Here is a 288,358-nt window from a genome sequence, read left to right as displayed (position 1 = left end):
ATAGAAATAGTAGGATATGCTGGAAGGTTGCACCGTGAGCACAAAGAATTTCCCAAATTATTCACTTTTTCTGTTGACAAAGTGGGTGCACCAGATAGGGATGCGCAATGGGCCAAGCTAACTGGAGCTCGGCTTGGGCTTGACCTGTTTGAGCTTGGCTCGAACTCGTTCCAAAAAATAAATTAGCAGTACTTGAACAAGGGTTCAGGCTCTCAGGCTCGGTACATGTAAAAGAGCCGAGATTGAACAGCCGGTCCAGCTCGGTAAACTCGATTAAGCTCGCTCGCTCACATAGGTATATAAAAAAACTAGATTTTATATATGTACTAGTAAATTGTTGATCTTTTTTGGAAGTGGCTCGATCGAGTTCAAATCCCATTGTCTTCTCTTTTAAAAAGGCTGTTGACATGATTTTAAAAAATTTTACAATAATAATTTAAATTAAAGGTATTCAAAGTTAGGTTTGGCTTGAGATCCAGGTTAAAGGGTGTTCAAGCTTGGCTCATTCTCGACTAGTGTGCATCCCCACACCCATACACCACCCAAGGAGAAAAAAATATTCATATAAGAATTCTTTCTGCACTTGACATCTGGAGCGTTAGTTTTTCAGAAGGGACGGTGCAGATGACCCGTATATCTGCAATGGCTATTAAAATGATGACAAAATTCGTGATAGTTACGAAACTTGAAAATGGGTGAGAGAGAGAGAGAGAGGTCCTTTTTTTCTTTTGAGAATTGATCTATGCCTGCGTTATTGTGTTTACTTTTAACCATTGTTAGCATTGAAAGGGAAGTCTTTTTTTTGGGGTTTTTTCTTTTATTTTAAATGATGTGTTGCAATCCACCCGAGGGGCAGTGTAGTTGGAACGGGCCTTGACTGTTAGACGGGCAGTCGGTGTTCGATTCCCACGGGCATTATTCCTCTTGCGTAAGCCGAAGCTGGTGGCTCCATGGGGTCAAGGGGTTGGTGCGCCTGGGTTTATCTCTCTGGGGTGGGTTTCCCGTTTCTATATGAAAAAAATGATGTGTTGCAATCTTTTTCTATATTGGTTTTATACCCGTTAAATATCACGAAGACTTCGTGCGCAAGCATCTGTGTGTGTGTGCATCATATGAAATTAAGTATTCATCTCGCATGGTAGGGATAAGTATGAAATTAAGTATTCATCTAGCATGGTTGGGATAAGTTGGGTGCATCCAAACACCCTTTTAGTGTAGCCCATGTTTGTCATATTAGCACTCCGGCAGCTTAAGACCACTTGCAATACTAAAGTAGATGAACGATGTTGCGTCGTCATGATTTTACTGACGAACTAACCAATCCAAACATAGCTCTGACTGTGTAAAAACATGCTGCATAATTTAATGGATTTTTTTATTTGAACAATCAATGGGACTTCATTTTTGGTTTTGTATTTTGGTTTAGAGTACCCTATACATAATCTATGATGGTGATTGTTTGTGAGAAACATTTTGTGTTTTGTGTGGCTCATGATATCTATGGTGTGGGTGGTGCTGTTGATATTGGTGCAGAAGTAGGTTGGACCATTGGGACCATGAGGTAGCGATGATTACGGCCTACTTGTTGTTTCAAAACAATGTAATTGGATCACCATGTCAATATCGTATTAAGATAATGGTATAAGCCGTCTCCAGATCGTACACATTGACCCTTCAAAGATTAGATGCTATTTTTTAAACGTTACAAAAATACGTATAGCGTGCGGCATCAGCGCACACACACATATATATATATATATATATGCTCTTAATTGTCAACCACTCTGAGAGAGAGTTGAATGCCCATTATTTCTACGTTGATTTCGTAAAGCAGCCGAAAACGTTGACGTATGCCTTAATATAATGGCAATCTTTTTACCAAAATAGTTTATTTATTGCCATTGTTAACCACGGTTGGCGCAAGCATACCGATGCGGGTCTACCTACACAGTTTTTTTAAATTTTTTTTCAATTAATAAGAAAGCTGGTCAGATTTTTGAATTTTTTTTTCAATAATAAAGCTGGTCAGGTCTTTTAAGTTTTTTTTTTTCAATAATAAAGCTGGTCAGGTTTTTTAAGTTATGCATCAATAATTTAACATAGAGATGTCTCTGAAAACGTTGCCTTGAAACAAGTGAAAGGTCAAATGCCATTTATGAGTTTCCCCATGTTCATTCCCATTCTTTATTCTTTTGTTCTTTGAATAGGTTTGGTTGTAGTATTCACATGCTCATGCATTCGCTCGTGATTCGTGCCCCCATTGATCTGGCTAACTGGATCAGGTCATCTGGGTCCACGGCCACGATCATTCAGAGCTCCACCAATCCGGACCATGTGGGTCATGATGGTTCAGTCCCAGTGTCTTGAGGATAGCATTTGGGCCCTTTCCAGCCCGGGCAGCTGAGCTTCATCTGATCCTTTCCCGCCTAAATAAGATAGCTGACATGATAATTAAACAGTGCTTTTAGTTAATGATGAAGCATTATGAATGATCCCCACATGACAAACTATGAGTTTAGATAATGAAGGGTGGTCTTCTTTTTTGTGCAGCAAGAGGCAAGCTTAAATATTTGGGGGCCAGCCGATGACAGAGCTCAAGAGGAGAGCCTCATCTCTTGAAAGAGGCGCCAATAATTGCGATGCCATAAAGAAACATAAGACGGAGGGAGCCATCCCTAGAGCTTCTATAAAGGTTTGCATCCCAATTCCCTTTCTTTTTTGTTTCTTTTTGTGTATGGCAAAGCAACAGGTGGGTAGATGGGACACGTTGTCTACCTAATAATGTTGTTTTCTTTCTTCCTTTCTTTCTGGCTTATTATTTTCCGGAATGAATGCTGTAATGACTTATGACTCCTTCAAGTACGTCTCTGAGTTGGATCCGTACCTGGTAAGACTCACCTTGACCCACCAAGTGGGGCTGAAAAGCTTATCAGATATTCGAGTTTGGCTTTGATGGAATCCGAACCGCACTTTGGACCGAATAATCTTTCTATTTTCTTTCCTTTTTATTTTCTTGACATGGATCTGGACCCACCCACCACCCATGTCCACTGCATCTATACCTTTGTCATGATTGCTTCTTTGCTCTTTGGTCGTCGAGATTGTACGTTATTGGTGGGCTGTATATAGGTCCCCTTCGTGCCTGGATCCACGCCTGACTCTTGATATGATCCAACTACCCAGTTGCTGGATAGAAATTCTGATAATAAATATCCAAGGCTTAAAAAATCAAGTTTTTATATAAAAAAACACCATCCAAGTATGTTTTCTAGCAAATCGACTATGTCAAACACATCTGCAGAGTTAAATTTGCAAAAATGTTAGGCACCAAACAGAGCAGGCAACTGCTCTCTCTCTCTCTCTCTCTCTCTCTCTATATATATATATATATATATATATATATATATATATATATATATATATATATGTATATGTATGTGTGTGTGTGGGCCTTTGTTTGCGACTATAGCCATTACCTATAAATGTTTCATTGTTTTGGTTATTTTTAATTAGACCAACCATACAAATGTGATCTATAGGTTTTGTTTAGCGGGAATCGGCTTTTGAATCATCCAATTAAGACACATAGGCAGGTTTTTATAAGGCTTCAAAAATCAATGGCCTTAAATGCATGATACTTTCTCAGCTAAATCATGTTTTTTTAATGAAAAAACATGATCCAAAAGTCAGTTTCCACTATTTTAAACATGCTGAATCCATTCATTTGTCGGATGGGATCAAAACAACTTGCACATAGGTGTTTGTACCTGATATATATAAAGAGAGAGAAGTGGTAGCTGCTAACCACTCTTCTAGCTAACCGGTTTTTTGAAAGTTTTTTCATGTTTTCCCTAAATCTGGTTATACAAATGTGTTCTACATGGTCAGTTTAGTAGGGAATGGCACTTGGATCATGTTTTTTCTATAAAAGATATGATTTATTAAGCATTGAATATTTATGAAAATCTTAGACTGTCGATTCTTTAACCTAAAAACCTTACCTGCTTATTGAAATCGGATGATCCAAAAGTTAATTCCTATAAATCAAGCATGTAGAACACATTCGTATGGTCAGATTTAAGGAAAACATGACAAAAACCTTTAAAAGCCTGATTCGCTGGTGGTTAGCTGCTACCATCTCTCTTTCTCTCTATATATATATAAGCATTTTCAGCATAAAAATGTGATTTTGTTAATCTTGATATTATGGCCTATCGTGGACCAATGAATTTGCAGTCCTAAAAAAAATTGATTATGCACATTGATTGGATGATTTAAAGCATATTTTTTTATTAAACCGACCATATAGATCACATCCATAGAGCTTAATACATGAATAAATCATAAAAATGTGAAAGATTAGGGTGTAAGCTTTTTTTTTTAAATTTATGACTGGAAAAAACCGCACCTGGCACGAAGACTTGGTTGCACTGGCTCAGCCTGTCATACTTACGGTTGTCGTGCCGGCAGCGTAAAACTCGAGGCTAGGACCCCTGCCCCGGGTTAGGGTGTATGCTTGTTTCGGATATTTGCAGAGCCTTCTGAAAATATCGAGTTGAAAGGGTGTTGCGTGGATGCAGGCAAAGAATGAGAGATTCAGCGAAAAGATCACGGCCCTCCAACAGCTAGTGTCTCCATTCGGGAAGGTAATGTCTTTATTCCTTGAATACTAGAGATAATCTTTGCTCCCAGTAATATTTTTCAGGGCACTTCTATCTGGGGACATAGCGATAAATATTGGCATTTTTTTTTTCAAAAGAACACAAAAAAATAAAGTGAATTGCCCAGCCGCTTAAAACATAAATATCGATCAGCAACAAAAATTCAATTTTCTTATTTTTAATTCATAATTTTGCCAATATTTGCTAAAAAATGCGAGAAAATGACAAATTTCAATTTATCTCAATGATTTGGCTGCCAATATTTACTGGAAAAAATGTTTTGTGATATGCCTCAGGGTTGATATGAAAATTCCCAGGAATTTGTAAACAGATTGGATCCGATTCTGGGCTTGCTTGGACCACATGGGTGTATTTTCCGGTGTTTCAGTTCAAAATCTAATGCAGAATGAGGTGGATATGCACTAAATATTATTAGCAAAATCCGGATACGATTCCTCAAAATCATTGGACTCAGAAAGGTCTGGTATCATTGGTTCGGACTTGTGCAATGTCACAAATATCGACTAGGGAAAATCTAGTGACATTTTGAATATTAGAGTTTGTATTGGGAAAATATTGGCATTTATAAAAACATATATTTAGGTAATATATATTGCACATTATATTGCCTTTGAATTTATTGTGATAAAAGTCATGATATTTTCAAAATATCGGTGATATTTGTGGGCATACAACTCAGTTCGGGATCCTTGGGGAATGTGGTGATTTTAGTAGAAGGAACTAATCGAATGCTTGATGTGTCAACAGACGGATACAGCTTCAGTTCTTACAGAAGCTATGGGATACATAAAGTTCCTTCATGAGCAAATTCAGGTTTGTCTTGTCTCTTTGTACTCTACAAACTTGACCAAGAATGGATCATCTGAGTTCTCCAGTCAGCTCGAAATTAAGGAGAGCACCATCATATGCATGCCTTGGATGTCTGAACCATGTCATTATGTTCTTTTTCCAAGCGCATTTGGGGATAATGTTCGCTACCCTCTGGGTTCCAAACCTCCTAGCAAAAAACTTTTTTTTTCACATCTGACTCTCCAGATGTGATCTTCATGTTTGGCTTAGTAGAAATGAGCCCTTGGATCACGCTTTTCCATGATTCCATCCATAAGGTCAGATTTGGTAAAAAAAAACTCCTCCCATGAGTTTCAACTAGGGGTTTTGGAAACCACGAGTTCCCATCCTTTTGAGTCCTAGGAAAATGATGGCAGCCCAGGTCATGGGGTTTGAATTTTATCAACCATCTCTTGGCACAATGCCTGAGAATATCACAAAAAAGACTTGACAGCCACAATTAACTTTCCAACCGTACAGAAAGAAAGTTTCCAAGATTACGTTCCTAATATAACAAGTTAACACTTGTATAACCCAAAACATGGTGAAAGTTCATGACACCAAGTCTATTTTAGTAGTGGATATCTAAATTCAAAAACTTGGATACCTCTGTCACTCGAAGATAAATTGATACAGCAAAGTCTGTCGTGATTGTCTATTTGCCTGTTTTATTTGATCTGTTGATAAATCATCTAATTTGTGATAATTTGTAGGTGTTAAGTGCACCATACTTGCGAGGAACTCGGGTAGGACAACTACAGGTAAGAAATCCATGTTTTAGGGGTTCTGTATGGATCAAAAGAATGATAAGTCTGTCTTGGCCTGCGCATTTTCAATCAAAGCTATATAATTTCTGTTATCATGGACAAGGTAGTGTCTAATTAATAGCTCATAGATGTGGGTCCTGTCAAAAACGGTCTACATTCTTAAAGCATGTGTTTAACATCATGTGGAATGTGAACAAGTCTATGATATGCAATGGTGTTTTTACTAGTAGAAACATGGAGTCAACCAATTGGCAAGATAAGAGTTCATGAACTTCGTAGCAATTCCTGCAACGACAAGTTTACCTTTTGGCTAGCAGTGTGTGTTTGTGTGTGCATATGCACATGCATGTGTTCCTTTCCTCTGGAATGGCAAGGAGTGAACCCAAGAGTGCTCAGTTGAGATGTTATAATTCTAAATGCTTGACCATTCCATGACCTTTTTGCCAACTTTACTACAAAGGCCAACAGTGAGACATCAAGGAAAGTTCTATTCATCTATTCATCACAAAGACTAAGAAGTAACAACTGAGAGCGCATTTGAAGATGGGGCCCATCCTGAAACGCCCATATCAATAAGGTTTTTTCACTGATTATTCCTTATCTTCAAGGTGTACTGTGCATGATGAAAGGGCCCATCCGTTCTGAACTCTAACCCTGGTTATGCATTCATCTGAGTAGGATGGTCACTAGTATCCAAATCCAAGATCAAAGAAAGCTTCATCAGAGTAGTCAGCTGCCGTAGAGTAGAGGACTGAACATCCAAGCACAACATTATTGTGTTGAATCTTCTAAGCATTATCCATCTATGGCCCTCATGCCCCATGCCTTACATTCTGTTTTTTTGTTTTATCTCAAAATGATGTTCTGCTCTGCATTTCGTGTAGGGAACAGATTGCTCATTAAGAAGTAGAGGCCTATGCCTTGTGCCCATCTCTAATACACTTAGTGTGGCACAAAGCAATGGAGCAGACATCTGGGCACCTGTCATGGGAAACTCTAAGTTTTGATATCCCTACAATATGGTGTTTGCTGCATTAGGTTCCACTACAGATTCTGAGGGATCCAATGGTTGCAAGAGTAGGTAGCAAGTATGAGAAGTGGTTAGAGAAATTATGGTACCTAAAATGGAACCAAAATAACTCTGTGTGACAGAACTAACAATTGAAAAAGCATATTTGTAATCATAAGCCTCCTCAAGTGCCCATGCTCCATGTGCTCAAAGCAGATAAGTTTTAAGAGCCAGGCCCAGTTCCAGATTTCTGTCATGATTTCCAAGCGACAGAAAGGTTACTAATCCAACTGAGTACAAATTTGATCTCAATTTTGGAAATATTTTGTGGGGTTTATTATTTTACTTTTATTTTTGTATTACTGGGATTCCTTGTAGGTTGTGTGAGTACCATCAATCAGCGTTGTAACATCTTTGTATATAAGGAAATATAATTCCTGAATAGCTTGCTTTCAATAAGATTCTTAATGGTAGACAAGCACACACACAGATCCTCTCAATAGAATCCCCTAAGTTTCATGCATCACCTCTCTCATGGCTTGAGTTCTTGATGTGTATGCCTCCTAACATGCAGGCCGCAAGCACCCAGCGTGTGCCTTGAGGCAAAGGATTTATGCACATTCCAGGGGCTCAGCCTGCCTCCCTCTGATACATATAATCTGTATTGTAACACAAGGAATAAGCAAAAAACCAATTGGAAGAGGCATGTCGACTCAGGTCGTTCATTTCTTCCCTGATGAGGATTGCTTAAACCAAGCTCACCAGTGTTGGCCCTTTAGCCGACACATCTTCCAGGAGGAGCCACAGATTTGATTCCAGTAAAAAATGATATGTAGTAGGATTTAAGCATGCAAGGGAAAGATATAAACTTTGAAAATGAACTAATAAATCTTAAGCAGGCACCAGATAAAAAGCATAAACCAAATACTAGCAACAAGAGACTTGGATACACTGCTTACATTACGCAGACATGCTCTCTAAGAGAGTAAGGGCTTCCTTGGTTGAATGTAGCATTGCACTGTCTGGTTCAAAGCTAACAACTATATTTGTTCAAACTACACAAACAAATAACTGCTTATACCATAAAAAAAACAAAACAGTGTCTTAACACAGATACAGTAAAGCATACTCACCCTATATATCTTCTATGTTTCTATAATGTGATTCTTTGTACTTTGAAAACCACTTTAGTTTAATCACACCATCGGATACAACCTTGTTTTGAACCATTGTTTTTTGGCCCAGACTTGTTATAAAAATGTAGAGGTATTTCATATTATTTTTTGACATGGACAAAGTCATGGAAAACCTCGACATGATTTTAATATTAGACCTTGGATATATTAATATAATAGTTCCAAATCTCTTTAGAAATAAGATCAACTTTAGTATAAAGAGTTCAACTACTGCAGCTTGAGAACAACATGAACTGATAAAACATGGGTCCTATCCAACAGGAATCATCTTAGCACTTGCATGGTACATATCATTTTCAACCTTTTGTTTACTTGAAATCATAAGCACTGGTACTAACATTTCTTTACGTGACATTCATATGTAAAACAAGTATCTGCACTAGCATAAATATTTGGGTGACCTACGAAAGCCAACAAAAAGGAAAAAGAAGAAAATGGAGAATATTGACAACCAATTACCTGGACATCAAAATTTTACTTGATGTTATGGCTGTTAAACTAAATCCTCAAAGCATAGTTTTACATGACCGGATTGTATATGTGGCAATTCTGATAGATCTTTTTACATCTGATAATTCCTATTGTTCTCTTTACAATTTTCATTTGTTACATTACATATAATCATTAACGTCCCTTTGAAATTTTAAAGCTTCAACTTAGCATGCACCATTGATGGGTCTCAATTATACTTGGCTTGTCACCATAAGGTCAGAGTTTGCATTGATTCTTCAAATGACAATAGTCCTGGACAAGAATATTTTTCAGAGTCGTAAACTCCATGTTATATCATAACAAGCTTTGTGAAAAATTACTACCAAAATAGTCATAGATTCCAAGATGGTCTTTGAAGAACCGTAGCTACTGCACAGTAGAAATACAAAAAGCATGTGCAGTGAACTTGCAACAACAGCCTTTACCACTTGATTTACATGGGGTGGAATGGGTAAAAAGGAAACCACAGAATTCAAGAAAATGACTAAATCTGTGGAAATACTTAAGGATAGTCTCCCATTATTTCTACACTTAAAGAAAACCTAATTTTGAAATTAGAATCACAGACTTAGTTAAGTCCTCCCTATTTGTATAGACTTTCAAAGAACTACTTAAAATCGACCTAAGGACTTGTGTTAGCTCTGCCCTCAGCTGATGGTATCTCAACTATATGCATCTCGCCTGAAAGCCTTGCATCACATGCCTTTAGCTGACTTGTTCAAGGTTGACGAGGTGAGATTTTCAATAACCCTTCTAGTAAAATTGTGCTATCCTAGCTCATGTATAGGCAGAAGTTTCAGAAAATTGAAAGGAGTTTGGTTTATTTATATGTTGTCTTTGAATAGCAAGAAATTATTCCCATTGCTCCACACACACGCACGCACACCTTATAATATATGCTCAATAGGCCATGCACATGCCACCATCATCGGCTGCAGCACAATCAAATGTAAGATCATGATGCATGGAAATCTTGAAAGTAGTCTTCAACCACACTACCTTCAGACATTGCGTTTGTTTAAAAAGAAGTGCAAGATGATTCTTTTGCTAAATACATATCAGAGGAAAAAATGGAATAGTTAACTACCACATCTCTCTTGCCAAATATTGCAGAAACTTTTAAAAGTTGGATTTATGGACACTCCTTCCTCTGTCCTAAATAGGAGATGTGTACTCAAATTGTCAATATAAACTTCTGTGCACAACAAGATAAAGATTAGAATAAACAGGAACGCAACGACTCGACATAAAGACCAAAAGGAATGACTATCCATTTCCAAGTGAACCAAATAGATTTAGCTCCCAAAATCTACTTCCAAATGTCTGTTACTGTAACCAAATCTGTCTAAGCTTTATAGGTACTGGTAGAGGACATCTGGAACTTACGTTTGAGGAGTTCAAGAAAAAAGAAGTCATACAAATAAAACATATATATGAATATCCTAAAGGACGCAGCTTTTGCAGAATATATGGTGCATCAAAGAAACACTCCAAAAATCATAAGAGAAGTTTTGTATACTGAAATTTCATTTTTAGAGAAAATGCCCCACCTGGGTATCGTTCCCATACTTCCTGTTAGAGATATTGGTGGGGACGTCTTGGGACTCCTCAGGAGAAGTTTCTCAAAGTCCAAAATTGATCAGGAATACATGTCAGGGTCGACTTCCTCATCTTCTCAGGCTGCCTTAATTAACAAGGAAGACCAAGTTTAGGAGTCATGTTTCATATCAAACCGTATTGAAGTCTATCCAGCATGGGACGTCCAACCCTTCTTGTTCTCTGATTAAGGGATTAACCGATGTGTATAATCCTTGTAAATGTGGACATGTTCATGATGAGTCCACAAGAGATAAGGTTTCTAGTTTCCCATACTGTAATGACTTAGTAAAATCCATTTGCACTGAACCTCTTCAAGTTCAATGTCTATATAATGAATAGAATGCTCCTATGGCCCTCTCACGATTTTGGTGAGAGAATGTCTTTCGTGGATGTAGGTTGATTCTCAAGTGAACCACGTTAATCCCTATGCAAGTGTAGTTCTTTTTCTTTCATCATATCAGAGCAAGACATGTTATCAATGGCATTAGAAGGTTCAAAGGCAGATCAATCTGGTATGTCATCAGCAAAATCTTTGTTTAGTGCTCCAAACACCCTTCAACATTTTTTGTCCATCAAATTGATGGTAGAAAATTAGCTTATTTGGGAATCTCAGTTTATTCCCATATTGAAAGCCTATGATATGTTAGGCTATGTGGATGGAGCTCCTAAGAAATCTAGTTCCAATTCTGAAGACCTCGATCCTGATTATGTTGAATGGATGAGGCATGACCAACTCCTACTTAGTTGGATCACATCTCTTTTGATTAAACCTATTCTCAGTCAAATAATAAGCTTGTCTACATCATATGATGTGTGGGAAGCTCTAAAGCAGTCATATGCTTCGCATTCACTTAAAAAAGGACTTCAAATCCATTGAATATATCCAAAAAGCAAAGGCTATTGCTCATCAGTTGGCTATTGCTTCAAGGCCTGTCAATGATGAAGATCTTGCCATGCAAATTTTGAAGGGACTTCTTAGCGAATGTGCTTCATTCAAAGTCTCCATAGAGACCCGATCTGACCCCGCTTCCTCGAGTCAATTGCATAGTTTATTACTTGTTCAAGAGGCACATCTTGCCAATCTTGAAGAGATTTATGGTGATACGGTCACGCCCTCTGTCAACATGACTTCCAAGCAATTTGATGGAAGTCAATATATGAATCAAGTATTCAGAGGACAGGACGACAGAACAAAAGAAACTTCCAAAACCATGGTAGAGGAAGGTGTTGTGACGTCTGGGGGTTTTTCCGGCGAAGCCTCAATCGGTGTTCCGCAGCGTGGCGATGGCCCTGCATGAAAAGAAAACAGCAGAGCGTACCTGATGCCGCCATTGATGGAGCTACTGTGGTCGCCGGAGTTTTCTGCTCAGCCGGATTGCAGCCCTTCACGAGCCCAGGCTACCAGATGCAGTCGGTGAGTAGACCTTCGATTTCCCGTCACAGGGTCGCTCATGATACCTTGTTTTTATACGCATAGGGTGGGAACAGTTTGCATAACCGTTCTCCTTCATCCTATGTTGATTTATCGGCAGGATCATCCCTCAACGGGGATGTATCCACATTATGGATAACCACCACGTTAATCATGGTGGTTAATTCAACATTCTCTCACTTGATCCGACAATAAATCTTTTTAACCAGAAAACCTTATGGAAATAACTTGATGAATAGATTGGCCTTTATAATCTATTCTAAAGGTCCTTAGTTGAATCTCTAATCCTTAGGAGATTGACAACAACCATAATGAGAATCAAAAACTGAAAGTGATCACTTTATTTATATGCATATGTCAAAAAGAGTTTAACAATCTCATCCTCATTACATGTTCGGAATATAATCCCGGTGCTAGCCCTTTAGTAAGAGGATCAGTGATCATCTCTTTGGTACCAATATTGACAATATGCACTAAATGATTCTTTGTTCTTTCTTTAACAACAAAATACTTCAATTTCATATGCTTGCATGACGTAGTACTTTTGTTGTTGTTCGAAAAGGATACCGCAGCTTCATTATCACAGTAGACCTTCAGTGGCTTCCCAATAAAATCGACCACCTTTAACTGTGATATGAAGTTCTTTAACCATATAGTCTGTGAAGTAGTCTCATATAATGTAATGAATTCTGCATCCATGGTGTGGGCAGCAGTGGTCGTCTGCTTTCCACTCCTCCAAGAGATCGCTCCCCCAGCAAGTAAGAAGACATACCCAGTAGTAGACTTTCTACTATCAAGGCATCCTCCTAAATCCACACCTAAGTAGCCAATGACCTCGAGGTGATCAACTTTATGATATGTTAGCATATAGTCTTTTGTCCCTTGCAAGTACCGCAAGACTTTCTTGGCAGCCTTCCAATAGGGTAAACCTAGGTTAGACTGAAATCTGCCAAGTACTCTTACTGCAAAAGAAATATTTGGTCGAGAACATGTTTGCGCATACTGCAAGCTGCCAACAACTGATGCATATGGATATGCATTCATATGTGCTTTGTCAATATCGTTCTGTGGACAATCCTTTAGGCTCAGCTTGTCACCTTTTGATATGGGTGTAGAAGTAGGAGAACAATTCTCCATCCCATATCGCTTTAACACCTTTTCTATATAGGATCTTTGGGAGAGGCCTAGAAAACCTTTTGCTCGGTCTCGACGAATCTCAATACCAAGAACGTAAGCAACCTCACCCATATCTTTCATATCAAAATGTGATGCAAGAAACTGTTTTGTCTCTAAAAGTAACTTCATATCGTTGGTTGCAAGTAAGATGTCATTCATATACAACATCAATATAATTAACTTACTCTCACTTTCCTTAAGGTATATACATTGATCAATAATGTTTTCTGTAAACCCGAAAGTCACAATGACTTGGAAAAATTTAATATACCACTGTTGGGAGGCCTGTTTAAGTCCATATATTGATTTGTTAAGCTTACAAACCAAACGATCATTTTCAGAGAAACCAAGAGGTTGTTCCATGTATACATCTTCATTCAGATCCCCGTTGAGGAATGTTGTTTTTACATCCATCTGATATAGCTCTAAGTCATAATGAGCTACGAGGGCCAGAATAATCCTCATTGACTCTTTAGTTGAGATAGGAGAAAATGTCTCATTATAGTCAATGCCCTCCATCTGGGTGAATCTTTTAGCAATCAATCTTGCTTTATATTTCTCTATGTTACCTTTGGAGTCCTTGGTCTTAAAGACCCATTTACACCCTACGGGCTTTACTCCTTTAGGTAACGTGACAAGATCCCACACTTGATTTTTAGCCATAGAGTGTAACTCTTCTTTCATGGCTTCTATCCAGTGTGAAGATTGTTTGTTTTCAACAGCTTCCATAAAAGTCAACGGGTCATCATCCATATCTATGAAATCACCAGGCTCATGAAGGTACACTACATAATCAGGATGTATGGCAGATCTCCTAATCCTTGTGGATCTCCAAACGGGTCGCTCCTCAGGCTTAGATTGAACCTGATTATCATGTTCGTGCTCTTTCGCATTGTCCACAATAGGTTCACTTTGGATTTGTGCATTAACAATCGAATGATCAACCACACCATCATTAAGAATAACAATGTGGTATCTTTCGATGTTTTCTTTAACAGGTGACGAAACTGGATCCTGTACTTCCTCAAAACCAATGCTTTGAAGTACACTCAATCCTACTGAACCATCTTCTAGGAATTTAGCCTTATCTGTTTCAACAATCTGTGGTGAGTGAGATGGGCAATAAAACTTGTACCCTTTTGATCTTTCTGGATAACCAATGAAATATCCACTGGTTGTTCTTGGATTAAAGGCTTTAATGTGGGGGTTATATAGTTTAGCCTCTGGAGGACATCCCCATATGTGCATATAAGACAGTGATGGTTTCCTACATGTCCACAGCTCGTAAGGAGTTTTAGGCACAGATTTCGTAGGAACCTTATTCAAAATATGCACAGCTGTCCTTAAGGCTTCACCCCATGACTTTATGGGAAATGTTGAATAATTCAACATGGCACTGACCATTTCTTTAAGCGTACGATTTCTTCTTTCATCTACACCATTCTGATAGGCACTACCAGGCATGGTATATTGAGGCACAATGCCTTCCTTTTTAAGAAATTGCGCTAATGATCCTTCCCTTTGCCCCATCTCAGTAAACCTACCATAATATTTGCCACCTCTATCAAACCTGACTATTTTAATAACCTTATTGGTTTGTTTCTCTACTTCTTTCTTAAATTCCTTAAACATCTGAAAAACATCAGATTTTTCGAAAATCAAGTAGAGATACATATACCAAGAATAGTCATCAATAAAGGTGACGAAATATTTTTCGCCTGTGTAACAAAGAAAAAACGGTCCACATACATCCGTATGGACTATTTCTAATATCTCACTACTGCGTTTGGCACCCTCTTTATATGTGTTTGTATGCTTAGCCTTTATGCAATCAACACATGGGTCATTGTCAGTAAAATCTAGAGATTGCAAGATCCCTTCATTTACCAGTCTCTTTATTCTCTTTTCAGAGATATGACCTAACCTTCGATGCCAAAGCATGTAAGATTTATCATTTGTCATGCTACGTTTATTTTCAACCAATGCGTATTCAAAAGTCAAAGACTCCTGAGTTTGGATCTTCATATTCAATCTATATAAACCATCATAAACCGATGCAGAACCAATTTCAATTGAATTTCTGAATATGAACAATTTGGAATTTTCAAACTTAAAACAATATCCAAATTTATCCAACTTTGAAATTGAAATTAAGTTTCTACTATACGATGGAATATAAAAGACATCATGAAGATCTAAAACTACGCCTATATCCAGAGTAATCCTGCAGGTTCCAACACCCTTCACATGTGAACGCATCTTGTTTCCCGAATATATGCTTTTCTCATGCATTGTTGGTTCCCTTCTGCTCAGGAACAGCTGTAAACAGTTGGAAATATGAACAGTAGCACCAGAATCAATCCACCAGCTATTTTCAGGAATTTATAATAAATTACATTCATGATAAACAAATGACAAATTACCTCTCTTTTCCAACCACTTCTTGTACTTTATGCAATCTGCCATTATGTGTCCCTTCTTCTTGCAAAAGAAGCACTTTATGGGAGCAGAGTTAGATTGCTTGTCTTGGGATGACTTATCCCCAGTTGGCTTCTTCCTAGCATTTCTCTTAAATGCATTCTTCCTTGGTCCTACCTTGGACGTATGAGAAGCCATATGTGCACTCTGCACCTTTTCACCTTTCGTCCTCTCTTCTTCTTCAACACACTTGGACATAAGTTCATTAAATGTCCATTCATCATTATGTGTGTTGTACGAGATTTTGAAAGGTCTGTATTACAAGGGTAAGGATGTTAGGATTAAATGCACTATGAAAGAATCAGAGATGGTGAGCTTCATGTCATTCAGCTGAGATGCTATGTTCCTCATCTCCAAAATATGTTGGCGAATGTTTCCCCCTCCAGTATATTTCATAGATATCAGTTTTGACATCAGAGTACTGATTCTGGCTTTGTTTAAACTCACAAATTATGCATCAATGGCATTCATGAATTCTCTCACTGTTCTGCATTGTGGGATAGCACTTCGAATGTTCTTAGCTACTTTAGATTGCAAAAGCAACAAGCTAAGTCTATTCGAGCGCTCCCACTTCTCAAAAGCAATCTTTTGATCAGCAGTGCTCTGATCAGTGAGGGCAGCGGGTTCATCTATCCTTAGGACCAGATCTAGATCCATATACCCTAATGTAAAAAGAGCAGTTTTTTTCCAATCACTAAAATTAGATCCATCTAGAAAAGGTATAGAGCTAGAGCCATCTAAAATCACAGAACTTGAAACTGCATGACAAAAGACACGTATCAAGAAACATTCATACAAGACTAAAACTTTAGTGAAAAAAGCAAAATAATAAAGGCTTTTGATATACTTCTTTTCAGGCGAGTGAAGGGGGTCATCGAAGTCCTACTTTGGTAAGAGCTCCGACACGCGAAACCACTTCGCCTACTGACCATATTCGGTAAAACTAAGGTTCTTGTGAAGATAGACCATCAACACAAGGTACCTTTGGATACTCATGTGTGATGTATCTCGACACATTTACCTTATTCTACCCTACTTAAATTTTAAACATGATAAAACTACCTTTGGGTCGTTTATCGTTTCATGAATATAAGTACAACATTAATATTGACTAAAACCATATGATAGTACAACATTTTTTACAACATAAGTGTATTCAGTCACTTTGGTGACATGAATACACTAAGTTATCTGACTATCCTTAATGTCAATATTATATATAAAATAATATCTTAAAATAGTTCGTAAACCGAATGGACTAGACATATGACTCTCGAAATGGTTCTAAAACTGAATAAACTTATCATATGTTTCACGAACCAGTCTTAAAGCACTCTGAACCGGTCTGAAACAGCCCTGAACCGGTCATCCAAGGGTCTGAAACGGTTCTGAACCTTATGAACTTGGTCAAGTATGAACAAAAATTCATAAAAACCCTATAACCGTATGCTAAAATCTCTATATTTTCTTATATTTAAGAAAATAAGGTATTAGTATCTCGGAAGCAGTGAGAAACTGGAAGGAACCGGCCAAAACCGGCTCTGAACCGGTCCCGGAAAGAGGCTGAGTCAGTCCCTGATCCAGTCCAGGCCAAATAGTGCCTGGACCCTTCTGGATCCGGGTCGAAACCCGATTGTAACCGGATCCGGGTCAGACCCAGGGTTATCTGGATCCGGGTCAGACCCAGTAAAATCTGGATCCGGGTCAGACCTGATTAATACCTGGATTCGGGTCAGACCCGGTAAGATCTGGATCCGGGTCAGACCCGGTACAAACCGAATCCGGGTCGGGCCCGGTAATGACTGGATCCGGGTCGGACCCGGTATTACTGGATTTGGGTCTGACCCGGGGTTTACTTTATCCGGGTCAGACCCGAGCGGGTCCCCACCCGAATCCCGGATCCGATCCGAATTAACTTTATGGATCAGATTCGGGTGGGCGGGTCCGGTTCAGAAAATGAACCTGACCCGAAACAAAAAAAAATTGAAAAAGGGCAGAAAACCCAATCTTTTAGAAAAGAGGGGTTTTCCCCATTTTCATTGCCGACGACCTATGCCGCCCGTCGTCGATCAATGTCGGCCTACCGGCCGGTGACCAAAGTCGTCGCCTGTCGGCGATCAACGCCGGCGACCTATGCCGCCTGTTGATGGCGTTTCTTCTCCGGCAAAAGCAGCCATTCATTTGCCGGCGAAAAACTGGAAAATTGCAGGATCCTTTTTCAGAAATCTGGCGACTCAATAGTCGCCGACGACGGTTCCAACATCGCTTTTAATGGCAGATGAGGAGTGAAACGCCGACGGTGTCCTCACCGACAGAAAACCACCAAAACAGAGGTAACAGAGTTTTTTTTTATACGCATGTCTGTCGCCCAATGGCGACAGTCGCCGGATTCCGGCGACCAGCAATAGCGTCACCCACGGTGACCTGCTTTACTGGACTGCCAAAAGCACAGCCCGCAGCGGAAGCGGGGTGTGGGCCCATAACCCATTGTTGGGACGACTGGGGGTTTTTTCGGCGAAGCCTCAATCGGTGTTCCGCAGCGTGGCGATGGCCCTTGCATAAAAAGAAAACAGCAGAGCGTACCTGATGCCGCCATTGATGGAGCTACTGTGGTCACCGGAGTTGGTCGCCAGATTTTTCTGCTCAGTCGAACTGCAGCCCTTCACGAGCCCAGGCTACCAGATGCAGTCGGTGAGTAGACCTTCGATTTCCCGTCACAGGGTCGCTCATGATACCCTGTTTTTATACGCATAGGGTGGGAACAGTTTACATAATCGTTCCCCTTCATCCTATGCTGATTTATCGGCAGGATCATCCCTCAACGGGGATGTATCCACATTGTGGATAACCACCACGTTAATCATGGTGGTTAATCCAACATAAGGAACACTGGTGGACGTTTTAACAACTACAATAAGCAGTATAATAGGTTTAGTGGATTTAATGGGAACCTTCTAGTTTGCTAGATGTGTGACCAGGTTGGTCATACTGCTCGATTGTGCTAGTAAAACTCCAATCGATCAAACATTTCAAATGTTTAGCATGTTGTAGGGACGTCTTTTGGAAGCTCTAGTGCCGGTGATGATAATTGGTACCCTAATTCGGGGGCCACACACCATGTGACCAGTGACCTGAATAATCTATCAGTTTATTCAAATTATCAAGGTCCAGATTCAGTTCATATTAGAGATGGAGGCTATATCTCATATTGGCTCTACCTCTATTTTGAATCCTTCCAAGATTTTAAAGTTGAATGATGTTTTGCATGTTCTTAAGATTTCTTGCAACTTGTTATATGTCCATAGATTCGTCTAGGATAATAATGCTATGTTTGAGTTTCACCTGAATGTTTGTTATACAAAGGATCTAACGTCGGGGGAAAACGCTACCTCAAAGAACAAACAAATAAGGTTTATATCAGGTAGAGTTGAAAAGAAAAGCAAATTCAGAGACTCTAGTGCGAGAAAGGACATCAATTAACGTTTGGCATAAAAGGCTTGGTCAATCATCATTTAAAGTAGTTCAGCAAGTTATCAATAAACATGGTTTGCTAGTTTTAGATTCAGTTTATAATTCGGTGTATCTAGCATGTCAACAGAGAAAGTGTAACACCTGGTATATTTTTTTCGATAAATTATTTGAGAAATAAAAATAAAATTATGTTTTAATTTTTTTTTGGATTTGGATAATTACAATTTTAGTATATGGATCATGAAGTGAACCTTGGATATTATAATCAGGACATAAGGGTGGGAAGCCCATTGGATGTAGATTCACTTGGAATAAGAGTCCAAGATAAGGACTCAAGCCAAGTCAAAGTCCAACATAAGGTGGGATGTCTCTTTCTCTCCTACTTAGATTTTACTGAAAATTTGTGAGTCTTGCATGGACTCCCAAGTCGTCCCTGATGTTGTGAGTCATCTTCAATCCAATGACTATAATGAAAACTTGGACTCCGTCATCCAGTCCCCTCAAATTGATAACCATCCAATTGAGCCTGAGTCAAGTCCTATCCCATCAAAAAGATCTTCCTCAGTTGTCCCAACTTGTCCCAACTCACCATATGGTCACCAAACTTCAAGATGGAACCTGAAAACCACAGTCATATTTGTATACCCCATATTTTGATCCTACATTATTATTAACTACACTGCTTAGTGACACATAACCTATTAATTTCAAGTCTGCCAATCAAGACTCAAGGTGGCATGATGTTTTGCAAAAGGAAATTAAATCCTTAAAGAAAAATTGTACTTGAGAATTGGTTCCTGCAAAGAAAGATCAACATGTTATTGGTTGTAAATGGATATATAAGATCAAGAGGAGAGCAAATGGTTCCTTAGAGAGGTACAAAGTCATATTAGTGGCCAAATGCTACAATTAAAAAGAATGTTTGGACTATTTTGAGACCTTTAGTTCAGTTATGAAACCAACTATTATCAGAACTATGGTTTACTTGGCACTCATTAAAAGGTGGATGATCTACCAACTTGATGTGAACAATGCCTTCTTAAATTCTCATCTTACAGAGGTTGTTTTTATGGATCAACCTCCTGGATTTGAAAATCTAAAACAGTCAAATCATGTTTGCTTATTAAAGAGAGCTCTTTATGGTCTAAAGCAAGCTCCCAGAGCCTGGTTCTCTCCAATCAGCTCTTTTCTAAAATCTCTAAAAATTAAGGACTCCAAAACTGACACTTGTTTATTTTTCACAAGAATCAGTTGAAATTGTATGTTTTTGTTTATGTGGATGACATTATCGTTATTAAAAATTCTTCTAGTCAGGTGCAATGGATTATTGATAAAATGAGTGCGTAATTTACTCTAAAAGAGATTTACATTTTTTCTTGGGCATTGAAGCTATTCATACGCATGAAGATCTTCTCCTATATCAACGAAAATATATATTTGATCTCTTGAACCGATCGGGCATGACAGGAGTCAAGCCCAGTTCTACTCCTATGGTCATGTCTCCTTCTTTAACTGCTAGTACAGGGAAACCTATAGAAGATCAAACTATGTATCATAGCATAGTTGAAGCATTGCAATTTGCTAGCATGACTCATCCAGACATTGCACTTGCAATAAATAAAGTATATCAATTCATGCATTCCCTGACTACTCATTGGTCTACAATAAAACGTATTTTGAGATACTTCAAAGGCACTATTCATTGTGGTCTATTGATACATCCCTCAACCGCCTTATTCTTATCAGCTTTTTCATATGCAGATCAGGTCGGATGCCCAAATGATAGAAAGTCGACTAGTGGATATGCTATTTTTGTGGTTCAAAATTTAGTTTTGTGGAGCTCCTAGAAACAAAACATTGTATTCAGGTCCAGTACTGAAGCTGAATATAGGACCCTGATTATTGCATCAGAGGTTACATGGATGTAATTTCTCCTCAAAGTGCTTGATGTCGAAAAAAAATACCCCCACATTATGGTGTGATAATATAGGAGTTACTTATCTGCCATCTCACCCAATTTATCACAACAGGTGTAAGCACATTGAAATCGACATTCACTTTGTGAGAGAAAAGCTAGCCAATAAGGAACTTGCCATTAAATATATCTCCAGCAAAGATCACGTGGTTGATGTTTTTACAAAACCTTTATCCAAACAAAATTTTAATAATCTTTGTTCTAAGCTCAACGTCCTTCCTGGGTCATTGCACTTGAGGGTGGTTGTTAGAGATATTGGTGGGACGTCTGGGACTCCACAGAACAAGTCATCATCAAAATCCAAGATTGATTAGGAATCCCTGTTTGGGTTGACTTCCTCATCTTCTCAGGTTGGCTTAATTAACAAGAAAGACCAAGTCATTAGGGGTCCTGCTGCATATCAAAAAGTATTAAAGTCTATCTATTTGAAGTCTATCTGACATGGGACGTCCAACCCTTCTTGCTCTCTGATTAAGGGTTTAACCAATGTGTATAATCATTGTAAATGTAGACATGTTCATGATGAGTCCACAAGAGATAAGGTTTCTAGTTTCCCACACTGTACTGCCTTTGTAAAATCCATTTGCATTGAACCTCTTCAAGTTCAATTTTGGTGAGAGAGTGTCTTCCATGGATGTAGATTGATTCTCAACTGAACCATGTTAATCCTTGTGCAAGTGTGTGTTTTTTTTCTTTCGCTTTCAATATGTGCCACCATCACTTACAGAGGTTTTCAACACATGTGATACCTAAGAAAATACATAACCAATGCATATAAATGGGTAACTCCATAACTTCATTATAAGAGTTCCTATTCCCTGGAGACAAAAGAAAAAAAAAATCTAGAAGAAGAAGAACATTAAAAAAAGAAAGGAAGAAAACAAAAATAGAGTGGCATGCAGCTATGCTCTATCATATCCCTATGAACAAAATGATCTATTTTCAATGTACAAAGAGAATGTGGCTTTGAAGAATTAAAAGAAACACATTTCCAAAAAAAAATTATAAATAAAAGGTTTGGTGAACTTGTCAAGAGAAATGACAGAATGGAACAACATTTAAATGTAAAATTTCAGGTACTAAGAACAAGAAGCGAAAAAAAAATGAATGTTAAAGAACCAACCGACGATCCAGTGAGGCATGCATGCAGTGAGACCCAATTATCTTAGACTCAATTGGCCTACACCTCTAGTCAAAATGCTAGTCGATGCCATTAGCATTGCATCTTTCTATCGATCCAGTGAGGCATACATGCACTAAGGTTTTAGATCAAACGATATTGAAAATCATTGATGTTGATATTTAATTCTTTTGCACCAGATGCCAAATCCCACAAAATCCTTTTAAACCAGGGATTTGGTTAGGGTCAATCTAACAAAGTTACAAAGGCTTTAGGTGTAGGCTACCTATTTATAGGTTTTCAGGTAGATCTTAGACTTAGGTTTAAGGCTTTCTCGAATAAAAGATCAATATTCAAATGTCATGCAAGAGCTAATTGACTAAAAAAATAACATGACATAATCTAATTGGTTGTGGGTTCAGCTTAAGGGCTAAGAAAAATAGATTTGGTAGGCTGAGGGGACTAGGTTTTAGATTTTAAAAGGATATTGGGTGAATTTCGAGATTTTTGAGAATTTTGAAAGTTGAAAACTTATCTAGAAAGTCATGTTATAGATTGAATTTCAATAGATGGTGCATATTCGAGCACCAGGATCCACACATCTTTTTCTGCAAGCAATGAGGGTCATCCAAGCCTAAGTGAGACCTGTAAGGGTGATGTGACAGCTGAGGTATCCTCTTCACATGTGAAAAAGTCAATGGACACATGTTCATACCAGAAGAATTGGGACATCCCCACCTCTCTAGAGGATTCTTCCATCTTCTAGGAAGGTGATTATGAAGAGTTTAATTAGGTCATCTTAAGTTGGTTTAATTAAGAATTTTAATTAGAGTATGAGTCATGACAAAGGTAAGACTCTAAAATCCTCTCTCTAGTCTAGTTCATGTTTTACAATAGGATGTTTCATGACTTATGTGATTAAGTAGGGACTCTATCCTAGTCCTCCCATCTATAAATAGAGGTATGGGGTTCCTCTTTAATGTAATGAAATATTATTAAAGTTTTCTCAAAACCTCTCTCTAGACGTCTCTCTCTCTAGACATCTCTCTCTCTTCTCTCCTCCCTCACGGTTCTCCCTCTCCTCTCTATGACTCATGTAAGGCCAAGCCTTCTTAGGCTGGTCCTCCATCTCTTCCAAAGGCTCAAACCCTTCTGATACCCTTATTTTGCAGTAGAGTGCCTCCTTATATGTTAAAGTTAACATTGAAGCCTTGTCAGTCTTGGTTCTACTGATCAATCATCCTCCCAACATTGTCCCAATTATTTATACACTTCTTAAACCTATATCATACCTTAAGACCATTATCTAACATTCTCTAAAGTTGCTTAAGCTATCTCGACTAAGATTGTACTTGACGGAGGAGTGCAGTCCCGTTCTGCAGGTTGTTTTGCCTTTTCTAATCTCTTATACATACCCTGACCACACGTGAATGTGTAGACTCATTTAGGACCATCCTAGACCTGCTATACAACCCCTAGGACTGATCACAACCTTAGCTAAGACCCTACCCACATCTAGGACCTAACATACCAAAATTGCACCTTATTGATTTGACATAATGTATAGTTTCGTCTGCTAACCTCATCATCCTCTTCAATGGAGTCTTTCTATGAATCTTGTTATATGCTATATAAAAGAAATATGTGATAATTTCTTGTTAGATTCAATTGAGTGTGCATACAAACGTAATAAAAGAACAAACAAACAAACGTATAAACATAATACTTACGTCACTTGTCAACAAAATTTCTTCATAAAATTCATGCTCTTTCAGTCTTGGTGGCCCTTTGTGGACTGTGTCAATAATTTGTTGTCATTACCAATTGAAAAAATGAATATAAACACATACATAAAATTTTACCACTGTTTTTATACACACATGACTTGGGACATTGATTATATCTTGGGCAACACAATTGGGTCCTTGCTTGGGGGTTGGGGTGGGGGTTTAGATCCCTTTCGTTGCTGCCATATTTTTTTTTATGTTTATAAGTATTTATCGTGAACTACCTAAGATATTGTAAAAAATATACCTAAACATAGTAAACACTACACAGTAAATCCAATGCTATACATAAAAAAATATTCACATCAATAACCAAACACAAATACATATAGGGCTATTAAATACTCATATCTACAAGCAAAATAAAAGTTCAGAATGAAACAACACAAATACACAAGGGGCTATGGAACTCACCTTTTGACCTAACCTGGGAACTCAATGTGAAGGATACCTTAACATCGTCGGAATGCAATAAAAAAAATTTATGGGAATCGTCACTAGAGAATAGGAAAAATGTCGAGTGTTCTAGAGGGAAAAGGGTTAGTCTTCTTTCCAGAAATAAGGAAGAACACGAAACAAAATAAACAAAAATGAATTTATATGTGATTCAACGAGCATGAAAATTTCATGAAACTTCGTAAAGTATTATATGTGTGTCACTTATTTTTGGATCTTATCAGTTACTTAAATAAGATTTGCATGGTCTTATGTGAACTTCGTACTATATATGCGAATTTAGTGAAATATTTGTGAAGTCTCTAAGGTTTTAGTTACTGAAAGTTTGCATATTTGGTCATGTGAACTACGTACAATAGATGTGAATTTAGCATAATATTTGTGAACTTCTACAGGTTTGAGTAACAAGAAGTTTGCAAATATATGTATGTGAACTTCATAAGGTCTAGAAAAAAAATCATGTGAATCTACCTTTAAGTGAGAAGGTGTGATACCTAGAGTGCATACCAATATATCGTGTGAACCTCATAAGGTCCGTTGTGCGAAGGTTAAAATTATCATTTTAATGACAAACATTTATGGTTTTGAACATCGGGCGGATTTTCAAAAATTATGAGGTTTTTCGAAAAACATATTCATTTTCCATAAAAAGAACGTGAGTGAATTATATATATTATTGTATTTCTTTTTCTTAAGAAAGTTATTTGTCAAAAAATAAACTGATTGGTTGATAATTGTTATTAATATTGCTATTAGATATTTATGGGCTCATCCATGCGAACGGGCCTAGATATATCATGTTTAAATTAAAATAGTAACATACCTTTTGTGACATAAATTAGGGTATGTTTGGGAGCTGTTGCTCAAGAGGCAACATTATACACGTATGTGTTGTGTGTGTGTGTGTGTGTGTGTGTGTGTGTGCATGCGCGTGTGTCATGAATGGGGTGTTTAAGAACAAATTTCGTTAGGACCTTGTGAAAAACATATTTCCATGTCCCTTTTATTCGATCTGAACATACAATGTGTTTATCATAATTTATTAAGTTGAAAACATGCATTAGATTAGGTCATTTTAGTGCTCATTTTCTCCTTATATATTGCTATTTATGTATATGTTTTTTTTTATATAAATATCTATATTAATGTTAATATAATGAATTAATTTGTATTAGTTGTAATGTCATGATCTCCCATAAGTAAATAATAATAATGTGGGTAACCATAAACCATTGGGATTTGAACTTGCAACGTCCCAACACAAAGTGACGTGCACAAAGTGTTCCTGCCAGACAAGCGGAAACCCCTTTTTGTGGACAACTTATTACTTACATATATACAAATAATAATAATGTGGGTATCATATATTTTTTTCCGACAAAAAAAAGCTTGTAACCATAAACCATTGGGATTTGAACTTGCAACGTCCCAACACAGAGTGCCGTGCACAAAGTGCTCCTGCCAGACAAGAGGAGCCCCCTTTGGTGGGCAACATATTACTTACTTATATACATCGCCGTCCTCATTCCACTAGTAGCCATTAATTTTTGGATCACCCAAAGCTTGCACATGATCGATAATCTAGCTCGTCAAACGTTGATCATCACAAAACAGACCATTTAGATCATATTTATAGGGTTAGCTTTGCGAAGAAGAAAAAGAAGACAAAGATTTACAAAGTCGTTTCCACATTTGTATAGCAAATTTTTTTTCTCTCTCAATAAAATCTAAATTTTTACATGTAAATTGTTTAGTAAGATAGGTTTTACTGACTCCATATTCTGGGCTTGCACGAGTTTATTTGTATACGAAGGATGAATAAAAATATCAAAGGCCTTCATTTTTATATTGGAAAAAGCAAGCTTTTTAATTTAAAAAGATGCATGTGATTTTCATGCTTCCAAGACGAGCTTCTAGGTGAGCAAGCTCCCATGATTTTAATTAGGAAGCTTCTTAACTCTCTTTTACAATCATAAGATGTATTTAGTCCCTAATTTAAAGGTCTGTTATTTACTGGTCACCATTGCATAAAGTGAAGAGGAAGAATTTGAAGGCCAAATACACTGTTTATGTACCAGAATGATATGTCCGTCTATAAAGGTGCACTTGATGCACCCCCAAAAAATGCCTACAATTTAATTTTCTGTGGGATCTCTTTGTTCTTTCTCAAATTTGGTATCTGCATTAGAATTTACACACACAATCCAAGAGAAGGAACCAAATCCATAGTTTACAACAACAAACAACAACTACTACGCCTTCATCCCAAAACAATTGGGGTCAGCGATATGAACCAAAAAAGAAATTCATTTTGGGTCTTCCACATGAATCCTTTTCCTCCAATCATTTCTATCCAATGCCATGTCCTCGGTGAGGTTCAAAGCATTCATATCCTTTCCTATCATCTCCATCCAAGTCTTCCTAGGCTTACCCCGACCTCTTTTAACTAATATATTTTCCCATTTCTCCAACCTTCTAACTAGAGCATCATTAGGCCTTCGCCGAATATGTCCAAACCACCGTAAACGATTCTCTCGCATCTTATTTTCAATGGGTGCAACACCTACCTTCTTACGTATTTCCTCGTTCCGAATCTTATCTTTTATTGTATTTTCACACATCCATCTACGCATCCGCATCTCAGCTACACTCATTTTTTGAATATGATGTCTCTTGGCAGCCCAACATTCTGTACCATATAGTAAAGCGGGTCTAATAGTCGTCCTATAAAACTTTCCCTTCAACCGCAATGGCATTCTACGATCGCACAACACTCCAGTTGCACTTTTCCATTTCATCCACCCAACCTTTATCCTATGATTTACATCTCCATCAATTTCTCCATACTTTTAAATGATGGATCCCAAATATTTGAAATAATCATTCACCGGTATTTCTTGCTCACCAAGCTTCACTACACTCCCATCACTACTTCGTTGCTTACTAAACCTACATAGTTTGCCTCCAAAAATTCAAGCACCTTCCGCTTGGCCAAGCAACCATTAATATGAACCCTGTCATGATTCCATGGCAAAAGTTTGGAAAATAATGACAAATAGCAAGGCAGTAGCTCCCAGCCACAAGATTCTCAACACCAAAATAAACTAATAGACATCTCATCTACCTCATTAATGTGCCCACCAACCTCTCAAGGTCAAGGCAAACTTGTATGGCCGTTCTCTTTTTCCACATTCAGGCATTCAGCCATTGCAATAAAAGCTTCCCGGCCCAGGTTCAATCATCCCATCTCACCTTATCACTTTCTCTACAAGCTTCCTTTCTTTGTGATGCAGATGAAAGGTTCCTTGAGGAGTATTATTTGGTGGAGATTTATCTCTTATCTTCTTTTCAGAACGCTTGGTAGTTAGTCTGGGTCCCACCTCATATGCCCTACCTACTTGTAACCTGTCTAAGGATCTAGCCTCATGGTGCTTCCTAAATAACAAGGAAAACCTACACAACCCAATTTGGTAGGGGCATTGGACAATACTTGGATGTCGACTCATGCATAGATGACTATTTAATAGGGGTTACCCGAACCAAACCCTATAGGGTCCAGGTATGGTGATATATATAAGAAGACCAGGGTCTGGATTCAAGGGTTCGATTAATACATTTTCCCAGGTATAGCTAGTATGTGAAATTTTATATATCAGACCCAAATCTCACCCGAGTTCCGATTAAGACCTGCAATTTTTCAATGTAAAAATGATAAAAAGTATGGTTTTACCGGGTATGGTCTGGGTTTGGTTCATGTAGTTCTTATCAGGTTCAGGTATGGTTTTTTTTATAGTAAATACGATTAAACCGGGGTTTGGACCCGATACCATACCCAAAAAAATCTAGTCCAAGTCTGATTTCACTTGGGTCCGATCCAAACCCTACCCGTTGACACCCCCCTTACTATTTAAGTACCGTTGTTATCGTCTGAACCAGATTTACCTTTTCTGGCTCAAGAAAACTGATAGAGAGGGAGGGATTAAGGGGCTTAAAAACCCACAGCTTTGCAGCAAGGGTACAGTTGTAATAACTCATGCATATAAAATAAAAAGAGAGAAAAATGATCCCAAACTATTGCTAGCCACTTGTTTGCCAATCTATTCTTGGCCACAAATATAGTTCCAGCCAAACATCATAGAGAGACAAATGCCTCACAAAAGGACAGGTTCCCAAAGACTAATCTTCTCCGTCACACTACTGCAGCCCGTAGTCTCTCTCTCTCTCATATGGTCACCTCCTAAAAGAAAGAAAAGAAAAAGTTTCATACATCGCCCAACTAAAGGAAGGAAAGTAAGAAGAGAAGCCAGCAGCCATGAAGATCCAATGCGACGTGTGTGAGAAGTGTCCTGCCTCAGTCATCTGCTGCGCCGACGAGGCTGCACTGTGCCCCGAGTGCGATGTGGAGATCCACAAGGCCAACAAGCTCGCCAGCAAACACCAGAGGCTTAGCCTTGACTGCCTCTCCAACAAGCTCCCTCGCTGTGACATCTGCCAGGCAAATTTTTTTTTTCTCCCTCTTCTTTTTTCTCTTTACCTTTCTTCCTAATCCCTTTTCTTTTTCTTATGCTTTGTTTAATATTTCTTTATATGTGCTCTCCTTTTCTTAATTTTGCCTTTTTTAGTTCATCACTTTTTCCTTTCGATGGAATAGTTAATATAGTTTCCGAGCTTAGTGCATTTTGGTGTGTTAACTGTAAATTTACCACATGGCTGTATTGTTATTAGTTAGCACCTGGTAGTCTTCAATCTCCATCTTTACTTACATGGGGATCTCTGAATCTCTATTTGCAAAGTAGTGAATTAGACGCACATCAAAGATTGAATTAAAAGTATAAAACACCCATTATTCTTTATATGGGATGTGGTTTGTTAGATAGTGTTGACAAAACCTGCACCCGCCCATCAAATCTTTTTCTTTTTCTCTTTTTTTGTTTGAATAACTTGTGTTCTTGCCTCAAAATTATTGGGTTACAACCAGGCTTTGCGTACCTATTTCTTTACTCTCTCTCTCTCTCTCTCTTGTTCATTCTCTCTCTTTCTAGTGAGTTTAGTCAGACTTTTGCTCTCTTGAACCTAGGGTGTGCACACTCCTAATTAAGAGGTTATTTATGGTAGTCTATATCGAGTTGTTCAGTCTTACCTAATATAAGGCCTAAGCCGACCTTCAAGGAGTAGGCCAAAGGTCGACTGTATCTTGAAAGTATAATTATATGAATACCCATTGCACCAAGGATTGGATCAGGGCATGAAAGATAGGGTGTTAATGTGCAACAAAATTTTCTAACACAACTGCCCTCTTCCCTTGGTCCAATTCCCTCCAAAGTCCAAGGACTGATGAGCCATTTTAGGTGCTCTTTGTTTTAACTAAATAAGTACCCACTTAAATCCAGGTATGGATCAGATATCCAATTATTGTGGTCCTTTTACTTGTTACCTTTTTTTAATAAAATAAGAAAATAGCGGCCAAACGCTTGTAGGAAATTGAAAATTTTCGGATTTCTCACATTTTTATTGGTAAAATATGGGGAAAAAATGAATTAAAAATAAGAAAATGTGCTCGTAAGATAAAATAAGAATAAAATTACCCCTTTTCATGAACAATAGCCGAGAAAAACATAGAAAACAAACTACGATTTAAAAAAAAAATATATATCATGGTATTATTTCATTGAAAATGAAGACATGAGGTATCACATTTTTTTTTTTGCCATATTTTCAAAACATCACCAATATCTGTCATAGAGCCGGTAGGTATAGGGCAGATTTCACAAACCAGAAAACTAATCTGAGTTTTCCTCAATGTTGTCAGTATCGATATCGGCCCTAAATCATTGGACCACCGATTCAGATGTATCGCCTGATACCAATACTCAAGTGAATCATTCTGTATGGGCCAAAAAATAATAAAAAAATATTATGTGTCAATCATAACGCTACGTGACAGGTGTTAATATTTTTGCATTTATTAAAAAATAGCCGATTCAAGGGTGAAGCTTAGCGATTTTCTGCCGATACTGTCGATACGCACGGATACTCATAACATTGATTTTTTCTATGCAAATCAGATTATGTTTCAAGTATAGATCACGGTTATGAACATCACAAAAGAACGTGATATTTTATTATCAATTGCAAATGTCTATTTCATTGAAATGAAAAGCTTTTATTTTTAATATATTTTAAATGTATGCTATTTTTTAATTTGTAAACTTGTTTATATTTTTCGAAACTTTTCTGTTAGAAATCTAAGAAAATTGAAACTTTAAGAAAATCCGTGAGAAATTCACAGCTGACCAGTCATCGTTTTAAACTGTCATCACTATGGTTCAGATCCACCTACAATTATTTAGTTCGGAGTCTCCAAACTTGGGTCCACTATCCAATGAGGGCAACCTGTATATTCAATAGATTGGAATTCCCAAGTCTTTAGGGTGTTAGAGGTGTAGGTATGCTTGACTTCTTGGAGAAAGAGAGCTATTTCTTCCATAACTATAAACTCAACAAGAAGGGCTGTCTGCAAATGTTCTTTTGTCCAAAATATCCTTTACATGGGAATGAAAAAAAAACAAGCACTATGAAGAAAATTATATGTCATAATCCCTTATGTTTTTACTGATTGAAGCACCCTCATGTTGAAACAAATGATTTCGTATTATCAAAAACCTAGAGCAACATACCGAGATCAACAATGATAATTATAACACTCCTGTACAATTTGGGACATCCAACTCCATTTTATTTTTCTTATGGCCAATTCGAGCCCAATATTCCCTAGTTAAGATGTCAAAATGCCCTTTGCTAGGGATGTGCTTGAAAGCCATCTAAAACATGTTCTTTAAATTCCAAAATTTATGACCTTGGACAATTTCATAAAAACAAATATTTCTTGGATGGACCTTTCTTGAATCATAAATTGCCATCTTTTGTAAAAATATTGCAATTGATGAATTTGGATATGTTCCACATGAACTAATAGACATTGGAATTCATAAATTAACTTGGAAATGTTCACAGAAACTTTGAAATTCCCTGGACAGCTACGCTCTTGCTCCAAACCAGGTCCAAGTGGGCTTGTGATCCTATGCCTCACCCACTAAGCCGGTCTTGATCCAGCCTTGTGTGATTGCCAACTTTGAAATCTAAGTCTCCCTACTAATACTATAGATATGCCTTAAATCTAGTTTTCTTATTTGGTGTATAGGAAAAAGCAGCATTCATATTTTGTGTGGAAGACAGAGCACTCTTCTGCCGTGACTGTGATGAGCCCATACATGTACCAGGGACCCTTGGTGGCAAACACCAAAGATTTCTAGCCACTGGAATACGTGTGGCTTTGAGTGCCCCATGTGTGAATGATTCTGATCAAGTTCATCTGGAGCCGCCGGCAAGCCAAAATCCGGCAACCATCAGCAAAAAGCCGGTTCGATCAGGCTGTCCTGGAGGATTCTCAATTGATAATTTGGTGCATCAGCAGCACCAAGCGCACTCACCACCTGATAGTTGGACTGTCAATGAACTTCTGCAGTTTTCAGATTTTGAAACTGGCAACAAGGTGAGCGACATCACATTATTCCGGATTATGCTTGTCAGAATTTTTTGGTATCTTTTCAAATATCTCAAATATCCAGGTTTTTTTTATATCCTAGTATTGTTACAAATTATAAGTCTTTTCCAAGGGATATGCATTATTACAAGTACTATCACTAGTTACCAACATTATTGCTGTTTCCACTACCATCATTTACTTTGGTGATTACAGAAAGAACCCATTGGATTTGGAGAGCTTGAATGGATCACAGACATTGGACTCTTTGATGATCATATGGATCAACAAACAGTATCAGCAGCTCAAGTGCCCCAGCTGCCATCACCTTCATTCAATCCAAACCCATCCAGACCTACTAAATTCGCACCCCCAGTCAAGAAACCCAGGTTGGAGATCGACTCGGACGATTTCTTCATTGTCCCTGATCTCGGCAATATCGATTATTGAGGGCTGCTGGCCGGCCCCAAAGCTTGCAGCCATGCATGCATGGGCTACATATTCTGTGTTTTGGTGTATTTTGGGGGCAACTCTCAGTGTATCTGGTTTAGGTACTCAAGTAATATTGTTTAGAAGAAAACTAGTTAGTTAATTATGGTATTAGGCCATAAATTAGATTTTTTTTTTTCATGTGATACTTTCTCTCTGTCTCAGCACTTACGGTTTTGCTTATGTTCATGCATGTGTGGAAAATTAAATGCTTACCCAAGACTTTAAGATCTTGATATCTATGGACGCGTGTGCAAATTTTTATCTGTCCTTTTTTTTTCTTGAACGAAGTATAAATTCTTATTGATTTGAGAAAAATGTGTATATGGTGAAGAAGCAGCATTTATTTACCCAAAAGAGTTTTTAAAAATAAAATGAAGGGCATACTTAGGCGATGAATCCAAAATTCATCAATAAAGTTGCCAAAAGAAACGATATCAAACATGGTGTTGTTGAAAACAGCATGGCCAACCTTCAATGAATATCAAGCTTACTGCAGCAACTCCAAGAGAGAGTGTCTAAGCTGCACGGCAGCAGCTCAGTCCTGCTGCCTATGGTGAAGATGTTCTCGAGAAGTGTATATATTGATTTTTTTACATGCGAATCAAGTTGGATGCCGCAACAAGTAGACAAGACCAACGAGAGAGCTCTTTGTTGTCATTACAATCGGAAGAGCATAAAAAGGAGACTGAAAATGCTAATTCATGTCCATCCACTCCTAAGAATGGTAAAAACTCCTACTCCTACTCCCACTCTCACGGAAAAAAACCCCGTGTTAGGGTAAGGCCAAAAAGCAATGTTTAAGCCAAACGAATCTTCCTGAAAATAAACTTGGGTACACCGTGGAACACCTTAACGGAGAGAATTTAAGGTGGAACCGGTGGTGTGAGCAACAACATGGGACACCTAATGGGGTCAAGATTGAAAAGGAACCCTTAAAGCAGTTTGGACCCTCAATTTATAAAGACCCATGTACCATGCATGGGGATTGACCCAAACCCCCACTTCGACCGACAAACGCATTCAGGAAATAACCTAGAGAAGAAAGATGGGACGAGCTCATTGCTTGGGACCCCAAAACCTTAGAAGAAAAGGCTGGGGTGGAAGAAGAACGATTGAAAAAGTTATCTTTCATAAAGAGGCCTAGTCGACCCCCTGATTAGCCGAAATGAACCCCAAAACCTTCACTAAGTTCGTAGATGACACCAACAACAAGATTGGTGGTGTCGAGACCCGCATGGCTAGCTTTGAAAATAGCCTAATGAACATTACCATCATACCGCAACAACTCCAAATGACTATCCAAGTCGTTACCCATCACTTAATTCAACATCAAAGGCGGAGGCAAAGACTCACATGAGGAGCAAGATGATCATGAGGAGGAGGAGGAGGCGCACGAGTCAATTCTTGGACTGCACCCGAAGGACCGTGAAACTAGTTCAAGAACTCTTCACTCTGGTATCTCTCTCCCGCGCCCTATGAAGATTGTTTTTCTTATTTTCTCGATAAAAGAATTTCAAGATTGGATGTGCAAAGTAAAGCAAACCAAACAATACCTCACAAAAATAGGTTAGGTTGCATCATGGCTCACCTTGAAGGTGAAACCCTTACGTGGTACCATTGGCATAAGCAATGTCATGACACCCACACTTAGATAGAGTTCAAAAGAGAGCTTTTGAAGAGATTTGGACTCTATCTATACGTTAACCATAATACGGAGATAAAAAACTTGAAGCAAAAAGGTTTTATTCCAGAATATCAAGCAGAGTTTGAAGACCTTAGCACCATGTATGGGGATTGGTCTAAATCCGTTTTGATTGGTGCATTCATGGGAGGTCTCGAGGATGATATAAGGGTTGAGCTCATGGCTCTTGATCTTCAGACCTTGGAGGAATATTATGTGAAGGCTTGATTTGTGGAAGAGTGCTTCAAAATGTCCTCTTTTATAAAGAGGCCTACTTGACCCTTCAATAGGCCTAGAATGCGCACCTAAGGCAAGGAAGAAGGTGTCAAGCCCAAATTCAATTTCCCAAAGATCAAATTGATTTTCGAGTCCTAAATGGTGGATAGACACAGCAAAGGACTGTGTTATAATTATAATGAGTGGAGTATATGGCAAAGTGCAAGGCCTTCAAGATATACATGGTTTGAAAGAGTAAATAAGAAAGTGAAGACGAATCCACCCAAACTGTGGAGGAAATGGATGAGGTAATAATCCAAGGACTTGAAATCTCATTTCATGCCTTTCCAAGGGTGTTTGTTTCAAACTCCATGTTTGTCAAAGGAAGGTTGTACCAATACACTGTAAAAGTGCTAGTCGATACCAAATCGACCCACAATTTGTGTAAAAAGATCTAGTATCGATCCTTATATGTCGTGTGAAGTAGCAACCATGTTCAATATGATGGTTGGGGATGGCAGCCACCTTGAGTATGCCAAAGTTTTCCCTGAAGTGGATTTGGATATCCAAGGATCTAAGTTCAATGTAGACCTCTACATGCTACCAATGAAGGGAACCAATATAAGTAGTAGGGATGAGTTGGCTTGGGTTTCTAAGAAGAATCGAGTGAAACTTTGGCAAAATGAAAATAAGCTTTGAAACAGACAAAAAGAACAAATGTCTCAAGGCTCATAGGCTTAAGGGCAGTGACAAAGTAGATTCGGAGGAGGCTATAAAATTCTATAAAGCCACTCTGGTAGCCTTGCTTTGCTTAGTCCAAGCAATGAAGCAAACGAGGGATAACGAAGTAGAAGAGGTCCAACACAAGATAAAAGAACTTCTTGCAAAATTCGAGGATGTGTTTGTGGAACCAACATCCTTGCCTCTCCAAAAATCCCAAGATCACCATATCACCCTCATTTCGAGTGTAGGACCCGTGAGTGTTAGATTATATCAGTATGCATATTCCCAAAAGGAAGAGATCGAAAGACTCATTCAGAAATGCTTGATAGTGAGATGATTCGACCCAATGCAAGCCCCTACTCTTCTCCAATATTGCTAGTATAGAAGAATGACAACATATGGTGTTTCTATGTTGACTATAGAACTCTCAATGTTGTGATCATAAAAGATAAACATCCAATCTCGATCATTGATGAGTTATTGGATGAATTGTATTGGGCTTGAGTATTTACAAAAATTGACCTTCGAGCTTAACATCACCAAATCTGAATGGCTAGTAAAGGCATTCTCAAGACGGCATTTGAAACTCATCACGATCAATTTGAATTTTTCATAATTCCCTTTGGACTAAAGATTATGAATGATGGGTTTCAATCAATACTTAGAAAGTTTGTCATCGTATGACTAGATGACATTCTAATCTATAACCGAATGTGGGAAGACCATTTGAAGCATGTTAGGGTGGTCCTTCGTACCCTAAAAGCGCATAAGTTAATGGAAAAAAAGATCCAAGTGCAGCTTTAGATACTCCAACATGTCCTATCTTGGCCATATCGTAGACGATCATGGCATTAGCTTGAATCCCAAGAAAATTGATGTCATGCTTTCTTGGCCTAAGCTCACCTCAATCAAGGCCTTGAGAGGGTTTTTCAGACTCACTGAGTACTATAGAAGATTCATGCAAAATTATGGAGTTATTGCTGCCTCGTAATAACAATGTTAAATAAAATGCCTTTGCTTGGTCGGAAGGAGCCGAGCTTGCTTTTGAAAAGCTCAAGCAAGTCACGTGCAAGGCCTTGCTGCTTGCCATGTCTGAGTTTTCTAAAATGTTCATCATGGAAACTGATGCATGTAGCATCAGGATTGGAACCGTCTTAATGCAAGAAGGCCACCCCTTTGGTTTTTATAAGCAAGAACCTCACCAATCGGACCAAAGCTTTATCCACATATGAGAAGGAGATGTTTACCATTATAATGGCACTAAAAATTTGAGGCCCTATCTTCTTAAAAGGCACTTTGTGGTCTGTATAGATTATAAAATCCTTAAGTATTTCATGAAACAATGCATCTTGACCTCGTTGCAACATAAGTGGGATGCCAAAATAATGGGGTACAACTTCGAGCTCCACTACAAAAAATGCCCGAGAACCGTGTCACTGTCACTCTATCCTGACGAATGAAAGAAGCAAGAATCAAAGAAGCACCAGCGAAAGGGATCAGTAATAAAGAAGGACCCTTGCCTAGTGGACTAGGCAATTCTTAAAGAGAAGAGGATGATGCAAACTCAATTTATGAAGACCCACGCCCACAAACACATCAACCACCAACTTTTAGATGAAGCCAAGCCAACAAGAATGTGTTTTCAGTTATATAATATTCTTAACCTGATAAATTAAAAGAATAAAACGCTACCAAGCTAGGAGTTGAGATCAAAGCAGCGGTTAAGTTACATGGCTAAGTGCCACATCCAATCACATGACAGCATTGCATGGGAGCCTCACTAAGCTAGCCCTTCAAATTTTGCATTTCCTGCAATGGCTCCACACACCTGGCTAGGTGAATCGGCTCAAGGTGTTCAAGTTGAAGAATGTTGTGAGTTTGATACTTGGAGATGTCTGCAAGTTCGAAACAAACTGGAAACTATCCTCGATGGGCAGCATGGAGTTTTATGTCGAAAACATCAAAACAAGGCCACGGTCAATATGGCAACTCTCACCCCATAACGGGACGTCCAAACTATAATAGTGGTTTCTCCTCTTTATTTTACAAAAAGCTAGCCCTTCAAATCCCGAGTGTTATGGTGGAAGGGGCAAAATTTTCACCTCAAATTTTCTAGGAAAGGGAAAGGTATGCATTTGGTACTCATCAAAAGTTTGGTGTCAATAAGTAAAATCTTTTTACTCTTTGAATTTTTTAGTATCAGTAGCAAAGGATAAGCCACCACCAATTCGGTATCAATGAGTAAAATCTCCTTGCCCTCTATTTTTTAGAGTATCTGATTATGCAGTTGGGATTGCCTTAGCAGCCCAATAGGCTAGGGAAATAGGGCTGGTCGACCCTCCTTCCTTGCCTCTTTCCTATTTCAAAAAATCCAACACAAGTTGGAATTTTAAAGTTTCCATATCTCTTTTTTTTTCTTCTTTCTTTGTTTGATTTTTTTCTATATTCCCAATTAGGTCGGGACATTTCATATGAGTTCCTTCCTTGCTTGGTTGCCACTTGGCATCTATATTGGTATCGAGGCTTCTCAAACCAAACCTTGATTCTAATATGACAAGTTTTGACTTTTTTCACCAATGATTATTTGTTTGATTTTTCAAAATGGGTTTGATCTTAGGGAGCCCAAATTATAGCCAAGAGGAGTGGGCCCACCTAGGGCGATGTCTCACCCTCTTAAGCTAACTTGATGCTTTACATTAATTAATATATTTATTAATTTTTAGAAATATCCAAATTTTCAAATTGGATCTTGGATCTATATTAAGTCTTAGATTTCATACCAAATCCAACTCCAATAAAATTTCAAACCTAATTCAGATCCAAACCCACATACTAAATTCAAATTTTAGTAAAATTAATTTCAAACCCAAATTCAATCTAAATTCTATTTAAATTCTAATTTATATGATTTTAACCCCAGGTTAAATTTGAATTTAATTTTAATTTTGGATAAAATTTTCATTCTCTTGAAATTGTATTTTGAATAAAAGTACCACATAAATTCTAATTCACATGCGTGTTTAAATAAGTAACAACTATATTTAAGACAATAAATCATTTTATTTTTTTAAATAATTGCCAAAAAAATTGCAGGTGTTATATCTAGCCCCCTTAAAAATAAATTTCATCTACGAAATTCGTTACTAAAACTACTCAAACAACTGAGGGTATTTCTCCCGCATAGTCAACTTGGGTTCTCAAGTACATTCTTCTATACTATGATGTTGCCAACGTACTTCTACTAGAGAAATGGTCTTCGACTTTACCACTTGCTCCTTTCAATCTAGGATCTCTACTGATTGTTCTTCCATGGTGAGGTCCTCTTGTACCTTGACCATATTGGATCACATGAGACAGGTCCGATACATACTTTCTCAGCATAAACACATGGAATACATCAAGAATCTGAGCATATTGAGGTAGCAATGCTACCCAGTAAGTCATTGCATCTATCCTCTCTAGAGCTTTGAATGGTCCTACATACATGGGACTAAGTTTTTCTTTCTTACCAAAATGAAACATACTCTTAGTAGGAGAAACTCGAACAAAAACAAAGCCTCACACTTTGAATGTGAGCTCTCACTGTCGTCAATCCGCATAGCTTTTTTGCCTACTCTGAGCCACCAGTAATCTATCTCGTATCTTCCACACCTGCTCAGTGTATTGCTCAATTACTATTGGTGCATCAACTGTCTTCACACCAACCTCATCTCAATATACAGGTGATCAGCACAGTCATCTGTACAATACTTCATAGGGTGCCATCCTTATATTGGCATGGTAATTATTTTTATAGGCAAACTCTACCAAAACAACTTGTCTGTCCTACTCGTTTCTTCAGTCCAAAACACACGCCCTCAACATGTCCTCTAATGTCTGGATTATCTGCTTTGATTGTCCGTCTGTCTTAGGGTGGAAGGTAGTGTTGAACTTTAATTGCATACCCAAGCCTTTTTGTAACTGACCCCAAAACTTAAATGTGAACCTCATATCCCTAATTGATATGATTGATAGTGGCATACCATGTAACTGAACTATCTTTTTCACATATAAATCTGTCAGGCTCTCTAAGGTCTGACTGAACCTGATAGGGAGAAAATATGCTGACTTGGTGAGTCGATCCACTATCACCCATATATCATCCTTACCCCTATGAGTCTTGGGTAAGCCCACCACGAAGTCTATCATGATTTATTCTCACTTTTATTGAGGGATCTTAATCCATTACATTAACCTGTCAGGTCTCTGGTGCTCTATCTTGATCTGTTGGTAGGTTAAACATCTAGACATGCACTCGGCCACTTCCCTCTCCATACCCATCCACCAATAACTGAAAAGTTAAACAGGTACATATAAAGACTCAACTTCTACTATAGAGGTAAACATTTAATTAATGTTGTCTGAATACTTACTTCTTTTGCTAATTTTTGTACATCTTGGTACTACCAGGGTAGATAGTGCACATGCTCTTATGGGTTTTATTTAGAAGCTCCTCTTGAATCTGTGGGTCACTGAACACCCATAGTCTGCTCTCAAACCATAAGCTTCCATCTTCTTCCAGATGCAGGGCTGACTCATCTTGTTTGGATGCATTCAACATTTGTATGAACTGCAGATCCTCTTTTTGTTTCTCAATTATCTGATCTATCAGTTCGGACTTCATGGCCATACTAGATAGAATAATTATTTTTTTATCTGATCCAAAAGGTTTTCACTCGATAAGATCCCCAGTCATGCTCTATAAACTAGCCAACATGTTGCTCATTTTCTTGCTTAAGGCGTCTGCCACTGCATTTGCCTTTTTTGGGTAGTATGCTATAGTGAATTTGTAATCTTTTCTAAATTCGAGTCACCTCCTCTGACACATGTTCAATTCCTTCTGCGTAAACAAATACTTGAAGCTCTAGTAGTCAGTGAATACCTCAAACTACCCATCGTATAAGTAGTGCCTCCAAATCTTTAGAGCGAACACAACTGCTGCAAACTCCAGATTATGTGTAGAATAGTTATGCATGTGCACCTTCAATTAATGAGATGCATAAGCTATAACCATTCCAGTCTGCATCAACACACACCCCAGACTCATGCCTAAGGCATCTGTATATACAACAAACTTTCCTTGTCTTAATGGCAGGGTCAATATTGGCACAAATATGAGCTTTTGTTTCAACAACTGGAAGCTCTCCTAGCACTTGGCGTCCCAAACAAATTTTACTCCCTTATGAAAGAGCTTGGTCATTGGTAGGGCAATACGTGAAAAATCCTAAATAAAATGCCTATAATAGTTTGTCAATCCAAGAAAACTACAAATCTCACTAACATTTTTGGGCAGACACCAATCTAACACAACCTCCACCTAACAGAAAAAGTTCAAGATTTACTGTTAAGGTTCCAAAAATGTCATGCAAACACCTATCAATTTAAAGAAGGAATTTTCTCACCTTAGAAGGATTTGTGGATACTCTATCATTCGAGATCACATGTCCTAAGAACTGAATCTTTTTAAGCTAGAACTCACACTTAGAGAACTTTGCATAGAGATGATGTTCTTTAAGGATCTCCAGAATGATCCTCAAGTGTGCTTCATGCTCTTCCACGCTCTCCGGATAGATCAAAATGTCATTTATGAAGACAATCGTGAATTGGTCCAAGTATAATCCGAAGACTCTGTTTATAAGATCCATGAATGTTGTTGGAGTATTTGTGAGTCTTAATGGCATAACCACGAACTCATAATGACCGTATCACGTTCTAAATGTCATCTTAGGGATGTCCTCATCCTTAATCATGAGCTGATGATAACCTGATCTTAGGTTAATCTTGGAAAACACCTTTACAAGATTTAATAACTTGAGTTAAAATCTTTATCTTAATAGTTCTTTCCTTTCCTTAAGGTATAAACTCGAAAAATCAAATTCAAAAGTTATAATTTAAAATTTACCTTAGCCTTTTGTAGTTGATCAAATAAGCCCTTGATCTACGATAAAGGGTATTTATTCTTGATCGTAGCTTGGTTCAACATCCTGTAATCAATGCAAAGCCGTATAGAACCGTTCATCTTTTTGACAAACAGGACTGATGCTCCCCACGGTGGCACACTCGGTCTGATAAATCCTTTGTCTGTCAACTCTTGCAACTATTTCTTAAGCTCCTCAAGCTCATTTGATGCCATACAATATAGAGATTTCAAGATTGGAGTGATCCTAGGCACTAACTCGATCATGAAATCGACTTCTCGCACTGAAGGTTGTCCAAGAAGCTCATCGAAAAATACATCTTTGAATTCTTTTACAATATCTAAATTTTCTAGAGGGGTCATCTTGGGATCAACCAGACAAGCACTGGCCATAAAGGCCTCACCACCTTCCTCTGAGCCTTCAAAGTTGAGATCAATTTCACTTTCTCTAAGGGTTTACCTGCCCGATATTCAATGATAAATTGATCTAAATGGACAAATCAGATCTGCCTCTCATGGCATGCCATATAAGCATAGTGCTCATACAACCAATCCATTCTCAAGATTACATCATTCTCATCATTGCTAAAATAATCAGGTTGGCTAGTAGGTTCTGTCCTAAAATCATTACCTCTACATTCGACAAAAAAGTTCGAGTGACTGTCCCATTGCTCGAGGGTGTAACAATTTATAATAGATAACCCAAAGTGACAAAAGGAAAATCCAACATAATAGCAAAATATATATAAATAAAAGAATGGGATGAAGGCTGGTGGCACCATTTCCATAAACTTTTTATAGGACATACCACCCCCTGTGGTATGCCTATCGTGGATGACTTGCTGTAAATTCTCTCCTATGGCTTGCATCGTGGCCGCCTCCTATCCAACAACCTCAGCGAGGTTGTCCAGTGTGTCCATGATGTTATTGTACATGTTCAGCCATACCATCTATTCAAAAAACATGAATCATAGTGAGTTCCTCGGCATGTTCTAGATTCTCCCATACCAACTCATCGTGTAATGCTCCTAACACGTGACTAGGTTCTCAATTATACATAAGATTTATCAAATAATAATCCAAACAAGACAATTTGCACTAGCCTAACTAAACTAAAACATACTTATTGTGATGTCGGACCGTCGGGTGTGCCAAAATCGTTATACTTTTTCCTTCAACTTACTTGCCTTTGATACCAAAGCTATAATGCCTTAAATGTATATCGAGAAATTTCAAAGATTTTTTTTTTAAACCAATGGAAGGGCTATACAAGTCATATGTAAACCCGAATAAACCTGAGTGGGTTACAATCAAACCACAACACACACATGTGATAGACATAGAGTTCTAAACAAACCATTCATTAATTTAAAACTTTGATCATAATAAAATCAGAGTCTTATTATATTATTAAAATGTCTATAATACCCAAGAGCCAAAACATGAGCCAAGTATTCGGGAAGAGAGCTACGATGTCCATCATGATAGTACGACAAGCATACTGCATCACCTGCTTACTCATTACTTGAAAAATGATAAAAGTAAGGGGTCAAACTGTGCCCCAGTAAGTAACATTTTATTGTATAAATAAGAAAAGAAATTTCAAGAACATGAAACATGTAATTGGCATATAAACAAGCATATATCACAATCCCGATTACATTCCAACATAAATGAGTAAACAGGTAAATATACAATATTAACTTACTCTTTAACACTGTACCTACAATCAAACTCGTTAGCAATCAAGATCATACACCATTGCATATACTCATTAAATGCACTTCAGTATGAAATATGTAAGCCTTATCTCTAATGCATTGTTTCTTTTTTCTCGCCCTGAAGGAGTACACTCACATGGACTTTAACTCCAACTCAATCAATCCAATGGGGTATTTATTATGCAATGTATTTTATTATCTTCAAAGACTTAGAAGAATCTGCAAACACCCACTCAATTGGTCCATAACAGAGACACATCAGTGGTCTAGGAAATCAATTCCTACTCTACAGAGTCATAAAGCTACCTACCTAGGCCTTACTAGGTAGTCATGGTTCCCTACGCCAAGGATGAGGGATCAGGGAGACACCTCGATCTCTAAAATAACCATCTATTTCCTCGATCATGTGTACCACCTACCCTCTCTAATGTAGATAATTGGTTTGAACGAGTTACTTAATGTTGCTTAATTAGACTCATCAATCAACTCAAGTGCCTCAACATCAAAGGCTCTCTATCCTGAGCCTCCAGTGAGGACACTCTCACAACCAACTTAAAATAAACCTTAATCCTTTCAAAACTAAGCTTTTGAGAACCTATCCCTGCTCCGGGATACCCTTGAGCCCTGACTCGAGTTGACATACTCCCCTCGAGAGTACCCTTGAGTCATTCTTTCCTTGAGGTTTAAGTGTGTATAATCATTTATAACAATCATTCATGATATGGCTCACACAAACACCACAATGGTTCTATAGAACCCATGCTCACTCATGAGCCAAGTGCATATAGGGCCCCTCATAACCCACAACACATCCAACATGCTACATACATACACCATTCATACACTGCATGATGCACATGCACACAACATGCCATTTATGCCTCACACATGCAATTTACTGTCACTGATGGTTCACCTCATTAAGAAGCATCACATCAATTAGGCACATCACTCATCATAATCATCATGCATACACATTTATCATGTTGTTATACATCGAATGTATAAAGTTTGGGTAGTATATTGAAATATGCATTTACATAAGCATGATATAAGCCTCATAGCATAGGTTCACAAACAATGCAAAATAATAGTAAATAGCAGAATTCACATTGTTGTCACAGGCTCTGTCATAGTTCACACAGAGCTTAGCCTGACAAAAAAAAAATTCTGGTGACACCTATTTGTGTTTCCTAACATCTGAAATTTAAAGATCTAAAAAACCATTTATATTGTTACCATAAAAATTTCTGGTCTGAAAATGGTTTTTCTGTCAACAGATACAGGTACAAAATTCTATTCCTTGAAGAAATAGTGATTCACCATCCTTCCCAAAGGCTTATAACTTTCTCAATTTTTTTTATAATATCCTTATCTGCTATCTTTCAACATAATCCACTCTAGCTGTAAAACCCCTTGCCAATATTTTTAAAATTATTCTGGACTAGACCCCTGTCAGGGAATTGCACAGGTCCTGATTTTTTGCAAGTAACAAATTTTTATCAACTTGGATGAAGTTATGATACTTATTGGCAAGAGTTATAAATTTTCCTTTATTATTTTGTGGTTTCACATGTTGTCTTACAACACATATCCAAAACTCAACTGAAAACTCTATAAATCGAATTTACTGAATTTTTTGTGGTAACCTCTATCAAATCTGGTTCTATTCATAGGCTAGATTTTCTGGTTTGCGTTACAAAAACCATAACCCTCAAATGATGGAATTTCTCGCTAAGTCCTATTTATTGGGACTTTGTGTACATGTCTACACGACCCACATAAAAGGAGTTTGTCAGAATTTACTTATTTGAGCATTATAATTTTTCTACCAACATCATTCAGCTAGAAAAATACAAACAACATATAGTAAATTTCTATATTAAAGCATTTACATGAAAACACTTATATAAATAAATCTAATCATAGATTTCTAAGCATAGTACACACATAATCAATCAAATATGGTGGTATAACATGAAATAGAAATTGATTCATGCATTAACACATAATGAAAATCATGTTTTTACCAAGATCTAGACCACACCTTTAGAAAAATACTTTTTTTCATAAACCAACATGGGATTTAATAAAACCATTTTTATTCTAGATCTATTAAATCCTTATACACATCAACTTTCAACATTATAATTCATCTAATCATGCATACAAATAAGTAAACATGCATAATTAAAACTGATTTACAACTAATCTATAGTACTACACATTTTTTCCAAAAATGATTTTGGTAAAATCTCAAATCGAATCTTGTTTTCAAAGAAATCAATATTTTTAAAATATATCAGCATGGGGTATGTCAAGTACAAACATTTAAAACCTCTCTAATGCAAGGTCTATAGCTGATCTACTATGGATCTTGATTTTGCATGTTATGTGTACTTGAAATTCATTTTTGAGCCTATATGATAGAGGTACCTACCTCGAATATAAATTCCAAGAGTTTGGATGTCTCCGCCTCTTGATGCATCCCCTGTTAGCAGCTCTAATAGCTGTTGAAACCTCTTCCATGACTTAAAGAAGAGGAGAGGTTAAGAGAGAGAGAGAGAGGGTGGGATGCCCGCCCTTGGCTCTCTCCTTTTATCAGATTTTGGGACTTGCTAAGAAAAGTCCTTGGGCTTGCCTTAGCAGCCCAATAGGATAGGGAAAGAGTGCTGGTCAACACCCCTTCCTTGCCTCTTTCCTATTTCCAAAAATCCAACACAAGTTGGAATTTTAAAGTCTCCAAATCTCTTTTTTTTCTTTGTTTGGTTTTTTTTCTATATTTCCAAGTAGGTAGGACCATTCCATATAGATTCCCTCCTTGCTCGATTGCCACTTGGCATCTATATTGGTATCAAGGCTTCTCAAACCAAGCCTTGATTCCAATATGGCAAGTTTTGACTTTTCTCACCAATGCTTATTTACTTGATTTTTCAAAAGGGATTTAATTTTAGGAAGCCCAAAATCCAACCAACATGTGTGGGCCCACTTAGGGGGGCATCTCACCCTCTTAGGCTAACTTGCTTCTTTATATTAATTAATGTATGTATTTATTAATTTTAAGAAAAATTCAAATTTCCAAATTGGATCTTGGATCTATTTAAGTCTTGAATTTCATACCAAATCCAACTCTATTAAATTTTCAAACCTAATTCGGATCCAAACCCACATACTAAATCCAAATTTAAGTAAAATTAATACCAAACCCAAATTCAATTTAAATTCTAATTTACACAATTTTAACCCCAGGTTAAATTCAAATTTCATTTTAATTTTGGATAAAATTCTAATTCTATTAAAGTTATATCTTGAATAAATATACCACATTAATTCTAATTTGCATGCATATTTAAATAAATAACAACCATATTTAAGATAATAAATTATTAATTTTTATTTAAATAATTTCCAAAAAATTAGTCGGTATTACAAGAGAAAAACACCAACCTTTAGCCGAGGGTTTCTTCTTGAAGATGTTCATCTTATGATCAAAGGAAAAACAATGATAAATTAATTGGGATATTGTAGAAACACATCTTCCATGTATTAGTCATAGAAACCTAGGGTTAAAAACAATGAATAAAAAATATGGTTAGAAGCATTTGAAAACAACAAAAATTTTAACAGATGTATTAATTAATTCGGATTAGAAGTTGGGTTGTTGCAATATTCTTCCTTCTATGGGCTTATTGAACACTAATGGTCTTGGCTTATTTCTAGATTGGCATGCGTGGTGCAACTATGCATGCTAACTGGTAGGACTTGATTCAAATTTAGGGATTACTGAATCTGACCTAATTAATGAGATTTTGCATAATTGGATTCAGAGACAAAAGGAAAAGGTCTATAACATGTCCAAATCCAATTAGCTGATCGGATATATTTTATAAGTAATCAGTTTAGATTCAAACTTTGTTTGTTTTTAGATTTGGATTTTGATGGAATGATTTGGATCTGAGGCATAGGTAAGCAAATGTCCGAGTTTGGCTTGGGTCTATGTTGTGGTGCAAATGGATCAACTTTCTTTGGATAACCAAGTCAAATCCAATAGTCTATCTTTGGTTAAGGATCTTAAAATTAAATACAAATTTATATTTGGGGACTGGATTTACTGATATAAATGGACTTTTCCACATTCAATTTGGATTTAGATCCATATCTTCTTTTGGATCTGTATTGGATCACTTTTTTACCTGTAAAACACTTTTTCACAACCTCTCCTTTACTGGAATCCACTACCAACCATATAAAGTTTATGGTCCAGTCCTTTGCCAGTATCTGCACCCTTGTTAATCACCTTGGACAAAAGAGAACTTTCTAAAAGGTTGAGGGAGCTGATTAATTTAAATAAGTTGTCTTGTTATAACTGTCATTTAGTTTAGAGTAACCCACAACTATTTATTTGGTTTTCTTTGGGGTAAGTCATTGATGTAATGTGCATACCAGAGTTACCAAAAACACCTAGGTAACTGAGGAAGCACGCTTTCTCGAAGCACGAAATGGTGCGCTTCCAAAATGCATTGGGAAGCATGCTTTTTTGAGGGAAGCATGCTTCCCTTTTATGGGAAGTGCACTTTTCCCTTGCTTTTCCTATTTTTTCATTTTTTTTTGTTTTATTTTTCTCTTTTTTCGCTTCCCCTTCGCTTCCAAGATGCTTCTTAATTCGCTCCTAAGTCATCCCATGCTTTTTGCTTCCTAAAATTTTGAAAGTACCTCGCTTCCCTCTCCCGCTTCCTCGACTGGCAACCATGGTGCATACTGTATCAATGAGTAGAATCTCATTTGTCTCATTCTCTCTCCAATAAATTGGATTCTATAGATGGGACTAGCATGGTTCATTTGATGCAAAATCATGTTTTTCATCTAACCATTTCAATGTCACAACTGCATTTTGTAGTTGTATTTTGATGTCATTCAGACCATTTATGTTCAACCTTCTGTAGAATATATTTCAGTATTTGAATTTATTAGTTTGAAAGTATGTTAAGCATATTATAAGATAAACGAATGATTATGTATGTAAGATGCTTAGAAATCTATGATTAAATATATTTACATAAGTGTTTTCATGTAAATGCTTTAATACAAAAATTTACTATATGTTGTTTGTATTTTCCTAGAAGAATGATGTCGGTAGAAAAAATATAATTCTCAAATGAAGTAGATTCTGACAAAATCCTTTTATGTGGGTCGTGTAGACATGTACACAAAGTCCCATTAAATAGGACCTGGCCAGAAAGTCCATCATTTGAGGGTTATAGTTTTTGTAACGCAAACTAGAAAATCTACCTAGTGTACAGAACTGGATTCTTGTCAGGTTGAGCTCTATGTGAACTGTGATAGAGCCTGTGACAATAGTATGAATTCTGCTATTTACTATTTTGTTGCACTATTTGTGAACCTATGCTATGAGGCTCATATCATGATTATGTGAATGCGTAATTCAATATATTGTCTAAACTGTATACATTTGATATATGACAGCATGATAAATGTATATGTATGATGATTATGATGAATGATATGCCTAATTGATGTGATGCTTCTTAATGAGGTGAACCATCAGTGATGGTAAATTGCATGTGTGAGGCATAAATGGCATGTTATGGACATGTGCATCATGCAGTGTGTGAATGGTGTATATATAACATGTTGGATGTGTTGTGGGTTATGAGAGACCCTATATGCACATGGCTAGTGAGTGGGCCTGAGTTCTGTAGAACCATTGCGGTGTTTATGTTCACTATATCATGAATAATTGTTATACATGCTTATACACACTTAAACCTTATGGGAGGAATGACTCAAGGGTACTCTTGAGGGGATTATGTTACTCCGGGGATAGGTTCCCAAGAACCTAGTTTTAAATGGGTTAAGGTTTATCTTAAGTTGGTTATGAGAGCGTCCTCAATGGAGGCTCGGGCTAGAGAGACCTTGGTGCTGAAGCACTTGAGTTGACTGATGAGTCTAACTAAGCAACATTAAGTAACACATTCAAACCAATTGTCTATATTAGAGAGGGTAGGTGGTACACATGACTGAATAAAAAGATGATTATTTTAGAAAGTGAGGCATCTCGTCGATTCCCTGTCCTCGATGTAGGAAACCACAATTACCTGATAAGGCCTAGGTAGGTAGCTCCATGACTCTACAGTGTAGGAACTGATTTCTTGAACCACTAGTGTGTCTCTCTGTTGTGGACCAATTCAGTGGGGATTGGTTAAATCAGAGTTAAAGTCCCTGTGAGTGTACCCCTTCAGGGCAAGAAAAGAGAAACAATGCATTAGAGATAAGGTTCACATGTTTCATACTGAAGTATATGAAAGAGTGTATACAATGGTGTATGATCTTGATTGTTGATGAGTGTGATTGCAGGTACAATGTTAAAGAGTAAGTTAATGTTGTGTATTTATCTATTTGCTCATTTACGTTTGAATGTAATTGAGATTTGTGATATATAATTGTTTATATGTCAATTGTTTCCTTTATATTCTTGGAATTTCTTTCCTTGTTTATATGATAGAGTGTTACCGACTGGGGCACGGTTTAACCCCCTACTTTTATCATTTTTTCAAGCAATGAGTAAGCAGGTGATGCGGTATGCATGTAGTGGTGCTAGGATGGATGCCATAGCTCTCTTTCCAAATACTTGGCTTATGTTTTGGCTCTTGGGCATTATACATTTTAATAATATAATAGGAGTTTGATTTTATTATGATCGAACATTTTAAATTAATAAATGGTTTGTTTAGAACTCTATGTCTATCACGTGTGTGTTGTGGTTTGATTGTAACCTGTCCAGGTTTATTCGGGTTTGCATATGGCTTGTATAGTCATTCTGTTGGTTTTAACAAAAAAAAATCTAAAATTTCTTGATATAAATTTGGGGCATTATAGCTCTGCTTCTATATTCGCTTTTCATCTTTTCCATGGGCGATTGTTTTGAGTGATAAGAGTGGTTGTTGCCATGGGAAGGGGCTAAGGTATATGTCTCCCATCTAGGCCATGTTTGGGCTGCGAGAACCCTTGCTGTGACCTCTATATCAGAGGTCCTTTTCTTCTTCTTCTTCAACTTCTTCTCTATTGCACTTTTTCTTCTTTTTTAGCTTTTTATTTTAGTTGGGTTTGATTTAAAAACCTTTCAATGAACTAATCTTGATTGTTGTTTTCTTCACAGATTGCAGTGTGGGAGAGAGAATTGCTTGAAGAGCTTATTATGTTGATTTCATTACCACGTAAGGTCGATCTACATGGATTAAAGCACGAGTGAGAGAAATGCTTGAAGAGCTTGCTATAATATTTGACATTTTCTTGGTTTTTTGTAATATCTGAAAATTAGCAATATAAATGGATTTTTTATGTCATTAATATATTTAGTTGCATTTTTTCATATTTTTAAAGAAGAACGATCTTTATTTCATCAAAATCAGAGTTATATCGAGCCTAGTACATGCCTGATAAGTTTTAGGAGCACAGTGGGCAATACGAGTTTTTTCTAAGGGCAATTTCGTCTCAAGGGACACATGCATTATTTTTGAATTGTTCAGCAATAGCTCTTTATGTAGGGAACTCATCCAGAGTTATTTAATTTTTTTGTGTGGCATTCTTGTAGTTTTTGGTTTTGAGAGAGGCTACAAATGAGTCTAAAGGACCCATTTGGCCAATATTTTCTTTATTGGGGTTATTTGGTCTTTTCTACTGAGACAGCAACTACAGCTGCCACCAAGCTCAGTCTACCCCTAGCAGGTCAAACCTGCCAAGGTTCAGCTAGACCTATCCAAGTGGTTGGGCCCTTCTTGAGATTGTCACATCTCTTGTTAGACTAACTAGGTTGGGACCTGGTTACCCCAACTATTGAGTTAACTAGGAGTCCATACCCCTTAGCTGGTTGGATCTTAGTTGGATCTCAACTAGATCTAAACTCATTGGCCTATACCCATATTCTCAAGTCCTATTTGAATTTTCCCTAAACCCATATCCCTCATTTCCTTTCTCTCTTGCTACATACTTCCTAAACTCTTTCTCTCTCTCCCTTCAGTCACACCTACTTTTTTCTCACCTTGGTGGATGACCTACCTGCTCCACCATTGTTCACCCTCTCTTGGTTGATCAACACCATCATTTGAGTCTTGTTGCAGTTAGAACAGAGTTGTGGAGGTACCCCAATCCACGTGAAGGTCTCGGTTTGGAGGAACGACCTTCCTAGCTCGTGTGCTGCAGCTGGGAAACTCGAGTTTGTATGTGGCAGCTACGTGTGGTGGTATTCTTTTTCTGGGATTTAGTGAGAAAGGTAGATAGTCATTTTCTCTTCTTGTAGATAGCAAGCATGCTAGGACTGCATGTAGTTCATTAAGTGACCTAGCATAGGTAGATAGTTTAAATAAATTTTTGGTAGTAAGTTCATGCAGAAAATACAACAACAACAACAACTATGTCTTCATCCCAAAACAATTGGGGTCGGCGATATGAACCAAAAAAGAAAATCATTCTGGATCTTCCACATGAATCCTTCTCCTCCAATCATTTCTATCCAATGCCATGTCCTCGGTGAGGTTCAAAGCATTCATATCCTTTCCTATCATCTCCATCCAAGTCTTCCTAGGCCTACCCCGACCTCTTTTAACTAATATATTTTCCCATTTCTCCATCCTTCTAATTGGAGCATCATTAGGCCTTCGCCGAATATGTCCAAACCACCGTAAACGATTTTCTCTCATCTTATTTTCAATGGGTGCAACGCCTACCTTCTGACGTATCTCCTCGTTCTGAATCTTATCTTTTATTGTATTTCCACACATCCATCTATGCATGCGCATCTCAGCTACACTCATTTTTTGAATATGATGTCTCTTGGCAGCCCAACATTCTGTACCATATAGTAAAGTGGGCCTAATAGTCGTCTTATAAAACTTTCCCCTCAACCGCAATGGCATTCTACGATCGCACAACACTCCAGTTGCACTTTTTCATTTCATCTACCCAACCTTTATCCTATGATTTACATCTCCATCAATTTCTCCATACTTTTGAATGATAGATCCCAAATATTTGAAACAATCATCCACCACTATTTCTTGCTCACCAAGCTTCACTACACTCCCATCACTACTTCCTTGCTTACTAAACCGACATTCCATATATTTTGTCTTACTCTTACTCAACTTAAAACCTCTTGCTTCCAATGTCGGTCTCCATAATTCTAACTTAGCATTAACCTCAGCTCTAGACTCATCAATCAAAACAATATCATCAGCAAACAACATACACCATGACACATTTTCTTGAATTGATCTCATAAGCTCATCTATCAATATAGCAAATAGGAAAGCATTAAAGTAGATCCTTGATGTAACCCAGCTGTTATAGGAAAATTGGTTGTCACCCCTCCACAAGTGCAAACATTGGTTACTACTCCTTCATACATATCTTTAATTATACTAATGTACTTGAGAGAAACACCTTTCTTCATCATTGTCCACCAAAGAACGTCCCTAGGTACTCTATCGTATGCCTTCTCCAAATCAATAAAAACCATATGCAAATATTTGTTCCTATCTCTATATCTCTCAATAAGATGTATAGCTTCCATAGTTGATCTTCCAGGCATAAAACCAAATTGATTCTCCGATATAATGACAATCTTCCTCAACCTAGACTCAATCACCCTCTCTCAAAGTTTCATAGTACGACTCATGAGTTTTATACCATGATAAGTTCATGCAGAAAATATTTTTCAAAATTAGATTTGTTTTTTTTGTTGTAAGCATGTAAAGAAATGTTATGCATGTATTAGAAACTATGTCTAGGAAAAGAGTTTTTTGAAAATTTTATATGTTTGTTTGATGCTAAATTCATGATATGAAAAGCTATTTAAGTATGTTGGGTACTTTCCGAGTGTTTTTTTGTTAGATTGAAGACTGTGATTTTGGAGAAAAAGCATGTCTATAGGTTTGTAATTTAGAGATTTTACGTATAGCATGCTCTATATTCATGAAAGTAGCATGTTTGCTGAATTTTCATGCTTTAAACTGTATAGTTTTTTGCTCTTTGAGTAAAGAGCTATGCTGGCAATGATGAGTAGAGTTTTGAAAATGAAATCTATGTTTTGAGAGTTTGAAAAATGTGAATTTTGGTTTGCAAAAATGTGTATGTTCTAGCTTTTGAAGTTAAAAATTGTATTCACCATTATAGTTGGTAAGAATAGATTTTTAAGAATTGTGTATGTTTGGGTTCGTTCACCCCTAGGAGGCTGGGTAGAGTTCTGTTGTTTATAGTTGTGTTTTGGTGGAGCTATCCAAGTCTCCAAAACACAGAAGTCGACCCTTGCGCTTCACAGGGAAAACCTGAGGGTCGACCCCTGCTTCCTGGGGGTCGACTCTTGTTAGGGTTGGGTTGACCCCTGATCTCTCAAGTTCAACTCTTGCTTTTTAGGGGTTCGACTCTTCGTTTTGGAAAGTCAACTCCTGCCTTCAATGAGTTGACTCTTGACTTTGAAGAGTGCATGTTTTTATTAATAAATAGGTAGGGGTCGTGCCTAATCCCATCTTTCTTGTTATTAAAAAAAAAAGAATATACATCATATCCGGGTATGGACCTTATTGGACCCAGACCTGTTTCCCTGCTTCTCCACTCTCAAACATACACAACACAACTCAACTCAACTCAACTCGTGCCAATCAGTGAACGATATTTTCAAAAGGCAATACGTTCCCCAAATAAACTGATATCTTCAACTTATATATAACTTGGTAATCATTTTTTTGTATTCTTTATATCTTTTATTTTTCACCGTTAAATCAGTTTTATCTATTTTACATACTTTTTGAGTTTTTGCGGCAGATATTTTCCCGACATTTTTCGAAATTCATTAATATCTTGCGATATTTTCCCGTGAACGAGATTTTGGGTTGTAGGAGGGTTTTAGCCGAGCGTGCTGTGTTGTTTCTTGCCGAAGCCCAAGCAGGAACCGCAATGGCTGCTCTCTGCAAACCAAACCCTCTCTTTCTTCTTCCTCCTCCATCCCTTCTCCTCCTTCTCAGAAACCCTAAACCCTTCTCCTCTCTCCCTTCGTCATCTTGCTCTGAAGAAGACGAAGAAGAAGGAGGAGGAGCAGAAGCCCTGAACCTGAAACCGATCTCCCCACCTCCACAGTCGCCCCTCGTCGATCGTTTCTACTCCGTCATCCAAGACCACCGCCGTAAAACCCTAAACCCATCATCCCCCTCGACCCAAATCCCCAATCTCTCCCGCGAGCTCTCCCGAATCGTTCCTCCGCCGATCTCCCCTTCGCTGGTCGCCGAGACCATCCAGAAATCCGCTCGCCTCCGCCACGGCATTCCCTGGCCCCAGATCCTCGCCTTCTTCAACTGGGCCTCCGATCATCCCGGCTTCGCCGTCGGCGATGGTGTCGCAGCCGCCTACGCCGAGGCGGTCGACCTCCTGGGCAAGGTCCAGCAGTTCGACCTCGCCTGGGGGCTGATCGACGCCATGAGGGCCCGCGGCGTCCCCGTTGAAACCGAGGTTTTCTTGGCCCTCATTCGGCGGTACGCCCGGGCGGGGCTCGCCGCGGAAGCCGTCCACACCTTCAATCGGATGGAGGATTACGGCTGCCCGCCGGACCCGTTTGTGTTCGCGTCTGTGATCGGGATTCTGGCGAAGAAGCGGCTCGCTGAGGCGGCGCAATCGTTCTTCGACGGGTTGAAGCGCAGGTTCCCGCCGGACGTCGTGATCTACACTGCTCTGGTTCACGGGTGGTGCAGGGTTCGCCGGATTCAGGAAGCGGAGAGGCTCTTCTGCGAGATGCAGGAAGCGGGCGTCCGGCCGAACGTGTATACCTATAGCGCGGTGATCGATGGTCTGTGCCGATCCGGACGGATCGATCGGGGATACGAGGTTTTCCGGGAGATGGTGGAGGTCGGATGCGCCCCGAACGCGGCGACTTTCAATTCTCTGATTCGCGCCCATGTTAAGGCCGACCAGACGGAGCGGGCTCTGCAAGTCTACAACCAGATGAAGCGTCTCTCGTGCGAGCCCGACGCGATCACGTACAATTTCCTGATCGAGGCGCATTGCCGGGCTGCAAATTTCGACAATGCCATGAAGGTTTTGAACCAGATGATCACGAAGGGATGCTCACCGAATGCCTCGAGCTTCAATCCTCTGTTTCAGAGCGTCTTCAAGGCTAAGGATGTGAATGGGGCGCACAGATTGTTCTCCAAGATGAAGGATTTGGGTTGCAGGCCCAACACGGTCACCTACAACATCTTGATGAGGATGTTCTCGGAGTCGAGATCGATAGACATGGTGATGAAGTTGAAGAGGGACATGGACGAGAATGACTGCGAGCCGAACGTGAACACTTACAGGGTTTTGATCTCTATGTTTTGCTCGATGGGTCACTGGAATCGGGCGTACAAGTTCTTCAGAGAGATGTTGGAGGACAAGTGCTTGAAGCCCACGTTGCCGGTTTACAACATGGTATTAGAGCAGTTGAGAAAAGCTGGGCAGGTTGAGAAACATGAGGAGTTGGTTGAGAAGATGATGGCTAGAGGATTTGTGACACGGCCACTGTGATCCTTAATTCTGCTAATTCAGAACAATGAATGAGAGAGCAAAGAAGGATCAGGTATGTAATTTATTAGCCAAATAGGGGCTTTTGGAGCATTCGTTGGGGAGAACATCTTGTAGAAAGGATCTGTTGTTGAATTTTTTTTTTATCAAAACTGTATTGCTGAAGTTGAGAAGGCAATGCCGGTTCTTCGATAAACTTTTGAATGTAGTGGAGAAATTGTTTCCAGACTGATGAGTGAAATCTAAGCACGCTATATTGGTGACCTTTGCTTCCAAAACATTGTATAGCAGATACGTGCTATGAATTCAGAATTCGATATCATCAATTTTCGTTTCCGGCAATCTTCTTTCCTTTCAAAGATACTGCGAAGAAAAAACCCATGAAGTGCGCATGCCAGATTGGTTCTCATGTGGTATGCATTTTATACAAAGTTTGTTCTAATTAAATATGAATGACTTCTTGTTTGACTTAGTATTTAAGTAGCCAGATCTGCTGGCACCTCACACCCGAACGGAGTCGTCTTCCCAACTTTTACTTGCTATTGTCGATTGTCAGTATGTTGGCATTATCTTTATGTGAATATACTCTATTAATTGCCGATGTCATTTTTTAATTGACTGTATAATTAAGTGAGATCCACGGGTAGCTCTCACGCAAAGGTTGTCATGTTCATAATCTTTACATCATGTATTTGCGAAAGGAGTCTATTATATAAAGATGGCATTTATCTTAAGAGCTTGGAATGTGAACTGTTTCATGCATTTGCGATTTTCCTTTGTCTGCGAACTAAATAAATGGATTTTCTAAGTTTGCAGAAGAAATATTATTTTGTTACTGTCATTCTAAAAATTAATTGTAGGCAATTTACATAGCATCCAAAATTTACACAAACTGAAGTTAAACATCCAAAATTATGTCACATTTACATTCAATATGTCAAATCTATATCATAAAAAGCAAAACAAAATATTTAATAATGAATTATTTTATCAAATTATTGTCAAATTTGCAATAGTAATCAATAATGATACCTTAGAATTATCCACAGCAAGGTCATTTGGCACTTGATTGTCTGATGTATCCTCCATTTTTTATTTGGCCTTTGAACCTTATTTGTTTTTTGCCTCCTCTTTAGCCTTTTTTTGGGCAGTATTTTTTTTTTGTCTTAGCAAACAACTAATTGTAACTTGCATTCAAAAAATATAATAAAACAAAACATAAACTCGTACATGCAAGAATTTGATCATCTTTGTCCAAGCATTGTATATACAAGACAAACATATAACAATCAAACCTTTGACAATCATATACCAAGTCAAGAACATGTACATATACAAATTGAGTTAACAAACATATACAAAGTAATTACTCATTTTCTTGATAAGGAATATCATCCATGAGACAAATCATCTCATCAGTGTGTCGTAACCAAACTACTTTGAAGAAAAAAAATGCAACCTAACTTTAAATCTATCGAATACGAGAAAAAAAATAAGGATATTATTGAATAAGTAATGTTATCATATTAAATACAACAACAACAACAACAACTACGCCTTCATCCCAAAACAATTGGGGTCAGCGATATGAACCAAAAAAGAAATTCATTTTGGGTCTTCCACATGAATCATTTTCCTCCAATCATTTCTATCCAACGCCATGTCCTCGGTGAGGTTCAAAGCATTCATATCCTTTCCTATCATCTCCATCCAAGTCTTCCTAGGCCTACCCCGACCTCTTTTAACTAATATATTTTCCCATTTCTCCAACCTTCTAACTGGAGCATCATTAGGCCTTCGCCGAATATGTCCAAACCACCGTAAACGATTCTCTCGCATCTTATTTTCAATGGGTGCAACACCTACCTTCTTACGTATCTCTTCGTTCCGAATCTTATCTTTTATTGTATTTTCACACATCCATCTAAGCATCCGCATCTCAGCTACACTCATTTTTTGAATATGATGTCTCTTGGCAGCCCAACATTCCGTACCATATAGTAAAGCGGGTCTAATAGTCGTCCGATAAAACTTTCCCTTCAACCGCAATGGCATTCTACGATCGCACAGCACTCCAGTAGCACTTTTTCATTTCATCCACCCAACCTTTATCCTATGATTTACATCTCCATCAATTTCTCCATACTTTTGAATGATGGATCCCAAATATTTGAAATAATCATTCACCGGTATATCTTGCTCACCAAGCTTCACTACACTCCCATCACTACTTCGTTGCTTACTAAACCGACATTCCATATATTCAGTCTTACTCTTACTCAACTTAAAACCTCTAGCTTCCAATGTCTGTCTCCATAATTCTAACTTAGCATTAACCCCAGCTCTAGACTCATCAATCAAAACAATATCATCAGCAAACAACATACACCACGGTACATTTTCTTGAATTGATCTCGTAAGCTCATCCATCACTATCGCAAATAGGAAAGGGCTTAAAGCAGATCCTTGATGTAACCCAACCGTTATCGGAAAATTGGTTGTCACCCCTCCACAAGTGCGGACATTGGTTACTACTCCTTCATACATATCTTTAATTATACTAATGTACTTGAGAGAAACACCTTTCTTCATCATTGTCCACCAGAGAACGTCCCTAGGTACTCTATCGTATGCCTTCTCTAAATCAATAAAAACCATATGCAAATCTTTGTTCCTCTCTCTATATCTTTCAATAAGTTGTCTAAGAAGATGTATAGCTTCCATAGTTGATCTTCCAGGCATAAAACCAAATTGATTCTCCGATATCATGACAACCTTCCTCAACCTAGACTCAATCACCCTCTCCCAAAGTTTCATAGTATGACTCATGAGTTTTATACCACGATAGTTTGTGCAATCTTGTATATCACCCTTATTCTTATATAAAGGCACCAAAGTACTCTTCCTCCACTCATTAGGCATCTTATTTGTTCGCCAAATCAAGTTAAAAAGATTTGTCAACCATTCTAAACCTTTCTCTCCCAAGCATTTCCAAGCCTCGATAGGTATACCATCTGGGCCAACTGCCCTTCTTGATTTCATTTTCTTCAAAGCCTCTGCAATTTCTTTCTTTTGAATCTTGCGCATGAAGTCACGATTTATCTCATGAAAAGGAATGGAGAAGTCTCCAAGATCTTGAGCATGACTATCATTAAATAGCTTATCAAAATAATTTTTCCATCTCTCCTTAATCTCCTCATCTTTGACTAAAACCCTTTGCGTTTCATCTTTGATACATCTAACCATACCCAAATCCTTCGATTTCCTATCTCTCATCTTTGCAAGCCTATAAATATCCTTCTCGCCTTCTTTGGTATCCAACTTGTCATAAACCTCCTTATATACCTTAGCCCTCGCGTTTCGAACAACTTTTTTAGCTTCCTTCTTTGCTATCATATACTTCTCCAAATTCTCATTATCACGACTCTTACTTAGATTTCTATAACACTCTCTTTTAACCTTAATAGCTAATTTGACATCCTCGTTCCACCATGATGTATCCTTACCTAGTGGTGCACCGCCTTTAGACTCACCCAATACCTCCTTAGCTACTTTTCTCATACCACCCGCTATCTTATTCCACATTGATTCTGAATCCTCCTCGAGACACCAATCAACTTCCTTAACTACCTGCTCTACAAACATTCCTTGTTTAGCTCCTTTCAGTGCCCACCACTTAATTCTAGGATCTATCCTATGTCTATCCCTTTTGCGGCATTGTCTAATTCTAAGATCTAAAATTAAGACTCTATGTTGTGTAGCTACACTTTCTCCTGGTATAACCTTACAATCGATGCAACAACCCCTATCTCTCTTTCTAAGTAGGAAAAAATCTATCTGACTCGTATTAACCCCACTTTTAAATGTTACTAGGTGAGACTCCCTCTTCCTAAACCAAGTGTTTGCTAAGATCATATCATAGGACAAACAAAAATCTAAAATCCTTTCTCCACTTTCATTTCTTTCTCCTATACCATATCCTCCATGGATATTCTCAAATCCCTCCCTACTAATGCCTACATGTCCATTAAGGTCACCGCCGATGAAAAGCTTTTCTCCATAAGATGTCTCTTGTACTACTCCATCTAAATCTTCCCAAAATTGATGCTTAATGGAATCATCTAAACCTACTTGAGGTGCATAAACACTAATAATATTAATAATATCCGTACCTAATACTAATTTAATAAGTAAAATTCTATCACCCTTCCTACGGACCTCAACTACATTATTTATAAACTGACGACTCATAACAATCCCTACTCCATTCCTATTCCTATTTATTCCTGTATACCAAATCTTATATCCCCAAGGTTCTATCACTTTAGCTTTCTCACCTACCCATTTGGTCTTTTGAAGACATAAAATATCAATCTTTCTCCTACACATAACATCTACTAACTCTACCAACTTACCAGTTAAAGACCCTATGTTCCAAGTGGCTAACCTAATTTTATGGTCTTGGACTAACTTCTTTACCCCCACCCGTCCAACAAAGTGAGGGAACCCTTGCCTATTTGACACCACACCCGGGCGCCGGTGTGACGCGTCGCTTCTGGGCGACGACCTAGCAACCCTTGCACATTTATCACTGCCTCCGGGCCTAGAGAGTACAGCGCGTCGCTCAGTAGGGAACGCCCCAACGAAATTCTCATATTGGTTCATTTTCATAGGATATGACAAAGTTTTTATGCTGGCTGTCACAGGCCTACCGCAACCCTCCTCCTTTATCCGGGCTTGGGACCGGCAGTGTATAACTACACAGGCGGAGTTAATGTTATCATATTAAATGTTTGATATTTTTATCTACATGAGTTATGGTCTCCGTAAAATTATATAGTCTAAACTCCTTTGCATTCATATCAATTTTCCAAAAAAACCAGTGATGGTTGTCTCATTTTATAGGAATTAAGATCTGCAACATAAATCGAGTGAAGGCATAAGTACGTAGAAATTTTTGTGTTGTAAACGTAAATGTAAGTATGTAAAAGTTGTTTAACGGATACTTTGTCGCATTCTTGAAAAGGATATGACAATTTGTGAGTCTCTAAGAAGGAACAAGCTTCATCTCGCATCGATTTTGCTTGGACCATTTACTATGAACAGTTAATGTTAAGTAATTAGTTTCTATTAGTATGTAGAAAAATAGGACTATCAAAGCTCATCGAGAAATACAAGGTAGGATAAATTGTCATTGGCAGTTTCATTTCTGCTTTCATGTCCTGAATGAAGTATTGTTGGAGTCTTTTTATAAATCCTTTAGATGTTACATAATCAAAATATGAGATAGATTTATTTTATATTCAAATGAGTATACATACCAACATAACAAACAAACAAATAAACGTGTAAACCTAACACTCTTGTCACTACTCAATATGGTGTCTTCGCATAATTCATGTTCTTTCGACTATTTTTGTTGTTGCACATCTTGTTTATTTTCACCAACCTGCTTTCATGACCACTTGAAATTGAATATAAATACATACATGAAAGTACCACTGGTTGTATGCATACATAACTTGTTTCATTCATTATACATCTTACCATAATTTAACCCTTGCTTGAGGATGAGAATCTGGTTCAATTTCTGCTTTCATGTTTTCCTTTATGTGTATACATCACGAAATACCTAAGATATATATAGTTGACATAAGACATTGGAGCAGTTCATTAAAAACTCTAGATAAATACAAAGAAATAATTCATTAAACAACTCTAAATAAATATATATATTACAAAAATAGGTACTCAAACATACTAGTATTTGTGTTTTCGCCTGTTATGGCCAACCTCACTACATACATTGCACTTGTATGGCACATACATGTATTTTGTTCTCGGTCTTTTTACCTTAGGTCGCCCTGATTTACGAACCACTTTTGATGAATATACAAGAATAAGAGTTAGTGAAGTGTTGTGTGGGACATTATTTTTCATTAGAAGAAATGAATATGTATGATATGCAGCTCGATACGATTCAACTATGAAGAACTTATTGCAAAAATCATCTAATAGCATGTCCTCATAAAAAATGCATGTGATAATATGTTCGCATAGAATCTCACTAACATGTCACTATTTACAAGAGTATAACTGATTTTCAAGATCAACATTGTAACCGTGATATCTGTCACGGGCTTCGTATTTACATCGATAGCAATGCACTACTTGCATACATAGTTGTTGTGCATTTCTCTTCAGTGCCTCTACTTTTTCTTTTACCTAAGGTGCCACAACGCTTGACATTTTCTGCTCGATATTTTTTTTTCTCAAAAAGTTTCATAATCATGAAACGAAGTCTTTCAATAAGAAAAATTAGGAGCTTGTCACGTATGGAGAGAATCCACGAATTGAAGTTCTCCACTATATTAGATGTTAAGCACCCATATCTTTTTGCTGAAAAGTGATTGTTAGCTCGATGTTCCAATTTCACGTCGGTGGCAATATAATTGTAAGCAGCTAAGTCTTACTCCCAAATTTTTTGAAGAAAATAATTGTATTGTCATTTCATGGTTGCTCAAGTTGTGCTCCATGAAAGTATACTGAGTGACAAACCAAATTTCTTACCAAAGTTCTCTATTAAGTGCTTCATGCAATATCCAATATAGCATTTAAGCTATATCTGGGAGACATCATACTTAGCCCTGGGTGTCTATCTGAGATAATTGTCAACTCTTCTCTCTTCGTAGTCGTCAAAGTGTACAAATTCTTCTTTCACATTTTTCAGAAATTACACCCATAAATGATTTAACTCCTTGTCTATCACTGCAAATGCTACCATAAACATCTCACCATAAGGATCAATACTATGGGCTTACAATAATATACCCATGTATTTTTCTTTTAAGAATGTGTCTTCTACCATAAGAATTGGAGGGCATCCTTTTAAGAACTCATTAATGCATGGATGAAAAGATAAGAATAGGTACTTAAATCGATCTTTATTATCAGTCTCAAGGTTCTCTAATGTTCCTGGGTTTGCCTTCATCAAATGATCTAAATAAGCGAGAAGCATCTTGAAGAAATCAATAACTCATCTGTATATTCGTTTTTATGAGACATCAAAACATTAAATTTCTTAAAGCTATTATTTTTAAAGACCACTATAGATCTTCAAGTAAGGTGATTAGTGTTACGGTAGTGTACTTTAACATTTTAAAAGGTCATCATTAACTGTTTATACCAACTATACAACATATTATTTATTTAATGAAAATAGCATGCAACATAAATGTCATTCATATTTCATTCATTCATTTAATTAATAAAACTACCTACAACTGCTCTGAAAACCAACTACATACAATAACCTTAACTCTTATTAATGTTTGTGCACAGTCAACCCCAACCTTATCACACTAATTGAATGCTTGTGTGCAATCAGCCCTAACTCTATTATACAAATATAAAACCATCGAATATTACATAAAAAGACAAGTAAACAAAGATAAATCATCTACAACACCAACAAATATATATATATGAATGAAAAAAACCCTAAACATAGTAAACCCAAAATGGTAAATTTAATGTCAAATTTTAAATAAAACACAAGAAAAACATACATAAAACATCTACAACAACAATCAAACATAAATACTACAATGATATCAAATGCTCATATTTACAAAAAAAAAAAACTTTAGAATAATATATATTGTTTGTATGAAACTAACCTTTCGACATAACCGGAAAAGTCGATGAAAAGAATTAAGGATAACGAAAAAATTGTTGGAATACTGCAAAAAGATTTCACGGGAATCGCCACAAGTGAAGAGTGAAAAGGGTTAGGGTTTTAACCAAAAACAAACAAAAAAATCAAAAAATAGAATCGCAACAATTTTATATATGAATAAGCAAGCATGTGAATGTATGGGCATTCACAACAAAAATTTGCAAAAATGTTATGAGAACATCGTACATCATTTATGAAGGTAATATCATATTTGTAACAACTGCATCATAGTACAAATGTCATTGACGTGCACATGTATAAATGAATGTTGCCATACATTTGTGAACCTCTTTGAGGATCAATCACTTAAAAAGACCTTTACATGAGAGGTCGCAAATGTCATACTATATATATGTGAACATCGCCATACACCTTCATATCTTGAAGATCAATTACTTAAAGGCACTTAGCATCGGAGGCCATGAATGTCGTACTATATATATGCAAATGTCGCCACATATTTGCAAATTTCCTTGAAGATCAGTTACTTAAAGAAGCTTGGCATGGTAACTCACGAATGTCTTACTATATATGCAAATATCGTATGGTATTTGCAAATGTCCTTCGGATAAAAGTTATCCACATTCATAAATTTGTTTGTAAAATTTGTAAGGTCTGCACAATTATTGTGCAAATCAACTTTTTAGTGAGAGTTTGAGATATCCAAACAACTTACTAATATATTGCATGAACCTCAAGAGGTTTGCTAGTACAACGGCTAAAAAGGTCTTAAAAAAGTCAGGTATGTGAGATTTTAAACATGGGGCAGATTTTGTAAATTGTGAAACATTTCAAAAAACATATCATTTTTGTCATACACTACGGTCATTTTCCATAATTTTAAACAGTAGACTCAACAGAAATAATTAGACCAATTCTAAAATTGGGGAGTCAGTTTCACACCTTGAAAGCTTAAAATATTGATTAAATATGATAAAAAGTGTTTACAGTTTCCACTAGACCAATTCCAAGGAGTTGGTTGGGCAACATGCCAACACCCATGAAAGTCACAAGGGTCGCTAAGAAGGGTGTCTCCTCAAGACCTCTTATACAAAAATAATGCAGACTGGAAAGATTGGGGACAAATGGATGAATTGCATTCACATGCATGTGAATCCACCAAGGAGAACTAAACCATCTAACAAGTTACAATTTATTACCTGCTAATTTGTTAGGAACGACCAATTGAGTTCCTTTTGTGTTGAACAATACAGACAGACGACATGATGAAATTAATCATGGCCTGTGAGAGTGGCATATCAGCCTTCCTTGTAAGGCAGCTCACATGCCATAAGGGAGCCTTTTGACTTGTACTGTCCAAGCACTTCAGCAACAGTTTTGCAACGGCACTGATTCCCTGGTCGAAAAACATCGCCATACACTGCCATTTCAATTATATCCAACTCCTTGTCTGCAGTCACGAACAGATTCGGAGAATAAGACCACAAATTTTCATAGTATACAGTTATTGCTAAAATGGAGAAAAATGAACATCTCAATAGATAGCACATACTTGAAGTCTGTCGAAGTTCGTTTTATAGACAAACTAACAGACTCATGGTAAATCATCAACACAGAAAAGTATTTTCAACCAAACAGATCATGCAACTGAGGTTGGATCTAAAGAACAAGTTGATTTTAAAGGCCTGATTCAGGATTTGCAAGAAGGGCTTCAACAAGTCCATATTCCAATTCTCATGTTCCATGTGTTCACAATAGTTACAGAGGTGAATGTGATCTAAAGACTTACCTAAAAGTGCAACATGGTTTCATTAAAGAAAAAATTCTCAAAGGTTGCTGTATAGAACATGAAAATATAGTCATATGGATATTCGACCATTGTTTCATTACAAAACATGGCCTCTGTTAGCTGTTGGATGAAGCAGATGCAGGAGAAAAGGAATTTCTCCATCAATTAAAAAAAGAAAAGAACATAGGCCTCATAGAGCGGCTCTACATGTCCAACAAACACGAAGGTGGGAACTGTAAATAGGAAAGATTAAACACCGTCAAACAGGATCATCAATTCGTCATATGCGCTAGTAGCATGGTCATGCAGCTTAAAAGGATAGCATAGACATGGATCACCAACCTTGCACTATCCTCTCATCTACCTTTACTAGAAATCTTTTACAGAGTAGAGTACTGGCTATGTCACCTGGGTACAGGTACGGGTATGGGTACGGAGGGTACGACACGGAAATTCCAAAAAAAGTGGGTACAGGGACACGGCTAAATATATACTGAAAATATATATTATATATTTAAAATATATATTATATCTCAAATATATATTATACATCTAAAATATATACTGAAAATATATATTATATATCTAAAATATATATTATATATTGAAATTATATACTGAAAATACATATTATATATTGAAAATGCTGTGTCCAGGTACCAGTACCCGTGTTGACATGTTTCAACACGGGTACGGCACCCTAAGTTCCGTGGCGCGGTTACATGGAGTACCGGACAAGCCAATAGGCAAGCAGGAAAACCATCTTAATTTGTTTTTTCCTAATTGTTCCTTGTTAGAAGGCAAGGCTGCATCTTTTCTAGGCACACCAATAAATAAAAGTCTGAAACCCTCATTTACTGAATCTTTATTAACCCCATGCAAGTCCTAAATGCTAGATTCCTAAGCTCTGATTGCAAACAAACAACCAGCCTTTATAGTAGGTCCAAACAATGCAACCACCATTTCAGATAACTTAAAAAAATGTCGTTGCAATTGTCACGGGCTTACTTTTTTCAATAAGCCAGTGCAACGCAATGGTCCTTCCTTACCGCCGCAAGCCTACTTATCGCTCTGTCACGGGCATAGAATGCTTCTCAAACCCGCGACGCGTCAAACTGCCCAAGCTCGCCAGCCTAACGGCCAAAGGCCGCGTAACAACATCATTCCATGTGTTGAATCATTTTCATTGGCCCTGCGCACCACCCCGCACGCAGCTGCCTAGCGAAAACTGATCAAGCGCATTTCTAAATGTGCATTTCATGTAGTCCATGTCGCATAGTGCATTGTCGTTCCATACTAGCTATCACTTTTGAAAGAGGCACAAACTTTGCCTTAGCCTTGTGTGTCATGAAGCGTCTTGCATCTCCATGTGCACGACATAGCAAAACCTCGTCACTGAATAAACCAGACCATGCGGACCCCAATCCGAAAACCAGCTGATGATTGAACACCATATCGAAGAGCACCACCCATACTCATTCGCCGGCGCCTAGGCATTCACTCGCCTAGCCCCGAGTCACCATACTCGATTGGAATCACGTGATTCCTGAGAGAATTAGCCCTAACCCACACGCACCCCCGTGCGTCCAATGGCTATGCATAGGAAAACCTCTTGCAAGCCGAGAGGTCCTTAACCAAATCTCCAAAGGCAATCCTCTGATTTGTTGGCACTGCTTAACTGAACAACGCTCACGCTCCACGTTTGTGCCGCCATACAGCGATGCACTAACGACGATACCGATGCCTATCACATGTCGTGCTATCACCGCACGTCACTGATCAAGAGAACGCATACCGCGTGTTCCTACACTCGATGCATTTTTCACTTATTGGAGCTCCGCACTGCACATGCCTCATTTCGAAAGATCGCCTGGGACATTCTCTTTCACCCAAAATCATTGTCGTCCTCGATAATGCTGGTGCAGGTAAGAACACAGTCTTCACTGATATGCCAGTTTCTCTTCGTACTTATTTTTGGTTTACTCTTTTTCTTCAGCCTACTCAACTTGTTTTGGTTACATCCATCGTCGCCACAACCTTTAACACGCCAAGTCCCATACCTTTAGCGCATCACCGATCACTTAGACAACGATCTTCTACTCTATCAACATCGAGCATTCTCTGCTCGTGAGACCCCAGTGCAGTCTCAAATACAAGCGGGTCATCCTCGCCCGCACGACAAACTTGTCTTGATGCTCATGGTTGGGGTGCCTTCCAACCCCCTCAAGGGAAAGTCCACGCTCTTCGTGGTCCTCTCAGAGAAAGGCGACCACCAATGTGTGATGCAGGGATATCAACACCCTTAAGCAACAACTTGTGATTTTTCACTGGTCCAAACTAGTCCTTAAGTGGGGGACACCTTCTTGCGTATCACCCCAATGCGGTCCTCCAAAGTGTCTTCCTTGGCACTCGTCTTCACAAGGGCACTTTGCCCCAATGTTGTACTCCCCTCCCGAAGTCAGCACGTTGTACTCTCTTTCAAAGTCAGCAAAATGTTCTCACATGAACCAACGAGCCACGAACAACAACTTTTTCTACACGCGCAATTCATTGAAGTTTTGCCAACTCAAAGGACCAAAGCAACAAGCCTTCTACTCAACGTGGGCACTCCGCTAACCCATAATCTTGGGAGAGAATCTAGAAGTTTGATTGAGTCTCCCATACCCAAAGATGCAAATTCATCCAGCCGAATCCAACGTGCATTCTCTGCATGCACAAGGCAAACGTCACGCTCTACCTATGAGCCTAACGCACAACTGGTAAGAATATATGGCGTATCTACATTCCCTTAGCCAACTGAACAGCAACCTTACACTTCTGCTTATCATCGACAAGATGTCTCATACCATCCTACCAACATCCTGCTTTTGTGCTCGGTCAACCACACTTTAGCTGCGCAAAATTACATAACCAAGATAAATCATCGTTGTTCTCTTCAGTGTCGCACACAATAAAGAACAAGGTCTCCGTGAATCTTTTTGCTCTGATGTCAATTTGTCACGGGCTTATTTTTTTCAATAAGCCAGTGCGGCGCAACAGTCCTTCCTTACCGCCGCAAGCCTACTTATCGCTCTGTCACGGACATAGAATGCTTCGCAAACCCGCAACGCGTCAAACTGCCCAAGCTGGCCAGCCTAACGACCAAAGGCTGTGTAACAACACCATTCCATATGCTGAATCATTTTCATTGGCCCTGTGCACCACCCCGCGGGCAGCTGCCTAGCGAAAGTTGATCAAGCGCATTTTCAAATGTGCATTCCATGCCACATAGTGCATAGTCGTCCCATACTAGCTATCACTTCCGAAAGAGGCACAAACTTTGCCTTAGCCTTGTGTGTCATGAAGCGTCTTGCAGCTCCATGTGCACGACATGGCAAAATCTAGCCAAAATCTCGCCACTGAAGGAACCACACTTTCTGGCCCCCAGTCCGAAAACCAGCTGATGATTGAACACCATAGCGAAGAGCACCACCCAGACTCATTCTCGAGCGCCTAGGCATTCACTCACCTAGCCCCGAGTCACTATACTCGGTTGAAATCACGTGATTCTTAGGAGAATTGGCCCTAACCCGCACGCACCCTCGTGCGTCCAACGACTATGCGTGGGAAAATCTCTTGCAAGCCGAGAGGTCCTTAACCAAATCTCCAAAGGCAATCCTTTGAACTGTTGGCACTGCTTAACCGAACAACGCTCCACGTCTGTGCCGCCACACAGCGATGCACTAACGACGATATTGATGCCTATTGCATGTCGTGCTACCACCGCACGTCACTGATCAAGTGAAAACATACTGCGCGTTCCTACACTCGATGCATTTTCCACTCAGTGGAGCTCTGCACTGCACATGCCCCATTCCGAAAGATCGGCTCGGGACAGCAATAATGATATTATATTTTCAAAAAGCATTGAGTGAGCCTATAAATACCATTCATGCTCATGTACATGTGCATGAGTGTATGTGCATAAGTGTGTATATTCAATGTTAAATATTTTATTTTGTATACAAGGTGGGCGTGTGTGGGTGGGTGGGTGCGTGCACACATGCATGTGCATGTATTTGTCAGCATATGTAGTTATGCATCAAGAATTATAAAGCCTCATGAAATGTACAGTGGCAAGAGGAGATCATCAGGAAATATAAGCATCAAGACTTCAATTACAGTTGGACAATGCCACAAAAAATCAAATTCACACTAAGTGCAAATCATGGAAAATCATGGTGCTGATGTTTTTCTGCAGGCATACTCCTGAAAGAATTGAGCAGCTACCAAAATGAGTTCCATAAAAATCTCCACTAATGTCTTCCAGAAAGGGTAAATGACTAGTGCCCATTCATAATCATAATAATTCTCATTTTAAGAAGAATGTTGTGGGATCCTAGAAAAGATCAAGGTCAATTTTTCCAAAATTGGAGAAACGGTAACTGTTAACATATAGATATCTATATATCTATATATATTATATATAATATTCATATCTTTTTCATTTCACAGGTGTAATAGGGTCGACCTAAGTAGGGGCTGCTTTGTAATTTTGTCTTTAGTTTTTTTTTGTTTTTTTTTTTTTGTGTGTGTTTTTGAAGCCATTAGGGATAGCCCAACTAGTTGGTGGGCTAGATCCAACAGCTACATTTCTAGTCCTTGTTGGGGCTAGTCCTTGTTGGGGCTAGTCCTTGTTGGGGCTAGTCCTTTGTGGCTTCCTTGGACTATTTAAAGGGATCCTTGTAATAACCTCAATTTTTGTAATTTATTTATTTAAATTTATTTGAAAATAACGAGTACTTTTCTAAATTTGGGCCTCGGATCCGTTACCGGATCCAAAAATGAATGCATAAATAACCCACCATGGGGTATTAAAACTATACTTATAATAGTTAAATAAATAATTAATAGTATATAAAAAAAGGAAAAGAAAAGAAAAACCAAGTATTTAAGGTTAGATCCGTGTTTGGATCCAAATGGATCTAAGATCCATAAAATGGTCTTTATATCCATATCCATAATAAAACTAATAATATCATAATAAGAAGAATATATAAATAAAATTAAAATTTTTATTTATTTATTTATCCGAGGATCCACAGTTGGATCCATTCGGATCCAACTGGTGGATCCATATAGATTGGGGGTCGGGTTACGGGCCTCGGGTTCGGACCCGAACCGCGCCCCTGTAGCAGCCCTTTTAAAAAAAAAAAAGTAAAGGGCAACCCGATAAGGGTTGCCCGATATGTTTGAAGCAAAGGAAGAAAGGGGAGGGGGGGGGTTCTGAGAGAGAACCCTAACCGAAATCGTCGGAAGGAAAGAAAGGGAGGCTTGAAGCGCAGCCGCTGGAGGGAAGGGGGCTCCGATTTCGTCGGGTCTTCCTCTTCAAAAGGGGTCCCAAGTGGGTCTCTTTCCCCGATTTCTCTCTCTCTCTCTCTCTCTCTCTCTCTCTCTCTCTCTCTCTCTCTCTCTCTCTCTCTCTCTCTCGTTTTCGTGCTCACCGGAGGGAGCTCAGTCGCCGGCCAAGCTCCGGCTACCTGTTGCCATCACCGACCTCCGGCGAGACTCCTGTCACGGCAGCAGCAAGGAGCAACCCCAGCCGACCCCTCTCTTGCAGTCACGACAGCCTCCGATCGCCGGAAATCTTCAATAAGGTACGGTGCTTCTCTCGATTCTAGGTGAGGGATCGAACATGGGTTCGATCCCGTGCAGTCTTTTGAGGTGAGGGTCCCTGAGGACCTTTTTCATGTCTGTTGGTTGTTTTTTTTTGTTGTTTCGTGAAGTATAAAGAACAAAATTAATTCAGTTGATTTTGATGACTGAATCTGGCCTGAGCAAGGGCTGCATACATTAGAGGTTTGCAATCCCTGCATCATCCGAGTCGGTCAAATAGTTCTATTTAGGAATAAGTCCTCACTTTTTTCTGCTTTTAATAATAGGAACCAGCCAAGTTAGGATGGCTTGGTTGGTATTCAAGCAAAGGTGCTATCATTTACACTATTACTATATAGATGGAGTCATGCAATACCAATTCAGATGATGGTTCTTTGTGGTTTCCATCTCTACTTTCATTTTTCTTTGAGCATTCTTCAATAAATTTGGGGCTATCTTCCTTTTGCTGTTTTAGTTTCTATGTTCCCAATTTTATCTTGGGTCTCCACTTATTTTCATGTGAATCAAATAGTTAATGAGAATCTGATATGTAACAAAGGCGAAATATTTTTGTTAGCATAAACTTGATTTTAAATTGTTGATTTACTTAAGCATTGATTAAATGTGTTGTTGAGAGCTGGAACACACATATGTTTTCCTGTGTGTGGGTGTCGACATATACCACACTCAACCCTGTCATCTTTTTCTGTGTGAACAGGAACCACACATAAATCTGTATAATTTTCTGTGCACTAGAGTGTCAAAAGAAAATTTGGTTCAGCGCGTGTTGTTTTGAGAAATATGTAGATGCACAAGTTCAGATGCATGTGATTAGTTAGGAAAAAAAAATTAATATGATTTTGATTCCTTGACCTAGAGTTTGTTAAGTTTTAACAGTAATACTGACCGATTTTGGGGTTGATAGATTCGAGGTAGATTCTTGAATCAGCCAATATATATATATATATATATATATATATATATCAGTATATAAACATATGAGTTTAAACACTGGATCAGATTTCGAAAGAGGTTTATGAAATTTATTTATGATGTCCCAAATGTTAACTTCTTTTGGAACCATAAAATTTACCCGTCTTGAATAGTCAACTAACACTAAACTGAATGATTGTTGCAATTTGTTTTGTTGTAGAATTTTAATTCAATCTGATTCTAAAAGGAAATTAAATTTCTGGCATGTACAAGAAATCTATTTGGAAACTCAAATGGAATCTGAATTTTTGTTGCCTCTAACTTTGTTTAGAAAGTGGTAAAACCGATCTGTCTTGGACAGTCAACTAAATCTAAGGATAGTAGATGTTGAATTTGAATGATTATAAAAATTTTGTGTTTTCAGTTGTCATGGTAAAATTTATATGTTTAGCTCAATGTGCATTCCTTTATTTGCTATGAAATGTGGCATGGTGAACACAAAACTTGAATATCTATATGTACCTTATATTCACTGAAATTCTGCAATATCTTATTAAATTGTATAGTGATTGTGTGTGCGGACCACTCGTAGGAAGCATGTGTTGCTCATGAAATAGCAAATTGTAAATGCATGTCCATATATGGGATCAAAGTCTATTGGCCTGTGTAATCATGCATAAATATTCTCATGAAACTATGAATGAATGTATGTGTGTTAAGTGATTACATGAAAACACTTATACATGAATGGTTACGCATGCATAGGACTGCGAAAGCTCATGCACATTGTTAAAATGGTATGAATGAATGTGCATATGAAATTATGTTGGTATGATTGCATACATTGCAAGTTATGATTTTTGCATGCGATGCACCGATGGCCAAATTGGACCATCATCGGCCTGTAGAGCCGTGGGTTGGGTTTTCTTTTATATATGTTTTTAACTGCATCACTGAAACCACATAAGATGGTTTGGCACATTACTACACTGTTCTAATGGTTTATACGGGCTGGAGTCCCGAATGGGTCCCTGCAAGGAAGGATGCGGGGTTTTCACTTTACTTTTGCATATGTGTGGCAAACTTAAAGAAATGGACTTAATTAAAAATATTATAAATAAGAACAGTGAATATACATTCTGGGATATCTCATCTGGAGTATGAGAATCTTAGATATCCGGTCTTGGGGAGACTGTGAGGATACAAAAACTCTGTGTGCGTTGTAGCCCCTGAACCCGATATTGAGGTTCTTCTCCTGGCCACGATTTTAGGGAGAACCCGCCACTTTACCCGGGAGTGGTGTGTTAGTCACAGCTGTGAGTTTATGGTACCAAGGAAGTGGCACTTGTGGGCGTGGGGTGTCCCTTGTGTCCCCGACATTAGATGTGGAGGTCTAATGTTCTGATGGATGGTGTTGTTTCCTGATATCGGTCGAGGGCTAAGTTGGAACCCAGTAATAAAATACAAATTGTGTGTTAAGCTACCCTGGGAACCTACTTGACCTCGGGGTTTGTACTCGTTTGGTGTATCCGCGGGCCACGGTAATTAAAAAAGAGGAACTTAAAGATGTGTGCATCTAATAGGGCATGCATATGGAAAGATGAAACTTAAATGAAAGATAACAGAAGAAATCATGCATTGCACATAATCATGCATTTTTTTTTCTGTTATGCATTAGATCATGCATGTTTGGATCATTCTTGATATCATGACATCATTTGGTGGTAGCATACGCTTTACTTTGTGAAATCATGCTGAAAGGTTTGGTTATTTAGTTATTGATATGTGACATTGCTTTACTGTTCTTGACTGGTAAGTATATGCAACTGTTGGTAGTTATAGATATTTAAATCTTGCAAAATTTATATCTGTACTCAATCAAATCACTGCATGAAATCTTATTCATGTTCTTTCTCTCACCTGTTTTTTTAGAAGTAGCTGTGCTCAGAATTTCGGTTCTGACACCCTACTTTGTTGGTTTTTCACAGGTAATGGTGAACAGTGAAGTTGGACATGCATCTGGGGATGGATGAGTTATACTTGGGCTTGTCAGCTTCAGTAGAGGATATATTGGCTCTTTCTTTTGTCTTTTAGTTCTTTTAATTTCTGCAATTGTTACTTTACTTTCAGTTGAAGAAAACCTTGTCTTTGAAATTTTCTTATTCATTAATAAAAAAGTTTAGTTGGTTGATATGGATGATAATTGCAACTTCGTTTGTGGTGGATGGGCTATCCAATGGAAAGTGGAACTGTGAGGACCCCAGATCTCTGGAAAGGTTTCCGCAACTCTTAGAAAAAAAAAATCCGCATTTTTAAAGGGTATGGATTGGGGTTACAATCCTTCCCTATTGTTTTGTAATGCTTCTCTAAGCATTTTATGAATTAATACCATATTATATTTTTTATGTTGTTGCTCTCTAAAGGCGTTTGTGTGTGGTTTCTCCATTGTGAGATTGTATCAGGTCCATAAGTGACCCTTTTGATTATGCTTGTATATCTCTTTTGAGAGATTGTAATTGACCCATAAGTGGTCTCTTTGTGTTGGTGCATTCTCGTAGTCCTTAGAGGCAACCTTTGTATTATTTTTTGTTTCATTACATGGTACCAGAGCTTGCTCTCTTGAAGGCTTATAGATTGAAGATTGGGTTGTGGTGAAGGTTCAGGAACTCGTGTGCAAGCCTCTTGGTGGATCTTCAAGAACTTGGATCCTCTCTCTATATATATATATGGCCGATAAAGAAGTTGTAACCGTTATTCCCATCAAATTTGATGGGAACAATTATAGTATATGGGTCACCGCGGTGAAAAGAATACTTATGGGTAAGGATTTGTGGCAATTTGTTGATGGTTTTGCTCTAAACCCTCAATCAATTCTCATAAAAACAACTATAGAAGAAGATGAGCAATCTAAAGAAGAAACTCTCAAAGGAGAAAAAACTTTGATTGAATACAAAAAAGCCTATAAAGAATGGAAAGTGGGTCATGCCAAGGTTGTTTCTCTTTTTATGAAAAGTATGCATGAGGAACCTGTTAAATTGTATCTCTCTTATGTAAATATTTACATATATATATAAAGAGAGATACATATACATATATACATGATGTATATATGTATATGTATCTATCTTTATATATATATATATATGTAAATATATTAAAACCTGCAAGGGTATTATAGTTATTTTCCTTCTTTTGCGCATATTCATAATTATGAATATGTTGTAATATTTTTTGTACTTTTACTTTTTCTTCTTTTTCTTTTTTCTTCATTTTTCTTCATTTTATTTTTTCTTTTTTATTTGACTCAAGTCAAACTTGGAGGGGGCTCAACACTAGCCGTTGAGCCTCTCCAACGGTTAGAATTCTAACCGTTGGAGGGGCTCCAATAGATAGTGGAGCCCCTCCAAGGCTCCTTGCTTCTTATAAATAGGGGAGTTCCCCCTTTGTAAACTTCACTTCTTAGAGCTTTTGTTCTCCATTCTTCTCAATAAAATTCTTTATAATTTGTATGCCTTTGTGCATTTGAGTTTCTTTATTGTACCTTCGTGTACATTTGTTCTAAGTGTTCTTGTGCATTTGTGCACATTGGTGGTGTTGTGCTTATCGCATACTTTATCTCTTTTTTGAGATATTTTCACATGGTATCAGAGCTAGGCTCAAAGGAAAAGAAGATCGTGCATTTTTCTCTCTTCGTTGGAGTACCTCGTAAAGTGTGCCATTAAGTTGTGGTGGTTGGAGTGAAGACTCGGTCCTTCATTCTATATTTTAGAAGCTTTCTACATCAAGAAGGAACTCTTTTCGCATTGTGGTACGCATTTATTTCTCTTTGTATCCTCTCTAATGGGCGAAAAGGATTCTCACTTCTCTCTTGGCTTCAAATTAAATGGAACGAATTATCATGTATGGGCCGGGAATATGGAGGCCCATATAAAAGGAAAGGGTCTTTGGGGATATGTTCAAGGAACTATTCCCGAACCCGAACCTAAAATTACTATCCTTGAGAGAGGGGAGATCAAGGTTCTTGAGGGAGAAGAAAGAGAAAAGGCTTTTGAAGATTACAATAAGAAGCATGAAGAGTGGGAAATGAAAAATTACAAAATTCTCTCATGGTTCTTCTCTTCTGTTGAGACCAAAATTAATGCCAACATTCTAAAGTTCAAAAAAGCATATCAAGTATGGGAATATCTTGAAAGAATGTATACTTCAAGAGATTTGTCCCATAAATACTATCTCCAAAAGAAGGCTTTAACCCTTCAACAAGGAAAGATGTCCGTTAGAGAATATTTTGCCGAGTTATCCACTATTTGGGATGAGCTTGCTCTCCAAGAACCTAAATGGAGTGGTGAGGCTATTGAATTGAGGGCCAAACAATTAGAAGAGGATCATTTCTTTAACTTTTTAAATGGGCTTAGACCCGAGTTTAAACAAACTAGATCATCTCTCTTGTCTTCTTTCCCTTCTCCTCAATTGAAAGATGTGCTTACCAAATTAAGTGGAGAAGAAACTAGATTGGGAATGAATAAAACCAATCTAAGTGTGTTGGTCATTCCCTCTAAAGATGAGGATGAGGATGCTCATGCCGTCTCAAGACCGGGGAATAATGTTAAAACCTATAAACCCCCTCATTTTAACAAAAATCAAGGAGGAAGAAAAAATGGTGGGCATTATGGAAGAAGAGATTATAGTAAGATCATATGTCATTTTTGCAAAGAACTGGGTCACATTAAACCGGTATGCCCTAAATGGAAGAAGATGGTGGCTATGTCTACTACTTTCCAATCAACCAAGGAGGAAGGTCCATCAACTTCCAACCATGCTACTTTGTCTCTCAATCAAATCATGGAAGCTCTTCAACCACTCCTCAAGGGATCCGTTTCCGGAGCCGCCATGACCACCTTCTCTCCTCCCGGTAAGACTCTTTGGCTCTTAGACTCGGGTGCATCCTTTCATATGACTCCAAATGTTTTTGCACTTTCTAAATACTCAAAAAATTTGTCACCTTCTTTTGTCTCTACCGCGGATGGGGCTTCTCTTGAAATAAAAGGAATTGGTGATTTTGAAAGACAAGGTTTTTCTATTCCTAAAGTTAGATTTATACCAAAACTAAATTTAAATTTGCTTTATGTCTCTTAACTATCGGATCATGGGTGTGATATCAAATTCTCATCAAATAAATGTTGGATACAGGATCGCCGGTCCGAGAAGTTGATTGGGGAAGGCTCTAGGAAGGGAGATCTTTATCTCATGGAATTTCTTCAAATTCCAAAAACCTCTTTTTGTAATGTTGCCCAACATAAAGATATAAATGTTTGGCATAAACGCCTTGGGCATCCAAATATTGTCAAGCTTTCTTATTTACATTTTGCTAAAACTTTATGTAAAGACAATTTCAATTGTAATGATTGTATTCTTGGTAAAATGAGAAGCTTACCTTTTGGACAAAGAACTATGTTTTCAACTAAGCCTTTTGAAATTGTGCATTCGGATGTTTGGAGACCGGCACCCGTTGTGTCTAAGGGAGGTTTTTCGTATTATGTTATTTATGTGGATGATTTCTCAAGGTATAGTTGGATATACTTCCTCAAACATAAACATGAGGTTTTCTCTACTTTTAAGGTTTTTCACATGTTAATACAAAATCAATTCAATAGTAAATTACAAATTCTTAGAACTGATTCCGGGGGAGAATATCTCTCAAATGATTTCAAAAGTTATATTGAAAATAATGGGATTGTTCATCAAAGGCCTTGCCCCAAAACTCCTCAACAAAATGGGTTGGTCGAACGAAAACATAGACACATAATTGAAACTACAAGAACTTTGTTCATTTCTCAAAAAATTCTAAAAAGATTTTGGGCCGAAGCGGCTCTTGCATCGGTTTATCTCGTAAACTGACTTCCATCAAAAAACTTGAATCAAATATCTCCATATGAAATCTTGTATAAAAAGGAACCCGATTACAATAGGTTAAGAATTTTTTGTTGTAAATGTTTTGTTCTCACCGATAAGAATGATAAATTATCTCCCAAAGCTATTCCTTGTGCGTTTTTGGGATATTCGGAAACACAAAAAGGTTTTAGATGTTATGATATTAAATATGATAAACTATATGTTTCAAGAAATGTAACCTTTTTAGAAAACATAAGTGGTTTTGAAGAACACAAAACTCATGAAGATAATGTCGATTACTCTTTTTTGTTTGAACTATTATCTAGAAATGAAGATTTTTTTAGCGATGATGAATTGAATGAGAATGAGGATATAAGTGAAAGTATTCCTCAAACCATTCATGATGAAGAAGAAATGATAAATGAACCAATTACCTATACACATAGAGATAAAAGCACTTTTAGAAGTGCAATAGAGAAATATAGTGACCTTAGTGAATCTTCCAACCACTCTCGAAGAACTGAAAGATCTAGGAAAAATCCTTCTAGATTTATTTCCTATGAGTCTTTTTCTCCAAAACATAGGGCATGTCTTAGTGCCATTCACTCATATCAAGAACCTAGAAATTTTAAGGAAGCTAAGGAAATGATAGAGTGGAGGGATGCCATGGACAACGAACTTAGAGCCCTCAACAAAGCCAAAACTTGGGTTTTTCAATGTCTTCCAAAAGGAAAAAAAACAATAGGATGTAGATAGGGTTTTAAAGTCAAAACCAAGAGTGATGGCACTCTCGAAAGGTATAAAACTCGTCTTGTCGCAAAAGAATATAGTCAAGAATACGGCATCGATTACGAAGAAACCTTTGCCCCTGTTGCACGAATGGTTACTGTAAGATGTTTGATCACCATTGCATCTATTAAAAAATGGAATGTTTACCAAATGGATGTTAAAAATGTCTATCTAAATGAGGACCATAATGAAGAAGTCTACATGGATGCTCCTCCTGGTATCAACGTACCAAAGGGGAAAGTCCTTCGTTTGCAAAAAGCGTTTTATGGTTTAAAACAAGCCCCTAAGGCTTGGTATGATTGATTTAATGATGTGATGGTTCAAGATGGTTTTACCTCATGCTACACTGACACTGCTCTGTTCGTCAAAAAGTCTGATGCAGGAATTGTGATTTTACTGTTGTATGTTGATGATATGTTGATAACAGGTAGTGACATAAAGGGCATCAGAAACATTAAAACCACTTTAAAAGAAAGGTTTGAAATGTCAGACTTGGGGTATCTGACTTACTTTCTTGGTATCGAGGTAGCCTACTCTCATAGAGGCTATTTTTTGTCTCAAACTAAACTTGCTTGTGAGATTCTTGACAGATCAGATATTACTAATGATAAAATCTGTGAGACCCCTGAAATTGTGGGATAAAAAATGAAGATCGATGATGGGAAACCTCTGGAGGATCCTACCCCCTACCGACAACTTGTGGGATCTCTAATGTATCTTAGCATCACAAGGTCGGACATCTCTCATGCCGTGCATACTGCAAGCCAATTTCAGCATGCTCCTACATTCATTCATATGAGTGTCGTTCTCCGAGTTGTCAGATACATAAAGGGAACTTTAAACAAGGGAGTTTTTCTTTCCTCATCTTCTGAGTTAAATTTAATTGCATATATTGACTCTGATTGGGGAGGTGACCCAAATAATCGTCACTCCACTACAGGTTTTTGCATTTTTTTAGGTGAATCCCTGATCTCATGGAGATGTAAGAAACAACAGAAGGTGTCTCTATCGTCCACCGAAGCAGAATATCGAGCCATGGCTTCTACAACTATGGAGATTGTCTGGATTCATCAGTTGCTGCAAGACATGGGAATTCCAATTCAAGAACCCACAAAGTTGTGTTGTGATAATAAGAGTGCAATCTATATTGCTAAGAATCACACTTTTCATGAGCGGACAAAGCATATTGAGATGGATTGCCATTATGTCAGAGAGGCATATCTACAAAAAGTCATTGATCTTCCTTACGTGACTTCAGAATATCAGTTGGCAGATTTCTTCACCAAGGCGCTTTGCTCTTCAAGATTCAACTTTCTCCTAAGTAAACTTTCGGTCATTGTGCCCTAAGTTTGAGGGAGGGTGTTAAATTGTATCTCTCTTATGTAAATATTTACATATATATATAAAGAGAGATACATATACATATATACATGATGTATATATGTATATGTATCTATCTTTATATATATATATATATATATATATATATGTAAATATATTAAAACTCGCAAGGGTATTATAGTCATTTCCCTTCTTTTGCGCATATTCATAATTATGAATATGTTATAATATTTTTTGTACTTTTATTTTTTCTTCTTTTTCTTTTTTCTTCATTTTTCTTCATTTTATTTTTTCTTTTTTATTTGACTCAAGTCAAACTTGGAGGGGGCTCAACACTAGCTGTTGAGCCTCTCCAACGGTTAGAATTCTAACCGTTGGAGGGGCTCCAACAGCTAGTGGAGCCCCTCCAAAGCTCCTTGCTTCTTATAAATAGGGGAGTTCCCCCTTTGTAAACTTCACTTCTTGGAGCTTTTGTTCTCCATTCTTCTCAATAAAATTCTTTATAATTTGTATGCCTTTGTGCATTTGAGTTTCTTTATTGTACCTTCGTGTACATTTGTTCTAAGTGTTCTTGTGCATTTGTGCACATTGGTGATGTTTGTAAGAAAGTAAAAAATACGCTACAACAAATGTCTCTCAACAAGTTCTCACAAATACACCATAAGAACCACAAAGGTTCACAAAGAGAACTTAAGAATACACACAACCCGAAACGGGTATAAAAATGAAAAATAAACAATTTTATTGATTTGAGATAAAAAACCAAAACAAAAGTAAGTCTTTACAAGGGGAATAGCCCCATATTTATATAGAGGTAGAGAAAAGCCTTAAGAGAGTTGTTGGACCCTCCAACGGCTCTAATAGAGCTGTTGGGGAGTCCAACAGCTCTTTTTGGATTTACCTTTTTGACTTGATCAAAAAGGTACCTTTTTTACTAGTAAAAAAGGTAATGGACTGGTTTGGCTAATTCTAGGCTAATTCTAGTTGTATTTTAACTAGAATTAATTAAACGAAAAATCCTAACTAGAAAGGAGATAAAACATTACATGTCTATGAGATTACATATGAGATATTATATGAGATTACATATTTTAACACTCCCCCTCAAACTTACGGTTGGATAACCGAAAGTTTGCCTAAGAGAAAGTGAAACCTAGGAGCAGCGAGAGGCTTGGTGAAGAAATCGGCAAGCTAATATTCTGAAGCAACATAGGGAAGATTGATGGTGCCACGCAAAAATTCCTCTCGAACATAATGGCAATCCATTTCTATATGCTTGGTGCATACATGAAATGTCTGATTGCTTGCAATATAGATAGAGCTCTTGTTGTCACAACACAGATTTGATGCTTTTGGACTTTCAACTCCCATATCGGAAAGTAGACGTCGAAGCCAGACTAATTCCATAGTAGTTGTAGTCATTGCCCTATATTTAGCTTCAGTTGATGAGAGAGAGACCTTTTGTTGCTTCTTACATCGCCAAGACACCAAAGATTCTCCCAAAAAGACACAAAAACCTGTAATTGAGTGGCGGTCATTTGGATCACCACCCCAATCTGCATCAGTATAAGCAAGCAATTCTAAGTTAGAGGAAGCGGATAAAAATAATCCTCGAGAAATAGAATTTTTGATATATCTAATAATACGCAAAACTGCTCCCATATGAACAGAAGTTGGAGCATGTTGAAATTGACTAGCTATATGGACCGCATGTGTAATGTCAGGTCTTGTGATAGATAGATACGATAGAGCCCCAACAAGTTGCCTATACGGAGTCGGATTCTCGAGTGGCTCTCCATCATCAATCTTCATTTTGATATTCACAATCTCAAGAGTATCAACATGTCTTTCATCTGAAATACCTGACCGGGCAACAATATCTAATGAAAACTTAGATTGAGTTAGCAAGTAACATCTAGGTGAGTAGGCAACTTCTATACCAAGAAAATATTTCAAAAAACTCAAATCACTCATTTCAAAATGTGTTTTGAGAAATTTTTTAATATCATAAACTCCATGTTTATCACTTCCAGTGATGATCATGTCGTCAACATAGAGTAGAAGGATGATAATACCTGCATCAGAATTCTTAACAAACAAAGTTGTGTCAGTAAGACAAAATCGAAAACCAAAATCAAGCATAATCTTACTAAACTTATCATACCAAGCTTTTGGAGCTTGCTTGAGACCATATAAAGCCTTGTTTAGGCGAAGTGTTTTCCCTTTAGGTATATTCATTCCTGGTAGTGGGTCCATGTATACTTCTTCAGCTAAAGTTTCATTTAGAAAAGCATTTTTAACATCCATTTGAAAGATATGCCATCCCTTTATTGATGCAAGAGCTATTAGGATTCTAACTGTGGTCATTCTAGCTACTGGGGCAAAGGTCTCTTCATAGTCTATTCCATATTCTTGGAAATAGCTTTTTGCCACCAACCGGGCCTTGAATCTTTCAAGAGTGCCATCACTCTTGGTTTTCACCTTGTACACCCAGCGACAACCAATAGGTTTCTTGTTGTTTGGGGGATGGTCTTGAATGGTCCAAGTATTTGCTTTTTCTAAGACTTCTAATTCGACTTTCATAGCCTTGACCCATTCTGGTTGATCCTTGGCTATATCATAACTGGGAAGTTCTTCATAGGAATGAATTAGAGCAATAAAGGCTTGATGTTTTGGTGAAAAAGACTGATATGACACAAACTTTGCCCATTTGATCATCTAGATCAATTTCTCTTTCACTATCCTTTGGAACTAGAACCAACAAGAATGAATACTCATCTATTTCAGTAGAATTTTTGTTTTCAAAAAAACTTTCATTTTCTAGAAATGATACATTCCTTGAAACGTATAACTTGTTGTTTTTAGGGTCAAAACATTTGTATCCTTTTTTATTATTTGCATATCCTAAAAAAGTACAGGGTATAGCACGGGGAGAGAATTTATCATTCTTATCTGTAAAAACAAAGCACTTGCACCCAAACACCCTCAGTCTAGAATAATCAGGTTTTTGTTTATAAAGCTTTTCAGTAGGAGAAATATTCTTTATTGAGGATGAGGGCATCCTATTAATAAGATACACAGCAGTTAAAATAGCTTCGGCCCAAAAAACTTTAGGAACTTGATGTGTGATAAGTAGTGTTCTAGTTGTTTCTATAATGTGTCTGTGTTTTCTCTCAGCTAACCCATTTTGTTGAGGGGTATAGGGACAAGATTTTTGGTGTGAAATTCCATGTGAGTTCAAATATTCTTTAAATTCAGTTGATAAAAATTCTCCCCCTGAATCAGTGCGAAATATTGAAATATCATTCTTAAATTGATTTTTGATCCTATTATGAAATATTTGAAAAAAAAAGAGAACACTTCAAATTTGTGTTTGAGAAAGTAAATCCAGGTATATCATGTAAAGTCATCCACGAAAATTACATAGTATAAAAACTCACCTTTTGACGTAACTGGTGCAGGACCCCAAACATCAGAGTGAATTAATTCAAGTGGTCGAGTGGAGACAAAAGTTCTTTCTTGAAATGCTAGTCGTTTCATTTTTCCAAGAATACATTTTTCACAAGTGAAAGTTTCAAAATTACAAATTTTTTCCATGTTTGGAAAGTACTGAAGCTTGGATATACAAGGGTGACCAAATCTTTGGTGTAAAAGATCCAAGCCTACTTTTTGAACATTGCAGCATAATGTTTTCTTGGGTAATTCCAAAAAATCCATGTAATATAAGCCTCCTTCTCTATGGCCTTCCCCAATCAGCTTTCCTGACTGGTGATCCTGTACTTGACAATCATGAGAAGAGAAGGAAACATTACACCCATGATCAGTTAATTGAGAAACAGATAAGAGATTTAGATTAAGTTTGGGGATATATCTAATCTTTGAAACACAAAATTCTTTTGAGTTTTGAGAGTTATTTTTGAAATTTCCTATTCTTTTTATCTCAAGGGATGTTCCATCCGTAGTAAAAACACTCGATCCACTTGAGTCATAACAATGCGACAGTAATTTTAAATTTGGTGTCATGTGAAAAGAAGCACCAAAGTCAAGAAGCCATAGGGGTTTACCTGGATCGGAGGTGCCAACAGAAGAGATCGCAACTCCAGCTGAGGGAGAAGTTCCTTTAAGAAGAGGTTGTAGAGCCTCCACCAGCTGAGACAGGGACATGTTTCCAATGGATGTCTCATTTGATTCTTTTGATTCAACAACAGCTACCTTTTTCTCATAAGATTTTTTCAACTTTGAACAGTAAGTTTTAACATGTCCGGGTTCATGACAGTAATAACAAATAACTTTTCTCCTTTCAAAATCGCCTCCTTGTCTTTCATTGTTTATTCTCCGAATATGTGGAGGTTTGTATGTGCGAATGTGATTACCTAGTCTAGATACAGCTAAAACTGTATTATCATCGCTTTTGTCGACTCGTTTCTTGAGTCTATTTTTTTCCATACTTAGCTCTTCAATGGTATCTTCAATAGAGGGAACATTTCCCCGATGTAGAAGAGCGGACTTGGTTGATTCAAATTCGGGTCTCAACCCATTTATAAATTGAAAAAAATGCTCCGCATTTACTTGATTTTGGCGAAGCTCAATGTCTTGTGGACAATGCCACTTTGGTTCAAGAAGAGCCAACTCTTCCCATAGTTCGGATAAGCTATTGTAGTATTCTCTAATACTTTTCTCTCCTTGAACCATATTCCGAACATTTTCTTGTAAGTTACATATATGAGCAATATCTTTAAGAGAATACATTCTTTTAAGATATTCCCATGCATCATTAGCATGTTCAAATTTTGCGAGACTTGAACACTTCTTTATGTCTACACTAGAAATTAGCCAAGACATGATCTTGGCGTGACCCATTCTCCATTCTTTCCATTCCTTTTCATATGTGGAGATGGCCTTAGTTTTTTCCACCTCCGAAAGAGGTACTTCTCTTCCACCTTCTTCTTTAGTGAGCGTTAGTTTAGGTTCCTTATCGGTTCCATCAACTAAGCCCCATGACCCTTTCCCCAAATAAGATGATTCATGATTGAAGCCCATGTTACATAGTTTGAATCGTTGAGTTTTATGGACTTAATTGTGACATTATCATTGTCATCCATTTTACAAGCTTGGGAATGAGAGGGGAAGAAGAAAAGCAAGTGGGAAGAGGAATATTTTAACCACAAAGATCGAAAATAAGTAGCCTTCCACGCCCTTCAAGGCTACACACGAGCACTCCTTCAAAGAGACTTCACTTTGTTGAAGAGTAGTTGCATGGCACGCTTCCCAATACACATCCACCGACCTTGCTCTGATACCATGTAAGAAAGTGAAAAATACGCTACAACAAATGTCTCTCAACAAGTTCTCACAAATACACCATAAGAACCACAAAGGTTCACAAAGAGAACTTAAGAATACACACAACCCGAAACGGGTATAAAAATGAAAAATAAACAATTTTATTGATTTGAGATAAAAACCCAAAACAAGAGTAAGTCTTTACAAGGGGAATAGCCCCATATTTATAGAGAGGTAGAGAGAAGCCTTAAGAGAGTTGTTGGACTCTCCAACGGCTCTAATAGAGCTGTTGGGGAGTCCAACAGCTCTTTTTGGATTTACCTTTTTGACTTGGTCAAAAAGGTAAAGGCCAAATCAGTCCAATGATGGACTGGTTTGGCTAATTCTAGTTGTATTTTAACTAGAATTAATTAAACGAAAAATCCTAACTAGAAAGGAGATAAAACATTACATGTCTATGAGATTACATATGAGATATTATATGAGATTACATATTTTAACAATGTTGTGCTTATCGCACACCTTATCTCTTTTTTGAGATATTTTCGCAACAATGCTCCAATATCCTTGAATTTGAGAGGGCGAACAAAGCTTGGGAGTTTGTTAAACAAACTTATACCTAAAAAGATATCGCTCACAAATAGGATCTAAGAGACCAGATCCATAATTGTAAGCAAAATGGTAAGACAGTTAGAGAATATTATAGTGCCCTTCAGAGGCTTTGAGACTAAATGGCTAAGTTAGAGTCAATATGACAAACACTAAATGATGCTCTCTAAAAAAGGAAACAAATACTTGAGGAGCAACTATTTCAATCTATGAGAGGTCATACACCCGAATTTGAACAAGTTCAGGTCAATATTATCCATAGGGAAAATTTGTTTCTCTTGCATGAAATATTGGCCGAGGTGTGTATGGAGAAGACAAGGTTGAGATTCATGTCCAACTCCAAAGAAATTAAGGATAATGTGTTGGTCGTATCTACACATGGTTGCCAACACCAATGTATACAAACCACCACAATTTCTCAAGTGTTACTACAAGAAACCTCGTTATGATGACAACAAAAAAGATCATATGTCAAAATTATGGAGAATCGGGGCATATTAAGCCTTATTGTCTCATATTCAAAGAAAGAGAAGACAAGGTAGCATCTGTGGAAACTTCGCAAGATGATAAGAATGGAACCGATAGAGACTCCAAATCCGTTGGAACCATGACCTTGTCCCAACTCGTGAAGGCCCTACAACCACTCTTTAAAACCTCAACTTCCTCTTTTTCGAGAGTCGTAGTCTCTACTTCATCACCTCCCGCTAAGGTTTTTTGGCTTTGGGATTATGAAGCCTCCTTTCATATGACCTCAAATGAATATTTTCTCTCTGATTGTTGCACTAATTCAACTAAAATTCATTTTTTACCACCTATGGGTCCTCTCTTGATATAAAAAGTTTTCGAAATTTTAAAAATCTTTCAAATTTTTTTATTCCAAAAATTGGATTTTTTCTTAAATTAAATTTGAACATTTTCCGTTTCTCAAATTGTTAATCATGGATGTAGTGTTTCCTTCTCATCAAACCAATGTTGGGTGCAGGATCTCCAGTCAAGGAAGAGGATTAGGGAAGGATATAGAAAAGGAGATTTCTACTACATGAATCAACTTGTCATTCCAAAAGACACGTTTTATTATAATGTACAAAATGTGAACATTTTTTTGTAGCATCAAAGACTAGGTAATCCTATCGTACCCAAATTGTCTCATGTACCACATTTGAAATTTTTTTGTAATGAAGAATTTAATTGCACTTACTGCATTCTTGGCAAAATGAAAGTGCTTCCTTTTCCCAGTAGGACCTTTTTTCTTCTAAAGCATTTGAATTAGCACTCGGATGTATGGGGTCCCGCTCATATTCCTTCAAAAGGTGGTTATGTTTTCTATATAATATTTGTTGATGATTACTCTAGATTTACTTTATTAGGCACAAATACGAAGTTTTTGAAGCTTTAAAAAAAATCATAAGCTTGTGCAAAATCAACTTAAATTTGATATCTCCATCTTTTGTTTCGATTGGGGGGGGGAGAATTTAGGTTAAACGATTTCAAAAAATATCTTGAATCAAATGGGATTTTACATCAAAGAACTTGTGCTTATACACTACAAAAAAATGGTTTGGCTAAAAGGAAACATAGGCACATAATTGAGACTACTCGGACACTTCTAATTTCAAAACATGTTCTAAAAGAATTTTGGGCCGAAGCTTCCTTAACTTTTGTATATCTCAGCAATAGACTTCCTTCCACCAAACTCCAAAACATTTCTCCTTATGAAAAACATTTTAAAATCTCCCCGACTATCTTAAATTAGGGCTTTTTGGATATAAATGTTTTGTTCTTACAGTAGTCACAGATATTGTCGATATTTTGAAAATATCATGATATTATCACATTATATTCATCAAACGATATTATAGGTAAAATATCGCGATATGATCACGAGAATATCGCAATATTCTAGTGATAATATTGCGAAATTATCAAATATTGTTATTGTTTTTACTTACTTTCTACATCTTAAAGGTGTTTTCTTTTTTTCTTTTGTATTTTTTACTTATTTCTTTTTGTATGTATGTATTTTATTAACTAAACATGATCTTTTCTTACTCATTTTTGTTATTATATATTTTTTATTTTTTTATGCCTCGAGATTTTTTCAAGATTTATCACCAAACCAATAATATCGCGAGAAATAGCATTGTTGAGATATAGACGATAGTGATATTTGTGACTGGTTTTTAGCAACAAAATTGACAAACTTTCTCCAAAAGCCATATCTTGTGTATTTTTTGGGTATGGAGAAATCCAAAAAGGTTTTAGGTGTTATAATCTTGAAAAGGACAAACTTTTACCTCTAGAAATGTCTATTTCTTAGAAAAAGAAAGTTTTTTTATCAAAATATGCCTAAGTAATGAATATTCTTTCTTGCTTGAGTTATTACTTAAGAGAAATGATTGCTTAATTGATGATGTTATTCATGAAGAACCGCATCTCAATTTCCAAGACAGTGTTAATCTTGATCACATTGAGCCCATGATAATTCAATATAGTATAGTAGTAATGACAACCAACATAGTGCCTTAGAAATACAACATTTAGGAGAACATAGAAGATCTTATAGAGATTTCAGATCTCCTAATAGATTTGTTTCATATGACTCCTTTTCTCCCTAATATAGAGCATGTTTAGCAAAAATTATATCCTATTTGGAACCAACTACATACAACCAAGCAAAAAAATACCTTGAATGGATAGGAGTCATGAATGACAAAATAGAAGCACTTGAAAAATAAAAAACTTGAGAATTAAAAGACTTACCCAAAGGAAAGATAATCATAAGATGTAAGTAGGACTACAAGGTAAAAACCAAAAGTGATGCAGCTTTAGAGAGATACAAGGCTAGATTAATAGAAAAAGGTTATTCTTAAGAATATGGCATAGACTATGATGAGACTTTTACACCCATAGCTAGGATAACATCTGTTAGGACTCTTATTGTTGTAGTTGTTGTCAAGGGTTGAGCTGTATACCAAATGAATGTAAAAAATGTTTTCCTACATGGGGAGTTAAAATAAGAAGTTTATATTGATTCACATCTTGGATATGAGATTCCTCTTGAAAAGGTTCTTTATTTAAAAAAAGTCTTGTATGGTTTAAAACATGCACCTAAGGCTTGGTATGATAGATTTAGCTTTGTTATACTTACTCTTGGATTTAAATCATGTTATACCGACATTGTTATCTTTGTTAAGAAATCAGATACAGGATGTGTCATTTTGCTCCTTTATGTTGATGATATGATCATCACGGGTGAAGATCAACATGGAGTTGATAGTATTAAAGTTATTCTTAAAAAACATTTTTAAATGACTGACCTTGGGTTTTTTAGATTTTTTTTAGGGATCGAGGTTGCTTATTCCCCAAGAGGATATTTACTCACTCAAACCAAGTTTTCTAATGACATTATTGACAGGTTCAGGATCACTGACGAAAAGATGGTGGATACTCTAGAAGTTATCAACGCTAAAATGAAGAAAGGCGATGAATCACCTCTAAAAGATCCTACTCTGTATCGCCAAATGATTGGCACATTGACCTCTAATCATTACCCGACTTGATATTGCTCATGCAGTTCATACTGCAAGCTACATTCAACATTCTCCTACCACAGTTCACATCAGTGTTGTGATGAATTGTTAGATATTTACAAAATTCTACCTTTAGGGGTCTTTTATTGTCTTATTCTTCCTCTATTGAGTTAATTGCTTATTCTGATTCAAATTGGGGATGAGACAAAAATGATACATGTTCAACTATTGGCTTCTACCAGAGTTACCGGAAGCGCCCCTATAGAAGGGGAAGCGCGCTTCCCCGATACGCGCTTCCGAAACGCGTGGGGAAGTGCATATTTCAAATGGGAAGCGCGTACCCCATTAAAGGGGTGCACGTACCCCATTAAAGGGGTACACGCACCCCATTAAAGTGGTATGAAGGGGCAAATTTACATATTTGTCTTTTTTTTAACTTTTTTTCCAAAAAAAATTAAAAGAACGAGTTTTTTAAAAAGGGCAAAAAAGAGATTTTGAAAAACCCGTGAAAACAAAACCCGAAAGGGCTTTAGGGTTTTTTCACGCAGCTCAATCCGAGTCTCCTCCCTTCTTCTCTCATCTCTCTGGCAACCGATCGGCGGAACCCAGAATCCGGTGACCTTCACCGACATCCGGCGACCTCCATGGCGATGAATCCATTCAGGTACGTACTCTCCTCTCTCCATCTCTTCTCTCTATATCTCCCACGACCTCTCTCTTTCCATCTCTTCCCTCCATCTCTGTTCTCCCTTTCGTTTTCAGGGAACAAGCAATCCTTCTGCAGTCATACAATATGACATTTAGGTTATGAATAGCATGACGAAATGGGAATATGTTTTACACTCTTTGTTGATTCTGCAGAATTGCTTATTCATGTGCATGTTGTTGGAAACAATTTATTCTATCTATGTTTATCATTATTTATTGGGTTGCTTATAGCTTACCGTTGCCTTGTAACCGTAACCTTGATCTTCTAAAAACGGAAAGCTTATCAGTTTTATTTTCTGAAAGTTTTGGTCCTTGGAGATCCGATTCTCTACCTAGGGTTTGAGACATCATTGTCTAACTTAATTTTATTTTGGTGCACTTTCTGGAAATCTGAGATTTGTGTGGCTACTCAGAGGGCGTTAAGGTGAGGAAATAAGGTCAGTCAATGAGTTTAGACTTTAGACCTGTTTCGACCCATCCAAATTGTTTCCCCCAAATGGTGGGCCCGTATTTCGCGTTGATGAAGAGTTTTCAAGTGATATAGGGCTGTTGTCTGACTTGTGTGAGGTTCAACTCGTGAGTAGAGGTTTGTGTTGCAGGTTTGATCCCTTCATTCTCTCTAGAAGGTACATTTAGGGAATAGGGGATTGTTAGAGACTATTTGTTTCATTTTTCTGTTGCAATAACATGGTGGTCTTTATCTTTTGTGTTATCAATATGATGGTGATTTATATTCTTATGTGAGTCCCATGAAAGAAAAGAACAGTATATTGGTTGAGAAGCATTTCACATTTTGTGTTTTAACTGAGTTTATTTGGTCATCTTTCTTATTTCATATGGAAGCTGCACGAAATCTAATGGTATAGTTGTATGACTGGTAGGGATCTGAGTCCTCACGTAGTGGTACTTTGAAGTTCAAAAAATCTTTTGTTTTAATATTTGGGTTTATTACATGGTATAAGTAGTCCCACGCTTCCCGCTTCCTAAAATTTTGAAAGTGCCTCACTTCCCGCTCCCGCTTCCTGTATTGCTTCCCGCTCCTGCTTCCTCGACTGGTAACTCTAGCTTCTACGTATTTTTAGGAGATTCTATGGTGTTTTGGAAATGCAAGAAGCAATAGAAAGTATCATTATCTACTGAAGATGAGTATCGTGTGATGACAACTACAACACCAGAGAATGTATGGCTACGTAGACTACTTGAAGATATGGGGGTTCATTTGCAGACACCTTCCAGATTATGTTGTGACAAGAACAGTCATATACATAGCCAGCAACCATATATTTCATGAAAGAACTAAATATATTGAAATGGATTGTCACTATATACGTGAAGAGTTTTTGAAGAATACTACTACCTTGCCCTACATCACCTCAGAATATCAACTAGCTGATTTCTTCACCAAGGCGCTTCTGTCACCTCAGTTTCACTTTCTCCTTGACAAACTTTTGGTTTTTACACTGTAAGTTTAAGTGGGAGTGTTAACATATAGATATTTATATCTATCTATCTATATATATATATATAAGTATATACTTGTGCATATATATATATATGGAAATACCCCTCAAGGGTATTTTAGTCATTTCATAGGTGTGATTTTGTCTTTAGTTTTTTTTGGATTTTTATTTTTATATTTTTGTGTTTTTTGAGCCATTAGGGATAACCCAACTAGTCGTTGGGCTAGCCCCAATGGCTATATTTCTAGCCGTTGGGACTAGTCCAATGACTAGTTGGACTAGCCCCTTGTGGCTTCCTTTGCCTTTTTAAAGGGGGTTCTTCCCCATTATTTTGTAATGCTTCTCTAAGCACTTTATGAATTAATACCATCTTATATTTGTATGTCGTTGTTCTCTAAAGGTGCTTGTGTGTGGTTTCTCCATTGTGAAATTGTATTAGGTCCATAAGTGACCCTTTTGATTATGCTTGTATTGTAATTGACCCATAAGTGGTCTCTTTGTGTTTGTGCATTCTTGTAGCACTTAGAGGCAACCTTTGTACTATTTTTTGTTTCATTACGGTAACACAATGATATGAGATAGTGATATGGAATACACCCATATATGATATCAATGATAGACTATAAAACAAGACAAGTAATATGTTGAGGTGATGTAGCCCTCTCACACTAGTATCTGTTAGATTTTGAATCTCCAGGTCCTTCCACGCGTGAGATCTGAAAAACAGAGAGAGAGAGAAAGGGAGAAAGGGAGAGAGAAGTTGGGAGAAACCGATACCCCTTCAGCCATAGGGTCGGCTGCTGTGTATTCCTTCATATTAACAAGAGATTACAAAATTTTAGGGTACTAAAATACCCCTCATTACAATAATCAATATTACATAATGCCATTAATGAAGAAGTGGATGTCACGGGTCCTGGATCTTCAGATCCATGACCCGTAACCGAGAAAACACTTCTTTTCACCCTCCCTCAAGTTGTGCATGATCTTGAATCATGAACAACTTGCCTTTTAACATCCAAAATCTGTCTTTTGTCAATCCTTTTGTAAATATATCCGCCACTTGATCTGTAGTTCGAACAAATTCAGGCTCAATCTCTTTCTCTTCTACCTTTTGTCTCACAAAATGCTGGTCTATTTCAATATGTTTGGCACGACTGTGATGGATTGGATTAAAAGACATACTAATGGCGCTCTGGTTGTCACACAGAAGAAGTGATCGAGATATCGATTCTCCGACTTCTGTCAGTAGATGTCTAACCCAAGTAGCCTCAGCAGTGGCGGCTGCCATTGACCTGTATTCAGCCTCTGTACTGGATCTGGCAACAGCCTTTTGTTTCTTACTACTCCAAGAAACCAAATTCATCCCAACAAATACACAATAGCCTGATACTGATCTGCGTTCATCTGGATCTCTCGCCCAGTCCGCGTCAGAATAAATAGTGATCTCATGTGCACTTTGCCCATTTGTCTTTCGCTTATATGTGAGACCATCCCCAACCGTTCCCTTCAGATATCGTAGTATCCGTTTAACTGCTTCCATATGCCCTTCACATGGGCATGCAGAAACTGAGAAACTTGATTCACGGAGTAGACTATATCAGGGCGAGTAAAAGTGAGGTATTGTAACATACCCACTATGCTACGGTACTGTGTGGGATTATCAAATGGATCTCCGTCTTGAGAGCTAAGCCTTTGATGAAGAACGCTAGGAGTGCTCAAGGGCTTGCAGTCTTTCATACCCGATTTATTGAGAACATCAATGGTATACTTATGTTGAGTGAGAGTCATTTTTTCAGAGGAACTGTCGACTTCAATTCCAAGAAAGTATCGTAGTTTGCCAAGGTCCTTCATTTTGAACCTCTGATTCAAGAGATGTTTGACTTCTTCAATGTGCTCATTAGAACTGCCAGTAATGATAATATCATCCACATATATCAACAACAGAGTAATTGTGTCTTGGTTCTTAAATATAAATAAGGAGTGGTCAAGAAGAGATTTCTTAAAACCATACTTTTGTATTTCAAGAGAAAAGCTGTCAAACCAAGATCGAGATGCCTGCTTCAATCCATATATCGCCATTTTTAGTCTGCAGACATATTTTGTAGGATTACCTTCTGCGTAACCTGTGGGTTGTTCCATGTAAACTTCTTCTCTCAAATCTCCATGAAGAAAAGCATTCTTCACATCAAGTTGGCTAATGGTCCATTGGTGTTCAATGGCTAAAGAAAGTATGACTCGGATTGTCCCCATCCTCACAACTGGACTAAAGGTTTCATCATAATCCTGTCCTTGCTCCTGTGTAAAACCTTTGGCTACAAGTCTCGCCTTGTATCGCTCTATAGTCCCATCCGGTTTATACTTTATTTTGTACACCCATTTCGAACCAACAACGTTTCTGTCAGGTGGTCTTGATACGACATCCCACGTACCACATTCATGTAGAGCTTCCATCTCCTCATTCATTGCTTCAATCCATCTTCTGGAATTTGATGCTTGATAGAACGTTGTGGGTTCATCTTCTTTATTCAAGGTTGTTAGAAAGAGTTGAAAATCTAATGAGAAATTTTCATAACTGACCCACCTTTCAATTGGATGGCGAGAACGTGTGGATCTTCTAGTATCAACAATGTTGGATGTTGAGGATGCGTCCATGTCTGAATCAACTATGGTGGGTGACTCTCTTCCTCGTCGAGTGTAGACAAGACCTTTATACCTTCCTGGATTCAAAGTTGAGTCGGTATTTTCATGATCAATCATTCCATCAGTAGACACAAGTGTCTTATCCTTTTGAATGCAATTTGAGCAAGCATCACTAGCTCCTGAGAGAAGTTCATAATTCAACCAAGGATAATAAGCCTCAACTCTATGTTTTGATTCTGAAGAACTAGTATATCGACAATCAAAATTCAATTCATCGAAGATGACATTTCTTGATATTTTGATGCGCTTGCTCACCGGATCATAGCACCTGTACCCTTTATAGTCATCAGCATAACCCACAAACCTGCACTTTAAAGCCTTGTCCTGAAACTTATGTCTCCTTGAACTATCAACATGAACATAACATAAACATCCAAAGACATGCAAATCATGGTAGTTGGGGTGTATACCAAAAAGAGACAAGTAAGGAGACTTGTTTTCTAAAATAGTCATGGGCAATCGATTTATCACATGAACTGCAGAATGAAAGGCCTCTGTCCATAAAGTGATCGGAAGATTACTGTCATGCATCATGCTCATCGCACTCTCAACAATATGGCGATGCGTCCTTTCAGCAATCCCATTCTGCTGAGGTGTGTGTGGGCAAGACACCTTTTTTTTATCCCATTACTTTGAAGAAAGTTAGTAAAGTCAATGGAAGAGAATTCACCTCCTCCGTCACATTGGAAACTTAGGATGTTTTCAGAAAATTGGTTTTTGACAAAGGAATGGAAGTTACGGAACAACTTGAAAGTCTCGGATTTATGTTTCATGAAAAATATCCAGGAATAACGAGAATAACTGTCAACAAATAAAAGATAATATCTAGTTCCAGACATGGAAGCAACTGGAGCAGGCCCCCAAACATCAGAACAGATAGTCTCAAAAGGTCATGAAGCTCTTTTATTGATAGAATGAAATGGTAAAACATGACTCTTACATAAGAGACAACTAGAACATTTATTGTCATTGACATTTATTCCTAGGCTTGACTTGGGAATAAGATTATTCGAAACAAGCTTTTCAATGAAACTACTACTGCAGTGACCTAGACGACCATGCCAAAGATTTGGCTTATTGATTTCAGAGACACTAAAAACGCATGTAGGATTTTCAGAAGACAACGATGATTGGAGCTTCAAGTTTGGATCTGCAGAGCTAACATGTGCTGAAGGATCTTCTTGAAAAACATACATATTGCCTTGTCGTTTTCCTCTAGCGAACGTCTCCTTCGTGTAGAGATCCTTAACAAGAACAGAAGAAGGAGTAAATTCAACTGAGGCTTTGACATCATCAACAAGTTTAGAAACTGAAACAATGTTTTTCTTGATATTAGGAGCATAAAGAACATTTGAAAGATTGATGGAAGATTCGGGCAAGGGTATGATGGAGTTTCCAATATGCGAGACAGAGTGGTGTGATCCATCTCCAGTAACTATACTACTTCTACCAATGTAAGGAACAAGTTTTAGGAGCTTACCTGCATCACCAGTAACATGAGTCGCTGCGCCAGAGTCCACATACCAAGTACCTTGCTCATTCTGTTTCAGATTCAATTCTGCTAAGGCTGACAACAACAACTCTTTTACTTCTCCATTGGTCCTTGTACTGTCTATGCCTCTTTTTGCTTCAGTTTGTGTTGATTTTCCTTTATTTAAGGGATTGAACCAGCAGTTGGCTTTGATATGCCCCCTTTTATTACACTTAAGCAAGTAGGGATTGGCCTCTGTCTTTGTGAGTTGGTATATGAGTTGGGTGTAGGCAATAATCCACGACCGCCATGGCTACTTCTCCCTTGTGCTCCTTTTCCCTTGATATCATAGCTTCCTCGTCCTCGTGCATAAGTAACCCCTGTAGCAAGAACTTCTTGTGCCCCAGTTTGCATAGATGATTCTTTAGAAAATCCCTTTAGATTCATCTCATATTGTAACAATTTTGCGCGCAGATCTTCAAAGTTGGGCAGCTCAGGTAAACATAATAGAGAAGTGACAATCATATGATAGTCGTGTCCCAATCCACTGAGGGTTTGCTGTACCAAATCTTTATCAAAAACTGTACTTCCAACAACTGTTAACTGATCTATGATAACCTTCATTTTGTTCAAATATTCCATGATGGACATGGAATCCTTTCTTAGCATTTGAAATTCTCTTTTAAGAAACATAATCCTGGCCTGAGAAACCTGTGAGTATGTCTGAACTAGTCTGTTCCAAAGTTGCATGGCAGTGCAGTCATCTGGAATGGCTACAAGAACCTCTTGTGACAGTGTTGATGTAATATAAGCAACAAGCGCTTGGTCTCTTTTCATCCAAGCCACAAATTCAGGATTTCTAACATATACAGTAGTAGCTTCCCCTTTGCTGTCCCTTTCTTCTTGTGATAGGAACTCAGGAGGAACTGGAATAGATCCATCCAGGTGTCCAGAAAGATCCTGACTCCTAATGAAAGGTATGATTTGCCTCTTCCAAGTCAAGAAATTACCATTATTTAATTTTTCAGACACGAGTTGACTGAGAAAACTGGAAGAAAGAACTGATTGACTAGGAAGTGAATTCATGTTTCACAGAATAAAGAAAGTATTCAGCACAATCTGCTTACACCTGCAGTTTTTTTTTTTTTTTTGCAGGAACTAACTCAGATCGATGCTATCAGACTGCAGAAACCAATTCAGATTGCTGATATGAAACAGAAATTGAATGTCAATCAGATTTCTGATTTGATATGAATGAAACAGAAATTGAATGTCAATCAGATTTCTGATTTGATATGAATGAAACAGAAAATGAATGTATCGGCTTAATTAAGGATGCAGCTGAATCAAAATAGGACCCTGCGTGATTAGATCACGCTGCTAGCAACAGCAATAAACTAGGTATGCGAGTGACAGAATGAGAAAAAGGACCCTGCGTGATTAGATCACGCTGTTATCAACCGCGATAAACTAGGTATTTGGGTCGAAAATCTGGATTGAGTTATTTAAGGGATAGAAAGAAGGCTGTGGAGTCGAAAATCCAAATCTGGATTGAGTTACTCAGGGGATAGAAAGAAGGTTGTGGGGAAATCGAGATTCAGCCACCACCGAGGTAAAAGAAAAATAGAAAGAGGCGAAAAGAAGACTGTGAGAAGAAGAAGCCAGATCTGAATCAGATCTGATTATCTTCAGATCTGATTGATATCAGATCTGATAGAGAAGAAAGGGATGTGGGGGGTCGTTCGTGAAAAAAAAAATGAAAGTAGGGAACGAAGGGATATGTTCTTGACTTAGAAGAAGAAATCGAGAAGAATAGATCTATCGGACGTACCTTTTGAGATCGATTCCAGTTTCAACTGAAGCGTGGCTCTGATACCATGTTAGATTTTGAATCTCCAGGTCCTTCCACGCGTGAGATCTGAAAAACAGAGAGAGAGAGAGAAAGGGAGAGAGAAGTTGGGAGAAACCGATACCCCTTCAGCCATAGGGTCGGCTGCTGTGTATTCCTTCATATTAACAAGAGATTACAAAATTTTAGGGTACTAAAATACCCCTCATTACAATAATCAATATTACATAATGCCATTAATGAAGAAGTGGATGTCACGGGTCCTGGATCTTCAGATCCATGAACCGTAACCGAGAAAACACTTCTTTTCAGTATCTAGAGTGCTTTATGTGAGAATGGGAAGCTTTACATTAGCAATGGATTATTTCACAGTACTCACTAACAAAGAAAACCATGTATCTCTAATAAGGTATGCTTAATCTTTGACAAAAGATGTGCTTCCCAGAATAACATTCCCTCGGTACTAATGATACTGACTTGACTTGGATGATTATAGAAAAGATTTCTATCCCTCCTAGGAGCCAAATTCTGGTATGGATATGGTCTCATTAGCTGGAGAAGACCCTAGCCAATCCACATGACCTAAGTCACAAATGTCAGTAATGCAGAACATTGTAAATTGGTCTGCAGGCATTGGGGTAAGTCCTCTCTCGTGCATTATGCCTACAGTTCTAAACGCAAGATTTTCAAGGGTTCCTCACTGAGCTAAGATATGCTGCCTCTGGGAGAAATAAATACGACCAGAGCAACAGAGATTAATCTAACACCCACCCATGCACAAAGGATATCCCTGATAAGGCACAGTAAGAACCTCTGCTCACAATCAATCAAGCAATAACTTAGCGTATTAGAAAATTATGCAGAGTTTTAGCCAAGGGACTTCAAAGTCTGAGATCCAAATCTCTCTCTTGGAGATCATAGAGGAAGTAGACAAATCCATTCTATGGAAGATTGCATGAAGAGACATTCCATTATACACTTCAAACCTAGCTGACAAAGATCAAGAGTAGAGGGAAACAAGGGTATTGGATAACATGCAAAATCCTGTGACATGCTAAAAATGTATAAACAAGAGGGAAATAAAAGAGATAAAAATGTTGAACAAAAAAAGAGGAATACATTAAAAATAAGGAGAAATCCCAAACAAGGAAAAAATAAGGGCAAGTTTCCTCAAGATGGCAAGAAATTTTCTGTGTATACTGACTCCTGAGTTTAGACCTATAACATAAAAGTAAGTGTTTTTCTGCTCAGATAATTGAGAAAAACTTTCGGTGGAAAACATGCCAGGAGATTTTCAAGATAAGTTATTGATCACTGCAGATATGACCATGAGAAAGGAAATAGGTCCACTATATGCCATCATTAAAGCCAAGCTCCAGGTACTTGAGAACTAATTGACATTAAGTTAAGCAAGCCAATAAGAATCTGAGATGCTCAAGTGCGGCTTTATCACATATTGTCATGTATATTACTATATATTTAACTATGACTTGACAATGATTATAGATATAGATGTGGTATTAGCACAGTCACTGATATCACCGATATTTTGAAAATATTGCAATATTATTGGCATTTTAAGATAAGCCAATAATATCGAATATCACAATAATTTTTTATTTTTATATATTTTATGTCTGGTTTTTCTATTTTTTGTTTCTTTTGTATTTTAAAAACTTTTCAAACTTATTTTCTTATATTTTTGCAAGAAAATTGATACAAAACCTGTTATTTTCTTATCTTTGTTAGTATTTTTTATATATTTTCAATTTTTAGAACTCCTGAGATTTTCTGGAGGAAAATCACTTATTGAAAAAAAAACTCGGAGAAAAACCCTCAGCGAAAAAATTGCATTGAATGACACTGTGACTATGAGTATTAGTTAGGTCAACAAAGCCCTGGTGCATGTTTTAATGACTCCAAATGCTGATACTAAATAGCTGTTGATTGGTGCCTTAGAGCTAAATCCCAAAACGCATGACTAAACAGACTCAGCAAGAGCACAAGCTCAGGCAGTCCAAAGTCAGCTATCTATTCATGTTGATGCAATTCACTATGCCCCTACACTAGTAAGATCTAAATCACTCGACAACATAACAAAGCCTAGACCTGTGGCGAAACAGCTTTTACTTGTACAAGTTAACTCAATTCGCCCACCTGACTGATAAGGGGATCCGGACGAAGCCATTATTCCTTAGCAAACCAACTCCTCCAAGTTCACAAGAAGAAAATAAAGTTGATGGTACTTGCATTGTGTTGCTGCATCAATTGAGTCTTTTTGTGGTCCACGTCCAAGTCATTTCTTGCCCCCTTATGGATCCAGTGCCTTGAGATATACAGTATCCTAGCTAAACACAGTTCAACTGTTCAACCAAAATAGTACTAACATGAAAAATGTTAGAACGACGTGTTGCTCTTGAGAAATTGAATGTTGGAGATATGCCTATTTCCTAAAATCAGTAGCACGTTTTCCATATTCAATAGCCTCTTTGATGTTTTAACTTATCTCCGGAATGGACGTTTCAGAACCATTACAAAAGAATCAGACATACTCAAATCAAGGAGGGAACTGATGACTCACCAACTTCTTGAATCAAATTTTGTTTACTCAATCAGCCCTCATCTACATTCAAACAACTATTTGACTTATAAACAAGCAGACAGCAGGATAAAGATTGGAAGCAGCTTCTACTCCTTCAACCACAAACCACACCAATTTCAAACATGGTGCAGTTCAATAACCAAGAGCAAACTGCCAATAATACAAAACATCAATCTTGTAGGAAAATCACGAATCAAATTCTTCTAATTTCTTTAAGAATCCATGAAGATGGAAAATCATGCAGATTGCATCAGAAAATCAAACACAACTAAAAAGAACCTCGATTATTTCATCAATAGAACACCCAAAAAAAACAAAAAAAAACAAAAAACCATGTTTATATTCAAATGGGGTACCTGTAAATTTGATGTCACAAGAATACTGCTCCAGCTCACTCCTCCCCAGCCCATCCTTATCTGATTTGAACCTATTGACCCTCGATTGGAGAATCTGGCAATTCTCCACCGTCGATTCCCCACCTTCACCACCAAGATCAAAAAGAAAATTTGAAAAATCCCAATGAAGAAAAACTGGAATTTAGTCGGAAAGACGGCAAGAAAACTTGTGGGAGTTGCCTCTTAATACCTTTGGAGTAAGGGACGATGTGGTCGTATTCGTAGCAGAGGCAGCCTTGGCAGTTCCAGAAACGCTTGCAGACGATGTTGCCGGCGGTGTCCTTGCGCCACCGCTCAGGGTGGCGCCCTGGGACGACGTCGGCCTTCTCCCAGCATTGGGTCTTCGCCTTCTGGTCGAAGAATCTGGGCCTCTCCCGGCCGGAGTTGGGGTCGGAAGATCGCGGGCTCCCCCCCATCCCGGCCCCTCCCTCCAGACCCTTCGATTCTCTCTCTCTCTCTCTCTCTCTCTCTCTCTCTCTCTGCTACCAAACAAGGAAGCTCCTCCTTGGAACATAAACGCGTTAACTGAACTTTACTTTAAAAATCTATTTATGTTCGGACTCTCTGTTAACCCTACTTAAGGGGATAAAGTTCGTTACAATCGTTGGCAAACAAATTTTTTTTTAACTGCATTCTTTTTTTGGTTGGGACTTGGGGTACAGATTTGCAGCATGTGCCAGTTATGTTCTTGTGGGGGCACCACTTGAATGCTAAGATGTCTGAGTGCCTCTTTGGAGAAGTATAAACGAGTTATCTCGACCATATTTTATCGGCCAAAAAGTGTGAGCCGAATCAAGCTGCATAGTCTGAGGGCACTCTGAAGATTCTCAGGGCTAGCCAAATATTATCAGAGATTTGTAAAATATTACAGTCATATTGTCCAGTCCATTACTTTTCTTAAAAAATTATAGTTTTGTTTTGTATGAAGGGACAAAGCCATTGATGCATTCGAGATGTTAAAAAAAACTGTGTCAAGCTCTTACTCTTGGCTTGCTAAATTTCTTTAAAGATTTTGTAGTTGAGACAGATGTGTGTGACAGTGGGGTAAGTGTCCTCTCATGAGACGGACTTCTCATTGTTTTTTTGAGCCAAGCTTTGTCCAATCAAAGTTGTGCGCTATCTATGTACGACAAAAAAATGCTTATAACGGTTCTTACAGTAAAAAAAATGATGTTACTTTTGAGTGTAAGTTCATCATGCGGACAAATCATTTGAGACTTAAATACCTATTGGAAAAGCAAATTACTATAGTCAACAAGCACAGATGGGTTACAAACCTCATGAGATATGATTTTGAGATTCAATACAAGAAATGCTTGGAGAATAAGGCAGGTTGGGCTCTATCTTGATAATTTGAAGATGCACTGAATGTACACTTAATATAGTTGAATGCAATGTATAAACTTTCATAGGTTTTAATTTGATTTTAAAAAAACTTTTTAGGTAACATCAAAGTTGAATTTGAATATTTAAGTTTGAGTTCAAACTTGAATTAGAATCTTGTATTGGGAATCATATTTGAATTTAAATTCAAAATTGAATTGACTTCGAAATTGTATTGAAGTTGGATGAAGAAAATATTTGAATATAAACTGGAATTCAAAACTGAAATCTATCTTTGAATTCAAATTATAATCATTGATTTTAATTTTAAATATCACTTTGAAATCAAGTTTAAATTTGCTAAAAGAGGTCGGGGTAGGCCTAAGAAGACTTGGATGGAGATTATCGATAAGAAAGGATATGAATGCTTTGAACCTCACCGAGGACATGACATTGGATAGAAATGATTGGAGGAGAAGAATTCATGTGGAGGACCCAAAATGATTTTCTTTTTGGTTCATTTCGCCGACCCCAATTGTTTGGGATGAAGGCATTGTTGTTGTTGTTGTGAAATCAAGTTTAAATTTGCATGTTTAATTCAACTTCATCTTTGAGTTTCGATGAAAACTCATATAAGTTAAATTTTATAAATCTCTTATATTGATGAAGTGAGAAAAGTCAAGTAATCTATATAAACTTACTGGCAAAACTATACTGATCTTTGGCATATGAGACTCGATTACATGATTGAATTGTACAAAAAAAAAATTGTTGCATGGTTAGATTTAAGACAGCTATACATACATATGTATGAGGACCAGCCCGAATGAAGATAAGTAAAGTAGCTCGTAAGGTCTAAGTATACTTTTTAAACACAAATCAGAGATATTTCTAAAGTCCAAAGGTGGTGCTTCTTTTCCTATCGTCTCGTACTAGAGAAAAGTCCTCTCGATGTTCTAGAAATAGTATCAAACCAAATTGTCTTACAATGCTCAAAGCCTTACTCATGTACCGGATTTAATGAACAAAACCTTTGGGACGTAATACTGACCCCAAGTGATTATAGTACAGCACCAGCTGGTGAAAAGCCAAAATCGAGGTGAATCTTTGAAAAAAAGGTATTATTTACAAAAGAATGTCGATTTATCATTCTCTATAAAGGAATCCTTGCTCTATTTTAATTTATATTCATTATGCTACAGAAGTGCTAGGCACGGCTTTTTTCCAATAAAACACAAATTGTCAAAAAACTTCACATTGCTCATGGTCGGAGGAACTTCTCCGTATGCATTTAGTCCATTGGTTTTGATATGCAATAGCCTACTGGAAAAAGCAAGAGAAATTTAGAGTTTTGCCTTGATGGTTTTTTCTTTTTCTTTTTCTTTTCCTTTTTTTTTATCTACGTATGGGAGTCACTTAATGCCCCCGGATGAGTACCACAAACTAGTTAATTGACCTTGGGCAAGATGATTGGCCTCATTATTTGGCACCGCTTATGCTGTTTATGATTCCTTTTACCAGCCACCAGTTACAGCAGAAGAAAATAATTTACTGCAATTTATTGTCACGAAGAACATTTTATTAACCAATTTATCTGACCAAAATTCATAACTAAGACATAATCTTACTTTTATGGAGCCTTCCTAATGAGCATCATTGGTCTTGTATCCCACCAAAACTCTGACATTGCACTCCCAAAACAAGTTAGTTTGTTCCAAGAAACCAATCATGTTGTGCCGCACATTATGCCAATTTCAAGAGGAGAACAAATACAGAACAAAGGGAAAGTCTTTACAAAAGAAGATAACACCGCAAAAGAGGAACATGTCAGCTTCACTCTTCGAAGGTCTGCAGAAACTCAAGAACTTGGTGCTCCTTTGGCAGGGATGGGATCGCCCCCTTGTTAGTTGCTGTGATTGCTCCACATGCGTTGGCAAATGCCAGGGCCTTCCTTAGCCTTTTCTCATCCTGTGATTCACGCAAAAAAATCGCTGTAAATTTCTCGCATCCCATTTTCAAGATAGGCTATTTTCATGATTAGTATAGACCAGCCTTCCCCAGCTGTCTGTAGGATAGACAAGCTAACTATGGACCATTTATTCATTAGGTTTCACTCATCCCCACCGTCATACCCCGTCTGAAAGCTCATTGATGAAAGTTGTTTTTACTCAAATCTGACCCCAAGGATGGATTCAGCATAGCCCATTTAATAGGAATCAACCCTTGAATTGCATTTTTTTTTTGGCAAAAATATAACTTTTTAATCAACAATTTTAAACATTTCTACAACCATTGATTTTTATATCGTTTGAAAATCCTACACATAGGTCGGCTTCTAGAGATTCAAATGACCATGTTCACTAAATGGATCATGTACATCAGATCTATAGAGTCAAATTTGATCAAAACAACTTACATCAATGAGATCCCAAGATGGGTTACGACATCAAGGATGCCATAGGGGATGAAAGAAAGTGGTTGAATGCTTTGAAGGATGAGATGCATTCTTTGCATAAGAATCATACATGAAAACTATCAAAGGATAAAAAGGTCATTGGGTGCAAATGGGTGTTCCAAAAGAAAGAAGTACCTCGTGAAAGAGAGCCTCATAGATATGAAGTCATACTAGTTACAAAGCAAATTTTCCTAAAGAAAGGTATTGATTATAATGAAGTATTTTCTTCGGTTATAAAAATATATCTTTATTCATTTGTTGCTAGCTTTGGTAGCTATGTTTGACTTGGAGTTAGAACAAATAGCTATCTTTCATGATGATTTAGAAAAGGACATTTACATGAATTAACCAAAAGGATTTAAAAAGAAGGGTCATGAGAACCCTGTTAGTAAGTTGAAGAACTCACTTTATGAACGCAATAGACAATGGTATAAAAGGTTTGTGTAGTAATTATGATTTTTGTGTTTATTACCATAAGTTGTTGATAGTTTTTTTATAATGTTGGTTTTATATGTTGATTGCCACCAAGAATATTTTTTATATTATTGCTTTAAATAATATATTGAGTTTCGAATTTGAAGGATCCTTGGTATAGAAATCAAAAGAAATAGAAAGCTTGGCAAGTTATAGGTCTCACAAGGCAGATATGTAAAGAAGGTGTTAAAGATGTTCAATATAAATTATGTCAAACCTCGTAGCACACCTTTTAAGCAGCAGATGAAGTTAAAGTTCTCTATGCTAGCATGCTTGATGTATATTATTATATGCACCTGTCTATATATTGCACATGCAGTAAGTGTTGTTAGTAGGTATATGTTTGAAACAGGTAAGGCTCATCGAGATGCAATTAAATGGAATATGCATTATTTGAAAGGTATTATAAACACTAAATTATTGCTTCAGAAGGATAAAAGTAGATGTGCATTGATTTGATATGGTGACTCTAACTATGCAGGTGACCTTGTTAAGAGACGTTCCTTGACATGTTATATGTTCACATGCAATGGTAGACCTATCAATTGGAGATACATTCTGCAAAAGCAGAGTATATGGAAGTAGTTGAGGCAATAAAAGAAGCAATCTGGTTGAAAGGTTTGGTTAGTGAACTTGTCATCTCACAAGAGAATGTATCTGTGCATTGTGATAACAAGAGTGTGATCGACTTGCTCATAACATGGTGTATCACCAAAGGTCAATGCATGTTAAGATCAAGTACCATAAAATTCATGAGTTCATTGAAAATAGAAAAATTCACTTAGAGAAGATTTCTACTAAAGATAACTCTACAAATATGATGACGAAGCAAGTGATTGCTTAAAAGTTCAAGCATTGCTTGGACTTGATAAACGTCTAGAGTTAGATATTGTTGGCCTTTGGGAGAGATGGTATAGTTGAGAGAGAGATGATTGGGTGACTATGAACATTAAAGCCAAAGTGGAGATTGTGATGATGTGGCTTGAATTGGTCCATTATGGGACCCACATGTCACGTCATTGTTAGAGATATTGATCCAAATCCGATCCAAGATCAAAATTAAGACCAGCTCAACAACCCCACACGTCTGAACTCCCTAATACAACAGGATTATGTAACCCACATCAACAAGAGACCTACAGAAGCAAAAAAGATTGTTCAAGAAAAATCCAAAAAGAAGATAAAGACCAATGAAGACAAATACAAATATAACCCACACGAAGTGAGACTCCTACCTAGAGTAGGGAACTATATGGGACATTCCCCTTGAAATATTCATTATAAATAAAGTTGGACCTCTCCCTCTAGTGAATTCAAGAGAGAGAAAGAGAAAGAGGTTCTATTGATGTGGGCGTAGATCATATTAATCGAACCACATAAAATTGCATGTCTTCTTTATGCGTGTGATTGGGTGACTTGATCATGTGTGTGTTTTTGGCAAGTCTGATATTTTCACATGGTATCAGAGCCTTAACCACTACCATCGTTTTGTGTGCCTTGCTTGCCTCGTTGTCATCATCATCGTTTTGAGTGCCTAGTCTCCACATCTAAAACATCCATAGAGACCAATCAGAATAATCAAAACAAGAGTGAGTCCTCTCCTTTTCCATTGTTCTCTGCTCCAAATACCTTTTAATATTTCTTGAGCACTAAGCTCACTACTGATAACTATACATTATGGGTCTCTCATTTTAAGCCCTTATTGATCTCATATAATTTGCATTGTTATATTGATGGGTCAAAAACCAAACCTACTGAGTTTATTACTTAAGATGGAAAGCAGGTCCTAAATCCAGATTATGTGACTTGGAGGAGGCATGACCTGCTCTTGTTGAGTTGGATAATTCCCGATAATTCCCTCCCTTTCTGAGGTTATCCATACTCAATTTGTGGACTTAGATACCTCTTATGAGGTTTGGAAGCCTCTCAAGGAAACCTATGTTGCACATCACGTGCCAAAATTATGCAGCTAAAAGAACAACTTCAGTCCTTCAAGAAAGAAAAAAAATCAATTGATGAATATATTTAGAAAATAAAGTTGATTTCACATCAACTTGTTGCGGGAAAACCTGTTCAGGAAGATCTTGCTCTTCATGTGCTTCAGGATCTACTTCGTGAATATGACTCATGAGTGTCTATTAGCACTCGTTTTGAGTAAGCCCTGATTGGGTTAACTAAGCTTCATAGTCTTATTTTATCTCAAGAAGTCGATCTCTCGGAGCTTGATGGTGACAAAAGTGAACCTCATGAAGCTAACTATATTCAACGAAGAGGAAATAGTAGCAATCCTCGTGGAGGCCAAGGCCGATTTAGAGGGCATGGAAGAGGGGGTCAGTTTTATGGTAGACCCCCAAAGTCAAATCAATATGGAGGTCATTAGTTCCCAGATGGCCAGAGTAACCCAAGGCAACAATACACCGTCTGTCAATTTTATGATAAACCAAGATACTCATGATGATTTTATGAGAAAGTCACTTTGTGCATCCTCATGCTTACACTACACAAGGTGGTGTGTCAGAAGAAGACGTGTGGTATCCTAATTTAGGAGCCTTACATTACATATCTGAATGATTTGTCTACTCTATCATAATATTAGGGCCAAAGACTCGGTAAAGATTGATAATGGTAAAGGTTTACAGATTTCTCATATTGGTAGTTCAATTTTTAAATCTGCCAATTCTAAATTTCTTGTTAGTGATATCTTACATGTTCCCAAAATAACTAAGAAATTATTTTATGTGCAAAGATTCACACAAGACAATGTAGTAGTGTTTGAGTTACATCCTTCTTATTGCAGTGCTAAGGATATTAGAACCGAAGATGAGCTGGTTCGGGAAAAAGCAAAGAATGTGTAATGAAGTGGATCGAATCCGATGAATATGCAAGAACACACACCTCAATCAAGTGGGAACACTTAATCACACCACCCACACAAGGGTCAAATGAGAAAGTATATTGCATAGAAAACTCTCTTGAAAAAGAGATGAAATAATACAAAGGCCATGAGGCCTATTTATAATACTAGAGGCTAAAGGAGGCAGCCAATATGGGTGTTGGGATGCTCCCAATGATCATATTGATGACTGTTGGGAGCAGCTCCAACAACTATATTGGAGCTGGCCCAACAGTCAAAAACAAAAAATTATAAAAAACAAAAAATAAAAAGGTGAAAAAGGGTTGTCAACCCCTAATGGGTTGACGCCTATTATAGTGAAAAGACTGAAATACCCTTGCTGGGTATTTCAGTTACAATACATGTATATACAACGACAACAACAACCACGCCTTCATCCCAAAACAATTGGGGTCGGCGATATGAACCAAAAAAGAAAATCATTATGGATCTTCCACATGAATCCTTCTCCTCCAATCATTTCTATCCAATGCCATGCCCTCGGTGAGGTTCAAAGCATTCATATCCTTTCCTATCATCTCTGTCCAAGTCTTCTTAGGCCTACCCTGACCTCTTTTAACTAATATATTTTCCCATTTCTCCATCCTTCTAACTGGAGCATCATTAGGCCTTCGTCGAATATGTCCAAACCATCGTAAACGATTCTCTCTCATCTTATTTTCAATGGATGCAACGCCTACCTTCTTACGTATCTCCTCATTCTGAATCTTAGCTTTTATTGTATTTTCACACATCCATCTAAGCATACGCATCTCAGCTACACTCATTTTTTGAATATGATGTCTCTTGGCAGCCCAACATTCCGTACCATATAGTAAAGTGGGCCTAATTGTCATCCTATAAAACTTTCCCTTCAACCGCAATGGCATTCTACGATCGCACAATACTCCAGTTTCACTTTTTCATTTCATCCACCCAACCTTTATCCTATGATTTACATCTCCATCAATTTCTCCACACTTTTGAATGATAGATCCCAAATATTTGAAACAATCATCCACCGGTATTTCTTGTTCACCAAACTCCACTACACTCCTATCACTATTTCGTTGCTTACTAAACTGACATTCCATATATTTTGTCTTACTCTTACTCAACTTAAAACGTCTTGCTTCCAATGTTTGTTTCCATAATTCTAACTTAGCATTAACCCCAGCTCTAGACTCATCAATCAAAACAATATCATCAGCAAACAACATACCCCACAGCACATTTTCTTGAATTGATCTCGTAAGCTCATCCATCACTATAGCAAATAGGAAAGGGCTTAATGCAGATCCTTGATGTAACCCAACCGTTATAGGAAAATTGGTTGTCACCCCTCCACATGTGCGGACATTGGTTACTACTCCTTCGTACATATCTTTAATTATAATAATGTACTTGAGAGAAACACATTTTTTCATCATTGTCCACCAGAGAACATCCCTAGGTACTCTATCGTATGCCTTCTCCAAATCAATAAAAACCATATGCAAATCTTTGTTCCTCTCTCTATATCTCTTAATAAGTTGTCTAAGAAGATGTATAGCTTCCCCCCCTCAAACTCATGGTGGAACAATCGAGAGTTTGCCAAGTAAGAAGTGAAATCTTGGAGACGGAAGCGTTTTGGTGAAGAAGTCTGTTAATTGATATTCAGACGAAACATAGGGCAATGTGATGGTCTTTCTCAAAAATTCTTCATGAACGTAGTGGCAATCCATCTCAATGTGTTTTGTCCTCTCATGAAATGTATGATTGCTTGCAATGTATACAGCACTCTTGTTGTCACAACATAATCTTAAAAGGTCGGCAATATGAACCTCCAAGTCTTCGAGAAGTTGTCTTAGCCACACTAACTCATATGTAGTTGTCGCCATGGCACAATACTCAGCTTCAGTGGAGGAGAGTGACACATTCTGCTGCTTTTTGCATCGCCATGAAATTATGAAGTCACCTACAAATACACATAAACTAGTAGTTGAGCATCTATTATTGACATCTCCTCCCCAATCAAAATCAGAATATGCAATGACTTCTAGTGAGGAGGAGGAGGACAAAAACAAGCCAAAATTAATAGATTTTTTAATATATCTAACAATTCTCATTACAGCGCTCATATGTACTGTAGTGGGAGCATGCTGAAATTGATTAGCAGAATGAATAGAATGAAATATATCAGGAGGAGTAATAGAAAAATAAGACAAAACCCTAATCATTTGTTTGTAAGGTGTTGGATCTTGCAAGGGCTATCCATCATATTTCTTCATTTTGGCATTTATGACTTTCAGAGTATCGACCAATTTTCATCTGAGAGTCTTGATCTTTCAATGATCTCCGCTGCGTATTTAGTCTGTGACAAAAAATAACCACGATGTGAGTAAGCAACTTCTATTCCAAGAAAGTATCGTAAAAAACCAAGATCTGACATATTAAAGTTGGCTTTAAGCACATCTTTGATATAGTTAACTCCCTGCTTATCATCTCCTGTGATTATCATATCATCTACGTAAAGAAATAGGATGACCATTCCTGCATTAGAAGACTTAACAAACAATGCAGTGTTAGTAAAACAAGATTTAAAATGAAGTTGTGTCATCACATTGCTAAACCTATCATACCAAGCTTTGGGGGCTTGTTTCAAGCCATATAGGGCCTTACGTAACCGAAAAGTTTTTTTATATGCTAAAGCCAAGCCTGGTGAATGATCCATGTACACCTCTTCGTCCAGATTAGCAATTAAAAATGCATTTTTAACATCCATTTGAAATATAGGTCATTTCCTAATCGGTCTTATAGCAATGAGAGTTCTAACAGTGGTCATTCAAGTGACTGGGGCAAACGTCTCATCATAGTCTATCCCATATTCTTGATTGTATCATTTGGCCACTAACCTAGCTTTATATCTTTCTAATGTTCCATCGTACTTGGTTTTTACCTTGTATACCCATCTGCATCCTATCGTTTTTCTTCCTTAAGGTAATGTTTGGATTTCCCAAGTTTTTGCTCTTTCTAATGCTTTTAACTCATTGTTCATGGCCTTAACCCATTCTTGATGATGTTTAGCCTCATGATATGATTGAAGTTCAAAATACGAGTGAATGACCATTAGACACGATCTATACCTTGGTTCAAAAGAATCATATGATATAAATCTACTAGGAGCATTTGAAATTCTTATAGATTTTCTAAGAATCTTCTTCTTGGTTTTGAGAGTATCTTTCCAGGGCACATGGTGGGTGACCTTTGGTACGTAGAGCATAGGTTTGTAAATTGTTGTGAGATAGGTCTATATCATCAAGATTTCTTCTCACATTCTCATTTGCCTCATGCATATCTTCACTTTCATGAATATTTTCACACTTATCATTGACTAGGTCAAAGAGGAACGAATAATCACAACTCTCTTGGATTTTTTCTTTGCTAAAACTGTTTTCATTTTCAAGAAATGTAACATTTCGAGAAACATACAATTTGTTTCTTTCAATGTCATAACACCTATATCCTTTTTTGTTTTCGGCATAGCCTAAAAACACACAAGAAATTGCTTTAGGAAAGAGTTTATCATTCTTGTTGGTAAGAACAAAACACCCGAAGACCCTCAACCTTTTGTAATCAGGATACATTTTACAAAGTTTTTCAATAGGGGAGACATTTTTAATATTTCTTGAAAGCATTCTATTCATCAAATAGACCGCCGTAAGGGCGGCTTCGGCCCAAAAATCTTTTGAAACATTTCTAGATACTGAAAGTGTTCTAGTGGTCTCAATAACGTGTATGTGCTTTCTTTCGGCAAGTCCATTTTGTTGAGGAGTGTATGAACATGATTTTTGATGAATAATCTCATTTAGGCCAAGATAATTTTCAAACTCTTTTGACACAAATTCTCCTCCGGAATTAGTTCTAAAGAATTGAATATTAGTTTTAAATTGATTCTTTATATAACTATGAAATTTTTTAAAACAATCAAATACTTCTGATTTGTGTTTTAGAAAGAATATCCAAGAGTGTCTACTATAATCGTCTACAAACACAACATAATAGAAAACACCTCCTTTGAACACGACCGAAGCCGGTCCCCATACATCCGAATCCATTTGAATGCACTAATTCAAATGGATTCTTAGTTATAAGGTGTCTTGGTCCAAAAGGTAAAGACGTCATTTTGCCAATAATGCAATCTTCACGTACAAAATTTTTTTCTTTACAATTTGAAAGAAATGAAAACAATTGTAATTTGGTCACACTAGGGTGTCCTAGTCTTTTGTGCCAAATTTCTATATCTTTCTTTTTCACAAAATTACAAAAATATCGTTTTGGTAATTCAAGATTGTCCATGACATAGAGATCTCCTCTTCTATGGCCTCACCCAATCGGCTTCCCGAACTGGAGATCCTGCATTAGACAATCATTACATGAAAAAACTATTTTTTAATCATAATCCGCAATTTGAGAAATCGATAAAAGATTTAAATTTAATTTTGGTAGTACTCTTACATTTGGTATATGAAAGATAGGTGTTTTTTGATAAATACCAAAACTTTTAATTTTCAAATATGTGTAATCGGCAGTTGAAACACAAGAATCATTTAGATTAAACTTGTATTCGGTCAAATATAGACTCATTAGGGGACATATGAAATGAAGCGGCAGAGTCAAGTATCCAAGAGGTCTTACCATGGTTGTCACTTATAGATATGGCAGCTCCCCAATAAGAAGTAGCTTGAGCTTTAAGCATATGTTGTAGTGCCTCCATTAGTTGAGCTAAAGAGAGCGAGTTGATGCATTTGGAGTCATCTATTTCACTCCTTTCAACTGAAGCCACTCTTTTATCATCTTTATGATCCTCCTTCTTTCTTTTAGGACAAAAAGGTTTGATGTGTCCCGGTTCATAACAATGATAACAAATAATTTTTTCACTCCTTTTAAAATCATAATCACCTTTCTTTTCATAGTTGTTGGGATTTCTATCATTCTCATTTCTTAAAAAATGAGGTGGTTTATGTTAAAATATGAGTACTCGTACACATATATGTATGTTGAAATATAATCCTTAAATGTACATATATATATATAAATATATAAATAGAGATACGTATACATATATATATGTATACGTATCTTTATATATATATATATATATATATATATATATATATGTATATGTATCTCTATTTATATATATATATATATATTCTCTTCATAAAATACCCTCAAGGGTATTCTTGTAATTTGTAATTTTACATATATTCCAATTGGAATATGCATTGTAATATTTCTTTTAATTTTCTGTTTTTTATTTTTTGTTTTTCGTATTCGTACCATATTGGGGGCCTCCCAATAGAGACGTTGGGAGCCCCCAACGGTCACAAATGTGACCGTTGGGGGCTCTCCAACGTCTCCTTTGGGAGCCCCCAAGGTGGTCCCTTTTTGTGCTTATAAATAGGGGTTTTCCCCTTTGTATTCTTCACTCCAATAAGGAGCTTTTGCTCAATGTAATGGGTGTTACATTACACCCTTATTTTCTTCAATGATATTAACTTATGCCTTATAGGCATTTTTGCCTCTTTGTGGGTTTATGTGTTAGCACATTATGTGCTTGTGTTTTCCCTTTAGTGGGTATATTCGCACTTAATGTGCATGTGTATCGGTTCATTATTGAACCCAATATATTCAAAGCCGCTTCTTTACCGTTTATAGTTCTTGCTATGATTTTCGGGCTTTGACATAGCAAGCACGAGTTCTTTATCTTTAGAAGTGGATGGCTTTTTCAATCTATTTTCTTTCATCGTTAATTCTTCAAGAGTTTCAACTATGGAAGGGACCCCTCATCTATGAAGAATAGCATATTTAGTTTCTTCAAATTCGGGCCTAAGCCCATTTATGAATTAATAGAAATGCTCTACTTTGATTTGATTTTTGCGGAGTTCAACATCTTGTGGGCAATGCCACTTTGGTTCAAGAAGAGTCAATTCATCCCAAAGGAGAGAGATAGCATTGTAGTATTCTCTTATGTTCATCTCTTCTTGAGTCATGGTCCTTACTTTGTTTTGGACGTTACATATATGTGTGATATCTTTAAGACTATATATGTCTTTAAGGTATTTCCATGAATCACTAGCGAAGTCAAACTTCGTCAAACTAGAACACTTGTGGATGTCCACAGTATTGATGAGTCATCCAATAATTTTGGAATGACCCATCCTCCATTTCTTTCATCTTTTCTCATAGTCGGAAACAACTTTAGCCATTTTCTCTCCTTGAAGCGCAACTTCTTTTCCATTCTCAATTTTTGTAAGAATTAGTTTAGGGTCTTTTTCGGTGTCGTCAACCAATCCCCGAAGTCCCTTTTCCCATATTTTATGTTTTACTATGGATGCCCACATCACATAGTTTGTGTCATTTAGGCGTATGGGAATGGGGACTATTACCTCCCTCTCATTCTCCATTTACAACAAGTGGATAGAGAGAGAAAGAAAAAGAAAGAGAGAACGAGGAAGAAAATACAAGACTTTTTTTCGAAGTGGTTCGCTTCCCAATGCAATCATTCATGATTTGTTGTATTTTGCTAAGCTCACGATCCTCCTCTTGATATTATAACGATCTTCTCTAAAAACGGCTTTTGGAACACCCAAGCTTTGATACCATGTAATGAAGTGGATTGAATCCGATGAATATGCAAGAACACACACCTCAATCAAGTGGGAACACTTGATTGAATAATCACACCACCCACACAAAGGTCAAATGAGAAAGTATATTGCATACAAAACTCTCTTGAAAAAGAGATGAAATAATACAAAGGCCATGAGGCCTATTTATAATACAAGAGGCTAAAGTGGGCAACCAATATGGCTGTTGGGTTGCTCCCAACGGTCATATTTATGACTGTTGGGAGCAGCTCCAACAGCTATATTGGAGCTGGCCCAACAGTCAAAAACAAAAAATAAAAAGGTAAAAAAGGGTTGTCAGTCCCTAATGGGCCGACGCCTATTACAGTGAAAAGACTGAAATACCCTTGTTGAGTATTTCAGTTACAATATATATAGATATATATTAATAGAATGCACTCTATTTTATTGATTCTTTTAGTAATATTGATAATAAAAATGCTCGTGTAAGAGAAATAGTTGATTTAGATATTTGGCATAATAGACTTGTACATCTTAGTTTGAAAATTGTTCAGAAAGTTATTCAAAGATTCAGTCTGCCTTATTTTAATACAGATATTTGTGTCTATTCTGCTTGCTAGATGAGTAAACAACATAAGTTACTTTTTTTCTTGCATATCTTATGAAAATCTTGAACCTTGTAGATTATCTTTTCAGATGATTGGGGACTAGTCCATGTTCAAGGTGAAAACGACTATAGGTATTATATTATTTTTGTTGATGCCTTCAAATATTTTTGTTTATATTTATTGAATCACAAGTCCAATGTTGCCAATATATTCAGAAGATTTAAAACCCTTGTTGAAAATGCTAAAAAGATTAAATTTTTGCACATTGATGGTGGTGGTGAAGATAGAGCCCTTGACTCCTTTTTAAAGGATTGTGGTATTGGCCATCGTGTCTCTTGTCCTCACACACAAGAACAGAATGGGATCGCTGAAAGAAAGCAAACACATGTTGTAGATACAAGTCTTACACTCATGGCTCATGCCAATATTCCTCAAAAACTCTAGACCTATGCCTTCTCCACAATTGTTTACCTAGTTAACAAACTACCTACACCCAACCTTAAATACAAATGTCCTCTTGAGGTCCTATTTAAAAAGAAACCTGATTATAAATTTTTAAAGACCTTTGAATGTGCATGTTATCTTAATTTCATACCTTACCGTGAAAATAAACTTGACTTTAGGTCCAAATCACATATTTTCCTGAGATACAATAATAATCACCATGGATATATCTATCTTGAGCCACAATCCCGTAAAATCGTTATATTTAGAGATGTTGTCTTTGATGAAAATAAGTTTCCTTAAGATAAATCGGTTGAAAAAGCCAAAATTGTTCAGCTAGTCCACCTTTATGTATCTCAATAGACCCTCAACCCATATCCTCTATGAACTCTTCCCCTTGAATTACCTTGTTAGTACAGAAGAAACCATCCCTAGTACACAAGTTTTGAGCATGTTCTTGCCTCTCCAACAATACCTGAAACAAATCTTGAAATCGTCCTTGTCCCTATCACACTCATCACATGGTTACACTTGCCCAAGTTGGGACTCTTAAACCCAAAGTCTATCATGCGTCCAAATACTCATTTCTAATAGCACTATTGAGTGAACTTACCCATGACTAGGAGCCTTCCCAGTGTTATTAAAAGTGTGCCTTGCCTCAAGGCGAGGGGCTTTGTGCCTTGAGGCGTAGGCATAAAGCGCAAAAGCCCTGAGGCGCACCCCTCATACGCCTTGAGGCGTACGCGCCTCACCTTGTTTTGGGATTTTTATTTGATTGGATGCACATCTCAAATCAAGACCAACTATTTATGGTCTTGATTGGATGCACATCTCTTGGTTGAATTTGGGCTGATAGAATGTTAAAACATACCTAAAAGTTTTATCTTCACACGTGATTTTTTATATGCACTAGATCATAAAAAAATTCACAACTAAAATTATATGTAGGCACTGAGGTGTCATATGATAAATAGTCGGTTGCATTCTTCACATGCTTATCAAGACAAATGCACAATATTCTTCTTTCAAAACTTCAAGTCTAGGTACAATTATGTGTCTATCCATCTTTCATAGATTGTTACCAATAGATTGTTAATTTTGATATTTGTGCAAAACAGTGTTGTGAAAAGCGTTGAGGCGCTCCACCAAAATCTGAGGCGAAGCGTAAGCCTTGAGGCATAAAGCATAAGCCTTAAAAAAAATTAACTTAAAAAAACTATAAAAAATATTTAAAATTATAAATAAATAAAAAATGCCTTATTGATGAAGCAAATACTGAAAATTAACATGAGAAAGAAATAAAAAATCTCAAGCAAATACAGAAAATTAACATTGGAAAGAAATAAAAAATCTCAAATAAATACAAGCATGAGAGAGATAGACTGTATGTGTGTTTTATCAGAAAACATTAAGTACTGGAAACACTTTTTTTTAATTTTACAGATATTTACCAAAAGTAAAGGTAGTTTAGATCATCTATTTAGTCATCGATCTTACGTGCAAAAGAAGGGATTGGCATTCCATCACAGGTTGCCGATAAAACATCCAGAAGATCAAACTGATCCGTGAGCACGCAAAGACAACAGTTTCACATGTGTTCATGTTGATAAACCTGATATATCCATCATCACCATAGATATAGAACATTCCTAGAGAGACCAATATACTAAGCTAAGAATTCCTTTAACTGGCCGAATATGATGGCTTCTAAGAAAATTCAGAAAATTTACATTAAGCTGTTAAAATCACTCGTTCAGTACTTGAAAATTGTCACAAATTCATTTGAATAGGTTGGCAATAGTTTTTCCCTATTATGGACTCAGGATATTTTATTGGTTTTGGAAATCAGGTGCAGAAAAACTAACTTTAGGCTATGCACGTATACCTTTTTTTTCTTAAGAAAAGATGCGTGAACACCATTTTCATTTTCCTTATTTTGTCTATGAGAAATGCAAAGTGCAATGTCTAGGCATGGAGGAACTCTTTTCTGCAGGCTGCGTGTTAGAAAAAAATGAGAGAAAGACAGTACCTGTTTTCGGGCTCGCCTACGAGAGAGAAAGACTGATTTGAGAGACTAGAGAGAGAGTTGCGTGAGAGAGAGAGTGGTTGTGTGAGAGACAAGAGAGAGAGAGAGTGTGTGGTTGCGTGAGAGACGAGAGAGACAGAAAGGTTGCGTGAGAGAAAACCAGAGAGGCGTGAGAGCCATAAAAAAAATAAAAGGGCCCTGATCTCTCTCTGTTTAAGCCCTAAATTTTGGTCAAATGAGGGTTTTGACCCTCATTTGACCAAAAGAATGAGGCATATGCGCCTCATCTTAAGGCGCGCCTCTCCTCGAGGCGTGCACCTTAAGGCGTATGAGGCGCACGCCTTGGGGCTTTTGCGCTTTATACATGCACCTCAAGGCATAAAGCCCCTCGCCTTGAGGCGAGGTGCACTTTTTGTGCCTTGAGGCGCGTTTTTAATAACACTGGTGCAAAATAAAAAAATAAAATCATTGTTATTGCTGATAAAAATGGCATAAAGGAGACTTATAAGTAACCCTGACCTTGAGTGCTGCTTCAATAGGCATTCCAGTGGCACGGAATAAGTGACCATTGCAAGAAATACCTGAGTCATTGTAAACTGCACAAATCTCAGCTAACGTCTTCATATTGCTATCCACATTGTAGTAATTCCAATCAACAATCCCGCCATCCTTTGGATTATATGTCGTGCCTTCAATATTTATTTGAGATTTTTTATTTTTTGTTGGTTGTTGCTTCATCAATAAAGCATTTTTCATTTATTTATAATTTTAGATATTTTTTATCATTTTTTTATGTTTTAAAAAAAATATGAGGCTTACGCTTTACTCCTCGAGGCTTATGCCTCGCCTCAGATTTTGGTGGAGCGCCTCGCTACGCCTCAATGCTTTTCACAACACCGAGCCTGCTAAATATAAATAGGTAGTTAAAGACCTTATATGATGCTCTTATAAGAAATAAAACCTAGGAACTTATACCTTCAAATGATTCTCACAATCTTGTTGGTTGCAAATGGGTTTATAAGGTCAAAAGATGAGTTGATGGAACTCTTGAACGATATAAAGTTTCCTTTGTTGCTAAGGATTTTCATAAAAAAGAAGATAATGATTTTTTTAAAACCTTTAGTCTTATAGTCAAACCAACCACTATTTGCACTCTGTTGACTATTGCATTAACTGCAGGATAGAAGGTAAGTCAACTTGATGTTAATAATGTCTTTCTTAATGAAACCTTAGAAAAGAAAGTGTATATGGTCCAACCCCCTGGTTTTCTAGGCATGTTTGCAAACTTAAGAAAGACCTCTATGGTCTAAAACAGGCACCCAGGGCTTGGTTGCAAGAATTAAGTAATGCTCTTGTCAAGAGAGGCTTTGTTGGCTCCAAAATTGACCTGTCATTATTTGTTTCTCATAAGAGTAAAATAAATTTTTTATCTTGGTTTATGTTAGATGAAATTCTGGTCACAAAAAAATTGTTCATTTGTTATTCATGATTTAATCGCCTCTATTGGGCAATAGTTTGTTCTTAGAGATCTTGTCAGACTTTACTATTTTCTTGGTGTAGAGGCAGCATACACTCAGCAGGGCTTGTTTTTTTCTCAAAGAAAATCTATTCTGGATATTCTTATGAGATCTAAAATGTTGGAGGCCAAACCCATATCCACGCCCATGTCTGCTTTCTTCAAACTCACTGCCAGCAGTGGTGCAGAATTCGATAATCCTACCTTATACAGAAGCATTGTTGGGGCCCTACAATATATTACTTTAACATGACCAGATATCTCAATGAGCGTGAAGAGAGTTCGCCAGTATATGCATCATTCTCCTTTAGAACATTGGTCTATAGTTAAACGCATCTTGCGCTATCTAAAGTTCACTGTACAGTATGGTCTTCTCCTCAGGCCATCCAAAGCTTTTAGAATCTGTGTACTCTGATGTTGATTGAGCAGGATGCCCAAATGACCGCATATCTACCTATGGATATGTCATCTATATAAGACCTAATATGTCATTTATATAGGACCTAATATGGTGTCTTGGAGTTCTTGCAAACAGCATATAGTCTCTCAATCCAGCACAAAAGCATAATATAGAGTTGTTGTCAATAATGCTACAGAGATCACATGGGTTTAATTCATTCTTCAAGAATTGTGTGTCCCTACCGGTTCTCCGCCTGTTGTTTGGTGTGATAGCGTTAGTGCCACATATTTAGGAGCACATCCAACTTTTCATAGTCAGAGCAAGTATATTGAAATTGATGTGCACTTTGTGCGTACAAAAAGTGGCAAAGAAACAACTCTTCTCGAGACAAAATTGTTGATTTTTTGACCAAAGCATTGCTTGTTTTCCAATTTCAATACTTCAGATCCAAGCTCAATGTCACATACCGCACTTTAAGCTTGAGGGGGGTGTTAGAGATGTTGATCCAAATGAAGCATATCCAGATTCGATCCAGGATCAAGATCAAGACCAACTCAACGGCCCCACAAGTCTAAACTGCCTAATACAATAGGATTTTGTAACTCACATCAACAAGAGACCTACAGGAGCAAGAAAGACTAGACTGTTTAAGAATGATCTGAAAAGAAGATAAAGACCAATAAAGACATACAAATGTAACCCACATGAAGTGGGACTCCTACCTAGAGTAGGGAACTGTATGGGACGTCCCCCTTGAGATATTCATTATAAATAAAGTTCTAGTGAATTCAAGAGAGAGAGAAAGAGAGGTTTCATTGACGTGGATACAGATCAGATTGATTGGACCACATACAATCGTGTCTTCTTTATGTGTGTGATTGGATGACTCGATCCTATGTGTGTTTTTGGCAAGTCTGATATTTTCACAATCATGTGTCGAGTGCTCATGAGACTATTTTGTTTTGTTTGTTGACTTTTTTTGTACATTAAAAAAATACATAAGAGAGAGGGAGTCTCTCAAGTTTTGTACGGTGGTGGTATTGTGAGGGTTGGTTTTTGTGAGAAAAGAAAGAAAGACAAAAATGAAGAAAAACCATTGGGTGCAAGGGTTGTTCTTCTATTAAAGAGTAGCATAAATGAGTTTTCTTAGCAGCACATAAGTGATTAAAAGGGGGATTTTGAGTTACGTACATTGATCATATTGATGGACTGGAGGATAAGTGTTATTATTATTTTGTGGTTTTGCATATTTTTGTAGTATGGTGATTGTTTTTCATTAATAGGATTATTTTGAACTCTTCTTATGAACGTAGGCACATCATCGAACCATGCAAATATTCTTGTTTTGTGATTGATTGCTTTACTTATGTTTAAGTAATTTGTGTTCCCTCTTTGAGGCCTTATTGAACCTCTTTCCGGATTTGTGTTTGAATCCTAAAACCACAAAAGAGTCATGAACTACCAAACAATGTTATTTTATACACATTAAAGAGCTATGATGCATCCCACCCGGCCAGCTGGCCTTCCCTAAGATCAACTATCAAGGAACAATAAAAAAGGATTCGCATGTGCGCATGGTGTTAAGCCCTAACAATGGGTGGCCCATCTTATCCTAAAAAATAGCATGTTTCCATGCATCACCATCCTGCGGGCCATCTTTAACATTATTTTTCTTTTTACTTTTTTAAAGAAAATTTTATATCAAAATTTGGCTTCCCTAGCCAATCAAACGCCTCCTATGGCACTATTCAACCACTGGGAAAGTTTACGCCTCCTGTGGCATCTGTACTATTCAACCACCGAGCCGGGCAGCTTTAGGTTACTGTAGCTAGTGCACGCTTTTCAATGTAATTGAAGGCATCAGTCTCAGGTATACTTCCCAAGGTGCTGAAGAGGAGTATAATCCCACTCTATGCTAGACATTGGTTATTAATTCTAACTAAACCAAAGAAAAAACTCTAAGGCACCCTCTCATGGAAGTGGCACGACTTTCTAAAAATCCTGCCAGCATGACCTTTTCATGAATGACCTCTTCATGAAAGAAAGGGGTGTAGGACTTTTTATGTAAAAAGAGGAAGGTTGTGGGAAAAACTGGGCGCCCTTGGGATCGGTAGCTGGGATGGGCGTTTATGCATAGAGGTGGTAGCTGCCAAATGCATCCATTAGTGTAAATACAAAGGAGAAAGGGCCTCACTTCACATTCCAAATGCATAAATGCCTCTCCTAGCGCCGAGATTCAAATGGTTACAACACCATGGCGTTTGATGTCTCGGCAACACCAAATGCATAAACGCCCATCCCAGCGGCCAGATTCCAAACAGGCCCTTACTAGCATGGCACTTTCCTACCGTGATGTGGGGCATTCTCATGGTGGTGGGAAAGGATGTGAAAAGGGATGCTACCTTAGCATCTTCTCGTGAAAAAAAAGCCCTAAAGCAATAAATTAGGAAACTAGGGGCCTTAGACTTGAATCGTTACCTCCAACAGGGATGCATCCTGGCTTAGCTGTTTCAACAATGCACCTACAAAAGAATCCCCACAACCAGTCGTGTCTACTGCCTTCACCTTAACACTGTTGACTGCTCCACGGAAATCCTGCAATTGCAATTGGATACGTAATTTGGTGCGTCAAATCTAATATCATACAAGCACAAAATATCTCATTTGTGCCAACTTGGTAAAGAAAGGGGAAACCTACATAAAGGGAGGGAGAAAAGAGAAAAAAAATATGCATTGAGATATGCTGATGTTCATTCAAAAGGGTGCTAAAATACTAAAATCAACTAAATTTTGAGTAATACCTTGGTGTAATACTTGCAACCGTTATCTCCAACAGTGACAACAAGGAGCTTCAAGTCCTTGTGCCACAGAGACATGGCCACTTCATCCTCCAGAGAGCTGCTCCCCGTCAAGAACTCCAGCTCGACGTCGCTAATCTTGATGATGTCTGCTTCCTCCCATATGCTTAGGATCATGTTGCGCGCATCCTCCGGCGACGCCCATAGCGGCAGCCGGAGGTTGGGATCGAACGACAGGATCGCACCGGCTTTCTTGGCCTCAGCCATAGCTCGCTTATGTGCTGACCTGCATGGCTCCGAGATCAAGCTTATGGAACCGTAATGGAATATCTTAGCCTGTTGAGCATAATAAAAAGATAATGAACATCAATCATCCATCTATCAATGAGCATTAGTTAATCAGAAAAATGCTGTTCTCGGCGTTTTCTCTGCAAGGGAAGATCTTGAAATTCTTTAGAGGAAAATATCGAGAAATCATCGGCACATTTATACTTTAATTATAATACAATAAAGAATATCATGATGTTATCAGTATCTTGCGTGAATAAAAAAATGTGATGATAAAATCGCGAGAAACTCAAAAATTTGGGTGACATTTGTGATTATGGTAATCGCCATATATTCAAAATATGCAAAATGTTACCATTCTGATGATGTTATCAGGATTTGCCTGAAGTTAAACCTTTTGGACAAAATCACGAGAAATTTAAAACATTGGACATATTCGTCACTATGGTATCGTAATATGCGAAACCTTACAATTCTCATGATGTTATCAGGATTTTGCCTGCATGTAGATTTTTCACGATAAAATAGCGAGAAATTCAAAATATTGGTGATATATTGTAAATAGGCAGTAGGCACTGCAAACGGATCGGATACGGGCCGGATCCTTCTTGATTCGAGTCCAAATCCAAAAGGGTTGGTCTACCATCTACATTGACCCGCAACCACGGTCGTTTAAAATGGGACCGAATGTGTTATTCCCACAGAAACAGACTTGGGTCCGTAAAATGCGCCACGCGAACCCGTTAAGCCGTTATCATCGACTATCTTACCGCGTACGCGGCAGGTTCGCACCCAGACAAACCTGTATGCAGGTGGGTCCGACCCAGGTGTGAAATACCTGGACTGAGGTAGACCCCCATCATTCCAAAGGATCCTACTACCCTCCATGTTCAACACAATGACATGCATACCTGAATCGTCCAGAGAGAGAGAGATCTATTCTGGATCTCGGAGATCCGATCGGACCTACCTGGTGGAGCAGAGGGAGGTCGAGCTCGTCCTCCGTAAGGAGCATGTCGGCGCTGGGGTTCCGGTAGAACATGAACTCGCGCTCCCCGTCGGACCGGAGCGTCACGAAGGCGAGCGCCGTCCGGGCGTTCGCGTCAAACCGCACGCCGTCGGCGTCGACGCCGTTGTCCCTCAGGATCCCGGCCAGCATCCTCCCGAACTCATCGTCGCCGAGCTTCCCGACGAAGGCGGCGCGGCCGCCGAGCCTCGTCACCGCGATGGCGACGTTGGCGGGGGCACCGCCGGCGGCCTTGAGGAACCCGGGAGCCTCCGCAAGCGACACCCCAGACTCCGTTGGCACGAAGTCAATCAGCATCTCCCCAAAGCTCACCACCAGACCCGCCGGATCCCGGCCTTTCTCTTCCCGAACGGTCGCCATCGATCCTTCCCTTGGCTCGAAATAAGAGACAAAAAGGATTTCTGGAAACTGGAGGAGAAAGACCGGAACTTTGAGAGCTGGGAAAAGAGGGACTCGATGGGAAGGGGGTGGAGACTGGAGAGGTAGATCTTTAACAGGTGCGAGGAAGGAGGGCTGCGTATCAAGAAAAGAAAAATAAACGGGGGAGGGAGGCTTTGCACGCGTGAACGGCGACCCTGGTTAATTGCCGCGTGCCCGCTGGCGTCTGCTGCTGTCAGCGAGAAAGAAACAAAGCCCCAATACTTTTTATGGTCTGCTGTCAGCGAGGAAGGAGGGCTGCAGGGTTTTTTTTTTCCTCTTTCTTTTCAAAAACGAGACTCCGCCTGTGTAGTTATACACTGCGGGTCCCAAGCCCCGATAAAGGAGGAAGGTTGCGGTAGGCCTCTCACAGCCAGCATAAAAACTTAGTCATACCCCATGAATATGAACCAATATGAGAATTTCGTTGGAGCATTCTTTACTGAGCGATGCGCTGTACTCTATAGGCCCGAAAGCAGTGATAAATGGGCAAGGGTTGCTAGGTCGTCGCTCGAAAGCAACGCGTCACACCGGCGCCCGGGTGTGGTGTCAAATAGGCAAGGGTTCCCTCACTTTGTTGGACGGGTGGGGGTAAAGAAGTTAGTCCAAGACCATAAAATTAGGTTAGCCACTTAGAACATAGGATCTTTAACTGGTAAGTTGGTAGAGTTAGTAGATGTTATGTGTAGGAGAAAGATTGATATTTTATGTCTACAAGAGACCAAATGGGTAGGTGAGAAAGCAAAAGTGATAGAACCTGGGGGATATAAGATTTGGTATACAGGAATAAATAGGAATAGGATCGGAGTAGGGATTGTTATGAGTCGTGAGTTTATAGATAATGTAGTTGAGGTCCGTAGGAAGGGTGATAGGATTTTACTTATTAAATTAGTATTAGGTACGAATATTATTAATATTATTAGTGTTTATGCACCTCAAGTAGGTTTAGATGATTCCATTAAGCGTCAATTTTGGAAAGATTTAGATGGAGTAGTACAAGGGATATCTTATGGAGAAAGGCTTTTCATCGGCGGTGACTTTAATGGGCATGTAGGCATTAGTAGGGATGGTTTTGAGAGTATTCATGGAGGCTATGGTATAGGAGAAAGAAACGAAAGTGGAGAAAGGATTTTAGATTTTGGTTTGTCCTATGATATGATCTTAGCAAACACTTGGTTTAGGAAGAGGGAATCTCACCTAATAACATTTAAAAGTGGTGTTAATATGAGTCAGATAGATTTTTTTCCTACTTAGAAAGAGAGATAGGGGTTGTTGCATCGATTGTAAGGTTATACCGGGAGAAAGTGTAGCTACACAACATAGAGTCTTAATTTTAGATCTTAGAATTAGACAATACCGCAAAAGGGATAGACATATGATAGATCCTAGAATTAAGTGGTGGGCATTGAAAGAAGCTAAACAAGGAATGTTTGTAGAGTGGGTAGTTAAGGAAGTTAATTGTTGTCTCGAAGAGGATTCAGACTCTATGTGGAATAAGATAGCGGGTGGCATGAGAAAGGTGGCTAAGGAGGTATTGGGTGAGTCTAAAGGCGGTGCACCGCTAGGTAAGGATACATCGTGGTGGAACGAGGATGTCAAATTAACTATTAAGGTTAAAAGAGAGTGTTATAGAAATCTAAGTAAAAATCGTGATAATGAGAATTTGGAGAAGTATATCATAGCAAAGAAGGAAGCTAAAAAAGTAGTTCGGAACGCGAGGGATAAGGTATATAAGGAGATTTATGACAAGTTGGATACCAAAGAGGGTGAGAAAGATATTTATAGGCTTGCAAAGATGAGAGATAGGAAATCGAGGGATCTGGGTATGGTTAGATGTATCAAAGATGAAACGCAAAGGGTTTTAGTCGAAGATGAGGAGATTAAGGAGAGATGGAAAGATTATTTTGATAAGCTATTTAATGAAAGTCATGCTGAGGATCTTGGAGACTTTTCAATTCCTTTTCATGAGATGAATCGTGACTTCATGCGCAAGATTAAAAAGAAAGATATTGCAGAGGCTTTGAAGAAAATGAAATCAAGAAGGGCAGTTGGCCCAGATGGTATACCTATCGAGGCTTGAAAATGCTTGGGAGAGAAAGGTTTAGAATGGTTGACAAATCTTTTTAACAAGATTTGGCGGACAAATAAGATGCCTAATGAGTGGAGGAAGAGTACTTTGGTGTCTCTATATAAGAATAAGGGTGATATACAAGATTGCACAAACTATCGTGGTGTAAAACTCATGAGTCATACTATGAAACTTTGGGAGAGGGTGATTGAGTCTAGGTTGAGGAAGGTTGTCATGATATCGGAGAATCAATTTGGTTTTATGCCTGGAAGATCAACTATGAAAGCTATACATCTTCTTAGACAACTTATTGAGAGAAATAGAGAGAGGAACAAAGATTTGCATATGGTTTTTATTGATTTGGAGAAGGCATACGATAGAGTACCTAGGGACGTTCTCTGGTGGACAATGATGAATAAAGGTGTTTCTCTCAAGTACATTAGTATAATTAAAGATATGTATGAAGGAGTAGTAACCAATGTCCGCACTTGTGGAGGGGTGACAACTAATTTTTCTATAACGATTGAGTTAGATCAAGGATCTGCTTTAAGCCCTTTCCTATTTGCTATAGTGATGGATGGGATTATGAGATCAATTCAAGAAAATGTGCCGTGGTGTATGTTGTTTGCTGATGATATTGTTTTGATTGATGAGTCTAGAGTTGGGGTTAATGCTAAGTTAGAATTATGGAGACAGACATTGGAAGCAAGAGGTTTTAAGTTGAGTAAGAGTAAGACAAAATACATGGAATGTCGGTTTAGTAAGCAACGAAGTAGTGATGGGATTGTAGTGAAGCTTGGTGAACAAGAAATACCGGTGGATGATTGTTTCAAATATTTGGGATCTATCATTCAAAAGTATGGAGAAATTGATGGAGATGTAAATCATAGGATAAAGGTTGGGTGGATGAAATGAAAAAGTGCAACTGCAGTGTTGTGCGATCGTAAAATGCCATTGCGGTTGAATGAAAAGTTTTATAGGACGACTATTAGGCCCGCTTTACTATATGATACGGAATGTTGGGCTGCCAAGAGACATCATATTCAAGAAATGAGTGTAGCTGAGATGCGTATGCTGAGATGGATGTATGGAAATACAATAAAAAATAAGATTCGGAACGAGGAGATACGTAAGAAGGTAGGCGTTGCACCCATTGAAAATAAGATGAGAGAGAATCGTTTACGGTGGTTTGGACACATTCGACGAAGGCCTAATGATGCTTCAGTTAGAAGGATGGAGAAATGGGAAAATATATTAGTTAAAAGAGGTTGGGGTAGGCCAAGGAAGACATGGATGGAGGTGATAAGAAAGGATATGAATGCTTTGAACCTCACCGAGGACATGGCATTGGATAGAAATGAATGGAGGAGAAGGATTCATATGGAAGACCCATAATGATTTTTTTTGTTGGTTCATATCGCCGACAAAAATTGTTTTGGGATGAAGGCGTAGTTGTTGTTGTTGTTGTTGTATTTTCAAAAACGACTAACCTAACCCTGCCTGATGAGCTATCGAAATGCATTAAGGAGGCTACCCCATCCATATTCGATTTCAAGGGTATGGAGTAAGGGTGTCAATGGGTCTGGTTTAGTTCGAATCCAAGTAGAACCAGACTTGAATAATGAATCAGGTTTTTAAGGGTTTGCTATCGGTTCTGGACTGAGGTCTAATCATATTTACTATAAGAGAAATCATACCTCGACCATATAAAAAATACATGAACCATACCCGATAAAATAATATTTTTTATTTTTTTTACATTGAAAAATGATGAGTCATAATCAAAACATGGGTCGAGTTCGAGTCTAGTATAAAATCACATAAACTATACTCAGGTCCATGTATTAATTCATATATTAATCGAACCTTTTGGTCCAGACAGGGTCTTAATTGGGTCTTCTTATTTATCACTATACTCAAACCCTATAGGGTTTGGTTCGAGTCAAGCTTGGGTAAACCTGACCCATTGACACCCCTAGTATGGAGTTTATACCCTTGCAATCATTCATATAACAAAAAGGCTATGTCACCAGGACACGCTATTTTGGTTGCGTGTTTCTGACAATATTGTTAGTGTCGGTATCAACCCTAAATCGTTGGGCTGTTGATTCAGATGTATCTACCGATACCCATACTCAACTGAATCGAGTTGAATAGTTTTGTACCTGCTAAAAAATAATAATAAACTATTACGTGTCAATCATAACATGACACACGTTAAAACTATTAAAATAATTTTAAAATAAAAAATATATTTTCTGATATTTTTTACATTTATTAAAAATTAGCTGAATCGGCCATGAATCATATCAAAATTCTAAAAATACGCACTTATACTAATAACATTGGTTTCTAGACACAATTGTACAAAGTAGTTCATAGGGGAACAGGCTACCCCCTTCAAATCATGTGTCGCCCTCAGCGTCATCTGCTTCATGGTATGCTCTGACTTTGGTCGGGTAGTGGCTCTTTGTCTGGAATGTTGGCTCACACATTGGCATCGTTGTCTCCTCTCACTGCACTAGATACTTATTTATTTCGTCCAAGTAATTGACCTTGTAGTAAAGGATCTTGTTGAGACACTTCTCGACATATTGTATTGTCGGGGCTCTTTGTAGGATAGGAGTGCGTTGTGGCACGCTATATTTTGGATCTCCCCATATAGAACGATTTCAGGTTGCACACGTGAAACATCGAGTGCACCTTAAAGTTTGGGAGCAGATCCAGCTTGTACGCTAGGTTGCCCACTTTCTTGATGATGATGAATGGTCCATCATACTTCTTGATCAGTCGGTGGTGTCATCCATGGAAGATGCTTATGCGATTCAGGTAAAGTTTTACCAATATTTGATCTTTAATACGGAAATCAGCAGGTCAACGATGTTTGTCTGCCCACTTTTTCATCCTCTTAGCCGCTTCGCCGAGAAACACCTTCATCAGTTCTGTCAGCTCATGCCAATCTCGAACAAACTGATAGGCAAAGGATGACCTTTCCTTTTCCTGTGTGGCAAGACTGTGCAGGGTCAACGGCTGTTGTCCCTGTGGCTATCTTAAACCAGTTGTGGCCTGAAGACTCGCTCTTTTGAAGATTGTAGCAGAATCGGGTGATGTCTAGGAGTTTCACTCAATCTTTCTGATTGGCACTAATAAAGTGCATGACGTACTGCTCCAATAGTTTGTTGATGTGCTTTGTCTGCCTATCGGTCTGCGAGTGAAAACTTGTTGAAAATAGGAGATCGAAGTCGAATAGCTGAAACACTTCATGCCAGAATTTGCCTATGAAATGAGCATCGCAATCGCTTACAATGCTTCTTGGTATACCCCAGTGCTTCACAACATGCTTGACGAATAGCTCCACAATCTTCTCTACATGGCACTCTTGAAAACTGTGATGAAGGTGGCATACTTAGATAAGCGATCTACCACTACGGGGATGGAGCTGAAGCCATCTACCTTTGGCAACCTAACAATGAAGTCCATGGAAATTCTTTTCCAAGGACGTTCTAGAATAAGTAGAGGCTCAAGGATGTCGACAGTCTTCTAGTTGGTCTCCTTGTCTTGCTGGAAGACGAGGCACATTCACACATATCCCTCCATATCGTCTCTCATTTGCGACCAATAGTAACCACGCTTAAGGAGTGCTAAGGTCCGCTCCTAACCTGGATGCTCGGCCCCTAATGTATCATGGTACTCTTTAAGCAATTGATGGCGAAGGTTTCCTTACTGCATCACGAAAACGTGTCCCCCTTTAGTCACAAGGAGGTCGTCCCATAGCCAGAATTGTTGATTCTTTCCCGCATGTGCCACAGAGATAAGGTGTTGTGATGTCGTGTCCTATTGCATTCCTTTGGGAATGTGGTCCAGCAATGCACCCTCCAAGTGAACTTTGAAAGGTTTTGCCTGCACAATCGTCAGTTCTACCTTGCGACTTAGGGTGTCAACAACAACGTTGGTCTTTCTTACCATATACTCCAATGCGAAGTCGAACTCACCTAGGAACATTTGTCATCGATCTTGCTTGGGCATCAACTTCTTCTGCATCTAAAAATAGCTTGTGGCGACATTGTCTCTCTTGATGACAAACTGGGCACCCAAAAGATAGTGTTGTCAGGTCCTGAGGTAGTGCACGATGGTCGTCATCTCACGCTCGTGCACAGTGTAGAGCTTCCAACTCTCATAAGAAATCGGATATTCCGACTGCATGATAACTCCATTGATGGCAAAGTCTGAAGCATCTGTGTGAACTTCAAAGAGTCTTGTGTGGTGTGGCAACCATGGTCTGGCAACCGCAACACTGGTTTCCTCACCAGAGACTTCTTTAAGCCATTGAAAGCATATTGGCAGACTCTTGTCCAAAGTCATACTCAATTCTTCGTCAGCAAATCCGTGAGATACGCAACAATGAAGGAGTAGCCTTCGATGAATCACCGATAATAGTTTGTCAATCCAAGAAATGATTGCAACTCTGGAACCTTAGTCGGTGGATTCTATTCCTGGATGGTTCATATCTTCTGCCCGTCCATGCGCAACAAATCACGCCTCACGATGTGGCCAAGGAAGTTGATTTTCTCCTGATCAAGAGACACTTTCCTCGCTTAACATAGAGGTCATTCTCCTTTAACACCTAAAACCTTGTTCGCAAGTGCCCGACATGTTTCTTCATGCTACTGTTGTAGATCACGATGTCGTCGAGAAAGACTACTATGAGCTTGTTTAAGTAAGGGCAGAAGATCTTGTTCATCAATGTCGTGAATGTGGCTGGTGCATTAGTCAACCCGAATGACATCACTAGTAATTCATAGGCACAACAGTGAGTGACATAAGTTGTCTTAGACTCATCACCATAAACAATTCTCACATGTCAGTAATCTGATCACAGATCTAACTTTGAAAAGACACATGCACTACCTAACTGGTCGAACAAGTCCGCTATTAATGGCAATAGATACATGTTCTTCACTGTGACATTATTCATTGTATGGTAATCCACATATAGCATTTTGAAACCATCATGATTTACCTAAAAGATCATAGGGGTGCCAAAGGGTACTTTAGAATGATGAATAATGATTGCCTCCAACATCTCATCCAGCTGCCTGTGCAGCTCCTTCAATTTAGTTGGCCCCAAGCGATAAACGACTACGGCAAGGGGCTTTGCTCTAGGGGTCAACTCAATCATGCGGTTGACCTCACATCTCGACGACAAATGTTTCGGCAGTTTCAAAGCCAGCATTCCTTAAAACTCAGCCAATAGTTGAGCAAGAGTTGATGACATTGTTGCTTTCACCTTCCCTCCTTTGGTGCGTACGGTAAATAGGAATGTTTGCTCTCTCTGCTTGACACCCTTTTTCAATTATATAATTGATAGCATTGAAGACTTGCCTCCAAGAATAAGGCACAGCACCATGTGTGAAGAGTTTGGCCTCATGATTGTCAACGAGTTAACCTTTGGTAGCAGCATCACATTCTGGTTGTGAAGAAACTCTATGCCCAAAACCATTCAAAATTCGTTTAGGGACACTACTCAGAAGTTGGCTTTGCCGGCCCAACTCTCAATTTAGATAGCCACATCTCTTGCTTCACCAAGAATTGGATTAGCCTCAGAGTTCACCATCTTGATGGTACTCTGCTTTGGCCCGGGCTTCAATCCCAACCGCTCTGCCTCTTCCCGCGAGATGAAGTTATGCGTAGCTCTGGAGTTTACCATTGTCATAGTAGACTTCTAATTCATAATGACTTCCAAATATATGAATTCTTTGCTAACTGACATGCTTTCGACTGTGCAGCTTTTAACTGCATTTATGGTCTACATGGCTCCCATCCTAGGTTGCACAACCTTGGCATCACTACTCTATACATGTACTGCATTGACCTACCCGTCGTCCCTCATGAGACGCTTTGGATATTGCCTAGCGATATGCCTATTGCTACAGAACCAACAAGTCACAACTGGCCCTTTGTTGTCGTTAGTATTGTATTTTTTGTAATTATGCCTCTTATCAAAATGGTGTTGGGTCGACTTACCGTTATTGTCGCGTTGATCATCCTTCTTGCCTCCGTGGTCCAGGTTTTTTCTAGCTTTAGCCGATGGAGTGACGGACTTGCGTTGTGTATCCACTAGTCATTTGGTTGTCACATATTCATCTTCCAAAGTCTCGGGATTGCTCCTTTTCACTTTGGACTCTGCCCACGACCGTAGTCCCACAATAAATCACTTGAGTTTGTCTTCATATGGCATATTGGGTACGTCTAGCATCAGCTTCTAGAACATTCTAATATATTATATCAAGGCTTCGATGTGCTTTAATTCTGACACCATTTGATAAGCTTGATACTGTACATTTCTCGGCATAAAGTTGTTTCGTAGCTCAGTTTTGAAGGCTTCAAAGGTATTAATTATGCATTATCTTCTTTCCATGTCACTATGTTTTCGTCTCCACCAAGCCATCACATCTTCATCAAGTAGAGCTGCTACTGCCTTCACTCTGAGATCCTCGGCCAATACATTCTAAATATTCAAATAGTTCTTCAACTGGAACAAAAAGTTCTCTATGGCCTTGCTATCCTTTAAACTATTGAACTTCATTAGCCTCGACACATTTATATTTGATAGCCTATCGTCATTTACGATCATTGTCTGCTGTAGAGTGCAGCTTTTCAACTGAAGCTCTTCTACTTCAGTATGTAGGATGGTCAATGTCGTAGTCACCGAAGTAACCTGTCCCATTAGCAAGTTCACCTGCTCTCATAGGCTCATCACCTCATCATTCAATCCTCCAAACGACTCAACTGTGCATGAAATCGCTTTCTCATGCAAAGTCACACCAACCACCAGTCTGTTGTCAGTCTCGACCATCTGCTCATGATCCCAAGGTGAACTCATCTCCTCGATTTTGGTAATTGCCTTACTTTTGGTGCTAAGTAAGTTGTATTGGGGTGCCATGATGTCTTGCTTACAAATTGCGGTATGTCGGCATGCCTCTTGACACTGACTCCAGAGGTCATTCTTCAGTACGAGAATAAGCTCAGGTATCACTTGTCACGGGCCTATTTCTTCAATAGGTCAGTGTGACGCGACGATCCTTCCTTACCGTCATAAGCTTTTTGATCGCTCGCTTGCCGTTTGCGAAAGCTTAGAAAACTCAAAGTGCAAGAGAGTGAAAGAAAAAAGAGAGAAAAAAATTGCAATCACTTGAAAGTAATCAAAACGAGGGTGAACAAAAGAAAGCTCAACGCATTTGCATTCATTCACAATTTTGCACGCAGGTTCATTACAGTTTAGATCTAAGGGTTAATCATTCAGGGTATTGATCAACGTAAACCAAAATGCAAGGGTGGCCGAAGAAAGTTACAAGTGACTCGACACTTTACATCAAGACTTCAACCAAAACAAAAGACTTTAGACACAACAGTACAAAATAGATCACAAGAGAACAGAGACATTGTATGCATATTATTTTTAAATAATTTACTAAATTATAATATTGTCTAATATTATTCAATAAAAAAGTATTTTTAATATTAAATTTTTCAAGAAATATTTCCGCTGTTTCCTCTTGACCAATTTTTCAAAAGATTATTCGACTTGCGGGTCAATCCTCTTATCCACATTTGTGACACGCCAAAAAAGATAATCAAATCAGTAGGGAAGAACATGAAAATCCTCGCTGTCAGCCTGCAACTTGTGAATTGTGTGTTGCTTTTGCCCAAGGTTGTCAACGGGTTGGATATCAAACCAATCTAGTGCACCCAAAACTGCCCCAATAACACTCGTTTTGGATTGTCATCACTTATATAATACTTCAGTCCAAAACTGACTATGGTAATCTTTTAGGTTTTATTATTTTTATACTAAGCCAAGAGAAAACTTCTACATCACCAACCCCACATTGGCAGCCGTTTGATTGGTACAATCCTTGGGGTCTCCCTACCCACCCAAGAGTACACCTAGAATCGATCTTGCAGCAAGGGATGCTCTCCCTGAGTTCTGACCTCTGAACGTTGGTTGCCTTTAAGCAGAAACCAGGAAGGATACCAACGGGGCTCTGCTTGTCTGGTAGGAGCAGCTAGTGCAGGTCACCTTGTGTTGGGACGTTGCAGGTTCAAAACCCAAGTGTATAGTTGTATAACCCAAGCTTGCCTTTCACAAAAAAAAAAAAAAAACCAAGAAACCAGGGAGTGGCGAATGCTGTTTCATCTATCCCTTAACAACCGATCTTGTGCTATGATTGTGGAAGGGAGGTGCGGCGAACAATCGAGCACCAATAGGGCTCACAGGGTGCACTCCAGAAACACCACCCCCGATTCACTATTTGGTCCCATGGGTACAAGCAACTGTTGGAGCCGCTCCGGTGGACTGCCATCGCCGGCTTCCCTCGGAATCTGGGAGACAGATTTTTGTCATACAAGTTCATGCAATGGCCTCAAATGCCTGGTTTGGCACTGTCTAGTTTTTGGTTAGGAATTGGCGAGGGGACCGTTAGATGTTTTGATATTGAAAATTTAGAATTTCCCAAAATCAAGTTAGGTAAGTAACCCGATACTTTTACTTTTCGTTACATCTAGATATGAACTCATGACTCATCAGGCTTGAATCCAAAATCTTAATCCCATCCATTTTCTTTCCATGTCTTTTTTTTCTTCATGTCCAACCCAAAAATACAAATTCAATACAAGATATCATAATGACAAATATTATCATGTTTTTAAAAATTGTGAAAATCACCGAAAGTTTTCTAACTGATATTTGTTGATAAAATGCTAGAAATTAATTTTATTTATTTAGTTTTTGTAAAAATTGGTTTTTAGTTTTAATTTAGTTTTTTATAATTTTTATGAAAAAAAAGACATTAGAAAAAAAAAATCAATTTATTGTGAGAATTTGGCTGCTAACATTTACAGGAACAAACGCCCTGTCACCAAGTTAGATATGAATATGACGCATTAACAGCCGTGCCTTCTTTCTAAGGCACGTCAAAAATGAGAATCTAATGCTTCTTGCATCTTTGCCATCTTAGATATAAGAAACAGGAATATGACTGTCGGGCCATGCCTATCCCAAAACATTGTATATCATTTTTAAATATGTATTCATTTTTCAATAAAACACAATTAGTTATTGCATTAAAAAGATAAAAAATAGAAAATAACCATAATGTCCTTGCAAAATGACACGATTTTTGAAATGCTTACCAATTTGACATATCCCTTGCATGTCCAAAATTTTGATTCTTGAGTTTTTAGGATATTTTTGTCCTTCACAAATATAACATGTAACTCATAACTGTGAATGTTTCCAACATGTGAGAATCTCTTTTTAATAAATAAAAATAAAAATAAAACAAAAATAGAGAATATTCATAAATAGAGTACGACCTTCAAACTCATGGTTGCAAATGTTCCAAAAATGTGCAAACCTCTAACTAAAAGAGGACATTCGCAAATGCACTACAACATTCGGAACTCATGGTTGTGAATGACTTCAAAAATGTGTGAACTTCCTTTTACTAAAATTGCACAAGGGGCATAGTTTGAAGGACATTCATAAATGTGTGAAGGACATTCACAAATATGATAGTATTTAGTTAAAATTTTGGGATGCTTCGCAACTTATGATTTTGAATGTCCCAAAAGTGTACAAACTTTCTTTTGCTAAAATCATATAAGAGGCACGTACAGAAAAGAGGTCAGCACATTTTAGGGACCTTCGCAACTAATGGTTCTGAAGGTGGTACTTGCTTGTGGCTCTCATACAATTTTAGTAAAAGAAGGTCCGTACATTTTGAGAACGTTGGCGAAGGTCGAACTCTATTTATGAATGTTCTCTATTTGCGTTATTTTATTTTTATTTTTTAGTATAATAAGATTCACACATGTTGAGGACATTTACAATTATGAGTTGTGAAAGTGTTATAAAAATGCCCTAAAAAAAGTAGGTAGTCAAATTTTGGACATGCAAAGAATTTCCTCAAATTGAAAGGGCCATTTTGCAAGGACATTTTAATTATTTTTCAAAAATACAACGACTAGGCTAGTTTGTTCTTACCTTATTACAGCCTAACCATATTTGACCAAATTCCATTTGCATTTGAAAATCTACCACCAATACCCAATAATATCTCGGTTCCAGTTTTGGACGCAACTTAAAAGTCCCTGGTCAAAAATATGCAGTATATTACCCCTGTGGAAATGGTATATTAAATGCTACTAAAAAATAAAGAGGGAAATCTTGGCAAAGAAAATCTCATGATAAACTCAAATTTCTATTTTTCTCTCAAAAAAGTTGGCTTATGTAGACAAATAAAAATGTTAAAACATATAAGAATTATAGAATTTATTAAGTGTAAAAAATATTAATAAAATTTTTTATCATGTTAGTATTGCGAAAAAACAATGATGTTTTGAAATAGGTAATATTTTGAAAATATAACTTTTTGTAATGGTATCTACTTAAAATCACGATATTTTTGAAAATATCACTAACGTGTATGATTGCATTTTTGAGCTGCTTAAGAAGGCCATTGCTTGTTTAAATGGTAAAGGTCTTTGGGCTGTCAGCGCTAAATTGGACTAAGAGAAAGCACTTTCTCCTAAGGTCCTTGAAACGAATCAGGTTGATTTCACCCTGAAACTGTTCATTCAAATGTTTTTAAAAATATATTTATACAAAAAATAAAAATGAAAAAAAAATCGATCTTTGAAATGACAAACTTTTTTTTTTTTATGACGAAAGAAAACCCTCACCAAGAACCAGGTCACTTAACGAGCCATCCTTCCTTGGAGGTAAAACTCTGAGTTGAGGACACCACGACGCAGCCCACATGTACCAGGGGGATTCGATCCTAGGCCTTCAGCATGACACAAGGCCGTGCTGACCATATGGCTAAGCATCGCGGTGGTTTTGAAATGGTAGACTTCAAAAAACACTCAATTGGATACCAACGGGGCTCCAACCATCTGTTAGGAGCAGTTTTGGCAAGTCACCATGTGATGGGATGTTGCAAGTTCGAACCCTACTAGTGGTTGAAAAACGGCCTGGTAGTTTGGGTTGGCTTAAAAGCTGTTTGTGAAAGGGAGGGGGATCTTAGACCCAATGGGTTTGGCAGTGGGATGGGGCCTAGACCGGTTGACGGGCAGTCTAGGTTCAAATCCCATGGGCGTCACCCTGGGGGTCCTTCCAGTGTTATGCCAATATGGACAGAGACCGTAATACGTCTGGCTGAGTCAGGGCGGCTAGCTCTCTGGACCTGGGGGCGGTTTCTCCGAGTAAAAAAAAAAGGGGGAGGGGACCCTAATTCACCCAGCTCTGTTATGGCAAAAACCCACCCAGTTCGATTCGATTTGAACAGTAAATGGACCGTCTTTAACAAAGATTGCCTTAGATTCCAAGATCACCAATCGGGTATGACCTTGTATTTGTTCTTGGTCATATTTGAAGGCTACTGGATAAGACCCAAAAACGGTGGGTCCGGACTTTCGTTTCTTCCGGTCAAATACGGAAGAATCTAAAAAGCGTGCGGGGCATTCGGTTCTGTGGGAAAAAGTAAAGATGGGGAATGAGATACTGGGTTAGGTAGGATCTAAAGGGATGGGTATCGGGTCAAACTTGGCAAGTATTCCTCAAAATTTCGACCACGGGTTCGGTGAGTTGATATCAACCAGATAAAGACCCGGTTTTCCCATCAGGTCTGTATAGTCAAACTGGATTTAGGCCTTTATCAGACCAAGAACCAGAACCGCGACAGTAAAACATAAAGATGCACGTAGATATGTGATTTTTACGTTTAGAGTGAATATTTGCTACCCTGGTGGGTAAGGAACCGCATAGTAAAAAAAAACTGTAATATTTTAAAAAAATTGATGTTTTTACACTGGAATCAGTTTTTGGATCATGTTATTCCAATGTATACGTAAGATTTTACTGGGTTCAAAAATCAACGGCCTACAATGTGCCAAATTTTCAACCCTCATAAAATCATATTTTTGGCAAAAAATTACAATCCAAGAGTCGATTCCTACTATTTTGACCATGTTGAACCCATTCATTGGGTCAGATTCGATCAAAACAACCTCCCCCTCTCAGTTTCAACCAGGAGATTCCTCACCCACGAGTGTAGCAAATGCTATATGAAAAATAGTCATAATTATGAGCTCGTCTCATTAATAATGACCCTAAAAATGCTTTTTATCACATGGTTTATTTAATAAAATAACTTTTGATGTAAAAAACATGTTTTCAAGAGTAAAATTTTGGTATATCATTGGTTGTTGATTTTTTTAACTCTTAACAAACTTGTCTATATAACTGACAAAAAATCCACCTTTACTGGTGCAAAAATCACACAAGTAAAGATAGGGAAAGCACCAGTAAAGGTATTTACTGGCGTTGTCATTAAGTCAGTAAGCGCACCATAGTAGGTCCTATTGGTATAGCCTTTTGTCGTGCTAGTAAATATTATCTTTATTGATGCTAAATTCGTGCCAATAAAAATATCTTTATTGTATTTTTCCTGTAATTTTAATTAAAAAATTATCGTTACTAGCACACAAAAATTTTGCACCATCAATTAAAACTCACTTTTTTGCTCATCTTTTGCATCAAAAAAGATCACTTTACTGGTGCGTATTTCACGTCAGTAAAGTAATGCTTTTTAAAATGAAAAATGCACCAAAAAAAGTGAGATTTATTAGAGCAAAAAGTTTTTCAGCCAGTAAAGATGTTATTTTTTTTCTCGTTATCGATCTGCTCATACATTGTACATTCATTCATAACCTGTTCATACATACATTTAATAATATATATACTTGTTCATTCATGAACCTGATATATATTCAACACTATATACATATTCATTCATCTATTCATTCAATAATTTATTCTTTCATTCATCCATGAACCTGTTTATACATTCAATACTATATACCTATTCATTTATTCATTCATTCATTCACGAACCTACTTATACATTCAATAATATATGCATGTTAATACATTCATTCATAAACTTGCTTATATATTCAATAATATATACATGTGCATTCATTAATTCATCCATAAGTTGGCTTATACATTTATTAAATACAAAAATTGGTTATGCATTCATTAAATCATAAACTTATTTATACATGCATTTATTTGTTCTTTTTTTATTTATGAACATGAGTATACATTCATTTAATACAAAAAATGTTTATACATTCATTCATTTATAAACAAGATCATTCATTAACTACAAAACATGCTTATACATTCATTCGTTCATGCTTGCATTCATTCAACATTCATACACACAGTACTATATATCTTCTTTCAGCCTTTCACAACTTTAACATTCAAAATTAAAACCCTGCACAAAACACATGCAAAGCATTCATACACATACTACTATATATTTTTCTTCAACACTCTATAACTCCAACATTCATAATTGAAACCTTGTAAGAAACATAACATGCAAAACATTTATGCATACACTATTATATTTCTTCCTTAAACCCTTCAAACTCCAATATTCACAATTGAAACTTGCAAAAAACACAACATGCAAAGTATTCATACACACACTTCTATATTTTTTCTTTAACTCTCCGTAACTCCAACATTTACATATATAAAAGCATAACTCCAACCTATAATGAAGAAATTCATGCATAAATCAAAAGCAGTTTTAAACATATGTCAAATAATAGACAAAAAAAAGTTTCATTTCAAATATATACATAATATCTCAATTCATGAATTACATGGAGGAGAGACAGTCTCAGAACTTGGGGTGTACCACACTTGTACGAGGTTTGCAAATAAAATAGGTGAAAGAATTACAGACATATACATACACACAAATATATATATTAAATACAAATTCATGTACAAGATTATAATATCCAATTATATAAACTAACCTAAGGAGCTTGAGAATAACTTGTTTGATTGTCGATCATCATTCCTATGAATAGATCCATCAACTCTCTGACCTGAGATTTTAAGCCTTTGATCTCCTCTTGCATTTGATCCATATTGATGTGATACTCATTGTTTTGCTACAAGAGTGTTGCCTTGTTTGGAACTTTACCAAGCACGTTCTTGGTGGACACCCCCATGACAAGCATCTGTATATGCCCATATTTGTTTACTCCTAAAACCTGAGAGGACATCCACTTGTGATGGGCAATTGATGGATGAATCTAAAGTCTAAGACATCTGAGCTATCTTGTCTCTGATATTAGACTGCAAGACAACATATTAATTCAATATTAATTATATCTTTTGATTCCATATATAATTCTTATATGACTAACAATGAACCCTAATCAAACTAGTAGGCCTTACCATTGCGTAATTTGTTCCTTGACTTACAACCCTATGGTTTTTTGCTAGTATGAATCATGCAGAACATCTCTTCTCGAGAAAGCCTAGCCCCATCATCACTAGCCTATGAATAAATGAAATATGATTAAAAACTGTAAATGAATGATAAGCATACAAAATAGATATGTATATTCTAGTCTCACAATTGCGTAAAATTCTTCATGCCCGTTGTGGGCAGATGTTTTTTTAACGCATGATGAGTTGTGTTCTTTGCACTTAGAGCCTACGAAGACATGTAAGTGATCTCTCTCTCTCTCTCTCTATCTATATCTATATATATACTATCACATTCAAATATATAAGATTACATACAATATTAACATATCATGAAAAATACAAACCTTCAATTGACGAGTATCAAAATGACACATCAATACCATTGGAAGTATAATCAATGGGTCCTCAAGAGTACTATGCTGCTTGTAAATTGTCCCAAGCTCAAACCTAAAGTTTCTTCAGGCACTAGTGTATTTCTTCATCACCCATCCCTTCATAATATTGAGAATTTCAATTTTTTTCTGCATTAATAGTATATGTATCTTAAATATTATTTAAGGAATAAATGCTAAAGATAAAATCAATTACAAAACATAGTTAATAAGGAACATGCATAACTGAACAGAAGCCCAAGCATCCTCCTTGCGAGTAAATAGTAATGAACACTACTTAAAAAATTCCAATGGTCTCTGGTGAGGATCACATGTAATAGTTCCTATGTAGCATTACCAATATGACATAGCAAATACTTGATGACTCAATAGGCATTTCAAATTCTTTCATTGATGTTTGTGATGATATTAGTCTAAGATTTTATATTTATTGAAAATAAGCAATTAAAATGTAAAATCCCTAAAATCTAAATCGTGTATGAAAAAATATATTTAGCATGCATTTAATAAATAAATAATATATGAATGATTTTTGGAAAGCTAAAGAACGTCCACATCGGATCAGTATCGTGGTCGATACCATCTGAGACAATGTTTTCACAAAATTTGTTGTAACAACGAATTCCAAATCACACTGAATATTTCGAGAATTAACTTGATTGAACAATCCAAATTTTAACATATAAATGACCTAATCATGCATTCAAAAGAGACAATGAACTAGTCACACTTACAGCAAGATGAAATGACTAACACACGTTACATGCGATAAAAAAAATAGACAAGCAAAATGAAGAACCCACAAGTATCCGATTTTAAGTTGGAATGGTCGTCGTTGGGAAGAAACTGACACCACAAAATGAACCACTAATGGAAGTGCCAAAATCTCAGCCACCACGAACAAGTTGTCACAACCACCATGAAAACGACTTCTCAAAAGCTCACTATCCTCACAAAAATCCTCGATGCCGTCAGTAGATAATTTGTCATGAACTTTATTGGCTTAACTAAGCCGAATCAAGCCAAGTAATAAGAACAAAACTTGGAGATCAAGATCTTAGCTTTCCAACGAGTTAAAGATCATGCAATTTGGACCAGTATCTAGGGAGATATGACCAAAATATTGGGTCTATCTTCAACCTTCAAACCTCTCTTCTCCACTCCATTTTCGAATTCTTTTTTTTTTCTTTCTCAAAACAAAAGCTACCAACACATTGTCGACCACCATGAGGCTATTAAGCTCTAAAAAAGGTGTCATAATACTGCCGCCCACTTGCTCCAATCATGCATAAAGGGAGGTGGATTTCCCTAAGTCGACACCCACTTGCCAAATGCATGAGCTCCTTTAAAAAATGGCTATCATTGCTTCTCCAACAGCTTCTTTTGACCTCATACGGTCAAACTGATTCAAAAAGGGGTTATATGTATCCAACCCAAAGTGGCACCAATTAGGGTTTGAGTTGATTTGGATCTTGGATAAGATCCAAGATGCAAATGATGTTTTTGCTCTAAAAACCCTTCACGATATTGGTTTTTTAAATCAGAAAAAAAAACTACCCTGAGTACCTCATACACCCTCTAGTGCCACAAAACAATCCTACAAAGCACTAGAACTATCCGAATTCGTAGAATCTGACACCTAAAAATAAAAATAAAAATTACATAAAATAAATTACAAAAAAAAGCATAAATGATTCTATACATACAAAATGGAATCAAACATAGAAATATAATTTATGAGAAAATAAAATATCCTAGAAATTGGAACATGATATTCAAAATGGATCTGGATACATGGAGATCCAATTGGACTGAGATGGTCCTGCATGATTGGATCTGACATAGATCGCATTCTGGATTAGATCTTGGGAATTAGATTTGGATTCAATTCATCTTCAAAACTCATATCTGTAGGATGCTCTGCATCAGTAGGTCTGATATAACTAAGAGCAACATCCATTTAGTTAGATAGCATGTTTAAATATTAGGAGTTGCATTGAGAAACATAGTGTAGTCGTTGGTATGTCAAGTTCCATTTCTTTATTTACAATATGTTTTTGTTCTTAGTTTTAATTCATATTTAGTTAAGATACTAACATTTGTTTCTTGAGTGGTTGCAGAGTATGCACAATCTTCAAGTCAAGATCAACATCTTAGACGTGAAGGCAAATCTCTTAAATAGAAGGCAAAACTGATTTGAAATTGCCAAGTGCTCCTGCTAACCATCTAGAATTTTTATTTCTTTTCTTATATTTTTATTTTGTAATATGAATGCTTGTATGCAGTGTAATTTTCTGTAACATTGTGTTTGCATATTAATAAAGTGTGAGTGTATTAAGGAAATTGAAATGTTCTCGTTCCCTGTGGATCGACCTGACTCACTACAATAGTGAAAGTTGGTTTTTATATTTTTGATGGACGATTTTCACTATCTTTTATTGAAAATATTTTTCTAAAATTCCGAGACAATCAAAGTTCCATCAGTCACTTAATGACCATTGGCCAAAAATAGTCTTTCAAAAAAATCAATTTTTGGAGCATGGCTTGGGAAGGCCATACCATCTTTATGGTGACTCTTCCCCATGCTCCGAGGCCTTTATGAGGTGGAGGTTGACCAAGGTGGAAGGGGTTGTTTCTCATTTTGGAAAATTTTTACCTTTGTGTTGCTGAAAATTCGGTGGAGAGAAATCTTGTGTGAAGAAGACTCATTTCCTCTTGGGCGTGAAGGTGATCTTGTCTAGATTGACCTTGCGAGTTGAAGCAAATGTTCTTGGTTCGAGTTGGTTGTTGATTCAAGCTGCTGTTTATGAAGTTCAGTTTGGTGTTGGTTGCTTCCCAACGACATCCATTGCTATCTTCACCCGTATCTCAAAATCGTTGGTTCACTTGTTCTTTCATTTTCGTTATTTTATCATATGTGTTTTTGTTTCTCTCATAACATATTACTTGTGAGCTGTAGTGGATTATTTGTTGAATGTTTGGAATGAATGTTTAAAGTCTTTTATGTTACAAATTGGCTTTGTTGTTCAAAGAAAATCCTAAATCTTTATGAAAGTGTGAAACTCGTTTTCTGCTAAGAAACAAGATTTTTTGTTACGAGTTGTCAAGAATGACTCCAAAGAAATGATCATAGCGGCTACGGGTCGGTTTTTGGCGTTCTTTAGCTTTCCAAAAAGCTAAGACGATTATCTACAACTTTGTAGTTGAGACCATTGCGTGAATCAGCTCTTTAGACCCTTGAAAAGTGCTAATAAAGTTTCTGTTTGACAAGAGTTCACTGTCACCTGTTTGGTTCAGAACACACTTGGAGGTGTTTGGTATTTTTTAATTATATTGAGATTTTCTACATAAAAAATCAATTTATTTGATTATGTGGAAAGCTAAAACATAGATCTAAAACTTTTATGTTTAAAGTCATAGCTGAATCTTCGTTTAAGCATCTCAAAAATATCAATCTTTTTGCTGCTGTCGAATAGTTGGAAATTTAATTAATTTGACAATATCTCATACCATTTCCAGAATTCAAAAATTCATAGAGACTCATAAAAAAATCAAAAAAATCCAAATCTCAGTTCGTTGGAAGCACTGGATTTGACCTACGTTTTCTCAGTTAGTGGTTTTTGCAAAATCTACCATCTGAAGGGTCGAAAATCCCTTCGAACAGACTGTCCGCAGAGTCCAGAAGTCTGTCATAGTCATGTTTGTCCGTCCCAGTCCCGAGTCCGTGGAACAGACACAACTGATTCAAATCCAGTGATCTCGTATTCGTTGGAAAGATGTGTGAGTCACGCATAACTTTCCTTCGGGCCACCTCTGTCGAAACAGAGCACATAGGTTCTGAAAACCCTACTTTCCCGAGTTCTGTTTCTGACTCATCTTCGTAAAAGCTTCCGCGCGTGTTAAGATCCGTTTGGATCTTAGATCGTGGATCGATGTTCACCGTGTTCACATCATAGTGTCTAGGCAACAAGCTTTGAAGAGCATAATAGATCGAATTTGGAATTAAAAGAGGACTCTATGAGGGGAAAACAATTAAAGGGTCAAACAAAGACAATAACTTAAAGAAGAGTGACTTTCAAAAGAACCAAGTGTTGTCAATAATTACCAGAAAGACAACAAAACTTGAAAACCCAAAAAGACAAAGGGACCAAAGTTAGAATCAAGTTCAGTTAAGGCAAGAGGCATAAAAAACTCGAGAACAAAATAAGCTCAGGAAAAATTAGTACAATCCCAACTAGCCAAGGGACAAAAAAATTACAGAAATGTACAAGTCATATAAAATCATGAATATTTTGATTGAAGCTGGAATATTGAGACTACTAGTCCACGATCCACCAATGATAAAGTGAAGAGACCCAAAAAAGTTCTGCAAGTTTCATAGACTAGCTAGGCATGATATTGAAGATTGCCTAATCCTAAAACATATAGCGCAAGATAATCTAGACAAAGGAGAGTTGGTCTTGACAGTGGCAGAAAAATCATCCACCTCGAACCAGGATTTAGGCAAATATCAGAATCCCTTCTCGAATAATCAGTGTCCAAGAAGTAGATATAGGGGCATTTGAGCAAGTGCAGAACTGGACTTAACTAGTCAATATCCCTGAGATTATCTTGATCCCATCCTCACTTGGAAGCTCTTCTAACCCCATTTTCATATCTTCATAAACTATGAAAAGTTCCCAAATCATATCCATCACTCCACTTCAGGAAATCCTCCCATAATCATATAAAGAATATTCCTTAGAAAGTCTCATCTCGAAAGAAAACTCCGCCCAGCCATGTTGAAAAGACTATCCTTTTGGAACACCACCTTTATCTCCAGCAAGAATCCTGAATTACCATGCTGGGAACCAAAACCAGGACCTCACCTCCTCATGTGGATCCAATGAAATAGAAGGAATTGTTGAAATAGAAGAAGTGTCCTTAAAACTTTCCTTGATAGAGGTTGCACCATCTGTCAGTGAATACACTTCTTAAGTCGAAGTCATTCCTAGGGTTCAGGTTGATCAACATGACAAAGCTAAAGTAATTCCAAGATGGCGCCATGTGCCAATTATTGAAGTAGGGTCTAGGCCATTTAAATAAAATGAAATCAAATGCAGAATTCAAAATCAATACCATATATCTTAACTAGGAAACAAGGAAAATCACTAGGGACCCACCTCAAAATGACCCATAGAAACTAGTTGCTAGAGTCTTACCTGTGGTGACTCTCAAGCCCAGTGCAAACTCAGGGGGTTAGACCATGCAACCCGATCATAGAGAATTTACCAACCCGAACAACTATATAAGAAAGTGCCAACCCCACCAAACCTATATAAAAAAGAAACCAAGTTACTCTCGCAAATCATGATCCTAGTGAAAGTCTAGAAAGAAAATGCGACCTTAAGCATCAATTGTCAAAAACCATGGCCCATATATCAATCTTGGATTTGATTAAAGCCCCACTTGAACATCAAAAGGCATTAGATGAGGTCCTATAGAAAATAAAAGTTTCTGGATCCACAAACCCAAAAAAAACTGATGTCTTTAGTTTCCCAAGTCATGACCAATCTGCCTCTCATATTTTCTTAAGAAAACACACCCAAGCCTACTCTTTTTTCATACAAAAGCTTTGTATATAACAATAAAAATCAATGAAATTTCAGTCCCTAATTTCCTAGTAGATGGATGAGGAGGAATGAACATTTGTCCAAGTCTTATTGCTCAAAGGCAAGGAGTCCCAAGGTCAGAGTATGAAACCCACTGCATCTAAATCAGTGGATATGATGAAAACACTACCGCAACCAAAGAAACCATTATGCTTGAGGTAGTTATTAGACGAGTTATTCATAAAACCTTGTTTTATGTGGCTGATGTTCCAGCATCCCACAACCTTATGTTGGGAAGACCTTGGATTCATGTTCTCAAAGTTGTACCCACCACTTATCATCAATGTCTTAAAATCTCTTGGGAAAACAAAGTTGTGGTAATATTTGCTGATGTCCCTGCAATTAGAGTGACATAACCTATGCTTATTCGAACCTACAACATGATAGATATACCCACAATTTGGGGCAAGGAGATAAAAGATGATAATAGATTAGGGAGTTGGGAAAGCATAACTCGACAGAATAGCAGTAGCAGATTGCTCAAAAGAGGGGTGATACTTTAAAAAATGAGGGCAAGAAAAATGATAAAGACATCAGAGAATCTGCACCCATGCCGAAAAGGGGTGGTCTTGGACAAGATGCTTGCCATTTCTCAAGATAAACCCTCATAATTAATTATGAGATAACGGAGCTAGTTATGACAAAAAGAATTCTTGAAACACGAGAGAAGAAAGCTCAAAGCATATAGGACAAGAAGGAATAAAAAGAAGAATCATCTCTGCAAAGGTAATTATTTCTCCAGCAAAAAGAAGCTGGGATAAAAAAGAAAAGCATAAAAGGGAAGAAGACGCATCAATGATACTCTCGATAGGATAAGAAAGATCCTCTTAGAAAGAGAAATAATTGGATACAGATATTCCAAAGCCTCACGTGGTAAAGGAAATGACTTCCTCTTCTTCAGGAAAAAAAAAATGTAATTATCCAATCAATGAGTGTTGTATGCTTCCATGTCCATTGCAGCACTCAACAAGAGTGACATCTACTGGGCATAGGTAAGTATTCCTAGCCCAACCTTTTTATATATGCAAGAAAAAAAAACATAAAAATTCTAAAAAAATCCAAAAAATAAAATTTTTTGTCATTTTTTGCTTTCATTATTAAAAAATAAAAAACATAGAAAAATTGAAAATCCCAAAAATATGTCATTTCTTGTTTTCATCATTTCAAAATTTTAAAATTCAAAAAATTGGAAAACCCCAAAATTTCAAAAAAAAATAAAATTTCAAAATACTAAAAATAATTTAAAATTTCAAGAATTGCTAAAATAAAAAGTTTCAAAATTCCAAAAAAATTAAACATTACCAAATTTCAAAAAAAACAAAATGAGAAAATGAGAAAAGTTTAAAGACATTGGTTTTTCTATATGATTTCAAAATCTCTTGGTCACCACTTCTATTGAGAAAAGTCTATAAATCAAAGGTTATCTCAAGAGTCATGAATTTTGGAGTAAGATATCCTGACCTATAAAGGAGCATCCCTAGATTAGGGGCAAGAAGAATTTTTTATAAAATCAATTTTTTAAAAATAATCTCAAATTCTCAATAAAGATGTGACCTTCTATCATTTCAAAAATAATGATACTAAAAAATCTCATTAATTTCCATGAAAATCTGAATGGATGGAATCATATGGAAAAAGAAAACTAGCAGTGATGTAGACAATCCAAGCTCATTTGGATCAATTTAAAGTGGAAAACCATGGACTAGTGGGGAACCGAATCTAAGTGTAATAAGACCACCAAGGAACCGTGACGGTGATTAAATTCTATATATCTAGGAAAATAAAAAACAGAAAATCTTTTGAAGCTTAAATCTCAAAAGCCTTCAGGTGTAGGGATAAAAAAAGAAATTAAGAGGGTGTGCTGACCCTTAACCATTTGCATGTATACATCTTTCACATCTTGCGTGTACTGGGTTTCTGATTGCAAATAATTAGATGGTTAAAACAAAACCAAACAATTGCAAAAAAGGAAATTTTGGTTTTTGAAACAGTGACAATATTATTAATCTCCCACACTAGAGATGGGTGAGAGCTCCTAGGGTTTCTTCTCTTTCTCTTCTGGAGGAGGAGCGAGAGGACCATGCTGGTGCTGGTGGGGTTTTTTGGCCTGATGATGCTGATGGCGTGGAGAGGAGAGCTAGCTCTGCTGATCGATCGATGTGAAGAATGATGTCTCTCCAAATGTTGGTAAGGATGGTGCTGTTGAATGTGATTTCATACGTTGTGATCATGTGGACACCCTCAAATCCGTTTAGCCAAACATCGCATTAGTCAGGTATGTTATTGGCAACATCCTAAACCGTTTACATCCCTCGTACTTCACCTGGAGACTAGAGATTGCATGGTAAGTGTGACATGACTCCACCTCGACTTCAGACCCGAATTCAGAGAGATGCTGGAGTTTCTCATATTCGTACATGCATGCACACAGCTCTGGGATCTGGAATATGGATCGACCGACCCATTGACTGCTCCAATTAACGCCCCGCCCCCCCAAAGGGTCGGGTCGGGTCGACCCATCCCCTCTCGAAACAGCGCCGCCTCCGCACGCCAAAATTTTCCCACCAAAAACCCTAAAAAAAAATCTGCGACTTCTCCTTCTCCAAGACGCTAGAGAAAGTGCTCCTCTTGCCAAGATCCCGTTTGTCTCGGCGATAATCGACACGAACTTATCCCCACCCCCAGATCGCGTTTTTCTCTTTTTGCCGAAGGAGCGATGGACCTGGAGTTCCGGTACGAAATCTCTCGGACGGCAGCGTTCGTGGTCGACGGGAATTACCGAAGAATTGCGTTGCAGGTGAACTCTCCCGGATCCTTGATCGTCTCTTCTCGTGTTTTTCCGTCGATAGAAAAGGAAAAAAGATAGCAAAACCCTCGAATTTGTTGTGTTTTCCCTCTCTCGAAGTAAAGTTCAGTGGCTTCGGATTCTGTTGTGTAAAGGAAGTGATTTTTTTTTCTTGTTCGTCGTGGTCGATTAAGAAGGTTGAACACAAAATTTAGCAAAACGTCGCCTTTGAAATTAGAATAAATGTTATCGGTAGGACTAGTGCTAGGTTAGGGCGTTTTCCTGCATTTCTTTGACGATGCTTTTCTTTGCCAGAATCTAATTCTAAACAATCTAGATACTTTAATCTAATTGTAAAGCAATCGAGAGACTTACAACGTCGATCTTTCTTTGCTTTTTTTTTTGTTAAGCATCATCTTCTTAAACAACTTCATGAACGTCACCGGCAACTTGCGTGTTGCCTTATTTTTCGAAGTATTATCAGCAGCATTAATGATTTTGATAAATCGAAAAACAACCAAAAGGATTTGATTTTCGGAATATGCATTTTTTTTGGTTAAAGTTGGGGTTTTAATCATATAAATGGTGCAGTGAATTTGGAAATTGGTTCGAGACAGATTATATTATCGTGGTAGATCATGTAATATCCGTATTGACAAGAAGTGATCTCTATAGTAAGATGTTGATCATGGAGGAATTAAGTTTGGAAGAGAACATAGCTCATGTCTGTGCTAATGTTTTTTTTGGGAGTTCACCACGCGATCCAAGAAATTGATCTCATGTTTTTGAAAAGTTGATGCCTTACCTCATTGAAACCGGTAAGAGCAAAGATTCAAATAGATGATACTTGCATTTGGTTTAGGAAGAACAGAAAAACAAAAAGAAAAAATGGTAGTTCTTCAGAAAGTTAGGCGAAACACCAGTTAAGATCAAAGTCTCTGTTATTTTAGCAGAGATAAACTTTAATATGTTTATTTGTGATTTAGTATTATCAAATTGAGTATGGTCTCATGGGTCTTGGAATTGGTAAAGATTTTGAAAAATTTGTACAAATAACTTCTAACATATAAGGTAATTAGCACTATGATATTATTTCTTCAATATTTTTGACATTTTTGGGGAAAATAGTAGATGGATCTCTGTAGTTAGGTCACCTTTGTTTTGTCCTAAACTATGGATTGTTCATTCTTCCAGATGAACTTCTAAGGATGCATATCATTGTTGATTGGTCTGGTAATTAGCTTACCTTGTTTTCGCCCTGAACTTTGGATTTTTTCAGTTCCCGGATGAACTGCTGAAGGATGCATATCGAGTTTTTGATGCGCTGAGGAAGGAAATTAAACTGCTGACTGAAGGGCAAGGTAATTGCGGTAGAGATATTCAACTGTATGTGATGGCTGATACAACTTATGGAAGCTGTTGTGTAGATGAGGTTGGAGCCTCGCATGTCAATGTGGATTGCGTGGTGCATTATGGCCATACATGCTTAAGCCCGTGAGTATTTGTTTACAAGTGTGTTTTCTTAAAGGAATGGTAAATTATAACAAAATTGTTTACTTGGTATTAACCATAGTCACAAATATAGGCAATATTTTGAAAATATAGCGATAATATAGCTGTAAATTCATAAAACGATATTAAAGGCAAACTATCACGATATTTTGAAAGTATCGCGATATTTTGAAAGTATCACGAATGTCACGATATTATCGCGATAAAATCACAATATTATGAATTACCTTTTAGTTTTGTACTTCTTTTCTATATCTTAACTCATTGTTCTTCTTTCTTTTATATTTTTACTTATTTTTTTTATTACAGGTGTATTTTATTATCTAAACGTGTTATTTTTCTTACTTATTTCTACTATTTTTATATTTAATTTTGTTTTGAAGCATCGAGTTTTTTGCAAAAATTATCAATTAAACCTATATTATCGCGAGAATTTGCCTGTCTGAGTTATAGTTGAGGCTGATATTTGTGACTATGGTATTAACTGTGTTTATCGAAGTGCAGCGTTTATTGTTGTCAATCTCTAAGGCATGTGATTCATGCAGACTCGGTATCTCTGTAGTCTTGGTATTGCTGTTCTAGGTTTTATGGTTGGGATATTAAATCTGGATCAGTTTTTAGCCATAGTTGCTACTACTTAGAGTTTGATTCGAGTTTTATCTTCAAACTTCTTGCAAATGCCTTGACACTTGCAAGTAATTAGTCATGGAAGCGTGCTATCAGATGTGTTTAAATACTAAATTGCTTAATCATTTGACTTTCAAGTTCTTCCTGAGGAAAAACAATGGGAATACATTTATTAAAATCTTTTTAGAAATTTCCGTGTCATACCCTTCATATCCTTTGTACCCCGTGCCTGCTATTGTACCTATGTGACATAGGTGTGGGGACTTAATGCAAGACCCTGCCATCGGGGATGATTGTGTAGGTCTTATCGTCACTGAGGAGGTCAGGTTTTCATCATTATCATCCTTTTCTTCATTTCTCTAATCAACAAATAAAGAAAGGGTGTTCTACAAGAAATGGCTCAATTTTAGGCAAAATCTGAAAGTTTTTGCTGATCCATTTCTTCTCATCTTCTTCTAGTAGTATGATAAGAAAGTGTGATGCAAGTTTAATCAGATAGCTGTTGTCATCTCTGTCTTCAAATCTTTGTGTGCTTGTTCATCTGAAAGTTAGTCTTGCCTAAGCTCTAGGGGACATTTCTCGAGTGTCTTTTATAATCTTTTCTGACAAAATTTGATCTTTTGTATTTATGGTTGCTAGTGGATTTGCCATTGTTTGTTCTATTCTTTTCTTCAGTTGCTTAGCTTTTGTCTATTGTTTTAATCTTGATGTTGACTACCAGTTTCCTATGTTTCTGTCGTCTAATCTGCAGAACCTCAAAACTGCCAGTACTTTTTGTTTTCGGGAAAGCAGTACTAGATGTGAATGCTTGTGCAGAATCTATATTTGATAGCTTGTCACCTGGTGGAAAACCAATATTGGTATGATCAAATATACCTATTGTGCAATTATGGTTGTCTGTTATTCATCTTAACTTGTGTTCCCGGAAAGCAGGTTCTCTTTGGTTTGGAATATTCACATGCTATAGGAGGCCTTAAAGAGGCAGTGATGGTGAAATCATCAAGTGAATCTAACCTGGAACTTCATTATGCCGATGTTCTCTTCTGCAATTTTGATCCAGCACAAGGTAATAGAGCTCCTGGCATATCATGTTGTCTTAAAACTTTGTACTCTTGGATTATCACATCATTAATTATTTGAGGGCAACATAACACTTCAGTCAGGTTTTTGTAGGCAAACTGATTGTGCAGCTGGTAGTATCAGATACTGCCTTGGAGGCCTAACATGGGAAATACCAGAAAGCTGCAAGATGGAGGACTACTTATTGTTGTGGATCGGTGCTGACAAATCAGCATTTTGCAATGTAGTACTTACCTTTAATGCTTGTGAAGTAGGTATGCATAATTCAACTATTACTTTGATCTGTGGCAACCGGAAAATGGCCGAATATACCGGCAAAAGCAAAGAGGGGGGGGAGGGTAGGGTCACCTGATAAACCCAGTTTTGGATGTGAGAAAAAATGGGCTTCTACCCAGGTTTGTAAAGGGGTTATACTCAAACATGGTTTGGTGGCATCTGAACAAGCCAGCAGACTAGGTTTTGAAGGTAAAACCTGGTTTTTAACCAGGTTTTTGGTATCATCCAAATGGACTCTTATTGTTAGACTATCAAACATACTTGACAGTTCTATGTGGACCTAATAACAAAAAAAGACCCATACATTTATTGTTAGACTATTAAATGTAGTTGACAGTTCTATATGGACCCTAAGGAACGTCCTAAGCAGCTTAGCTATTCAAGGAAACAGGAAAATAAACAGCAATCTGCTGGGTTTGACTTTCATGAAGTGTTGTATCATTGCATTTTGTTTAAATGTTAATTTGTGCCTTTTATCGACTTTGCATAAGATAAACCTCTGATTACATGCTATTCTTACAACCTAGATTTTGATTAATTATGACTCCTTAATTTGTTTCCAGAAGTTATCTATTTAGGCAGAGGGAGTTTATCCAACTGAAGTTGACGAAGACCATTTGCAAACTTGTATTTTCCGTGTTCTGTGAACTAGTGGTTTAGTCTGGGGACTGTCCATGCTTTGCCTTTGCTAGTTGAATTTAGAAGTACTTTTGTTATTTTAAGTCATATTTGTAGGACACCATCACCATAATTTTTCTCCATGCAGGTTAAAGTTCTAAAGTTTATGTTGGTTTGTTTGTTTTTCAATGTTCATTTGTCCTCAACCAATGTTCATTTGTCCTTAGTCAGGTATAGTGCAGATGATTGTCGGTTGGTGAAAGATGCTACTGAAAAGAAGAAGATTCTGAAGCGTAGGTATTGAAGCATAGACAACTATTTTAGTGGAAGTTGTGAAAATTGAGCATTGCTTGTTATGTTAAACATTTCAATTTTCTTTTTATCATTAAGTGTTTGCTGCAAATATGGTGCACCTACCATTTTTTTTTTCATTTTTATTTATTTTTGTCTTTAGATACTACCTTGTAGAAAAAGCAAAAGATGCAAATATGGTTGGGATTTTGGTTGGAACACTTGGAGTTGGTAAGCCCTTCACTTCCATGTTAATTAAGTCATGAGTTTTAATTACCTTTTATTTCATTGCCATCCAGGATACCTCTATTACCAGGAAGTTATTTTTTCTCTTATTTTTGTTCATGGCCTGCTACTTTCCACAGAAAATGGACTGTTAAACTGTTGCTGGCATTAGCTTGAAACTGTTGAGATAATATCTTGTTTATACATGTAGCTTGTTATCTATACAGTACTTTTTATCTGATTATGTAGAAAGTGCACCTAGCTTTTGATTATTCATTTTCTTTTCTGTCGAGAGAAGTCTTACATTCTTGGTAGAATATTGCTTGATGTTGTGAGAGTTGTTCCTTCCGATTGGGTCTTTTGGTTGCTCATTTATTAAGTCTGTTTGATGGGAAATCCTTATTACATTGGTAGGAACATACGTTGCCCCTTCCCTTCATTTGGAATTGGATGTATTTATAAACAACTTCTTTCTATTTATACTTATTTTAAATGATTATTTCATGCTTGACAGTTCTATTTTTATTTTTTTAACATTTTTTATAAAGAAAAATAGAAACCACCCCTTTTTCTAACAACAAACGGGGACTCATTTCTAACAACCTGAAATGTGAAGGCACCAAATTATATGGAACTATTGAGCTGGAAATCATAGGTTCAAGCTTTATCAACTCAATCATACCACATAGATGTGTTCAATAAGGTTTGTTTGCTAATGCTCAAACCTTGGATCGTGTTATTTCGATCTAAAAATATGATTTTTTGAGTCATGAAATTTTAGTGCATTATGGACCGTTGATTTTTGAAGCCCTTAAAAGACATGCTTATATGTCAATCATATGATTCAAAACCAGAGTTATCTAAAATGCTATAAAATATGGGGAAGCGCGCTTCCCCGAAATGCGTTTTGGAAGTGCGAAACTTGGCGCTTCCGACACATGCGGGGAAGCGACCATTTTAATTGGGAAGCATGCTTCCCACTCACTTCCTGCTCACTTCCCGTTCACTTCCCACTTTCTTCCCAATATCGGGAAGTGGGTTTTCTTGGGGGGGGGGTGGCTTAGACAATTTAGCTTTTAATAAGTTTTTTAACATAATATCGGGAAAGCTCGATTCCTATTCGCTTCCCACTCAAATCTTAGGTCGCTTCCCTCTTCGTTTTTTCTTCGATTCCCGTTCAATTCCTATGTTGCTTCCGGTTCACTTCTCTTTTCACTTTCGAGATGATTCTCGCTTCGCTTCCAAGTTGTTCCACGCTTCCCGCTTCCTGATTTTTTTGAAGTGCCTCGCTTCCCGCTCCCACTTCCTCGACTGACAACTTTGTTCAAAACTCATTTTCCACTAAACATTGTAGATCACATCCATAAGATTTAGTTTACAAAAGAAATCTAAAACCTAAAGCCTATGATTTTCAACTCAATAGTTCCATATAATTTGGTGTCTTCAATAGCACAAAATATTAACGTGTGTGTGTCTATCTATCTATCTATCTATATATATATATATATATATATATATATATATATATATATATATATAGGGTAATACATCCGTGCTAAGTATGGTACAATGCTAAATGAATCATTTTATTGGATTTCTAGTGTTTTTTTTCGAAATTTTGACCATATAGATGTGTTCAACATGATTAATTTACTAGAAATCGACACTTTGATCTTGCATTTTGGATGAAAAAAATGGTATTTTGAGCATAAAAAATTTATGAAAATTGTAGGCTTCTGATTTTTTAAACTTTATCGGTGCGGTCAAAATTTTGAAAAAATCCCGAAAATCCAATAGCATGTTTCATTTAGCCATCATGCTCATTTAGCACGTGTATTATCCTATATATATAGAGAGATTATAACTAATATAGTAATATAGTAATATATTAATAGTTTAATTAATATATATTTTTATGAATCCAAAAATTTAGAAATTAGTTCGGTGTTGTATGATATTTTAATATATTAATAGTTTAATTAATATATACTTAAGTTTTATATAACCAAGTTTTTCTAAAATATAAACAAAAGCAAATGTATATGATTTCAATCATCATCGTTATCTTCTTCTTCTTTACCTAGGTTCTTCATCATCTGCATCCTGTACTCCTTCCATGTTCTCATTGAATGACCTCTTCAGTTAAAACACTTGGTTCTTTTTTAACTCAGGCATCCAACACATCAAAATGTTCTAGATTGATGGGATTAAATTGCTCCCTATTCCTCCTTGCCGATAACTTCTCAATTTGCCTAAAAAGATGACATAAAAAAAATTAAAATTAGTTGGGTGTTGTATGATATTTTAGTATATTAATAGTTTAATTAATATATATTTTTATGAATCCAAAGATTTAGAAATGTTTATAGCCATTATCGTATCGTAAGAAATCATAATTTTTAATAAAAAAATTCAGAAAAATCCAAAACAATAAAAAGATTAGAAAAAATTCTAAAAAAATCATAACACATGAAAAAATAATAAATTGCACAAGATACAGCCACAAAATCACATCAAGCATTTATGATAAGACATCAACAAAGGTCAAATAATAAAAATAATAATGCATGTATATCTCACAAGAACAATGCAAAATATGAAATATCATGCAATTAATAACATGTCACAAGACTCATAATTTCATAATACATAAACAAAAACAAAAACAAAATAATCAAGTTTGTAAATACTTAAGTTTTATATAACCAAGTTTTTCTAAAATATAAAGAAAAGCAAATGTATATGATTTCAATCATCATCATTATCTTCTTCTTCTTCTTTACCTAGGCTCTTCATCATCTACCTCTTTGTACTCCTTCCACATTCCCATTGAATGACGTCTTTAGTTAAAACACTTGGTTCTTTTTTAACCCATGCATCCAACACATCAAATGTTCTAGATTGATGGGATTAAATTGCTCCCTATTCCTCCTTTTTGATAACTTCTCAATTTGCCTAAAAAGATGACATAAAAAAATTAAAATTAGTTGGGTGTTGTATGATATAAAAAAGAACTTTAAATAAATACATGAAAATGATAAATAAACTTTATAATTTTATTTACTTCTACGTTTGCCGTAGGTTGTAACAAACGTAGATGAGGGCATTAAGCATTTTGTACTTCAATCATTCTTTCTTTAGTATGGATTTGCTAAAAATACTCCAATTTTTTTCGCATCCACTTGCACTATATGTTTGACCGAGAATGCGAATTGCAAAAGCTCTCAAATTTGGAACATCACTCCTAAACCTATTCTACTACATGCCTTAAAGAAAAAGAAAATAAGAAAACAACAATAGATACAAAACATCATAAATAAATAACAAAATAAAATTGAAATAGACTAAATAAACTACTTGGACGCATCATAGCATAGTTTCACATTGTTGCAGGTCTTCCTGTATCATAGAATGCATTTTCATACATCTCAATTTTTTTGTAAATTTCATCTTGCATGCGATGAACAAGGATCAACCTTTTGATGCAATCCAAAATTCCTTTGTTCACTTCTATGCCCAATTTAAATGTAGGAGAGTATCTAAATGCAATAATCAAATAGTATGCTGCAGTATGAAGAGGTTGATGAAGTTGCCTACCTATGATCAATGATGCACCATATATGCTTGTAGAGTTTTTTTCTCTCATTCAAATTATCTCTAATGATCTCTTTTGCCTTATTCATGACCTCATAGAGATAACCCATAGCTAATTTGTCTTCACTATCAACCAATCTAAGCACTTTTACCAAAGGTACGATGATTCTCAACTTCACGCAAGAGTCTCAAAATCCACTTCTAAATACAATATCCACAATTTCTTTTGGCTTTTTTTTTGTGAATGTACTCATCAGGTGAAAACATTTTTTTGGTGCAATTCTATTCTTCACTAGACTTTGCACTGTTAAAAAGTTTATAATAAATCTAGTAATTGCACTATAAATCAACTCTAACACAATTGGTATACTTTCTCATTAAGCTTAAAATCCATGTATGATTGTAAATAAATTTTGTAATTTCTTGGCAGCATTCAACTGTTTGTTTTATCTCATCTATATTGTCGATGTCTTCAAGCATGAGGTCTATGCATTGAGTAGCAAATGAGGTCCAAAAGAATATTCCATAAATTTTTGCCAATTGTTTACTTGCATTATCAATGATAAATTTGACTATGTTTTCAACTATGTAACATAAACTCTTCTAAAAGGCTAACGTATCCGTGTTGCACCCGCGTCCATACGAGTGTGACACTTGGACATGGCTTTCGCAATGTCAGGTGCAGTCAACCACATCAGGGGCAATTTTTGTCCAAAATTGGACTCAGTTAACCCTATCCAAGTCTAGTTTTATCTATAGTATATACATAAATACGTATATATCTAGGGAAAATATATGGTGGTTCTTTACCACGATACCATACAGTGATACACACAATAGTTTGTATGGATTTAGCCATTAAATAATAGATCTAACATAAGTATAATTAAAGATATGTACGAAGGAGTAGTAACCAATGCCCACACTTGTGGAGGGGTGACAACCAATTTTCCTATAATAGTTAGGTTACATCAAGGATCTGTATTAAGCCCTTTCCTATTTGCTATAGTGATGGATGAGCTTACGAGATCAATTCAAGAAAATGTGCCGTGGTGTATGTTGTTTGCTGATGATATTGTTTTGATTGATGAGTCTAGAGCTAGGGTCAATATGAAGCAAAAAACATGGATTATTTACTTAGCCCACTTCCTGGAGTGGAAAAAGAATAGAAATGCACTCTTAGCAAACCACAAAAGTCCTCTCTTTTGCGCCTGAATCAGCCTCCAAACCGCTCTCACTCCTCTTAGGGTGCATGGGTTCCCCTCTAATGGCCTCTACACAAATAGGGAAGTTGGCTCTAAGGTCTTTAAAACCCAAACTTAATAAATAAGTTTCGGTTCTTTTTAAAGTACGCCTCTGTTGCATTGTATGATATACCTTGCATTGTATAATACGATTTAGGGTTGTATCGTATGATACACACAATACAAGTAAGCTAAACACTCATTTCGTGATACGAGTGTGTATCGTATCGAAACCTCAAAAGTAATGTTATGTATTGTACTGTATCGTACGATACGGTACCATACTTATAATGCTGATCAAAATGTCAATCCTCACAAAATAGACCATGTAGATCTCATCTCCAGGGCCAAACCTACCTCCAAAAAGAACTAAGTCGTTTGCAAATACAAAGTTTACAAACGATTGCCACACACACACACACACACACACACACACACACACACACATATATATATATATATATATATATATATATATATACATATATGCTTCTATGGTGGTACACGCTGATTTACATAGATCTAGGCTCCAAAAGCAAAGTCTAACCATTGGATCATGTTTAGAATATTATATTTATTATTACCATGTGTTAGAGTTGACTCAAATATGATGTTTTATACAATTTTTAAATCACCCTTATTTTCATGAATTGTGAGCCGTTGATTTTCACTCTCAAAACTTAAATCTTATGGTGTATTGAACATGATAATACCTTCTAATATAGTAAATAAATTATGCTAAGACATCTGTCTGATTAAATTTAGCAATTGATGGCTAGATATATGCAAACAAGAGTGTGTACCAATGTATGATATCATGGTACAGAACCACCATATATTTTCCCTATATATAGGGTGCTTCTATGGCGGTACACATTTGATTTACATTGATCTAAGCTCCAAATGCAAAATCCAACCTACGGGGTCTGACAAATTTTAACTAAAAAATACAGAAAATATTTTTTTTTCTAATATGTAACCATGCAATGGTTTCACCAACGGATATGTTCTAACCGTACCAAACACTAGATGGCCTGCTTGAGCACAAGCTTGAGCATGTCTTAGCCTCCCAGTACCAGATCCAGTACAGAACCATCATTAACAAACTGATTGAACACATTACATAAAAGAATCATTAATTTAAATGATTCATCATTGACCTTGCCTTAACTGAATTGAGCTCTAAAGAGTCAGCCTGAACATGCATCGATGTTTAATAGCTCCTTAGAATAAAGTTTGAAAAAAATGCATCTAAACGATAAAACCCATTTTTTTCTTTATTTATGTTGTGGAAACACAACAAAAAATATTGATTTGAAATCAATCAAACATTCAGGTTTTTTGGTTAAACCTCTCCGACGCATTATATTCTGAAGCACACACTTTCAACCATTTATAAATAAAATTAATTAAAATATTAAACAACCTAACTAATTATCAAACCATTCATGCATTTGTCGAAATGTCGATAATTAAAATAATCAAATAATATTTAATTAAAGTTTGAGTCCTCGGGATCTCGAAATTATCAGTCTCACACATCCCCTCTGCAACAACCCGCATCCGTTCCATCAGATCGTATGTTACCTGAAAAATATTTTATTTTCAAAACATGAGTCTTTTAAGAGTCTCTGTAAGATTCACACAGATAATATACAATACACTAAGCTTGCATAACATATATGAATCACATTATACAAAATTCAATATTAAATATGCAATTAAATTACTAAACAGTAAAGTTTAAGAATTCATATTTTCAAGATATGCATAATCATAATATCTTATTTCAGGCATGCATAACAACAATATATTTACATGCATTCATTCACATAATCATATGAACATATAATAAAATTGCAGAAAAGTAAAGTGATCAGTTATTTTAATTTTTCATTTAATTATCAAAAAATGCCTATCGAGTATGTGTAGGCCCTCTACTAAACATACTAGATTACTCTCGGGTGTTTATTATGCTATGTATTTTAATTTTCCGAGTAGCTGACGTTTCTCAAGAGTGGTGTTACAGCGAGAGACACTGTTTGGGGCATGACTTCCATCCATAACGGTGATCGATCACTTACTTCTGTAGAAGACCTAGGGACATGCCGACATAAGACAAAATTTGGCAGTCCTGGCCCCCTAAATTCTCTGGACTAGGGGCCACCGAGGCATTGCCTCTCGAAGCATAAAGAAAAAAGGCCCAAAGAGTTTCATGCCTACCCTTTATTTCAGTTTTTCTCGCATCCGCTTGTACTATACGTTTGGCTAAGAATGTGAATGGCAAAAGCTCTCAAATTTGAACATCACTTCATTGAGCTTTTTGTGTTCTAATCTATTTCTTTTTTTTGTATGGATTTGCTCAACGACACTTCATTTTCTCTCGTATTTACTTGCACTACACGTTTGATTGAGAATGTGAATGATAAAAGCTCACAAATTTGGAGCATCACTTCCAAACCTGGCCGCCACATGTTTTAAAAAAAAATGAGAAATCAATAAGACAACAATAAATACAATCATAACTAAATAATAATATGAAATTAAAATTAAAATAGATAAAATAAATTACCTGAATGCATTGTGACACGATTTTGCATTGCTGCAGGTCTCTCCATATCATACAATGCATTATAATAAGTTTTCATTTCCTTACGAATTTGATATTGAATGTTATACTTAGGGTTTAACCTTTCGATGCAATCCAAAAGTCCTTTGTTGGCTTCCCTATCCATTTAAACGTAGGGGAGTATCTAAATACAAGATTTAAATAATATGTTGCATCATGAAGAGTTTGATGAAGTTGGCCAGTCCACCTATGATCAATGATGTTCCATATAGATATGTATAATTTTTTTTTCTCGTTCAAATGATCTCTAATGACCTCTTTTGTCTTATCCATGGCTTCATAGAGATAACCCATAGCTAGTTTGTCTTCATTGTTAACCAATCAAAGCACCTTCACCAAAGGTATAGTTATTTTCAACAACTTCACACATGAATTCCATAATTCACTTCTGAATACAATATCTACAATTTCTTTGGGTTTTTTTTTGTGCATGGGGATATACATTCCACTCATACGATGACAACATTTTTTTAGTTCATCTCTATTCTTTACTAGATATAGTAATTTCTTGGCAGCATTCAACTGTCTACTTTATCTCATCCATGATGTCGATGTCCTTAAGCATGGGGTCCATGCAATGGGCAACCCACAAGGTCCAAAAGAATAGCCCAAAATTTTCTGCCAATTATTTACCTGCTGCCCTATAATTTGTTGTATTATTAATAATAAATTGCACAATATTTTAAGCTTGAACATCTTCCACAACCTGATCAAAAAATCTAAACAATACATTTGCAATCTTGAGCGTATCAGACATATCAATTGACTTCAAAAACATAGTTCCTTTGGGACAATAGACAAAGAAATTTATCAAGGTCCTTGACTTTCTGTTTGTCCACCCATTTTTCATGATGCGACACCCAATTTCTCTCTATGACTGCCTCGTCTCATCATAATATGCCTTCACTTCTTTCACATTAGTATCTAAAACATTTTCTCTCAAAGTATGATACAAATGCATTTTATATCCATGCCCGATATTGGTTATGACATTTGCCATGACCTGAAAATGAAAGAAATTTGCCGCATTGAAAGAAATGCAAGCATCATAAAATTATCTCTCAACCGCAACATTCACCCGCTCAAATAAATGTTGAGGAGTCACAACAATACAAATGTTGGGTTGCACCCCAGGGGCAGTCCTAGGAGTGTCTCGGCTAAATGATGCTTCAACCGGTATTTTGGCAATAGTTGCACTTGATTTTTAATCACTTTTCACTTATTACTTGAGTGTTGTATCGTGATACAAGTGTGTATTGTATCACAAAATCTAAAAATAACGATATGTATCGTACCATACCGTATCGTACGATACAATACGATACAACACTGGTTTCTACCATATCCATGGATGAATGATTTTTATTTTAATGCTCTTTGAGAAGATTGCCTTAAGAAAATGCCTGCACACCTCGTACAAGTAGCAGCCAAGCAGGTAAGGCGCATCTTACCTTTGTGCTTATAGTATGCATTATCTCCCACATACCTGTTGGTAGCCAATGTTCTTTTTCTCAATTCTTTCTTCTTTCTGTGTTATATTTTATGCCTTTCTAAAGAGCTGTCATAAAATAAAGTGAAAATTTGCCCTTTTCTTATTATGGGCAAATATAGGGAGACTTTAACTATGGCTGGTGCTTATTAACCTGAGCTTCTTGTGACATTTCTACTTGTTTGTGCTATCAAGTCATACATATCTGCTGATCCTGTTTTTTTAAGTGCAGCTGGATATCTGAATATGATTCGTCGAATGAAAGCATTGATTAAGGAAGCAGGAAAGAAGTCTTACACATTTGTTGTGGGAAGACCCAACCCTGCAAAACTTGCAAATTTTCCAGAGGTTTGAATATCAGTTTAGCTTTTGTCTGCTTATGGCATTTGCTTGTAGGTAATACTCATTATGCTCTTTCATTTGGGCAGTGTGATGTGTTTATTCATGTTGCTTGCTCTCAAACTGCACTTTTGGATAGCAAAGAGTTTTTGGCTCCAGTAATTACCCCCTTTGAAGCCATACTAGCTTTCAGCAGGTATGTTTTCTTAAATGCTTTTCTTATTGATGATTGCCCGTGCTGACAGAGCAACATGAATCTTGCTTTCATTTGTATATTAGCATTCAATTTCTTTTTTCTTATTTGGCATTGTTATTTTCGGTTGTTGGTTTCTTGTTTAATTAATACCTTGACAACTCAGTTTTTGTTTCGAAGCTTTAAACTATTACAACAAATGGATTTTAATGGGATGACTTGTTGCAATTTTTGGGGATTCTTAGTATTTCTTCTATGTTTGCACTGTGTTATTCACATTGTGTGTTTTTTCACATTTTTTCAAATAACTTATCTTGTCAGCATTTTTTGATTTCTGATGAGCGCTATTCTATTTTTTATTTTTCTTGAACTTTAAACAGATTTGCTTTGTTTATAAATAAATTTCAGTGGATCCCGATGTCTGTACAGCATCTTACTTTCATTCTGACAGTCTGTAGCTGGTGACATTTTCATGCTCATTTTGAAGTTTCAGCTTGTATTTTATGCTGTTCATACCTTTTCTTTTCAGCAGCAAAATTATATTCTATGCAATACCTTCACTGTGATACTCATTTGTGCAGACTATTTAGTAGCCTTTTAGCTGTTGTCTGCTGAGCATGTGCCCTGAGATGCCGACATGAAACCCAGGACAAAGTTTTGCATGTTACAGAAGCAAGATATCTGCTTTCTAGAGTAATATTTGAAATTGTCATAGCTTTCTTATTGAAAAGAATCTTTAAAGTATTGCTGATTGACAGATTTGTCTTCTGCCATTTAAATGAAGCTGAAGATGCCACATGCATTAGTGTTTGGGGATTCAGAATATTTGTATTGGTTTTTCTATTCATAAGGGACTGCTCAATCTTGTTTCTGGCAATTAAAAACCTAAAAGTTCTTGTGTATTGTGCCTCCATGTCATTTGAGATCATTGTCAATGCTCATTAAAATTTGCATTATCAATAAACACTGGCTGGAATCTTCTGTTTGTAGAGGACATGAGTGGACAGGAGAATATGTTATGGAATTTCAGAAATTGATGAATTATTCTCCCCAAGAAGTCAGATGCAAAGTTGAAGAAGCTCGGTTTTCTTTTCTTGAAGGTGGCTATGTGGAAGATCTTGAAGGTAATATTCTATATTTAGTTGTGAATATGATTTCGTTTATCTTAGCTTTAAACACATGATATGGATTAGATTGTTCTTTTACATTTTGTGGCATCAGAGTTCAGGTGGGAAAATGCTTTTGTCCCTCTCCGTCCAAATAGTATTTCTGCTATCAAATCCAGTATCTAGATTTATGTCGTTCTTCCAGTTCTGGAAATTTGATGTTTCTTTAATATTTGCATAGTCCCAAATATTTCCTATGAATTTATTGTGTTAAATTGATTGGACGTGAATTCATAATATTCATTTTTTTAATATATCATGACTATCACAAATTTAATGTGGCTTTACTATTTTCTATTGAAATTTTAGTGTCATTCACTCAGAAAAATATGGGAGAGTGTTTGTTAATTATATGATTATTTTATGTCACATTCCAGTAGTCAACTTTTAGATTCTGATCTATGAAAAATCAGAAGCGGAAGAACTGCTTGGAAACATGATTGCTGAAATTATTGATCTTTGAAATTGCTTTTCTATTTTTTATCATAAAATCATGTGTATAACATGATCGTTAAGATTCTTGCTCTTTGAAACTGGTTTTATGTTTTGTCATTAAATCTTGTGTATGTGCGCGCTTTCTTTTGGAATAGTTTTTACTGCTTCACTGCTGGTTGAGAAAATTTGCTGATTTCAGATGATTTAGAGGTGTTCAGGCTCTGATTAGTAGGCCAACCTGGGTTAGAATGGTGGATGCTGATTTAACTGAACATCCATTCTTATTCTTACAATTTTCCATTAGCCATTTTAAAATCCATTAGGAAGATCCGGCCTTGTGATACAGGAGCGGAGCAGAAGACTTGGGTCCATAAGGATTCATTTGGATCATATTCATATTTTGGATATTTATCATTTGAATCTTTTGTATTGGGATCATTTTTCATTTTGGGTTGTTTGTAACTATGTAGTCAAAAGCGCTGGGCGGTGCCTAGTCGGTGGACCCCTAAAAATACTAGTCAGAGATTAGGCGGACTTGTCGGTACCTTAATAAAAATATAAAAATATGCAAATAAACTACTAAAATTAGTAACAAACATATATGCAACATAAAATCAATCAACAATAAGCACTAGACCAAAAAAAAACATGTCGAGCATTACAAAACCTACCCAAATATTAAAAACAGTTGAATAAGCAAAGTGAACAACTATCAACAAATGCCAAATAATTTAAAAATGAACTAAATTCTTAAAATAAAGTGCTAAAACAAATAGCAAACATGTATCTAACATAAAATTAGTCAACAACAAATGCACGATCATAAGATAATTGATATCTTCAAGCATAGTAATAACATACTACTAGTAATTTAGAGGAAAAAATAAAAGGAACTTATACATGAATACTACTAATATAATAAGTAATAACAAACTAACAGTTCAAGAAGAAGAAGAAGAGACGGTGAAGGGGGAGAGAGAAAGAGAGGCAAAGATAAAGAGATAAGAAGAAAAAGAAGTGACAGAGGAAGGAGGAAAGAGAAAGAGAGAGAGAGAGAGAGAGAGAGAGAGAGAGAGAGAGAGAGAGAGAAGAGGCAAAGGAAGGGCGAGAGAAGAAAAGGCGAAGCAAGGGGAGAGAAGAAGGGGCAGAGGAAGGGGGAGAGAGATAGAGAGAGAAGAAAAAGAGGCGGAAGAAGGGGAAGAGAAGAAGAAGAGGTGGGGGAAGGAGGAGAGAGAAAGAGAGACAAGGAGTCACAATCTCACAGAGAGAATAAAAAGAAGAAGAAGGAGAGAGAGAGAGAGAGAGAGAGAGAGAGAGAGAGAGAGAGAGAGAGAGAGAGGCAGATGAACGGGGTGAGAAGGAGAAGGGGCAGAGGAAGAGGGAGAGAAGAAGATGAAGAGGCAGAGGAAAGGGGAGAGAAGAAGAGAAGGCATACCTAGAGACGGCGGCGTATGAGGCGTGGAGGGTGGGGAGACGGCGGCGAGCTTGAGAGAGAGAGAGTGGTTTATAACCCCTCCTTCGTGTTTGCATAACATGAAAAAAAAGTAGCTGCTCTCATGCCTAGGTGAGGGCAGGTTAAGTGCCGACTAGGCACCTAGTTGGGAAAATCGGTACACCGAAATGGGGCAAACTAGGAATAATATCGATTTCTAGTTTTTGTTTAGATTAGCCCGACTAGGCGCCTAGTTGACTCTTTTGACTACATCGGTTTGTAGCGGATATTAAATTTAAGTATTAGATCCAATATCTAGTTTTTATTAGATTACGATAAGTTTATCTATCAAGATAGGTAGTTTACTTGAATTAGAATTCGGAAGTCTCATCTATTTATAGATATAAGGGAGTTCTGTAGATGGATTAGAGTTGATTTGAGAATATTGAATTCATTTATTTTCTTTCTTTTAATGCAATAGTTTATTGTTGAGTTTTCATTGTTCCCGTTTTCGTAGTTAGATCCCTGCAAGAGTTGTGTAACATAGCTTTCTTCACGAATCACGTTTTTCAATTTGTGTTAAAGTGGTATCAGAGTTTGGGATTATCACCTTAATTCTATTCGAGGAACAATCTTGACAAATTTGTCAATTACAGGACACTCAATCTAAGGATTTGACAACACAATGTGCCTCTTAGATTCTTCAAGGGCACAACAAATAGCAGAAATGAGTAGGAAGACAGGTCGGAGATTCTCAAGGTTGGAAAGGTTGTTTGAGGAATACATGCGGCATCCTGGTTCCCAATTCACCCCGTCAAATGCCATACTTAGGGTGGCCGTTGATGATCAAGAAGCCCTAGGTGAAGTCTGTTCTACAACGGCCATTTTGAATGAACCCCCTGTAATGAGATATTGCAGAAATATAAAGAGTGCATACAAGCACTTACAACAATGAATAAAAGAGACAATATCACAAGTCCACAAAGGGACAATACAAGCACAAGCCTTTAAGAAGGCAACAATATAAAAAGCCTATTATTGAGAAGAGAGAAAGCTCTCAAGAATGAAAATACACAAGGGGTTCACCCCTATTTATACAAGAGGGAGAGAAGGAAAAAGGAGGGCCAAAGGGCCTCAAAAGGAGAGCCAAAAGGGGGCTCCCATAGAGTCGTTGGGAGCCCCCAACGGTCACATTTGTGACCGTTGGGGGCTCCAACGACTCTATGGTTGGAGCCCCTTTTAGTCCTCAAAAAATACAAAAAAAAGAATTCTAAAAAATAAAAAAGAAAATTACATTTTATGAAATTCGAAAATAGTTGTTTTTTAAAACAACTATGTGAAATTACAAAAATACCCCTATTGGGTATTGATGTAATATACAGTATATATATATATATATATATATATATATATATATATATATATATATATATATATATATATTAGATACATTTTAACACCCCCGACCCATACCGATGGAACCCCATTCGCCTGTCTCATGCCAGACGGGTCTGGCCTTCAGGAACCTGTCTTGCCAGCGGGATGCTTTCTGAGAGAAACAAATGAAGAGGGCAAGAGGCCAGTCTCCGCTCCTGTCCCTTCTCCCTCTTTCCATATACCGGTAGAACAAGGGCCTAGCGTCAGTGACCGACGTACTCCTGTTGGCCAGCCAGACCCTGCCTCGCAAGAAAAGGGGCCGCCTGACTCCCTGCCTTCGCAAGCGATGCGTCGGTTGCCGCCAGTTCTCCCCTCAGTGGAGTTTACCATCAACGACGAACTCATTGTCGGTGGGATCTTGGCCGGTGTTCGTCTGTTGGCTGGATCTGGTCGACACCTCCCCTTCTTGCTAGAGTCAACGTTGGTACCAACAATGTGGCGGTGGGGGTTGTTTCCACCATCGAGTTGCAACAGCGTTCCAACGTGTTCGCTGTCGTTGTTGGAAAGATCCTGGCTGGTGTTCGTCCGTCGACCAGATCCAGCCAACCGGCGCCCCCTGCCTGCCGAAGGCGACATCGACGTGGATAGCATGATGGAGGTGGAGGGCACCTCCATCGACGACCTCAACGTGGAAAGGATGCCACCTGGTGCGTTACAAGACCGAGCCGGTTCAGAAGACACGTTCGTCCTGGTAATAGTACCAAAACCTGATTCAAATCAATTTTCCACAGGTTCCACGCTGATTCAAGCTGGTTCAGATCCTAATCAAATCGGGTCGGTGACCATGCACTCCGGTTCATACCTTCAGATCCTAGTTCGTTCTTCAGTAGACCTATTTTTTCTGGTTTTTTGGGTCCAGAGCCTTGTTCAAAACCCAGTTCCCTCCCGTTTGTACCTTGCCTCACCTCATTTTTGGATCCAAAATCTGGGTCCTTTAGTTTTGAGATCCTTAAACCGGCCCCAAGCCATAAACTTGTTTGGAGTGCATCAACATTATATGAAACACAGGATGATGGAGCAAGAGGTCCAGATCGTCGATTCATGGACTTCTTTAGATGGGATCAAACTAACCCTAGATCCATTTGATCCATATCAGTATAGGGATCCATATGACTACGGATGGTTCGAGAAGAATATTTCATGCTTCCAGATACATACCAGAACAATTCGGACTACTCAGTTTAAGGGCCAACAACAACATCCATTTTTCATATTGTGGGCCCATAACCCACAAGGTGGAGCGGAATTGGAAGAGACGCAAGCGAGATCCGGACTCGAGTGCAAGTCTTCTCCAACCCGGGGAGAGTGATGCAACCATAAGGATCCATTTGAATCCGATTAATATTTTGGATTTTTATCATTTGAATCTTTTGTATTTGGATCATTTTGCATTTTGGGTCATTTGTAACAGATATTAGATTTATGTATTAGATCTAATATCCAGATTTCATTAGAATAGGATAAGTTTAATTTTTAAGAGGGTTATCAGGGTAGGTAGTTTACTTGAATTATAATTAGGAAGTCTCATCTATTTATATATGAGGGAGCCCTGTAAATGGATTAGAGTTGATTTGAGAATATTGAATTCAGTTATTTTTTTCCTTTAATGCAATAGTTTATTGTTGAGTTTTCATTGTTCCCATTTTCGTAGTTAGATCCCTGTAAGAGTAGCATAAAAACCATGGAAAATTTCATAGGCAATGTTTTTCGATTGAGTAGCTTTCTTGGCGAATTGAGTTTTTCGATTTGCATCACCTTGCCATTCTTATCTGGCTTTGGTTGATGAGTCATTGTCTCACAATGTTGATCTTTTCCTCTAAGAAATTTGGATAATGCCTAGAAGTATATATAGCCTTGCGATCAAAACATGATATTTGACTTTCTTTTATTACATCTTGGATATGTTGCATTGAAGATTCCAACAAATTATCAAATCGCTGCCAAGCGCATTGCCTATGAATTTTTCCATGTTTTTTATGCTACATTTGGAGGCATGTAACACTGCCATTTCATGAAATATCTAATGTTTTTTCAGCCTACATCTGATGTAGTTCTCTTAGAGCATTCTAGGCTATTCATAACATGAAGCGTTAAACTGTTGGCTTATACCTGATGCCGAAAAATCTGTTGCACTTCATGGCTGTTATGTGTTTTCTCTTATGTGAGTTTTTAATTTCTTTTTCCAGAAAATGGAGAGGAACATAGCAGAAGTTCATTAGAATTAGCAAATATTACAGAAAAGGTTCTGAAAGTAGTAGATGGATACCCACCATCTACTCTTGCAAAGAGAACAACTAAATCAGGAGTAGAATTTTTCTCCACCAGATCTTACCAGGGCCTTGACATAGGATGCGAGTCACCGTCATCAGATCTTGTTGCTGGGCGAACTGGAAGGGCATCTCAGTATGATGATGAGAAGACTGAAAAAATCTTATGAGCATCTTCAGGCGGGTTGGTGTCCTGTAATATCACTACTACTAAACAGAATTATTGATGAGTTCTGATGGAAGTGGCCCAGATGTGAGAGCTGCAGCGTTGTCAGAGGGGTCTTTGTTTTTAATTCCCCCAGCTTGCTTATGAAAATGAAGAAAAAATTTATCATGAACAATCTTCATTTTTTAGATTACGTTGTATTCGAATTTTCATTGTATCTTTTTTTTTTTCCTCTTGTTAATCTTTAGGTTGTTAAATTGCCTTAATAGGTTAAAGTAGGTTGCATCTTCACCAAATGAGATAACCAGAGATGGCGGACGTTTCCACAGTACCTTTGACAATTTGTTGCATTTTAAAATTAAGAGCTGGATTTCTTTGCATTGACGTGTATCAGTATATGAACAGTTTCCGCGAGATGTTATTTTATAACATTTGCTTCTATGGTGGTACTCGATTAACATAGATCTAAGCTCCAAACACAAAATCTAACCGTTGAATCTTGTTTAGCATGTTCTTATTATGTTCATGTGTTAAACATTAATATGATGTTTTATGCCATTCTTAAAACACCCTTATTTTTATGAATCGTGAGCCGTAGATTTTCAGTCTCAAATGGAAAATTGTGTGTGGGGAACTCTTAACTGTATTTTAGGAATGGGAGATTCAAATCGTCCGCAAAATCTCACAAAAAATATGCACAATTTATCCAAGAATGGGATCTTGTGGAGGCCCACATGGAAGGTGGATTATTTGCGTGGTCCAATAAAAGGAGAATTTCCATCCTACGTAAGCTGAACTGTTTTCTGGTTTATTTGGATTTTATTCATGCCTATCATGATACTAAAGCCAGCATTGATCCATGGATGATATCGGATCATGGAGTGATTAAACTGTCTTGGGGTGAGGGTTGGCCCACTAGGAAAAGTTTCTTCAAGTTTGAAAACTGATGGTTGCGGCATGAGGGGATGTCCAAAAACATTGAATGAATGGTGGATGATTGACCAAGAGGCAAGATGGCAGCTCTCAGAAAAATTGGATTTCATGAGGACTTTATTTCAGTGGTCCAGAGAGCAAGGAAAAACGCAATTCAGTTTGATTAATGGGTGGGGAGAGGATTTGCGTATTCTACAAGAAGAATCGGTAGGGGCGGTTGAAGTGGACAACAGTGATTCCATCCAAGCAAGACAATCTATCTTGATCAACGATATTACCGAATGAAGAATTAGAGAACAAAGATGTAAGCAAAGGGCTAAGGCGCATTGGTTGAAACCTGAAGATTCGAACACTAAGTATTTTTCATGCATTTGCCTCATCTTGTAGAAGAATCAACTAACTGAGTTCACTTAATATTGAGGACACAAATGTGAAGGTGAGGATATTTAGAGAAAACTAGCAATTTTGGTGGAAAATTTTCGGATTTGGGGACCGATGGCTCTGATATGATCAATTTATCTTTACCTTGTATGGGCAGAGATTCACCAGTGGAGATAAATGGACGGCTCTAGATGAAAAATCGGAGAGTCCCTATCAAATGAAAAAAAAAGAGAAGAGTCAAAGATCATTATGTCACATTGTGGGGTTCCTGGTCGATGGTTCCTTCTATTGTAGTGAGTAAACGGTCAAAGTCTTCCATCCGGTCCATGTTGGCCCTTCGTGCATGAGAGAGACGGCTCGGAACCGAGCTGGCGTCCCTCTAAGCGGCTTGACGTGATACGTGCTGCCTGCCTTTAGTTTTTTCTACAAATGATCAAAATTAGTCCCTTTGTCTCATCTAAAATTGGGTCTATGGTACCTTTGTCCTTTTATAAACAAACGGAGTGGATCCAATTTTTCTCTCATACAGTCTGGGTCCAGCTAAGGCCGAAACAGATTGGACATGGGAGGATCAGAGTTGTTTAACCCAAATCCAAATCTGATTTTTAAGCAATAACTACCTACGAATCCAAATCCAGATTTGAACAAGGATCATAAGAGCTAGAGACAAATAATCCAGATCCCATTGTTACATGGTAACGATGTATCGCGTAAAAATGGATGAAAGCAAGCAGATTTTTATGCGCAAAAAAAAAAAAACATATTGGATTTACTGGATTCAAACATCGATCCACTAATATATTGATTCAAAACTGTTCTGCATCCAAAACGTAAGAGCCGTTGCTTCTTAACCCTTTTACGAAGCAATTGCCAAAAACCCTGTAATTTAATGCTACTAATCTTAAAATTCCAACCCCACCTTGCTTATCAAAAATAAATAAATAAAAACTTAAAAGTCCAATCCTCTAGGGGTGTCAACAGGTCGGGTTTGGTTGGAACCCAGGTAGTACCAAACTTGGACTCGGTTTTCCGGTATGGTATCGGGTCCGGACCTGGGTCTAATCTGATCTATTATATGAAAAGACACGAGGATGGTCTGGATAAGATGACACGATGACACAAAAATTTTTAATCAATAAAAAACTGATTTTTTGAATTTTAATGTTAAAAATGTATTTTTATTGAAATAAAACTTTAAAATATTGTCAGTATGTGTCAGTGTCCATGTCCGAGTGTCTTCTCGTGTTGCCCAGGACACGCCACTGTGACAAATTAAGAATACAAGTATAAAAAATTAAAAATGATGAAACATCAAGGCTAGGCCCACAAAATTAGTTACAGCAAAAGAATTAATTAAGATACAAGTCCCAATATTCAAGTTATGCTCTTGTCTTCTTTTCCTTCTCATCACTTTGCAACTGTAGGATTTGAGAATTTCTTAGAGCAAAAGTAGCTTAGGGATGTCAAGAGATCGGAATCTGAACCATTGAGAGGTGCACCTGCCATCTCTAGTATGTACTTGGGTTCGGGTTAGAGTTATGTCGGATCGAGAAAATGGGAGCACCAAGCTAATTACCGTTTATAATTTAGTGGGCCTAAAATATGCAATTTTGTTTTAATATACATTTGAAATGCATCTATTTTTTTAATCAACTTGAGCTTGAAAGTACTCTAGACCCTGACCAAATCCTACCACTTAGAAGAAACATTATATATATAGCTTTATCAAGCCTAGGAATGTCAACGGGTCTGGTCTGGTTTGGTTTGTACCCAGGTGAAACCAGACTTGAAACAAATTTTCGAGTATGGTATCGGGTCTGGACCATACCCAGACCCAATAAAAACTACATGAACCAAACCTGAAGCGTGCACAGTAATTTTTTTTTATTTTTTATTTTAGCATTTATACATTGAAAAATTTCAGGTCTTAATCGAAACTTGGGTTGGGCCCGGGTCTGGTATAAAATTTCACAAAATTTACCCGGGTCCATGTATTAATTAGACCTTTGGGTCTGGACCCGGGTCTTAATCGTGTCTTCTTATTTGTCACCATACCCAGACCCTATAGGGTTTGATCTGGGTGGATCCTAGTAAACCCAACCCGTTGACACCCCCTAATCAAGCCGGCTAACCTGAGCCACCACAGTGTGGCTCATGATGTGAAATGCATGACAAAGCAGCAGGAAAAACTTAGACATAGACTTTGAAAACTGAAAGCCTGGCAGTTGATCATTAACAACGCTAGATTTTTTTAAAGATTTTGATGAAGACTTTGTGGTGTTTGGTTTAGGCCAACCCTTGGCTATAATAAATAGGGAAGCCCAACAACATCTCCAAACATTCCTTCTGCATTGCATAACAAAGAAGCAAACATGCATCACTCGCTATCACTGACCCTCTTGGTCGGAATCCTCACTGTGCTCCGGCCAGAATCAGCTGCCGGTCAGAATTGCGGGTGCGCTCCGAGCCTCTGTTGTAGCAAATGGGGCTACTGCGGCACCAGCGCCGCTTATTGCGGTGACGGATGCCAACAAGGCCCCTGTAATAGCCCACCTAGCAGTGGCAATAATGGTGTATCAGTTGCTAATATAGTTACACCAGATTTCTTTGCTGGGATAATCAACCAGGCTGACCCTAGCTGTGCTGGTAAGAGCTTCTATACTCGTGACGCCTTTCTTAATGCACTGGGTTCGTACCCGGGGTTCGGCACGGTTGGGAGCACTGATGACTCGAAGCGAGAGATTGCCGCCTTCTTCGCGCATGTAACACATGAGACCGGACGTAAGTATTTCCAGATCGCCATGTTAATTTCTTTAGGAATTGAGCTAATGAACTTATTAGTAGTGTAGGTGCTATATATGCTAGTACATGTTAATTAGTACCATACTTGATGCAGTCAAGTTCGATTAGGCTGAGTCGATGAAGTTCTGAGTGGGTAGCTTGTGAGAGTTTGAGAAAGGGATACAAAGACATGAGTTGGGTAATAAACGACCTGACACAGTATCCAACAAAAAAGAGTGCACCCAGAATCCGACTCAGATTTCACAGTGGAGTTCAGGATTCAAATTATGATTTGCGTCCCTATAGTCCTGGGTCTGCTGAAAACTTTAAGGCTCTGTTTGGGAAGATGGATTTGAGAGGGGAGATGGGGATTAATCACTGAATCCTCTCTTTACACCGACCGTCGTTATTTATTTGGGCTCCTGCATTTGGTAGATGAGAGGAGAGGTGAAGGGGATCTCTGCCCTCCCGTCTCCCAATTTCAACATCATCCTCACCAAATTTTAGTTGATAAATCTCCTCTCATCTTCCTCCCAACTAGGGATTGTCAATGGATATCGGATAACTGACCTGATTCTAAATCCAATTAGTTGGATTCGGTTAAGAAAACTAAATCCAATTAGTAATCAGATCTGGATTTGGTAATAATGATTTCATGACCAAATCCAGCAGATATCAGATTCCAATGGACATCTGAATCCGATTACATATATTTTTTCTGGATTCAGTGTTAGCTTTTTCCGGTCTGAGTCCGATTAGCCAATATCTGTTTAGTCGGATTTGGTATTGGCTACATCCGACCCGAATACGAACTGTTTACATCCCTACTCCCAACACCGGCCTCCAAAAGGAGCCTAAAAAAAACCCATTCTCTTTGTAGAAATTGTAGAGAAGGTACAACAGGTCCGTTATACATGCCTGATTATGACTTGAATCCAACCATAATTTTTTACCCAATCATATTAACGAAGGCCTGATGTGACCTGACTGGATTTTTTGCCCAATCTAACCGGATTTAAGTTTATACTACTGAGATCTGACAATATTGGTCAGATCCGATTTGGTGCGGGCATGAAACTCCGACCGGTTTGTATCCCTAGTTTGGGATGTTGAATGCCTACCCAGTAACTTTGGATCATATAGCAGTCTAGCTAGTTGGTATTTGACTTCAAGACTTGGTCAAAGCATACTAAACCACGTGGGTCCAAAATTGCTTTGGCAAATTTAGACCAGACCCGGCCTGAAACACAACTCTATCAGGATTTGGTAGACCCACTTTCAGTCCCAGGTCCTATCTACGGACGGCACGACTGAAGTTGTAACGGTTCAGCCCACGTCATACAAGGTGGATCCAGTTCCAATTCTAGTCACATGCTCATTTATGTGAATCTGGGTCCAGGGTCACTGTGCAGTGTGTGATTGGATCTGATCCATATATCTGGTTGCATGCCATTCATTTAAATCTCCCCCCTTGTTCTGCCAGAAATATAGATTGCAGATGGGGCTGACCCAGGACCAATCTCTGGTTACTCCTACCATAGTGGGTCTTGGAATTTTCCACACAAGACCTAATAACATAAAAAGTCTGGAATATATCCCATCTTACCGGATTGGGCTAAAAGGTAAGGTATCCAAGCCACTATATACTTATAGCCATACATGTAAGATTTTGGAGGTTTCTGAGCTAACTGGGTAAGGACCAACACTGGTGCAGATTTCTGCTACATTGAGGAAATAAATGGACCTTCAAAGAACTACTGCGACCCGACCAACACTCAGTATCCTTGTGTACCCGGGAAGGGCTACTATGGGCGCGGGCCAATCCAATTGTCGTGGAACTACAACTATGGTGCTGCCGGCAACAGCATTGGATTCGACGGGCTTAACGCACCGGAGACGGTTGCCAACGACGTCGTCATCGCCTACAAGACAGCACTATGGTACTGGATGATCAATGTGCACTCAGCCATAGTCAACGGTCAAGGATTCGGCGCGACCATCCGGGCCATCAATGGCGCACTAGAATGTGATGGCAAGAACACTGCAGCCATGCAGGCTCGCGTGGGCTACTACACGGCCTACTGTCAGCAGCTGGGAGTATCACCAGGGAACAACCTCACCTGCTAGCTAGCTCGCCTAGTTACTGAAAATTAAATAATGTCACGGCTTTGACCATTGAGCCATATACTTAGGCTCATAACAAACACATGATTGGCCACAATTATTGTAATGCCAAATTCACTATAGACAGTACTCTTTTATAAATGGATATCTAAGATGGCAATGGGCGAGTTCTACCAAGTACCATTAGTTTTCTTATTTATGGGGCGAGGAAATTGGCGACTGGCCGGGGAGGATTAGGGATGTCAATGGGTCCGGTTTGACCCGTACCATAAACTATAGGGTCAGGGTTTGGTGATAAATAAGAAGGTCCGATTAAAATCTGGGTCGGACCCGAAGGGTCTGATTAATATATGGACTATGGTTTGTGAAATTTCATACCAGAGCTGGGCTGGACCCGAGTTCCTTCTAAGATCCGCAAAAATTTTTTGTGTAAAAAAGGATTAAAAAATATATTTTACCTGGTACGGTTCGTGAAATCCTTATAAGATCCAGGCATGCTTTTTCTTATGGTGGGTCCGATTAGACCCAAGTGAGGAGACGGTACCATCATCTCAAATCAGGTCTGGGTTTGGTTTCACCTGGGTCCGAACCAAACCCAACTTGTTGACACCCATAGGGAGGATGGCAGATCAGGTGCAATCACATTGCACACTTTAGTGTGCTGCTGCACCTGGTCTGCCCTCCATCTTCTGTTGAGCCCCCCACAGCTAACAGGCTGTATCCAAGAGATGGAAGGCAGCCCGGTGCAGGCACATTTAAAGTTTGCAATGTGATTGCACCTGATCCACCCTCAGTTGGGAGGCCTGCTCTGCTGGATGCTCTGTCAAGTTCAGGTTTGGGTGGGCATCTTCCCCAGTTGGCAGATATGGTAGCAATGAATTATTGTTCGCAGTTCCATGTAACCGAACCGACGAGGGGTAGCAATCCCTCCCTCGTACCCGTTGTCAGAGTCTGCAAAAAAAAAAGAAGCATAAAAAGCCAGGAAAAGAGGAATCAACAAAAAAACATCATAAAAGAGATTCAAGAAGCAGAGGACGCAGAGATTCAGGGTAAAAATCGGACGAACAGAACCTTTGATGAGAAGAAGAGATAGAGTTCAGCTGGGAATCAAATTCTCTAGAATCCCGATCCGGACTGCTAAACCCGTTTAGCCGCCCACACCGGATGGCTAAACCAGTTTAGCCTTCTGAACACCAAACTGCAACATTTTAGCCATTCACCACCTTTTTTAGCAAAAACTAGATCACATTCCTTTAGCAGAGAGTCACTGGGGGGCAGATCCTGCTACGATGTTGCCATCTTGCCACACATTGGCATGTTTCCCAAAACTGACCCGACCTTGTTCGGCGAGACCAAGCACGGTCTCCAAAACCCAATTTTCAGATTTTCCACTGCCGTGACCTCGTTTGAAGAGATCACAAATGGTCTCTGCAGTCCACTTTTCTCTATTTTTGAAACACTGACATGACTTCATTTGATGAGACCAAATTAGTCTCCACAACCCAATAGTTTTTAAAATTAGTTAAGGGTGTCTATAACTTTGTCATAAATCGAGTCACGATGTATTAATGACAAAGAGAAGCATATGTAAACACTCAATATTTTTTAAAATGCCCAAAATACTAACAGAATCAAGCTGCAGGTTGGAGTTCACAAAAAAGACAACACGAGAAAACTAGAAAATCCATTTGGTCGTTGTCCAGACGGCTATCTCAGTTCAACCATCCGACCCTAAATGGCCACTCCAGTTCAACCGTCCAGTCGAAACGATATGTTCCTTGAGCCTTCTGGATGACTATCACAATTCAGTCGTCCGTCCCTAGACAACTACTTCAGTTCAGTCGTCCTGTCCAATCTATTCGACATTTGGTTTATGTTGTCTCCATAGGACGACCAAATCTATTTTGCCATCCATCTCTGGATAGACAAACTCCTTTAGCCATCCAATCAGTTCGAGCAAATGAGACACATTTGTCTCATCTCTAACCACTTTTGCACGATTTTGAGAGAATATTTCTCTTAGATAAACTTCCTCCAGGGGAGGATTCCTCCCAGTTAACCTCGTCTCTTATCTGGGTTGAGTATGAATCCATTTGGACAAGATCTGAACTTGAAGAGTCCCATGATTCAAATCCATTTCGAACGCCTACAAATACATGCTCACCCCTATGGTCTGGGATCCAAAATTGACACATCTGAATGCCTGGCCTTGAAGAAAAAGAACCAAAGCATTGCTATATTTGTGCATATGTACTTTTGAAGTCATTTTCATTCCTATTGTACCTGCATGGAGGTGTTGTTTTACTAAGCAAACCTAAAAGCTAAATGAACCCTTGAGTCTAAAAAAGATACATTTATGGATCAATTTTCTTACTTTATTCTTGCTTTTATATTTAATTAATTCAAAGATATTTGTAAATTTTTTTTATTTGATTGCATAAAGCCGTTCAATGCATTTTGAGCTACGAAAGTTCAAAAACCTGTCTTGACTTTACCTTCCCTCTGGAGAAGGACGACAGAGATTTGAATGATGTCTCCGCATCTTTTAAAAGACATTTTTAGTGATTAAAGGTAAGTCTCAAAAATTTTATCAACATATATACATGTCGAGTTGAGTCATGACTCGATTGAGTCTCAACCAGTCACGAGTCATCCCATGTCGATCGAGTTGGGCCACGAGTCATTGGGTTTTAAAACAATGGTAAACATATTCATTAATATACTTTTCTCATCTTTAAAAAACTTTATTTTTTTATTTTTTCTTCTTGCATCCATCATTTTATCAATGTATACCACTTTTTATATGATTCTCCTTATCACTTCCTGCTTGCTTCACTTTTTGAATCCTCAAAAAATTTTGAAAGACGATGTTGAGATTCTGATTCTTGCGTTGCTTCTCATGCTGCCCACTATGGCTTAATGTGGATGAAAATGAGTTTTGATGATAGGATGGAAAACCCCACTTGGAGTAGGGCCAAAATAGCTCAAAAAGAGACAAGTCATGTGGATACATAAAAACATAGGTTTGAGTCCTCCTAGCACATGCTCTATAACTCGTGACCACACCTAAACCGGTTATGGAGTGCATCTGCATCTCTAGTTCCAACAAAGAAAGCCTCAGATCTCCAATTTTTTGAAAGAAAAAAAAAGAGTTTTCATGAGAAAATTTTCAGAAAAGAGGTTCAGAAATTGGATCCGAATTTAAGAGTTATGAGGTTTGTTCTATAAGGTTGCACGTGCTTTCATCCTCTGTTGATAAAAAAATCAGCTGCACCAAGAGATCGAAATTTTTATTTTTTGGGCTACGTCTTGTGAGTGTACATACCTTGTACACGAATCCTAAAAAAGAAGAGTTCAATGGCATGAGCCACAAGACTCGAAAAAAAGATGAAATAAGCAAAATATATCAATGTTAGGAAATTCAATACTTATAAAAATATAATAAATAAATAAAATAACTATAAAAAATAAATCGATTCTCACTTTTACGTTAGGTAGCTCTTTCTACGTTATTGACGAGAGCGGTGGAACACAGGCAATACTTCGATTAGGCATGGGTTCCAAGAGATGGGTGAGATAGGGGATCTGGGTTCTAGGGTAGGCTCAACTGAAGCAGGTCTAGTTGTGTTGGAATTTTGACAGAGTAGGGCTATAGCTAGGGATTTAAACTCAATATGCTAGGATAGTTGAAGGTGCCTCCCTATTTGTAGCTTTTATGATGCATGGATCCAGACACGTTTCTTGAATATTCAAGATCCATCTTTTTGGTCAGATTGAGATGGACGGTTTCTATTCAGTAGTTTTTGAATAATGGGTTGTAATTAATCCAAAAGAGTAGAGTTTTGTAAAGAGGTTTTGGACTTTGAAATATTCTATTTAGAGTTTGTAAAGAGGGCAGGATAAGTCTTGAGCGATTTTCTCCAAATGACGCTCAAAGAAAAGGCATTTGATGATAAATAGTGACAACTACAAACAAGGTTTGTCATTAGAAAAGTGCTAAAGACAAACCCAAAGTGCTAATGACACATAGAAAAAAATGTTATTGATAATCTCAAATTGCCCATATGTCATCAACATTTTTTGGACTACTGATGGCACATGATGTGACATTATTAATTTTTTGATAAAATAAAAACTACAAGTTAACTTGTTTCAGCCATAACTTTATATACATGGATGTTTGTTTGTGGTGATTTTTTATGCATTATAAAGATAACATCCTCTAATTTAATTTATATTTTAAATATAAAACTATATTCAATCATTTTGACTATAAAAAATATGTTTAAAATAGATTCTACTTGAAAAATAGGTTTTTTTATTAAACTACTTGATTTTTTGCTTGTTGAAAAGCTAAGATCATCTGGTTGAAAAGGTCTTTTGAACCAAAATCTTGAGAATGATATTTTGAAAGCCAAAAATAAAGTTGAAGTTAGTAAAACTTTGAAATATATTAAAAACACTAGATTTTGGTGCGTGAGTCCTGACATGAAATGACCCACAACCACTTTGCCTTATGTGGCCCACCTCTGAAAGCAACGGACACACCCATGAGCTTGCAGGGTTTGATCCTTGGTGCTAGGGTTTGTTGTTTTGATGTTGGTATTGGCGTTGAAAAGCTAGGTGATATCATTCATGAGAACCAAAGGCTAGTAGTATCAATGTTTGAAAATTGATGCATCTAATGAGACTAATGTCTCCCACCAGAACCTAATCAAGGAGAGGCTTGGCCTTCAAGTCTACTTGTAAGACCAAGATTTGGAATCAGTCATGAAGAAATTTTTCTACGTATTGAACGTATTAGTTAGGGTTTGGAATTGACTTTTGTTTGTTGGTAGCCATAAATTGAACCTCACGCGTTTGCTTGGCCCCTCAATGCGAATGGGAATCCTGCAATTGTGAGATTACAATTCACACAATGTTAAATGAATGAAATACGCGGTCACGCACTCATGAACGAGGTGTGAATCCAAATGGAGTGGCTTGTGTGTACGTTATTTTGTGTGTAACTTAAAAAAACTGAACCTGACACAAAGACCTGTCCGCGCTGGTCAGCCTGTGTCACACCTAACCCCAACTTGCTTTTCAGAATGCCTTGAAGCTCAGCTGGGACAGATATATTTTGCACCAAGCCCAATTCCAACAGCCCAGGCTCAGTTTGTGTGCATCCCTTGCTAGTAGTGGGGCCTCACCTTGCATGTGTTTGGGGGTTCAAAACCCAATGGTATAGTTGTACAACTGGTAAGGGTCTGACTAACCCAAACTTGCTTTAAAAAAAAAAATGTGAGCTCTCATTTTTGCCTAAAATTGGCTATTGATATTTGGAATGGGTATGACCACCACCCATGTGGTCTGCGGGGGTCCTGTGTCAAGCTGAAGACCCAGGATCGAATCCCACTGGCACATGGCAGATGCTGTTGCTTTAGCATGGTTGGGGCAAGTAATTAAGGCTGGATGGTTGTGTCTTCCACCCAGAGTTTTACCTCACACAGGGAGGTGGAACCATTAAATGGCCCTGTTTTTGGTGAGGGTTTTTTTGTTATATATATATATATAAAAGATTTTTCGAATGGGTATCTAGTTAATTGCAGTTTCATATCTTGATTAGTTTAATTGTTTCCACATATAGGTGAGGGTTTCTTTGTTATAAAAAAAAGGAGTTTTGGAATGGGTATCTAGTTAATTGCTGGTACATATCTTGATTAGTTTAATGGTTTTCACCACATATGTTTGGTTAGGTCATAATTTAAAAAAAAACACATACACGATATATGTAACAAACCCTAGCAAAACAAAACCATGGTAAAACGCATCTATAAGGTCAGGTTGCCTCATTCCAGCTGGCTCCCATGATTTCCAACTAGGTGGGACAGTCCTACCAAAAATCAAAATTGAGGACTTTATTTGTTGACCCAAAGGATGTGTTTTAACATGCTTGGTTGGTGAAAGAAAAGCATGAATTGGGCTTAATTGAACTTGTAGTGGAATTTGACCTTCAATATAAATATTTGATGATTGTGCACATTGTTTTTTTATATTTATTAAAATACCTGTATAAATAATCAAACTCTCTTAATTATATATATATATATATATATATATATATATATATATATATATATATATATATATATATAGAGAGAGAGAGAGAGAGAGAGAGAGAGAGAGAGAGATGCTTTAACATTAGGTGTAGGTGCTTGATGGGTTTTTCAGTTTTATTTTATTTTATTTTTAAATTTTGACCGTACAGATGTGATCTATGTATTTATAGGAATCAACTCTTGATGTATTCGACTCGGACACACGGGTGGGTTTTTATAAGGTTCAAAAAATCAATGGACCAAAATCTTTTTAAATGTTTGCGGCTCCAAATATCATTTTTTTCATCGAAAACACATGATCCAGGTGTGGATTCCTCGTAAATCGATCATGCCCAATAAATTTATGGGGTGAGAACTGCCAAAAATATACCAGGATAGCAGAAAAACCCATCAAACATAATGTTCATGCACCTATGCTCTACTATATATATATATATAGGTGCTCTAGGAGTACCTACTCCCACCTAATATAAACTTTAGATTTTCAAATTTCTTAAACTTTGTTTGTTAATCAGACTCTATAGATATGATCTATCAGCTTAATAGTAAACCAAAACAAGTTTTGGATCATATGTGTATTTTTTAAGACCTTTAAAAATCATCAGCTCACAATGTATCAAAATTCCATGACTTAAAACATCTTATTTTTATGTCCAAAAAACATGATCCATGATTCCTATCAAATAAACTATGTTGAGTACATCCATAAGGTTTAATTGCTAAAATACAACTTACAACCATGATTTCTAGTATATATTGGCAATGATAAGGTCTATTTGATTACCTACTCTCACCTAATAGAAACTTTAGATTTTTAAATTTCTTAAACGTTTTTTTTTATGAAAGCCTATAGATATAATCTATAAACATCATTTAGTATAAAACATGTTTTTGGATCATGTGATTATAGCATACATGCATGTTTTTTAAGACCTTTAAAAATCAATAGCTCACAATATATCAAAATTTTATGACTTAAAAAAGCATATTTTTATGTCAAAAAAACACATTGCAATTGAACTTGCCTAAAGCAACTGTATAACAATACATATGGATATGGATAAGGGCCGACTTCCAATTCATGTGTACCTGCACACTTTCAATGCATTTACAACAATACATATGGATTTTCACTCTGCTTATGCCACAAATCTGGGATTGGATTTACTGGAAAAGAGTAGCAAACACTAATTAATCTAGAAAAAGAGAAATTTTAAGAAAATGCGAGAAATAACTGAAAATAAAAGAAATTATTAGAAATAACTAGCAATTAGCTTGAAACTTAAAACTAAAAGTTAGATAACAAATTTCTCAATTCTCAAAACTAGCAATTAGTGTTTTTTGTGATGATTTTTTTACCAGCGCTAAAGGTGTTTTTGCCCCTTTTCATGTTCTTTTTTGGCCGTCCATCATGCCTTGTGATGAATTTCCACAAGCATTCCATCGGCTATCACTCACTATATATATATATATATATATATATATATATATATATATATATATATATATATATATATATGAGATGAGCGTGACAGTGGACGACAGTCTCATTCCATTCTAATAGGTCGTAGTTGCACTGCTGATCGCACTTCCGATCAATGGTGCAAAAATTTTTTACACAAAAAAAAGACCTTTAGCAGCGGTTCTAACCATCATTAAAGGCCGCATGGGCTTATCTCTTAAGGCCTTATTTGGGCAATTTTTTTTTTAAGCCACTGTTTACGCATGCGATCAGTGGCGCAACTGCGTCCGAGTTGCGTCGGATGAGATGGACGCTCACGTCTGACCTTATGAGCGTCTACTGTTACGATTTAAAAGCCAACGGCCAAGATCTAACGTACGTTTCATGGGGGTGCGTCGCCCCCCAAACGTATTAAATGAAGACAATCAGTTTTGTTGGTTGTGAAGATAAAACAAGCTAATTGTGAGACGTATTCAGGATATTTTCTGAAGATAGGAATATGAAAATGTTGATTCTTATATATTTATTTATTAAAAATAAAAAAACAACAACTCTATGTGATTAATGAAGAAAAGAAACCCGCAGGCTGTGCACATCTGGCCAGCAACGGTTGCGTTAAGATAATTGACATGAATTAGGGGCGGCAGATCTAACCCCACTACTGCTGTTAAGATCCACCCCGTTAATTGCTTTCATCGATCAGTCCTCACAAGGCATGGAGGTTGGTGGACTACCTAAAGTTTAGGTCGTAAGGAAGGTTAATTGCACATTATCAAAAAACGAAAGAAGAAAAGAAAATATGATGTTTCCATTTGTGCATCAAGTCATCTTTTGTTTCATCGTTTTGAGTTAGAGATAAAAAAAAAAAAAGATAAAAAGGATACAAATATGCAAAACATATACTCTCTTAAGAAAATGATGTTTGCTATATGATGGATAAAAGGTGCATTATTTGTATTTTGTATACATGGCTATAAACAAATCAATTGAATCTCAACAAAAAAAAGGATGTTATACAAATGATGTCTTGTATGCCCTAACTATACAACAAATCAATTGAATATGAACAAAGTAAGAGAGGAAAACAAAATGATTCTCGTTTGGAAGTGATAATGGTCTTTCAATGACCCTGCCCTCTGGGACTAGGACCAGACGCCAAACACCCCATCCAAGTCACCAAAGCAGTTCTGGCCTTCTCATAGGCTGTAGGGTACATGACCAAGTAGTCCTTGCCTGAAAACTCCTCCCCCATGGGCCTTGATGCCTCCCCTTGCCAGAAGATGAGGCCACATAGCAAAATGGCTAACAAGAGGGTATACAAACTTTGAGACCTCATGGTGATGGATATTTCAAAAATCTAGGATAATACTGGAAATTAGGGTTTCTATGCTTAGAGAGAGTCTGAGAATTTGTGGTTCTTGAGGCTGTGGACTCGCAAGGGAAGGTGGTGACCAAAACCTAAAGTGTGGATTAATGAGAATGAGATGGCTTGCACACAAATCGCTTGTATTTATAGGGCAAAGTTCATGAGTAGTAGTAGGTAGTGTTGGTGTTGATGGCATGCACCCTAGGGCTGTAATACCAAAACCTACTTGACTTCTTGATGAATGGCTTATTTGTTTTTTAGTCTTGAGAATGACAAGAGATGGGCTCTGACTTTTCTGTTTTGACCTCTGAATTTGGGGGCTTACATGCTCATATGGGATATAAACCTTAGGGCCATTTTCGTCATTCATGAGAGTCAAAGGCCAATTTTGCCAACGTTTTGATTTCAGACTTCTCTGGTTGGTTTTGACCGAGAAAGAGGGGGTGATGTTGGTCTCTGGGTTTACGTGTGGATCAAGACTTGGAAGCAGTCAAGAGAAATGAAATTTTCAAGGGAAACTTGGCGGTGTTTGAATTAGACTCGTTTTGTTGGTTGGAACCGTTGAATTGTGCATCCTACGTTCACATTTATTTATGCAAAGCGACATAAATTGCATTTATTAGTTCCTACCTAGCAGCAGGTGGAAAAAAAGTGATCGATTAAAGGTATTTTTGCAAAATGGTCCCTGCTTTTTCTTAGATATACAAATTACTCCCAAACTTATTCGAATTTACAAATCAGTTCTAGAATTTTCATTAATTAACCCTTGAAAATCAGTCCCTCAAGTTAACATCAGTTATATTTTCTATGCGACAAACGTTAAAAACGACAAAATCTCGTTTTTCAAAAACTCGTGAGAATTTGAAATTTTTTCATAAATCTTGCATTTTTTGGGCAAAATCTTGGCAATAAAAAATAAATTTTAAAAATATTTTTATAAGAAAATATTAATAAACTTTATTTAAAAATAAAAAAACACAGTTATTCATGATAAATAGCCATTTAAAATGTAAATATCTCGTTTAAATCACAGTATTTATGTTTTTTCATAAATCTCACAATATTTTGAAAATCTTGCGAGAAATTACGGTTTTAAACTTTTAGATAATTTCTCACGATATTATTGCGAGATTTTAATAAATCTCGCGATATTTGTCACTGTGGACTCTATGACGGTATGTCGATAACTGTTAAAGAGAAGAAAAATGACTGGCTTGCCCTGATGGGGGGGGGGGACCATTTTGCAAAATGCTAAAAAAGATAGGACTAATTAGCAAAATGTGGAAAAATGACTCTTATACCTTCATACAAGGACCATTTTGCAAAAAACAAAATAAGGTAAAGACTAAATGATCAGTCTGCCCCATAGCGACAAACTTTTTTATCGGCAATTTCTTGTTTTTCAAAAACTCGTGAGAAATTGAAAAAATTCCATAAATCTCGCATTTTTGGCAAAATCTCGACAATAAAAAAATTAATTAAAAAATATAAAAAATATTTTTATAAAAAAATATTAATAAAAATTATTTAAAAATAAAAATATATGATTTTTTCTTGATAAATAGCCGTTTCAAATGTAAATATCACATTTAAATCGCATTATTTATGTTTTTTTCATAAATCTCATGATATTTTAAAAATCTCACAAGAAATTGCCGTTTTAAACTTTCACGCAATTTCTCGCGTTATTATCACGGGATTTTCGCTAAATCTTGCGATATTTATCACTATGCTATGCCCTTATTCAGAATTTTTAAGAAAACAAAAACGAAAAGTTGTGATGGTTTAAGTTGAAGAAAAAAATAGGTTAAGGTAAATATTGAAGAAAAAATAAAATTGTGATAAGCAGTGTGCAAAAAGAAAATAGTGGTTTGATAATGGTTTACCTGAGATCAAGCAAATTTGTAAAATATGTGGATTTCACCTCACCACCTTGATCATTTTCTCAAAAAAGAAACGGATAACAAGAAATATGGCAAGAAAGTAAAAGATAAAAAAGCTCTACGAGAATGGATAAATCCCACAAACCATTATATTTGGTGGTACAACATTTTAGCAATTCCAACCTAGTAAACAAATACAAAACAAACTCTTTGATGCAAATTGAGTTGTCGATTTGAGAAGAAAACTACGTTATGCTATTCCAACACATCGAAAGGAAATAGAAAAAATGAAAAAATTACACAAAAAAACAATTTTAATCACTCAATTCCAACCGTCTATCTCCGGAGCTCCCTCATCTATAAATAGATGAGAGTTCTTAATTCTAATTCAAGTAGACTTCCTAATCTGATAACTCTTTAAAAGATAAAACTTATCTTAGTCTAATAAAATATGGATATTAGATCCAATGCATAATTTAATGTCTATTACAAATGAACTAATTATTAAAATGATCCAAATGACAAAAAAATCCAAAATATAAATTAGATTCAGATAGATCCTTATAGACTCATCGTCTACTCCGCTGCTACATCATTCTTGCCAGATTGGAGAAGACTTGCCCTCAAGTCTAGATCTCATTTATGTTTCTTTTAATTTTGCTCCACCTTGTGAGTTATATATAACACCCCAGAATTTCTAACTTGTAAAATTTAGAAAAATTTTGAAATTTTAATAGTCAATCATTTTTCAGAGTTAAAACTCTAGTTCAGCAGAAATAGTAGTTTGAAAAGAAAAAGTTGGTGAACCCTAAGCGGATTGCAGGCAAAAATTTCAACAAACGAATTGGGTCCCCAAAAATCTTGGATGTAAGCCCGCATTTTCATACATCCATTAAAAACCATGAAGATTAATGTTGATACAAAATTTTGAGACTAACCTTTTAAATCACAAAAATTCCTTTTTAAAAGATGTGGGGATGCCATTCAAACTTCGACCATCCTTCACCAAAGCGAAGGTAAAGCCAGAGCATGCCTTTTCATTTTGTAGCACAACTCACACAACGGATTATGCAAAAAACAAAAAAACGTGTATCTGATCTAAACTAATAAAATTAACTAAATGAATAAAATACAACAACAACAACAACAACAACAACTACGCCTTCATCCCAAAACAATTGGGATCGGTGATATGAACCAACAAAGAAAATCATTCTGGGTCTTCCACATGAATCCTTCTCCTCCATTCAATTCTATTCATTGCCATGTCCTCAGTGAGGTTCAAAGCATTCATATCCTTTCCTATCACCTCCATCCATGTCTTCCTAGACCTACCTCGACCTCTTTTAACTAATATATTTTTCCATTTCTCCATCCTTCTAACTGGAGCATCATTAGGCCTTCGTCGAATATGTCCAAACCACCGTAAATGATTCTCTCTCATCTTATTTTCAATGGGTGCAACACCTACCTTCTTATGTATCTCCTCGTTCCGAATCTTATCTTTTATTGTATTTCCACACATCCATCTCAGCATACGCATCTCATCTACACTCATTTTTTGAATATGATGTATCTTGGCAACCCAACATTCTGTACCATATAGTAAAGCGGGCCTAATAGTCGTCCTATAAAACTTTCCCTTCAACCGCAATGGCATTCTACGATCACACAACACTCCAGTTGCACTCTTCCATTTCATCCACCCAACCTTTCCAGACTAATAAAAAGAAGGAAAGATAGTAAACACACCTTTTCAGGCTCGGGGTTCATTTTTTGGCTTCAAAGTTCTTTTCGTCCGTTCGACAACACTTTCGCAGAAAAGTGAGGGTTTTATGCAGTTGTTCAGGCAGAACCTCCATGCAAGTGATGAACATCGAAGAGTCGGGTGGCAACAGTCTTGCATTTGTTCTTCTTAGTGTCAGCTCTCAGATGTCTTCCCTTTCCCCCCTTTGATCATAGAGGTGAGCCCCTATTTATAGGCGTTCAAAATAAATCAAGATCATAAAACTTTTCGGGTACAGATCTGGTCTAAGTGGATTCATGCTCACCTCAAATAAGAGATGAGGTTTTATTCAGAGAGAATACTCTCTCAGAATCGTGTAAAAGTGGTTGGAGATGAGGCAAATGTGCTTCATTTACTCAAACTAATTGGATGGTTAAACTGGTTTGTTTGTCGCGAGATGGACATCTAAACAAGTTTGGTCGTCATCTATAGACAAGATAAGCCAAATGTTGAATAAAATGAGATAGTCGTCTAGTGTCGAGCTGCTAAACTAAGATAACTGTCCAGGGTCAAACCACTAGACTGAGATAGCCATCCATAGTCGAACCACTAAACTCAGATAGCCATCAAAGGTCGGACCACTAAACTAAGACAGTCATCCAGTGTTGGACCGCTAAACTGAGATAGTCATCTAGTGTCAGACTGCTAAACTGAGATAGCCGTCCATTGTCGGACCGCTAAACTAAGATAGTCGTCCAGTGAATCCTCTAGGTTTTCTCGTGTTGTCCTCTTTATGAACTCTAACCTGCAGCTTGATTCTTCCGAAGATGTTAGTATTTTGGGTATCTTGAGAAAATTGGGTGTTTACAATTAAAACCAAGGTTTTTATGTAAAAACAGTGTTATACAAAAGTCTTTATACAAAATGATAAAATGTACTCATGAGCGAACATAAGAGAGAATAAATTCTTGATATCATCGTGTCATTGCGCTATCACTTGCAACATCAACCTACTCATCATATGTATCCTATAAAACGGGACAGACTCATGAAAGCCTTGTAGGTGCAATAATATTAGACAAGAGAACAAGACTAATAAGAATATTTATCATACTTCAAAACATTCGGTCGCACCCAATTGGACGGACCACGAGTTGATATAAATGGTGTATCATTTCTAGTTTGAAGAATCAGTGTGAACATCATAACTTTGTTTTGATTATTATCTATCCGTGGGTACTCACAGGATAAAATCATAGAAACAAATGAGACCATTCAAGAATTTATTATTTTATGTAAATTGATAACCCGAATGACTAACTGAGTCTAATCCAAAGGAGACGATTTTAAAGACCAAGAGAAAATTCTCCAAAAGTAGGAATAAATAAATGATGCATCCTAACTTCTGCAAAAGTACCATATAGGATAATAATTAGTAACTTTGTCCCCTAATTACAATCATCGGGGACGTCGAGTCATTGCCACTCGATGAGCATAGTTGTTAACAACATTGTCTATCGAAGTTTGTACCTCATATCCTCTCTATTGATAGAACTAAAGGATGAATGAGTGTGTCAGGTTTTCTTTTATTCAACAACTCATTCATCAACATCTGGTCTTTTAAACTGAATCGAGCATCTTGAATGTGAAGGCGATTATGTATTTGTACATGATTTTTCTGTAATACAATGCATTATCGCACAATGAAGTTTGTCATAAACCTCAATTCATTCATCGATGTACGAGCATATCATGCATGTCTGATAGTACTACTGTGATGAGAAAAAAACTGGTTTCTCAGAAAGAAGGCCAATAAAAACTATTAAAATTTATGATTTTTCAAACCTCATGTCGAGGGCATATCCGGGTCATCTCCAAATGCCAAACGGAAGGACTTGACGTAAGTATAACCAAAGTCTACGTAGTTGAAGTCCTTCATTTTATTGGTTCGAAGAGAAGACTCAATTGCGAATACCTGAGTTATGGCAGTCTCAACTTATTTAAAGTTCAAACCATGTTCAAATAGTGTTTCGAAGAACACTCTAACACTTTTAGGTTGTCCGATCAAAACTAATGTAAAATCTTTGATGCATGCAAGTACGAGGGCCTTATTTTGTTTGTAGGATAAGTGGCACAAGTGTATGCCGAATATTCTGAATATGCAAACATAAAACATTTGTTTTATTTTACGAGACATTGGAGGCATGTAAACTTAAAATCTCGCATATGATTCTTTTGAAATTAAATTAAAAACAGAAATATGCAAAATTATGATTTTAAATAAATGCTCGCATAATTTAAAGTAAGCAGAAATACACAAAATGGTGTACTCTAAATAAATATATGCATAATTTAAATAGAGCAAGAGTATGCAAAACCACATACTTTGAATACATATATATATATATATATATATATATATCAAAGCAGCGTCCGCCAAAAAGCCATCATAAATAAAGCGAAAGTAAATGAAACCACATACTTGAAAAAAATACACAATTTAAATAGCACAAGAATGTGCAAAGCTACATACTCTAAATAATTATATACATATATATATAATTACATATATATCAAGGCATTTTATGCCAAAAGGCCATCATAAATAATGCAAAAATATGTGAAACCACATACTTGAAATAAATACGCAATTCAAATAGGACAAGAATATGCAAAATTGCATACTCTGGTTAATTATATATGTATATATAATTATACTTATATCAAAGCATCGTATACCAAAAGACCATCATAAATAACACAAATGTATGCAAAATTGCATACTTGAAATAAATGTGTAATTCAAAGAAAGCCAAAGAACACAAAATTGTGTACTTGAAATAAATGTGTATGTATATATATAGTTGGGAATACAGTTGGAGGCGCTCCTCACTACCTCCAGGTGGGCTGAGTCACCGATGGCAGGTTGGTGGGGGCATCGGTCGCCGGAGAGATCTGATTGGGATCTCACCGATGACAAATCCTCCATTGTCTCTGTGCCATCCTCGCCTGTGTTGCCTCCGACTGGCAGCATGGGGTGCGCCGACTTGCGGTGTATGCCTGGTGGATGAACGCTGACTGGGATTCCATTGGCAATGCATCCATTGTTAGAGTGTTGATGTCACTCTCGATGGTAAAGGAGGCAACCCCCATCGCCACCATGTCGTCTGCATCAACGTTGTCTTCGACAGAAAGGGGAGGCGTCAGTCGGTCAGATCTGGCTAGCGAAAAAACGTTAGTTGATGGTGTTGGGGCTCTATTCTGCCAACTGTCCCTCCACGTAGCTCGGGGATCGACAGACCATTCGTCGGTGGTGTAGGTTCAGTCGGTCTGATCTCAATCGGTGCTGGGACCCACCCAATCGACTATCCTCTTCGAGAAGAGAACGACCCGGTGGATGGCCAAGGTGTTGCCTGCCAAGATAGGTCGATGGAAACCCGTCGGTTATATGCTGGCCAGCGAGCGTCCCTTGGTCTATCCAGTCGTCCATTGCAATTCAAGGGGTAGAGAAGGGGATGGGGATGGCAGGGGCTATTGCTGGTTCAACCAATGATGGTGCCGTTCGGTCAGCTAGCAATGGTGGTAGAGGATGTGACTTTTATGAATGTCACTTCCAACCAATACTCTACACATCACTTTACTTCAATCAACTATTTCAAAGTCATCTCTCTTTGTCGCTCTTCGCATGCTTGCGCTTGAACACATTTTTGTCATTCGTTGTTCTTTGAGTTGAATGGAATCGAGATGATATCCCTTGCTCTCTTACCAATTTTATGCAAATTGAATCCTTGATTCATGAAGAAAATTACATTAAACTACTACTATGCACGAGAATCGAAAGAAAATAAAAAAAATATGAGAAATTGCATACTTTTTTTTTTTTTTTTAAAATAACAATTTTAATCATCCAACTCCAACCGTCCATCTATAGAGCTCCCTCATTTATAAATAAATGAGAGTTTTTAATTCTATTTCAAGTAGACTTCATAATTTGATAACCCTCTAGTTACTAAAATGATTCAAATGACAAAAAAAAAACAAAATTCAAATTACATCCAAATGGATCCTTATGGACTCGGGTCTTTTGCTCTGCTCCAGCATCAAACACCAACTTAAAAAGAGAATTATGTATAACAATGATGCAATGGTCTTTTTTTCTTATAAAAAAATTCTATTTATTGAAAGAGCTTGGGCACTCAGATCGATCTCAACCTCCTCATGTCTCTTGTGAAAGGTTCTATGGAAATGACATGCAACAAATTCAAGAGCCTTGGTTCCATCTTCATTCTTGGGAATGGATTCTCTTCACCCATCCACAACATACCCACCAACTCTAACAACATGATTTCTTTTTCACACCTACCATGTCATTCTCCTCCACAATCGTTCTTGCTACTATTGGTTGGCATTTCTCTCTCTCTCTCTCTCTCTCTCTCTCTCTCTCTCTCTCTCTCTCTCTCTCCTTGTGGTGTTTGTTAATGTCTATCAAAACAACCACCATTGTGGTTTTTACTTATGTTTGCCAAGAATTTAAAACCCCTTATTGCAATACAAGAAATAATATATTTATTGGCCCGTCTCTCTTAACACGCCAATAAAAGATCATTTTCACCGATGCTAATATACTTAGCGTCAGTGAAAAAAGTAAATTATACTGGCTCCAAACATAGGATGCCAGCATAATAAATTTTCCCTAGCGCACAAAGGAAGTGTGCCAAAAAAAAGCTTTTTACTAGTGCATATACTTGTTGTGCCAGTAAAGATTAGTTTTCCTAGCGCATATAAAAAGTGCGCCAATAAAAAAATAGAGATTTACAAAAAATCAACTTCTAAAACATTTATGTCGTCTCTCGCTCTCTTTCCCTCTCTCTGTAGCTCTCTATGTTCATCGGCCACCACCGCCACCATCAGCGACCACCACCATCAGCATCTCCTCTCTATCTCTCTGCACTCTCTCTCTCTCTCTTCCTCTCTCTTTGTCTCTCTCTCTCTTTCTCTTTAAAACAAAAGGTTTTTTTTGTTATCTAACATTGTTTATATGTATGATTTTTTTCATATTAGTTTGAATATATGTATAAACTTTCAAACTATCTCATCTTTATGTATAAATTTTCTCATAACAGGTTGAATATGTGCATGATGGAGTTATGAAGGGTTGTAGTTATGTGTGTATATATATGAATATTAGATTTATGGAGTGTTGAATAAAGATAGTCGTGTATTTAGGTTTTATATATGAATGTTAGAGTTATGAAGGGTTGGAGTTATGTAATGTAGAATGAAAATTGGTATATGTTTATGTATGTGTATATGTTGTGTTTCTTTGTAGGGTTTTTGATGTAGTGCGAGAGGCTCAGAACTTTCGCGTTAATGGGTGTCGACGTGCTGCTGGTCTTCCAACGCACATTTAGTTGTGCAGCCACAAAGAACTCAAGAAATATTGAAACAAAGGAATCAGATTAATCGATCCAATCAATGGTGTATTATGGAACTGATAAAAGCTACAGTGAATAAAGAAAAGGAAGCGAGCAAACTGAAACAAAAATGAATAAACTAAAATAATGACCGTTGGAATGAAAGGGATAACAAAATAAAGAAAGTGAATGGAAGTAAAGCTGCTGCAACAGAATAAGGGTACATAAATGCAGAGAATAAAAAAAAGATTGTTATAGGCTGAACGTGACAGAAAAAAAAATAAAAGATAAAGAAACAGAAAAGTAAAGGCTGCTGCAATCAAAACTGACAGATAATTAAAGAAATGAAAAGGCTGACAGAAAAGTAAAGGATGTTGCAAACAAAATGACAGAGAAATAAAGAAATAAAAAGCCTGTTGAATGAGATGGAAATGAAGCAAACTTCTGAAGATCCCCCTTCAGCCCCGCACGCAACCCTAAGTTGGGTTATTTAAAAGGGTTTGGCTGGATCTGAGTCTCGGGTCCGGACTCAAACCCAAGATGAACTCTGCCTGCTGCTGGATCTGGGACATGCTCTGCATCATTGTTTTGGGCCTGCTTTGCATCATTCTCCCCGGCTTGGGAAGAAGTCGGCTCCCACGACTGATCCAATGCTGCGAATGATGGAAATGATGACAAAGTGGTATCAAAGCCAGCACCTTTCTCCTCGTCAGCAAGATGGTTTCAGAGGTGAGGGGCGATCCAGCGATGGAAATCGAGCAGGAGGATGCCGACAATGCAGATCCAATGTTGTGAATGATGGAAATGATAACGAAGATGCAAGAACACATGTTGCGTATCAGCCGGGATGTGGCAGACAAATCCCGACAACTTGATGGGGTCAAAAATCGGGTTGCGAGGATCGAGTCGCAGACGATGACACATATGGCATCAATACAACAAATGGATACGATATGGGGCGGCAACGCTGTCGTCCTCATTGAAGTTGTGTCTGACGATCCAGCCCAACCAGCTCTTCAGACTGTCGTGCCACCAGAAAATGTGGGGAGGAAGCTGTGCAGGGACGCCAGCCTCGTGTCTCCCCACCCTGAGGTACCGATGATGGTCTATGGTGAAACTGCCACTCGGCTGAGGGAAGAAGGGGTCCCCAACAGCAGCTTGGGTGCACCTGTCTGGCACCGACCCTCGCAGCAGGGGCTGCAGGTCGGGCATGACTCGCGTGGCCTGACCATGATGCCGGGTCAGGCAGCTAGTGCGCCAGCCTTAGCCCGGGCTGGGGTGGGTCTGTCGACCTTCCCAGCGCCTATGCGTAGGGGTACCATCGCAGCCCACTCACAGGATAAGGGGGCTAACCCTTTTTGAACCAGACCTGACCTCTCAGGGTCCGGTCGAGAGCCCACGTTAATAGGGCCCATACTCGGTTACCGAGGACCACCCTTTGGGTTCTCAGGAGCAAGTCCGAGTCTAACACCCACATACCCAGCCTACTTAGTTGGGTTCGATTCACAGTTTACTACGAACCCGACCCAACCCGTTATTTTAGAACCCCAAAATGGATCCTATGCCGACCCAAACTTGTATCGGACCCGGACGGAACTCCAGCTTGATTTTGAGCCAGGTCAAAACCAGACCCATAATCATACAGATCGTGGATCGAGTTCAAATAAAGTCTTTTACCCCCACAACTCGATCCCCGATCCAACTTATCCAAATCTGGGTTCGACGAATAGTCTAGGATTAGGCCCAATCCATATCCAGCCGAGCGAATCATCCCAGTCCTATACCAACCTAACCCGATACCCGAACTCCAACCAACCCATTAACCCCTTACCGATACCTCACCCGATCCAACACCATTGTCATAACCCAAACTCGTATTATCCCGTTCCTACCCACTTAGAGCCCGAGACCCAACAAACCCACCCACCTTTAGTAGGACCTACTTACCTCCCGGTGCAACCGCGACAGCCACAGGTGGCCCCCACCCGCGGGCAAACCAGGTCGCGACAGCTTCAACAGGGAGCGGTGCAACCTGAACGCCAACCACCCATCGGTGGAGTTCGTCAGCACCAGCATCTAGGTGAGCAGTACCGCACAAAGGGCGATGAAACAGTATGGGATGACGACACTTTTTGGAACGAGTATCCTGCAAGAATGGTAGAGGCTCGTCAACAGAGAACACCAGAGCACCCCTCCACTTATGGGGTGAAACTGGATCTTCCAGAGTTTACAGGGCAGTTCAACGCGGAGCAGTTCTTCGACTGGTCTTATGTCGTGCAGTTCTTCTTCGACTACCACACCGTCGTTGAGCACCGTCATGTCGCGCTAGCGTCTACTCGGCTGAGAGGCCTAGCACAGACATAGTGGGTGGAGCTGCAGCGGTCGAGAGAGCGGCAGGGACTAGAGCGCGTACAATCGTAGGAGGAGATACAAAGATTGATGCAATCAAAATTCATGCCTTCAGATCACGCCGAGAGAGCCTACAAGAAGTACCTGACCCTGCATCAAGGCACCCGAACTGTGGCGGAGTACACTGTTGAGTTCCATCGTCTTTCTCTACGTGTGCAAATCGAGAAAACTGCCCACCAACAGGTCACGAGGTACATTTCTGGTCTCTGTCTTGCTATTTTTGATGATTTTAGTTGTATCACAGTTGAAACTATAGATCAGGCAAACAAGTATACTATGAATGTCGAGGAAAAGCTGAAAAGGAGGCAAAAATATAGGACCTCCCATAGTGAACCATCCAGTCGACCTAAGTCGAGTTTCCCAACCAGGGGAGCATGCTCCCCTAGAAAGGAGGAGTCAAAGCCTAGAACAAACTTTAGCAAACTTGACTAGTCAAGACCAGCCTTCCATACCCGGTCTAAAGCCAAACCTAGTGAGTCGACCATTCATTGTTTTAGGTGTCAGGAGTTAGGATATATCGCGTCTAAGTGTCCCACTGTGAGCAAGAACACACATCTCGTTGAAGGTATTGTGGAATCAGCATCAGAGAGTGAGAGTGAGTCTTTGGTCGAGGATGAGGATGAGGATAAGAGGGAAGTCGTAGAGTTCGACATCAATGTAAAAAATTTATTGTCCATCCGTCATATTTTGATCGCACCCCGCGAATCGACCCCTGTGAAATGGTTGCAGAACAACATTTTTTGAACTCGGTGCAACTGTGAGGGTCATGCGTGTGATGTTATTATCGACACTGGTGCTTGTGAGAATATGGTGTCCGAGAGCATTGTATCTACCTTGAACCAGAAAATCGAGAAATTATCCCAACCATACAAGATGGCGTGGTTCAAGAAAGGGAAAGAGGTTCCCATCACCCAACGTTGTTTAGTTTGATTCTCCATGGGGGAGCATTACCACGACGAGGTATGATGTGATGTAGCCCCTATGAGTGTGTGTCACATTCTTTTGGGTCATCCTTGGCAGTTTGATCACAAAATAATTCACGATGGGCGCAAAAACACATATTCTTTCCTTTTTAAAGGTCATAAGATCATCCTTCTCCCTATCAAGGAGACCGGTTTTTCCACCGTGGATAAGCCTAAGCGAGTCCCCAAGCTCACGAAACTCTCGTATCGTACCTTTTTGAACCATTGTCAGGAAGATGACTATTGTTATGCTCTGGTGGCAAAACCGTTGATGAGTTTGTCTGTGTTCATTCCCGCGGACGTTGCCCCTCTTATAGAGGAGTTTTGCGACATTATGCCAGATGATCTATCTGATGGATTACCTTCAACGAGGGTAGTCTAGCACGCCATTGATTTTGTGCCGGGATCGACTCTCCCCAAACTCCCTGTATATCACATGAACCCATCCGAGCATGCCGAGTTATTGAGGCAGGTTTAGGAGTTACTGCAAAAGGGATTTATTCGCGAGAGTGTTAGACCTTGTGCAGTACCCACCCTCCTCACTCCTAAAAAGGATGGGTCCATGTGTATGTGTGTTGATAGTCGTGCGATCAATCGCATCACGGTCAAATACCATTTTCCCATCCCCCGTTTGGATGATATGTTTGATATGTTATATGGTGTCTCCATTTTCTCCAAAATAGATTTAAAAAGCGGGTATCACCAGATTCGTATATGGGAGGGGGATGAGTGGAAAATGACATTCAAGACACGTGATGGGCTGTATGAGTGGTTAGTCATGCCATTTGGGTTATCTAAGGCCCCAAGTACTTTCATGAATATGATGACCCAAGTGTTGCGTCCGTGTATAGGGAAGCCTGTTGTTGTCTATTTTGATGATATTTTGATTTATAGTTTGTCTTTGTCAGATCATTTGAGTCACCTGCGTCAGGTCTTAGAAATTTTGAGGAGAGAAAAACTGTATGTCAATGCAAAAAAGTGTGAGTTCATGACGTCCAGTGTCGTGTTTCTGGGTTTTATAGTGTCTTCTGATGGAGTTAAAGCAGATCCTGCGAAAGTCTGTGCGATTGTAGATTGGCCTACCCCAAAGACTATCGGAGAGATTCATAGTTTCCATTGGTTAGCCACTTTCTACCGTCATTGTATGCAAAATTTCAGTACCCTTATGACCCCTATCACAAAATGACTAAAAGGTACTAGTTTCCATTGGACGCCTGTCGCGGGAAAAACCTTTACGATCATCAAAGAAAGAATGACTAGTGCCCCTATCTTAGCTCTTCCTGATTTCAATGCAGTCTTTGAGGTCGAGTGCGATGCCTCTAAAATGAGAATTGGTGTTGTCTTGAGTCAGAACCGCCGACCTGTTGCTTTCTTTAGTGAGAAACTGACTCATGCCAGGTGCCAGTATTCCACTTATGATGTTGAGTTTTATGCCATTGTACAAGCCCTTCGTTATTGGAGGCATTATCTCATTTATAAGGAGTTTGTCTTGTACACGGATCATGAGGCATTGAAGTACCTGAATAGTCAGAAAAAGCTAAGTGCTTGTCATGCCAAGTGGGTCAACTTCTTGTAAGAGTACACCTTCACGATTCGTCATCAATTAGGTACTCTGAACAAGGTGGTTGACGCTCTCAGTAGAAAAAATAGCCTTCTGATGACTATGTCAGTGCAGGTCATTGGGTTCGTGCAGTGCAAGGAGTTATACCCGACGAACCCTGATTTCCAGCAAGTCTGGGAAGAGTGCATCTCCTCAGATTGCACCATCGACTACCGTTTTAGTATTCATAATGGTTACCTTTTTTCGTGGGAACAAGTTATGTGTGCCTGATTTCTCCCTTAGGCTTCAGTTGATTTCCGAATTACATGAGGGAGGGTTAGCTGTGCATTTTGGACATGATAAGACGTTCACTTTGTTGGATGAACAATACTTTTGACCCAAAATGCACAAAGATGTTGTCAAGTTCATTCAAGGTTGTCATGTGTGTCAAGTGTCTAAGGGTCATCGTCAGAATAGTGGTATGTATACTCCGTTACCCATCCCTGAGCAACCGTGGGAGCACGTGTCCATGGATTTTATCGTGTTGTTTTGATTCAATTTTAGTCGTTGTTGACCGGTTCTCCAAAATGACTATTTTTGTCCCATGTAAGTGAACCACTGACACCTCATTAGTAGCTTCTTATTACTTCAAGGGTGTCACCCGCTTCCATGGGTTACCTCGCACGATCACCTCCGATCGTGACACACGCTTTATGAGCCATTTTTGGAAATCGTTATGGGCTTTATTGAAGACCAAGCTCCAGTTCAGTAGTGCGTATCACCCTCAAACGGATGGCCAAGCCGAAGTTGTCAACCACACCTTAAGAAACCTGTTACGGAGTCTAGTGGGGGAGAATGTCAAAACTTGGGACCTTGTATTGCCTCAAGCCGAGTTCGCATATAACAATTCCATCAACCGGTCTACAAGTGGTTTATGGTCGGTCACCCACTCATGTCGTTGACCTAGCCCCTGTGTCTGATATCCCAGACCCGACCACAGACATGTTTGATGTCGTCGAATATATGCGTGATATCCACAGACAGGTCCGAGCGAAACTTGTTGAAAGCTATGAGGCCTACAAAGCTTTCGTAGATCAAAGTCGTCGCGATGTCCAGTTTCAAGTCGGTCAGCTAGTTTAGATTTACTTGCGTCCCGAGCGTTTTCCCATAGGCACCTATGGAAAGTTGAGCCCTAAGAAGTATGGTCCTTTTAAGATCCTTCGGTGATTGGGTTTGAATGCCTATCTCCTTGAGCTGCCCAACGATTGACATATTTCACCTATTTTCAACGTGTCTGACCTATATGCTTACTGTGGAGACAACAAGTCGTCAGAGCCGACTTTTCCCAACCAGGGGAGAATGATGCAGGGCAGGACCCGATTGGATCCATCGTGCCATTCGATCCACCACAAAGGGCAGACGATTGGACCCACGTGTCAGATCCCATCGCAGGTATAGAGACGCGATGCAGGGACGTACCCTTGCGTACCTACTCCAGGCGTTGTCCAGTTCGAACATCACAGAGCCAGCAGCCGACTGAAGCTGACCCAGATCGTGATTCGGGTCCAAGGCTAGACCCGTGACCCGGATCCAACAACAGTCTTTAAAAACCCTCTCCTAGGGTTTCATGAGATAGAGGATATTCAACCTGGCAGCAGCCTTATTTCTTTTCAGCATTTCCTTACCTGTTGTCTTATTCCCTTTAGTATTGTTTTGTTCAATTTTTTTTATCGTTCAACAATTGTTATTTGTTCATTGAAGTTCACTACTGCAATAAAAGAAAGATTAGCATAGTCACCATCATTCTGGGTGACTGTTTCTCTTATTTATGCCCACTGCACGATCGCGAGGGTCGTGTCTCTTTATCCAGCCAGCAAACACATTGCAGCCGACCATCCCACTGCATCAGTTTCATATGTGAATATTAGAGTTATAAAGGGTTGGAGTTATGGAGTGTTAAATGAAGATACTTGTGTGTTTATGTATGTGTATATGTCGTGTTTCTTGTATGACTTTATATATGAATGTTGAAGTTATCGAGGGTTAGAATTATGAAGTATTTGGTGATGAATGAATGAATGATTGTAAGAGTCAGTTTATTTTTAATGAAAATTATCAATGCATGTAAGAGTTGGTTCATTTTAGAATGAATGAAATGAATAAATGTATGAACTGATTCATTTTTAAATGAATGAATGTATGAACTGATTCATTTTTAAATGAATGAATGAATATATGTATGAACATATTCATTTTTTAAATAAATAAGTAAATATATTCATGTATCAGTAGGTTCATTATTGAATGAATGTATGAGCAGGTTATACATAAAAAAAACTAAATTAGCCAAAAAAAACTATGCTATTTTTTGTGCTCAAAAAATTTTTTTTGGCACTTTTTAGCACCAAAATAGGTTTTTTTCTGATGCTATTTTAGCGCCAATAAAAACCCATTCAATGATGCTATGCATTAGTAACACTTTTATTGAAAAAACTATTGACACTAAGAAGACTTTTACTAGTGCTAATTTAGTGTCAGTAAAGGTTTGATCTCTTGTAGTGCTGAAGCTAAGGGATTGTAGGTTTGGGAGAGCTAGGCTGCTAGGGAAGAAAGAGGGTTAGAGATTACAAAGGGTTTCAAGAGAAAACACATAGGAAGTGCAAAACAGTCATTTTACATGACATTTAACCATGGTCAATATTTCACCCAGGTTAGTTTGACTCTATCTCAATGGAAAGACCATTTTGCACTAACCTTGAGAAAGGCGATGACCTATTTGCAAAATTGCACAAGGCAGGGACTGATTTGTAAATTGTTGAAAAGGCAGGCACCATTTTACAAACACACACGCATATATATATATATATATATATATATATATATATATATATATATATATATATATATATATATATATATATATATATATATATATATATAGAGAGAGAGAGAGAGAGAGAGAGAGAGAGAGAGAGAGATTACATTGTAGCATCATACCTCAATTTGATAGGAATTGATTCTTGAATCATGTTTTTTTAAGAAAAAATATGTTTTTATCAGTCAAGAAAAATTGATACATTTATAACCAATGATTTATGGATCGCTGCAAAAAAAATGTATACAAGTCAAATTCGGGTGATCCAAAATTTGGTTCCCACTAAAAAAACATATAGATCACATCTAGAGCGTTAGATGTGAGAAAAAAAAAAACAAAAAAGGGGCCACACCACTTTTCTATGTAGATTGCACGTACAATTGACTGTAGCAAATATATATGAGAGCTGAACATAGATCTGAATTGTTAGATGTGTTTAGCATGCTTTATTTAGTGGTAATTGACTCTTGGATCATGTTTTTTTGATAAAAAAATGTATTTTTATGAGCTAAAAAAATGATACCTTCATAGCCATTGATTTTGGATCACCGGAAAAACCTCTATACAGGTGAGATTCTGGTGATCCAAAAGTTGATTCCCACTAAAAAAAACCTATAGATCACATCTATGGTGTTAGATGTGAGAAAAAATACCAAAACTATGATTTTTTAATGGTCCTAATAGGGCAAAACAAAAAAATGGGGCAAAACCAATGCATTACTCTCTCTATATATATATATATATTGGATGTTAATATTCGGTGTTGTTAAAGGCACATAACTATTGAGTACAAATCACTTGCTTTTCATATATTTAGTTTTTTTGTTTTTTTAGATTGGAGCATATAGATGTGATCTACAAGGTTTGTTATGTAGAAAATGAGTTTTGAGTTATGTGATTATGACATGAAAGCAGGTTCTCTAAGGGCTTAAAAAATAAACAGCTCACAATACACTAAAATTTCATGACTCAAAATTTTTTATGTTTAGATCGAAATAACACAATCTAAGGTTTGATCCTCAATGAACAATCCATGTTTAACACATCCATGTGGCTAGATTGAGTTGATAAAGCTTGAACCTATATTTTTCAGGTCAATAGTTTTGTGCTTTCAATAACACCATATATATATTTCAATGCATTCTTCTCTTTATATATTAAACTAAAAATATATACATATTTTATCTATGAAAAATAACCATATTGTATGACAAAAAAGATGTGTTCCCCAAAAAACCTTATAATTTTTTAAAATTTGCCTTATGTCCAAAATTATAAATGTCTAGCTTTAAAAGGATTATTTTAACCTTTGCATAGTGAACCTCCTGAGGTTCGTGCGATATATCGGTACGCTTCTCAGGTATCACACCTTCTCACTAAAATGTAGATTCACACGATTTTTCTTGCAGACATCATGAAGTTCGCATAACAATATTTGCAAACTTTTGGCTAAACTAAAACCTAAAAACTTCACAAATGTCGTACTAAATTCGCATATATAACATAAAATTTATGATATAGTGTAAACTTCAGGTTAATATGTCATAACATCTTAAATATTGTACTAAATTCGCGGGATATAGTGCAAACTTCTTATGATCTTCAAAAAGTTTGCAAATTAGGTAGTAACATCACAAATCATGTCATTGTGAATATGCTTGTTTGTGGATTTTCATACGAGCATTAAATGTGATTTTTCTTCATTGTATAAAAACTCAATGTTTAAACCCATGGACATTTTCGCATCAACTAGGGTTTTTTGTGGTCCCCCAACGTGCTTCTCTCCGGCAATAATTTTTTATGACTATTTTTGGTGAATCATCAGCAATGATTCTTCATCGGCAAAAAATAAAAAACTGAGTTATTTTTTCGATAAGCACATCTTTAATGTCTGAACCTATTTTTTTTAAACAATGGCTTGAATTAGTTACTTTTTTGAAACATTGGTATAAGTTAGTTATGTTATAGAAGAATTATATGGTTTTTGAGTTATCTTTGCATGTTCAATAACCTATTCTATTTTATTTTATTAAATCATTTGCATATGAGTGTTCGTGTGATTATATGTTGTGTATCTTGCTTGTATTATAAACATGATTAGGGGACACTCTTTGTTTCTTTGATTGTTTCCTTAATGGTTTAAGTTTTTTTTATAAGCTATTTCGTTTATTTTTTGTAATATTTTTTCAATAGCCTATGCCTTGTCTCTGTTGCCCGTCTGTTTATCTATATTTCTCGTATTGTTATTATAGACAAATATGAATGTGTTTAATATGATGACTGAGAATACCGACTCGAAGAGAGCCACACCCACAACATCCAATATTTTTGAAACACAACTGAAAAGGTAAAGGAAGAAAAATTACATATTGGGTGATAGTTCATATTATGAAATATACAGTAAACTTGACACGTGGGTAGAGAGTGATTGTTGTCGGCATTGACTGGTAGAATGAGACTCTATCTTTATTCTTGTTCGATCAATCATTTCTCTCCCAACCTCATACTCTGGAGTGAGCCTACTTTGTTGCCAAAAGTCTAGGTGTCTAACATTTTTCACAAAAAATGCAACATCGATAAATTGAGACTCTGACTTCTATGCTCAAACTCTCAGCAGCTAACACCTTAATGCAAGGCAAATAATTGCAAACATTTCAAGTGTGGCCAAATCTAAAGATGAATGTAAAAAAAAAATTTGACATGTGGCAAGATTAATGTCACCCATCCCAGAAGCATCTAAGGAGGGGGAGGGGGACTCTGTGGTGAAGAAGTTTCACCCATTGGCTAATTCTTAGGTTGTTGATAACCTCAACACTGCCATTTGCAGTGGTAGTAGAGAGATGAAGATGGTATCTTAGCAAAGAGAGAATGTGAACCTTAAGGTTGAGGTTAATGTGGAGGGTCCTTGGGAAGTTGATATGAGTAAGAGTCGTTTGGGTGGATCATATGCTAAACCAAAGGTTGAGGTTGCTATGAAGAGTGCACATGATCGGATGCTGTGGGAAACAAGGTTCGGTCCTCTGAGGAGGGAGTCGCAGCGGAGAGCAAGTTTTGATTCTCATGGACAAGTACTTTGTTCATTTATTATTTTGTATATACATATTTGTAAGATGTTTGCAATCATTGCGAATTTTGCATTCAATCAATGATTAAATTATCATATTTATTACACTTCAATCTTTAAAATATTATATTTGTGTGAATGTAATTAAATGATTAATTTGATTGATTTCATCAAAATTAATTATGACTGTAGGATCCACAGTCACTAAATCTAGAGGATCCAACAAGTTATATGCATTAGTTCTACTGGTTTCAAATACACGAGTGGTTCATAACACTAACAAATGATGTGAATGGCTAGTTGGATCAAATGCTAAAGTTATCATGGCTAAGGAACCACTATGACTCCAACAAGGCGAGGAGAATGAAGGGAAAGCTACCGTGTATTAAGAGAATGATGATTTTTTGGTGGATAAAGAGGTGAGAGCATTCTTGCTCTACTTCTTTAGCACATGTGTATTCATCGATATTGGTAGAAAGATGATGCATAACTCATACATTCAATTGTTGCAAGACCTGCATTACATCGACGAATACGCATGGAGAGCAACCTCATTTGCATATCTATATGAAAGTTTGAGTAACGTGAGGTGTGGAAGAAGAAACATGGTCACATGTTGGTTTTGTTAGATTGATATATCATGTGAACTTGAGAAGGTTTGTTGTGTGAATGGTAAAATAGTCTTTTTAAAGTAAGATAATTTGCAATTTTGGATATGAGACAAATTTTGAAAAAAATATAGGGTTTTTTGAAAAATGCATCATTTTTTTCATACATTACTGTCATTTTCAGTTTTATCTATACGAGCTCACCCAAGCCGAACACCCTTTGCTTGGGTTTGACTCATTTAAGCTGAATAAGTTGCTCGTGGCTCGACTCACCAATCATATGAAATGATCAAGAACGAGTATGTGACGAGCCCAACCAAGCTGAGTCACAAGCTACTTAATTTGTTTACCCTGCTACACCCAGGTCAAAATTGGATAAACTCATTTATAGGGTCAGGGCCTAGGTTGAGTTCAACCCGACTTATTTTACCTACGAAAAATGATCGTATTGTCCTTGCAAAAATGATACACTTTTTGAAATGCCGCATAATTTGCATTATATCCTCATGTCCACAATCATGGGTGCCCCACTTTTTAAGACATTTTTACCCTTTGCACGCAAATCTTTTGAGGTTCGTGCGCTACCATGCGAATGTCCTCATGTCACTCGCAATGTCTGTTATTTTGTTTATTTGACAAAACAAGAACCCAAATCCCATAACTAGTTATTTGGATGAGGTGAAGTATACCCACGATAGGCTGACAACCTTAATATTAAATATCAATCTGCTATTACCATGAAATTTCTCTATTCAATGTCTACCTGTCATAAAAAATTGAACATGAGCAACTTAGTTATAGGTCCATAAATGAACTAGTAATTAGTTTATACATTAATTATATATATAAATTCAAACATTTGAAATCAAAACCTGCAACATTCACATTTGTGAACCTCCTTGACGATCTGATCTACTTAAAAAAAAATTACATGCTCATGAATGTCATACTATATATATGCGAATGTCACCACATATTTGTGAACCTCCTTGACGATCATCTACTTGAAGGAGATTCGCATGATAGCATGCAAATGTCAAAATATATATACGTAAATGTCACCACACATTTGCGGACCTCCATGACAATATGATATACTTGATGGAGATTCGCATTGTAGCTCGCAAATGGCATACTATGTATATGTGAATGTCGCTACACATTTGCATACCTCCATGGCAATTTGATCTACTTAAAGAAGATGTGCATGGTAGCTCACGAATGTTATATTATATATATGTGAATGTCCCCACACATTTATGCGAAATACATGATTTCTACAAAAATATAATGCAAATTATACTTTTAGTGAGATTTAGCGAGATTGGGAGAGCATGGCGATATAACACGCGAGAATAAAAAAGTTTCGCAAGTGCTAAGAGTAAAAAGGTCCTTAAAAAACCAAGAACCTGCAAAATTTACCATTGGATGAATTTTGACAAATTGTGAGGTTTTTTGAAAAACGTTTAAATTTTTCGTCCAGTACAATCATTTTTTGTATTTAATATTAGAGTTGTCAACACATTGTGGGTATACTCAAACTCATCAAAATAACAAGTGAGATTTGGATTTTTATTCTTGTTTTGTCAGATGAAAAAAAGTAATTACGAGTGACATGAGGACATTCGCATGGTAGTGGGCGAACCACGAGATTTGTTCATGCAAAGGGTAAAAATATGCTAAAAAGGTGGGGGCACCCATGATTGTGTACATGGTGGGATAGTACTGCAAATTGTGAGGCATTTGGGAAAACATGTCATTTTTTGCAAAGACAGTAATAACATTTTCCATTTTACCTACTCCAAAGAAAAACAATGGGTTTTTTTTCATTCTCAGCAGTATCACAGACTCATAACATACACAAATACAGGACTTCACTTTGACGCCCCCTGTGGGTTTCCAACTCGTGACATCCCGTCAACTTGGTGACGTTTGCAATTCGCCCCTACCAGATGAGCATCCACATAGAGCTCATGCAATTGCTTGCTTAGAGGGGAATGAACGTGGATTTACAGAAAAGGGATGCATGCCAGAATGTACGTTACAGACACATGATCATTATTGTCAACCATAACACATTGATAACAGCAGAATTTTTACTTGTGGGGAAAGGTAAACTGGTGAAAGAGAATTGCATGAGCAGAGCACAAGAGTACAATATTTCACGTCTGAATCATATTAAAAAATGTCAGACAAATAAATAAAATCTACTACATTTATAATGTTTTTTATTCCAAAAAATAACAAATGTTAAAAATATCACAACTGAAAATTGAAAACGGCAAAAGGAATTTATTGCAAAAATATGGTGATTGATATTATTACCATATTTTTCAAGGAATTCAACTTAAAATTTTAATTGTTTTTATTGTTTCTATCTTTTAAATTTTCTCTAAGATTTGTTTGACAAAGGAAGCCCTTGTTTTGAATTTTTCCAAGCAGAACATACTGTGATATGTTGTGAGAACATACAGACATTATTTTAATATTATTTAGGTTTCTTAAATAATTGTTAATAATATTTCTATCAAAAAATATTTATTAAATTATAAAAAATAGTTTTTTTGTTTAAAATTTAAAGAAAACCGTGCCCTTGTCTCCTAATTTTCATAGTTGCTTTGTGACATAATCAGGATGGCTTAACATATATGATGCAGCATAAACGTTGAAATACTATTCAGGCCATGGAAAAATAATACCTACACATTTGATGAAATTGCTGTACATTAACATCATAATGTATAATCCTACAAATAAAAGGCATAATTGTATCTTGCCAACCTCAAGAATAACTGAACCTTAACTATGATTAAGTAGGCATATTAAAACAGGTGAAATTGACTGGAAACCCATGATTGGATTTCACAGAAAACTTCAGAATTCTGATTACTTACAAATCTAGAACTCCTTAGCTTTTCTTCTCAGTTCATTCAACTCCCTTTCGATCTCCGAGTCTCGAAAAGGAAAGGCCGAATTAGCACTGCTGCTAACAGCTGACCTACCAGCCGGAAGCTCACCTCGCTATCAATCCAGAAGAAAAGGCAAAGAAAATCATGAAATCTATGAAGCAGCAATTCAAGGTTAAAACTTAAAACCTTTTAACGACTGAAAGAAAAGGAAAACAACATCATATCAGACAGTAGTTCAAGGTTAAGCCAACGTCACAAATATCATTATAGGTATTTCCTTGTCAAGGGAAAATCTAAAATATAAATTTAAAATTTTGGGAAAATCTTGGAAAAATCTTGGAATATATAATTCTAGGGAAATTTATAAAATATATGTTTTTTGTTCTTATCAGTTTAAAGTATATGAAATATATAAAACTATGAAAAGAACATAAAAACATAAAAAGTTTTAAAAAGAGCAAATATTGTGATAAAATCATGATATTTTAAAAATAGGTGATATTTTGAAAACAAAGCTATCTTTTTGAGATTGTGTTGGTTTTCTGTAAATATCGTGATATCTTCAAATTATTGCCGATATTCATTACATAGGTTAAACCTTGCTTCGAACTTTTTATCACAGGGAATAAGCTGCCGCCCAATAACTATATACTAGGCTAGCCAGAAAAGTTCCCGACTATTAACAAACTGGACACAAGCTGCCTGAGACAACCAATCTGGTAGGGATCTTAGTGGCTCCCAAGATGTAGCCAAATTAAATCAACTTGGGTTTCACAGAACAAATAAAAAAAATTAAACATTAGCCAAGATGATCAAGAGCTAGCTTTTACCAACGTGTGAACTAACTGAAGAATCCAATATGGAATCATAAAAAGGTAATAGAAGAAATCATTCTATGATAAGCAACGACAATACATACCATAGAGCTCCCTGACAATTCCTTTTTCAAATTTGCAAGATCATCATCAACAGATGAACTCTCTAATAAGGCAAACTGCAAAGAACAGAGAAATATCCAAATAAGCAGATAATACTAGGGCAGCCAGTGACATATTAAGCTACAATTTATCGTTGTAAAGGATTCATCATTACCTTCCCTTCAAGATCATCAGTGGACAATTGATTAAGGGCCTCTGCCTGTGACTCCATTGCCAGAACTGTAAATGAGAAGCAAATTATGTCATTGACATTAAAAAGCAGGCTAAATGCTTCTGAGATTTTGATATACTAGTTTACATATCCTCTGGAGTTTTAGATCACTGGCCTCCTTGTGATATGGACTTATGAGAACTTAAACCAACTCCAACAACAAATAATACAAGGAAAACCAATTCAGGCTGGTTATCAAATTCATAAAGGATCATAGCTTGGACCAAATCAAGTGGAAATACAGTGAGATTCCATTATATTTTAAACATATGTAGCACACCAGAAAAAATCATTAAGTGTAATCTCTCGCTCAACCCATGTAAAATATTTTCACTTTCAGCTCAACAAAAGAAAACATTTTAGGGAATAAAATCTCCCTACCCTTTTCTTCCATCTTCTCAAATGCAGAAAGTGCACTGCTGGTATTGATATTACCCAGCATCTCGTTCACTTTTGTTGCAGTCCTAATAGGCACATGACACAGAGTTCAGTTCTAGAGAAAATTTCAAGTAAAACAAAAAAAAGATAAGACATAAGGACAAACTTTGCAGATTGTGCCCGTGCTTTGAGAGTATCTTTCTTTGATTTGGCTTCCTGTATCTTGCTCTCCAGAAGCTATCAAAAACACAAGTTCAGTATAATTTATCAATATTGATGCAACCATAACGCTTTTCTATACCATTAAGCATGTGATACATGCTTCCCTAGATGTGATGAATACAAAATAATTTCCACTTCTTCAAATTATAGCATTTGTTCCTCATTTAATAAATAGTAAAGCAAACATCTGCCACTAGTATAACGAGTTCAATATGCCAACTTATGACTACAGAATAGGTTCCTTCAGATTAAAATTGCAAGTTAAATCCACAAGTGCAAATCAATCAATGTTATGAACAGCGTAAATATTGTCAATTGACAGCTCCATATGTCACAGAAAGATCAAACAAGCTAAAGATGTGTCACTAATAAATAGTATTAAACAAACTTGATCAAATAGATCAGAGATTGTATTTAGAGCAAACACGTTTGGTCACATTAAAGTACATGGGTCTTGCTTAAGATCATTAAATATACTATAGTTTCCCTTATTTACAATTAGTCCAAGTACCTAGGAGAGTTGGATAGATCATCAGTGATGCTAGCAGCCCTTAGATGCTCCCTTTAGATCTCCTTTCTCGTTGTTATGCATAACGATGATGTGTGCTTATTTTCAAGAAAGAAAGGGAAGACAAAGAAGGCAAAGAGAAGAGGCACTCAAAAGAGATACTTCATTATTAAAGAATGAGAAGATATTACAACATATAGGGGTCAATCCCTTTTGCTACACTATAAGCCAAGAATGGTTGATGACTCTAAGGCTAAATGAGACAAAATACAAAAATACCCTATAAATAATGTTATGTACACATGAAGGGGCAGCATACAGAAAAGTAAAAAAGGTACTACACTTATCAACACTCTCCTTCAAACTTGAGACGATGCAAGCGGAATCATCCCAAGTTTGGAAAGAAATAACTGAAAGTGTAATGATGCAAGTTCTTCGTGAATGTCTGCAATCTGTTCTTTTGAGCTCAGTGTATTGAAAAGTCAGCATAACAGAATGCGTATTTGATCAGTTATCATTTGAGAACAATGATAAGACCAAATGTAACATTGTGAAATTAAAATTGAAAAAAGAAAGAGGGACATACTGGATTGTCCCATCCCTTTTCCCTTTCAGAGGAACACTAACATGTATCTCAGTTTTGAAAAAAACTACAGCTTTTTCTTCATAGGCTTTGGTTAAAAACTACAGCATACCCGTGTATTGCTGACAAGATTATCCACCACAGCTTTCTGCTGATCAAGTTGACTTTTCAAAGAGGCTGCATTATCCTGTAAAGTAAACCCAGTTAATCAGTAGAACTAGATAAATAGAAAATTCAAATTTGCATACTAACTGAAGTGAAACAACATTAATAGATAAATATAGTGCTCGCATATGTTTATAAATATAAGCATAAAAGTAAAATTTCAACCACATTCACACCTTTACTCTATCAACATACATGCCATTTATTAATGGAGAACAATATAACATAGCTGTATCTGATGTCCTATAGAACTAATGGGTGTAATTGTAATGAAATGGATTAAATCCAAAGAGACGTCACTTATGACACTTGATTGAATAAGCCACACCACCCTCACAAGGGTCAAAATATTCTTGTTATTGCATAGGAAATACTCTCTTGAGAGTTAAAACTACAAAGGCCTTAAGGGCCTATTTATAATACAAGAGGCCAGCCCAAACTAGCTGTTGGGCTGCTCCCAACCGCTGTGACAGTTGGGAGCAGCTCCAACAGCTAGTTGGAGCTGCCCCATCATTACAAAAAAGAAAGTACAAAAATAAAAAGGAAGTCAGCCCCTAATGGGTTGATGCTTATTACGGTGAAATGACCGAAATACCCTTAATGACTATTTCAGTTTACATAAATATATATATATATATATATATATATATATATATATATATATATATATATAAATATCTTAACACCCCCCCCTCAAATTCATGGTTTAACAATCGAGAGTTTGCCAAGTAGGAAGTGAAATCTAGGTGACGGGAGCGCTTCAGCGCTTTAGTGAAGAAGTTTGCTAGTTGATACTTGGAACGTAAGACGATGTGATGGTCTTCTTCAGGAATTCTTTACAAACGTAGTGGCAATCCATTTCAATATGTTTTGTCCTCTTATGGAATGTATGATTGCTTGCAATGTATACAACACTCTTGTTGTCATGGCATAATCTTGAGGGTTCTGCAATGTGAACTCCAAAATCCTCTAGTAATTGTCTCAACCATACTAACTCAGACATAGTTTTTGCCATGACATGATACTCAGCTTGAGTGGAAGAGAGGGACATCTTCGGATGCTTCTTGCATCGCCATGAAATTAAAGAATCACTTAAAAAACACAGGAACCAGTGGTTAAGCGTCTATCATTCACATCCCCCCAAGTCAGAATCAGAATATGCAATGACTTGTAACGAGAAAGAGGATGATAAAAATAATTCGTAATTGATAGAATTCTTAATATATCTAATAATTCTCGTTACAACACTCATATGTATTGTAGTACTAGGCCCCATACATCTGAATGTATTAACTCAAGCGGTCCAAAATAAACAAAAGTTCTAACATGAAATGGTAATCTCTTCATTTTCTCAAGAACACAGTCCTTACAAATAATATTTTCAAAATTACAAAATTTTCCAAAACTTGAAAAATATTAGATTTTAGATACATGAGGATGGCCAAGTGGATGACTGTTTTAAATATTTGGGATCTATCATTCAAAAGTATGGAGAAATTGATGGAGATGTAAATCATAGGATAAAGGTTGGGTGGATGAAATGGAAAAGTGCAACTGGAGTGTTGTGCGATCGTAGAATACCATTGTGGTTGAAGGGAAAGTTTTATAGGATGATAATTAGGCCCGCTTTACTATATTGTACGGAATGTTGGGCTGCCAAGAGACATCATATTCAAAAAATGAGTGTAGCTGAGATGCGTATGCTTAGATGGATATGTGGAAATACAATAAAAGATAAGATTTGAAACGAGGAGATACGTAAGAAGGTAGGTGTTGCATCCATTGAAAATAGGATGAGAGAGAATCGTTTACGGTGGTTTGGACATATTCGACGAAGGCCTAATGATGCTCCAGTTAGAAGGATGGAGAAATGGAAAAATATATTAGTTAAAAGAGGTCGGGGTAGGCCTAAGAAGACTTGGATGGAAATGATAGGAAAGGATATGAATGCTTTGAACCTCACCGAGGACATGGCATTGGATAGAAATGATTGAAGGAGAAGGATTCATGTGAAAGACCCAAAATGATTTTCTTTTTTGGTTCATATCGCCGACCCCAATTGTTTTTGGATGAAGGCGTAGTTGTTGTTGTTGTTTTGTTGTGTTTGAGGATGGCCAAGTCTTTTATGCCATAAATCCAAATCTAATTTCTAAACATTATAACAAAAAGTATTCTTAAGTATTTCAAAAAAATCCATATAGAAGAGGCTTTCTTCTCTATGGCCTTCTCCAATCAGCTTCCCTGACTGGCGATTCTGCACCCAACAACGAATAGAAGATGAGACATTACATCCATGATAAAAAATTTGAGAAATTGATAAGAGGTTTAAACTTAATTTAGGAATATATCTAACTTTTGGAATAATAAAATTGTTGAAATTTTGCAAAATATTTTTAAAATTTCCTACTCCTTTTATTTCAATAGATGTACCATCAGCTATAAAAACATTTGACACACTTGAGTTACTATGATATTCAGATAAAATATTACTATTAGGGGGTAAGAAGCACCAGAATCAAGAAGCCAAGGAATTTTACGAGGGTTAGTGAAGGATGAGATTGCAACTTCAATGGATGCCTCATGTGAAAAAGATGTCCCTTTGAGTAGTGGTTAGAGAATTTCCATTAGTTGAGATAAAGATATGGATACATCATGAGTTTTGTCATTGGATTATTGAGGAGAGTAAATCGAAGCCACCTTCTTTTCTTCTCTTCTTCTATACTTTGGACATTGAGGTCTAATGTGACCCGGCTCATGGCAATTATGACATATAATCTTTTTTTTGTCATACTCATTGCTTTGCTTCCAATAAGGCTTATTTTCATACTCAATCACTTGTTTCCATTGAGATGGTTTATACACGCGTATGTAATTGCCTGATCTAGAGGCGGCAAGAACGAATCAAATTTCATTTTTCAAAGTATGCCCTTTAAGCCTATTCTCCTCCATAGTTAACTCTTCAAAAGTGTCAACAATAGAGAGAATTTTTCGTTTATGTAGGAGTGTCGATTTACTTTCAAATTCCGGTCTCAATCCATTTATGAATTGATAGAAATGTTCTGCATCAAGTTATTTTTGGCGGAGCTCAATGTCTTCGGGAGAATGCCACTTAGGCTCAAGAAAAGATAACTCTTGCCAAAGTTTGAATAAGACATTATATTATTCTCTAATACTCTTGTCTTTTTGGGTTATAGTACGAACTTTGTTTTGTAAATTACACACATGTGCAATATCTTTAAGGGAATACATATTCTTTAAGGTATTTTCAAGCCTTATAGGCATGCTCAAATTTGGCAAGGCAAGAGCATTTACTAAGATCCACGCTACTGACAAGGCAAGCCATAATCGTGCCATGTCCTATTCTTTATTCTTTCCACTTTCTCTCATAAGTGGTTAAAGCCTTGGTTTTCCCATAATCTATGAGAGGTATTTCTTTTCCGCTTTCTACCTTGGTCAGAACTAGTTTAGGTTCTAAATCGGAACCATCCACTAGTCTCCACAACCCCTTTTGCCAAAGGTGATGCTTCACAATTGAAGACCACATTACAAAATTAGTATTGTTGAGTTTCATAGGTATGATGGTGATGGTTCATGGTCATCCATTCTTACAAGGGGTAAAAGAAATAGAGAGATATAGAGGAGATGAAAAAAGAGAAGAAAATAGAGGAAAGAAGCAAGGATACGTGCACCACACCACAAACAAGAACCATGAGCTACTCTTGTCTTCAAAAGCACGATCACACGACCGCTTGAATCACCAAAGAGCAAGAGGTACTTTTCTTGTTCTCACAAGCATAGAAAACGAGGTAATGAAGTATGCAAAAATATAATCTAAAAATCCAACAAGCATTAACCATGTCAAATAATGGACATGCGCGATAGCACAAGGAAGATACAAACACAAAGTCCACAATGAGACAATAGCCAAGCCTTTAAAAAGGCAATACAACAAGTAAAAAATAGAAGAACTTTCTTTAAGAGAGTTCAAAAGCCATGCTAATACAAAGGGAGAGGTCCCCTATTTATACACAAGAAAAGGGGAAGTGAGAGGCCATTGGGGGCTCCCACATAGAGTCGTTGGGGGTCCCAACTACTCTATGGTGGGACCCCCAATGTCATTAAAAGAAAAAAAAAATACAAAAACAAACTAACCTAATTAAATAGTTATTTCTAAAAACAACTATGTAAAAAGACCAAAATACCCCTATCGGGTATTTTGGATATTTGTAATAAGACTGTATATATATATACATATATTTTAACACAATCTTCAAGGATTCAATAGCATCCAAGCTCGGATACCATGTAATGAAATGAAGTGTGCACAGTGCACACAAATACAACGCCACTAAAAGGCTACAAGGTGCACAATCACAAAAATCATTAAAGGGCACACTCATAAATGCCACAAAGAGCAAACACAATATGTAAAAATATTACTTTATTGAAACCTCACAAAAATGCAAGAAGCATCCTTGAATACAATGAGAGGAGATCACCTCTATTTATATACAAAAAGAAGGGAGAGAAGAAGAGCTCAAAAGAGCTGTTGGAGCAAGCTCCACCGGTCACAAATAGAGTCACTTGAGCTTGCTCCAACAACTCTTTTGACTAGTCAACGTTGTGTTGACTAGTCAAACTCTAGTTCAAAAGAGAACTAGGACAAAGTTCTAGTTCAAAGAGAACTAGATAAAATAAAATAAAAAGGAAAAATAAAGAAATAAAAATATATACATATAATTTAACAGACACATAGGTCCAAGTTAAGCCAGTTTTTGGGCATGAACTTCTGTGATAAATTTCCACATAGATGCAGCTCATAAGGGTGGTTGACAGGCTTATGCAGCTCATGAGGGCGCTGCCCTCCTGCGGCTGTCAAAAGAGAGAGAGGGCAGGAGGGGCGGCGCCCCTCCTCTGCCGAGCTTTACAGGGAGATAGGTGAGGGCAGGAGGGTCGGTGCCCTCTTGCCGGCGTCACTCAGAGAGAAGGGAAGGGAGGAGAGCAAGAGACGGGAGAGAAGGAGCGTACCTGAGAGGGGGGTCGGCAGCTCTGGCGAAGGGAGAGGGAGAGATAGAGTGTGCGTGCAGGAGGGGGTTTCCTCTTTTCGTAAAGAGAAACCCGACCTACAGGGGTTTAAATAGCCCACGCAACGCGTGGGCTGGGAACCGGATCCGGGTTGGATCCGATATATATATATATATATATATATATATATATATATATATATATATATATATATATATATAAATCTCGGGTCTTCCAAGTAAAAACTGCAATATTTTAAATTTTTAATGTTTTCTGCACTCCTAATCCTCCGAAAGTGATCTGCATGTTTAGGTTAGTAGCAATCAGTGCTTGCATCATTTTATTCCAATGTACATGTAAGATTTTGCAGGGGTTGAAAAAACAACTTGCATTTTACCAAATTTTCGACCCTCATAAAATCATATTTTTACGTTGAAAAAATACAATCCAAGAGTTGATTCCTACTATCTTGAGTCTTGACCATGTTGAGCACATCCGTAGGGTTAGATTTGGTTAAAAACCCTCTCACTATGAGTTCCAACTAGGGGGTTTCTTATCGACAAGGGTACCAAATACTTTCCCATTTGAAACACCCTCATACATAACAAAATATCATCAGACATAGCTGATGTTGCATTTCTAACACATGCCATACAATATTTCTCCAAAATAATTGCATATGCAACAAACTATTCATCATGAGAAGACTAGTGCTTCATAATATTCATCAGAAAGCATTTACATCTCTGCATCACATTCACCATGCAATACTCAAAACAAGGACATAAAATTTCATAAGCTAAAAGAAAAAATGCAACTATTGCATTGCATATTCCAATGGATTCAATAATTTGATATAATATGAAGAGGATTTCATTAATCAATACCGCGTAAGATTTGCGCCTCTTAAGAGCTTCACGAGCCAGATCTTCATCACCTTTTGAAAGAGCAAGTTGAGCCCTTTGATACCTATGAATAATAAAAATCAAAATGGATAAGAAACATAAACCAATATCAGAAATAATGACCGACGAGCAATACCCACCAATCATCTGAAGCCTGTTCTGTGGCTTTATATTTATTTTCCAACCTCTTCTGAGATGCTAAAACCTTCCAAAAAGGTAAAGCAAACATAAACATGATTGTGATAAGAAAACCATCAAACACAATAAGCAGAACATCAGTATAAAATTTACACAAGAAAACAACTATTCTTGTCAAGGAAATAATTTACTTTTATATTATTGGATAGACCAAAACTATTTTTTCCTATCACATAAATTGGCACCCATGAGGAAAACAGTAAGAACCTGTGCAGTAGCTTGGCGCATCTTTGTCAAATCATCATTCATTTCAAGCACTGCTTGGTCCAGTATCTTCTCTGGGTCTTCTACAGAGCTTAAGAGTGCATTTGCATATGACTGCAATTAGAAGAGATTAAAGTGCATTGCTAGCACAAAAATGAAAAAAAATCAACTTTGAACAAATATGATATCCTATCCTTTGCCTCACCCTAATCACCCTTGTAAGCCGGTCAAATAAGTTCATCCTGGCACCAAGGGCACCTCTACCATGTCCAACAGCCCTGGATCTATTAGAATAACCTGTGCATATGCCTGATACTTGCAGAGCTTCAACTACAAAGAGTACACAAATCATACTTTTTTTTAGAAGGCCAAGGAGTCAGATTACCATGTAAATACTCAAGACATGAGGTTCTTCTTGTGGAGTTCATGCATCTTATCAACTATCAGAACTTCAATGATTTTAAACATAACAAAATCACACAAAAATGAACCACACAGATGATTCATGCCTTCTTCCAGACACAAATAAAGCTGCCTTAAGTTTATCATTAACCAACACCAAATGAGAGTGAGCAGTAAATTTTGAGTTTTATACTGAAATGACACTCAAAGAAGCAAATTGTGAAAAAATTAATGACAGCACTCAACTAAAAGTATAAATAGTTTGTTTGCAAAGAGATATTACAGAAATGGCGCCGCTACATAAACCACTTACTAACGGTATTTGCCAAAAAGAACCGGCATTCAGACACAAAATATACTCCACAAATGACTTAGAAAAAAAGTAGTTTGTCATAGAAAAACAAGGAAAAGATATCTAATGAAGAAATGTCTCTGTGTTAAAGTTAAGTACGAAGAATCATTCTTTTTGTAGAAGCTCATTTGACTTATTCTGCAGTAATGGCAATTCTAGCTAGAATACTATGTCACATAGGTGTGGGTGCGGATGCGGCAATCTAAAAAAACTTGGGTGCGAGGAGGGTATATATATATATGAGTGTGTGTGTGCACATATGTATTTATATATAATATTAGATAAAACTGGACTTGGTTAGGGTTAACCGAATCTACTTTTGGGACAGAAATGGACCTCGGTGTGGTTGACTTCACTTGACACAAAGGAAGCCATGTCCAAGTGTCGCACCAGCATGGGTGCAAGTGCATTGCCCTGTTAGAAAAGTTTGTGTTACATAGCTAGAATATGATATTGAACTGTTGAAGACAGTGGATCCATGTGCTATCTAGATTTTCTGAGTAGCAGCTGAAGCATTAACCTCACATCTCAATTAGTTGCAGTAAAACTCGGCCAACTCGGCCCATTCAACCATTTGCTTTTCCATCAGTATGGACATACCAAGCAGTTGTCTCTCTGTAAGACCATAATGAAATGCAAAGTCTGTTTTTCTTCTAAACAAGTATGATATTGAGATATTTTTCCAAAGGTGGATTGATTTCTAACGTCACTTGCAAATCTAGGTTTTCTAGAAGTTAGTCCCAGCAAAGCCCTCAGATTTTTTCTTTTGTCCCACCCCCCACCTGTCCAAGGCCATTGGTTACAAGATATAAAAGCTTCCTATTCTATAAAATAGCATAAACAGTAAGATTGAACTAAAATGATAAACAAGGTTAAACCTACGAAAACTGCTAAAAACTCTCTCTCTCTCTCTCTCTCTCTCTCTCTCTCTCTCTATATATATATATATATATATATATGGATGTCTTTGGTACACACATCCATTCGGCATCAATGAGTCAAAACTCATAGGCATGAGTTGTTTCAACTCAATCTGACACTGTAGATGTGATCTAACAGTTTTATTTAGTGAGGATCAGCCCTTGGATCACCGGATGATGATAATATGAACAGGTTTTTCTGGCAAATAAAAAATTCAACAGCTGTAAGTTTTTGGGCTCAAAATATATATTTTTTGTTGATAAACGATGATCCAAGGACTGATCCCCGCTAAATAAAATACATAGATCACATCTACAGTGTCAGATTGAGTAGAAACAACGCGTGCCTATGAGTTTTGACTCATTGTTACGGTATGGACGTGTGTACCAAAGTTTGTATGTACAAATGACTTAGCAACTTCCATTTTTTTATATATAGTTTTTCTGATCCAAGCGACCCCATGGATGTGATTTACGTGTTGTTTTAGTGGGAACCAAAATTTGAATCACCAGAATCCAACTTGTATATAAGTTTTTCTGGCGGTGCAAAAATCAACAGTTATAAATGCATTGATTTTTCTCGACTCAAAAAAACATGTTTTTCAGCGAAAAACATGATCCAAGGGTCGTTTCCCGCTCAATCGAGCACATTGAACATATCTACGAGGTTAGATTGAATCAAAACAACTTGCATTGTGAGATTCCAACTAGATTGTACCTACAATTGACTGTATTAAATATAAATATTTATATATAGTCACTAGAATATGAGAACTACCATGTGAACAGTGTTTTCATGGATTTTTTGTTCTTTTCTCTTAAATCTAACCATATGGATGTGATCTACATGCTTGGTTGTATAAGGACCATTATGATGCATAAACAAGATTTTTAGGGCTTTGAAATGAACAGCTCATAATCTTCATAAATATTCAAGCATCTAAAAATTGTATTTTCATCAAAAATACATTATCCAACAGTTGATTCCTAGCAAATTCACCATGCCAAACACATTTACATGGTTGGATTTGCAAAAAAAGTGTTGGAAATGTCCAGTTCACAAAGTAGCTCTCTCTCTATATATATATATGTATATATATATATATAGAGAGAGAGACGGCCATATCATCAAACACGCAAGTTGTTTGATGATTTTTGGACGGATCTGAAAGTCATTTTTGTAAAAAGGAAGATTTTTGGATGGATCTGAAATCGGACGCAATGTGCGGGCATCCGACGATACCATATATATATATATATAGGGTAAATATTGGCTACTAATGAAGGTACACAACTAATGAGTTAGAAATCGTAGGTGCAAGTTGTATCAACCCAATCTAACCACATAGATGTGTTAAGCATGGTTTGTTTGCTAAGGATCAAGCCTTCGATTGTGCTTTTCTGATGGAAAAATGTGATATTTTAAATTAGGAAATTTTGACACCTTGTAGGCCGTTGATTTTTGGACCCCTTTAAAAACCTATTAACTAGAATAATCACAAGATTCAAAACAAGTTTCCTACTAAAGAAGTCATGTAGATCACATCTGTAACATATGATCTATAAAAAATTAAGAATTTTTTAAGAAAAGAGTGATTTCTACTCGTTAGTTATGTAGCTTCATTAATAGCCAATATATATATATATATATATATATATATATATATATATAACGTAAAGCAATGTGAACGAGCAAAAAAATCAAATATACCAAGTTGCCGTTAATATATGCAATTCTAGCAAATTTGCCAATACCGAGCAAAGCATAAAGACAAAATAATACCCCCAAAAATGGTAAAATCAGCAGAACATAAGTAATAAAAAATCACGAAATTCTATAACAAATTTGGAGAAAAGGGTATTTCTGTTTCTTCCGTTTCCGCGGCCTTCCATCATTGCTACCAAATATCATTCTTGTTCCCAAATTTACATAGCAATAAGATTTTCCAACTAACCAACACACGCACAGAGAGAGAGAGATAAATTGAATTGGAGGCATACCTCCACCATTGAAGAATGAAGCATTTTTGTTGAGAACAAGCGACCTCTTCAACAGGACCAACGCTTTGTTTGTGGTTGGCTGCAGCAGCTTCACCGAGGAAGCACGGAGCGATGATGACGACGACGATGGTGGTGACGGCAATGATGATGGCGTCGGCGGTCTCAAACTCAGCCCTCTTACGTTAACCAACGATGAGGAACCCATCGTGGATGAAACACAAATCTAGGGACTTCAAGCGAGTATTGAGGACCCAAAAAGAAGGAAGTTTTTCTTCCTTTCGTTTGGATTTCCCTCGAGACGAGAAAGGCAAAATATGAATTTTTCTATGTTTTCCTTTCCTTTTCCCTCTCGCCTTTTTTTTTTCTGCTTGTGGGTGAGGAGGATTGGGGTGTGTCCTGTTTATCAAGATTGACAAACCATCTCTGCGTTGGGTCCATGCTGCAAATGGATCGGATACGGGTTGGATCGTGTCAGATCTGGATCTGAACCTGAAATGCAAATAGTTCATTAAAATTTGAATCCAAATTCGGAGTGTATGGGATCAGGTAGTCTTGAATTTTGGATTCGAAATGCATTTTTATACGTAAAACATCCAACCAAAATTGATTTTCATTCAAATCGAAATTTGATCCAACCTAAAAGACCAATCTGTATCCAGCCCGATTTTGTAAATAATCTCAGTACACAAAATATTTATTTTGAACCTTGAGAGAATTGGGTCACTTAGGGTACGTTTGGAAGGAAGGAAGAAAGATGTAGGAAAAGTTATGCAAAATGGCCCTTTCCAAGCTAGAGAAACTTTTTTCGTAGAGAGTTTTTCTAAAAATAAGTTTTTTTGATAAGAAATATTCTTCAACAAGAGTGGGGAGGAATGTTTTCTAACAAGAGAAAATTTATTTTTACACTCTCCACCACCACCCTCTTCTTCCTCTCTCTCATTTTTTCACATTTTCCCACTCCAAATAATACAAAATTTTTTAAAACAGTATGAAACTAAGTGCATAGAGGATGAAGAAATGAGCCCATTAAAAAAAACTGACGCTAATATCAAAATTAGGGTTCCAAGGAGAGTGCAATCGGATTAGATCCAATCAGGTGTCTGTTTGCTTGCACCCAATGCGTTATCTCAGAAACGGATCTCAAACTGAATCCAAATGTGAAATCTTATCATATTCGAACAAATGTATTCACATCTTATTTTGGACTTCATTCCATCGGACCTTTACACAGATGTTGGCTTAATCTAATCCATTTATAATCCCTACATGACTGCATCTGCATAAAAAATGAATGACTCCAAGCAATCTTAACGGATCTAGTATCATTGTAGAAAATACAGATCCAGACACAACCCTACTTTATTGTACCTCATTTATATCCGGATCAGATCCATAATTCGATCTGCATCGGACCCGTTTGTGCCCCTCGTGAATAAATGCCCCCACTGGTCCAGAACTTCACCTCATTCATTTCTGGAAGAAGCTAAAAGGCTAAAACCCTTAACCCTCTCTCTCTCTCTCTCTCTCTCTCGTCTTCATTGGATCAAAAGAGAAGCCCTAACCCTAACCTCAACCCCTTTCTCTATGGTTTTCCTTCTCCTCCATGTGAGTTGAACCAGAGGAGAATTCTTAACCCTTTCCCTGGGAGACACGTTCATTTGCATTGAGAGAGAAGTTAAGCCCTAATTCCTATCTGTAAGGAGGAGGAGGAGAGATGGCTCTGGCTTTCGACGAGTTTGGGAGGCCGTTCCTGATCATCAAAGACCAGGATCAGAAGAACCGGTTGAGGGGCCTCGAGGCTCAGAAAGCAAACATTGCTGCAGGCAAGGCGGTCGCCCGCATCCTCCGGACGTCGCTCGGCCCCAAGGGGATGGACAAAATGCTCCAGTCCCCCGACGGAGACGTTACCATCAGTAATGCTTCCCTCCCTCTTCCATGTCTCCTTTTGATCTCCTTCTCTTCCATCGCTGCCTTTTGATATTTCTCTTTGTTTTATTTTCTAAGTTCTCGGTTTTCTTTGCTTGTTCGTCAATTAGGGCCTTACTTTCTGATTCCCTCTCTAGAAATGTATCGTTTTTAGTGGTTCCGTACTTTGTTTAGGTGCCACATTTTTACTGGTTATAAGAGCGTGGAAACGAATGCTTGCCTTTTTGTTATTACCCTTTTAAGTTTTAACTGAATAAGATGATCATCTAAACATTGGATGGCGGGTTATCATAAAAAAACACACAAAGATGGAACTTTTGGCTCATTTACTATGGTATTTTACATAATGGTATTTTAATATCTTGCATATTTCCAACTTATGTAAAACATTTAGAGATTGCTATCACAAAACCTCATTCCCCTCCTTTTTCTTAAAATGAAATCTACCTATTTATGCTTGAAATCAATTTGTGGTTGCTTTCTTGGATTTGTGCATGCACCTGGCACCATAGTGTAACAAATGAGTGCAAGAAGCATTATGCAAACCAAGAAGCAAATGTTCAAGAATGCTTGTGTGTGTAAAGCGTGAAGCACTTAGGAAGATAACAGAAGCGAGTAGAAATTGACATAAAAAAATAGATAAACCCTGTGTTTTTTACTTAAATGCACCTTTCAATTGAAACCTTGTGCTTAAAAATTCCCATCATATATGCAAGTTTTATATTAAAATCACGATTTCAAAAAGAAAGTACAACTATTTTAACATGAAAGTGAAATTCCAACATAAGAAGTTCGATTTAGTATATAGAAAATCAAGCTTTCCATTATCTGAAAGCGAGTTTCTCATATAGAATTTCAAAATCATTAAACAAGTGGGGTTTCACGCTTCCGAAGTGAGCTTCCTATCAATGTTCTCTCTTCAACTGGCAGTCTTACTATCAATGTTTGTTGATGGCAGCAAACGATGGGGCAACAATCTTAGAGCAGATGGATGTTGACAACCAAATAGCTAAGCTAATGGTCGAATTGTCAAGGAGTCAAGATTACGAGATCGGTGATGGAACCACTGGTGTGGTTGTAATGGCAGGTGCGCTTCTGGAGCAAGCTGAACGGCTGTTAGATCATGGTATTCATCCTATAAGGATAGCAGAGGGATTCGAGATGGCTTCCAGAATCGCTGTGGAGCATTTGGAGCATATTTCTCATAAGTTTGATTTCAGCTTGTCGAACATTGAACCATTGGTTCAGCCTTGCATGACTACTCTATCTTCAAAGATGTGAGTTTAATTCTTCATTGATCTCAGATGGTTGTTTGTTGATTTTTTCAAAATGTTGACCTCGTAGTTTTCAAAACAAAATCCACAGTTCTTCTATAAGAATTTTTTCATGTTGCCATTCGAAAGTTTGTCACAAGTGTGTGCTTGCCATTTTCGAGATTGTTTTCTGTTGGATGTGTCAACTTTTTATTGTATCTGAATCATGTCACCTTTTTTGCTCACAAAATTCTCACTTTTCTCTACCCAAATTGCATATTTCTCTATTCTTTGTTTGTTGCTACCCGCTAGGCAATTCTACATGCCTCTCTGTAACGTGTGCATGATTATTTTTCCATTCTTGTCTATAAGAGTGTTGGTCAGTGTATGAGTTAAAGACCAACGGGTACATATAAGCTAGAGTTTGTATATGTCCATGTTCTTGTCCTGCCTGCAACTGTGCATATGCATGTATATTGTGTGTGTGTGTGTGTGTGCTTTTCTAATTAGTCTAAAGTTATGTGTTTGCATCTATTCACCATGGGGAGGTGTTATTTGACATGTTTGCATTGGCAGAGTTAATCGGTGCAAGCGTTCACTAGCTGAGATTGCTGTGAAAGCAGTACTTGCTGTTGCAGATTTAGAAAGGAAGGATGTCAATCTGGATTTGATCAAAGTTGAGGGAAAAGTTGGGGGGAAATTAGAGGATACAGAGCTTATTTTTGGCATAACTGTTGACAAGGACATGAGCCATCCCCAGATGCCTAAGAGGATAGAAAATGCTAAAATTGCTATTTTAACTTGCCCCTTCGAGCCACCAAAGCCAAAGACTAAGCATAAGGTGGACATTGACACTGTTGAAAAGTTCCAAGCCTTGCGGAAACAGGAGCAGCAATATTTCGATGAGATGGTTCAGAAATGCAAAGTAAGTTGAGTTATGCCTGGTTCCATTATTTCTGGTTGTCTCATATTTCAGTGTTGCCCTGTTGTGGCATCAGGGATTCCTTGTTGAATGCCAACGGTGCTTCCCATATTATGATCCTATTGAAAGATATTTGTTGCAAAGGGTATATGTTTTATATCAAACCAGTCTGTGGAGATCAGTGCTGTGCAGACTATAAATCTGCTTCAGACGATTTCTTGTGCATGTTAGCTTTTCTGGCAAATGATTGGATAACAATCTTCTTGTGGTTTGATTTGGTAACTGCAGGATGTGGGTGCTACTCTGGTTATATGTCAGTGGGGTTTTGATGATGAAGCAAATCATTTGTTGATGCATCGTGGACTGCCTGCAGTCAGATGGGTTGGTGGTGTGGAATTGGAGTTGATTGCAATTGCTACAGGTATATTAGTTCCAGATATATACATACTTATATGCATACATATATATGTATGTATTTATGTATATGTATGTATTCCTTTGGTAGTTACATGCTTTTGCTATTTAAAGAATCTACTGGAATGGTCATAATGACATCTGTTTAGGTGGAAGGATTGTGCCAAGGTTTCAAGAACTGACACCAGAGAAGCTAGGAAAGGTACTTCTCTGCCAGTTTGTATTGTCTGATATTCACAATGGCTCTGCTGCAACTAGGTCAAATTTTCTGCAAGTATATCAAAATGATCTAACTCTATCTTCTTCACTTAAGCTGATCTGTTATGACAAGAGGGTGATGTGCACCCCTGCACAATGTCTCATTTCACGTATATTATGATCTGATTACTTGCATCCTTTGTTTGCCAACACTGTCAAGAGTGTTTATTTGCCATAGATATTAATTAATGTATCATTGGTTGAATTTCTGATGTCTTTAAATCATTTCTTCTCTTTCTTCTTTTCTTGATAAACAGATGTTGCTCTTTTCATGGAAGAATAACATCTCCTAAGTTGGTGGTGATGATTATATGTGACATAAATTACTTAGTGTGTGAATGATTTGGTTGAGTACTACAAGCTGTTTTGGTCTCCAATTTGTAACAGCCAGGTGCATGTCTAGAAGTCGACAGAAGGAATACTGGGCAATATCACATAGATATGCACATGGTATGGGGCACGACATGGACACACTTGGTATGAACAACAAAATAAACAATCAAGACCATAGAAGGAAATAAATAACATTGACACATTGTTGACCATGTATGGGATAGGTTTGACTCTGTCCATGAAGTATTGTAGTGCACCTAATGACGTGTTCGGTATTGTGTTGACACCAATGGAAAATTCATATCTTACCATATAATACGCTATAATAAATTGTAGTGTTGCTAGTCCATGTGATATGATATACCTTGCTCCCCCGAGTTAGAGAATAGGGTCTATTACACTACATCCACGATACATGCCGTAATGTAAGATATGAGGTTTTTATTTATTTATTTTAATTTTAAGTAATTTCTTTTAGATCCTTTTTCACTTTTAATGAAACTTCTTTAAGGCCTTGTTCGGATCTATTTTTATTTATTGTTTACATGCATAAATTAAAGCACATTTTATAAAGAATCTTGCCTTTACTTTTAATTAAGTGAATAATTGGATCACCATCTTTTTAAATTAGAATGAAGAAGAAAAGGTGAAAGATTGTTTATCTTAACCCACTTCTTTTAGTGGAAAAATGGTGGAAATGCACTCTTATTTGAGCAAACTGCAAAAGCCCTCTTCCTTGCACACGGATCGGCCTCCAAATCGCTGTCACTACTTCTAGGTAGTGTGGATACCAAATGAGGAAGTTGGCCCTCAAGAGGTCTCTAAACCCCCCCAAAAAATGATATGGCCATTTTTAAAGTGTGTTGAATGTGTATATTACGATACGGTATGATACATGGTTGTAGCTTTCGATACACCCGATATAGATACAATATACACTCGTATCGTGATATGAGTGCATATCGTATCAATTTTTTCCATGGTTACGATACATACTGTATCGTAAAATACAACATTTTGTAAGATAATTCCCCTCACAACCTTTATGAAGTGGTCATTGTCATGCATCAAGTTTTGGCCACTTTGAATCAACCATTGTAGATTTGGTAGGATGCAAGTGTGCACCTCATGGTTGTCGTGTATATTGCCTAATGCACCCTTGGGAGTCCTTTTCTTGACTCGTCTCACAGTTGTACTTGGTTGATAGAGTTCCCTTTCCACTCCTTTAGTTAGTACCCATTCTTTGTACTCAAATCAATCACATAGTTGCACCCACATAAAGTAGATTGTGCTAGGTTGCATCTCTTGGAAGATCTTGTGGCTGAGTATGAGAGCACTTATTAACATCTTGCCCGGTACCCGGTCCAAATATCCCAGATCTTATATTGTAATATCATGCCCATAAGATACGGGATTAGGAGAAGGGAACCCATACTCTTGAGAGCACTTCAATGCTCTTATGTGAGCTGATGTAAACCAGATTTTTATCATAATTGAGGTTCCTATGAAACCCATGCCATTCAACTTTAATTCACCCATGCAAGTCTACCCATAAATTTGGAATTTGCAAGTTCGGTTGGTGAAGGTTGGGCACTACCCGGTCATTAGACCCTTCACCTCTCCAATAGCATTGGTTCAAGCATTTTCCTTCTGGGTGGAACACTTCAATTTGATCTATCCTAAACACCATTAGCTTAATCACCTTTGGCTGAAGCTTCTTGAGTGAATTGGCATCCCATTCATTCGATTTGAATATTTGGGCTATGAGCACAATCAGACGCCGATAGTCTTTATGCGCATGCACCGAATTTTGTTGGGTGCTAGTGTGCATATCTTGGATATAGTATATACCACTTAGTGTGGACCTTACCATCAACTTATTAGCTTTATAAATTCTGGCCACCTCTGAATTTGGATGGAGTAGCACCCCTTTCATCAGCCTACCCAAGTCATCTCTAATGCACCCACGACTATTAAGTTGTTGCCCACCTTTGGGACAAGATTGGTCTTAGTGTCCCATGCTTTCTCGAAGTCCTTAGTCATAGCCAGTGTTATCAAAAACGCGCCTTGAGGCGCAAAAGGCGCGCCTCGCTTTGAGGCGCGGCTTTCTGTGCCTCAAGGCGCAAAAAAAATAAAAAAAAAATTACAAGATTTCTGAGGCATAATCTTCTTGAAACTGATTATGGCCCCTAGGGATTTGCATTTCTTTAGTTTTTATGAGTAATTATTGGTACTGTTCTTGTAAATGAAATGTTGGCTGCTTCGTTTATGAGTAGGGGATCTATCATGCTCCATTGGAATTAATTTCTTTTCATAGAGCCCAACAACTGACATTGATTTTGATTTACAGTAGTTTGAATTATTTCTTATGAACCCAGCAGTTGACGATGATTTTGATTTCAACAGCTTGAACTATTTGCAGTTGAATTTTTTGTATTATTTATTTTATAAATCCTAGCATGTTAACGTTAATGTTGTTAAATTTACATCTTGATTCTTATTCAGTTGGAATTTCTTTTCATAAAACCCAACATCTTAGTGCTAATGCTGTTTGTATTTTTTTTTCATACAGTTTGGATGGCTTGTCAAAAAACCCAGTAGTTAGCGTTAATGCTAGTTTTGATATCAGCAGCTTGATGTCCTTTGTAAAACTGAATATATATATATATATACAGTAGTTTTATCTTTATTTTATTTGTGGGTGTTGGTTTTAATCATAACACAATATATAGATGTCTGCTATAAAAGTTATGTTGCTAGAATTTCTGTTGATAAATTCATTATGATAAAGTGTATCTCTGCTGGAATTTCTGTGGATATAAATCCCTATGGTTAACATGATTGTTGCTGGGATTTTAGTTGAGAAAATCTCTACTGTCAACGTGTGTTTCTGTTGAGATTTGCCTTGAAAAAGTCTCTATTGTTTAAAGTATATTTCTGTTGAGATTTTTTGTTGAGAAATCCCTGCTATAACATAAATTACTGCTGAGATTTTTGGTTGAGAAAATCCCTATAGTCAATGTGAAATTCTGTGAGATTTATGTCGAGAAAACCTTAATCTCATGTATTTCCAGTTATTTCAGTTATGTAATCAGTTTTGTAGAATAATCTCATATATTTTAACTTTTTTTGGTTAATCTCATATATTTTCTAGTTATGTAATCAGTTTTTAGTTACCTTTATATGTTAATCTCATATTTTTTAATACTTATTTGAGATTTTCTATTTCTTATTGGTTGTTATTTCATCAATAAAGCATTTCTTTATTTATTTGTTTTTTTAGATATTTTTTTATAATTTTTTTAAAGTTTTCAAAAAAAAACTTGAGGCTTACGCCTCGCCTCGGTTTTTGGTGGAGCACCTCGCTACGCCTCAACGCTTTTCACAACACTGGTCATAGCTATTTTGAGAGCCATTTCTTCTTTGATGGATCTAATTAGCATCCGATCTAGAATTGGTTAATCAACCCATGAACTGATAAACTTGGACTCTTGTAAGAACACCACACATATCATCTCATTCTTGGGTGTGTCGGCAAAGAAGTAGGGCCTTACACTCATTGAAATGGTTCCGGGCATGGAGCTGATCATATGGTCGTGTGACCTGGCTGGAGCCTTTAGGCCCACTAAAAATGTTCTCTAAGCTGCTCAAAGTCACAACCATAACTGGTTGGGCTGAGCCACTCATAACTGGACTCATCTCACTCATACTAGGTTCACCCTATTGAGCCATATGCAATGTCTTGCATCTAGCCTCTTGTAATGCCTTGAGTGCCTGCTCAGCCTCATTTGTATCCCATACCTTAGGGCATTGGGCCCTTAAATTGACCTTGTGTGGCCCAACTTGGAAGCTCATTTCGATATTATGAATATCCCACTTGATCTTGCCGATGTCCCACCATTCAACCATTTCAAGCACAATCTCAACTCCTTTATGGAGAGGAGATACGAGTCAACCTTGGGCTTAGCATTTGACAACACGAGTGGATTACGTTGGCACTCCTCCAAACATGGGAGTGGGTTAACATCACACACTATCACTTCATACCCCAGCTGGTCCTTGATTTGAAACTCAATTTGGTTGACTAAGTCACCTTGAGCGAAATTAGGTGTGGAAACCGCATCTATCAACACACCCATATTAGCACTACTCAAGTGACCTTCAATTCCCATAGGAAGAGGTCCCTTAATCCCTGATATTGAATGTTAATTGGCTTCAATAGCTGACCCCATAGCTATCTCAAATTCCCTCTCACTTTAGTCTTGGGACTTGTGATTCTTCACTGTCAACAGGTGTATCATCCACAATCATACACATGTTCAATCCCTTGTGTTCGTAGTTTGGGTGCCCTTTTTCCTTATATTGATAGCTTAGGCCTTTGGCCCTTCTATCATCCATCTGAGAATGAGTGAGAGTCTCCACTTTGGGCTTAGACTCTCTATCCTTACTGATTTGCTTTGCCAAGTTTGAAATTTTTTGCCTTTCTTTGAAATCTGGGTTTTTGCTTTGCTTCAAGCTAGTCTCTGTTAGACATGGCCAATATCGTGCATTTGTATTTGTATTTAAGTTTGGATCCGGATCCGGATCCAAACTACTGGTAACATGTCCAGCCAATATTGGGGCATACTTGTAAATACTTGTAACCTATTGGAGTTACTTGTAAAGTACCATGTATTAGGTTTTGTTTTATAAACTAAAGGAAGAGATCACGATTTTTCCAATTTGGAAAAACGTGAGCAGTTGCAGCCCCATTATCTTTCTTCTCTGCAGTTTCTTGTTTATCGTTCTAGAGAATTCTAACATGGTATCAGAGCAGCTCTGATCCGAGGGCTGAAGGTTTTTCCAAGAGGTGCGTCTCTAAGAGATCTTATTTCCCTCCTTATTTCTTTTCTACCTGTTCACTGTTTTGCGTCTTCCCCTTTCTAAATATCTTCTTTTATTCCCATTCTCCTATTTCTTTCTCCAAATTACTCCCTTCTGATTTGCGTTAAATTTATTCCCTAATCTTCATTTCTCTGAAACTGGATTGGGTCTGTTTTTCAAACCAGTTTCACGGTAACCATTATCTCCCTCAAACCAGTTGGGTCTGGGACAAACTTGTTTCACGATCCACGATTCCTTTGTTTCCTGAAACTGATTTGGGTTTACGTCAAATCAGTTTCACGAAAACCTTTTCTTTCAGTTTCACGATTCCATATCGAGTTTAGATTTGCTTTTCTTCCCTAATCCTCGATTTATGCTGCTGCTTGCATTCGTTACTGCTGTGTGCAATCATAAAAAAAAATAAAATAAAAAATTGAAATCAGATTACATCTGTACACCAGGCCTGTGATTTCTCATTCACGTTAAGTACTCGAGCTTTCTCGAGTAAAAAAAAGAAGGAGACGAGTCTTATTCTATTGCATCGTGATTGCACACGCCAAAAATTTTATTCATGGATTCTCCTTGTCAGTCATTTCTCTCATCTAATTTTCTTGGTCAACTTATTTATGAAAAACTTACCAATTCGAATTTCCTGATCCGGAAAAGACAAATTTTTCCCTTTATTAAAAGTCAAGGTCTCTCTGGACATCTCACTGGATCAATCCCAGTCCCTCCAAAATTTATTAAACAAGGAACTAAGGATGGAAATGAGGCTGATTCTATACAACAAATTCAAATCCCCAGTACGAGATTTGGATGAAGCGTGATCAGGCTGCAGTTGCCTTTATTATCTCTACTATCTGATGCGGGGCAGGCGGTACCAGTACCAGTACCATGTGACCCTGGCACGGCCAGGGGACCCGACCCACCAGTTGGAATGGACGATCGGACCCAGCAGCAGGGTCCGACCCCAGGTGAGTTGACTCGATGCAGGAAGATAACGCGCACCTACTCCAGAAAAGGGAAGACCCGGCTCAGCACCGATCCAGTCCCGAATGGAAGCCTTCTCGGGTCCGGACCCGGATCCAGTGACCATCTTTAAAAAGCACGACTTAGGGCTGCGTGAGGCAGTCTTTGGAGAATCACTACAGTTTATTCTTTCTTTTCTCAGCAGCCTTGTTTTCCTTTTCCCTTTCATTCGTTCTTTTTCCATTACAGTTCGTTGTTTGCATTCTTTATTCAACTTGTTTATCAGCAATCTGCCAGAGACATTGAGTATTTAATAAAATCAGTTTCAACTCACCATTTGGGTGAGATTTATTGCTTTTAAGCCTGTTCAGCATCCGATTATACACAGTCGTGCCTGACCAGCCTTCATCAAGGTTACGCAGGAACTGGAGTGCGCATCGACAAGCTGTGTCTTCAATGCTCTTGTCACAGCCCTTTGAAGGCTGCATCACTATCTCTCAAGAAGTATTGGTGGGGATTCCCGACGAATGCTCAGCAATAGAATTGTGGGACAGACTAGTGAAGACGTACTCTCATATATCAAAGGCTAGAATTTCTTTTCTTCAACGTGAATTTCAACTTCTGACTAAGGGCTCCATGTCTGTCATGGAGTACTTGAACAATGTTAATACTATCAGTGACCAACTTGCCGTTGTAGGGTATGAAGTGACAGATAAAGACAAGGTCAAGCAAACCTTGAATGGATTGGGACCGAAATTTCATGTTCTCTCGACTTCACTGCTATGTCTACCTGATCTACCATCATTTGAGGACTTGCAAGCAAAATTACTTCAATATGAGATGACTCTGAAGGGGATGTCACATGAAACTGGTGGACAGGTTCTTGCTACTGGTGTTTCTTTTAGTCAGGGACGTGGTGATAATAATTTTGGTGGTGGCAGAGGACGAGGACGAGGTACTCCAGGGGGGCGTGGGCTATTGCCTACTCCGAATGCTTCACCTCTTTATAATATGAAAAACGTACCCACATGTTATATTTACAACAAGCGAGGCCATATAAAAGTCAATTGTTGGCACAATCCGCAGAACAAAGGAAAGTTTGAAAAGGGTGAGAGCTCGTCAGGACGCAAGAATAATTCTTCAAAGTTTGGTGGAGATGTGAAAGAGCTTCTCTTGGCAATGTTGTCCGAACTTGATCTGAAACGCGATGATAAAGGAGTATGGTATATTGATTCTGGGGCAGCTACTCATGTCACAAGTAATGCGGTTAAATTCTCTACTTTAACTCCCTATTTTGGAAAAAGTAGCATAGTCACTGGAGATGGGTCACACCATCCCATCACACACATTGGAAATGTTTTTATTCCCTTGCCTAAATCTCCACTTCATCTTTCCAATGTTCTTCATGCCCCAGATATTACAAAAAATATTGTTTCCGTTTCTGAGCTTGTTGATCATACCAATTCTTCCATTGAATTTACTCTGTCTTCTATTTATGTCAAGAATCTACAAACGAAGGAGACATTCGCTAGAGGGGAACGCCGGGGAAATATGTATGTCTTCCAGGAGGATCCTTCTACTTGTGTTCAACCTACCTTGAAGTCCTCTCCTCAGTCTATGTCATCAAAGAATGTTCATGTGTTCAGTTTGCAATCTTCGAATAAATGTAATAAGCCTTATTTTTGGCATTCACGTCTTGGTCATTGTGGTCAAGTCTTTGTTGAGCGATTAGTATCCGATGGTCTTATTCTTGAATCTAGCTTGACTCCTAGTTCAATTAATAAAATGTGTTCAAGTTGTCAAATGTGTAAGAGTCATGTTTTTCCTTTCCATTCAATAAATGAGAGAGCTTCAAGGCCGTTTGAAATCGTCTGTTCTGATGTGTGGAGACCAGCCCCTAATCCCTCTAACTCTGGCAACAAATATTATGTTATCTTCATCGATAATTTCTCCCGTTTTACTTGGATATATTTCATGAAGAATAAATTGAAAGTTTTCTCTATTTTTCGTTGCTTTCATGCATTTGTCAAAACTCATTTTTCTTGTAATATTTTACATTTCCAATGTGATGGTGGGGGAAATACTCTAGGGATTTTATCAATTATCTCCAAGATAGTGGGATAAATCGTACAATATCTTGTCCGCATACGCCCCAATTGAATGGAGTTGCAGAACGGAAACACCGTCACATTGTGGAGAGTGCTATGAGCATGATGCACGGATGTCGTACTCCCATAGGACTCTAGACAGAGGCCTTTCACTATGTTGTTTACATTATTAATTGCCTGCCCATGAAGCTTTTAGAAAATAAATCCTTTTATTTCGTCCCGTTTGGGAAACATCCTGATTGTGATGAACTAAAAAATTTTGGCTGCACGTGTTATGTTCATATTGACTCTTCTCTGCGAAATAAGTTTCAAGTTAAGGCATCAAAGTGCAAATTTGTCGGATATGCAGATCATCACAAAGGGTACAGGTGTTATGATCTTGACAGTAGACGAAACAAGATATCTAGGAATGTAGTTTTTGATGAAAGTGATTTTGGAGATGGAGAACATGTTTCTGCCCAAACCAATATGAGTGCGCTATTTTATGATTCATGGCTCAGTGCAGAGCTTTTTCCTGAAACAAACAATGAGTGCTCTTCCTCCTGCAATCAAGGAATATCCTGTCAAGATGGAAACAGTGGCATACAGGAACTTGAAATAGAACATCCTCCAGAGATTAACAAGTTTGCTGGACAAGTTTATAGGAGAAGAGAAAGGGACTCACTCTTGACTCCGGATGGTATTGAACAAGAAGCTCTTACGCTTCATTCATCCAATGACGTTACTTCTCCAGTACCAATCAATAGCACTTCCAATCAGGCGATCTGAAAGAGCTCGGCATCCCATTGAAAGATGGGTCAGTTATGAGAACTTTTAGTTATTTTTATCACAGATTGAGAAAGAGACTGAGCCTAGACATTTTCATCAAGCCATTAACTCCAAAAAATGGATTCAAGCCATGAATAAAGAGATGGAAGCCTTGTACCAGTGTCAAACATGGACAGTTGTTCCTCGACCCTCAGATAAAAATGTTGTTGGGTCACGATTGGTCTACAAAATCAAATACAAACCAGATGGGAGTGTTGAACGATACAAAGCTTGTCTCGTAGCAAAGGGATTCACCCAAGAGTTTGGACAGGACTATGATGAAACTTTTAGTCCAGTTTTGAAAATGGGCACAATCCATATAGTTCTTTCATTGGCTGTAGATTATGGTTGGAGAATAAGTCAGCTAGATGTGAAGAATGCTTTCCTTCATGGGGATTTGAAGGAAGAAGTATACATGGAACAACTGCCAGGATATACAGAAGGAGATTCAAAGGAATATGTATGCAGACTAAATCGAGCACTCTATGGACTGAAACAAACGTCTCGATCTTGGTTTGAGAGCTTCTCCTTAGAAATTCAAAGACATGGTTTTTATCGATCACAATGGGACCATTCTCTCTTTATTCTTCAAGGTAAGGAGTTTACTACCTTCTTGTTGATATATGTTGATGATATAATTATTACAGGAAACAGTGAGAACCATGTTCAAGAAACTAAAGATCTTCTGAGTCAAAGGTTCAAAATGAAAGACCTTGGAAATCTTCGGTACTTTCTTGGAGTAGAGGTGGATAATCAAGAAAATAAACTTACTTTGACTCAACATAAATACACTCCGGATCTGTTAGAAAAGGGTGGGATGAAAGATTGCAAGCCTCTTGCTACGCCTAGTGTAATTAACCAGAAACTAAGTGTATGAGACAGAAACTTGTATCATGATCTCACCAAATATCGGAGTCTAGTGGGAATGCTTCAATATCTCACCTTTACCAGGCCCGATATCACATATTCAGTCAATCAAGTTTCTCAATTCATGCATGAGCCAAGGATGGGGCACATGGATGCAGTAAAAAGGATACTGCGGTACTTGAAGAGTACTGTTGGAGATGGACTTTTGTATACCAGAAGCAAATCCGTGAATAATGCTCATGACATCATTGCTTATTCAGATGCAGACTGATGATCGAAAGTCAGGATATGGGGTTTTCATTGGTGCCAATCTTGTTTCCTGGAGTAGTAAAAAACAGAAGGCAGTTGCTAGATCTAGCACGGAAGCCGAATACAGGGCGATGGCTGCTGCTACGGCAGAAGTAACATGGACTAGACATTTGTTAACAGAATTAAAGTAACTGATTGCTAGTTGCTTCCTTCTTTGTGACAACCAAAGTGCTATTCAAATATCTCTTAATCCTAGAAGACCAAGTGGCTGATTTGTTCACTAAGGGACTCACAAAGTGTCATTTTTGGTTCCTAAAGAGCAAGGTGTCCATGATTCGAAATCATGCACAACTTGAGGGGGACTGTTAGACATGGCCAATATCGTGCATTTGTATTTGTATTTAAGTTTGGATCCGGATGTGGATCCAAACTACTTGTAACATGTCCAGCCAATATTGGGGCATACTTGTAAATACTTGTAACCTATTAGAGTTACTTGTAAAGTACCATGTATTAGGTTTTGTTTTATAAACTAAAGGAAGAGATCACGATTTTTCCAATTTGGAAAAACGTGAGCAGTTGCAGCCCCATTATCTTTCTTCTCTGCAGTTTCTTGTTCATCGTTCTAGAGAATTCTAACAGTCATCTAATTTCTTCCTTGCTTCCACTAGCTTAGCCACTTCGTCGCCCTATTTGGGATATGTGAGCCCTGTGATTGAGTCAAATTACTTAACCATTGGCCTATAATGAACCATCTTCCTGAGGGTTGTCAAGGATGTTCCACTAGAATGATTCTTCTCCAAAAGTGGATGCTTCTCTTCTAATAGCTGCTTTGAAGAGCTTGAAGTCTTTCCATTTATGATGCTTCCATGTAGAGGTAGTGCATTTCCAGCCAATGAGAGATCTCTTGCATTTGCTCTGAAAGCCATTTGGTCTTGCTTAGAACTTTCGTGAATTAGCTCTTCAATCATTGGCTGTGGCTGTATTTGATTTGCACAGACTTGCAACACCCATTTGACTTTGAACATGGTAAGTGAATCTTTTTTCTTTGTATTCTATTTTTTTCATTTTAATGACGTAGAAGCATCATACCCACAGATATGAGTGTTAACATCTAACTATTGGAATCCAAGAATCTCTAACATTTTCACTTCAAACTAGTGCATATTATGCAACAATAGGCAATTTTATGTATGTTGGTTTTTCCTGCACTTTGTTGATGCATATTGTCATTGTTGAAAATGTAACGTCAATGGGGCATCTTGGAATACATTATTCTGTGCCAAACCGTGAATCCTGATTCATTTCTAATGTTTGCATAAAGACACCATTTTGGTTGCCTTTTCCCCTGCAACACGGATGCTGTTGCAATGTTATGGTTCTGATTTGCTTCTTTAATTCTTGTTCCATCTTGAGAAACGCATCCTTCATTGAATTGTACAGGCTGGATTAGTTCGAGAAAAATCATTTGGGACTACAAAGGATAGAATGCTTTACATTGAGCAGTGTGCAAACTCAAGGGCTGTCACAATCTTTATTCGTGGTGGTAGGTTACCTTGTCTCTAGCTTCATGTCCATTCTTGAGCCATGGATAATATCTTATGATGCACGTTAAAGGACTATGTAATTTGTGTTTACAACTATCCCCCTAATGATATTTATTCTTTATGCCCATCTTGCAATGGTTAACTAGTCTAGACGTTTATTAGTGTTAATCTTGTATCCTGTTTCTATTGTACCTTGTTGTGAGGTACAAATATAGACATGATGCAAGGATGCCATGTAGGCATTCTCATAGTGCTATTATTTAGATGTTTTTGGTTTTGCATCTCTAGTATTATTGACTGTTTTTGCCGACTTGAATATATTTTCCACACCGTGGCTGCTTTTATCTGTATGAACTGAAATTGTCATGTGAATTATATGGTATTTGGAGAAGGTATCTTTTGCTTTCTCCAAGTCTCAAAAATTTTAGTCATGCCTTAGTGGATACTCAAGATTTTATCAATCTGCCTACTGATGCAAGGAATTGTGTTGATTGGTGATTCAGGTAACAAAATGATCATAGAGGAGACCAAACGTAGTATTCATGATGCCCTTTGTGTTGCAAGGAATTTGATCCGTAATAACTCGATTGTGTATGGAGGTGGATCTGCTGAAATATCTTGCTCAGTTGCTGTGGAGGCAGCAGCTGATAAAAATCCCGGAGTTGAGCAGGTAAAAGTCATTGTCATTCCCTTCCATAGTAAAGATAAGCTGCAAACACTCTTTGGTTTCATGATAAACTTCTAACTGATACTTTGTAACAGCTCCATTTACTCTGTACCTAGTCATGTATTGTTATGAGAACTGTATTAGCACTTATTTGGATTTCTGATGTATTCAAGCTGCATTCAAGATGTATGGGCCATATGGCATTAGCATGCACGAGCACTGTTGTGTACACATAAGCCAAGCCTCACTTGAACACTATGTTCAAGCTGTGCTTGGTCAAGATTGAGCTTGGCTTGTTTAACCTCAAGCTGAGCCATGTCTAAAAGGGAAAAAAAGTTGTTTTGTACTTTCTGAAAAGAATCTTTTATATGCCCCATAGGCATAAGTTCTATGGTGATGCACAACTTTTAAACATTGGCAGTTGCCTTTTTGCTTAATAAAGTTAGCATGACCTCCATCATGGGCTTTCTTTAGCATTTTGTTGTATTTACTGTTTGCTTTTGTGGGATTGCCTATGTTGTCTATAGCTCCTTGCTGCCATTTCTTTCTTTGAGCGTAAGACTGTTTGCATAACATGTGGATATGCCCACATATCTTATTGCCTAATGTGTGAATGTCCACTAACACCCCCGTTAGTCACCCCTTTACGCCTGTCCTTGGTGGCTTACAGTACAATATGTTGCACAAAACCTGCCACTGGTGTGTGTGTGTGTTTTGAAAAGAGAAAATAGGGGTGGTGGGATTGTAACCTGGCACATCAATTCATCATGGGTGAAGGCTAAATTCATAACTGTTGGGCTCAACCCGTTATTAAATGAGTGAGGTCAAGCTGAGCTTTTAGCCATCCAAGTCTGTGATTTAAACAAGCTCGAGCTTTTTTGCCTAAACCTAGTGTTCCTGCAGTTGTTAATATTGAACATTTCTTCTTCCCAGTATGCCATCAGGGCTTTTGCCGATGCATTAGACTCCATCCCAATGGCATTGGCAGAAAACAGTGGCTTGAAGCCAATTGACACATTGACTGCTGTCAAGTCTCAGCAAATTAAGGTATGTTCTTCCATCTACCTTATGTATTGGTTCAAATGTTTTATTCTGATGTGTGCTAGCAAAATTTCTTTGAAGCTTCCAAGATTCTGTCATTGAGTTGATTGATTGTGCCATACTTTTATAGGAGAACAATTCGCACTATGGAATAGATTGCAATGATGTTGGAACAAATGACATGCGTGAACAGAATGTGTTTGAGACACTGATTGGGAAACAGCAACAGATACTTTTGGCAACGCAGGTGGTCAAGATGATACTGAAGATTGATGATGTCATCAGTCCATCTGACTATTGATCTATTGTTTTTGTTGAGTACTTGCTGAACTTCTGAGAGCCTGGTATTTTGATGCCACTTAGAACATATAACATGTTTGAGTTCATTGTTTGTCGTTTGAACAGATCTACACCTCCGTCCCACTTTTTCACACCTGTGTCTGTATTTTGCTTTGGCCTTCTATTGGAGGGTGTTATCTTAAGAGTTCAAGATGGTTATGGAAATCATATTTTGTTAAGTAATTCTTGGTATGCTGTATTTTTAATTGTCAATATCTGGTCAAGCTTGAGGCTTGCCAGCCCATTGACTGAGGAAGGCTTCTGGTTTTCAAGTAAAGCAGCACTATCAAATGATAAAACTTTTTGCTGACCTTTGGTAATGCCAATCCAGCTTAAAATGATTATAGATGTGCGTGTAGGCCTCTCGTTTCTGCATGGCTGGCCTTACCACCCCAAACTGGAGAATGTCTGCCCTTACTTGCCTTACCTTATGTAGTTATTTCAATTGTTGGGACATTCTTGGAGTATTATTCTCTCTCTCTCTCTCTCGCTCGCGCTCTCGTGGGGTAAAATATTTAAGTACACGCTGGCATATTATGTCGAGAAAACTTTAAACCAGCCTTAACGAACTCATGCACAAAAGTTGGTCTCAACTTTTTTAAACGGTTAAATTTAAGGCTAGGCTTGAGAGGCTTCATGAGCCAGGCTAAAGCTATGTATTTGCATGGAAAATTTCTTTTCACACTTTTTTGGAAAATAAGTTGATCGCTTTTTCTTTTTCTTTTTTAGTTTGCATGATCCTAGCGTGTAAGTTGGATATCTTTCCTCCCCAAGAGACGGGATCAATACCAACCGGACCTTGACTTTTTCGGATTGGATTTTTTAATCTTTCAGTTTAAAAAAAAAAATTGAAAATGGAGCTTTGGTAATTTCAAGCGCAACCAATGCTTATAAAACCGAGAATAGCACATTGTACAAAAATATGACCTAAAACTTCAAGGGTTATTTACAAAAACATAGTTTTATTTTATAATTCAAACTCGTACTGAAAAAAAAACGGTTGTTCAAATGCATACTTTTATCCTTAGTTATTCAAATGCATACCTGTGTTAACTATTCTACTATTCTTCTCCTAATTATGATTAATAATCAATAAATTCTAACTTGCACCAATTTTATCCCGATTAATTTTTCTTCTCTTTATCTGTTTCACCTTCATTACTCTCTCTCTCTCTCTCTCTCTCTCTCTCTCTCTCTCTCAATACAATCATATGAGTGCAAACGGGTTGGGTCATGCCTTTAGGGAGTGGATCCAGATTCTGATGAGGATCCAACTCAAATCTTAAGTGCTGCTTCTGTTCTTCTTAGGATTTGGGACTTGTGGTATTGAGTTGGGAAGCGAATGGGTGGGAGTATATCAAAACCGGAAAAAATATAATTAAATCTGGGTCATATTGGTACAAATGTAGTCGGGACTAGCCAGATCCGTGTTAGGACAAAGTAAATAAGTATGTTCAAATTAGGTTGGGGACGTCCCTTTTGACTTGTGCCACTTGAAAATCAATGTAATTAGCCCTGTTTTTTCGCCGTTCCAATGCCGCAAGCTATTATACCACATGGATATGGGATTCTACTACAGTATCCATGCAAAATCTGGATCTAAAACCTGACCCACTTTGAAATTCGAATCTAGTTTCAGGTCACGATTGACCAGATTCATTTTGTGATCTGTTTGCATCTCTAGCCTTGGGTCTCCTGAAAAGATGCAAAACATTTTTATTTGCATAAGACTAAAATGAGCAATGTGTTGATCCAAATCCAATTATATTTGTTTACTCAACTTCAATACTATTGAAAAGTGATAGTATTGTAACGTGTTCAGAAGTTGACAAAGGAGATGAGAGAACTGGGGAAACAGGTAAGCGGTAAAACTGACGTTTTTAATAATTACGAGGGTAAAATAAGGATTTGGAAATGAAAATATGAATCATCACATGGGGAACTAACTAGAGGTATAATTTTGGTTAACCATATAATAAATGAATTACCAAATTTTCTAGGTATGAACCTGAATTATAAAAATAAACTGGCCATGGTTTTATAAATAACCCCAACTCTAATCTAAAACACAAAAAAATAGACTAATTTGACACGTTTCCCTAAAAGCCTTATCATTTTAGCTATTCTCCTTGTGTTCAAAATCACAAATACCCAACCACGTTAGGACCTTTTTACCCTTTGCAATTGCGAATTGATGGGATATTGCGATAAAATTGTACCGCTTGTTGGTTAGTGCAAAGTCTCACTTGAATCCAGAATCACACATTTTCTTATGTGAACCGCGTGAACTTGCATAAATTTATTTGCGAACATTCGGTGAAACTAAAACCACTAAACCACAAATATTCTATGTATTTGCATATACTTCACGATTTTGCATAAATATAAAAATTCTATTTCTAGTACATCAAATGTTATGGATGTGATCTACATGGTTTATTTAGTAAGAAACTTGTTTTGAATCATGTGATTATGACAAGTAATTAGGTTTTTTAATGGGTTAAAAATCAACGACACATAATGTACTAAAATTTCATAACTCAAAAGATCACATTTTTACACAAGGGAAGCAAGATCCAAGGCTTAATCCTCAGTAAACAAACCACTCTGCGTGGTTAGATTGAGTAGATACAACTTGCACCTATGATTTCTATCTAATTAGTTTTATACCTTCATTAGTAGTCAATATTTTATACCTTCATTAGTAGTCAATATCATGACAACCTTCCTCAACCTAGACTCAATCACCCTCTCCCAAAGTTTCATACTATGACTCATGAGTTTTATACCACGATAGTTTGTGCAATCTTGTATATGGTGATATGCAAGATTGCACAAACTATCGTGGTATAAAACTCATGAGTCATACTATGAAACTTTGGGAGAGGGTGATTGAGTCTAGGTTGAGGAAGGTTGTCATGATATCGGATAATCAATTTGGTTTTATGCCTGGAAGATCAACTATGGAAGCTATACATCTTCTTAGACAACTTATTGAGAGAAATAGAGATAAGAACAAAGATTTTCATATGGTTTTTATTGATTTGGAGAAGGCATACGATAGAGTACCTAGGGACGTTCTCTGGTGGACAATGATGAAGAAATGTGTTTCTCTCAAGTACATTAGTATAATTAAGGATATGTATGAAGGAGTAGTAACCAATGTTCGCACTTGTGGAGGGGTGACAACCAATTTTCCTATAACGATTGGGTTACATCATGGATCTGCTTTAAGCCCTTTCCTATTTGCTATAGTGATGGATGAGCTTACGAGATCAATTCAAGAAAATGTACCGTGGTGTATGTTGTTTGTTGATGATATCGTTTTGATTGATGAGTCTAGAGCTGGGGTTAATGCTAAGTTAGAATTATGGAGACAGACATTGGAAGCAAGAGGTTTTAAGTTGAGTAAGAGTAAGACAGAATATATGGAATGCCGGTTTAGTAAGCAACGAAGTAGTGATGGGAGTGTAGTGAAGCTTGGTGAGCAAGAAATACTGGTGGATGATTGTTTCAAATATTTGGGATCTATCATTCAAAAGTATGGAGAAATTGATGAAGATGTAAATCATAGGATAAAGGTTGGGTGGATGAAATGGAAAAGTGCAACTGGACTGTTGTGCGATCATAGAATGTCATTGTGGTTGAAGGAAAAGTTTTATAGGACGACTATTAAGCCAGCTTTACTATATGGTACGAAATGTTGAGCTGCCAAGAGACATCATATTCAAAAAATGAGTGTAGCTGAGATGCGTATGCTTAGATGGATGTGTGGAAATACAATAAAAGATAAGATTCGAAACGAGGAGATACGTAAGAAGGTAGGTGTTGCATCCATTGAAAATAAGATGAGAGAGAATCATTTATGGTGGTTTGGACATATTCGGCGAAGGCCTAATGATGCTCCAGTTAGAAGGATGGAGAAATGGAAAAATATATTAGTTAAAAGAGGTTGGGGTAGGCCTAGGAAGACTAGGATGGAGATGATAGGAAAGGATATGAATGCTTTGAACCTCACCGAGGACATGGCATTGGATAGAAATGATTGGAGGAGAAGGATGCATGTGGAAGATCCAGAATGATTTTCTTTGTTGGTTCATATCGCCAACCCCAATTTTTTGGGATGAAGGCATAGTTGTTGTTGTTGTTGTATTAGTAGTCAATATTTACCCTTATTATGTCGACCATTTCATTCATTCTTATAGTGTTAGTGTGTGTGCACGCGAGTGTGTGTTAAGGGGGTGCAAATATTTGATACTACCGAAGGTATAGGACTATTAAATAGAAATCACCTTCAATTTTATGTTTTATACTTTTTATATCGACTTACAAATGTAATCTACATTTTTGCTCTGATGCGCACATACATATATATAGTAGGGTGTACCATCAGACAGACAAACTATCTGATGATACGGGTGAAGTGTCGTCGTTATCAACAACTGCATTTTTTTTGCATTTTTACACTTAGTGGAGGTTCAAAACTGCACTAAAAGTGAAAATTTTCAAAAAAAAAAGGATGCATGGCGCAAGGCTGCACGTTTGACACCTGGGCCATGTGACGTTACACTAGATTCTTTTCTTTTTGAAAGGCAAGCTAGGGTTAGGCCGACTTCCACCGGTTATTATTCAATGTATCATTGGGTTTTGAATCTGTAATGTCCCACCACAAGGAGTCGTGCACTGATTGCTCCTACCAACCACGTAGAGCCCATGTTGGTACGATACACTCGATTATATATATATATATATATATATATATATATATATATAGAGAGAGAGAGAGAGAGAGAGAGAGAGAGCAGCTGTATTTTCATACCCATATTTTTAGAAACGCTTGGAAATATACCTATGTGACATAGGTCACAACTGCAAAGATATTTTCAAGTTCTCGCAATTTTAAAAATTTGAAAAGAAATTCTGGTTCATGAAAATCCCACTGCCGAATGCTCAACATATCGCCTATTTAGGATACATCACTAACGTAGAAGCGAGAACGAGACACTATCGGGTTCATTTGGATCCATCTTAATTATTTATGGTTTTCTTTAATTATCGTAGTTGGATATTGATTTTTTGATATTTTAGATCTTAGTTGAGTTTCAGATATATTTCAAATATGTAGTAGGATTGGGATTTCTAGGGTTTTTCTCTCTTCATTATAAATATTCATTATAGAGAGACAAAAAAAAGAGCTTAATGAATAAGTTATTGATGATTTTAGTTAATTTTGTGTTAATTTCTCTTATTTTTCTATTACTTAGTTTGTAGTTGTGCTAGGGTATCAATTTTTGTGGAGTTCAAGAGTAATCCTTGCATCAAAATGGTATTAGAGTTTCAGTTGCTCTATTCGATCATCACCTTTGATTTTTTTGATATTTTAGATCTTAGTTGAGTTTCGGATATATTTTAAATATGTAGTAGAATTGGGATTTCTATGGTTTTTATCTCTTCATTATAAATATTCATTGTAGAGAGACAAAAAAATAGCTTAATGAATAAGTTATTGATGATTTTAGTTAATTTTGTGTTAATTTCTCCTATTTTTCTATTACTTAGTTTGTAGTTTTGCTAGGGTATCAATTTTTGTGGAGTTCAAGAGTGATCCTTGCATCAAAATGGTATTAGAGTTCCAGTTGCTCTATTCGATCATCACCTTTGATTTTTTGATATTTTAGATCTTAGTTGAGTTTTGGATATATTTCAAATATGTAGTAGGATTGGGATATCTATGGTTTTTATCTCTTCATTATAAATATTCATTGTAGAGAGACAAAAAAAAGAGCTTAATGAATAAGTTATTGATGATTTTAGTTAAGTTTGTGTTAATTTCTCCTATTCTTTCTATTACTTAGTTTGTAGTTGTGCTAGGGTATCAATTTTTGTGGAGTTCAAGAGTGATCCTTGCATCAAAATGGTATTAGAGTTTTGGTTGCTCTATTCGATCATCACCTTATTGTGAAGTTCGAGGGAGGATCCTATCAGAGCAAATGGGTATTTTACCTTGATTGGTCTGATCGGATGAGTTGAGGGAACAATCTCATCAAATTCGATATTCATCCAACTATTCAACTCGAGGAGCATGTTTTGATCATACATGAGTCGTTAGTACCTCGAGGCTTCTTCATATTGACAACGCCCTTGACCATCGATCCACTATATTTCATGGCTGCCCTATTCACAAAGTTTATCTGCAGCAACTACTGGTCATCATTGTGATTATATACCAGTCATTTCTGATCGAGAACACCTCTGGTCATCCGCGCATATGCATGTAGAGGAGAGTCGTTCATGCCATCCACCAACCACTATTTTCCAGTGGCACTGTTGGCCCCCTAGCATGCCGGAAGAACACCATCAAGGAGCCGATTAACCCCAACTACCTGCCATTGGCAGGGACCTACCTGGGACCCTCTGTCGACCACCCCTAGTCGGCAAAGCCTCTTCATGCCAATGGGCAGGGAGTGGATTATAGATCAATTACGATGCCACCTTCTTTACCAAGGTTTGAAGTTTGTACAAGAGAATACTGAATGGTTTCATAATTTAGCACTAGAAATTCATATTCATGAGACCACTGAAGAGCTAGTCAATAGCTATATTTCTAGATTATCATTTTGCATACATAATGAATTCAATTGTGTCGAGATCTCATCATTGGAGAAAGCTATTCAACATTCTCTAGATATCGAAGAGAAGTTAGCGCGGGAAAAGGGGAGGCATTTGCATGTTCCTAAGACTAATCCAAACCCGAGCATGTGAAATTCTGTCCAAAAGCAATTTCTTTAACACCCGTTTTAGAGATCATTTTAAACCCTAAACTAGTTAAAAAAGATTTGGATCCAAAACCATGTCTTGAGTCCAAATTCTTTTTATCGGATTATCCTAAACCCATCTCGGGCCCTCATATCCCAATGTCTGAAAACACTAGCATGGACTTAAACTTGAGTCCGCTAGATCCAATACAAAAAAACCTTCCCATGCATACCTAATATCCAGATCCAACCCCAACCTATATCCATCTTACCTAAACTGAATATGAACCTAGTCCAAACCTTAGACTTGCATGGATCGGATCAATATGGGTTTCCATGGTTAGCTATGGATGATGTTCCTTCAAAGTAGATTTAGATTTTATCTCAGTGGTCTACATTAGATATGTTTGACTTGTTTCACTTTTGAGTCATTTCATGACTTTGGGTGGTTCAAGAAGTGTGTTTCAAGTTTCCATTAACTTTGGAGAAAATCCTACTTGGCTCGTTCAATTTTTAGAACATAATGAATATTTAATTTTTAGAACAGAATGAAAATCCCACAAAGTAGAATGAAACTAGAAGAATCATAAGTGGGATCTAGACTTGAGGACGTCTTCTTCAACTTGAGAAGAATGACATCTGGAGGAAGATGCAGTGCGTTGGTACCACTAGTTCTAGGCTTGGTCAATTGGTGGGAGGTCTTAGGTATGTAAAACAGATTTTTTGAGATTTTTAATGGTTTTAGAAGGTCAAAAATAATTAATTTTTGGGACTGGTCAGGACGTTATAGGTTCAGTCTGGGATTCGGGCTTTAACAGGTTCTAAAGATTTAACTGAATCTCATGGTTCAGATGAATTTTTGAGATCTGTCAATTGGGTTTGAAAGCTAACATGTATACGTTCATGCGGTTAATTTTTAAGATATTTTGGCTATGGGAACTGGCCTAGGAAAAATTTGGAATTAGTCGATAAAAAATTGATCATGATTTAGCGTGGTTTCTGACAAGGTATGGGAAAAACACGATATTTACATATTGAATTTGATTTTCATGATAATTTTTTGGGGATTTTTAAGGTTGTCTAACTACAAAAACATAAATTTTTAAAACCAAACTTGGATGTAGGCCTGTACCGATCCTTCCTATGGACAGGCAGAAATTCGTCATGACTTTCGAAAGTCAGATTGAGGTCGCTAGATGTCAGATTCTAACGATTCAAATTTTAATTTAGAAGTTTGAGAATTGAAAAACTTGTATAAGTAATGAAATATGGCACAAAATCGAGAAGGTTATACAAAGGCTGAAATCATTACACAAAAACTGAAAAGGGTGTGTGCCCTTACTTCATTGCTTAGTACAGTCCGGCTAGTCAGCATGGCTTCCAGAGAACATTTGATCTGATTCCAAATGATAGAACTAGAACTCTAGTAGGATCAGTTCTACCAGTCCAACACCCGAAGTTGAGCGCAACTCAGCGACACACTATGGAGGGATGTCAGGGCATGTTCGGGTTGCATCAGACACATTGCAGCTATAAAGCAAAGAGGAATGAGGCAGGTCATATCCTAGGGAGGAGGACATGCTCGTTACTAATGTGGATGGTGTGCATCCAAGTCATGTTACAGGAAAGAAGACATGATGATGTGACTGACTGAAGTGGAGGGGCAAGTTCGAGCAAGGATTTGACCTAGGGAAAAGAGGAGAGTGTGCGAAGTGGGCAAGGCATGACTCCGGGTAGGGGGACATGGCCAAGGAGGGGGAACCGACGAAGGGAGAAATAAGGATCTCACTTGGCAGACGTGGGGATCAAGGCAGTAGGCAAAGGCGCCACTGGAAGGGAGAAATACTGATGCAGAGCATCCAGATGATCAAAGCATTGAAGATGAGTTGGATGTGAATCCAACTCTCCAAACCTAATTCGGGATATGATACCCTACAAGATCCAATATTTTTTCAACCCATTTGGATCCAAATGGATCTTCAAAGTAACTTCTTCATTTTGGTACATCGCAACTTCTGAGAATTTTGTTTTTAGCTTCTCAGAAATTACCTTATATGGCAATTCTATTTTTGTGTATATTGGAATCAATTTTATATTTTTCTTTTTTTTTCTTTTTACTTTTTTAGGTACTAGATCTTATAGATCTGGATAATTATGGTATCTGGTAGGATTATTTTAGGGCACTAGAGGGTATATGGGTATCAGGGTAGATTTTTATTTTTTTTAGCAATTTTATTTTTGCTCTAAAATGGTTCAAGATACATTTGCACAAATTGGATCTTGTACTAGATCTAATTAGTCTTAAATGAATCCATATTGGTGCCCCCCATGGCTGGACAAATATGGACCATATTTGAATTTGTTTAACCAAAGTCAAGAGGATTGTAGCTTAACTCCCTATTGGTGCAGATGGATGTGGACTTAAAGTCTCTCTAAGCCTAAGTCACCTCGAAGATGGCCAATAGAAAGATACATCTTTCTTAACCATCTAAAAGAAAGTATTTTAAATTTGTCCTTCTCATTAGCCACTAAGGAGGTGGCCTCTAACATGGCCAATGAGAAGCCATGCTACCTTTCTTTATTCCTTAAGTGAGCCTAGAAAATGTTGAGAGGGGGTCTTCTCTTTGCTGAAAATTTTTGTTAAAGAAAAAATTATGGTGGATCTTCCCTAGTCATCTCCTACATTGGGACGTTTTTGTTAAAGCTTGTTGAAATCAGACCGTGGTGCAGATCATAGCTCCAGTTAGGTGTGAACCGAAGTTGCAAGTGAACCATTCGTGTATCCATAGTTGCTGTCAAAAATCTATACCAATTGTGGTAATTAGTTCCTTGGCTGTGGTGCCCTTGCCGAGTTGGAAGAGAGTAGATTCCCTATTGTTCGTGTTTGAGTGACTTTTGATATTGTTGCTGAAACCTTATCTTGTGACTTCTAAAATGGGTTTGATTAAACTTGCCTTAGTTTGAACAAGTTATATATTTTGTTTGATCAAAGAAGTTATCTTTTATCATTGGATCTTGAAAATATTTTTTTATGCTAGCTTGTTTGATATTTGTGACTTGTTTTTAATGTTTGCTTAGTCTAACAAGAGTTGGGATAAGGTGAAAGGGATTTAACATTGGAGAATATACTTTAGAAGTGTTTGTATGTGCAAGTTGAACAATAAACCCCTAACACTAAAATTTGGATTAAACTAAATATGTTGTGAAATCGTGTAACACCATTCGATTTTGTGATTGTCTGTGAATCAGACACAGTTGCACTAATCGAAACATAACTTTTAATCTTTCATAAAAAATAGCGTATGATAGCTTTTTGGAAAGCTAACATTTGTGGCTACAACGTATATGTTTAAAGAATTTTTTGATTCATTCATTTTGGTTGTCAAAACTGGTCTAGAAGTGAGAAAATAGTCATTCGAGTGATTGTTAGGACTGTAACAATCTGACCCTTTGTTTGGTTCATAGAGGAGTTGTTTGAACTACGATTCAAGTGATTTTTTTGCTCTGATTCGATAATTAATTTATCTAAAACTTTCATGTTAGACAAATTTACAATCATCTGTATGGTCAAAAGTATCTTGGAACAGATAGAATAGTCCCACGAGTGACTATACAGAATTGTATCAGTCCACTGTCTTGCTCGGGTCGTATCAGAGTCAGTCAACGTTCGATTTAAATGATTTCAGTTTTTCTAGTTTCAAATTTAAATTTTCTAAAAATTTTGTTTTCAGGTCATTGACTGAATCCATAAAGAATAGTTTTGTTCTAAACTATCCATACTGGATAGTTATAGCAGACCCACCTGTGAACACCGACCTATTGGTCCGGTGTTTGGTCCGTATCTCGACCATCAGTGGTCGTATTTATGAGTTTTTATACTCGTTGAAAAGAGCAATTTGTTATCTACATAATTTGTTTTGGCGTTTTCCTTCCATTTGAAACGCGACAGGTTCCAAACACCCCCATATTGAAAACTATCAGTTTTTCAAGTTATCCAGTTTAGCTTTTGCGCATCAGGATCCATTTGGATCTTCGATTGCAGATCAAACCCTTGACAGATCTACATCATTTTGATATCAAAGCCTTGTTTAGGGTTTATCTTAACCCTAAAATACCCTTGAAAGTATTTTTGCCATGTTTGGGTGAATGAATGGGCGTGGTCGAGGTGAGCCCAACCTCGAAAACAAGAACCAAAATCTTAGGTATGAGAATCACGATTTATGAAATCAAGTTGTGGAATTGAACTTGAAAAGTTATGATGCCTTGATATAAAGGGAGCGTTGATCCAAGCATGGTGTGCATGGATCCTGATGATCTTATAGTTGGTTTGACTCCGATCGTGAGTCAGATCTGTATCTACATTCGTGTTCAGATAGAATTTTGGATCCACTTAGGAGATCTGAATGGAAGTCTAGTTTTCCTTATTCGATGTTGAATTATGTGAATCCTTCGCATAAGGGACCAAGACAGGTTACTTGTTTGACCTTTTCATCTTTTAGTCCCTAACCCAAACCCACATCAGTTAGGTCTGCCAGGTTTGAGGATACCTCGTATGCAAGTTGCAAGGTTGAAGAAAACACCAATTTTTATGACTTAGAATCTCAAAAAATCGAAGAGGTCATAGTAGAGAACGAGGATCTAAAATTTGGTCTGAGTCTCGATGAGTAGTCTCAGTGTAAAGTGGTTGACCGTGCATTGGATATCTTCGCGAAAGAACCCTTAGAAGAGCTTTTTTGTGAAATCATTGGAGATCCAATATTCGACGAGGTCGATGAGGAGGATAAAAAAAACTCTCACCTGAAATTGAGGATGTTTCTATGCAAGAGATTGTTGGTGAACCTATCTTCGATGAGGATCATGAAGATTGTCTATCCTTATACGAGGACAAACTTATCCATGACAACCTGATCTTCAAAGAATCTAATGAGGACATCAAATAAGAAGTCTCATCTGAATGTGAAGGTTTCGACAATAACCTTATGCATGTCTTTATTGATCCCGTCTTCGATAAAGATGTGAAAATTAGAAAGCCCAATCTTAATACTAAAAAATTGCTCAAGATGTGTGTCATCGAGCAATTAGGAATTAAAAATTCTCAAGTTGAGTCATTACAAAGTCATCATAGTCCTAAATGCAAATTAAACACATTAGGCATTTTGAGTGTGAAAGCCCAAAGTTTTTTTCGAGATCATCAAGAATTAATTGAGGTTAAAAATGACTTGCATACTGCTTTGATATCTCGGGAACATTCATGCAATAGGTTTGAATTGTTGAAATTGCTATTGTGCTTCATTGCCCATGATAAAAAAATATTTACATTTAATTGTCATTATCTCCACATAAAATTGTATCATTTGTATGACATGATATATCAAAAATTTATATGTGTAGATGATCCAAATTTTGTTGAAATCATTAGAGCATTCGTTCAAGGTAAACTTAATAAATATCATGTCTTAGATAATTTTGTACTTCAAGAAAATCTTTATGAATTACATTTTGAAAAGAATATTGACTTGTATGTTGTTGATCAAACCATAAATATTTGGAAGCGCAAATTTGAATATTTTTGTGCATATCCAATTATTTTTGCTTTATTTCATCAAATTTTTGATGTATTGATGATCAAAAGATTTTTCCAAAATTTACATTACATACATAATTATCATATATATATATATATATATATATGATTTTGTCTGCATTGCACAGTTCATTTCTTATTCTTGAGAACAGATTCTGTGTTGATTTTATTTTAAATATTTACAGGAATTATGGAGCTTTGCATAAGAAAGACAATGCTTCGAGGATGAAGCCTTTCGACCCAAGAGGGGATAATGCAGAGCATCCAGATGATCAGAGCATTGAAGACAAGTTGGATGTGAATCGAACTCCCCATACCCGATTAGGGATATGATATCGTACAAGATTCAAATTTTTTTGACACATTCGGGTCCAAATGGATATTCGAAGTAACTTCGTCATTTTGGCACATCTCAACTTCTGAGAATTTTGTTTGTAGCTTCTCAGAAATTACCTTATGTGGCGATTCCATTTTTGTGTATATTGGAATCAATTCTGTATTTTTTTAGGTGTCCGATCTCACGGATCCGGATAGTTTTGGTATTCGATAGGATTATTTTAGGGCACTGAAGGGTGTATGGGGTATCGAGGTAGATTTTTATTTTTTTAGCAATTTTATTTTTTCTCTAAAATGCTTCGAGATCCATTTGCACAAATTGGATCATGTACCATATCCAATTCATCATAAATGAATCCATATTAGTGCCACCCATGGCTGGACTAATATGGACCCCATTTGAATTTGTTTGACCAAAGTCAAGAAGAGTGTAGCATGACTCCCTATTGGTGTAGATGAAAGTGAACTTAAAGTCTCTCTAAGCCCAAGTCATCTTCAATATGGCCAATAGGAGGACACCTCTTTCTTGACCATCCAAAAAAAAAGTATTTCAAATTTGGCCTTCTCATTAGCCACTAAGGAGGTGGCCTCTAACATGGCCAATGAGAGGCCATGCTACCTTTCTTTCTTCCTTAAATGAGCCAAGAAAATGTTGAGGGGAGTCTTCTCTCTTTGCTGAAAAATTTTGTTAAAGAAAAAATCATGGTAGATCTTCCCTAGTCATCTCCTACATTTGGACATTTTTGTTAAAGCTTGCTGAAGTCAGACCGTGGTGTAGACCATAGCTCCAGTTAGGTGTGAATCGGAGTTGCAAGTGAATCATTCGTATATCCGTAGTTACTATAAAAAATCTGTACCAAGTATGGTAGCTAGTTTCTTCACCATAGTGCCCTTGCTGAGTTGGAAGGGAGTAGATTCCTTGTTGTTCATGTTTGAGTGACTTTTGATATTGTTGCTAAAACCTTATCATGTGACTTCTAAAACGGGTTTGATTAAACTTGCCTTAGTTTGAACTAGTTATATATCTTGTTTTATCAAAGAGGTTATCTTATACGCATTTGATCTTGAATATAATTTTTTTTGCTAGCTTGTTTGATATTTGTGACTTGTTTTCAATCCTTGCATGGTCTAACTGGAGTTGGAATAAGGTGAAAGGGATTTAACATTGAAAAATATACTTTAAAAGTGTTTGTATGTGCAGGTTGAACAATAAACCCCTAATACTAAAATTTGAATTATTCTAAATGTGTTGTTGAATCGTGTAACATCATTTGGTTTTGTGATTGTTTGTGTATCAGACATAGTCGCACTAATAGAAGCATAACTTTTAATCTACTCCATAAAAGTTAGTGTATGATAACTTGTTGGAAAGCTAACATATGTGGCTACAACTTATATGTTTAAAGAATTTTTTGATTCATTAGTTTTGACTGTCAAAACTGGTCTAGAACTGAGAAAATAGTCATTTGGGTGACTCAATATTGTAACAGTCTGACTCATTGTTTGGTTTGTAGCGGAGTCATCCAAACTCTGATTCAAATGATTTTTATTGCTTTGATTTGATAATTAATTTATCTACAACTTTCATGTTAGACAAATGTGTTGAATCAATCGTTTGTATGGTCAAAAGTATCTTGGAACAGACGAAACATTCCCTCGAGTGACTGTACAGAATTGTACCAGTCCACCATCTTGCTTGGGTCATATCGGAGTCAGTCGACATCTGATTTAAGTGATTTTTGTTTCTCTAGTTTCAAAACAAAATTTCCTATAACTTTTTTTTTTAAGGTCATTGACTAAATCCATAAGAAACAGTCCTGTTCTGACCTATCCATACTTAACAGTTACAGCAGACCCACCTGTAAACATCGACCCATTGGTCTGGTGTCTGGTCCATATCTCGACCATCAGTAGTCATATTTATGAGTTTTTGGATTTATTGGAAAGAGCAATATGTTATCTATAGAATACATTTTGGTGTTGTCCTTCCATTTAGAGAGCAACAGGTTCCAAACACCCCTGTATTAAAAACTATCAGTTTTTCAAGTTATCCAGTTTAGCTTTTGCGCATCAGGATCCATTTGGATCTTCGATCATGGATCAGCCCCTTACCATATTCACATCAAATGTGTTCTCGACTAGCTGACGATGTGCAAGAATGGATGGACGAATGAGGGAGAAGAATCTTTTCTTTGAGGAGTAATTACACACACGAACCATGAACAAAATTCAGAAGAACAACTTAATAATTTTTATTGAAAACAAACTATATTGTACGGGCCTATTTATAAATATAGAAGGAGAAGATAAGCTATAGATAAGCTACACAAGAACACTCTCATGCTAGATGAGAGTCTAAAGTGGCATCCCACCATAGACCCAGTCTAGGTCGGACTACATGATGTGCTGGACTCTGGTAACTTCCAAAGATCTCAGCCTGGGTAGGACTCCAGGCTGGGCTGGACTCTGATAAATTCAGCAGAGTCTGATAAATCTGGTATTGTCCCACTTAGAGTTGGACTCAGTCTGGGTGCCTCCTCTGGTGTGTCCTCTAGCGGAACGAATCCAATTGGGGGTAGATTTCCTAGGTCAAACCTAGAGCAAAAAGGGTTTGTAACATTTTGTATTGAAAATTAAAAATGTTTATTATTTTCATTATATATATCTTAGATGTTGGATCTATCTTTGTTTATAGAATGGGATAGAGTATGATGCATATATTTTAGATTTATTTAAGTTGAATGATGAAAATGTGCCTTAAAGTGGGAGTAAGTTAATACACTTTTATGGCAAATAGGAGAATGTTAGTGAGATGCCTATAAAGTTAGTGATTAGTTATTATTTATTATGAATTTAATTATTGTTAGGGTTGGGTCTCTACCCTGAATACAATGAATATTAACTTGGTGTTTTCTCCAAATTGCATACATGTTGATGTATATGTAATACATTGTTTAATCTTTATGTAAGAGTTCTTGATGGGTATGATACAACAACAACAACAACAACAACAACAACAACAACAACTACGCCTTCATCCCAAAACAATTGGGGTCAGCGATATGAACCAAAAAAGAAATTCATTTTGGGTCTTCCACATGAATCCTTTTCCTCCAATCATTTCAATCCAACGCCATGTCCTCGGTGAGGTTCAAAGCATTCATATCCTTTCCTATCATCTCCATCCAAGTCTTCCTAGGCCTACCCCGACCTCTTTTAACTAATATATTTTCCCATTTCTCCAACCTTCTAACTGGAGCATCATTAGGCCTTCGCCGAATATGTCCAAACCACCGTAAACGATTCTCTCGCATCTTATTTTCAATGGGTGCAACACCTACCTTCTTACGTATCTCTTCGTTCCGAATCTTATCTTTTATTGTATTTCCACACATCCATCTAAGCATCCGCATCTCAGCTACACTCATTTTTTTAATATGATGTCTCTTGGCAGCCCAACATTCCGTACCATATAGTAAAGCGGGTCTAATAGTCATCCTATAAAACTTTCCCTTCAACCGCAATGGCATTCTACGATCGCACAGCACTCCAGTAGCACTTTTCCATTTCATCCACCCAACCTTTATCCTATGATTTACATCTCCATCAATTTCTCCATACTTTTGAATGATGGATCCCAAATATTTGAAATAATCATTCACCGGTATATCTTGCTCACCAAGCTTCACTACACTCCCATCACTACTTCGTTGCTTACTAAACCGACATTCCATATATTCAGTCTTACTCTTACTCAACTTAAAACCTCTAGCTTCCAATGTCTGTCTCCATAATTCTAACTTAGCATTAACCCCAGCTCTAGACTCATCAATCAAAACAATATCATCAGCAAACAACATACACCACGGTACATTTTCTTGAATTGATCTCGTAAGCTCATCCATCACTATCTTGATGGGTATGATAATACACATAAAATTTGTGATGTGAAAGTGTTTATCATGCTATATGAATACTTAATGATACATGTGTTGTACAAGGTATATTATATTTCATTGTGCATATCTTTTACTATTAAGAATTTATCAAGTAACACATTTTTGTCAAAGTTAGTCATATAATTAATAAATATGATTATAGATCCATAGACTCTCACTAATATACATGTAGAAACATATTATATAGATAGTTCCATGTTAAATGGCTCTTAAAATTTCCTAATTTGTGAACATGGTGTGGTTAAATAAGTAGATGTTGATATAGTTGATTCAAAATAAAGATAAGGATTCAAGTTTATTTCAACAACTTGATAGGACATATTGAAATGGAACATGTTCGGTTGATTTAAGAGCTATATCAGGTTAGGACATTGATGTTTTCTTTCATTTTTGTTTAAGACCAAACATGGTTATCTTAAATTTTTCTTTTATGGATCTTGTTTATCCCATCCAGATTTAGATTATGAAATTGTCCGCAGTGTATAAGTTCAAATTGGACTAAACATCAAGGCCTTAAAATTAAAATGACAGTAATGTATGTTGAGCTCCTAGTATTACTTGATTTGACACATTATAAATCTAAAGACTTTGGTTTTATGCTTGAAAGTGCATAACATAATTGAATGCTAAAATGCTTCCTTGAATCATATCAACTATTATAAAAGTGGAAGCAACATTCCAAAATGAGCTAATTGTGTGAGGAATGATTGCATATTTTGGATATTATATAACCTGCAATCGTGTATTTGGACAAAAATTAAATTTAGATATATACATCCAAAGTTGATATGTTGACATAGTAAATCACTTTGTAAAATTAAAGCATGACTCTAAATTTGCATGCCTGAAAAAAAAATATTTTTAAGTTTCTCATTATATACATGAAAAGTGAGAGTAGAATTATGATTGAAATGCTCCTTGAATGAATAATTTAGATGAGAACATGATTGAACATTTTTTACCTGCTTTGAATGCTTAATGCATGACTTTTGTTCATGGTTTTGGATAACAAAATATAATGAATTGATCTAGATACATTAATCCAAAGTTGATATGATCAGGTTGTAATTCACTTTAAGAAAGTAAGAGTATATAACTTTGATTGCATGTTTAATAAAAAGCATGCTTATGCTTTTCATAATGCACATGAAAAGTTGGAGCATTTATCATATTTTAATAATTGATTACATAAATTTGGTTTAATATATTTAAAGTTTATGGATATAAACTGCATCCAATGTAATTGAATTTTTAATTTAAGGCCAGATAAGGGTCCACTAGTGTTAAGTTTAAGCATGAATGTGCTCAAAAAATACTATCAATATAGATGTTGACATGGATAACTTACATCAACAGGCTAATGAATATGTTAGCAATGAATCAACTCTTAGAGTTAAATTAATTAGCAGTATTGCAAACAACCTACCGTTGGTGAGCAATATGAAAAAATTGAAAATGATACAACTGCTAGATAGTTAGCCCATGAATGGTTATAAAAGGACCAGGTATTCATCCTTAGAAAAGTATAATATTGAGAGGATTGGTGGTTATAATGGCTTTTCTTAAAACACTGGTTAGTGAAAGCTGGGCACTTCTACTTACCATGTGAGGAGATTTTATTTTTTACTATACAAAATGTAAGGAAAATATGACATTGCAATATTTAGAAAAGTGGGAGCTGAACTATAACTTGCACATATACGTAGATATTTATCATAGTTACTTGTATGAATGTATGAAAAAATATTTTTCATACTTTTAAAACTTTATGCATGATATGCAACACAATCATGCTTATTTTTTATAATCATATTTATGATAATTTGGACTTTGATATATTGATCCAAAATGATCATTTAGTGGTTAACCTGATGAGAGACTTAGCATGTTGCATATGATAATGATGCACATAGATAGTGAAAGTATTGTCTATGGTGAAATCTTAAAAAGTATAAGCATTAGTCATGTTTGGCAAAGCAATTTTTATGAATCCATGAGATGTTAAAATTTTATGAATTCATGAGATGATACAAATTCACAGTACTCCTCTAGTATGCATGAGATTTTTGTGCAAGGTTATTAGGATAGGATGATGTTTTATGGTATGGTCATCGAAGAGTCATATGAACCCTATGATTAATTAAGAGAGTGAGACTCTGTATATATGCAAAATAATTCACTATGGTGATACATATTTGTTTGCTCTAAAGCTATAAACTGCATAGTTAAGGATGCAGTGAAAATGAAAACAAATTTTGTACATGGTATTGTATATTAAGGGTTATGATTAAAAAATTTAACATGATGTGAAACTCATATAGTTATGTAAAATGAGTTCATAAAATGATTATGATGAAAAATCAACCTAGTTTATGAATATATTCATAATAGCGATATGAAGAAAAAGTTTAGTTAATGCATGAAAAATCTCAAGATCTTATACTATATGTGGAAAGAATCATGATTCATATGATGATGAAAAAATTGTATGTCTATGTAAGAAATAACTCATAGCATGTGAGAAAAACATCACTTAAACATGTATATAACTCTTGAAATTGTTAAGATCACTTGGTACATGTTTTGCTATATATATATGATACAGGATGCACCAATTGTGATAATAACCAAGTAGAAGATATTAGATCCAGATATAGATTCAAAGTATGAATCTAAATATTGGATCCAAAGTTGATCATTGGCTCTCACGAGAAAATCAAATGACTGAAAAGTAGTGGGCCCTTGAATATGGGGTTAAGGGAGGTGGTTATTGGATAGTGGGGGCATGATGGCAATATCAAAGTTGTAAATATGATATGCGTTCTGTGATTCAACAAGGTGGTTGTGATTTATTACAACATAGATAACCCTCTTAAAAGGAAGCCATCAAAATCTCTCTCTCTTTCTTCCCCACCAAACTGATGTACCCTTCCTATGCTAAGCCACTGGTTTATGAGAAGATTTCCTCAACGTAAGCTTTCTGGCTTTAGCTGCTATGTGAATGACAAAACGATAATTTGTTGTTATATTAACTTGTGATCATGGTGGCCACTAAGTTTTATATATGGTGGACAAAGGGACTTTTTAACCCAGTTGATAGGAAAGAGGATCCTGTCAAACGCTCAATCTCACCTAGGGGTGAGATTTGTGGTTGTGGGATTGCTAATCTCACTCAGCGTTTGACAGGATCCGCTATCAGTTGATACCCACCAGGAGAGTAGGATTCTAGGGGTAGCTGTCTACCCTCTCTCTACCTGGCGAATGCCAGAACGGACGCACAGGAATGATCCATGGCATGCACCACACTTGGCAGTCGTTAATAGGGGATTTGACTAATTCCATTTTTAGCATCAAAAGGAAAAAAACCAACGAGACATCCACTCGGTTTGCCCCAGAAACGATAGAATTGAGAACAAGTGCATTGTGATGCTGCACCTGATCAACCATCGCCTGCTGACAGGCTATACCTCAAAGATGGAAGGTGGTGATCAAGTGCATTTAGCAGCTTACTAAAAGTGTGGTCATCTCTCAGGGGATAGATTGCTAACCCCTGCTCCCCAATAGGATTGACAATCTCATTACTCACATAATGTGTGTGAAAACAAATACTATTATCCCAGATCAAATACAGACGGGATTCATACTGGTGTCTTGAGTCCAAGTTTCGGACCAATTCAAAATCAGGTCATACGAACCTCAGCTTAACCCAACCCAAACCGACCCACTTACACCAATTATTATTGGAAGGGTTTTTAAAATAAAAAAAGGGGTTTGTTGCAAATTTTAGAAATTAAAATTGAAGAAAAATCCAAATAAAAATTCGAAAACAAACTTTCGGAATATATCGCAGGATAGTGTAATACAGTTGTACTATTCCTCGTGTATTTCCTTTTAAACATCACGAAATTTATCGCGATATTTTTATTGTTTCAAAGCTTTAAAAAATAGATAGATAATTGTGTGAGAAACGCCCAAAACGAGAAAGTATGGGTGTCTCGGCGTCGAAGGTCCGGCGGATGCTGGAAGGCTCGCTGGAGTTCGGCTTCGCCTGCGACTCTGCCTACGCCGAGACCCTCGCCCTGGCGCAGCATGACTTCTCTGGCATCCTCCCCTACCAGCTCCACGGCACCGCCGCCCGCCTCCATCTCTCCCTCTCCTCCTTCCCCCTCGTCCGCAACTGGATCCCCTCTCCGCTGGCACAGATCCAGGTCGACCAAGCCCTCCGACGGGATCGACCGGACTCTGCGGACAGGATGGAGGCCCTTAGCCAGGCGGAGTTCAAGGCATTCTCTGTCGAGCTGTTCACAGACGCTGTCGTGTCCAACGCCGGAACGGCCCTCGCGACGCGCATTCCGGCCAGGTTGGCCGCGATCGGTGCGGCGTTCTTCGTGGCAGAGAGGATCCCTGGCGGCGGCGTAGCGGCGGTGCGGTCCGAACGGAGCCTCATCGGAAAGGCGGCTGGAATCTACGCCTTGGGCATCGCCGGCACGGTTTATCTCAGCCTCTCTGGCTGGTGGTTGGGCCTTCCTTTGCCCTTTCTATGAGGTGGAAGGGAGTCTTTGCCCCTACCTATTTTGTGTATGACCCTATTGTCCTATATATTTTTAAATGATTAAATTTCAAAAAAGTATAGTTTACACTACAAGAAAATTGTTAATTAGCGACGAAAATTTGCGACGGATTTTTTCCGTCGCGAATTAGCGATAGATTAGCTAGAGAAACAATCTGTCGCTAATTCGCGACGGATTAGCGAGGAAACAACTTTTATCGCTAATCCGTCGCTACTTAGCAACAGATTAGCGACTGTAATTTTTTGTCGCTAATTCTTATTACAAGAACACCATTTTAGCGATGGATTTAGAGAGGGAACTCTGTCGTCGCTAATCTGTCGCTAATTAGTGACGGCGTAGCGACAACCTATATTCCATCATTGTTTTGGTATTTTGATTTACGACGGCTTAGCGACGGAATAATTCCGTCGCTAAATGTCGCGTAAATCCCTAATCCCATCCCTCTTTCTCTTTTTCCTGTTTCGCTGTCTTGCTCCTGCCCGCCGTCCGCCGCCCTCTCCCTCCCACCGCCCGTCGGCTCTCACCACCGCCCGGCCGCCGCCGCTCGCCAGCCGCCGCTCCCCGTCCACCACTCGCCAGCCGCCGCTCCCCTTTCCTGGCTGCGCCCTCTCCCCACTGTTGCTCCTCCATCGCCAGACCACCGTCATCCTTCGCAAACCCTGCTACCTGCGAACCATCTTCCTCAAAACCCTCTCACCTTCTCCTATCCACCTGATCCCTTCACCACCATCTTCCTTGAAACCCTCGAATACCCAAAAGGACGATCCCGTACATGATGCAAGATCGTCGGGGTTCAAGTTTTGCTCGATAGGGGTTTGAGCGACGGAGTTAGATCGTCAGGTTTCTATAGTTCTTGATCGACAGGGGTCTGAGCGATGGGGTTTGATCGATAGGTTTCGTCTGGGTACTACAACGAGCATCCAGTGTTGCCTTAGCGAGGTAAAGAATTCTGTCATCTCCCTTCCTTTTGTAGCTTCCTCTTTCCCAATCTCTATCGCCTTCTCTTTTTTAACCTAGCTGTTGTGCTCTTTCAACCCCTCAAACACTACTGGAGGTGGGAGATGTTTTAGGGTTTCTTTTAAAGGGATATCATCTCTCTCTCTCTCTCTCTCTCTCTCTCTCTCTCTCTCTCTCTCTCTCTCTCTCTCTCTCTCTCTCTCTCTCGTACTCTTGGCATCCTGCCAAGGAAATACGTTTCATTCATCCCGTCCATCTCTTGATGGACCTTTATGGCTATGGGCATGTTGCTGATAAAAAATTATGTGGTGCTTATAAATATTTGTTATTATTTTTTTGTTGATTCCATCCTTTGTCCTAAATTAGCATCTGGTGCCAGGAGCAGCTGTCATGTTTATTTGTAGAATCTGTGACACTTCCCATGCTCATTTTTATAGTGACGATCCAGTATTCTTACACTATTGCATATCATGAGATATTTCATTATCTGTCACATCTAAGTGGGTTGATGCTGATGGATTGATGTAGGATTAGTACACCATTGTTTTGTTTCTGCTGCAAATTTCCACTTATTTTGGATAAAGTTTATTCTTTACGATGTTAATTGGGAGAAACATGCTGAGAACACCATATCCTTTTTTGTGATGTAGCTTGCAGAGCCCTCTCCAACTACTCAACCTTTTCATTTCGGCCATACATTAATGATGTCAATTATGGTGTCATATTTGATGCGTTTTCTTCATCAAGGAATATTCCTGAGAAGCTATCATGTGATAATGGCAGCCTGAGAAGTTTTGTGTTTAAACCTCACACGGAATCACGTTCCAGTTCAGGCATTCTGGTAGGTTTCTATTTACCTGTTTGTTGATAACCATTTTCTGGAAGATGACTACTTGGTTGCCCCTTTCCTATTTGTTGGAAACTTCATCTTGTTGTGAACATAACATGCATCATGATCAGATGCCCTGTTAATTAATTGTTGAGATGGTATTGGAAATTTTTACTTTTCCAAGTGTTTGTTGGGTACCATATAAAATAGTAGCCATTATAATAAAAAACCTATATGAGTTCTCAGTATGTTGCACCAGCTTGTTCTCGTGTGTTATCTGTATGCCGTGTAACTATTGGACAGAAGATTGAAACAAACCGAAATTTTAACTGTTGTGGAAATTCTTGTATTCTCCTGTATTGTAGCAATGTTTTGCAATAGCACATCAACTTATTTCTTTGATGTTATGTGTAGATTTAACCTCAGTTCCAATTAATGGATGAGATTGCAATTCCTTTGCAACACATTGACATTTCTTTGCCTGTTGTCTAATTGAGACATTTTAACCCTGATTCATTGCGGACTTGGGAGTGTTGTATGAACTTTATGATGCTTATAACTGAGACACCATAAACTCATGATTCATTCCTGATTTGGCAGTGTTGCATGAACTTTATGTTGCTTTTCGTATTTTCAATGCCTTTCAATATGGCCAGGAAAAAAAGATTCATCATGCAGGATATTGAAATTTTGAGATTTGTTGACTGTATCTGCTCATTGTTAGGTGTCTTCTAATTGTATTTGTGCTATATTTAAGATAAGTCTGCTTCTGCTACAATTCGTGTGTTTTTCACTTTAACATCACATTGCTATATCATGCAATTGTGGCATGACTATGATTTAAGCAATTTGTTTGTATCTGTTATAAGCAATCTTACAATGGGCACCCATTCCCATTGTCTTCTTCATCTTGATAGGCATCATTTCAGCCTTCACATTGTAACAGATTTGAGCACCGCATGCATATTTATTGTTTGAACTGAGGGTTTGTCCATTTTTTTCTAGCACTCTAGTTTGTATCTTTGGCATTTCAGACAAGTTATCTTGGTGGTTTTAATTTCTTCAAAAGAGTGTAAAGAAAGTAGCAGTGATCATAATCATCCCTTTAAAGTTCAAGTTTTGATATTGGGAACATAATTGTCATTTGTACAGTTTGATTGAGGTCTGAGTACCAAACAACTAGATATAGATTGAATATGGTATCTGGGAGTGTACGCAGGGGGAGCATTGTGAGTTTTGAAAAATATTCATTTTAACAGTGTTTTTTGCAGATTTCTCAACGGAACTCGCTTGTGCCCCACCACCCGTGGTAAGTAAGTGACAAAAACAATGCAAATCGGGTAAATACCCGTGGTGAGTAAGTGATGCAAGCACATCATATGTTATTTAATTTATTGAATGTAACACTTTATTGTTCACACACTCACTTAGTTGTTGATATCTAGGACTGCTTTGTTGGAGTTCGGAGATCATGCTGAACATGATTTTAATGTATGAATATGAAAGTGTTCTTATTTTTGGAGTACGGAGTCTATGCTAGGCATGGTAGTAGTTAGTGGGATATTGAAGTGTGTTTGTTGCAGGTACATGTTTGACATTTGTTTGATATGAATTATTTCGATGTATTGCAATGTTTGATGTGATTGTATCCATGCTTACATGTAGTTACTTTCAATTTGATTATGTCTTCCATGTGAAATTGTATACTGAAAGCATGATTCAAATGAATGTATCGTGTCATGAATAGTTTGCACATAAAAATATTAAGTTATCAATGCATGCATCATAATTCTTATGATTGTATGACATCATATATTGCATGATAAATTTGATATTTTCTTCATCATAGCATTCTGATGGTTCTCTTTTAACTGGTTAGGATACTATTCGTAACATCACACTATGAAGACTGCAGCAAAAAAAACATCTGGCGTAGTAGATGATCCATTACTGTGGAAGGGTGATGGTCCTATTACTATCAGAAGAGATTACTGGGATGAAATGTGCGATAAGTAGGCGGAAGACGCATTTAGAAATCGCTCTGCAAAGGTTGCACAAAATCGATCGAAGATGCCCGAAGTCCATCTACACACAGGTGGATCTAGGACATTTGGGAGCCACCTGAAGAAAATGGTAACTCATTAATATATAATATTAATTTTATAAGTATTGTTGCAAACTTGTGTACTAAATCTTTTGTTATTTAACTTCGCAGGAAGCAGAAAAAGGAGGCAGTGTACCATATAAGGATGTGTTTGTTGAAACACATAAACGGAAGACCACGGGAGTCTTCATATCAGAGAAGGCGAGAACGACAACGGTATGTATTAATTCCATTAATAATCATTGCAATATATATGCAAGTTATCATAATGTTATCATTAATTATTAATGAATACTTTAAACATTATTTTGTAAGAGGCATATGAGCAACAGATGGTAGAGCGATATGGCGATGACGCTACTCAGCATCCATCATTTGATCCTACAGCATGGGTGACTGCAGCAGGTGAACCCAAAAAAGGTCGCGTGTTCGGGTTTGGGAGTAATATGAACACTTCACCAGTTATTGGTTCTTCCAGTTACGGCTCACCGACTTCTTGTGCCGACATAAACTCCAAGCAGCCGACTATTCTTTCCGGTGATGATGTACGCCAGATCGTTAATGAATCACTTAATAACTATTTCCAATACACCGTCGCCCCCTTTCTTCGAAATGAGATCAACAATCTTGTTCTGAATAGGGGATCTTCGATTTCAGGTCCCTCTCAGGTATAATCACATATTCAGTTTTTTGTCTACCTTAGAACACATATGAGCATAATCGAATCACATATATAACTTTTTGTCTGCCTTAGAGCACATATGAGCATGATAGAATCACATAAAGTTTTTTGCCTGCCTTAGAGCACATATGAGCATGCTATAATAACATATAGAGTTTTTTTATTGCCTTAGAGCACATATGAGCATGCTATAATCACATATAAAGTTTTTTTGACTGCCTTAGAGCACATATGAGCATGCTATAATCACATATTCAGTTTTTTGACTGCCTAAGAACACATATGAGCATGATAGAATCACATATAAAGTTTTTTTGACTGCCTTAGAACACATATGAGCATGATAGAATCACATATAAAGTTTTTTTGACTGCCTAAGAACACATATGAGCATGCTATAATCACATATTCAGTTTTTTGACTGCCTAAGAACACATATGAGCATGTTATAATCACATATTCAGTTTTTTGACTGCCTTAGCACACATATGAGCATGATAGAATCACATATAGAGTTTTTTTATTGCCTTAGAGCACATATGAGCATGCTATAATCACATATAAAGTTTTTTTGTCTGCCTTAGAGCACATATGAGCATGTTATAATCACATATTCAGTTTTTTGACTGCCTAAGAACACATATGAGTATGTTATAATCACATATTCAGTTTTTTGACTACCTTAAAACACATATGAGCATGCACAAATCACATATAGAGTTTTTTTACTGCCTTAGAACATATATCATTTATGATAGAATCACATATAAATTTTTTTGCTTTGCCTACCTTAGAGCACATATGAGCATGCTATAATCACATATTCAATTTTTTGACTGCCTTAGCACACATACGAGCATGATCGAATCACATATATAGTTTTTTGCCTGCCTTAAAGCACATCTGAGCATGGTAGAATCACATATAGAGTTTTTCTAGCTGCCTTAGAACACATATGAACATGCTATAATCACATATTCAATTTTTTGACTGCCTTAGCACACATATAAGCATGATAGAATCACATATATATATAACTTTTTGTCTGCCTTAGAGCACATATGAGTATGATAGAATCACATATAGAGTTTTTTTATTGCCTTAGATCACACATGAGCACATGATAGAATCACATATAGTGTGTAATTTATTTCATTATATTTTGTTTATCAATACTGACTGTTCTTTTCTTGTGTAGGCTGTTAGCGATAATCAGCGTAGTGGAGCTGAAGGGACAGATAAAGACAATGAACAAGAAGACGCACAAAATCTTGGCGATGATTAGAGAACTGTATTGAAGAAGTTCTATTTTTTTATGTTTCCTAATTGTAATTGTTGAATTGTAAATAATTAAACTTGTTAATTTTAAGGTGGAACGATTAATTGTTGTAGATTCTTGTTATATGGAATTTTTTGTGTGGTTTGTTTTTTATTTACAGGAAATATAAATTGTACCGTTCTCGGTATTTAATTTTCAAATAAATTTTTTTTAATTTTTTTTCGTGTTTGCGACGGAACCATCCGTCACTATTCATATAAATCTAGCGACGGCATAGCGACGGAAGTAAATCCATCGCCAAGTCGTGGTCGCCATTTAGTACTGGCGGATTGGCGACGGAATATAGTGCTCGTTAGTCTGTCGCAATTAGCGACGGACCTGGCGACGGAATAAATTTGTCGCCAGTTAGCGTCGAAATATTCGCGACGTAAGCATACTGTCGCCTCGTTGTCGCTAATCCGTCGCTAACATGCGTAGCGACGGATTAGCGACGGAATGTGGTCGTCGCTAATCTACTGCTTTGTTGTAGTGTTAAAATAATTAAAATCTGTCCCTTGAATAATAATTTATAGTTTTTTACACAATTAAACCGTAAAGGCATGGGAATGAGGAAGTGGTTGGGAGCATTTTGTACAATTTTCTACTAAGAATAATTGCAATGGGACATAACACGAGGGCACGTTGAAGTAGAGAGGGTGTTGTGTGTTCTCCGCTAAACACAAATTCGTGTGTTTCGGTGTTTACGGAGGAATATCTTGGGACCCACAATAATTCATATGCCAATGTTGCCTACGATGATTTTATAATAAAATAACATATAAAAAAGGTAGATATGCTTGTAAGATAGATATGCGTTAGACAAAAATGTCCTCCCGCTCCTCATTAATAGATTTGCATGTTCTGCCTTTGTTTTTAGCTTGTGTTACAATACATGGTTGTCTTCTCATTCTTGCCTGATTCACAGTTTTTTCTCTTACAGAAGGGGGGGGGTCGAGGGTTCCCCCTGGTGCGGGTCCCAAGATATTCCTCCATAATTGTTGAAAAGAGCAATAATTTTTCTTGGACCCGACTTATTTAGGTTAGGGTTGTCGCCATTGCCTTGTATAAATTCTTTCTTTTCTTTCTCTCTTGTAACTGTTGAAAAGAGCAATAAGATTTCTCTCTGGATGACCGTGGTTTTTTTTACTCTCTCTTTAGTTTGAGGAGAGGTTTTTTCCATGTAAATTTGTGTTCATCTTCTTTGTGGTTTGATTGTTCTTTTTTCTTCATTTTTTTGCTTGAGTGTTTCCTAACACTGCTTTGTATAGAAATCAGATCAGAGAATAGCGATTTACAGTAGAAATCAAACCAGAGAGTAGTGATTTACAGTAGAAATCAGATAAGAGAGTAGCGATTTATAGTAGAAATCAAATCTGAGAGTAGCGATTTACAGTAGAAATCAGATCAGAGAGTAGCGATTTACAGTAGAAATTAGATAAGAGAGTAGTAATTTACAATAGAAATTTGATTCGTATTGTAAATCGCTACTTTTTTATTTGATTTCTACTATAAATTGCTACTTTCTGATCTTATTTCTATTGTAAATCGCTACTCTCTTATTTGATTTCTACTGTAAATCACTACTCTCTTATCTGATTTCTACTGTAAATCGTTACTCTCTTATTTGATTTATATTGTAAATCACTACTCTCTTATCTGATTTTTATTATAAATCACTACTCTCTGATTTGATTTCTACTATAAATCGCTACTCTCTAATCTGATTTCTATTGTAAATCGCTACTTTCTTATTTGATTTTTATTGTAAATCGTTATTCTCTTATCTAATTTCTACTGTAAATCGTTACTCTCTTATCTTATTTCTACTATAAATCGCTACTATCTGATCTGATTGCTACTGTAAATCGTTACTCTCTCGTCTGATTTCTACTGTAAATCGCTACTCTCTTATCTGATTTCTGTTATAAATCGTTACTCTCTGATCTGATTTCTACTGTAAATCGCTACTATCTGATTTAATTTTTATTGTAAATCGTTACTTTCTCATCTGATTTCTACTGTAAATCGCTACTCTACTCAGTTCGGCACTGCCACCATTATCTCTGTTGTAAATCGTTCTTTTCTGTCTACTCAGTTCGATGTTTGCACCCTGGTATCATGATGAACAATAAACAGAATGTTGATTCCTCTGATAGTTCAACTATTTCTCACAAACAGACGACAACAAAGGGTGCTCCAACGATAATAGACGACGATGATGGCAAAGAGTGCTTCGATGGCAGCAGACGACAGTAAAGGGTGCTCTGACGACAGCAGACGACGACAAAGGGTTCTCTGACGATGGCAAATGGTGTGTCGTCAAAGAGAGCTCCTCTTATAGCAGATGGTGCATCATCAAAGAGTGATCCAGAACATTTAGGGTGACATATTGCGAAGAGCTCTTGTTAAAACAAAAGAGTTTACTCCTTAGGGCAAAAACGATGATGATTATAACCCTTTCTGGTAGGAGGACATTTTTGTCCTTTACTCTAAATGTTATTTTATGGCGCTAATGGCTAAAAAGGGTACTTAAGTCATTGAAAACACATCGGACTCCGATGCTAAGTGATGCCAACACACACGGGAAAACGAGTCACACATGCTTACATACGTGGCGCTCATTCAGACCTGAGAACACGCACCTGCATGTTCCAGGGGGAAACATATAACCTGCTTCTCTCTATGACATAGGTTGGTTGGGAAGTAGCCAAAGTCACATATATCCACAAGCGCATGTGAAGGGTGTTCCACTTGTAAATTGGAAACTGTTTCAAAATTAGGACACGACAACGAGTTTTTAAATTTTTCATCAATAAAAACTATTTTTATATATTTTAATATTAAAAAATTTATTGAAATTTTATTAAAAATAATAAAAATTCTATAATCCAAATCAGCATACCAGATACTAGTATGGTTTTCTTGATGGTACAGGTTTTTGGAAATTACATCTCATCATTTATGTTGTAAGAATAATATCATAATATATATTGCGACAAAAGAAATACTAAGAAAAACAAAAGCATTAAAAATCAAAATATCACCTAATTTCACTATGTATAGCTATAGCAATGGATCAATGTCCCATGCAACATGTATAAGCAAAATACTAAAAGCAATTAAGATAACATATAACAATATCAAGCTAATGATGTAAAGGTTGCCTCTTACAAGAATTTATGAAAGGTATATGCAAGTATAAGAATGATAGCCCCAAGGAAAGTTGGCGTAGTGGGGTGAAGCCTTGGTTGTTAGATGGGAAGTCAAGGTTCAATTGCCATGGGTGTCACCCCTTTGCGCAAGCCAATGCATAGCATAGGACTCGGGGCAAGGGTTCTAGCCTCGAAGTTTAGGTTGCCAGCACAATGATCGTAGGTACGGCAGGCTGAGCCAATGCAACCATAACTTCGTGCCGGGTGTGGTTTCTTTGGATTATAAATTAAAAAAGAAAACATGAGGATGATCTCTTGCATATCTTCTCAAAATCTCAATCAAGAAGTTGACATTAAAAATACAAAAATCATATTTACATTAAAGAAAAAAAATAACCTCCTGTGGCAAAAGCAATGGAAGTGAGAGAAGCCCGTTGGTGGTTTTAATCGAAGTAAGCCAAATCCACACATACAAAAAATGTGTAAGAGGGGCTACTTTTGGTCCTATTATCCTATGCCTTACCTTATTTAAGAGGGACCTAATAGTTTCACTTATATATAAGAAACTCGTTTCCTATATTCTTAGGAATGCATTTCAAAAAGACTTTCTTGGTGTTTTTTAAACTGGTTTCAATTTTTTTGAAACCAGTTTTGTACCGGTACACATGAAATGGGATACACAAGGCAAAGTATGGTTTCTATGCACCTCTGGATTATATAGCCTTGGAGGCAGTAAACGGATTGGATAAGAAATAGATCATGGATGGTCCAACTTGAATCTGAATGTTCGCACCCAAGTATAGATCCAGCAGAAAATATTGATCCAAAGAATTAGGAGAATAACAATAATGTAAGTATGAATACGGACATCTGCAAGTTTTCATTCTTCCTATTTTTGAAATTCTAGAATTGTTTATTTAGACTCTCTATAATCCTAAGAAAATGGTAATTTTAAAATTTTTCATGAGAAATTCATAGTCAAAGAACTGTCATTTCAGAATTTTTGTCACCATGGCATCAGGCTAGGGCTGGTGACTAAATCAAGTTACTAATAGCTCAATTGGATCCAATTCAACAGTGAGCTTGTTCAGCATGGTGAAATATGCTGGCGTTCAGATCTACAATGTAAGCCTAAAAATGAGCAGTTCCGTTCACCACATTACTACAGAATAAAGATGGTGGGTTGGCTCATAAACTCTAGTATAATTGGTGAGGACGAGATACATCATATCCCATTAGCAATGTAGGATTAGCCCACATTCTCACCTGGATGTGCAGATGCATCAGCTGGGCAGCTAGGATCGATATAGGATCTTCTGTATCATATGTCTGAGGATAGGATTTGTTTGAATATGGACCCCATCATCCGACATATGACGAGTCCACCCTACATTCAATTGTAGCAGTCTAACCAACAAACAGTTGGGATTAATCCACACATGGATGTGGACTGATCATAACCATACAGATGCATCAGTTGGACAGTAAGGATAGACATCAGATCCTTTTTTTATGTGGATTTAGGCTATTCCTAATCACAGACCATCACGGTTCATTTCTCACTGAAAAAACGTCAAGGCAACCAATCAATAACTTTGACTAACATAGACCATCAATTCCTACAGTCAAGCATCCACATTCCATGAAAACAAAATAGTGGAAACATCCTTATGGAAATAGAAGAAATGAACATCCTAATTTCATGGGTACCAAAGATTTGAAAAGTCCTCAAAGGTCTTGGACACTCAAACCTGCAAGAGGCAAAAATCACACATCAGAGCAAAGCATGTCAAGGGTTAAGCATTAAACACAGAGAAAATTATATGCCCAATTTATGGGAGCTATTGATCATTGGATGCCAGAGATTAGATTATAAGTAGCAACTTATGCTTAGTAAACAAGTTCAGGTAAATCGGCCCAAATCACACGAGAGGGAAGCATGTCAAGGATTAGGCATTAAGCACATGGAAATTTACATGACCAATTTATAGGAGCTATTGATCTTTTGGATGTCAGAGATTAGAATATGGTAAAGTCATGTCTTGCAGGAATCCTTTGTTGGAGGAAGAAAAGAGCGAATATGTACATTCCCACATTGGTCTCAAAGATGGAAATAATGCTAGTTTGCCTCAAAAATAAAGTTTGAAAGTGTGATTTTCAAATGCCACTACCATGTTATTGCCAGTTCTAACAGCTAGTAAGGGTATTTCTAACTCCTTTGTTTTGGCTTGCCTCAAATAGGTTGGTATTTATGGTTAAGGAAGAAGTGGACAGTCTGAATGCAAATAATACATAAGAGTAAGAGTCCAACATATTCAAAAGCCAAAATGCCCAAAACCCAACCATTGAACATGGCTTAGGCTATATCCTCTTCTCAAGAAATTGAATAACAAAAATATAGCATCAATAACTATTTATGCAAAGGGTGACTACGCTGTGTCATAATAATTTGTAAGCATGAATTTTCAGTACACCTTCATTGGCCATTAAGCTTTACCACATATGGTGTCTTGCAAATACTTCAGATTGAATAACAAATACTGTATTAAAATGGCGTATGGACATTGATATGTTTGGTACTGGTGTCCAACATGATAGGTAGACAGGTAGATTTATGTTATCTTTAAAGGTGGATCTTGTGTACAAATCTGAAACTATAAAAGGGGATCAATGCACTGAGAAGAGCTATAAGATCCAATATTAACTATTCATGAAATATCCATATCACATTATAAGCATTGACATAACCCCCATATTTTCTTGAAATACCTCCATATACAGCTTTAAGAACTTGTTGCTTCAACACACCTGGTAATACATTCAATTTCCACCATTCATTTTCACATAATACCTATGTTATTGTTGGCTGCCCCACTACTGTTGGCCTTTACACTACTATTACTGTGATGTGAGCAGTTCAATGCCTTCAGGTTGGTTGTAATCATCCTCGCCAGAACTTGTAAGCAGCACCTGTAAGGAGGTGCATGGATAAAGGGATGGTCCCCGTTTTCATGGTTTAGGCTGCTCCCATTTTACTCGCGGCTACTACGGGAATCACTTTTGCTTTCTTTTCCTCTGGCCACTAGGATGTTTCTGTTCACTAGGTTGTCTCTTGCCTGCCGATGGATTCTGTGGCAGTTCTAAGGGTTGCCCTATTTAACACTTTAACTGTCCAAACTGTTTCTTCTCCACTTAGCCAACCCATGCCAACCTAGAACATGAATCTTATGCCACAATATCTCTTCACTGAAACTTCTCTGACATCACATATACTACAGTTGCACATGAATCTTATGGCATGCATTAGTCACCTATTAGATAAGAATTTTTCAGAAAAACATCAATTTTGGAAAATTATGCATATTTCAAACCCATTTAGGACTCGTTTGTTTCATTACCATGTAAAGGAAAGGCTTTACATGGGAATGGGCATGGATTTCTAAAAAATACTGCCAGCTCAGCCCATGTGAAAGTTTTCATAGGGGGGAGGTATGAATAGATTTCCGCATCAAAAGGGGTAGGTGGTGTAAAAGACTGGGGCCCACTTGTGCCAGCATGGCATTTTTCCACCATGATGATTTGATTTTTGTTTCATTCATGGTGGGAAAGGATTACATCAAGGTTGCCAGCTCAGCAGTTTCCCATGTAAGTTGCATGAAACAAGCGAGGCCTTAATGAGCTAGCCAGATAAGAAGAGACTATTTCCCTTCCATTCAGAGAGCTTCCTTTAGTACATTTCTTACTCAACCTATAGTAATAGAATTCCCCTACTTTTGTCGTTTATCCTTCTGCTCCCTATGTATTCCTTTAGGGATGCTCCCACTTACTGCTTCTAATCATAAACCCGGCTACTACAACTCCACCACCATTGGTGTTCACAACTATCTTTTCAAAGAGAAAATCCCAAATAAGGTAGCAGCATAGTAGGTCATCCATCTAAATAACACACCACTTGTCGAAAAGCAGTGTCAAACATCAATCTACTATTTCATCGTAAGATTCAATGCCAAATTAATCGGCTATCCCGGTCCTTATACTGGTTCAAGAATCTTAGGCTGAAGGAGCACCTGGTGTAAGCACATAAACATGTATAACCTTCAACAAAACAACAACCTGTAACATCTGGATCATCAAGATAGCAAAAGATTAAAGAGGAAAACATCATCCTCTGGATCTCTTGCTATCAATTCGAAAGGACTTTGCAGACCAAAGAAAATACGGATGGACTTGAACAAACTTCCCTCGTTAATGCACATGAAACATATTCCACTAATTTGTGCAATATGAAGAACATTATCATTCATACAGTGTGGCATGTATTGATCTACTATCCTTTAGCCAAAGTACGAAAGCAAACCAGTAGCTTATTCTGCAACTACAGGATAAAGGAACAGTTGTATCCATGCAAAAAAGACATGAAGGAATTGGTACTCATCATATATATTCTGTGCTTTCTAAGATGAATATGAAAGGTTGTTAGCCATAGGAAAGCATGTGAAGTCACACAAAGGAAACCATCATATTAAGGAGAAAAGCAGGCTAACTAACAAGTAGTGAACATAATTCTGGATCGACCAACATAAAGAAAAACATGAATGCCCATGCCAGACATGCATGCACAGGAAAGGAGAAAAAAAAAAGATGAATGGAATGACCTGCCTACTTAACTAAAAGGATCCAGACACTGACATATTAAAAACTTCATATCCAAATTCGCTTACTATCAGTACGGGCAAAACAAAAACCAACCTGGTGGAAGAGATTGCTTCAACTTATCAGCCTTCTCTGAGTCAAAAACACACAGTGTGTAGAGATACTTGGAACATCGCACCTTGAATTTCACCACATCTTTGCTGCGCTTAATCTTAACAGATCGTGCATCTTTCCTTCTTGCAGTAAGGAGGAAATCCTTGATCTCATGAATTTGCTTAGGCTGCAAGTTACATTGCCATAAAGTGAGCAGGGTCATGCCTAAAGCTTCAAGGAATTCATATGCACTTCATAATAGTTACAACAGCTTGCAACTTCCCCTTCATAAGAAGGACTAAAAGGGGTACTTATGCACATTAAGATTGAAATGGTTCCCAATACTTCCACTTCACAACAAGTTGGTTTCCAAAAAATATCCACATCATAGCTGACATGCATAAGAATGAATAGATTGCTATATTGTCAATAAGATCTCCCTCTCAGACATCCGTAGCCAGGATCTGAGACAAACGAATGGAATGGGAGTTAAAAGGTAAAATCCCCTAAATAAGTTGACTGATTTGACTTAAATGCTCACATAATTATCCAGTACAATGTGGAACTCAACTATGCATTTCAGTGGTCATTAGAAAGTTAGAAACATGAATTGCAAAATAGATGCTAGAAGCTATGTCACAGGGATACTTCACTTAGCATGTGTATCCAATACTGACACGACACGACACTCAGAACGATATGATACTTCATCAACAATCAAACCCAATATTGTAAGTATCGTAATAGAAAATAATGATATTTGTATCGTAAGGTACAATCCTGTATCATACCGTATTGCACCTTCGGCGCACTTTGAAAAGGGTCGAAACGTAATTTTTCCTTTTTGGGTTTTAAATACCTCTTGAGGGCCGACTCCCTCATTTGTGTAGAGGTCATTAGAGTGGTATTCATGTACCCTAGGAGTTGTGAGTGTGATTTGGGTGTTGATCCATGCGCATGGGAGAGGACTTTTGTTGTTTGCTCAAGTAAGAGCGTATTTTCACCCAATTTTCATTAAAGTAAGATAAGGTAAAAAAATGTATTCTTTGTTTCATTTGTGCATGATTGAAGTTGAAGGAGAGTAAGCTCCTTTCTTTTTTTATGTTTTTAGAAGATATTACTTTACTTTTAGTTTTTTATACTTGATCCCATTTTTTATGCCCTTAAAACTCAAAATTTGTTTGTAAGTGTGTTATTGAGCATTGTTTTACATTTTTGTAGTAATTAGATTTAGTAATCCGTGCTTTAGAAGGTTGACAGAGGGTAGAGATGTTGGAGGTTGCCTCTTAAAGGATCATGCATTGAAATATTGTCCACTAGTTGACTTGGAGATGTGTTTGAAAGGAATAGTGAAGTGTAACTTTTGTCGTTTTGTAAAGCATGAAGGATTGTATAGATTTAAATGTCATGTTATGGGGCATAGCAACTCCACCGTGAAATTATGTACGCATCACATTCCTATTGATATTCGTGTTGAGCTTCTTACTAGTCTTATAGAATATATAAAACAAATACACAAGTACGTGCAGCATTTAGGGCAAAGAAATTGCCAAAGGTGGTCCCTGATTAAGAAGATGACTCATCATCATCTCAAGCTACTAAACAATGCAATAAATGAAATAAATCATTGAGTTAAAGTTTGACACTGAAGATGCCATTTATTATATGTTTCTGAACTCTAGCTTGTATGTCTTTCCCCTTAGCATGGCATTCTGTAACTAAAAAATATAACTTTAACTTTTGTAATGAGTTATGAAAACTTTTTGGCTTTTGAATGTATCATTATTTTGTCTTAACCGATTGTATTTGTGGTGGTGATATGTGGTTGCACAACCAAATGTGGGGTTGTTTAATGTTTAATAACATATTTATATTTAGTTAATCTTATTACATAAATAAATTGTGTTCTTGTAGTATATGTTTTTTTTAGATTTTTTTAGATTTCTTTAGATTTTTAAAGAATTTTTAGTGAAATTTACAATTTTTTAGGATACGCTACGATACGTATCTTACTTTGGGCCCAACCGATACAGGTTACGATACGATAGTTACAACCTTGGTCAGACCAGTTTCATGAACAGTTAACATTGTATCATTAACTTTATCTTTTTTCTTTTGCGATCTTATTTATTTATTTCATATTCACTAGAGTTGTTTTTCTTTTAAAATTTTTAATCAATTGCATTACATTTCAATTTCCACTTGGTTTCATTATTTGATGTTCCTAATTGTAGTGATTTAAAATTGTTGTTTTATATAATCACACTCACACACATACATACATATATGTGTGTGTACAGCCGTGTCCCCGTGTCCTAATTTCTGAAATTTTTTGTATTGCACTAAGTGTATCTGCACCGTGTCCTGCACCCGCAACCGTATCCATGTGACAGGCTAGAAGACCAAATCTGGCAACCAAGCTCTTGAAGAGCCTCAGGTGGAAGGGTTTCCACCAAGGTAATTTGGGGATTAGATGCTTACCAAGAAAGGATTCCAGCATAATTAGCAGCAATTGACAAACCACAAGTTATGAGCAATCTACACAGAAGGTACCTCAATCTATCCAGCACATGAAGATTATGAAAAGAAAAAAAGAAAAGCAAGCAGACATCTGTTTGGCAACTGGGACAATTTCAATTATCATGCCTAGACAAACTTAACGAGTTTAAAAATATTAGACTTTCAAGCAATATTGACAGCCAGCTGGGCACAATATATAGACAAGAAGTGGCCCATGGCTGGCATAAGAGGGATACAAGATACTCTAACATTAAAAAGAGGTGTTTAAACTGAACCTGTTGCTGTTTCAACTGCCAGAGTATTCATATTTGCTTTGTGGAATCAAAAGAATACCCCAAAAAAAAAAAAACAATCCATTCTAACAATGGCACCTCCATTCCAAAACAAGAAGAGGAAAGGGAATTATTTAGATTAAACCAAGAACGCCTTTTCCTCAATTTTTCAGCATAAGGATACCATAGTTCATGTGATTAACAAAACGAATTTATTGATTCCGCATAATTAGATGTCGATTTTAAATTCCACCAACTAAAACGCTGATTAGTTATATAAATACAGAAAGAAAACACCAATAAAATAAAGGATTGTCAATAGACCCGCATTAATAATTTCACCAATTCAATGAAGAAAATATTGGAAATTAAGAAAAATGGATACCAGTCAAAACAAGATCAAATGCAGCAAGTGGAAAACCTAAAATCCAAGACCCACAATTTTTAGTTAACGAGAACGAACGAGAAGATTCTGCCTCCATATCCGATCCCCAAACTAAAACGATACCGATCAAACACAGAATCACTATGAACAAGATCAATCAACAAAGAATAACGGATCCGATACAAGAATCCCAAGTGTAAAAAATTCTCGGAAATCAAGATCTACAAATTAAATCCGGAAATAAACGATAACATCCAAAAAAATGCAGAAAAAATATCCAGAAGAATAAACAAATAATTTACGAATTAAGACGTAGAAAAACAAAACAAATTTTTTAACAAAAAATAGATGGAAAATCCGTACCATTTTCGTAGTTCCCTCGCGGCTCCGCCCTCCCCTCTTCAACACCCTAATTCCTTTGCATTGATCGACGAAAGCAGGAGCTAGGGTTTAACCTTGAAGAAGGGAAAGAGGAAAGATCTTTAATACCCCTCACCAATTCTGATTATGACGCCAATTGGATCGGATATCCAGTTTGAATATATCGAAATTAGATCAGACATCTATAATCCGGTTCTAGTTAGGGTTCGAGATATTTGGGGTTGATCGCTGACCTGATCTGAAACATGCATAATAATCAGCTTGGGTATCTAACATACATCACCACATGTTTAGACCTGAGTATTAAATATATCCCTTTTTTTAGAGAAAGGAATTTGTCGTGAGTATTAAATATATCAATGCACGCTCGACATAACTTTTAGTCGGGCTATAGAGGTGTCAAACATGCGAGTATAATCCAGCCCCCATACTTATTGTAAAGTGTGAACCCATGGTTCTCGTTTAATGAGTTCTCATATAACGAAGAATAATTGAAAATCATTGAAGCAGAGATATTTGATTTGTATAAGCAATTGTGTAATGAAAGACTTAATGATTGTGAACAATTTCAATAGTTATCAATACACTCGAAAGATCGAGAAATTGCTTTGGACAAAAGATTTAAATTATAAAGCAAAATTCTTAAAGAGATGCAATAATAGAGTCATTGTCATATGCATAACGAAGAACGTTAATATGACGGTTGATTGCCCCTAAAAGATCCATTACACAAAGGTACGTGGAGAAGGTTTCTTTCAATTGAAGAGGTATGATAGCGAGCATACATGTAGTGAATCATTGGGCAACCTTGTAGTGGATAAAGTATATTTCAAGTAGATTTCAAGTATTATTTACAAACACATGCACAACAACCTGAAGATAACTCCAAGAAAAATCATGAATGACATCAATCACGAGAAAAATGTGAAAGTTACTTACAAACAAGCATGACGTGGACGAGAATACAGTAAGGTTGTATTATATGGTTCATTCAAACAACCCTTCAAAGTGCTTCCCGCCTATTTTAATCATCTGATGAATGTTAATCGAGGATCACTATAGTATATTAAGATCAATCGAAAAGATCAATTTAAGTACATGTTCTTATCTTTCTGGCCAAGCATCGATGAGTTTTTTAAATGATGTCTTTCAATTCTTACGGTAGATGACACATTCTTAAAATGAAGATACGTGTATATATTGTTGTCGGCCCATAGTATTGATCCTTGTAGTGAGATATTTTCAGTAGCATTTGCAGTTGTTGATAAGGAGTCCAAAGATTTATGAGCATGATTTTTAAAGGTATTAAAACACAAATTCATACACTTCAATGAGTTTAGAGAGAGAGAGGAGTATTAACCGTTATCTCATATAGGCATCAAAATTTAAAGTATGTTGTCCCTCACACATGGCCTACATGTCATATTGAATTTTGCATGAAGTATTTGACAAAGAACTTTTCGAAAAAAATTGTCCACCACCCACTGCACTTTGGTAGAGTCCAGCTAGAGCAGTCACGAAGCAACAATGCAATTATTTTGTTGACAAAGTTAAGGAATAAAGCACAAAAATATACATTTATATTGCCATTGACGTGGAGCCAAAATATTGGGCTAATTGTTACTTTCAAGCAAAAAAATATAGTTGTTTAACATCTAAAATAGCAGAGAGTTTCAATTCATAGATTCTTGTCATATGTGGCAAGCCCCTAATTCTACTTATTTAAAAGTTTTGTCTCATGTTGATAAAACCTTTTGAGAAAAAAAAGATTGTGAGGCAACATATGACAGGTGTTGTGGTGCTGAAGGTCAAAGAAAAAACAGAGAAACTGAAGAAAAATATACAATAAATACGTGTGCAAGTAGTGCATTTCCTCTGATAATGCTATGAAGCCTACGACTGATCTCATAGTTACAGTGTTTTAAAGGCGTTTATGCTCTTGTGAAGATTGACAGGTTATCAAGATTCCTTGTGAACATACAATCACATGCATTTTATATGAGGACAACCTACCAGAGGATTACTGCGACAAGTGGTTCAAATTTGAATGGTATCGAGCCGCATATAATCAATATTCATTTTTTTTATAATGGATAATGTTTCACACATCGCTCCACTTGCTCTTATAGCTGTCTATCTACCAAAAATGATTCACAAAGCAAGACGACCTAAAGTTAATAGACATGAGAACAAAATATAGGGATATTGTGTCATACAAGTGCAATGTATGTGGTGAGGTTAGCCACAACAAGCGACATCACGAATAACTATATATATATATATACAGTGTTATTTAATGAATTGCTTCTTTATGTGCATATCTAGTATTTTTTAATTAACTGTTTTGTTATGCGTTTATCCAATGTTTTTTAATGAATTACTTATTTATGTATATATCTAGTATTTTTTAATTAATTGTTTCTTTATGTGTATATCTAGGTAGCTCAAGATGTATGGTTGTACACATTTTTTAAAAAGAAAGGGATTCAAAGAGCCCCGAATTTTAAAAAACAAGGAATAATTGGTCGTTAATGAGATATAAGCAATATCCCGAATCATGAGTGTATATTTGACATTAATCATATATAATTTATTTTATTATTAATAATAGGTTAATAAAAAAGAAAAAACTATAGAAGAGAACACTCTGGAGCCAAAAGAGTATGAGTTTGGCAAATAAACTCTCTTGGCAAGTTACGTAAGTGTTAATTTTGCATGTTAATTTGTTTATTTTTTTATTACATTTGCACGTAATTTTGTTTGTTTTTTTATTACCAAACTGAATTTAGTATTTAGCATCTAGCAAGATTCATAGAAAAACTCCAAGTGACTCACAACGAGGACAAGGAAAAAGACAACTTGCCAAAGACCTTTTATGCAAAGTCCACAAATTTTCCAGAAATGATATGAGATATTCTCAATACTTTTATGAGGAACTCATCGACCATGAATAAGTTGATGAACTTTTGAATGTTTGCAAGGTTACATCGCTTAGACAACACCATCGAGATCTAGATCTCAACGAGGGATCCAATCGAAGCCCAAAATGGGTCTCACAGGAGATAACTAGGGGTTTGGGTCCATTTAGACCCAACCCAACCAAGCACTCAACCTAATTGCATTAAGATTAGATTTGGATCCAATCCAATCTTAATTCATTGCAATCTACCTTAAAATAAGGTTTTTTATGAAAATTTGGATCTCTAAGATCCAAATCCAAACTCGCACTTATATATATATATATATATATATATATATATATATATATATATATATATATATATATATATATATATATATATATATATATAAGTAATAAAGATTGAGTTGGATCCAACCCAATCCAAAAACAATATAAATAGTGATAATATATATATATATATGGATTGAGTTGGGTTCAAATGGACTCAACCCAATCCACTACCTTACCCAAATTAATTGGGTCGGATCCAGGTTGGATCCAACCTTAATCCAAACAGGGATGTCAACACCCCCTGTCGACGTCACCTCTTTCCTCCCTGTTTAAACCCCCTTTGGAGGGTTTTTTTTTTAAACAATGCACCTCTCTCTCTCTCTCTCTCTCACACACACACAGTGGTTTCCCCTCCCCTCTAAGTTGGGAACCAGTCAGAGGCCACCTACGGTGACCCCTCTCACCGACTATCTCCTCACCTCCCTGCGAGCCACGCTGGAAGTCGGCCACCACAGGTAAGCTCTCTCTCTCTCTCTCTCCCTGCAACTCTCCCCCCTTCCTCCGCATCTGACCTCCCTCAAACCCTCTCGTCTCCCTCACGATTTAATAGAGGGGTGGAGCATCGAGCTCCACCACCCTCCTCCCTGTTTCTCCATGGACCTAGCCACTGGCCGAGTGCCACCGTGCCACCACTCTCTCTCTCTCTCCCTCCCTCCTTTCTTACAGGAACCATCAAGCAGAGCTCGGGTTGCTCTGCTCATGCTGACCAGCTGTCGCCGGCCCTATTCACCACCGTCGCAGGGTGGTCGGACGTCTGCCGATGCCGCCATCATTTTTGCCTTCAGTGTCGCCCTTGCTGTGCACTGGCATCCTGCACGACGTTGCCGCTACCGGATGACCCACCTTGCTGCAGCACTGCCAACCCTGCTCCCTATTCCCTTGGTGGTTCCCTGCAGACTGAGCCATCTTCACCCAGTCCCTCTTTGTCTCTGTTCTATCAGGCGAATAGGGGTGATGCCTGCGCCCCTTCCTCCTCTATTTGCCGAAAGGCAAGCTCCACTTGTGCCTGCCTCTTCCGCTTTTGTGGTCGCCGGGTGGCACCACCCTTGGTTTCTCTGCGTGCAAAGACCACCTCACCAACCACAACTCCCTGATGTCGCTTGCGGTTTCAGCTGGTAGGTGGGAGGACCACCGTGTGGGGTCGACCCCCCCCCCCCCCCCCCCCCTTAGGTCGGGCGGCCCGCGAACAGCCGCCACCGCTAAGACGGGTGGGCCCCACAATTGTTGACATTAGCGCAGTGGAAGCATGCTGAGCCCCGTTGCCACTGACGCAACCGCCTCGTGGTTTATGTATCACCTCGGGTGCACCAAGTCTAACTCAGTGTCACCAAGCCAGCTCGATGGGACCCTGCCAGCCCTCCCTCGGCCTGCCTTGACAAGTGCAACCGAGCTGAGCTTGGCTAGCATCAAGCCAGCTCGGCCTGTTTGGCTTGTTATGGGTTTGGGTTCAATACCTGCAACAGAATCATTGCTTATTCTGCTAATATAAGATTTTTACAACATTCTTTATGCAGCACGATAAAATCTTTTTAGCACATCACATCAGTGCAATGGATGAAACATACTTATCGAGGCACGAGCGTTTAAGAACTTACGCTTGGAATTGTCATAGATTGATATCATCTCCGAAGTAGGAAAGAGTTGCATTCGATGTTGACAAAGAAACATATATATATATATATATAACTTAAGAACATAATTTTGCGTATTCTTGTTCTATTTTAATTATGTCATTTACTTTGTCATTGCACTTTAATATTCACATGCTCCAACTTTATGCAATTTACTTAGCCCGATGTATGGTTTCGTACACCAAGCCCTGCTTTACGCAATTTACTTTACCACCGTATTGTAATATGCACAAACTCCAACTTTATACAATTTACTTAGCTCGATGTATGATTTCATACATTAGATATTGCTTTACACTATTTTGCTTTGTCGTCGCGCTATTATATGCACAGGCTTCTGCTTTAATATATATATGTATCTTATATACATACATAAAATTATACAGGTACACACCTTTGTGCTATTTCAATTATATGCACATCTATATAGAGTACACAGGTTTGCATACTTTTGTGCTATTTCAATTACGTGCACATCTATATAGAGTACGCAGTTTGTGTACTCCTGCTTACTTTATAGTATGTTAGCATTTACTTATTTAATGACACCGATTTGCGCAATTTAGGCTAAACCTCAATTTTAAAAGAATCTTCATGCAAGGTTTCAAGCTCGCATACCTCGATGTCTCGAAAAGCAAAACAAGTGTTTTGCGTTCGCATATTCGCGATATCCAGCAATTATATACGTAGCTTATCCTAAGTATAAAGCAAGGCTCCCGTGCTCATATATCAATGTTGTCGCGTCTGTACTTATCAAACAAACTCCTTAGAGTTGGAGGGTTCTTCTAAATACCTTTTCAACCTGGTTTGAACTTTAAAATAAGTTGAGATTTGTATGACTCAGGAATTCACAACTGAGTTTTCTTTTTGAACCAACATAATGAAAAGGCTTCAACTACGTAGCCTTCGATGGTAAGTACATCAAGTCCTTTTCTGTATTCGAAATGACATGGATATTCTTTGACCTAAGGTGCGAGCTATCATGATTTTTAATGTTGTGTTTAGGTTTTTTTCTGAGAAACCAATATCTTTCTTATCGTAGTAGTATTATCAGACATACACAACATGCTAGTACAACGACGAATAAACTGAAGGTTTATGATAACCTCATAGTGCGATAATGCAACATGTTAAAAAAAATTACATAAACAAATATGATCTCCTTCACATGCAAAATACTCAATTTGGTTTAAAAGACCAGAGCATATTGAATGGCTTGTTAAATAAAATAAGACTTGACGTATATATTCATCCTTTGATTCTATCAAGAGAGAGGATATGAGCTACAAACTTTGATGGACAAGTTGTTAACAATTATACTCTTCGAGTGACAATGACTCGACGTGCTCGATCATCGAAGTTAGGGGACTGGGCTATCAGATATTAACCTGTGGTAGATCTCATTGTCTTCTATAGAAGTTCAGATGCATCCCCCGGTTATAAGTGGCTTTTAGAGAATTTTCTCTCGGTCATTAGATTGTCTCCTTTGGAGTAGATTCGGCTAGTCATTCGGGGTATCAAAATACATAGAATATTAAACCTCCGAACGGTCTCAGTTGTTTCTATGTGTTATCCTGTGAGTACCCACATGTTGTAACTATCGAAACAAGATTATCGGGCTCACTTTGCTTCTCTTGAAATCGAATAGTTTGAAATGTGATAATATATATGTTAGTTTTGTTATGAGGTCTGACATTGATGCACCTACCAGGCTTTCATGAGTCTTACCCGTTTTATGGGATACAGGTAACTTATAGACAAATGTTGTAAGCAATGACACAGTGACATAATGATATCAAGAATTCACTCTCTTTGTTGTTCGCTCCTATGCACATTTTTTAATTTTGTATAAGAGTTCATTTGTAATAATTCTTTCTATATAAAATCTTGTTTTTAATCTACATGGTTTCGAATGAATGTATGAAGATAAAAACCTAAATTGTTGAAAGGAAAGTTTGCCTGTAATTCGCTCAAGGTCTGTCGACTTGTTCTTTTCAAAATTTGTTTCTGCTGAACAATCATTTTCAATTCTAAAAAAGGATTGATTGTTAAAATTTTAAAAATTTCCTAAAATTTACATGTCCAGGATTTTGGTGCATTACACTTTACCTCACCCCATATTTCTCTTTGAGTTATAAAAGCTATGTTTATATTGTTTTACTACCTATTAATAAAAACTAAATGGTAACTTTCTATTTACAGCACGGACGCAACTAAAGGTCAACAAGGTGGGGCAACTGACTGCTTGGAGAGAAACAACTTGCCGTATCATTTTCTTGATGCATTTTTACACAACTTTACATACAAATATATTTTCACGTGGACAATGACGTTATACTAGATTTATATTGCAGCTCTTAATTCCTTTCAACTGGGGCAACATGCATTAGGTTCTTTGGAGAATGGATATGAAGGAAAAGAACTTCGGGTTATACAATTTCACGTCGAACATATATTTAACAGATAAAAACCTCAAACAAATTGTACAATAACATAACTTATTCAATAATGTGCTTTTTTTGTATGTTTGTTATCTCATTTTTTGTGTATGCTTATTATCTTTTTTTCATGCATATGTGTTGCAGGTTTATTTTTTTTAGAGCAATTTATGTTCGACTGTTACAAAGATTAGACGACACCGAGGATAGAGAGTATTCCTCAACAAAAGAATGAGTAATTACTTTGTATTTGTTTGTTAACTCATTTCGTACATGTACATATTTTCACTTGGTATTTTCTCGTTTTACAGGTATGACTATGGTATATTTATCATACAATATATGCAACACTTGGATAAAAACTGGAGTTTAAACTTTATAGTTTGAGATGTTCGTTTTAGTTAGGTGTTTGCTAATAAAGAGTTATTTTCAGCAAGATGTCACAAATATAAGGAATCATATGATCAAGTTCTACAAGCACACGAAGGAAAGGGCTTTCAAGGGTGCGAAAGACAATGAAAAGGCAGAGGCATTGGTTAGAGAGTTACCGAAAGAGTATCTCCAGCTATATGTGTTATGGACAATTATGCACCTTTGTAATAGATCAAGTTAAACTTACATTTAATTGGATGAATCAAGTTCAACTTCATAATTGAATAGATCAAGTTAAACTTTGACTATAACTGTGTAATGAAGCTCATGTATTGAATGTAACTTTGTAATTGATTTTGAGCAAACCAACTGTATTTAGTTCTATGTTAATTATATTGACTTGTCTATACATGGAGAAACAATTTTGCAAAATTGTTCAATTTTTGCCGATTATTAAAATTTTTGCAAATATATTTCATAGTTTGTCATAGTTTATTTGAACAAGTATGATTCAAAAAATTCATAAAAAATAAGAAATATCACATATTTGGCATAGTTTCACAAATATTTAAATACAATCTTTATGATATTTGGATATTCACAAATAACTTCATACGAGAACGTGCAATTTATACAAAAAAGTAAGTTATTTGTGAAATTAGTGGTAAGTGTTTCACACATATATTAAATAAGCTATATGCAATTTCGATAAGTATATGCAAAACAATATGATATTTGTGAGAGGTGTTTCACAAATGTATTTATGTGAAATATTTTATTATATGTGAAATAGGTAGGATATTTGCGAATTTAGTGGTTTCAGTTTAATCAAAATTTTGCAAATAAATTTATGCGATATTCGCGAGGTCTAAATTCTCATAAAAAAATTAGTGATTTTGGATTTAAGTGGTTGTTGAACATATTCGACAGATGGTACAATTTTATCGCAAAAATGCATAAACTCACAATTGCAAAAGGTAAAAGTATCCTAACGATGTCGAATATTTGCGATTTTGGACATCGAGAGAATATAAAAAAATTATAGGATTTTTAAGGAATAACGTTAAATTAGCCGTAAAGTACGGTCATTTTTTCATTTTAGAAACTATATCATTGTCTAGTAAAAACTTATCCAAATTTTTGCGACATGTATCACTATGCATTGCTCTCTCTCTCTCTCTCTTTGTGACATGTATTACTATGCATTTCTCTGTGTGTGCGTGCGCGTATGTGATTTGGTAGAGGCAGGTTGTTAACTAGAAGCATAAATTCTGTTTATTTGCAAAGAGTCGCTAGGGCTGGTAAACCAGCTGAACGAGTTGAGCAGCTTCTGCTCGGTCTCAACTTATTCAACTTAGATCTAGCTCGGTCTCAAGAGCGTGTCTAGTTGAGCCAAGCTATCCTCATGTTGAGCTCCAGCAAGGGAAGCTAAGCACAAGCTGGCTCCTGTAAAAAAAAAACATACAATTTAACCTACTTGAAAATAAAGTGATTTTTCGAAATCTAGACCACTCTTGCATGTCATATGACCTAACAAACTGTGTGGATTGTTTTCTGTGACACTTAAATCCTACATATTATATTCTCACAAGCTCATACGAGCCAAGCTGAGCTGAACACCCTCTGTTCGTGGTTGGACTCGTTTGCAAGTAATTGAGCTGCTTGTGGCTCCTCCCCAAGCCCATTTAATGAACATGAACGAGCTTCTTGCAAACCTGATTGAGTTAGCCAAGCTACTTGGTTCTTTTACCAATCTTAAAAGCCGCTCAACATTTGAGATATTATGTACAATTGCCCGCTTTATTTGAATGCATTTCAAATACCCGCTTGAAGTATAAAATGATATCTTTGTCCATTTTGTTGAAGAGCAACTCATGTTATCTTATCTCTTTCGTTAAACAAATCAACAAATGAGGGATTCTTTACACTTTGTTTGACTAAACAAAGGTAAACTGAATGATTTTAAAACCAAGCATGTCCTTGTAACATAAAATATAAAAGCAGCTGTTGAATGTAATATCAAAATGATAGGCAGTTTCTATGAATAGCTGATAAGTTAGGTGGCTTTTTGTAAATTTCTCTATAAGCATCCAGTGGAGTGTTGGGGCCTGCTTGGTTGGTCAGCAGGATGAGATTCATTTCTACCTGAACCATGTCAATGCTTGGATGGCCATTATCACAATATTCATCTTTACTCCAGACGTATTATCATACCCCACTTGTGAGATTCACACTTTTAGGGTCGTTCAACAGCTGCATGCTGGTGCACCATGCTCAATATTTTGAGTACAAGCACAGTGACCAATGACTGCTCCTTTAAAAAGTAATGAATATTATGAAAATACTGTTAGACACATATGAAAG

The 288,358-nt window shown here is 37.3% G+C and overlaps 11 protein-coding genes across 17 annotated transcripts; 7 read left to right on the top strand and 4 right to left on the bottom strand.

The window, feature by feature from the left end:
- Window positions 1-2,510: 2,510 nt before the first annotated feature.
- Window positions 2,511-7,742, top strand: LOC149839040 (transcription factor bHLH153-like). Of its 4 annotated transcripts, none has more exons than XR_016431457.1 (5): window positions 2,511-2,692; window positions 4,581-4,646; window positions 4,958-5,495; window positions 6,224-6,271; window positions 6,508-7,742. XR_016431457.1 is itself a non-coding variant. In XM_090003979.1 (5 exons), the coding sequence occupies exons 1-5, from the start codon at window positions 2,585-2,587 to the stop codon at window positions 7,282-7,284; spliced, it is 411 nt and encodes a 136-aa protein (XP_089860105.1). In that variant the 5' UTR covers window positions 2,511-2,584; the 3' UTR covers window positions 7,285-7,742. The 4 variants fall into 4 exon arrangements, 3 of the variants coding, with proteins under 3 accessions (XP_089860105.1, XP_089860107.1, XP_089860106.1); XM_090003979.1 differs by having other exon boundaries at window positions 5,430-5,495; window positions 7,162-7,742; XM_090003981.1 differs by having other exon boundaries at window positions 5,430-5,495.
- Window positions 7,743-28,605: 20,863 nt separating this feature from the next.
- Window positions 28,606-32,758, top strand: LOC149839039 (B-box zinc finger protein 25-like). The gene is made up of 3 exons (XM_090002242.1): window positions 28,606-28,963; window positions 31,670-32,020; window positions 32,228-32,758. Exons 1-3 carry the CDS (start codon window positions 28,781-28,783, stop codon window positions 32,459-32,461), a joined length of 768 nt encoding a protein of 255 aa, XP_089858368.1. The 5' UTR covers window positions 28,606-28,780; the 3' UTR covers window positions 32,462-32,758.
- Window positions 32,759-53,629: 20,871 nt separating this feature from the next.
- LOC149839038 (Pentatricopeptide repeat (PPR) superfamily protein) lies at window positions 53,630-55,693 on the top strand. The gene has a single exon (XM_090003978.1). It carries the CDS (start codon window positions 53,772-53,774, stop codon window positions 55,371-55,373), a length of 1,602 nt encoding a protein of 533 aa, XP_089860104.1. The 5' UTR covers window positions 53,630-53,771; the 3' UTR covers window positions 55,374-55,693.
- Window positions 55,694-64,003: 8,310 nt separating this feature from the next.
- LOC149839037 (HNH endonuclease domain-containing protein) lies at window positions 64,004-101,083 on the bottom strand. The gene is made up of 3 exons (XM_090002241.1): window positions 100,245-101,083; window positions 100,016-100,138; window positions 64,004-64,519 (listed from the first exon to the last, which is right to left on the bottom strand). Exons 1-3 carry the CDS (start codon window positions 100,468-100,470, stop codon window positions 64,368-64,370), a joined length of 501 nt encoding a protein of 166 aa, XP_089858367.1. The 5' UTR covers window positions 100,471-101,083; the 3' UTR covers window positions 64,004-64,367.
- A 1,841-nt stretch (window positions 101,084-102,924) lies between these two features.
- Window positions 102,925-123,588, bottom strand: LOC149839036 (putative fructokinase-1). Of its 2 annotated transcripts, none has more exons than XM_090002239.1 (4): window positions 122,882-123,557; window positions 121,627-121,959; window positions 121,304-121,420; window positions 102,925-103,345 (listed from the first exon to the last, which is right to left on the bottom strand). In XM_090002239.1, exons 1-4 carry the CDS (start codon window positions 123,296-123,298, stop codon window positions 103,211-103,213), a joined length of 1,002 nt encoding a protein of 333 aa, XP_089858365.1. In that variant the 5' UTR covers window positions 123,299-123,557; the 3' UTR covers window positions 102,925-103,210. The 2 variants fall into 2 exon arrangements, with proteins under 2 accessions (XP_089858365.1, XP_089858366.1); XM_090002240.1 differs by lacking the exon at window positions 102,925-103,345 and adding an exon at window positions 109,223-109,552 and having other exon boundaries at window positions 122,882-123,588.
- A 24,871-nt stretch (window positions 123,589-148,459) lies between these two features.
- Window positions 148,460-170,029, top strand: LOC149839035 (diphthamide synthesis DPH2 family protein). Of its 3 annotated transcripts, XM_090003976.1 has the most exons (12): window positions 148,460-148,628; window positions 149,896-149,977; window positions 150,044-150,110; window positions 151,507-151,615; window positions 151,689-151,821; window positions 151,919-152,089; window positions 152,957-153,026; window positions 153,184-153,251; window positions 162,434-162,549; window positions 162,630-162,736; window positions 163,724-163,857; window positions 169,390-170,029. In XM_090003976.1, the coding sequence occupies exons 1-12, from the start codon at window positions 148,548-148,550 to the stop codon at window positions 169,638-169,640; spliced, it is 1,389 nt and encodes a 462-aa protein (XP_089860102.1). In that variant the 5' UTR covers window positions 148,460-148,547; the 3' UTR covers window positions 169,641-170,029. The 3 variants fall into 3 exon arrangements, with proteins under 3 accessions (XP_089860102.1, XP_089860101.1, XP_089860103.1); XM_090003975.1 differs by having other exon boundaries at window positions 149,896-150,110; XM_090003977.1 differs by lacking the exon at window positions 169,390-170,029 and having other exon boundaries at window positions 149,896-150,110; window positions 163,315-163,840.
- A 3,262-nt stretch (window positions 170,030-173,291) lies between these two features.
- Window positions 173,292-176,015, top strand: LOC149839034 (endochitinase EP3-like). Its single transcript, XM_090002237.1, has 2 exons — window positions 173,292-173,731; window positions 175,446-176,015. The coding sequence occupies exons 1-2, from the start codon at window positions 173,323-173,325 to the stop codon at window positions 175,856-175,858; spliced, it is 822 nt and encodes a 273-aa protein (XP_089858363.1). The 5' UTR covers window positions 173,292-173,322; the 3' UTR covers window positions 175,859-176,015.
- A 31,924-nt stretch (window positions 176,016-207,939) lies between these two features.
- On the bottom strand, window positions 207,940-221,563 carry LOC149839033 (membrane-associated protein VIPP1, chloroplastic-like). Its single transcript, XM_090002236.1, has 11 exons — window positions 221,187-221,563; window positions 217,717-217,841; window positions 217,515-217,625; window positions 217,250-217,314; window positions 217,092-217,173; window positions 211,127-211,201; window positions 209,868-209,938; window positions 209,705-209,787; window positions 209,267-209,331; window positions 209,094-209,168; window positions 207,940-208,286 (listed from the first exon to the last, which is right to left on the bottom strand). The coding sequence occupies exons 1-11, from the start codon at window positions 221,389-221,391 to the stop codon at window positions 208,164-208,166; spliced, it is 1,080 nt and encodes a 359-aa protein (XP_089858362.1). The 5' UTR covers window positions 221,392-221,563; the 3' UTR covers window positions 207,940-208,163.
- A 1,083-nt stretch (window positions 221,564-222,646) lies between these two features.
- LOC149839032 (T-complex protein 1 subunit epsilon) lies at window positions 222,647-239,948 on the top strand. Its single transcript, XM_090002235.1, has 9 exons — window positions 222,647-223,099; window positions 224,071-224,389; window positions 224,942-225,290; window positions 225,576-225,708; window positions 225,851-225,903; window positions 237,599-237,701; window positions 238,206-238,372; window positions 239,303-239,416; window positions 239,541-239,948. The coding sequence occupies exons 1-9, from the start codon at window positions 222,901-222,903 to the stop codon at window positions 239,709-239,711; spliced, it is 1,608 nt and encodes a 535-aa protein (XP_089858361.1). The 5' UTR covers window positions 222,647-222,900; the 3' UTR covers window positions 239,712-239,948.
- A 20,421-nt stretch (window positions 239,949-260,369) lies between these two features.
- LOC149839031 (uncharacterized) lies at window positions 260,370-260,927 on the top strand. The gene has a single exon (XM_090003919.1). The coding sequence runs from the start codon at window positions 260,370-260,372 to the stop codon at window positions 260,925-260,927; it is 558 nt and encodes a 185-aa protein (XP_089860045.1).
- Window positions 260,928-271,569: 10,642 nt separating this feature from the next.
- LOC149839030 (large ribosomal subunit protein eL38z/eL38y) lies at window positions 271,570-278,382 on the bottom strand. Its single transcript, XM_090003974.1, has 3 exons — window positions 278,283-278,382; window positions 274,746-274,929; window positions 271,570-271,747 (listed from the first exon to the last, which is right to left on the bottom strand). The coding sequence occupies exons 1-3, from the start codon at window positions 278,283-278,285 to the stop codon at window positions 271,725-271,727; spliced, it is 210 nt and encodes a 69-aa protein (XP_089860100.1). The 5' UTR covers window positions 278,286-278,382; the 3' UTR covers window positions 271,570-271,724.
- Between the last annotated feature and the right edge of the window lie 9,976 nt (window positions 278,383-288,358).

This window comes from Nuphar pumila, chromosome 4 (assembly GCF_984573655.1).
Source record: "Nuphar pumila chromosome 4, dmNupPumi1.hap1.1, whole genome shotgun sequence".
NCBI classification, from domain to species: domain Eukaryota; kingdom Viridiplantae; phylum Streptophyta; class Magnoliopsida; order Nymphaeales; family Nymphaeaceae; genus Nuphar; species Nuphar pumila.
Note: the sequence above shows the minus strand (reverse complement) of the source record. Positions and strands in the feature narration are given on the sequence as shown.

Excerpts from the sequence above, each read along its gene's own strand:
- LOC149839040 (XM_090003979.1), top strand. The coding sequence starts at position 2,585 with ATGACAGAGCTCAAGAGGAGAGCCTCATCTCTTGAAAGAGGCGCCAAT. Across the intron at positions 2,693-4,580 it reads TCCCTAGAGCTTCTATAAAG|GCAAAGAATGAGAGATTCAG; the intron begins GTTTGCATCCCA and ends GCGTGGATGCAG. Across the intron at positions 5,496-6,223 it reads TCCTTCATGAGCAAATTCAG|GTGTTAAGTGCACCATACTT; the intron begins GTTTGTCTTGTC and ends GATAATTTGTAG.
- LOC149839039 (XM_090002242.1), top strand. The coding sequence starts at position 28,781 with ATGAAGATCCAATGCGACGTGTGTGAGAAGTGTCCTGCCTCAGTCATC. Across the intron at positions 28,964-31,669 it reads CTCGCTGTGACATCTGCCAG|GAAAAAGCAGCATTCATATT; the intron begins GCAAATTTTTTT and ends TTTGGTGTATAG. Across the intron at positions 32,021-32,227 it reads ATTTTGAAACTGGCAACAAG|AAAGAACCCATTGGATTTGG; the intron begins GTGAGCGACATC and ends TGGTGATTACAG.
- LOC149839038 (XM_090003978.1), top strand. The coding sequence starts at position 53,772 with ATGGCTGCTCTCTGCAAACCAAACCCTCTCTTTCTTCTTCCTCCTCCA.
- LOC149839037 (XM_090002241.1), bottom strand. The coding sequence starts at position 100,470 with ATGGGGGGGAGCCCGCGATCTTCCGACCCCAACTCCGGCCGGGAGAGG. Across the intron at positions 100,139-100,244 it reads CATCGTCCCTTACTCCAAAG|GTGGGGAATCGACGGTGGAG; the intron begins GTATTAAGAGGC and ends TTGGTGGTGAAG. Across the intron at positions 64,520-100,015 it reads TTGTGACATCAAATTTACAG|ACAAGGAGTTGGATATAATT; the intron begins GTACCCCATTTG and ends TCGTGACTGCAG.
- LOC149839036 (XM_090002239.1), bottom strand. The coding sequence starts at position 123,298 with ATGGCGACCGTTCGGGAAGAGAAAGGCCGGGATCCGGCGGGTCTGGTG. Across the intron at positions 121,960-122,881 it reads ACCTCCCTCTGCTCCACCAG|GCTAAGATATTCCATTACGG; the intron begins GTAGGTCCGATC and ends TATGCTCAACAG. Across the intron at positions 121,421-121,626 it reads GTTGCAAGTATTACACCAAG|GATTTCCGTGGAGCAGTCAA; the intron begins GTATTACTCAAA and ends TTGCAATTGCAG.
- LOC149839035 (XM_090003975.1), top strand. The coding sequence starts at position 148,548 with ATGGACCTGGAGTTCCGGTACGAAATCTCTCGGACGGCAGCGTTCGTG. Across the intron at positions 152,090-152,956 it reads CTTTAATGCTTGTGAAGTAG|TCAGGTATAGTGCAGATGAT; the intron begins GTATGCATAATT and ends ATTTGTCCTTAG. Across the intron at positions 162,550-162,629 it reads AACTTGCAAATTTTCCAGAG|TGTGATGTGTTTATTCATGT; the intron begins GTTTGAATATCA and ends TCATTTGGGCAG.
- LOC149839034 (XM_090002237.1), top strand. The coding sequence starts at position 173,323 with ATGCATCACTCGCTATCACTGACCCTCTTGGTCGGAATCCTCACTGTG. Across the intron at positions 173,732-175,445 it reads TGTAACACATGAGACCGGAC|ATTTCTGCTACATTGAGGAA; the intron begins GTAAGTATTTCC and ends ACACTGGTGCAG.
- LOC149839033 (XM_090002236.1), bottom strand. The coding sequence starts at position 221,391 with ATGGGTTCCTCATCGTTGGTTAACGTAAGAGGGCTGAGTTTGAGACCG. Across the intron at positions 217,315-217,514 it reads TGCGCCAAGCTACTGCACAG|GTTTTAGCATCTCAGAAGAG; the intron begins GTTCTTACTGTT and ends CCTTTTTGGAAG. Across the intron at positions 209,939-211,126 it reads ATCTTGTCAGCAATACACGG|CTTCTGGAGAGCAAGATACA; the intron begins GTATGCTGTAGT and ends TGTTTTTGATAG.
- LOC149839032 (XM_090002235.1), top strand. The coding sequence starts at position 222,901 with ATGGCTCTGGCTTTCGACGAGTTTGGGAGGCCGTTCCTGATCATCAAA. Across the intron at positions 223,100-224,070 it reads CGACGGAGACGTTACCATCA|CAAACGATGGGGCAACAATC; the intron begins GTAATGCTTCCC and ends TGTTGATGGCAG. Across the intron at positions 238,373-239,302 it reads AAAATCCCGGAGTTGAGCAG|TATGCCATCAGGGCTTTTGC; the intron begins GTAAAAGTCATT and ends TCTTCTTCCCAG.
- LOC149839031 (XM_090003919.1), top strand. The coding sequence starts at position 260,370 with ATGGGTGTCTCGGCGTCGAAGGTCCGGCGGATGCTGGAAGGCTCGCTG.
- LOC149839030 (XM_090003974.1), bottom strand. Across the intron at positions 271,748-274,745 it reads GAAGCAATCTCTTCCACCAG|GTTTGAGTGTCCAAGACCTT; the intron begins GTTGGTTTTTGT and ends TGCCTCTTGCAG.